Source organism: Mya arenaria, chromosome 11 (genome assembly GCF_026914265.1).
Source record: "Mya arenaria isolate MELC-2E11 chromosome 11, ASM2691426v1".
NCBI lineage: Eukaryota > Metazoa > Mollusca > Bivalvia > Myida > Myidae > Mya > Mya arenaria.
The window spans coordinates 18,898,055-19,102,399 of NC_069132.1; the positions used below are offsets into that span (position 1 = coordinate 18,898,055).

At 37.7% G+C, this 204,345-nt stretch overlaps 13 protein-coding genes and 1 non-coding gene across 21 annotated transcripts; 7 read left to right on the top strand and 7 right to left on the bottom strand.

Annotated features, from left to right (window-relative positions):
• The first annotated feature begins 3,445 nt into the window (after positions 1 to 3,445).
• LOC128209954 (lysoplasmalogenase-like protein TMEM86A) lies at positions 3,446 to 7,840 on the top strand. Of its 2 annotated transcripts, none has more exons than XM_052914228.1 (2): positions 3,446 to 3,539; positions 6,603 to 7,840. In XM_052914228.1, the coding sequence occupies exon 2, from the start codon at positions 6,616 to 6,618 to the stop codon at positions 7,339 to 7,341; it is 726 nt and encodes a 241-aa protein (XP_052770188.1). In that variant the 5' UTR covers positions 3,446 to 3,539; positions 6,603 to 6,615; the 3' UTR covers positions 7,342 to 7,840. The 2 variants fall into 2 exon arrangements, with proteins under 2 accessions (XP_052770188.1, XP_052770187.1); XM_052914227.1 differs by lacking the exon at positions 3,446 to 3,539 and adding an exon at positions 3,851 to 3,984.
• LOC128209953 (lysoplasmalogenase-like protein TMEM86A) lies at positions 7,766 to 10,955 on the top strand. The gene is made up of 2 exons (XM_052914226.1): positions 7,766 to 8,008; positions 9,749 to 10,955. The coding sequence occupies exon 2, from the start codon at positions 9,785 to 9,787 to the stop codon at positions 10,514 to 10,516; it is 732 nt and encodes a 243-aa protein (XP_052770186.1). The 5' UTR covers positions 7,766 to 8,008; positions 9,749 to 9,784; the 3' UTR covers positions 10,517 to 10,955.
• Positions 10,956 to 12,390: 1,435 nt separating this feature from the next.
• On the bottom strand, positions 12,391 to 47,902 carry LOC128207591 (putative defense protein 2). Of its 3 annotated transcripts, XM_052910628.1 has the most exons (6): positions 47,347 to 47,483; positions 23,928 to 23,959; positions 15,686 to 15,885; positions 14,128 to 14,270; positions 13,333 to 13,424; positions 12,391 to 13,125 (listed from the first exon to the last, which is right to left on the bottom strand). In XM_052910628.1, the coding sequence occupies exons 3-6, from the start codon at positions 15,876 to 15,878 to the stop codon at positions 12,687 to 12,689; spliced, it is 867 nt and encodes a 288-aa protein (XP_052766588.1). In that variant the 5' UTR covers positions 15,879 to 15,885; positions 23,928 to 23,959; positions 47,347 to 47,483; the 3' UTR covers positions 12,391 to 12,686. The 3 variants fall into 3 exon arrangements, with proteins under 3 accessions (XP_052766588.1, XP_052766587.1, XP_052766589.1); XM_052910627.1 differs by lacking the exon at positions 23,928 to 23,959 and having other exon boundaries at positions 47,347 to 47,902; XM_052910629.1 differs by lacking the exons at positions 23,928 to 23,959; positions 47,347 to 47,483 and adding an exon at positions 17,585 to 17,722.
• Positions 29,458 to 78,540, top strand: LOC128208948 (sodium/potassium/calcium exchanger 4-like). Of its 2 annotated transcripts, XM_052912684.1 has the most exons (18): positions 29,458 to 29,623; positions 37,104 to 37,339; positions 51,902 to 52,053; positions 53,885 to 53,969; positions 55,613 to 55,716; positions 56,741 to 56,815; positions 59,701 to 59,780; positions 67,105 to 67,220; positions 68,280 to 68,397; positions 69,839 to 69,935; positions 70,320 to 70,423; positions 71,733 to 71,791; positions 72,065 to 72,158; positions 72,540 to 72,618; positions 73,380 to 73,494; positions 74,347 to 74,459; positions 75,375 to 75,440; positions 77,758 to 78,540. In XM_052912684.1, the coding sequence occupies exons 2-18, from the start codon at positions 37,237 to 37,239 to the stop codon at positions 77,902 to 77,904; spliced, it is 1,707 nt and encodes a 568-aa protein (XP_052768644.1). In that variant the 5' UTR covers positions 29,458 to 29,623; positions 37,104 to 37,236; the 3' UTR covers positions 77,905 to 78,540. The 2 variants fall into 2 exon arrangements, with proteins under 2 accessions (XP_052768644.1, XP_052768643.1); XM_052912683.1 differs by lacking the exon at positions 29,458 to 29,623 and having other exon boundaries at positions 36,995 to 37,339.
• A 3,042-nt stretch (positions 78,541 to 81,582) lies between these two features.
• LOC128209927 (PH domain-containing protein DDB_G0274775-like) lies at positions 81,583 to 88,401 on the bottom strand. The gene is made up of 3 exons (XM_052914193.1): positions 88,265 to 88,401; positions 84,256 to 84,471; positions 81,583 to 83,806 (listed from the first exon to the last, which is right to left on the bottom strand). The coding sequence occupies exons 2-3, from the start codon at positions 84,448 to 84,450 to the stop codon at positions 83,588 to 83,590; spliced, it is 414 nt and encodes a 137-aa protein (XP_052770153.1). The 5' UTR covers positions 84,451 to 84,471; positions 88,265 to 88,401; the 3' UTR covers positions 81,583 to 83,587.
• Positions 87,655 to 87,728, bottom strand: Trnat-agu (transfer RNA threonine (anticodon AGU)). The gene has a single exon. It is a non-coding gene; the product is annotated as a tRNA-Thr (tRNA).
• A 3,209-nt stretch (positions 88,402 to 91,610) lies between the features above and the next one.
• LOC128207725 (serine/threonine-protein kinase D1-like) lies at positions 91,611 to 140,291 on the top strand. 2 transcript variants are annotated; one of them, XM_052910834.1, is made up of 21 exons: positions 91,611 to 92,000; positions 107,354 to 107,492; positions 107,845 to 107,976; positions 113,656 to 113,810; positions 120,442 to 120,567; positions 121,690 to 121,900; positions 122,251 to 122,328; positions 122,592 to 122,727; positions 122,938 to 123,061; positions 123,454 to 123,531; positions 123,810 to 124,086; positions 128,322 to 128,435; positions 129,295 to 129,401; positions 129,909 to 129,965; positions 130,495 to 130,599; positions 133,062 to 133,160; positions 133,364 to 133,448; positions 133,764 to 133,839; positions 134,089 to 134,195; positions 134,998 to 135,083; positions 136,343 to 140,291. In XM_052910834.1, the coding sequence occupies exons 1-21, from the start codon at positions 91,863 to 91,865 to the stop codon at positions 136,556 to 136,558; spliced, it is 2,646 nt and encodes an 881-aa protein (XP_052766794.1). In that variant the 5' UTR covers positions 91,611 to 91,862; the 3' UTR covers positions 136,559 to 140,291. The 2 variants fall into 2 exon arrangements, with proteins under 2 accessions (XP_052766794.1, XP_052766795.1); XM_052910835.1 differs by having other exon boundaries at positions 123,810 to 124,071.
• A 2,092-nt stretch (positions 140,292 to 142,383) lies between these two features.
• On the top strand, positions 142,384 to 147,674 carry LOC128209604 (uncharacterized). Of its 2 annotated transcripts, none has more exons than XM_052913701.1 (2): positions 142,384 to 142,578; positions 144,151 to 147,674. In XM_052913701.1, exon 2 carries the CDS (start codon positions 144,151 to 144,153, stop codon positions 145,321 to 145,323), a length of 1,173 nt encoding a protein of 390 aa, XP_052769661.1. In that variant the 5' UTR covers positions 142,384 to 142,578; the 3' UTR covers positions 145,324 to 147,674. The 2 variants fall into 2 exon arrangements, with proteins under 2 accessions (XP_052769661.1, XP_052769662.1); XM_052913702.1 differs by lacking the exon at positions 142,384 to 142,578 and adding an exon at positions 142,641 to 143,605.
• Positions 147,675 to 148,877: 1,203 nt separating this feature from the next.
• Positions 148,878 to 151,372, bottom strand: LOC128208386 (LIM domain-containing protein A-like). Its single transcript, XM_052911945.1, has 3 exons — positions 151,365 to 151,372; positions 149,963 to 150,073; positions 148,878 to 149,870 (listed from the first exon to the last, which is right to left on the bottom strand). The coding sequence occupies exons 1-3, from the start codon at positions 151,370 to 151,372 to the stop codon at positions 149,630 to 149,632; spliced, it is 360 nt and encodes a 119-aa protein (XP_052767905.1). The 3' UTR covers positions 148,878 to 149,629.
• On the bottom strand, positions 148,878 to 155,985 carry LOC128209603 (uncharacterized). 2 transcript variants are annotated; one of them, XM_052913700.1, is made up of 2 exons: positions 155,857 to 155,985; positions 148,878 to 152,898 (listed from the first exon to the last, which is right to left on the bottom strand). In XM_052913700.1, exon 2 carries the CDS (start codon positions 152,785 to 152,787, stop codon positions 151,603 to 151,605), a length of 1,185 nt encoding a protein of 394 aa, XP_052769660.1. In that variant the 5' UTR covers positions 152,788 to 152,898; positions 155,857 to 155,985; the 3' UTR covers positions 148,878 to 151,602. The 2 variants fall into 2 exon arrangements, with proteins under 2 accessions (XP_052769660.1, XP_052769659.1); XM_052913699.1 differs by lacking the exon at positions 155,857 to 155,985 and adding an exon at positions 154,287 to 154,759.
• LOC128209602 (BTB/POZ domain-containing protein 9-like) lies at positions 154,893 to 172,727 on the bottom strand. The gene is made up of 12 exons (XM_052913698.1): positions 172,630 to 172,727; positions 165,923 to 166,143; positions 165,180 to 165,315; positions 164,345 to 164,575; positions 162,349 to 162,613; positions 161,926 to 162,145; positions 161,603 to 161,722; positions 160,488 to 160,597; positions 159,522 to 159,711; positions 158,165 to 158,272; positions 157,848 to 157,926; positions 154,893 to 157,425 (listed from the first exon to the last, which is right to left on the bottom strand). The coding sequence occupies exons 2-12, from the start codon at positions 166,111 to 166,113 to the stop codon at positions 157,027 to 157,029; spliced, it is 2,049 nt and encodes a 682-aa protein (XP_052769658.1). The 5' UTR covers positions 166,114 to 166,143; positions 172,630 to 172,727; the 3' UTR covers positions 154,893 to 157,026.
• A 39-nt stretch (positions 172,728 to 172,766) lies between these two features.
• LOC128207438 (tubulin epsilon and delta complex protein 1-like) lies at positions 172,767 to 182,746 on the top strand. Its single transcript, XM_052910358.1, has 9 exons — positions 172,767 to 172,890; positions 174,797 to 175,020; positions 175,397 to 175,496; positions 175,756 to 175,961; positions 176,193 to 176,339; positions 176,675 to 176,773; positions 177,148 to 177,234; positions 177,744 to 177,932; positions 178,816 to 182,746. The coding sequence occupies exons 2-9, from the start codon at positions 174,907 to 174,909 to the stop codon at positions 179,188 to 179,190; spliced, it is 1,317 nt and encodes a 438-aa protein (XP_052766318.1). The 5' UTR covers positions 172,767 to 172,890; positions 174,797 to 174,906; the 3' UTR covers positions 179,191 to 182,746.
• Positions 182,747 to 184,851: 2,105 nt separating this feature from the next.
• LOC128208778 (malate dehydrogenase, cytoplasmic-like) lies at positions 184,852 to 192,372 on the bottom strand. Its single transcript, XM_052912376.1, has 8 exons — positions 192,256 to 192,372; positions 188,675 to 188,779; positions 187,773 to 187,869; positions 187,167 to 187,342; positions 186,739 to 186,861; positions 186,380 to 186,556; positions 185,596 to 185,706; positions 184,852 to 185,439 (listed from the first exon to the last, which is right to left on the bottom strand). The coding sequence occupies exons 1-8, from the start codon at positions 192,256 to 192,258 to the stop codon at positions 185,221 to 185,223; spliced, it is 1,011 nt and encodes a 336-aa protein (XP_052768336.1). The 5' UTR covers positions 192,259 to 192,372; the 3' UTR covers positions 184,852 to 185,220.
• A 25-nt stretch (positions 192,373 to 192,397) lies between these two features.
• On the top strand, positions 192,398 to 201,567 carry LOC128208779 (uncharacterized protein C1orf198-like). The gene is made up of 4 exons (XM_052912377.1): positions 192,398 to 192,717; positions 195,942 to 195,992; positions 197,385 to 197,593; positions 198,384 to 201,567. Exons 1-4 carry the CDS (start codon positions 192,448 to 192,450, stop codon positions 199,000 to 199,002), a joined length of 1,149 nt encoding a protein of 382 aa, XP_052768337.1. The 5' UTR covers positions 192,398 to 192,447; the 3' UTR covers positions 199,003 to 201,567.
• Positions 201,568 to 204,345: the final 2,778 nt, after the last annotated feature.

Sequence of the window (204,345 nt, forward strand, 5' to 3'; positions counted from 1 at the left end):
AAAAGCAGCCAGACATCACACAGTCGTAACAGCAGCCAGACACCACACAGTCGTAACAGCAGTCAGACATCACATAATCATAACAGCAGCCAAATATTACACACTCGTAACAGCAGCCAGACATCACACAATATTAACAGCAGCCAAATATCACACAGTCGTAACAGCAGCCAGACATCTCACAATCGTAACAGCAGCCAAATATCACACAATCGAAACAGCAGTCAGACATCACACAGTCGTAACAGCAGCCAGTCATCATACAATCGTAACAGCAGTCAGAGTTCACACAGTCGTAACAGCAGCCAGATATCACACAGTCGTAACAGCAGCCAGACATCACACAGTCGTAACAGCAGCCAGACATCACACAGTCGTCACAGCAGCCAGACATCACACAATCAATGAACGAATGTTACCAATAACGAGCTTTGCTTGATTTCCGTAGTACAGCTATAATGTTACGATTTTCTTGGTACTGTGTCGTCAGCTCTACAACGGTAAATTCCGTCCATGACTCATCATGGTCGATCGAGCAGGCGACAACTGTGCAAGTAAGAAGACCGACACTTGTATTGGCCCATTATGACATGTTCGATCATTAGCAACCTTATTATATATATATGTTTATATATAGTAAGGTTGCTAATGATCGAAAATTTCGTTATGTATAAATATGTATACACACACACGTTTGATTTATATAGAGGACAGTCACTATATTCACACGAATAACTGAACTTATAGTTTGCACCAACGCAACGATCACCTATATATCTAATAATCACGAACTCTAAAACAAATAAAAAATGTAGAGATATTTTTCTATTCGTATAACATTATGTAAGGAAACAAAGCGTTGTTTCATCTAGTAAGTGTTGCATGAAGTACGTTGCAGCTAGCTTCTACCATCCCTCCTCAAGCCCAAAGTTCCTATCTTCTACCACCCCCTCAGGCCCAAAGTTCCTAGCCTCAACAATCCCCCTCAGGGTCATTGTTCCTATCTTCTACCATCTCCCTCAAGCCCAAAGTTCATAGCTTCTACCATCCCCCTTAGGCCCAAAGTTTCTAGCTTCTACCATCTCCCTTAGGCCCAAAGTTTCTAGCTTCTACCATCACCCTTAGGCATAATGTTTCTAGCTTCTACAATCCCCTTAGGCCCAAAGTTTTTAGCTTCTCCCATCACCCTTTTGCCCAAAGTTTCTAGCTTCTACCATACCCCGTAGGCCCAAAGTTTCTAGTTTCTACCATCTACCCTAGGCCCAAAATTTCTAGCTTCTTCCATCCCACTTAGGTCCAATATTTCCGGCTTCTACCATTCCCCTAAGGCCCAATATTTCTAGCTTCTACCATCCCCCTTAGGTCCAATGTTTCTAGGTACTACCACCCCTTTAGACCAAGAATTTCTAGCTTCTACCACCCCCCTTAGGCCCAATGTTTTGAGCTTCTACCACCCACCTTAGGCCCAAAGTTTTTAGCTTCTACCATTCCCCTCAGGTACAAAGTTCCTAGCTTATACCAAGGATTAGGTAGGGGTAGCAGAAGCTTGAGATGGGGTGATATCAGAAAGGAACAATAGGCTAAAGTAGGGATGGTAAAAAATTGAGGAGCGATGGTAAAAGATTGAGGAGGGATGGTTAAAATATTGAGGAGGATGAAAGCAGCTAGGAACAATGGGTTTGAGGAGGGATGATAGCACTGGGGAGGGATGGTAAAAGATTGAGGAGGAATGGTAAAAAAATTGAGGAGGGATGGTAAAAAGATTGAGGAGGGATGAAAGTACAAAGAAACAATGGGCTTGAGGAGGGATGGTATCAGCTAGGAACATTAGGCTTAAGTAGGAATGGTAAAAGATTGGGGAGGGATGGTAAAATATTGCGGAGGGATGCTAGCAGTAGGGATGGTAAACGATTCGGGAGGGATGGTAAAAGATTTAGGAGAAATGCAAGCAGCTATCAACATTAGGCTTATGTAGGGATGGTAAAAGATTGGGGGTGGATGGTAAAAGATTGAGGAGGGATGCAAGCAGCTTTGAACTTTAGGCTTATATATGGATGGTAAAAGATTGAGAAGGGATGGTAAACGATTGAGAAGGGATGATAGCAGCTAGAAACATAAGGCTTATGTAAGGATGGTAAAAGATTGAGGAGGGGTGATAGCAGCTAGAACTATAAAGCTTAAGAAGGGATGGTCAAAGATTGCGGAGGGGTGATAGCAGCTAGAAACATAAGGCTTATGTAGGGATGGTAAAAGATTGAGAAGGGATGATAGCAGCTAGAAACATAAGGCTTATGTAAGGATGGTAAAAGATTGAGGAGGGGTGATAGCAGCTAGAACTATAAAGCTTAAGAAGGAATGGTCAAAGATTGCGGAGGGGTGATAGCAGCTATGAACACTAGGCTTATGTAGGGATGGTAAAAGATTGAGGAGGGATGGTAGAAGATTGAGGAGGGATGGTAGCAGCTATGAACACTAGGCTTATGTAGGGATGGTAAAAGATTGAGGAGGGGTGGTAAAAGATTAAGAACGGATGATAGAAGATTGAGGGGATGGTAGCAGCTATGAACACTAGGCTTATGTAGGGATGGTAAAATATTGAGGATGGATGGTGAAATATTGAGGAGGGGTGGTAAAAGATTGAGGAGGGATTGTAGAAGATTGAGGAGGGATGGTAGCAGCTATGAACACTAGGCTTATGTAGGGATGGTAAAATATTGAGGATGGATGGTGAAATATTGAGGAGGGATGGTAAAAGATTGAGGAGGGATAGTAGCAGCTAGGAAAATAAGGCTTAAGTAGGGATGGTAAAAGAACAAGGAGGGATGGTAAAAGATTAAAAAGGGATGGTAGGAGATTGAGGAGGGATGGGTTGGCATGAATGGTAGAAGCTAAGAACATTTGGGTTGGGAGGGATGGTAGAAACTAGGAACATTGGACGAATGCCGACCTCATTCGGGTGCGAACTATGGCTGGATAATGCGTACACGTGGAATACCGGCCTTATGCGGTAGGTACTATGGATGGATACTGCGTTAAAATATGCCTTATGCTCTACATTTTTTCTTATGTCAAGGGCGTTGGACGAATGTTTAGGTTTTTTCTGGGGTGGATGAAAAACCGTTTATAAATATGATGTAAACGTTTAAATAATTTGTTTATATCAGTATTGTAATGCTACGGCTAGTGTCATGGCAATAAATAAGTATAAACTAGTATAAACCAAACTATTATTTATCTCGTTAATTCATTCTATCATGTTCTATAATGTTGCGGGTGTTGGAAACAACCTTTTTCTGGTGAATGATTTTTGAAACATATATAATTGTCGATGTTTATTGAGAAGATGTCATCGAGAGGCATTGCAAGTTTAAATATGATAAAGCATTAGCTGGCTAATTCCTCCATGCAGCAGTGCAGCAGTTACAGAAATATGCATGTACGCAATGCACAATTTTATTGAATTTCCATCCAGGCGTCTCCATGAAACAGCCACGTGATCTCTGTGTTTGATCGTTGCGGAGGAATCGACGGTGCTTTTGGTATGTATTGATACGTTAGTTTCATTTCATTGGCGTATGTTTTAGTATGTGAATATGAATGTTTGGAGCTGGTTATCATAATAAGGGGAAGCAAATGTTGCATATTCCGTTATCAGTTTAAAGAACACATTTCTATATAAGTATGTTTCTTTTTGTACACACAGTGTAAAATAATCTATATGTATAATGGTCTATGTTGATTTGGAAATTGAATTGCTTCATTTTGTTCGTTTTTTTAATTTCTTGTTTTTGTTTCTTTTACTTTTGACTGAGGAGTATAGTGGAATGTAACCGAGAATGAACTTTGCACGAGATAATCTACTCGGCCTTGAAACCGGACTGATCATGTATCCTCCCTCGTGTAATCATAAATCAATGGAATGATATAACTGTATTGTACAAGTCGGTGTTTTAAATAGTTCACAGGAAAATTGTTATTACGAAGGTATGAATTTCAATTGTACTTTACATTACATTACAGGGTGTTTCATTATCAAAATGAAGGCATTGTAGGAACCATCGAAAGTCTTGAAAACTGTTTTTGTAAGCAGTTGGAATATGAAATAATGAATATGTTTTTACTTTAATAAAAGGCCAGAACATTCATGATCATTACATGAATAGAATCATTATCAATTCAGTAGTTTCATTATCGAACATCATCGAACTAATAGTTTCATTATCGAACATATTAATCGAACTTTCTCGAACCAGAAGTTTTATTAGCCAGTTGTCCAGGTAGCGCAGTGGCTAACGCACTCGCTTCCCATCTAGTCATCGCAGGTTCGGTTCCCGGCCTCGGTGCAGATGAGTTTGAGTGGTTTGTTGTCACCATGTACTTCAGTTCCCAACAACACAAGTCACCCTCTCACGTGACATCGTACAAACGAGAGTGATTAACATAATGTTATAATAACTTGTTTCACAATGGTTTTTAATGAATAAGTTTAAACCAGAATATTACTTATCGACCATTATCAAAACAGCAGTTTCATAATCGAACCAGCAGTTTCATTATCGACCTTTTTTAACCAGCAGTTTCATAATCGACCTTCTTAGCCAGCAGTTTTATTTTCGAGCCAATAAGTTCACTATCGAAACAGTTGTTTTATTATCGAAACAGTAGTTTCATTATCGAACCAGTTGTTTCATTATCGAACCAGTTGTTTCATTATCGAACCAGTAGTTTCATTATCGAACCAACAGTTTCACGATCTACCATTATTGGATCAGTAGTTTCATTATCGAACCAGTTGTTTCATTATCGAACCAGTAGTTTCATTATCGAACCAGTTGTTTCATTATCGAACCAGTAGTTTCATTATCGAACCAACAGTTTCATTATCGAACCAACAGTTTCATTATCGAACCAACAGTTTCATTATCGAACCAACAGTTTCATTATCGAACCAACAGTTTCATTATCGTACCAACAGTTTCATTATCGAACCAACAGTTTCATTATCGAACCAACAGTTTCATTATCGAACCAACAGTTTCATTATCGAACCAACAGTTTCATTATCGAACCAACAGTTTCATTATCGTACCAACAGTTTCATTATCGAACCAACAGTTTCATTATCGAACCAACAGTTTCATTATCGAACCAACAGTTTCATTATCGAACCAACAGTTTCATTATCGAACCAACAGTTTCACGATCTACCATTATTGGATCAGTAGTTTCATTGTTAGCTCGACTATTCGAAGAATATGGAGAGGTATACTACTCATCCAAGCGTTGGCGTCGGTGTTGGCGTCGGCGTCACACCTTGGTTAAGGTTCTGCATGTAAGCAACTTTAAGTCATTATCTCAGTAAATACATCAAGTATTGCACATTGCGACTTAAGATATGTATTCCCAACTATCTAACCTACTAAATTAATAAAGTTAGATAACTCTAGTTTGCATTTAATGCAAATAATGGGCCTTTATTATTTGACTTAGAAAATCTGGTTAAGGGTTTGCATGTAAGCACACATAAGTTAATTTCCCAGCAACTACTTGATCTATTGCATTAAGACTTTAGACAATGGTACTCAACCATCCAACCTACTTAATTAACCAAGTTAGATAAAGCTTGTCTGCATATAATGCAAATAATGGGCCTTTATTATTTGCCTTAAAAAATTCTGGTCAAGGTTTTGCATGTAACCACATTTAGGTCAATATCTCAGCAAATGCATCATGTATTTCATTGAAACTTTAGATATGTATTCCCAACTATCTAACCTACTAATTTAATGAAGTTACATAACACTTTTTGGAATATAATGCAAATTATGGGCCTTTATTATTTGACTTAGAAATTCTGGTTAAGGTTTTCCATGTAAGCACACAAAGGTTAATCTCAGCAACTACTTGATGTATTGCATTGGGACTTAATATAATGGTACTCAACCATCCAATCTACTTAAATAACCAAGCAAGATATCTCTAATTTGCATTTAATTCAAATTATGGCCCTTTTTTATTTGACATTGAAATTCAAATACATCATGTATTGCATTGAAACTTCATACACAGGCTCCCAACCATTCAACCTTCTAAATTAATCAGGAAAGATAACTCTATCTTGCATATTATATCATTTTTGCCCCTTTATTAGGCGACTTAGAAAGTATGGTTAAAGTTTTGCATGATAGCGCACATAGGTTAATATCTCAGCAACTACTTTATGTACTGCATTGAGACTTTATGCAATTGTACTCAACCGCCCAACCTACTTGAATATCCAAGTTAGATAACTGTTTTTGGCAAATAATGGCCTTTTATTATTGGACTTAGAAATTCTGGTTTAAATTTTGCATGTAACCACATTTATGATAATGTCTCAGCAAATACATCATATATTGCATTGAAATCTAATCTTAGTTTACAGTGATCCATTTTTCGCCAAAACTTTTCAATCCTTACATTGAAAATCGACGGAATAGTCGAGCGCGCTGTCTCTGTGACAGCTCTTGTTTTATCATATAGCCAGTTGTTTCATTGGTTTCATTATCTAATATGTTGTTTTATTAGTTTTATTATCGAACCGGTGTACTTTATTCTTTCAGATACTAACACAAAATGATTCCAAAGAATTTGATGCCAGACCTAACGCGAGATCAAAAGCTGCGGCTGATCCCGTTCGCGGCCACCTGGCTCGCCTACTATATCCTGTACATGCCAATTTCCGGTCACCCTACCGAGTCCCTGGGGGCCGCCTTCTTCAAACTTCTGCCCATTGCCAGTCTTGCATTCTACGTTGTATCAGCTTCAATGGACTTCAAAGGTTTACCGACCAAAGATTCGCTGGTACCAGAGGACGACCGACAGAGGAACTTTCTATTTGGGCTGGCGGCCTCGGCTGTGGGTGATATCTGCCTGGTGTGGCGGCACACAATGTTTATACCGGGACTGCTCGCGTTCGCCGTCGGCCACATGTTCTACCTTCATGGTTTAAAAGACATGGGCAAAATTAGCCGGACAAAAGAAGTGTTTGTTTTGCTAGGGTTGGACGTCTACCTTTTCCTACAACCACTGTTTAACTCATACGTCATGAGCGTCCTGGTGGGACTGTACTGCGTGCTCATATTCACCATGGCGTGGAGGGCCATGGCCTGGCACGAGACGGACGGGAGCAAGGCGTCCCTCATGGGCTGTCTGGGCGCCCTCCTCTTTATCATGTCAGATTTCCTGATTGCTATAGACAAGTGGTTTATAACGCTTCCTTTCAGAGGATCAATGATAATGTCGACGTATTTTGGGGCACAGTTGCTCCTTTCTTTAAGTACAACACACAATCTGAAATAAGTTTACAATAAAACATACTGAAACACTGATCGATATAATAAGGTATTGACGTGTACTTGTATATTTTGTTTTATGTCAAATGTATGAACTCCTATTAGTGTATATCAAAGTACGCGAAGTATCATGGTCTGGTGCTTCATTTAATTTTTTATCTAGTCTTATTCGAACCATCATATTTCTTATCTTGTAGAATTTTGTGAAATAAATCCTTAAGACAAAACCTTCAGGTTCACCTATTGAAGCAACTGTGATCATAATAACGCTTCATAACTACGTGAATTGTGGGCGCACTGCAATGTGTTTGTCATTATTATACCATCACTTATTACTGTGATAACAACACAACTCCTGCTTGGCTCAGCTGGGACTTCCAGCTACTGGAAGTAATGTGCTTAGCTCTGTGAATATTGTAATTTACTGTTGCTTTTTCTGAGAGGCCATCAGCCTGAATATCACGCGGTATCGATCTTAGTGGAAAAATACATTATTTGTAAACCAAGCGAGTCGTTTTGACTGCCACACTGCTATTTATAACGATACCGTAGTACTTGAAAGTGGTTAAGCTATATGGATGGTATCGTATGAATAAAATGTTAATAATGGATTCATAGGCTGATAGAGTCATATTAACAGGACTTATTTACAGGAGAATCTAGTGTTAAAGCAGGTAAGCCTGTTTCGAGGTTTTTGTAAATGATTGTGTTACATGTTAACGCTGTTATTTGTATTGATTGGCGAGACATGTCGTCTGTCCTGTTTTGTCCTTGACAGCTGCATGCGTTTATTGCAAGGTTGTTTTTTTTAAACTCTTAAGTGTTAAAGATAAAGAAATAGTGTAAGTGTACGGATTAGATATACTTGTTTGAATTCATTTAATACATTATACTAACATACTAATTGACATTAATTTACAAATCTTTAGATGTTCAACAATTCAATTCAAAATCTGTATTTTCTCCATTAAGGAGATATGCATATGTATATACATGTATAACTATTCATGCTAACTATTTCTATATGCATATATAATAAATAGCATAACAGCATAGCATGTCAGTGTCAGTATACCAATTTATAGTAACAATCGGTCACGCAGGAATCAGCAGCTACATGTACATCATATTTCAATCTCGAATATCGTTAGTGGCCTTTCTTAAATGCATGGTTTAAGCTCAAATCCGGGAATTTAGATAATGCAAGTATCTAAACACCATTTATCATGGGTTCAATTTGAACCTTATGTCCGTTATCACTTTAAATTACTTTGATCTTGTTAATGTAGCCTTAACAATTAAGTATGCTCTTAAAATGTTGAAATGCGAAGTTTAACAATGGATTTCAGAATTAGTTTTGTAAAATTTATGTCATTAAACTAAACATATTGTAACACGATGATAATATATCTCTAGCTTTAAGTAACACGTAACAATAGTACTCGAACTTCTTGTACTTTTAACATTCAAGATGTCCGTCCATACTTATTTATTTATACTGGAGCAGAAAAGTTAAAGCGTTCATAGGCAGTGAGTAAATACGGAATAAAAGCATGCTGGTGAAAATTGTCACAGTGATCTTAAGTACAATGACTCTACATGGCAGTAAATATTAAGGTCATACATGTATGCAAATACTCTGATCATTATACTACTATGTCTAAAGAATCATACTCAATCATAATTAAAGCTCTATTTATATACAATAAGCCACCGATTAAGCTTAAACAGTGTGCATTTGCATTGAATACAACTGAAATACATACTTAACTAAGTACTTTACATACTGTCAGCTCTATTGATCCATAAAAGGTCATATTTACACCAAATGTTCGATATATTTGCATGCAATTGGAACGCGTATTGCACCAGTCAATTGTAACCATGCCCCCAGGTCCGGAGAATAGCGGGGACTTTGACTACCGGTCCACCCAAGCTCGAGTAAGATTCCCGCACTACGTGGACGAACTGCTGGTAAAATCCCTGCGAAATGCCCCCGCACCCAAGGGACCCTAGGTAAGGCCCTTTCCCCGCTATTTTTGGCGCGAAGACAAAAAAAACGCATTCACCCGGCACTGCGGGGCCACCTGGAAGGTTAAAACACGACCCTTTTCCTCGGCTATCCCCGGTATACCCAGGGACCTGGGGGGGAGGGGCGTGGTTTCAATTGACTGGTGCATAAAGAAGCTATGAACTATATGAAAACAGTGTGTATACCACGTGATAAATTGCGTCATAAATGCTTATTTGGAAGGTTATATTTTGCTTCGAATGAAAACTTTAAACAAAGGCAACTTCACTATCTTTGTTTTAAGTGTTCATTTTAAGCAAAATGTTGCATTCCGACGTAGCATATATGAGCTAATTTATCACGTGGTATACACACACTGTAATAAGCACACCATGTATTTCAGGACGTAAAATCAATTCCCATCCGACGCTCTAACAAGATGGAAGTGGTACACAAGGCCCTGTCTGTCTTTGACCGGCAGCAGAAGATCCGCCTGCTGCCCTTCGTGGTCACCACAGTCTTCTTCCTGCTGCAGCCCTACGAGCCGGGAACCTTTCTTGGAACCATATTCAAGGTACTTCCGGTTCTGGCGCTCATTGGCTACGTGGTGGTCACACGGGCTCAGTTTCCCCGGAAGACGCGGGCCATTAACCAGGAGACGCTGTGTCCAGAGGACGCCTATAGTTTTCTCATTCTGGCCGGACTATGTATGTCGTTCCTAGCCGACATTTTCGTCTGCATCCCATATCTTATGTTCGTTGGCGGACTAGGGTACATGGTCATATATCTGTGCTACTTCATGGCGATAGAGGTGGACGGGCGACACCGGGGCTGGTCGAGCAGCGTAACGTGGCTTTACGGACTCCTGTACGTGAACACGTTCCTCTGTCTCCGGGGCACGACAGATGCCATTGGTATGGAACTCTTCTTCCTCGTGTACCTCGTGCCCCTATTCCTGGTGGGCTGGAAGGCAACTTCCGCCCTAGAAGAGAACCCGAGCGACCGTGCAGTGTTCATGGGATTTGTGGGCGCCTCACTGTTCATTGTGAGCGACTGTCTAACCATTTCCCATCACATGGGCTACCCGGTCCCCTTCGCAGAGTTCTTCTACATGCTTTCGTATTACTGCGCCCAGTGCGGATGGGCACTCAGCACCTCGAACTTCAAATGAAGCAAATAATTTATCCTCTCGCTTTCGACACCTTCCAAAAGAGACCGTAGTAGGTCAATCAATGTATGTTGTCATTTCGTTCACATGTACACGATCTCCTTATAACTCGCAGCCATAAAGTAGCTTTAAATAGATGTATGTATATGCATAATTGACTGTACCGATTTTACCAAATCTTATATGCATGGCACTAACTGTTTATGTTGATTGAATTTAACATATTTGAAATCATTATCCAGTTACTTATTGCTGCAAATTAATGCGTCTGATTTAGCGATATTGTATCAAGTTATGCGTGTTTTGTTAATTGTTTATGGTTGAGTCCCATCTTTCTCATATGATTATGTATTGATATTGGTATTATGATTTAATATTGTATCAAATAGTTTTATTCTTTCGAAATTACTTGTTAAATAAATACAACTGTTTTCTAAGTATCTTCAGTGAGTTATTTATTTATGAGAAAGAAAGGTAGTCGACAGAATATTTGTCTCCAACCACCTACAGTAAAAGGTGTAGTGTGTTGTTAGCTGGAAGACTGTATTACAGCAACATACAGTCTCAGATTGATGTATGCCCCTATCTACTGGTTTAAGTAAGGTGCAAAAGCTTCTATTTGAGTCAAGGGCTTATTGTCGTATTTCGTGAGGTCGCTGAAGAGTATCTTCTAAGGATGTCGTAATGTGATTGTTTGGCGATATCAAGAATCACAAATATACTGTGTGGAAATATTAGTCATTATTTGTGGGGGAGAGGTTGTACTTGCTTGTGCGCGCGTGTGTGTGTGTGTGTGTGTGTGTGCGTACGTGCGTGCGTGCGTGCGTGCGTGCGTGTGTGTGAGTGAGTGTGCGTGTGTGCATGCGTGCGTGCGTGCGCGCGCGTGCGAGCGTGCGTGTGTGTGTTTGTGTGTGTGTGTGTGTGTGTGTGCGTACATGTGTCTGTGTGTTTAAGGGTTCCTTCTTCAGGTAATTGCTGTTTTCTTATCGCATGCTTCAATAGTGTGTCAAAATCTAAACTGACTTGTCCGTTTTCTCTGCAAAATACATTTTATTTTCAAAGTGTTATTTATGCGGTTTAAAAAAGGCGGACACGTCTACATGAACATGGCTCTTGAAATCACACCAATGATACATGGCTCACCTTGGACTACAAAATACTTTGAAAGTTTATGGCCTTTAGCAATCGTATTGCGTGTATACCTTTGTAAATGTTAGGTTTGTTTCAGAGCTGAGGAAACTTTATATGAAAGGATAGCTTCACAGCAATTAGAATTTTAAGTCAAAGTGCTTGACTATCTACAATAGCGGATCCAGGGTGTGTGGGCGCACCCGCCTCACCCCACCTCCCTCAACCCCCTTAAATTCTAAAAGTTTACTTTCAATTTCGATATTGGAGAAAAAAGTAAATAAGTATGGCAAAAATGCACCACACAAGAAATTGTAAGTACACCCAAATCCCCCTTCCAACACTTCTAAGCAAATAAATTGCGGTTCTGAAAGAGGGGCGTAAGTCAATGCAAGTTATGCCACCTACCCCTATCGTCAAATCCTGCAACCGCCCCTGATCTAAACAACAACGCACTCTGTCTTCATAAGGTTTTATACGTTTTAAGGATAATTGCATATACGTTAGCAGGAAGGGAATGGAAGATATTACATCGGAAATACTTCATCACGTTGTTGATATGAAGGTCCGTAGCAACATATTTATATGATTGAGTGACGTTTACTTCTGTCTTTTTGAGCCAAAGAGTTCGTAAAACTTGGTTAAGTCCCGAACACACTAGCATTATATGGATAAATATTGACCCTTCTCTACAAACTGTTCTATTATCTAAGATCCTAAACGCGTTTTGTAAACACAAAGTCCGCGTTTTCATATGTTTTATTTACAAATATAGCAAAATGTAATAGCGAAACATGTAAGACAGTTCTCTGTACAGAGTAAAAAAAATAAAACACTATTTTGTAAGCGCCTTGCATGGTATTCCTGGTTATCTTCAGCTTGGATCAGTCCTTAAAGCAGTAGCTGCTTGCTTGCACTGTAATCTGTTTAAAGTAGTGCTCTCTACATGAGAAACCGAAGCTGTTGGTCATTTTTGTTCGTTTAAAAATCAAATAAAACGTGCCATTAGTAATGTTCATTTCACACCGTCCATTCCTGAAAATGTTCAACAAAACAACAATGCTAGTACAAATCCAAATGATATACCGCCCAGCACAGGCGCCACAGACGATCCCCGGCCTACAGGCGTCGTGTTCGGTGGCAGGGTGCCTGTTGATGCCGAGTTGCTAGCGTTATTACCGGTATTTCCGGTATTTTCGTTGGTGTTTGCGACCGTTGTCATCACTGAACTATTGTTGTCGGGAGCCGAGGTACCCGAACCCGACCCCGTGTCTGTTCCGGTATTCGAGCCGCCAATGTTGGAGTTACCAGTATTGGAACTGGCTGTGTTGGAGTTATCATCTGCAGCTGGAGTTGTTGTTGGGCGCTGCTGGCCGCCGCCACCCGACGGAGGGGTTTGTTGGCCACATGCCCGCTCCATGAACGTGATGGGGTTGGACCTAAGCTTCACCCAGAACAGGTTGTACTTTGCCACCACCGTGCACCTGTCACGGGAATAAAAAAGATTAAAAAAAAAATCACTTCAGGTTGACAATTTGATTTCTCGCATAAATAAATTATGGTTCTACACCTTGACTTCAAATTATCTCAAGCTAAGCAAAAAAGTATTCCCCATATATTGTCCCTAGTATGTATTAATACATGTATCGTATTATATTAGATATAAAGACAAAGTATATATAATGTCTTACACGATGTATACTGGCTGTGCCACGGTCGGTGTCCAGCTAAAGGAGATAGAAGTCTTGTCAACCCTACCCTGCTTGTGAGTGATTGATCTCCCCTGAAATACACGAGCACAAACTATCAGCCCAGCGCACGCATTGATTTCCACTGAAATACACGCACATACTATCAGCCAGGCGCATGCAGGCTGTTACCTCATGTTTGCTCAGACGAGAATATGGTCTCCGAGATTATCTCTAGAATTGAGATTTTTTATAATTGATTGACATTAAAGCAGAAAATATTACAGAATGTAAGGTACTCAGAGACTTCATTCCTTTATCACATACAATTTCAGTAATATACCGACAACATAATTGCACATTATATGCATTAGTTTTAATTAACATATCTCATAAATAACGCACTTCAGACCAAGAGATCAACATTGGAAGGTTGTCGCTCGACTAGAGACACAGGCCAAACTTCAAACAGCTGTTGGAACATCTACTCACCACAAGGAACGACACATGATCGATGGTTAATGAAACCAACTCAAGATTTGTTTCAATTGATATCAATCTTTGCCGCTTGATGTTTGTTTATACATGTTTGTCATTGGTATACACTCGTTCATGATTAAGGATGTACTGAAACTAAGTTTTATTGAAATTTTCTGTAACAGTACAAGCGGTTGCCTCAATCCACCCAGATAAAACAAAGCATTGGACAGCAGTTCTAACCAACCGGATCACGTTCGGCTGATGTTGATTTTCCGAACCAATACGGAAACTGCCGAGAATTTTCGAATCCTTACTTACCTCTCCACAGAGGTCGTGTGTTTCGTTGGAATTTGGCGGCAAATTAATTACGCCGGAAGTGTAGAACAGGTCGGGATTAGGCCGCGTTTCACACAGGAAACCGCGGAACGTTGCCCCGCCCGCGCCCGCGCCCGACAACGTTACTGTAATTGAGAAGGAAATGCTCCGATAAAAGAATATATAATTACCAGATCGATATAAACACCGGTTTCATAGAACAATGTGTACATTAGAAACTAATAAATATATATATATATATATATATATATATATATATATATGTCAGTGTGTTAGCGTAATAATCAACAAATGGCGTTTCTCATAATGAATACACTGCTCACACGTTGTACAGCATGCAATAACAACTTGGATTTCAAAAATCAGCATTTTTTCCAAAAGGTCTTAAAAAATATAACTAAGACCAGGATGTGGATTATTATCACATTTTAATAGTAATGTCTGACCTTGCATTTCAAAAATGAACTCATTTGCCATTTTAGCAAAACAACCTTTATACAGAAAACTATAATGTTAAAAAAAAACAATTCGTTATGTGTGTTACTGATAAGCCAACCAACGCTTTTTTGTACCCTGAAAGTAAACATTGCCTTCCTAAGGTAGCTATGAAAACAAAAGCTGTAGGATAAATAGAACAAATATCCTAACCATGTAACTTCATTGGAAAGGTATAAGGTTATACTTAAACAGTTTTGAATTAAATCTTAATTGTACTATATACAAAATAGATTATCGTGGTTTTCATAAAGATATGAATTTTAAAGTTTAAAGTCTAAACACTCTAAAAGAAGAAAATATTACGCAAATTATAGAGAAAAAATGTGCTTAATCCTGTTATAAGGGCCTTAACAATTTTTAGAACCTGGGTTCTGTGTTGCCATGGGTCATTTGCTTCAATTGTACACTTAGCTGTGGCCAAATATAACATTATGACGGATTCGCACGTGCTGTATATAGTAGTTTCATGGTCCAAAGTTTTTGATCGTGACTGAACCCCTTGTAACGTCGAACGACATGAGTTACTGGTAAACATCTTACTCATAATGTGTCTGTACCTATTGCTATGTTTATACAGTATATAGGCCTAAATAACAACTGGGGATGGGCCATGTTGAACAAATGCGTTTACTCATAAACAGTACCAACTAAAGTGTAATCCTATTGCGTTTGATTACATTTTGTTTTCTATCAATGAAGGAAGTCAATGATTATAGCGTAAATTCGTCCATCCATCTTAACATAAGGATGCCTGGCAACCCTTAGCTTATTTTAAAGGAGATAAATCCAAAGAATCTTGTTTCATTTTACGGCATTTTATCCGCATAAACTGAACTTTTAACAAAATCATAGGAAGAATTTTACCCAAATTTGACGAAATAACCTTTATTTTTTATTGTAAGTACATAATAACTGACGTTTGTACCTGTTGTTTTGTGTTGTATGTGATTATCGGAACTGATTTCTCGCCAGAACTTAAAACATACTCTGACAATGTTTATATTAAAGGGCTAATGTATTCATATATATCTGGCCAGCGTACCTGTGATGTTGTCTTCCGGACAGCCGAAAGTTGGCTGGGAGAACTTGATAATGTATGGGGCGGGGCCCATCTGGGGGCGGACGCCGTGACCAGGAATCATCCTGTCGCATTGCCCTGAAGGCGCCCCTGTGCTGTATGCTGTACCCAGCCGGATGTGCGGCAGAAGGGCGGCCAACAGGAACACGGCGATCATCTCTCCTCTGCAGATAGAGATATAAGTATAAAAGTATAATAATATCCGAAGGTGGGGGGATAATTGCTATGGTTTGTAAGTTGGATATACACAGATGAACGCCACCCGCACAAACGTTGATTGTTAGGTGTTTTTTCTTCCTCCCTCCATCTTTAAATCCTCAAATAAATTGAAAACGACAGTAAATCGAATAGGGTCTTTCATGATGGACGTAAGTTCTGATACCGCTAGTACTGGCTGACACTCAAAGATATATGTTGTTGTCTTTACAATATGTGCATGATAACAGCAACTCGTGACAATGCGATAATGTCGACCACATGTAAGCTTGGTGACACATTACTATCGTTAACTAATGTGTTTGTTTAAACCAATGGCTTCTTTTATTTCCTCATAACATGTAGAGAATGGGGTTTAATTTTTATTTTTTATTTAGTTCTTTTCTTATTTCTGTGGCGAAATTACAGCAAACAAAAAAGTCTAAGTTGTTTTTATAATTAAGGAATTGGGGTTAAGGAAAGGAATAAACACACAAAAGGCTATCTACATGTAGCCGACCCACATTTAGAACAAGGGTCGTGTAAAGCCAACTAACCAATTATTAATTGGGGTCTCAAGTATCTACAAAGGTTTCCAAGGACTATGTCTATGGTTTAATATATAATGTAATGACCATTACCCCCGCGCATTCATCATCATTCTTACAATAGATATCTATAGTTCAAGTTTTTCATTCCCTTGAGGAATGTTCAGTTCGTGTGTTTTACTGTTGTTATTACCATACACATAGAATGTTTCCCTGCTTTGAAGTGTACCTGTAGATGTCAAACACCGTCAAATGTGTTTGATATATTTACTGTAACTGTTCGAGGACATGTTTGCACTTTATTGGTTACGAGGAAATATACATTGGAAAACGCCAAAAACTATGAATGTATAAAAAGTCACCGCTTTGACAGGCTTGACCCAGCGATAACACATCTTAATGTCAATAATTGCATCAAAAATCAATACAGTTTGATTGATAGCGGAACATGTGATTTATAGGTCATGCAAATTCAGTATGTTGTGCAAATACTTTGACATTGACATCTATATTGACATTTATTTAAATTCAAAATGAAGTATATTTCATTGACTTTTTTCAATATCCCAAAGTCGCTTTGTACTTACTTAGACTTAAACAAAATATCTTAAAAATACAAAAACTGAGAAATCTGATTTCAATTTTTATTTGTCTTGCTCCATTTAAAGTGTGTGCTTGTAAAAGAAGAATTGCAAAAATTAAAATCGCTGAGATACTGAGAAATATCCAAAGTTAATGTATAATTATATAAAACGTAACATTTCAATAACGTTAGTAACGTCTGTATTTGTCACCGTAACGTGTGTGATTAATGCAATTATCCTCTGAAAAGTATCATGATTTTTTTTATTTAATATGTGGTAAGTGCAGTTTAGTGATCACCGAGCTCACTTCTCACATGTTATGGGAAATAAAAGAATCGGTAGGATTTCAAGAAAACACAACTTAACGTCATATTTTTAATTATTTGTCCAATAAGATCTAATTTCCAAACAGCATCCACAACACATACTGCATTGTTTGATTACCTTTCTAGCCTGACAATATGTTCGGTAAAGTTTAGACAATGCTGAAACATGTTCATAATAAAACGCTGTACTTAAAAACGCTGAAAACGTACCTGAGTGTGTTCTATTCCAGTTTTGCCAAATTTACAAACAAAAACATGTACAATGTATTGATAAATCTCAAAAGTAAAAATATTAGTAAATAAACAAAGTCGACGTAAATGAATAGTACGTTAGCGCGTAGATCTCCGCAATGTACCGTCGTGGGTTGCTTATGGCTATTTCTGGACGGGTTAACGTTTGCCGGCAGTCGTAAAAACGCTATTGGTTTATAAACGTTTATGGGCGTTTTTCAAGCGATGACAGTGAGTTTCACCGATTGACTAGCAATAGCACTTAATTCAAATATGAAATAAGGTATCTATATCGATGTATATAACAAACTGTCAGTAGATAGTGTCATGTTGTGTTTATATAATTGTGCTTCTGACAAATCGCTGCTCAGCACTGTGGAGACAATTAACTGCTCAGCACTGTGGAGACATTTAACTGTTCAGCATTGTGGAGACATTTCACTGCTCAGCACTGTGGAGACATTTCGCTGCTCAGCACTGTGGAGACTTAACAGAGACCCTCACTGCTCAACACTGTGGAGACATTTCACTGTTCAGCACTGTGGAGACATTACACTGCTCAGCACTGTGGAGACATTTCACTATTCAGCATTGTTGAGACATTTCCCTATTCAGCACTGTGGAGACATTTCACTGCTCAGCACTGTGGAGACATTCCACTGCTCAGCACTGTGGACACATTCCACTGCTCAGCACTGTGGAGACATTCATTATTCAGCACTGTGGAGACATTTCACTGCTCAGCACTGTGGAGACATTTCACTGCTCAGCACTGTCAGCACTGTGGAGACATTTCACTGCTCAGCACTGTAGAGACATTCCACTGCTCAGCAATGTGAATACATTTCACTGCTCAGCACTGTGGAGACGTTTCACTGCTCAGCACTGTGAAGACATATCACTGCTCAGTACTGTAGAGACATCAGCACTGTATGGACATTTCACTGCTCAGCACTATAGGGACATTACACTCATCAGCACTATAGGGACATTACACTGCTCAGCACTATAGGGACATTACACTCATCAGCACTATAGGGACATTACACTGCTCAGCACTATAGGGACATTACACTGCTCTGTACAATAGGGACATTACACTGCTCTGCACTATAGGGACATTACACTGCTCAGCACTATAGGGACATTACACTCATCAGCACTATAGGGACATTACACTGCTCAGCACTATAGGGACATTACACTCATCAGCACTATAGGGACATTACACTGCTCAGCACTCTAGGGACATTACACTGCTCAGCACTATAGGGACATTTCACTGTTCAGCATTGTAGGGACATGACACTCATCAGCACTTTAGGGACATTACACTGCTCAGCACTATAGGGACATTACACCGCTCAGTACTTTGGAGTTATTACATTGCTCAGAACTGCGGGGACATTTCACTGCTCAACACTGTATGGACTATAAAAAATTTCCATTCGCCCTGCGCGAGGGTCGGTATGAACCTAACTTACAATCTCGGCCATGGTAGATGCTTTTTCTCCCAACTCAGTTAAACAAAATTAAGTAAAAATGTATTTTTTGCAGGGATTCTTTTGTGCTTAGTGAGAATAATTGCGTATGGATATGCGATAATTCGTGAGCAGTGATTCAGATTATGTTAATAGTCAAATCGATCTTTAAATTGTTCTAAGGAGAGTGAAGCATTATTTCTTGAAAGCTGCGTGTAAACTGTTTTATGGTTAACTTTGAAGCGAGAAATAATTAATTAGTGTTCTAAATATTGCCACAAGACAAGGTTTCCATGATGCTACAGACGACAGTTTTCAACATGGAAGGTAATTAAAATGTGGTGACCATTAAAAACGAGTTCCATACGGGCATTTTAAGAGTTTCTAACATGGTTATTTTTTGGGGGAAATAACACCACACAGCACTGTATAGATATATCACTTATCGGCACTGTGGATATTGCGTACATTTCGTTTTTCTTATGTGTCTGCTGAATTCTGTTTAAAGTGAACTCTTATTCCCAAATAAGATTTACCACAATTAATAATACTGTTTTAATATTCCAAAAAGATAAATAAATGTCGAAAACAATGGTTCTTATAAAGGATACCAAGTTGAATTTGAAAGAAATACGCATAAAATACGGTATTTCTACCTTATGAGGCTATAGTAGACCACAGTAATTCTTTTAGCATTCACCAATCATTTAATATTGTTTGTGCTTTCAGCTATTAAATGCACAGTTACAATCTTGTTATAAGTAATTCATATTTTTCATAAAGGCATTATTTAGTAAAAAGTTAAAGGTTTATCAGTCAAAATTGTTGTTTGTTATACATGTGTATGTATTGATTTTGAATAAGAGAATCACTTTAAACTACATTATAAATATACGTACTAGGGAATGGCAAGTTAAACAAAGGTCAATGTTAACAAATAACAATATATTATTGACAGCTGACCATCAACATAGCCCTCTTACAAATCAGCCTTTTACACTTTTCACGAATTGTATCTAGAGTAATCGTTACTTTATTGGGCACCATGGAGATCTGAAAGGTTTTGACGTTTTATTTATTGAGGCTTTTAGATGAGCCGAAAATAATGGTTGTAACATATATCCTATAATCCATAGTTGCCTAGAAGCACATGTATAATTTCGCAATTGTCGGTCTTAGTGAACATATTTATTATTGATGACGTTATATTTGTATATGGACATACAATTTCCTTCTATTTGTGTGGTAGAAACTACACCTACATGTATTATAAGTGCCTTTATACTCATAATTCGTATTTTTTTGTTATGCGTAATTTCAATTTCTAGCAACAGTTAAACGTTTTTAATGTTTGGTTAAATGCGTGTCACACCTAGCCGAACTGGCTCGCCGGCGCTATATATCGCAGCACGAGTTTGGCGATTTTCGGAGATCGGTACTAGAACGACAGCACATCGGTATCACATCGCTGAGAACGGCAGGACAGCGGCAGGACATCGGCGAAAAACAGCAACGGCCGGCGAAGGTATGAATTTTGAACTTGTTGAAAAATTTCTACCGATATCATCGATGTTCTACTTTAGCGAGCAACGGGACTACAACGGCAGTTCTCCGGTGTCACTCCGCTATAGATTCGGTCAGCGATGACATATCGGTAGAACAACGACGGCGCCTCGGTATAAGTGACAGAAAATCGGTAGTACATCGACTCTTTCATCAGTAAAACATCGGTATCACAACGCCGAAATGGCATCGAAATTGCTACGACCAATTGTGATTTACCAAGTGCTCTCTCGACGGATCTCCGCCGATTTTCATGTCGCTGTTAATTGTACGCTCCGGTTTATCCCTAGCGAGGTGCAATGGTAGTGTGTGTGACAGGCCTTTCATATACTGTTTGTGAAGACAATGCTATCTTCTGCCTTACTTTTGCATACCAATTAAGACTTAGTGGAATATGTACCATATTCTACTGTTTCTGAGCAACACCTCTTGAGTGTTATGTCTTAAAGAAGACTGACACAAATTTATTTTTCATTTAATGAAATGTCTCTTATAAAATCAGGAGGATTTATATATAAGCCAGTTTTATAAATTATTGTTTAGCCTACGGTTGCAATATAGTTTACAAATGATTAAACAATGGGCGATTGTACTCTGATAATAAATATTTGGATTAGTTTGGGGAAAAAAAAGTTTTAATACAGAAGATCCTTTGGATGCCTCTCAACAGTATCTTCCATAACCTATTTTCACTATCAGTTTTATTGCAAAATCATTTGGTAACAATAAATATTACATTTAATATTTAACTCTATTTCAAAACAACTTACGTTTTCCTCTTAATGAGCAAAATAAAACTGTAACGCGATAAACTAAGAATGTGATAACCACCATTTGATCATCATCTAAAAATGTCACAACTTATGTTCATATATAAACAAACATTTGTACCTCCATTTTTTTAAATTTTATTTCCCTCCAGATATTCTTAAAAAAAAGTGTGCATTTCTATCACGTTAGTCGACCGTAAAAATGGAAGCTCTAAAAAATCAAAATTATCAATTATGTACATGATTATAAATGCATATAAAGCATACGTTTTATTTCCTGTGTTGAATAAATGTTCAAACCCTAAAGCTGGTCAACAAATAGCGTATTCTACTATATACTGTATATAACAATTGTATTTTACTATTATCTTGAGATTCGAATCAGAGTGTGCGGAGGTAGTGTGTGTATACCACGTGATAAATTACGTCATAAATGCTACATCAGAAGGCAAAATTTTGCTTAAAATGAAGACTTAAATCAAAGATAACTTTTCTTTTACAACACCATTTTAAATTAAACAAAGGACAGTCTATGCCGCTTAAGGAGCCCCGCCTTCGTTAAATTACTGGAGTTTGATAAGGTGATTAGTTTCATCAAACACTTCGACAAACCTGTTTCCAAAATAATGTTTTAAAAGTGCTCCGTCAGACGGCCGTATTGTGAAAAGGTTTGTCGAAGTGTTTTAAGAAACTACGCTCTCAATCAAACTCTGGTTAAAGACCGAAGGCGGGGCTCCGTAAGCGGCGTAGACTGCGCTATGTTTCATTTAAAATGGTGAATAAATAGGAAAGTTATCTTTGTTTAAAGTCTTCATTCGAAGTAAAATATTGCCTTCCGACGTAGCATTTATAACGCAAATTATCACGTGGTATACACACACTGGGAGGACGAGCTACATGGTCACCGCGTCTTTACGACTGCCTTGGTCCTTATTTAAAATATAATTACGTGTGATATTTTTCATTTTACACAGTTGATATGTGATTATACAAGAATATGTTATACTACATCAACCATTATTGATTTGATATTAGTCTCTGATGTTGAAAAAATATTTCAGGTGTTATTCATACCAGTTTTAGCGATCATGTATGACAATTTGTACTAGAAAGATTACAAAACAAATAATCGGTAGTCATAATACAGTTGCAGTTCGTTCCCTTAAGAAATAGAGTCACGGAGATTTTCAAGCCAATCTTTTGTCCACAGATTGGAGTCCTGTATTGCTCAGTGATAATGCTTCTGATGTATGGAATGCTTTTAAAAAATTGTTTTTATCAGTAATTAATAACATAGCCCATGTTAAACAGGTCAGAATTAAACAGAGGACTGAACAGTGGATATATTCAGACATCCTCCAAGCTATCAATGAGAGAGATAAGGCAATTAACCTTTATAGGAATGATAAAAGTGAAGACATTTTTAATTATTTCAAGTTATTAAGACATAATGCACAGTTTCTTATTGACAATGCATTTTTTTCTGAAACTTTTGAGCAAAATAATAATGATTTAAAATCACTCTGGAAAACTAAAAATTCTTGGTTTGCCTTCCAAGAAAGGGCCATCCTCCTCTGGATCAAATATAAGCTTAAATATTGATGGTGATATTTGCTTTGAAAAAGTAACTTTTGCCATTACTTTTAACAATTTCTATACCACTGTGGCGTCTATGCTCGTGGAAAAACTACCCACTTGTGTTCAAACATGTTTTTGTGTCAAAGTTTTACTCAGGAAAAAGTGGGTTTCTGAACAGTCATTCATGAATAATGAAACATTTAAACATGTTAACAGGTTGTCGACGTCATATGTATACGCTAAGGGGTTAGAATGTGACTGATATGGGATATACGGGGCTCAGGAAACCATATTCGAGATTCGCTCTTACCCGATATGGTTTCCTTTGTCCCGTTTGGTGATATCGGGTCACCTACCTACCCCGTAACTCATAATATCAAAAATAATGCTGCTCAATAATTTCAACCAGTTTGGCACAAAAATGGGTTTATTAGTTGGCCGTGCGTTGCTCAGATTCTTAAAACCATGTTAACACTAATTAAAAATAGTGTATTCGAAATGAGAAAGTAAGTACAATTCTGCGTTATATTAAGAAAAAAATTCGTCGCCGGGCTGCTAACTTCCAGCCGGAAAAAGGCCGCTTTGGGCAGCAAGCCAGTAGCTTAAGGCTAGTGATGAAACGATTATCGAGTACAATCGACTAATCGTCGCTGACAATGCTATCTCGGCGACAATCGTAGTGGTTGTCCAAAATCGATGTCGCTAGTGTTACTTCCGGTAACTATGTATTTTTTAGTTTTGTCGTCAAAGTCGAGTACATGTCATTTTTTTTTCGGTCGATTCTCATTGGGTTCATTTTAACAAGAGACTGGTCACTCTCTTACACAAATGCGGTGAATGTAAACACTTTTGCTTAGAAACTAATAAACTCTCCCAAAATTACAAATTGTTTTAATTGTTTATATATTTCATAAAACCTTCTTCAATTACCTGTCTCTTTGGTGTAGTGGGTCCGGTCTTACCTGCAAATAGATGCATTCAGTTTTTTAACCTTTTTTGGTATCGTTTGTAATTGACTAATTTACTTTTTTTGTGAAAGTTTTATGAAATAAGGATATTCTAATGAATGTTCAATATAACAGGTTATTGAATGTTAAGCTGGTTCACAAATATTTAATATGCTTTTACATGGATAAAATGCTAAGATGGCTTACTTGGTGCGGTGTGTACCATTTGTTAAATTATTAAGTATGTGTTGTGTTGTTATTTTTTCGTTAAGTTATTAAAGACAGAAAAAGGTCATTGAATTGTACTTACTGTTCCAAAATGCATGACTATAGCATCACACGTACTGATTCCAGGTTTAACCATTTAAATGATCATGATGATACTATGTATAAAGAATGTATTTTCAACTTTCGATTATTGTCCGATAGTAAATCGAAATGCTTGGTCCAATTTGATTCGATTATCGATAGCAAATGGAGTCCGATTTTCAAACACTACTTAAGGCCCTCAGTCGACTTACTTGACGCCGAAACGCCGCTTTAAACGAAATGCTTTTAACTTTACGCCACTGGACCGCTACCTTCACTTGCATTATAAGTGAGTCATATCAGGAAAAAACATGAGTGAATAACTGCAGGCAATAATAAATCAATGCATTTCCCTGGTGAACAGACAATCAGGCTCTCCAATAAAACCCCGAAGGTTTTGTTTAATCTGATTATGTTTTATAGAATTGGTCGGGTATTTATAACAATCGCTTTTATTTCGATGGAATCACAACTATGGATTCATTCACAACTTAACAAGTAATGAAAGACAAGTGCAGGAATATAAATTAATTGATTAAAAGCGATTCTTAGAAAGCACATATTACATTTAAAGAAAAGGTTCATGCATCGGCTTTAAACGCGTTACGCGTCAGTGCCGTAGCCAGACTTAAAAAAACACCTAGGCAGAACGGTCTATAAGGTTCCGGGGGCATCCCCCCCCCCCGCTAGGAGTTATTTTTATAGCTATAGCAATTGTTATATGCCCTAAAACACCGAGGCAGGTGACTCGGTGTGCCTCAATGTAGCTACGGCACTGCGCGTTATATTTTATATCTCAAATAACCCCTGTTAAATGTACTGAAGTTAAAAATTGTATGGTTTTTTATGGGCTCCACAATATTTTCAATTTTGGCGTTAAACAGAAAATAGAGCGGGATCGTAAACATGGACTTCTTATTTGTTGTATGCTGGTACATTTGTCATAATCGATAAAGGGAAAATTAATGAGCCGAAAATTTGAAAAATGTTACGAGGCTTTTTTATACAATTATAACTGAAGTGAATAGCGCAGATCAGTAAGATATCAGTTTGGTGGAGTTTGTCTATTGACAGACCTTGTAGTTGTTACCGACACGTGTTCATTTTTCGGTGAATTTATTACTGTTATAGTAAGTAGAATTCATTGCTGTTATAGGAAGCCCTTTTTGCTATAAGTTAAACTGTACACCATTTTATAAATCGGGCGTGCTCGATTGTGCCCAGAAATATTTACGAAATCAACAAACGTGAGTTGACGAACGAACACCATTCTTCACATACTTATTTATCGATGAGAAAAGAACACTTCTGGGCTTGTCGCTGCAGTCGGAATGTTTGCAATTACCGTTGAGATATATAAAGCACCATGGTTAACTCGGGGAGCAGCGAGATACGTAGAACACGGCAGATTGAAGGAGCATCAAGTTTAATTAAGCAATATGGCAAAATTGAGGAGCAACAGGATATCTTGAACATGTGTTATTTAAGGAGCAACGATATATATGAAGCAGAATGGCGGACTTGAGGAGCAGTAAGATGTATAGAACAGGGTATTTTGGAGGAGCAATAGCGTTTGTAAGGGATCAGTGCGACCTTTTAAGTAGCAAGCAAAATGGGATGGTGTCGTGATATATAGAGCATATCACCTATAGGAGAATAAAGATATGAAGAACTTGACACCAGGAAAGTAGCAAAATATATGTAGAGCATGGCACTTAGTCGTAAGATATATAGGGCATCAAACCCGGAGGAGAAACACAATACAATATCAAACATGGCACACTGTGTAGTAGCGAGGTATATAGAACATGGCACCTGGAAGAGCAACATGATATATAGAACACGGCACACTGTGTAGTAGCGAGGTATATAGAACATGGCACCTGGAAGAGCAACAGGATATATAGAACACGGCACACTGTGTAGTAGCGAGGTATATAGAACATGGCACCTGGAAGAGCAACATGATATATAGAACACGGCACACTGTGTAGTAGCGAGGTATATAGAACATGGCACATGGAAGAGCAACAGGATATATAGAACACGGCACACTGTGTAGTAGCGAGGTATATAGAACATGGCACCTGGAAGAGCAACAGGATATATAGAACACGGCACACTGTGTAGTAGCGAGGTATATAGAACATGGCACCTGGAAGAGCAACAGGATATATAGAACACGGCACACTGTGTAGTAGCGAGGTATATATAACATGGCACCTGGAAGAGCAACAGGATATATAGAACACGGCACACTGTGTAGTAGCGAGGTATATAGAACATGGCACCTGGAAGAGCAACAGGATATATAGAACACGGCACACTGTGTAGTAGCGAGGTATAAAGAACATGGCACCTGGAAGAGCAACAGGATATATAGAACACGGCACATTCAGTAGGCGCAAGGTAAATAGAATATGGCACTTGTAGGAGCAACAGGATATATAGAACACGGCGCATCGTGTAGTAGCAAGGTGTATAGGACATGGCACCTGGAGGAGCTACAAGATATAACATGAGAAAGGGATGAGTAGCAATATAAATAGACATGGCAAAGTTGGGTGCAGGGTGATATGTAGAGTAAGACAAGAGAAAAGAAGCGGCATGTTTATATATCATAGCAATTGGAGGAGCAGCAGTAATATATAAAGAACATTGCGAATGAAGGAGCAGCGATATATATTTAAGATGGCATACTGGAAGAGACGCGAGATATTTAGAGCTTGGCAATTCTAAAAGGACCAGCGAGATATAAAGAATATTGCTAACTACAGGTGAAGCGAAAGAGCGTAGTGTGTGGAAAAGCAGCGACATATATATAAGATGGCAAACTGAAGGAGACGGGCGAGTATATATAAAGTGTGGCAAGTGGATAAGCAGCGAAACATATATAAGATGACAACTGGAGGAGACGGGTTGGGGGATATAGAGTGTGGCAAGTAAAAAAGCAGCGAAATATATATGAGATGGCAAACTGGATGAGACGAGGGGATTATATATAGAGTGTGGCAAGTAATAAAGCAACGAAATATATATAAGATGGCAAACTGGAGGAGACGGGAGGAAGATATAGAGTGTGGCAAGTAAAAAAGCAGCGAAATATATATGAGATGGCAAACTGGAGGAGACGGGAGGATTATATATAGAGTGTGGCAAGTAATAAAGCAACGAAATATATATAATATGGCAAACTGGAGGAGACGGGAGGATTATATATAGAGTGTGGCAAGTAATAAAGCAACGAAATATATATAAGATGGCAAACTGGAGGAGACGGGGGGATTATATATAGAGTGAGGCAAGTAATAAAGCATCGAAATATATATGAGATGGCAAACTGGAGGAGACGGGAGGATTATATATAGAGTGTGGCAAGTAATAAAGCAACGAAATATATCAAAGATGGCAAACTGGAGGAGACGGGGGGATTATATATAGAGTGTGGCAAGTAATAAAGCAACGAAATATATATAAGATGGCAAACTGGAGGAGACGGGGGGATTATATATAGAGTGAGGCAAGTAATAAAGCATCGAAATATATATGAGATGGCAAACTGGAGGAGACGGGGGGATTATATATAGAGTGTGGCAAGTAATAAAGCATCGAAATATATATAAGATGGCAAACTGGAGGAGACGGGGGGATTATAAATAGAGTGTGACAAGTCATAAAGCAGAGGTGAGGTGAGAGTGGTCTAGTGGTATAGGTGTCCTCCTATCACCCAAGAGGTTGTGGGTTCGATCCCCATCAGGGGTACTTTCTCATGGCCTCTCAAAAAAGGACACAGTACTGGTTTCTGCCCAGGAAACGGACTCGAGAGTGATTCTATAAGCTTAGCTTTCGTCACAATCGAGCTAAAATGAATTTGTGTATATATATAGAGAGTGTGGCAAGTAGATAAGCAGCGAAATATATATGAGATGGCAAACTGAAGGAGACGGCTGATTATTTATAGAGTGTGGCAAGAGGAACACCAGCGAAATATAATTATATAAGATGGCAAACTGGAGGAGACGGGGGATTATATATAGAGTGTGACAAGTAATAAAGCAGCGAAATATATATATAAGATGGCAAACTGGAGGAGACGGGGGATTATTTATAGAGTGTGACAAGTAATAAAGCAGCGAAATATACATATAAGATGGCAAACTGGAGGAGACGGGGGATTATTTATAGAGTGTGGCAAGTGGAAAAGCAGCGAAATATAGTTATATAAGATGGCAAACTTGAGGAGACGGGGGATTATATATAGAGTGTGGCAAATGGGAAAGCAGCTATATATATAAGATGACAAACTGGAGACGGAGTACAATGGCATATACTATAAAGGCGTTATTGGCCCGTAACGATCAAATGTTCTAATGCTGACTACGCATGTTCACGTTAATTCATTATTTCAAGGAGTGGTTCCCTGTATAATTGCAGGGGGTCTAGGTTGTTATCAATTGTGTCTATGTTGATGATTGAATGTTTCTTAACATCCCATGAACCAGTATTAGTAATATGAGTGTATATTGATCGACACAGGGTTCACAAAAGTCTGGAAGTCGTTCCCTGTTATAAAATCTCACAATGATTGAACAGATGAACAGCACCAAGAATATTGTTTCCATGATAACCGAAGACTGTTCCAAACCTTAAGTCGGTCTCTTGATAATAAATTGATACAGCCCAGACGCGTCGCTTATAATTCAATAACTTGGAATTCTGCCTGACTGCAAAATCTTTCAACTTGCGGTATCTTTATGATTTGAATATTAAATCAAACGAAAGCAGTTGATTTGGACTTGAAATCCTGGATAAGTTCGTTCGTGTCTTAATCATTAAACAGCATTATCGAGTATTCAGGTCGACTATATCACAACCAGCAATCTGCGATAATACGCATTTTTATACGAGTTAGTAACTTTATGGTCTTTAAGACCAAAGCCATCAAACCACAATTTGATATTCCAACCGTCCTGATTTTTGATTACTTAGGTAACCTAATGTGGTGAATTGCCATACGCAGACAGCTGAATGTGCTTGGAAAACCATTTCATAAGCAGAAGTAAAGCATCATATCCGCATTCTGAGAAATGTTTCCATTTGTTGCTGTAGCTCACTAAGAACCGATATCACAGAGAGGGTCTGCCATGTGCTGTCGGTGTGGGGGTAAGCAGGACCATTTATAGATTGTCCACCACAGCGCTTTGTGGGGAGCGATCCGCCGCTCCATTACAGTGATGGCTTTTCCATTGTATTCAACTACAAGAACACTTGGCACTGATTGAGAGCAATACATTTAGGTTTAGTGCATTGCAGTTACATGTGACTGGATTTGTCAACTAACGGAGGGTCATTACATGAAGGATTTGAAAGGTATCGTCTCTTTTAAAAATTATAAGTTCTTGATTGTAATAAGACTTAGATTATCTTGTTTTAAAACAGCATTAATAGTGATACTATTCAACATATGGATGGATAAACATGTTCACATGTATATACAAAAAATAAATAAGCGTAATGGATGAAAACAGTTTAACATAATTTTCTATCCAAAAAAGTAATAAACACACCATAGAAGATACATTTGAAGAATGTGAATGTTCTGATACGAGTACAGACTGACTTGCTCAGTCTGTGTTTGGTTATAGTGAGTGCCTTGAGAGCAGTTGTAGTGCTTTGTTATTGGAAAGATATTCCTTTAGAATTTTACTTGTTGCTAACATTTACTTTTAATAATGAAAGCACTGAAAGAATTGAATGGCTGTAGGGCCGTAATGCCTGATTTTTTTTTCAATTTTGTTAACAGGCAATTAAATCAAATCCAAATGATCTTCTGAGTGGCCTTAAACTGTAACTGACATATGACTATCGTAACCTAAGAATAGGTAATGTAATTTGATAAATATTTTATGCAATTAGCAAACTTCATAATAATAACTGATAAACGTATATGCTGTAGGATATATGAGCATTGCTTTCTTCACGAAAGTTTATTGCTGTGTTAATTAAATGAAACCCGATATTGGCTGAGGACGTTTTGACTTTGTGAGGAAGGTTCAGTCCACATTCGGAGCTCCTCGGCCATTTTTTTTTGCGAAAACAACCATTCGGAACTCCTCGGCCGTTTTTTATCGAAAACAACCTCCGAGGCGGATGTATTTGGACGGTTTACATTCTCAAAAGCGGTGAAGTTAAGTCCGCTGCAAGAATGTCGCGTAGTATTTCTATTTAGCAGTTAAACTTTATGACTAAACTCTTTGGAATCTTAATTATGTTTGCAATAATATGCTTCACTGGCAATCACTTTAAACGTAGATCAATAATTACAACTCTTAAACACTAAATTTCATTAATGATATAATTCAAGAATTTACGAACTACTTCAACTGATGTACCGGCATGCACCCGAGATTGTTTTCGATAAAAATGGCCGAGGAGCTCCGAATGCGAAAACAACATCGGCATTCGGAACTCCTCGGCCATTTTTATCGAAAATAACTGGATATATGCCGATAATAATATTAATGTTTAGCCGACACAATGATGGAACATATTCGTGGTGAGCTTTTATTGAATCGAGATCCGTACTCACAAACGTCTTTAGCCGTGGAATTTTAAAATCTGATATTAAAAGTAGCTTTTTCACGTATGCTGTGTATTTATTGTGAACACGTTATGTTAAACATATACAGTTACCAGTCAGCAATTTTACAATTAAGTAAAGATTTGCAGTTTTGAGTCTCAAACTCAGATTCATGACATTCATGACGTTAGTAACTTCGGACCCTGTCGTGACTTTAGTGACTCTAGGGTTAGTAAAAGATCTTGGGCCCGTGCTCAATAATGAATCTTTGTCGTAACTTCAAGGACCCTTGTGTCCGTGCTTAGTAAAGGATCATTGTCGTGACTTCAATTATCCTGGGGCCCGTGCTCATTAAAGGATCTTAGTCGTTACTTAAATAACCCTGGGGCCCGTGCTCAGTACAGGATCTTTGTCGTGACTTCAACTACCCTGGGGCCCATGCTTAGTAAAGGATCTTTGTCGTGATTTCAGTGTCCCTGGAGCCCGTGCTCAGTACAGGATCTTTGTCGTAACTTCAACTACCATGGAACCCATGCTCAGTAAAGGATCTTAGTCGTTACTTAAATAACCCTGGGACCCATGCTCAGTAAAAGTTCATCGTCGCTACTTCAATTAACCTGGGCCCCTGCTCAGTAAAGGATCTTAGTCGTAACTTCAATAAACCTGTGGCCCGTGCTCAGTATAGAATCTTAGTCGTAAGTGCAATGACCCTGGGGCCCGTGCTCAGTATAGGATCTAAGTCGGAACTTCAATAACCCTGGGGCCTGTGCTCAGTAAAGGATCTTAGTCGTAACTTCAATAACCCTGGGGCCTGTGCTCACTAAAGTATGATAATCGTAACTTCAATAACCCTGTGGCCCGTGCTCAGTATAGGATCTTAGTCGTAACTTCAATAACTCTGGGGCCTGTTCTCAGTAAAGGATCTTTGTCGTTACTTCAGTGACCCTGGGGCGCCTGCTCAGTTAAGGATCTTTGTCGTTACTTCAGTGACCCTGGGGCCCCTGCTCAGTTAAAGATCTTAGTCGTAACTTCAGTTTCCCTAGGGACCGTGCTCAGTAAAGGATCTTAGTCGTAACTTCAGTGACCATGTGGGGCCATGCTCAGTTAAGGATCTTTGTCGTTACTTCAGTGACCCTGGGCCCCTGCTCAGTTAAGGATCGTTGTCGTAACTTCAGTGACTCTGAGGCCCCTGCTCAGTTAAGGATCTTTGTCGTTACTTCAGTGACCCTGGGCCCCTGCTCAGTTAAGGATCTTTGTCGTTACTTCAGTGACCCTGGGCCCCTGCTCAGTTAAGGATCTTTGTCGTTACTTCAGTGACCCTGGGGCCCGTGCTCAGTTAAGGATCTTAGTCGTTACTTCAGTGACCCTAGGGACCGTGCTCAATAAAGGATCTTTGTCGTTACTTCAGTGACCCTTGGGCCCCTGCTCAGTTAAGGATCTTTGTCGTTACTTCAGTGACCCTGTGGCCCGTGCTCAGTTAAGGATCTTAGTCGTAACTTCAGTGACCCTGTGGGGCCATGCTCAGTTAAGGATCTTTGTCGTTACCTCAGTGACCCTGGGGCCCGTGCTCAGTTAAGGATCTTAGTCGTTACTTCAGTGACCCTGGGGCCCGTGCTCAGTTAAGGATCTTAGTCGTTACTTCAGTGACCCTGGGGCCCGTGCTCAGTTAAGGATATTTGTCGTTACTTCAGTGACCCTGGGGCCCCTGCTCAGTTAAGGATCTTTGTCGTTACTTCAGTGACCCTAGGGCCCGTGCTCAGTAAAGGATCTTTGTCGTTACTTCAGTGACCCTGGGGCCCCTGCTCAGTTAAGGATCGTTGTCGTTACTTCAGTGACCCTGTGGCCCGTGCTCAGTTAAGGATCTTAGCCGTAATTTCAGTGATCATAGGGACCGTGCTCAGTAAAGGATCTTAGTCGTTACTTCAATGACGCTTGATCCCGTGCTCAGTTAAGTATGTTAGTCGTAACTTCAATTACCCTGGGGCCCGTGCTTAGTAAAGTATGTTAGTCGTAACTTCAATGACCATTGGGCCCGTGCTCAGTAAAGGATCTTAGTCGTAACATCAATGACCCTAGGGCCCGTGCTCAGTAAAGTATGTTAGTCGTAACTTCAATGACCCTGGGGCCCATGCTCAGTAAAGGATCTTAGCCGTAACTTCAATGACCCTGGGACCCGTGCTCAGTAAAGTATGTTAGGCATAACTTCAATGACCCTGGGGCCGTGCTCAGTTAAGGATCGTTGTCGTTACTTCAGTGACTCTGAGGGCTCTGCTCAGTTAAGGATCTTTGTCGTTACTTCAGTGACCCTGGGCCCCTGCTCAGTTAAGGATATTTGTCGTTACTTCAGTGACCCTGGGCCCCTGCTCAGTTAAGGATCTTTGTCGTTACTTCAGTGACCCTGGGGCCCGTGCTCAGTTAAGGATCTTAGTCGTAACTTCAGTGACCCTGGGGATCGTGCTCATTAAAGGATCTTTGTCGTTACTTCAGTGACCCTTGGGCCCCTGCTCAGTTAAGGATCTTTGTCGTTACTTCAGTGACCCTGGGCCCCTGCTCAGTTAAGGATCTTTGACGTTACTTCAGTGACCCTTGGGCCCCTGCTCAGTTAAGGATCTTTGTCGTTACTTCAGTGACCATGTGGCCCGTGCTCAGTTAAGGATCTTAGTCGTAACTTCAGTGACCCTGGGGCCCCTGCTCAGTTAAGGATCTTTGTCGTTACTTCAGTGACCCTGTGGCCCGTGCTCAGTTAAGGATCTTAGTCGTAACTTTAGTGACCTTAGGGACCGTGCTCAGTAAAGGATCTTAGTCGTAACTTCAATGACGCTTGATCCCGTGCTCAGTTAAGGATCTTTGTCGTTACTTCAGTGACCCTGTGGCCCGTGATTTGTAAAGTATGTTAGTCGTAACCTCAATGACCATTGGGCCCGTGCTCAGTAAAGGAACTTAGTCGTAACATCAATGACCCTAGGGCCCGTGCTCAGTAAAGTATGTTAGTCGTAACTTCAATGACCCTGGGGCCCGTGCTCAGTAAAGGATCTTAGCCGTAACTTCAATGACCCTGGGGCCCGTGCTCAGTAAAGTATGTTAGTCGTAACTTCAATGACCCTGGGGCCGTGCTCAGTTAAGGATCTTTGTCATAACTTCAGTGACCCTGAGGCCCCTACTCAGTTAAGGATCTTTGTCGTTACCTCGGTGACACTGGGCCCCTGCTCAGTTAAGTATGTTAGTCGTAACTTCAATGACCCTGGGCCCCTGCTCAGTTAAGGATCTTTGTCGTTACTTCAGTGACCCTGAGGCCCGTGCTCAGATAAGGATCTTAGTCGTTACTTCAGTGACCCTAGGGACCGTGCTCAATAAAGGATCTTTGTCGTTACTTTAGTGATTCTTGGGCCCCTGCTCAGTTAAGGATCTTTGTCGTTAATTCAGTGACCCTGTGGCCCGTGCTCAGTTAAGGATCTTAGTCGTAACTTCAGTGACCATATGGCCCGTGCTCAGTAAAGGATCTTAGTCGTAACTTCAATGACGCTTGATCCCGTGCTCAGTTAAGTATGTTAGTCGTAACTTCAATGACCCTGGGGCCCGTGCTTAGTAAAGTATGTTAGTCTTAACCTCAATGACCACTGGGCCCGTGCTCAGTAAAGGATCTTAGTCGTAACATCAATGACCCTAGGGCCCGTGCTCAGTAAAGTATGTTAGTCGTAACTTCAATGACCCTGGGGCCCGTGCTCAGTAAAGTATGTTAGTCGTAACTTCGATGACCCTGGGGCCGTGCTCAGTTAAGGATCTTTGTCGTTACTTCAGTGACCCTGGGCCCCTGCTCAGTAAAGTATCTTTGTCGTTACTTCAATGTCCCTTGGGCCCTTGCTCCGTAATAGATCTAAGTCGTAACTTCTTTGGCTTGGCCCTGGGGCCCGTGATCAGTAAAATATCTTAGTCGTTTCTTCAGTGACCCTGGGGACCGTGCTCAGTAAAGAATCTTAGTCGTAACTTCAATGGCCCTTGGGCCTGTGCTCAATTAAGTATAGTAGTCGAAACTTCAGTGACCCTAGGGCCTGTGATCAGCAAAGGATCTTAGTCGTAACTTCAATGACCCTGGGGCCCTTGCTCAGGAAAGGATCATCCATAAGAAGGTTATTAAAGGAACCGTTACTACAATAATCTTAAATCGTTGTTTATTCCACTTTGTTTACTTTTAATACTGGTTAAAAATTCAAGTTACTCAAATGTGAAGCAAAAATATAGCCTTTTAATTTACGACTAAAATCGAAATAGATCTTTCAATAAATATCGTAAGGCTTTCAGATCGTAAATTTCATGTTACCCCATTTTGCGCGTAAACTGCGTTTCATTTCAAAATATCGTAAGACGATTTATCATTTACATTCTGCCCGTGTAACTTTACGGTTGTCCACGGGCACTCTACGAGCGTTATATTGAAAGAGCCATAGTGGGCGTTCCAATAAAAATCTTTGTTGATTCTATAAGTATCATATAATCATCATTTTGTTCTATATTTGACTGAGTCCATGAACACAAATTTGAGGAAATACAACCTATAAATGCGTTGCCGTTTGTGACTTCATACAAAATATAAATGTATAAGGCTACGACTTAAATCCTTTAATGAAACGGACACATTACCGTTAAAAAAGGGTCCGTTATTTTAAGGTGGACTCTTTTCCATTAATTCCCCTTTTTTCTGTGATATATGTATATTATATGTGCTTGTTATCATTGTTTGGTCTTAAAATTCCTGCTTACGTGGAAAGGTGTTTTTCGTCAGGATTTGAATATTTACTTTAAGCTCGAGTATCCATACAGCTGTATGCATTCCCAGGACTCAGTACAAAACAGTTACGGTCATACAAAACAAAACTAGGAGACATCGACCGTATGGCGTATACATAGTCCTCGACATATCATTCCAGAACAATCCGTGTACGTTTTGTAGTTAAAAACCAGTGTTGAGATTCTATTTAAAAGTAAGGCTGGAGTCCACGTTCAGACATGCCTACCTCTAGCCAACCATTAGCCCTAGTTCTTCACAATTTTCAATAATACTTCAATGCGTAGGAATGTGCTGGAACATCAAATGTATAATATCAGTGTGTGTATACCACGTGATAAATTGCGTCATAAATGCTATGTCGGAAGGCAATATTTTGATTTAATAAAATACTTTAAACAAAGATATCTTCACTATTTCTTCACCATTTTAAATGAAACATAGCGCAGTCTACGCCGCTTTCGGAGCCCTACCTTCGGTCTTTTACCAGAATTTGAGTGCGAGTTTAGTTTCTTAAAACACTTCGACAAACCTTTTCCATTACGGCTGTCTGACGGAGCACTGTCAAAACATTATTTTGGAAGCATGTTTGTCGAAGTGTTCGAGGAAACTAATGACCTCATAAAATTTCGGATATAAAACAAATGCGGGGCTCTTCAAGTGGCATAGACTTCTCTTTGTTTCATTTGAAATGGTTTTGTAAATGAAAAGTTTTGTTTGATATAAGTCTTCATTTTAAGCAAATTTTTGCCTTCCGACGTAGCATATATGACGTTATTTATCACGTGGTATACACACACTGAATATGAGTGTAATAAAATAGAAAGCTGAATGGTATGTGACAAAAAGGACACCCGGTCGATTGTAAGGCGATTCATTTGTCTAGATGTTACCAGCCATACAAATATCTATTCCTTCAGTATTAAAAGGTTTTTTCCAATGCCGGAGAAAGTCTTGAAATGTGTGAATTATTAACGAGTACTGCCGCCCATATGTAAACTTCCAGTCGTGGTGGTAAATTGAGCAATATCGTGAGTTGGCATAACACAAACAGGAGAATCAAGAATTTGATTGGCTGAGTCAACAACATTAATTCCAACCTGATCCATCAAAAAGAATAGTATTAAATAGCCGTGGAGCAGGTTCTTCGTAATTTTGTTAGGAAAACCATCATCAAATGATCACCCATTGATTTTCACGGCAGGCACTGCAGACAAAATCAATGTGCCTGTTGCTATTTCTAGAATGTATCTATAATTTGAATTATATATAAAAAAACCGCTTGATTGTTAATTGTTGTGAGGAAATTGTTCATTTAACCGCTACTCGCAATAGATTACACATCAATCAATACACGTTAACTTATCTCTGGCACCATGATGACGTGGAACGTAACTGTTCTTAAATGAAATGAATACTCATTATCCAGTCGTACGTCTTCTTTGAAGTATGTTTTGACACTTATATAACTATAGTCTCCTTTTCAGGATCCATTTGAGGTTTTGGTGTTACAAATTACGATCAAATATAAATGATGGATACCACTCCAGTACTCACAATTACCCTGTGAAGTTGAATCATAGCAACTGGATTATAAGAATCTTCTTGAAAGAATAAAAAATGATCGAAAACCACACGGCAACAGTTCTCATGCCTCTGGAAAACGTGACGTCATATTTCAATGCCACGACGTCACAGGCAACGGAAGTCTGCACGCACCCAGGTAATATCATCAATATATATATATATGTAGTTAATATTTACGTGTTTGTTTTGCAGCAAACGATTTAACTGGGTATTGTAAGGAAGTCATGAATTTAAATGGTTGAAAGTGGTATATTGTGCAATGCGTATTTCTAGTTGTTAATGAAAATTGTCTTGATATTTTACGACAAAGTCTGTAACGGAGAGTAGCTTTTAATTAATCGGTTACTTGCTGGTGCCAAAGAATGAAGTCGTTAGTGAACTGTACTGTATCCAACCCTGACGTTTACAATTTTCTTGGAATTTCTACGAACATATGGTTGCAAAAGTAACTTCTGTCCCTTGCGTTCTTAAACACAAATGAAGGCAAAATTTATTTTGGAGATGAATTTCACTATTCATTCTCGGAATGTGTCTGAGCTATGTGTTATGAATCGTAACCATGTAGTGACAAGCATTTGTCATTGTAATTTTAAAATCTCATAAGGCTGTTGTCGCATTATTGTTCCTCTTGCCTTGCTCATGGTGCAAAATGTTTTAGCTCGAATGACAGATGGACTCTTTTAACCAAGATACCGGTGGTAATCGGTCAGAGTGATTACCGAAGTGTTGTGGACACATATAATCATGCACCTGGTACGCTTCCATATTCCTAAGAGAACTAAACTCGAAACCAAACTTCCCATTAATGTAATGAATTATTTTCACGGGCTCAGATTGTTCCAGTTCCTGGTCAATACTGAAGGAACATTAAATGGATACCTTCGAAGTAAAACAAGAGCACGGCGACTCAAAGGGCCGCCGGAAACAGATAATTCTGAGGCTATGGCAATATCTCGACTTGATTTGTAAAACCACAGACGGGTAAAACATGTATATCTGTTGATGAATAATTGTATCATTCTATTAATGCAAATGAACCTACAAACAGATCGATTAAGGACGTCATTCGTGGTAACACGAGGTAGTGGTTTTAAATGTATTCATACTCTCACTCGGACAAGGCCAATTCGGCGAGTGCCCCAATAAGATTGTACATAAATTATAAGGGTTTTGAAGCATAGAGCACAATCAGAACTTACCCTGGCTAGAGCTACGCTGTGCCTTGAATGTGCACCAGTGTATAGCACACGGGACCCCCGTTTAACGTCCCACACGGAAGAGTATTTTAGTGGTCCTCATGGACAGTTAAGTGTGTAACCACTGGAACACGGGACTCGCCACTGAATCCTGGTAACGTTAGCCCTTAGCCTCACCTTATTGTCTTAAAAACGTTCAACTAGATAGATACACGGTGTGAAATAAAGCCGGCAAAAAATCAAAACGCCCATGGCGCTGCCGGAACAGGATGGATGGATGGATGAGATGGGGTGGGATGGGATGGGATGGGATGGGATGGATGCATGGATGCATGGATGGATGGTTGGCGGTTGGCTTGAAGGGGATCATAATACGTTGAATATTAATTCCTTAATATGATACTATTGATATAATTTTATCAATAAATTAATTCGGGTGTTTTCGTAAACCACCTTGTCATCTTAAAAGCATTCCACGAGAAGGTAGATATGCGACGATTGGCGTTGTAAAGCAAATCGGAAACCACTCGTGTAACCCCGTTATTTTACGTTTACGTAAGCTTCGACTCAGTATGGAAAAATGTTTTACAATCCATTATGGCGGATAACATTAGGTGGTTTGCTCGTTTGCTCTGGAATAATAAAGATAACTTATAGCATTTACTACTAAGTGTGTATTGTTACAACCCATAGACACCACACTACTGCTCTGCCACTGACAAGATTACTTCCGGAGGTACGCCGTTTATGGAGAACTAGCACATTTTAAGACTACGGTACAAATATAGACTTGTGTTTCATTACTAAATTTGGTAATTATAGCCGTAACAAAGAATATTGGTTGTGTATGGTCATTGGTATCCAGCCAACACGTGGTGGATAGCGGAATCAATGTGAAACGTACTACCTGATTTTGTAATTATAGCCATAACAAAGTCATTAGTTTTGTATGTATCAATGTCCATAAATCCATTGACTTTCCCTGAAGTGAAATGCCGCCGATAATCCCACGATTGTATTGATATGTGCGATTCCTTATTCCATGAAAAACTAATTTAGAAAGAAAGAAAAAAAAATCTTCCAATAAATGTAATTGATTGTATTTGTTTGATGTCCTTTTCACTGGTCAGAACGGAATAAAAAATGGTTTATTGAATGCAGAAACATAAGCACAACTTCAATGACGACGAAAACTCCGCAGACGATGGAAGACGAAACCTCTGCCGACGATGGAAGACGAAACCTCCGCCGACGATGGAAGACGAAACCTCCGCCGACGACGGAAGACCATTATACCGCGGCGGATCAAGCCTCAACAGACGAGCGAAAGTTTGAGATTAAGTGAAAATTATTATATTTAAAAAAGTTCATCGAATACGAATGTCGAGGCGAAAAAACAACCAGGCGAAAGATGATTTATTTATAAATACTGTTTTACTTATATTAATTTAATTGAAACCAGAAGTCGCATTAAATCACGCGCAAGTTCTCAATCTTACTTTATGGAGTGGTTGATTACAGTAAGTTCAGCCATGGATTTGGACTTGAGACAAGACATAGACAAGTACGTCTACAACTAGAAGGGCAAGCCGATTACTGGAACAACCGGCTGAATTAACAAAATACTAATGTTTTATCAAAGATATGGAGAAGTCTTTTAATCAATAGAAATTTGTTATTACAGGTTCATTCTTCAAGACTGCAGAAAATTGGCTTTCTTTAATCCACAACGTATAATTTAAATTCGATAGGGAATTTACAAAGACTTTAATCTGGCTGAATGAGAAGATCTGTTTGCCCTTTTCGTGCATGGGAGTAACGGGCCAAAGGAGAGTCCCCGACTGTCACCAGCAAATGCTGATCAAACGGAGTTTCGCGCTTTCAAGTATTCGTCCGTGTATTGCTATCTTGTCTGTTGTGTGTTTGTAGCGTCTTAAGTGCCATGTGAGCTAGAGCCCGGTCGAGTACTCGTATAACTCGTTTAACCTTACAGCGAACACTTGGCCCAAATATCACGAAAATGCTTACAAAAGAGTTGTCCCAACTGCGAGCATTATTCAAATATTCTATGTAATGTTAAACGGGGGGGGGGGGATTTATTCTGGTTGTTTTCAATTCTTATTTATATTCGTCATAAATGCGCTTTTTATGCGGCTTTCCGTCAGCAGGAATACTAGAGACAAACAAATATCCCAATGAATGTAATAGGCTGTTCAAACCTATTCGGTGCCCTGGTCAGTACTAAAGCAATCTAATCATGCCGCAGTACAAGTAAACTTTGTTTATTATTTATCATTCTTATTCATATAAACAAATATAGATGGTAGAGAAAGTCATTCGAGGTTATACGTATGTTCCATGACCGCGAGTGTAAAATAGGTTCATTTGAACCCGAGTGTTTTGTGGAAACGAATTTTTGGATCTACTTAACTGAGGTAGGAGAAAACAATATACCCCATGCTCACTTTCTGAAGTGGGTGATTGCAGCTATTCCGGGTTACTTGAGGGCCCAAGATCACTCGCAGAAGTGGGTTTTTGCTGCCGTAATTCGGGTACACTAGAGCGTCCAAGCTCAATCGCTGAAGTGGGTTATTGCAGCCATGCAGTGAATCTCGAGCGCAAAAGCTCAATCGCTGAAGTGGGTGATTGCAGCCATGCAGTGAATCTCGAGCGCAAAAGCTCAATCGCTGAAGTGGGTGATTGCAGCCATACAGTGAATCTAGAGTGTCAAAGCTCAATCGCTGAAGTGGGTTATTGCAGCCATGCAGTGAATCTCGAGTGTCAAAGCTCAATCGCTGAAGTGGGTTATTGCAGCCATGCAGTGAATCTCGAGTGTCAAAGCTCAATCGCTGAAGTGGGTGATTGCAGCCATGCAGTGAATCTAGAGTGTCAAAGCTCAATCGCTGAAGTGGGTGATTGCAGCCATGCAGTGAATCTAGAGTGTCAAAGCTCAATCGCTGAAGTGGGTTATTGCAGCCATGCAGTGAATCTCGAGTGTCAAAGCTCAATCGCTGAAGTGGGTTATTGCAGCCATGCAGTGAATCTCGAGTGTCAAAGCTCAATCGCTGAAGTGGGTGATTGCAGCCATACAAGGTAACTCGAGGGACCAAGCTCAATCGCTGAAGTGGCTGATTGCAGCCATGCGGGGTAACTCGAGGGACCAAGCTCACTCACTGAAGTGGCTGATTGCAACCATGCGTGGTATCTCAAACGCCAACGCTAACTCGCTGAGGTGGGTGATTGCAGTAATGTGGGGTATCTCAAACGCCAGCGCTCACTCGCTGAAGTGGGTGCTTGCACAATGTGGGGTATCTCAAACGCCAGCGCTCACTCGCTGAAGTGGGTGATTGCAGCCATGCGGAGTATCTCAAACGCCAACGCTCACTCGCTGAAGTGGGTGATTGCAGCAATGTGGGGTATCTCAAACGCCAGCGCTCACTCGCTGAAGTGGGTGATTGCAGCCATGCGGGGTATCTCAAACGCCAGCGCTCACTCGCTGAGGTGGGTGATTGCAGCAATGCGGGGTATCTCGAATGCCAACGCTCACTCGCTGAAGTGGTTGATTGCAGCAATGCGGGGTATCTCAAACGCCAACGCTAACTCGCTGAGGTGGGTGATTGCAGCAATGCGGGGTATCTCAAACGCCAACGCTCACTCGCTGAAGTGGATGATTGCAGCCATGCGGGGTATCTCAAACGCCAGCGCTCACTCGCTGAGGTGGGTGATTGCAGCCATGCGGGGTATCTCAAACGCCAACGCTCACTCGCTGAAGTGGGTGATTGCAGCAATGCGGGGTATCTCAAACGCCAGCGCTCACTCGCTGAAGTGGGTGATTGCAGCCATGCGGGGTATCTCAAACGCCAACGCTCACTCGCTGAAGTGGGTGATTGCAGCAATGCGGGGTATCTCAAACGCCAGCGCTCACTCGCTGAGGTGGGTGATTGCAGCCATGCGGGGTATCTCAAACGCCAACGCTCACTCGCTGAAGTGGGTGATTGCAGCAATGCGGGGTATCTCAAACGCCAGCGCTCACTCGCTGAAGTGGGTGATTGCAGCCATACGGGGTATCTCAAACGCCAACGCTCACTCGCTGAGGTGGGTGATTGCAGCCATGCGGGGTATCTCAAACGCCAGCGCTCACTCGCTGAAGTGGGTGATTGCAGCCATGCGGGGTATCTCGAACGCCAGCGCTCACTCGCTGAAGTGGTTGATTGAAGCCATGTAGTGAATCTCAAACGCCAAAGTTTACTTCTGTAGTGGTTGATTGTGGTGATTGCAGACATTCAGGATAACATGAACACCCAAATTCACTCTCTGAAGTGGGTGATTGCAGCCATTTAGGTAACTTGAGTGTCCATGCTCCTTCTCGGAAGTGGGTTATTTCATGGTATCTCGAGCGCCTTAGCTCAATCGCTGAAGTTGATAATAACAGACATTCGAGGTATCTCTAGCGCCCAAGCTCCCGCGCTGAAGTGGATTATTGAAGCAATTCTGGGCAACTCGATGGCCCAAGCTCACCCTCTGAAGTGGGTGATTGTAGTCATTCGGGGTAGCTCGAGCGCCAAAGCTCACTCGCTGTAGTTGATTATTACAGACATTCGAGGTATCTCGAGCGCCCAAGCTCCCGCGCTGAAGTGGATTATTGAAGCCATTCCGGGCAACTCGATGGCCCAAGCTCACCCTCTGAAGTGGGTGATTGTAGTCATTCGGGGTAGCTCGAGCGCCAAAGCTCACTCGCTTTAGTTGATTATTACAGACATTCGGGGTAGCTCGAGCGCCAAAGCTCACTCGCTTTAGTTGATTATTACAGACATTCGAGGTAGCTCGAGCGCCCAAACTCCCGCGCTGAAGTGGATTATTGAAGCCATTCGGGGCAACTCGAGCGCCCAAGCTCCCTAGCTGAAGTGGATTATTGAAGCCATTCGGGGCAACTCGAGCGCCCAAGCTCTCTAGCTGAAGTGGATTATTGAAGCCATTCTTGGCAACTCGAGCGCCCAAGCTCTCTCGCTGAAGTGGATTATTGAAGCCATTCGGGGCAACTCGAGCGCCCAAGCTCCCTCGCTGAAGTGGATTATTGAAGCCATTCGGGGCAACTCGAGCGCCCATGCTCCCTCGCTGAAGTGGATTATTGAAGCCATTCGGGGCAACTCGAGCGCCCAAGCTCCCTCGCTGAAGTGGATTATTGAAGCCATTCGGGGCAATTCGAGCGCCCAGGCTCACTCGCTGAAGTGGACTATTGAAGCCATTCGGAGCGCCCAAGCTACCTTGCTGAAGTGGGTATTAAGCCCACTCTCTGTGGTGGTTGATTGCAGTCATTGGTGATTTAATCATAGGTCTTAGACATGTTCGTCCAACTGAAATTATAAGGCGATTAGTGAAGTGACAAAGTACTCAATTTCACTGATATATGTCAGATATCGAGAAATACTCCAGTTGATATAGATGCTAAAATAGTCTGGCTTTATTTCACCCGACAAAAATAACATCGACGTCAATAACATTTTACAGCGATAAAACGCCGTTATAGTTCGTTCAGAGGTATTCAAAAGAGGTTGCTTTTATTGAAATATGAATCCAATTGAAAGGAAGGAAGCGCGATAGGAGAGTACATATATGTAATTGCTCTGTTTTTATAGTGGTGAACTTACCATTGCTTTTACATTACCATTGGTATTCCGGGGACGATATGGAAGCAATACCAGAATATGTGTGGGACGCACCATGCGTAACTTATTGTGAGATACGAGTATTTGGAAAACAGGAACAGCAACAAGTCATGCAGATTTCCTATGAAATGCCCAAAATACAACTACTTAAACTAGGCCATTTACTTGAAATGTCTACGAAAATCAAGGTACATGGGTTATGGGAAAGATAACTATTGTCGCTTTGCTTTTTCGTAGAAATTATTTTTACGGCAACATTATATTTGAGCAATTGTTTTAAATCGTCCAATTTACCTCTTTTCTGGTATGATGTGGGAGCAGTGTTGCATCCAAACGGTATCCTTCAGACTGATTCATAATAAATTAGGAAAGGTCTCAAGGCTACTGTACATGCTATTTATTTAACATTGATTTCACTTTTCATCCGTCGAATGTGTCTGAGTTTTTGCCTTGAGTGACAACCAAGTAGTTACCTGCATCTGTTACCATGGTGATGCATGAATGGAATTGCAGAATCTCGTGAGAACAATGTCACATCCAATTTATATTCACGTCTTGTTCAATACAGTAATGGTGTACCAGCTCGACATTCAAAACATCTGTTGAGAGAGCAAGGCATTTATCTTTTAAATGTCAAATGTCGTTTGTGAAGCCAACATGACATTTCATTTTTCTAATGTCGAGTGTCGCTTGTCGAAATTCATGTTTTAATATAACAATTACAATAACAGGTAGAGGTCACTGATTCACAACACTGGTCTCAAATACTGCCTCGGATGACCTAAAATTGATCGTAAAAATAACTGTTGTCTTTAAAAGCAATTTCTATAAAACTGAACCATTATAAAAAAATCATTACACTGAAACGGATTGGCTTTCAAACAATTTCGTTACCAGTCTTGGAGACATTTCAAGGAAAGTTGTGAACGTTAGGCTGATCTTCATATCCCTACTTGAGACGACACATCGAACTATCTTTCGTGAATTGTAGTTTTAAGTAGTTTTACTTGGTCATTCTATGACGGAGCCTGTATGACTAATTTTATGATATAACCGTTTTACCAAATACTAGTTTCACACAATTATTGTAAAAGTGATTTATGGATGGTCTAACATTTATTCTAATGGTGTGCAGATTAAGTAATGAATCTGCTTGTTTGAAGTTTGTTCAACAAACACAATCGACATTTAACATTGGCTCTGGAAACGACAATCAAAAAGTAAATGCGTTTCTGGCATGAAAACTTCATACTTCATTCAAACACGACAAACGACATTCAAGAACATAAGTGTCGTGCTGGCACAACAAAATATATTCAACAAACGGTCCATGGAGAACTTATCCCAATGAATGTAATTGATTGAATTCACGGACTGCCAGATGGTCTGTGATGTCTTGGTCGCAATGTCACGTAAATACTCAATTCAATTTACCATACAACATCAAAAGTTAAAATCGAATATGTTTTATCTCGTTTAATAATCGCATTCCCTCAAAGAATATGTGTATAAAAATCTTTGGCCCAAAGAATAATTATTTTACAGTAAAACAATGTAATACTGATTGGTTTTTAGCAATCACTTAAGGGCAGTCCATTAATTTAGCTTTTGTTTAAAAAAATGACTAAATGGTGTAAGACAAAACAGTAGTTGTATGTCGCTATGTTCATCTTGAATAATGAAAACAAACGCTGCAAATCGAAGCTAAAACTGCTGATCCTCGTCTCCACACTATGTGGTAAATACTTGTTTTAAAAATCTATGTTTTCAAACTAATGCGACAAAGTACATGTTACACGAACGGATTGATTACAGTCAGCCGAGATTTATTCAAGAGTTTAAGTCTTAGACAAGTACGTCTACAACCAAAAGGGTTAACAGCTTACTAGAATGACAAGCTTAAGTGGCAAAACATTATTTTTACGGGAACGTGTTACCGAAGATATCTTGAAATTGTTAATTAGATATGAAATTGCTGCAATTTGACTAGTTTCGGTGGGAAATCGGCGATGGCGTGTTTATTGATGCTATTCTTAGACGACTCAAACTCTTTTTACTGTTTTCAAAGAGCATTTCGCGCTTCCATATGCTTCATCCATGCTTGGTTATTTTGCCTGTGTGTGTTTTTGTTGTTGTTGTTTGCATCTTTGTGGTCGTTTGGGCTTATCACTGTCATGGTAAGTGTTTTGGCGCGTGTGAGGTTGTGTACTCAAAAACTGGTTTTAAACCCCAGTGAACCACTGTATCGCAGATCTGTACAGGGTGGTAATTCCACCATTCTAAAGAGATAATAAGTCTTTAAAGCGATGCAAGTCTGACATTTTATTTTGGGACAGAACTTGAAGAGGAATGAGTTCACACATTCTTTGCGCACATACAGTAATAATAAATACAATTGGTTAAAAATGTGTGTGTGCGTTTGTGTCCCTAATTCATTGTCGTTTGGACACTTACATTGTGCCGCAAAAAGGCTTTATTTTTTAATTTTCTACTACTGGACTTGTACCTGGAGTTTAGTGTATCCAACCTATACCGAAACAACTGTGTGTCGTTCCATGAGTTCTGCCACTGGTACAAAAATTCTGGAGGAACGCCGTGTTCGGAGATAAATATAAACTCTTAAGACAACATGCTACAAATATAAACTATTTTAATGATTTGCCGGGTTTACTTGACTTTGGGTATCCAACTGATGTGTGGGCTGCTATAACGAAATAACTGTTGGTCGTTCCATGAGTTCTGCCACTGGTACAAAAATTCTGGAGGAACGCCGTGTTCGGAGATAAATACAAACTATTAAGACAACATGCTACAAATATAAACTATTTTAATGATTTGCCGGGTTTACTTGACTTTGGGTATTCAACTGATGTGTGGGCTGCTATAACGAAATAACTGTTGGTCGTTCCATGAGTTCTGCAACTGGTACAGTTATTCTGGAGGAACGCCGTTCGGAGAAATTATTAAGTCTTAAGACAACATGCTACGGATATAAACTGTTTTATCGATTTATTGCGTTTGCATGGCCATTGGTATGCAACTGATGTGTGGGTTGCTCTCCCGGAACAACTGTGGGGCGTTAAGAACGATCGTGTAAGACTAGCATTTGATTTACTAAAGGAAAAGTCAGGTCTCATGCAAGTAAAAACGTGAACTGCATCACAGCCTATCTTGCATAAATGCACATTATTATAAGGTAATATTTGTTTGGAATGGCAATGTGTCGGATTAATTGTTCTATCGATGTTCAAATTAAGTACGATTTGATTTAAAAAGCATACCCTTTTATAGTCCAGTGTCTGAAATCTTTGTTACGAGTCACATTCAAGGAGTACCTCCATACATGGTGTGGTGATTGTGATATCGCGTTACGTCGAACCCAAACGTTACACTTCAGCTCGGATGTGTTCGTTTTGAAATACGAGTTGAGTGGTAAACATATTTTGAAACCAAACATTACACCATGTTTTTAACCAAGATTCCAGTGACAGGTGATCTAAGTTTCTGTATAATTACCAACTTGAGCTGGATAGCGTGTCCATAAATACATTCATTTTCCACGACCTTCCCAGGCACCAAGAAATGTTGCCGCTAATCCCACATAGAGATTGATATGTACACTTCCTTATTCCATGGAGACCTTATCTAGAAATAAAACAAATCTCCCAATGAATGTAATTAATTGTATTCACAGGCTGTCCTAGACTGTTTGATGTCCTGGTCAGTACCTTGGGAATCTAATCATGTCGCATTACAAGAAAAAAACTCGTTGATTCTTTATCATTCTAATTTAATCAAACTAAAAACGTACGAGATAGAAAGCTATTTCCCGTCACTCGAGCGCTCCGGCTGATCCAGAAGTGGTAGATGATTCAATCATAAGTTTAAGTGTGCATCTTATCCTTTTAATTGAATGACAAATTAAAGTGACAATGCACTCATTATTAGTTTTATTACATAAGATATAAAACACCCGTCTGCACAAACTAATGTAGATGCTACAATTAGGATAACTCTTTAAATATAGCTGAAATTAGTTGAGAAATGAAATTTATAAATACCTTACCACGGCGCTTCATGCGGTATCTTTGTGTTCTTTATCGTGGTGGAGAAAGGAGTAATCTGCACGGGAGTTTTTTTGTTGTTATTCTTAAATACCCATTATTACCAAGAAGAGTTTGAGTGAATTACTCGCTCTAAGACACAATGTTACAAGACAACCCCGTGTTTTATTGCTTAATTTTGACACCATGCGAAACAATTAGTCGCTGCTAGGTCGTTTTCATCAGTTTTTGGACTTATTCTTGAAGAAAATAAAAAATAATTAAAAAATAATTAACACAAGGCTGTGTCACGAGTTGCTCGTATTTTATGTGAGCAAATTTTGCCTTGAAATAAGTATCCTGTCGTTTGAAGATTACTTCTCTAGCTTGGAATTTCTGAGACTTGGTCATTTATAGTACGAAATTATTTCTTCATTGATGTATGTTTTCTTATGCAGCAAATAGATTATTTGATAAAATAACTAACACTACGTTTTTCAAATAGGCCAACATGACTAGTGATCAAATTAATGAAATGTGTCAAGGATTATATACATATGTAAAACTGCGATCGCTCGATGACACAGGGGACCGAGCCAAAACCTCGAGAGAACCGATGTTTCGAACGACCCGAATTTCAATTTTCCAGTCTGTTATGAAAATGAAATATCTTTCAGTGTATTTAAAGTTTGAAGTCGTCAAACCTACGAACCTCAAACCTACTGTTTACTAAGACACCGACTATTTGTTTCCTTGTGGAAATCGTTCATATGTTCGAAGGCTGTTGTAAACTAAATGTACACTAAATGTAAATTGCAAAAGAAATAACAATAAATGAATAAATAAATAGAAACGTTTATTTTAACAAAAAGCACATTTTCGTAACAAGCAACATTTAAATATGACAGTACATAGTATGTTAGTATAGTCAGATTTAAGTTTCACAAAATCAAGGGTTGTTGATTGGAGCATCTTGTCGGTTTCGCGAAACTGGTCAATCGATATGGTAGTGTTTTATTTATAATTTCATTACTCATTTACATTTCTCTCAGGCTGGTGTCTCTGATGCACAATCTTGTAAAAAAAGAGTAACGATAACCGAATTCTTTGAATGTAATATAGGATTGAGACACCAGGAGATACGTCAAGCGTGGCCATTTTTGCAAAGTTTATTGAGGATCTATAGACGATGATAGGGCAGAGATGTGGTTCCGGAATATTTATTACAAACGAAATTAATTACATTTTATGTCTGATGTTCGCCGATGGTGTTAGCTGAAACAGTGAACAAATTGCAACAACATTTAAATGTTAATGCGCAATTGTGTGCAAATACTGGCATGGAAGTTGATTTAGACGAAACCGAAATAATCGTATTCAGAAATAGCGGACCGTTAAGAAACTATAAAAAATGTTTTTTAAGTGGCATTAAATGAACACTGTATATTTCTATAAATACATGGGGTTACTTCATACTCCCCAATTACCGTGGAGAGCAGCGCATGATAAATGCCCAAGCACAAAGGGCATTTTTGTTTCAATATATAGCTATAAGGAACATTTTTTAGGCATTCCAAACAAAATAATTATTTTATTTTTTTGATAGAATGGGTAAGCCAATTTTGTGTTATGTGTCGCAGATTCGGGGCTATAAATAAATTGATACCATAGATACAGTTCAAAATAGTTTTGGCAAGAGACACATGTATGTTTAAAGAACTTCTAGTACATGTATAACTGGGGGAATGTGGACGTCTTCCTCTGTGTGTTACTTACTTCGTTAATTGAATCAAATATTGGTGTAAGCTATTAAGCATAGATACCCTAAATTTTGGGGATTTTCCAAAAGGTTACCAATTGAAGGATACAAACTCCATTCATAAAATATGTACTCTCGATTAAAACAATAACACAAAACGACTTTGTATATGCAGAGACCGGCAGACTAGATCTTATGTCGCATTGCATTATTAATTTTATTAAATACTGCTTTAACGTTTTAAGTATGCCGAATGATAATTGTGCAAGCATCCTCTTCAATGTAATGCTAGGCGATGTTGTATAATTTACAAATTAAACCAACTTGGTTGTACATGTAAAAGACTATGTTGAGTAAAATGGGGTTTATCACGAGTGACCTGCGCAAAGAGTTGGTGATTATTAAAGTATTATGTCATTTATGAAGCAAAGGTTACGAGACGCTTATGTTTAAAATGTAAACAGTAGATTGGCAGTCTCTTCAAGAGCATTTATTTTCAGAAACTTTGCTAATTTTGAATTCAACCCCAACCTTAAGTGCGTTAATGTACAGAAATTCAGAATTGCTTTAAGCTGATTGAAATTATCGTCCTATCGGCTAAGTATAGAAGCTGGTAGATGGAATTATAGATTTGGAACAAAGAATTTCCCCACATTGTATGTCTTAGGAGACAAATTTCATTGTTTTCTTGAAAACAGCCTACATACAAAAATCAGATCTAAATATATTCCACAATTCAATCGTACTCATTATAACATATACGAAAACTCTGAAAACGTTGAAAGGCTATGACGTGACAAGCGTGATTTTACTTGTTTTACAATTATGTCCACAGGCATTAAATGCGAAACCAAAAACTATTCTGAGTAGCCCCAAAATGTAACCGATAAGTGCCTACATATCCACAAGAATAAGTAAAGTAAATTGATGATTTTTTAATACAATAAAAACAGTAACTAATTTACAAGGATATATGTGTATGACTCTCGCTTACATCTCGCAAGTTTATTGCTGGTGTAAAGTTAATTGAATGAAACCCGGTATTGGCTGAGGACGTTCTAACTATTTGTAGTAGTTAAAATAAGACAAGGCATTTTAGTCAACACATTTTCATTTTCTGCGCAATTATCTATAATTATCTATTTACCACGGTTCTTCACCAAGATTTATTTAATATTATCCGGTTTGCTTTCGAGTTTACATTCACGTCGCAATCTTATGAACGCAATTTAAAAAATAGTCTTCTAATTCGCCATATTATTGAATACGGAAAGTATTGGTTTGTTAAAGAATCTTTCTTTCTTCTTGTATAAACTTTAAAGCATTTACCCAGAAAGGAGTTCATCACTTTGCAAACATGATTTATTAAATGCTTAAATACCAACTGTAAAATGGTTACATTATATTATTTCTAAAAAAGAATCTTAATAGTTCGCTACTATATCTGTTATTGTAAAGAATTTCAACTAGTCATTAACCGCCAAGCAAATGTAATAATATAATGAAAAATGAACATGGGCAATCATAGCGTACTAAGTTGTGGTATATATGTGTGCTATCATGCGTGGAAATAAGGTTGTGTTCATAATTTGGAAGTGTATTGACCTTTCGCAATCATTTAAAATCATATGCAATTTGTAATGGCATCGGCATGAAGAGAATGAAACAAAAATACCCCCATTTGAGTCAGGGTTGGGGTTGTACGTACACAGAACCGAGACTAATGCCTTAAGTCTGGTCAATGGTACCTCACGTATTGCATTGCCTATTTATTTTTGGCATTATCAGACAACCATGTCATTTGACCATGGGGAGATGGGGATAGACTTTTGTGTTATTGATAAAGACTTATATTCAATAATGATTAGGGGAATGGTGGCAAGTATGTAGGTGGGATCTTGCAAAACGACAGTTGCAGGGATACCCATCCCTTTCAGAAAACAGTGTATTATTATCACTGCCCGATTCCATACCAGTAATCAATGCTCAGTATGTTTCTCTAACCCCCGTGTGACTTACTCCCTCTTGTTTCAGCGTTCCACGAGTTTCCCCCGGACGCGTTCACGACGGACCAGAGGGCCCATGGCGCTATCATATTCCATCTAGTCCTCGTGGTGTACATGTTTATCGCCCTCGCCCTCGTCTGTGACGACTACTTCGTCTCCTCTCTCGACAAAATATGCGAGGTTTGTTTGAAACGTTGCGATATATAAAAAATATATGAAATTGATAATAATAGAAAATAGATGTTGGTGAAGCCGGTTTTCACGTATTGTTAATTTGACATCTAAAGGAAATGTTTGTAAACGTTATACAATGCACTTGTAAGTAGTTTATGTTTTGTATAGTATGACAAATGGTTTCTGTACACTTCGGGTACAGTATTGGCATCTTATTATGTCGGTCGAACCATGCATTTTGCTTTAAACAAAATAGACGCACAATCTGGGTGTATTATTCAAATGACCCTCGGGCAATATTTCTCTTGAATGTACGAGCCGCTTGTGGCGTATTCAATGTCAGTTTCCATTAGTGGTGGGTTAAGGGATAGACAGATAGTTGTGTTATATATACTTTGCGTGCACATATTTTACGTCTGTTGTTGTTGAACAATTTGCAATTTTTTTCAGAGTTTCCATGTGAACAAAAGTACCGAGTTATGCTACCTGTAGGGTAAATGAACACAAGAAAGAAACAGCAGCAACGTTTATACAATATGAGCAAACACTTTACAACGCATAGATCTATTTCAGTTCACGTTTCGAGATAGAATTCGCCACGCTTAATTTTGTTGAAATTGAAACTCATTAAAATACTGATAGAGAACCCCAAAACATTTTCCTCTCAAGTGAGAAAACAAAAACATTACGTCACAAACCACGTTGAATATTATGTAAAGATATTGTCTTTACGATTCTAGCATATGTTAAGTAAATGTGTGTTCCGAATCATGAAATTGAAATATGGAATTTACACATGTTTAAAAGCCATGTGCTACATCACAGTGTATTAAATAAGCTTGGTAGTTAGTATACAGTGTGTGTGTACCACGTGATAAATTGCGTCATAAATGCTACGTCGGAAGGCATTTTTTTGCTCCGAATGAACACTTTTAACAAAGATAACTTCACTATTTCTTCACCATTTTAAATGAAACATAGCGCAGTCTACGCCGCTAACGGAGCCCCACCTTTGGTCTTTTACCAGTGTTTGATTGAGAGTTTAGTTTCTTTAAACACTTCGAATAACCTTTTCACAATACGGCCGTCTGACGGAGCACTGTCAAAACATTATTTTGGAATCAGATTTGTTGAAGTGTTTGATAAAACGAATCACCTTATCAAACTTCGGTAATAAAACGAGGGCGGGGCTCTTTAAGCCGCGTAGGATGCCATTTGTTTTGTTTAAAATGGTGTAGTAAAAGAAAGTTGTATTTGATTTAAGTCGTTATTTCAAGAAAAAAAAGGCTTCCTACGTAGCATTTTTTAACGAATTTATCACGTGGTATACACAAACTCTTATATAAGCCTGGGAAAACAGTCAACGCGTATTTAGATTAGAATGGAAATTATTGTGACCATTATTAAAAATTATCATATTTCACACTGAATGTCTTAAGGCGCTTTTCATTAGCTCTGACTTCTCCTAGAAGTCTGTCCTATTGAATTTATTTATTCAAGTAACGGGAAATCGAAAGCATGCAATTTTCTAGAACTCTCTGAAGAAGAACGTATATAGTTTATGGTAAATTAATTTTGTTCAGTAGGAATATATACTATTTTCTCTGTAACATATTAACAATTCGCCCTATTAGAAATGTCTGGTATTGAAAGTTTTCTTAATACATGTAATATAAAACCTTGTTGTTCGAGGATATGGCATTATGGAACGTAGATGAGTGCACGACTCCCCGAGTTCGAGAATAAACACTTTACGTGTACAGCTTTCTTTAAAGAGGTATACTGGTATACTGAAGATTTGACATACCTAAGAAAACTGATTTATTTAATTTTCCAGAAACTTGGCTTCAGCGAGGACGTGGCGGGAGCTACATTTATGGCGGCCGGAAGTTCCATGCCAGAGCTCTTCACCGCAATTATAGGTACCGACTTTAGCTCTCTTTGTGCTGCGCGGAAAATAAGTAACTGAGCTATGTTTTTTGTTATCAAATACCAGACCTTATACAAAGATAATTGTATTTGTATCTTGATATACAAAATATTTTGGTTTTACGAAAGTAAAACAACTTTTAGACCAAAATATTTTCAATTATTTTCAATTACGTCCCTGAACATAGCTGTCTGGTTATTCATGTAGAATAATTCCAGTGTGACTTAACCCGAGTTGGATCAATACGTCCAAAACCTTAAATGGTCACGAGGGAGCCTTTTTACCCACGACTTCCGGTCCAGACCCATTTCGCGAGCACCAAGACAATATGATGACATTTAAATGGAAATGTTTAAAAGCAACAAAACACAAACTTAAAACGGATCAACTTAACACACAAGAACCATACATCCAACACATCCATTAAACGTCAGTTACAATTTGTCTCCGCAGATTTATAAGTACAGCTGGGTCAAACCAAAAATAATTTTCCACGACGGCGTTCTAATTTTGAGCTCGTGAAATCGCTCATCTTGTTAGTTTCACTTAATTTATGTACTTGTTTTTTTGTTGTTGTTTTTTTATTTTTGGTTTTCGAATAGAGCTAACATGGCACAATTGTCGATCAATATGAAACGTGCAAACAAGACTGAGAAAACGAGGAAAATAAACGTATTGTCAGTGCGACGTCCCTAACAACTTTTTATTTAAAACCGATTATTGAAATAATATTACGATTAAAACTCTGAAAATAACAAAACGATTTGTTGGTATTTCCTGACGTTGACATATGATATTGAGATTACCAATAATAGATAGTTCTGCATTGGTACAATGTTGATTATAAAATATATACTACACATATCTGGCACCACCTTGGTACACTACTTAAGGTCCATTGCTGTGATGAAGCACATATTAGAAGGTTAATAGACATAGTCATTTCATGTCTGGAGCCCGTTAATGTCTCCTTTTATGTTTCCCGAACCAAACCCCCTAATCAAGCAACTCATTCGGAATGCAGGCAGCTATGTGGAATATTGAGCATGCATTGTAGACGTCTAAATGCAGTGTTTCATTTCTCCGGCTTGTATCAAATGGTGATAAGTAACGCAATTCGTGATATAGGAGAACAACTTAAACCAACGCTATCTTGGGAAGAAATACCTTGTACCCTGTAATTTTAATGAAAATATATTGGTTCGATATCAGAAGCAAATACCAATAATACAAGACAATGAGCAGGCGGCCAAATGGCAATGGCGCACAACGGGAAAATTGCAATTTCAGAGTAAACCTTCATGCAATCATAAACATTGATGAGTTTGCTAATGAATATTATCGGCTTTATATTGTTTACTTATTATGAAAAGCACATGGATGACTGACCCCATCATAAATGCACGCGTATATGGCTGGTTGTGAAAATTCAGCAGGATGTTTGTATACACGTTTAAATATATGTTAATGGCATAAAATGATACTATACCACCCCGTGTCCTGCACGCGTATCATTTCGAATGATTCCGAGAAGATCGTTGCTTGGTATGAAAATACTTTAGTTAGGGGTAGGGTCATGGATGTATCGAATCCTATATTTGTATATGATCATAATTGTTCCTCTCATTTCTACAGGGGTATTCATCACGAAGGGTGACGTTGGTATCGGTACCATCGTGGGGTCGGCCGTCTTCAACATCCTGTTTGTCATCGGCCTATGCGGGCTCCTCGTTAAACAGGTAACCACGTGATCATCGGGCCAAGATCATTCGTGTAATTCATGTAGTATGCTGCTATGGATATGGCGTAGGGTAAAACAATAGTTAGATGACCTGAAGTTTAATCTTAATGATTAAGAATGGGCAGATTGAGCCTTGCGAACGAGCCATTCTCAATCATAGATATTTTCCAGGTTATCTTACTGACGTACAATACAACCTCAGTGGCTGACACAGTGTCAACGCAAAACTCTGATACAGGAAGTGTGTATTGGATAAAAAACAGTACGCGGAACTTAAAACACCCGCGCAAGTCGAAATTCTTAATGATTGAGCCTAGTACTTAATGATTGTCAATCTGCAATTTCATTGGCTGGAAATGTTGGCTGTACTTTAATTCCAATTAAGTATCTTAGGCTGAAAATGTAAGTTGTACTCTAATGAAGGCACATTAAACTACACACTGTTTCGGTACCTTCCGGCATTATCGTAGTATGTAATGGTTAATGGTTATTAATACGCTGTATTTACATACATAGACTGGCCTGGAGTGCCGCAGTCACTCGGTCCATTTATTTGGCAAAAGCATACCAATAACATTTGAATCAGATTAATGTTAACGATTACATGTTGTCTACTGCCCCAGCCATTGTTGTAATCTACCAATTTATCAAGAGCTGACTGCTGAATAACTAATATAAATGTACCGCAGATAAATACTGTCAATCCATTGCACGAAATAAAATTTCGAACACTACATTTATTTGGAGCCGTTTGTTTAGTCAAGTGATAAATAAGGTTTGTAAAACAGCATGCAAGCATCAAGAGAAATCTAAAACAATGAGTTGTTAATGCTTTGTTTACATAAATTAATGGCGTTGAATTTGCATAGAAATAAGCTGTGAACTTTGTTAAATTGTTTGAGTTTTAACGATTTCATTATCTCGTCTCGTGAGTGAAATCAGTAACTCGTTATAATCCGCAAACGTTAAGATAAATTCCCTTGTACTGCATAGTGAATACAATGTATGTGTGTATTTTGCAGGCAATGTCAATATCCTGGTGGCCACTGTGTCGGGACTCGGCCTGCTACTCGATCTCCGTCGTTGTTCTCATTCTGGTATGTGATATATACTAAATGTCATTGCCATGTGTTTCCCTAGATTATTGGCTCCAGTGCCCTCATTCTGGTATGTGGTAGATACCCTTCCATTGTGCCTAGTGGTTCCCTAGTTGCCATCATTATGGTATATGATATATACCTTTCTCCATTGCATTGTGTTTCCCTAGATGTTTGGCTTCATCTCCGTCAATCTGATTGGTCACAGAAACCCTTCACCATCGCCTCATTGTACCCTAATCTATTGATCTCCTTCTACATTGCCTCGTGGTTTCATTGGCTTTACTCCTTCTCCATTGTCATAGTTTATTGGCACCATTACCCTCATTCGGATGTGTCATAGATCCCCTTCAACATTGCCCTGTGGTATTCTAGTTCATTGGCTTTACTCCTTCTCCATTGTCATAGTTAAGTGGCACCATTACCTTCATTCGGATGTATCATAGATCCCCTTCAACATTGCCCTGTGGTATTCTAGTTCATTGGCTTTACTCCTTCTCCATTGTCATAGTTTATTGGCACCATAACCTTCATTCGGATGTGTCATAGATCCCCTTCAACATTGCCCTGTGGTATTCTAGTTCATTGGCTTTACTCCTTCTCCATTGTCATAGGTTATTAGCACCATAACCTTCATTCGGATGTGTCATAGATCCCCTTCAACATTGCCTCGTGGTATTCTAGTTCATTGGCTTTACTCCTTCTCCATTGTCATAGTTTATTGGCATCATAATCTTCATTCGGATGTGTCATAGATCCTTCTACATTGCCCTGTGGTATTCTAGTTCATTGGCTTTACTCCTTCTCCATTGTCATAGTTAAGTGGCACCATTACCCTCATTCAGGTGTGTCATAGATCCCTTTCCCAATTGCCTGTTTGTTCCAGAGTTTATTAACTTCATCGCCCTCATTCTGATATGTCTTAGAAACCCTTCAAAATTGCTGCGTGGTTCCCTAGTTTATTTACTTCATTGATCTCATTCTGTTATATCATATATATTTGTCTCCATTGAATGTTGATTCCCTATTACCCTCATTTGGTATATAAAAAATACTCTTTGCCCGGTGGTTCCCTAATTATTGGCTTCATCCTTACTCAATTGCATTGTGGTTCAAAACTGTGTTGGTTTTATCCTCTATCAGTTGTATTGCGATTCCCAAAGTTTTTTGCTTTATCATTTTACCATTGCCTTTTGGGTCACTAGTACTCTTCTTCATGCACTAGTGTTTTATCCATTCCCCAGTGTAGTTACCTAGTTTATTGGCTTCGTTCCTTGACCATTCCACTGGAGTTCCCTAGTTTAATTGCTGTTTTGGTAACATCCCTTTTACATTGCATTATGGTTCCGTAGTTTTTTGTTCCATCCCTTTTCCATGCCTTCGTGGTCCCGTAGTGTATTAGTCTCATCCCGTTTCTATTACCTTGTCGATCCCTGGTGTGTTGGTGTCATTTCTTTCCATTGCCTTGTAGTTATTTGGTGTACTGGCTTATAGCCCTCATTCTGGTGTCTGATTGATAGCTTTTTCAGTTGCCTTGTACCGCCCTAGTTTATTAACTTCATCCTTCTCAATCAACCTGTGCTGTCCTAGTTTATTATAAGGCTCAATTGATGAAATTCTGATGTGTCAAAGATACCTTTTTTCATAACATTATTACTCGCTAGTTGCGCTCATGTGAAAAATACCTATCCATATTGACTTGTGCTTCCCTCTAGGAACTTTTTAGTTGCCTCGTGATTCCCTGGTTTATTACTTCAATGCCCTCACTCCATTCTGGTACCTTCCTCCTTTGCCTCTTTGTTCCCTAGTTACTCTCATTCTGGTATGTGATATATACCCATCATCATTGCTTTGTCGTTACCGCGTTTATTGGTTTCATTCCGTCTCATTCTGATATATGATATATATTGACCCTACTTCATTGCCTTATCGTTCCCTAGTTATGGGCTGCATCCTTTCTTCAACGCATTGTTTCTGAGTTTCCATTACCATATGTGATTAAATAATTTATTAGTTTCATTTTCCTTATTCCGGTGTGTGATTGATAGTCTTCTCCGCTGCCTTGCGGTTAACAAGATTATTGCCTTATCCCATCTCCATTGCATTGTGACTCTCTACTTTTGGCTTCATTCTTCTCCACTGTCTTGTGGTTTTCGAGTTTATTGGCTTCATCCCTTCCACATTACATTGTGGTTTCCTAGATGTCCTCTTTCCGGTATGTGAATATCTTCTCACAACATCCACCAGTATTTCCACCACATTTTATAATGTTCTTAGTGTTCATGAAACATATTCGTGTAAATTAAGTTGTTAGAAGTAAGGTAAACGTGAGTGCTACATGGTACATAGGGTAATAGACAGTACTTTGCGTATCAAAGTTTGTTTCTAATACAAGATTAAGTGTAAGCCACAAGCTCTAGAATCCTTTGGATTCCAAATCCCGAAGACCTAAAAACTTCAAAACTGATAGCAACATATCAAGATAGCGAAAGTTTGCTATATTATTTTGGTCGTATCTCGTTATAATTAAGGAAATAACTGTTACGTTCTCAGAGCCATCAACGGCATTTCGAAGCTAAGTGGTAATTATCCTACCTAACCATGACAGAAATAGTTTTGTAACTCAGTCACGCAAATTAGAAACAGGCGCAATTAGCAAACTGCCAATTACTGAAACTAGCAATTTTAAACCGCGTACTTCGTGCCTCTAGAATGCTAAGAGTATTGATGTATAAGGAACATTTGACATTTGTTTACTCTTTTTTATCATAGAATTTATTATTGGACGTACATGTATGTATATATGTACGCATACAATAATGCCCTAAATGCCTTGTTTGTTATATCGAAACGTTTTGTTATTAATGCATAATTCTATAATTCAGGTTGTAAAAGATGGTGAAGTCACATGGTGGGAATCTGTAATAATGCTACTCTTGTATGCTCTGTACATCCTAATTATGAGGTATGCCTACATGTTTGCTACATATACCCCTTAAAATCTTATAGTACTTGCTATACTTATCCTTTAGTATAAGGTATGCATCTTGCTTGCTACATAAACCCCTTAATTATAATCAGATATGTTCATACTATTTGCTACCTATATAATGATAATGAGGTATTCATTATGTTTTCTGCGTAAATCTTGATTATGAGGTATGCTTTAATAGTTGCGACATATATCCTGTCAATGTAAGTATTTAGAAATAAATTATCAAGCGCTCTCTGACGTCACTCTTTTCCTATAATTCTCTGATAGGTGGCGCTGTTTTTTAGCGCTTAAATCATTGTTAGCGCGCCTCCAGCCGAGTGGTCATTGTTAAGAATTACATTTGAAAAATGGCGTCTGGTGGTGCAAGATTGAAGAACGCAGTGGATGTTGAGGGTTCAATCCGCGACCTAGAGGAAAAGGGTGAGCTATTGTCCCGGGAATTGCGAGAACTTACTCCCAGAGCAAAATCGACAAAGAAATCGTACGAATTTGACTTTGACGAACTGATGAAAGAGAAGGATATTTTACGATCAGAGACAGATTATATGTTTTTTGCTGGTGTAAAAAACAGAGACAGACTATGTTTTATTGCTGGTGTAAAGATCAGAGACAGATTATGTTTTTTGCTGGTGTAAAAAACGGAGTCAGACTATGTTTTATTGCTAGTTTAAAGACCAGAGACAGACTAAATGTTTTTTGCTGGTGTAAAAACCAGGTCAGACTCCATATTTTATTGCTGGTGTAAAGATCAGAGACAGACTATGTTTTTGCTGGTGTAAAAACCAGAGACAGACTATGTTTTTTTGCTGGTGTAAAAACCAGAGACAGACTATGTTTTACTGCTGGTTTAAAGACCAGAGACGGCTACATATTATTATTGCTGGTGTAAAGACCACAGAAAAGCTACATATTGTTACTGCTGGTGTAAAAACCAGAGACAGACATGTTGTTACTGCTGGTGTAAAGACCACAGACAGACTACATGTTGTTACTGCTGGTGTAAAGACCAGAGACAGACTTTAAGAGATTACCGCTGGTGTAAAGACCAGCTAATACTTCATGAGATTAGTTGGTGTAAAGACCAGATACAAACGACTTTTTATTACTACTGGTGTCAAGATCAGAGACAGACGACATATGTTATTACTGCTGATGTTAAAATCAGATACCGACTACATATTATTACTTGGTGTAAAGATCGACTTCATTTGCTTTTTCTTATGACGATAAGATCAGAGACAAGCTATCAATTTGCATGTTATCACTTAGGGTGTAAAGATCAGAGAGTCGACTTGTAATTACTGCTGGTGTAAGGATCATAGACTGCTTTCGCAAATATTATGCGCGACTAATTTCTTACTTTTCAGTTGCTTTTCCGCTCTGTATAGTGTAAGCATTTAGGCATTAACTCATTTCGTTAATTTGGCCGTTTTGTTTGGCGTGTTTTGAGGCTGCATGTATACAATATATTTGTATAATTCACATGGCAGCCTCACTTTTCGGCCAAAATTTATTAAACTATTATTTTATTAACTGGTTTTGCTTTTCCTGTGCTTCAGCTAAAACGCCTTGAGCGTCTAAGATAATTTAAGTATTTAGACATAAATACGATAATTATTAAGCGCTCTCTGACGTCACTCTTTTCCCATAATTTTCTGATAGGTGGCGCTGTTTTTTTAGCGCTTAAATCATTGTTAAGCGCGCCTCCAGCCGAGCTGTCATTGTTAAGAATTAAATTTGCACCCGCCCTCCCTCCCTTTTTATAAATTTAATTAATAGGTTTAATGTCGTTATTTTGTCTCTGAATGTACTGTGGATGCTGTGCTAATAAGTGTGTGTCTTGTTCATATGAACTGAATGTTCATGATGCGTATTGTTAGTAATGTATTATATCTATTTTCATTTTTGTGATTATACTTGTGTATTTCGTGGCGTTTTTTGAGGCTGCATGTATACAATATATTTGTATAGTTCACATTGCAGCCTCACTTTTCGGCCAAAATTTATTAAACTATTATTTTATTAACTGGTTTTGCTTTTCCTGTGCTTCAGCTAAAATGCCTTGAGCGTCTAGGATAATTAGGTTTCCCTTCATTGTTGCGACATATACCCTGCCAATGAGGTATGCCTTCATTGTTGCTATATATATCCTGATTATGAGGTATGCTTTCATGGTTGCTACATTTATCCTGATTATGAGGTATGCTTTCATGGTTGCTACGTGTATCCTGAATATGAGGTATGCCTGATTAGTTGCTACATATATCCTGATGATGAGGTATGCTTTCATGGTTGCTACATTTATCCTGTGTATAAGGTATGCCTTAATAGTTGCTACATATATCCTGATTATGGGCTATGCCTATCATGTGTTCTACATATATCCTGATTATGAGGTACGCTTATCATGTAACCTCCATATATCCTTATTAGGAGGTACGCCTATCATTTACCCTACATCCATCTTGATTATAAGGTACACCTAACATTAACCCTACTTACCTCCTGGCAATGAGGTACGCCTATCATGTACCCTACACCAATCCCGATTATGAGGTACACCTAACATTTACCTACATGCATCTTGATTATGAGGTACACCTAACATTTACCCTACTTACCTCCTAACAATGAGGTACGCCCATTATGTACCCTACGTACATCTTGACTATGAGGTAAACCTAACATTGACCCTAAATACTACCTGATTATGGGGTACAACTATCATGTACCCAACATTCTGATTATGAGGTACGCCTATCATGTACCCTACGTACATCCTGGTTATGAGGTACGCCTATCATGTACGCTATATACATCCTGATTATGAGGTACGCCTAACATTTACACTTCATACATCCTGATTATGAGGTACGCCTATCATGTACGCTATATACATCCTGATTGAGGTACACCTAACATTTACACTTCATACATCCTGATTATGAGGTACGCCTATCTTGTACCCTACATACATCTTGATTATGGGGTACGCCTATCTGTACCATTCATACATCCTGATTATGAGGTTCGCCTATTTTTTACCCTACATACACCCTGACTTTGAGGTACGCCTACCATATACGCAACATACATCCTGATTATGAGGTACGCCTATCTTGTACCAAACATACATCCTGATTTTGAGGTACGCCTATCATGTACCCTTTATACATCCTGATTATGAGGTACGCCTATCTTGTACCCAACATACATCCTGATTTTGAGGTACGCCTATCATGTACCCTACATACATCCTGATTATGAGGTACGCCTATCATGTACCCTACATACATTCTGATTATTAGGTACGCCTATCTTGTACCCAACATACATCCTGATTATGAGGTACAACTATCATGTACCCTACATTCATCCTGATTATGAGGTATGCCTATCATGTACCCTACATACATCCTGATTATGAGGTAAGCCTATCTTGTACCCTACATACATCCTGATTATGAGGTATGCCTAACATTTACACTTCATACATCCTGATTATGAGGTATGCCTAACATTAACACTTCATACATCCTGATTATGAGGTACGCCTATCTTGTACCCTACTTACATCCTGGTAATGAGGTACGCTTGTTTTGTACCCTACATACATCCTGATTATGAGGTGCGCCTACCATTTACGCTACATACATCCTGATTTTGAGGTACGCCTATCATTTACACTACATTCATCCTGATTATGAGGTACGCTTGTTTTGTACCCTACATACATCCTGATTATGAGGTACGCCTACCATATACGCTACATACATCCTGGTTTTGAGGTACGCCTATCATTTAACCAACATACATCCTGATTATGAGGTACGCCTATCATGTACCCTTCATACATCCTGATTATGAGGTACGCCTGTTTTGTACCCTACATACATCCTGATTATGAGGTACACCTACCATGTACCCTTCATACATCCTGATTATGAGGAACGCCTGTTGTGTACCCTACATACATCCTGATTATGACGTACGCCTATCTTGTACCCAACATACATCCTAATTATGAGGTACGCCTGTCATGTACCCTACATACATTCTGATTATGAGGTGTACCTATCATTAACCCTACATACATCCTGAGTATGAGGTACACCTAACATTTACCCTACATATATCCTGGTTATGAGGTACGCCTATCATTTAACCAACATACATCCTGATTATGAGGTACGCCTATCATTTACCCTACATACATCCTGATTATGAGGTACGCCTGTTTTGTACCCTACATACATCCTGATTATGAGGTAAACATATCATGTACCGTACATACATCCTAATTATGAAGTTCACCTAACATTTACACTACATATATCCTAATTATGAGATACACCTAACATTTTCACTACATAGATCCTGATTATGAGGTAGGCCTGTCATTAACGCTACATACATCCTGATTATGAGGTACGCCTATCATGTACCCTACATACATCCTGATTATGAGGTACGCCTATCTTTTACCCTACATACATCCTGATTATGAGGTACGCCTACCATGTACCCTACATACATCCTGATTATGAGGTACGCCTACCATGTACCCTACATACATCCTGATAATGAGGTACGCCTCTTGTGTTACCTACATACATCCTGATTATGAGGTACGCCTATCATGTACCCTACATACATCCTGATTATGAGGTACGCCTATCTTGTACCCTACATACATCCTGATTATGAGGTACGCCTATCATGTACCCTTCATACATCCTGATTATGAGGTACGCCTGTTTTGTACCCTACATACATCCTGATTATGAGGTACACCTACCATGTACCCTTCATACATCCTGATTATGAGGAACGCCTGTTGTGTACCCTACATACATCCTGATTATGACGTACGCCTATCTTGTACCCAACATACATCCTAATTATGAGGTACGCCTGTCATGTACCCTACATACATTCTGATTATGAGGTGTACCTATCATTAACCCTACATACATCCTGATTATGAGGTACACCTAACATTTACCCTACATATATCCTGGTTATGAGGTACGCCTATCATGTACCCTACATACATCCTGATTATGAGGTACGCCTATCATGTACCCTTCATACATCCTGATTATGAGGTACGCCTGTTTTGTACCCTACATACATCCTGATTATGAGGTAAACATATCATGTACCGTACATACATCCTAATTATGAAGTTCACCTAACATTTACACTACATATATCCTAATTATGAGATACACCTAACATTTTCACTACATAGATCCTGATTATGAGGTAGGCCTGTCATTAACGCTACATACATCCTGATTATGAGGTACGCCTATCATGTACCCTACATACATCCTGATTATGAGGTACGCCTATCTTTTACCCTACATACATCCTGATTATGAGGTACGCCTACCATGTACCCTACATACATCCTGATTATGAGGTACGCCTACCATGTACCCTACATACATCCTGATTATGAGGTACGCCTCTTGTGTTACCTACATACATCCTGATTATGAGGTACGCCTATCATGTACCCTACATACATCCTGATTATGAGGTACGCCTATCTTGTACCCTACATACATCCTGATTATGAGGTACGCCTACCATGTACCCTACATACATCCTGATTATGAGGTACGCCTCTTGTGCTACCTACATACATCCTGATTATGAGGTACGCCTATCATTTACCCTACATACATCTTGATTATGAGCTACACCTACCATGTACCCTACATACATCCTGATTATGAGTTACACCTAACATTTACACTACATATATCCTAATTATGAGGTACACCTAACTTTTTCACTACATAGATCCTGATTATGAGGTACGCCTGTCATTAACGCTACATACATCCTGATTATGAGGTACGCCTACCATGTACCCTACATACATCCTGGTTATGAGGTACGCCTGTCATTAACGCTACATACATCCTGATTATGAGGTTCGCCTATCATTAACTCTACATACATCCTGATTATGAGGTACACCTAACATTAACACTACATACATCCTGATTATGAGGTACACCTAACATTAACACTACATATATCCTGATTATGAGGTACGCCTCTTGTGTTACCTACATACATCCTGATTATGAGGTACGCCTACCATGTACCCTACATACATCCTGGTTATGAGGTACGCCTGTCATTAACGCTACATACATCCTGATTATGAGGTACGCCTATCATTTACCCTACATACATCCTGATTATGAGGTACGCCTATCTTGTACCCTACATACATCCTGATTATGAGGTACACCTAACATTAACACTACATATATCCTGATTATGAGGTACGCCTCTTGTGTTACCTACATACATCCTGATAATGAGGTACGCCTATCATTTACCCTACATACATCTTGATTATGAGCTACACCTACTATGTACCCTACATACATCCTGATTATGAGTTACACCTAACATTTACACTACCTATATCCTGATTATGAGGTACGCCTATCATGTACTCTACATACATCCTGATTATGAGGTGCACCTTACATTGACACTACATATATCCTGGTTATGAGGTACGCCTTTCATGTACTCTACATACATCCTGATTATGAGGTCCACCTACAGTGTACCCTACATACATCCTGATTATGAGGTACGCCTACCATGTACCCTACATACACCCTGATTATGAGGTACACCTACTATGTACCCTACATACATCCTGATTATGAGGTACGCCTACCATGTACGCTACATACATCCTGATTATGAGGTACACCTACCATGTACCCTACATACATCCTGATTATGAGGTACACCTACCATGTACCCTACATACATCCTGGTTATGAGGTACACCTACTATGTACCCTACATACATACTGATTATGAGGTACACCTAACATTTACGCCTATCTTGTACCCTACAAACGTCCTGAGAATGAGGTATGCCTAACATTCACCCTACATATATACTGATTGTGAGGTATGTCTTTATCCTGAACATTAGGTTTGCCTTTATTCTGATTAAGACGTTTGCAATATGTAATATGTACATCGGTCGAAGGTTATCTAGAATACTCGGATGTATTATTTGTTTTAGATGTCAGCGACAAAGGTTGAGACGAAATGTTTCCTTCATATGTGCTGGGGAGATACCTTCTGCGATAAATAATAAACCAATCTGACTTTCCCCAGATATGCAAACAATGAATCTTGGAAATGTGCCTCGTCATAGTGATGAAGAGTTAAATCCGTTTACATGATTATATAAGATTCTCGTAAAATTGAGGGAATGCTTTTATCTGTTGTCTTGCAGATTCAACAGAACTCTGCAGAGTGTGGCAACGGAAAAATTAAAATGGCTCACTTCAGAAAAGTTAACGTCCAATGGTTTTGTTCGTCAGCAGCTAAACAAGTTCCAAGGAGAATACGGTATGTAACTTCCTGGGGTAGTTTTCAATATGCAACGTACGTTAATCTTAAGGTCATACACCATTGACTTCATTCAATCTATATGTCAGTTATTAATAACAAGTAATCCGATTAGCTACATCGTTCTTAGATCCCATTAAGACCAGTATTGAATATCAGCCCAGGCTTGAAGCTCAGTGCATGGCCCGTTAAGATTTTATACGTTGTTCATAATGTAGAAGCAAAATAGCATATGCGCTAAAAATTGTCGTAAATATGCTAAGAACCCTCACATCTAGCTAGTCAAAGTCTATTGGAATTTAGTAATTAAATATTTTTTCATTATCATGAGGTTATTGTTTTTTTCGTTAGTGGCGGGAAAATCACAAGATGCTAGATCAAATAAAGTTTTAATTTGTGTATGAAAAAGTACGTGTTTACACACATCCAAATTCGCTTGAATTAATGACAATGTTTGTTATACGAGCGGTAAGTTATATTCAAAATACATTGTAGAAGCATCGTCAAATCTCCGTAATATGGCTGGCAATCAATAGCGTATATAGCAGTTAAATGGCCATTGAGTGCAGCGACGATCACTTCCCCCGCGTTATATGCAAATTGCCACATTATTGCCCATCCATCACCCTTAAACCATCCGAGACTGAAACATGGACATCAGTTTCATAAATCTAATAAAACCAGAAACAGTTGGGCCATAATCCGATTCAAACCATAAGTTCGTTCACTCATTTACAACACACACATTTGAGACCAAACACAATGGAGTTCTGGACCTTCAGGGGATAATGGCACTGTAGCAGTATCAATCAAATCCGATTTATTTGAAATTCAGTCGGTTTCTTAATTTCTATTGTAATAAAGATTTCTTTTGAACAGCAACAATATCAAATTTATAGTGTAGAAACATGCTCTTCTGCCGCAGTGGCATAGTGATGACTAACTTGACTCCCACACAGTCTACAGCGAGAAACTAAACTTATGAAAAAGAAACACAACTACTTGTATCGCATAATGTGCTATGGTAATCATTTACTTTGCTTGGTTTCCTGTCAACAGAACAGTTCGGAGATGACGATGACGTGTTCGGCTCGACCGTGGAGCATACGGAACTTAACGAGGTCAACTCGGCTTCTCCCGTCACCCCCGACATCTATGCAAGCACTACCAAATTCCGGTATAACATTTTACATGCATTGTTGGATGTTGAAGTTATCTATTCAAATTTTACAAAGGTATTTTTATCAGAGTTTTTTTTTTAATTTCGTTTGCATTCAGACAAAATGTATTTCGACAATATGAATATCTACAAGAGTCAAAAAGTTCCAAGCTATTTACTGATGATTAAATATTTATAGTGGATTCTTGATGTAAAATCACTTCATGGTTTAATACAAATATGGAAAAAGAATAAATATGTTTCTTAAACTCAGCACAAAGCCACAACACAGTGTGGTGGGCACCAAATACTTTCATATTCATTTCGTACTGCTTTGTTTGCATACATGCGCGTGCTTTTAAGCTAAATTCTGTCAAAATATGATTGCGTTAAATTTGCAAAGCTCTTATAACACGTGCCTATGTACGGAATGATGTATTTATGTTAATGTTTTGTAAAGATTAATTCTAGGCAAAGCTTAGATGAGTTGGTTACCCGACTGATTAGAACAGCTCCCTGTTAGAACATATTGTGCAAAATCTTAATGACTAAGAAAAAGCTCGCTCGTTGCGCACCTTAGGAGCTTGATTATTTCCTTAGGAACTTGACCTTGATAATAGACCCCTTGTAATAATGAACGAAATGGAATCGTTGAAAGGTCTTGTAAACTTTCGTTTCAAGACATACTACTAATGTGCACTTAGAGACAGGGCTGTTCATAACGTTAGCCCACGCAACCCTCGAAATGTCACCTGTGCGGGATAAAATGCATCCGTATTTGTTCTTTGAACACTCATTTGTCTTAAACAGAAATTCAATCTCCGAGAGAGACAGTTCTCATAACTCTTATAATGTATCTTACGAAATCTCATTTTTCAAGAAAGTGGCAATTTGTTACAAACTTTGTCACGGTTATTCTCAGACGGAAGCCTGTTGTTTGTTTTCCTATGGAAAACTATTTTCGAGATATTGCTTCAGACCGCTATTGATTGCCGTTATTCTCTTTCTTCTTCAGGTTCAAGTTGGTTTTATAAAAATACTGACTGATTAAATAAAGTGACTGTCTGTGGTGGAATTGTGTCATAGAGTAATTACTAATGTCAGAAAATCCTGAAATGAGTTTTTTTAATGCACCACATTCTAATTACGCAACCTCTTTTATTATGTAAATGAAAATCAAATGTTCAAAATCATGGTTGAAAAACTTTTATTAACTTGTTGCAACATTTTCGAGCGTTGCTAATTTCTAATGCATGAGTAATGGATTGCAATTCTTCTAGCATCGACGTGTTCTTAATTGCGTGCATAAGGCGATTGTTTGGCGGAGTTATTCTTTTCGTTAACATAAAAGTGATGAACGAACAGGGAATACTACTGTTTTAATAAATTGCCCCAGATATGTAATCCCTTGTTTACATTGACATGAATGGTTTCTAACAGTTTGGTTTGTTCTCTGCAGGTTCACGTTCGAAGAGGCTGCCTTTCGGCTGTTGATGAGCCGCCGGTGCCGCGGACGCCGTCGCTTCCGTGCCGCAGCGTGGCTCATCATCCTCTATGTGGGTGATACACGCCGCCTTCACCAGAAATGTTTCTGATGAGAATACTCTATGAAAGAATTGTGTTGAGGCTCAGTTGTGCAGATATCTATGTATATTTCAGTTAGTCTCAAATCCTTGGATTAAAACCAGCAATATTTTGGACTGCGTGTGTAACAGAAATTTGGCATTGTATGTGTATAAGGCGTTTGAATAATAATAATGTTTTATTATTAGAAAACACATCCTCTTTTCGCTGCTAATCTATCATGTATTGTGACCTATTACAATTTATCTGTTATAGTTTGTATACTCATGGATATATAATGTATAATGCTTAATTGAATAAACTGTCAAATTATATCAAATCATCCATGCATATCTTGCCAACTTTACACTATTCAGAGACAGCGGATGCGAAGCGACCAGGCGTTCATGCGGCGGCAGATGTTCCGGCAGACGAACCGGGCCTCAACCATGCGGTCGTGCGCGCGCTCCGTCAGAAACTGGTAGGCGCGCTACATACATATAGCATAAAGTGTTATATACTCAGAGCTATAGCCAGCCCCATAATTGTGGCCAATCCTACAAATGTTGCCAAGAGTGCATCTCGCACCATATGAATTATCTTAGTGCCATAGTGTCATTATAATTTTGATACATATTGTTTGTGTGAAATGTGTGAATTGAACATTAGCAAACATTGAAAATGAACACGAAGTTGAAGAAATAAAACAAGTAGGTGTTGGGCCATTGGTGACGTCTATACAGATAAAACATGATTGAAGTTACGATTAAAATCGTTTATTGAAACGACCCCAAGACTAATACCTTTACAAGACGTATACATATATTCCTGATTTGGGTTTGATATTTCCTGACATGGTTATTAAATAGAACCGTTTCTTCTAGCTTAAACTTGTTCTTAACTGTTTTGTTTTATTCCGAAGGATAAGTAACTGCTTTGTTTTATTCCGAAGGATAAGTAACTGCTTTGTTTTATTCCGAAGGATAAGTAACTGCTTTGTTTTATTCCGAAGGATAAGTAACTGCTTTGTTTTATTCCGAAGGATAAGTAACTGCTTTGTTTTATTCCGAAGGATAAGTAACTGCTTTGTTTTATTCCGAAGGATAAGTAACTGCTTTGTTTTATTCCGAAGGATAAGTAACTGCTTTGTTTTATTCCCAAGGATAAGTAACTGTTTGGTTTTATTCCCAAAGATAAATAACTGCTTTGTTTTATTCCCAAGGAATAGTAACTGCTTTGTTTTATTCCCAAGGATAAGTAACTGTTTTGTTTTATTCCCAAGGATAATTAACTGTTTTATTCTATTCCCAAAAATAAGTAACTGTTTTGTTTTATTCCCAAGGATAAGTACCTGCTTTGTTTCATTCCCAAGGATAAGTATTTTTTGTTTCATTCCCAAGGATAAGTAACTGTTTTGTTTCATTCCCAAGGATAAGTAACTGCTTTGTTTCATTCCCAAGGAGAAGTAACTGTTTTGTTTTATTCCCAAGGAGAAGTAACTGTTTTGTTTTATTCCCAAGGAGAAGTAACTGTTTTGTTTTATTCCCAAGGATAAGTAACTGTGTTGTTTCATTCCCAAGGAGAAGAAACTGTTTTGTTTTAGCCCCAAGGATAAGTAACTGTTTTGTTTTATTCCCAAGGATAAGTAACTGTTTTGTTTTATTTCCAAGGATAAGTAACTGTTTTGTTTTATTCCCAAGGATAAGTAACTGTTTTGTTTTATTCCCAAGGATAAGTAACTGTTTTGTTTTATTTCCAAGGATAAGTAACTGTTTTGTTTTATTCCCAAGGATAAGTATGGCATCGGAGGTCGATAACTATGACGGATGGAGAGCAGTTCCAAGTTTAGGTAAAACAGTCCTACATGTACATTGTTTAGTTAAATTAACTTTAAATTAAGTTGCAAATGTACGTTTATTCTTAATATAGCTATTTTATATATTGTGCACTTATAATGTTATAAAGGCGACCACAAGCCGGTTTAACTAGTAATGTATGTAGGAAAAAAATACAAGAAACACTGCGTTGATTGATAATGGGCATTTATTCAAAACTATTATATTCTGGTTATATAGTGTGTATAGAAAATAGAAATGTATGATGTAGATGTATGATTCTTCAGATCATGACGGATACCTTGCCTGTATACGATGGGCGATTGTTTATCCGCTCAGAACTCTGCTCTACTTCACCATTCCCGACTGTAGGAAACATAGGTAGATCAACTACGGCCGATAGTTATGTTTTAGTCATAATATATATATTTTTTATTTATTCAAGAAATGATGAACCATTGCGATAACGGTACTTTTGAACCATTCGACTGAAAGTTCTAAAAACATTGCGATATTCCTGATCACTCGCATTTCATGTTTGTTATTGCATCCTCAAACTGGTTCAGACCATTTAATTACGAGTTCGAACAACAGTACGAATACAGTACTATACATGAAGTATATAGGTTTTAAAAAAAACATAGCAATATTTTGGATAATTCCTCGTAAAGAATCATACATTTTTCTTACAACAACAAATGAAAATGCATTTGAAAACGAATAGTTCTCAGAGTTTGGCACAAAATGTGTTCCTTTCTTCAGATGGGAGAAATATTACCTGGCCACTTTCTTCATATCCATCACCTGGATCGCAGTATTTTCCTACGTCACTGTATGGATGGTAAGATTTCCTTTATCGTAATTTTACCTTTTTATTATATGCTTTCCGGTGGTTTATAGAGTTTTATCATTGAAATAAAAATGAAATAGTGAAATAACATTTTGATAGTTTTTACTTTTTTGAAATTTTAGCCCGCTCTTAATTCCAAATCAAACGTCAGCGCGCACAGGGCTGGTACACAATTGCAACGACGTCATTTCCGAAATTACGTTATGTTCGTATACAATTTGGCGCGCTTTTCTGAAAAACAACGAAAGAAATGATATTTTATATCGTTTTTAGGCATGTAATAAAAAAATTATTTGTTTCAGTGTAACATCGCAATATTTCACCTCGTGAACACCAAAAATGGAATATAGTTGCTACGCCACTCGTGAAAAATAAATTTTGGTGCTCACTCGGTGAAATAAATTGCGACCTTACACTGAACCAAATAATTATCCTCTATATAATCCCACAACTATGATTATTTAGAACAGTAAGAGTTTTATTATAAGGATTTAAAAAAACAACACTTATAATGTCGTTATTTCCTTGGAAATTATAATGGCACACAACTATTAGCGTATAAGGTTATAAACATGTTTACATAATCTCAAAAATTGTCGTAAAAAGTTAAAATAAGTTGGTACGGTTGGTTTGTGTACGCTGTATTCGTTGTGATAAGTTGGTATGGTTGGTTTGTGGACGCTGTATTCGTTGTGATAAGTTGGTATGGTTGGTTCAAATGTGTACGCTGTATTCTCAATGTGCCCCTGCAGGTGACGTATATAGGGTTCGCCTTCGGGATCCCCGACAGCGTTATGGGCATCACATTCCTGGCCGCCGGAACGAGCATACCAGACGCCATGGCCAGTATTTTCGTCGCCAAGCAAGGTATGTGTGACGTCAAAACTATTGATATCGGATCTTTAAGGTAACGTATGTGCCCATGTCAACAAAAGGTACCAAGTCTGAGTTCAGACTCAATACAAAAAATGCAAATTGTGTAATGCAAATTTGCTTCTAGCAGAGCATTGACGATGATATTGCTGTACCACAAATCTTTCCAAATGGAACTGGTATTTGTAAAACATCGCACATCGTATGTTATCAAAACATGTATCAACATTTAAAAAAAAAATACTTTTCTTTGTCCGAGTCTATACTGTTTATGAGCATGGGCCAAGGTCAAATGTTTTGTGACGCCAGAAAAGGTTTGTATTGCGTGACGTAAGATCTACATTTTCCGCAAGATTATCCCAACATATGGTATGGTATGGCTATGTACAAAATACATGCAAGCATTATGGACTGTTGATTAGTTTACTGTATTCACTATGTCTATCAAAAATACATGTCCATAAACCTTGATCCCATTTACATTTACTTCAAGAATTGAAAACCTAATTCCAAGGCCGACTTCTATTTGCTCTTCATTTATCTTGAAATGCGAAAACTAAAACATGAATTATGTTTTAAACGTTAAAAATTAAAACAGATACGATTATTGGAATCCTTAGGATCTATGTGTGTTGAACTATGTAAAATACGTTTTGCAAGAAATGCCTAAATGATTTAATCACATTCAAGGTTGTAATAATTCACATTGAAATAAGTACTCTTTTATCGATATAAGTAAAATGTGCTTTAAAAACAGACCAAAAATATTTTGTTTCAATAAGTCTTCGTGTACGTGTATGTAACTCAAATATACTTGCCTTGTAACCATGCGTTGTTTCTGTGCAGGTATGGCGGACATGGCGGTGAGCAATTGCGTAGGTAGCAACATTTTCGACATCCTGATTGGGCTGTCCTTTCCCTGGTTCATCCAAACTGCCTTGGTGACCCCGGGCTCTGTGGTAAATATATTACTCGCTGGATCAAAATAATATGGTTGAGACTTTAACATTGATCATTGACATTAACCTTAACATTTGACCTAATGCAACTTTGACCAGGACGCCGTTGGAAATAAGCCTCAGGCCTCTATAGTCGATCGTGTTGTACACATTATATCTAGTTTTAGATCATGATCCATTTGTTATAACAGTTATTTATCATATTTATCAGTTTATACCTGTGAATCTATGGTATTTTTAAAACTGTAATTGTTTATTTTCCTGAATACACATCAATCAATCAATCAATCAATCAATCAATCGATCGATCGATCAATCAATCAATCAATCAATCAATCGATCGATCGATCGATCGATCAATCAATCAATCAATCAATCAATCAACCAACCAATCAATAAATCAATCAATCAATAAAGCAAATAATCAATCAACCAACCAATAAATCGTTCAATCAATCAATTAATCAATCATTCATTCAAACAAACAAACAAACAAACACACAAACAATCAGTCAACCAATCAATCAATCAATCAAACTTTACTGCAGTACTGGTCCACTAAACTTGGGCTCTCCTACGAAAGAAGCTATGACCAAAAATCAAAAACAAAATATACAGAACATGCTGATTCAGAAACCAATGGTTAGGAATTGTTTACCGATACCAATATCATAATGCTGGCGTCTATATAGTTCATCCAGCTCAGATTTTCGCCCCGTGCCACAAAATGCAAGTTTCATTTTCCCAGGTTTCCCGTAAACAAGACATAAAAAACAATCATCAAAACTAAAACTTGGTGTTGATAAATAGCATAAGTTAAACTTTTCCTTTGTTACAATTTGTACGCAAAAGTTCCATTGGTGTGTTGGTATGTTCGACTATTCAATTATTAATATTTGAGCTGCTGTATTTCAGTCTCAGATCAACAGTTCAGGGATGGTGTTCAACATAATACTGCTCTTCCTAACTGTCATCATCACGGTAAGTTCGTGTAGGGTTTTGTCATCATCACGGTAAGTTCGTGTAGGGTTTTGTCATCATCACGGTAAGTTCGTGTAGGGTTTTGTCATCATCACGGTAAGTTCGTGTAGGGGTTTGTCATCATCACGGTAAGTTCGTGTAGGGTTTTGTCATCATCACGGTAAGTTCGTGTAAGGTTTTGCCATCATCACGGTAAGTTCGTGTAGGGTTTTGTCATCATCACGGTAAGTTCGTGTATGGTTTTGCCATCATCACGGTAAGTTCGTGTAGGGTTTTGCCATCATCACGGTAAGTTCGTGTAAGGTTTTGTCATCATCACGGTAAGTTCGTGTAGGGTTTTTTCATTATCACGGTAAGTTCGTGTAGGGTTTTGTCATCATCACGGTAAGTTCGTGTAGGGTTTTGTCATCATCACGATAGGTTCGTGTAGGGTTTTGTCATCATCACGGTAGGTTCGTGTAGGGTTTTGTCATCATCACGGTAGGTTCGTGTAAGGTTTTGTCATCATCACGGTAAGTTCGTGTAGGGTTTTGTCATCATCACGATAAGTTCGTGTAGGGTTTTGTCATCATCACGGTAAGTTCGTGTAAGGTTTTGCCATCATCACGGTAAGTTCGTGTAAGGTTTTGTCATCATCACGGTAAGTTCGTGTAAGGTTTTGCCATCATCACGGTAAGTTCGTGCAAGGTTTTGCCATCATCACGGTAAGTTCGTGTAGGGTTTTGTCATCATCACGGTAAGTTCGTGTAGTGTTTTGTCATCATGGCAATACTGTATTGATACATAGGAGAAATACTGCAAAATAAGGGGGGATAGCCAATACTGTATTGATAAATAGGAGAAATACTGCAAAATAGGGGGAACATTGTCCATACTGTATTGATAAATAGGAGAAGTAATGCAAAATAAGGGGGAATTGCCAATACTGTATTGATAAATAGGAGAAATACTGCAAATTAGGAAAATTGCCAAAACTGTATTGATAAATAGGAAAACTACTGCGAATAAAGGGGGAATTACCAATACTGTATTGATAAATAGGAGAAATACGGCAAAATAGGAGGAACATTGTCTATACTCTATTGATAAATAGGAACATTACTGCAAAATAAGCAGAAAATTGTCAATACTGTATTGATAAATAGGAGAAATACTGCAAAATATGGGGGGAATTGCCACTACGGTATTGATAAATAGGAGAAATACTGCAAAATAAGGGGAATTGCCAATGCTGTATTGATAGATAGGAGAAATACAGCAAAATAAGGGGGAATTGCCAAAATTGTATCGATAAATATGAGAAATACTGCAAAATAAGGGGGAATTGCCAATACGCCATTTATAGACAGGAGAAATACTGCAAAATAAGGGGGAATTGCCAATATTGTATCGATAAATATGAGACATAATGCAAAATAAGGGGGAATTGCCAATACTGTATTTATAGATAGGAGAAATACTACAAAATAAGGGGGAATTGCCAAAATTGTATCGATTAATATGAGAAATACTGCAAAATAAGGGGGAATTGCCAATACTGTATTGATAAATAGGAGAAATACTGCAAATTGGGGAAATTGCCAAAACTGTATTGATAAATAGGAAAATTACTGTGAAAAAAATGTGGAATTACCAATACTGTTTTGATAAATAGGAGAAATACTGCAAAATAGGGGGAAATTGTCTATACTGTATTGATAATTAGGAAAATTACTGCGAAATAAGGGGAATTACCAATACTGTGTTGATAAATAGGAGAAATACTGCAAAAAAGGGGGAAAATGTCTATAAAGTATTGATAATTAGGAAAATACCTGTGAAATAAGGGAAAATTGTCAATACTGTATTGATAAATAGGAGAAATACTGCAAAATAAGGGGGAATTGCCATTACTGTATTGATAAATAGGAGAAATACTGCAAAATATGGTGGGAATTGCCAATACGGTATTGATAAATAGGAGAAATACTGCAAATTAGGAAAATTGCCAAAACTGTATTGATAATTAGGAAAATTACTGCGAAATAAGGGGGAAATTGTAAATACGGTATTGATAAATAGGAGAAATGCTGCAAAATAAGGGGGAAATTGTCAATACTGTATTGATAAATAGGGAAATTACTGCAAAATAAGAAGAAAAATTGTCAATACTGTACTGATAAATAGGAGAAATCACTGCAAAATAGAGGGAAATTGTCAATACTATATTGTTAAATAGTAAAAATACTGCAAAAGAAGAGGACAAACAAGAGGTTATATGTTGCCTTTATGTTGGTTTGTGTATGACCGTGTGTATGACCTTTGTCTTCTACTGCAGATTGGAGCCATCCATGTGTCCGGCTGGGTCCTGAACAAGTGCGTGGGCGTCACGTGCATCACCGTGTACTCCATCTACATCACGTTTGCCATCATGATTGAATGTAACGTGTTCGGATTCGTCAACCCGCCCATGTGCAAGGAATGATGACACTTGACATTTAGGAACTTAACAAATTTGTAACTTAATATCTTAGTGTAGAAATGCATTAGCATGGCATGCAAATATAAAAACGCATAATATAATTGAGTTAACTGTTCTGGGGAGAACTTCTGGCTACGAAAAATACATGTAGACCAAGGATACGAGTTCATGCACGTTACACGTACACGTGCCATGCTATTTGACGTATACATTTACGTTGTGTTGAACGAATTAAAACGTCATGTGTGTGGTGATTGGATTCGGTCATGTTTTTACTGAGTTAAATCAATTTAAAACGTTTTTTAAATATTCAAACAAAAATAACAACATATTTGTCTCTTGTATTTTCAAATGGATAATTATTTTTCTTGTAGTCAAGCATTCTTACATCTGAAAGTGGGCGAGTGCTATTTGTCAGGTTTGGCTTACTCCTTTTTTAGTAAAGTGTGCATTTGTTAACGACATTGTGTAGTCTTTAAAAAGAGCACTAATGTTGTGTGGTTGCCATAAGCTCCATCGACCGAGCATGTTCTGACAAGAGTTTTTGTTAGATCCGCAACCAGCTCCATCGACCGAGGATGTAATGCCAATATGTTTCTGTTAAATCTGCAATCAAACATGCATTAGTATTCTCGTATGCCAAATGAGGGCAATAAACTAGAAAGAAATTGTGTGTTTTTCCTGTTAAAAAATATTTTTTAATTATGGACAATTATGTGGAAGTAGTTTTGATCCATTATATTGGAGAACGCCGCACGTTCTCCGAATGATTTAAATGTTATATAAGCCAGCTTTTCAGAGCAACTTTTTCTTCTGCCATGCACACAATCATATAAACCCCATTTTGAAGAAGGGTTTATTTACCTTCAGTTACAAATAATTCCCTGTTAAGACTCAGGGGCGGCTCCAGGATAAAAGGGGGCGTAAATATGGGGCGTAACCTTTTGAATTGCGCCCATCCGTCAGAACCGAGATAAATTTGGTCTAGTGTTGGGGGGGGGGGCGTGCGCCCCACCCCATGGAACCGCTAGTGGACTAGAGATTGACGTCAAAACCCTCGTACATTATTATGCATTAAGTTTAAATATGTAAAAAAAAATTAAGTGGTTTATAAGAAGACGAGTTAAGTGCATGCGTACTGGTGTCTGTTATCCGACTGTAGATAGGTCATTCTTTGTCTTGTGGTCACACTGTCCAGGTGCTATCATAAAAGCAGGGAGTCTGGACACAAGCCCCTTCAGTGAAGTATATCGTATGTCCAGCACGCCGGAAACCAGCACATGAAACAAGCATATCGCGTGTCCAGCACGCCGGAAACCAGCACCTGAACCAAATGTATCGAATGTCAAGCACGCAGGAAACCAGCTCTTGAACCAGGTATATCGGCTGTCCAGCATGCCGAAAAATCAGCACCTGAACCAAGTATATCGTGTGTCCAGCACGCCGTAAACCAGCACCTGAACCAAGTTTATCGTATGTCCAGCACGCCGGAAACCAGCACCTGAACCAAGTATATCACGTGTCTAGCACGCCGGAAACCAGCACATGAACCAAGTATATCGTATGTCAAACACGCAGGAAAACAGCAGCTGAACCAAGTATATCGCGTGTCCAGCACGCCGGAAACCAGCACCTGAACCAAATGTATCGAATGTCAAGCACGCAGGAAACCAGCTCCTGCATTAAGTCTATCGCGTGTCCAGCGCGCCGGAAACCAGCACCTGAACCAGATATATCGTATGTCCAGCACGCCGGAAATACGCCGGAAACCAGCACCTGAACCAAGTATATCACGTGTCTAACACGCCGGAAACCAGCACCTGAACCATTTATACCGTATGCCAAGCACGCCGGAAACCAGCACATTAACAAAGTATATCGCGTGTCCAGCACGCCGGAAACCAGCACCTGAACCAGATATATCGTATGTCCAGCACGCCGGAAACCAGCTCCTGCATTAAGTCTATCGCGTGTCCAGCGCGCCGGAAACCAGCACCTGAACCAGATATATCGTATGTCCAGCACGCCGGAAACCAGCTTCTGCACTAAGTAGATCGTGTGTCCAACACGCCAGAAAACAGCTCCTGCACTAAGTATATCGCGTGTCCAGCACGCCGGAAACCAGCACATGAACAAGATATACCGTGTGTCAAGCAAGTTTCAGATAACTGCTAACACCTTGTTGTCATACCCTATGAACGACCTTAATCGAGCTGTACATCTCAATGGGTGGGTCGGGTGTCAAATTGACACAACGCGATTCCCAGAGTAGCTCCCCCCACTCGTCACGTGACCACGCAACCAGTTGACCTCCGACACGCATAAACCAATCAAAGCAGGTCCGGGTGTGGTTTAAACAAACATGAGCCAACAAACATCACGGACCGCATACGCAACGTTTTTGCTAGAGTTATGGACCTTCTAAACATGTGCGTACTGTCACTGGTAGCAAGCTAACATTTTGTTAACCTGTAAGTTATGACCATCACCGACGATGTATACAAGCTATAGTTACCAATATTTGGCCAACTGGACATCTCCCCAGTGTTCAGTAAAGATGTTGGCTCTACCCGAATATGGCCAACTGGACATCTCCCCAGTTTTCAGTAAAGATGTTGGCTCTACCATTATACGGCCAACTAAACGCTCTACCAGAATATGGCCAACTGGACATCTACCCAGTTTTTAGCAAAGATGTTTGTTACCCGAATATGGCCAGCTGGACATCTCTCCAGTGTTCAGTAAAGATGTTGGCTCTACCCGAATATGGCCAACTGGACATCTCCCCAGTTTTCAGTAAAGATGTTCGCTCTACCATCATATGGCCAACTGGACGCTCTAACAGAATATGGCCAACTGGACATCTCCCCAGTCGCCAGTGAAGATGTTGGCTCTACCGGAATATGGCTAACTTGACATCTCCCCAGTCTTCAGTAAAGATGTTGGCTCTACTGGAATATGGCCAACTTGACATCTCCCCAGTCGCCAGTGAAGATGTTGGCTCTACTGGAATATGGCCAACTGGACATCTCCCCAGTCGCCAGTGAAGATGTTGGCTCTACCGGAATATGGCCAACTGGACATCTCCCCAGTCGCCAGTGAAGATGTTGGCTCTACCGGAATATGGCCAACTTGACATCTCCCCAGTCGCCAGTGAAGATGTTGGCTCTACCGGAATATGGCCAACTTGACATCTCCCCAGTCTTCAGTGAAGATGTTGGCTCTACCGGAATATGGCCAACTTGACATCTCCCCACTCGCCAGTGAAGATGTTGGCTCTACCGGAATATGGCCAACTGGACATCTCTCCAGTCGCCAGTGAAGATGTGGTCTACCGGAATATGTCCAACTTGACATCTCCCCAGTCGCCAGTGAAGATGTTGGCTCTACAGGAATATGGCTAACTTGACATCTCCCCAGTCGCCAGTGAAGATGTTGGCTCTACCAGAATATGGCCAACTGGACATCTCCCCAGTCGCCAGTGAAGATGTTGGCTCTACCAGAATATGGCCAACTGGACATCTCCCCAGTTTTTAGTGAAGATGTTGGCTCTACCAGAATATGGCCAACTGGACATCTCCCCAGTCGCCAGTGAAGATGTTGGCTCTACCAGAATATGGCCAACTGGACATCTCCCCAGTCTTTAGTGAAGACGTTGGCTCTATATGGCTAACAAAACAATTAAAGCTACTTGTTTTATTCTTCAGGATAAGCACAGCATAAAGAGAATAACAAATACCTCCAATAAACAACAAAAACAGTGAGCCATTGAATCTAAAATATAACTAATATCACATGAAACATAAAGATAACAAAAGGCGCAACACATGATCAACAAAAAAATAAAATATACAACATAATCATAAAGGGAATGATAATAACATGTGGGCCCTAACACTCTGGAATATATCAATTGTGCGAGCTAAGCTCATCTTGTAAACTATGAACTAGAACAGCACATAATATTAAATTATGCATTTGTATAAAATATATGAATATATGATACAGACAATACAATACATACACTTTCCTTTAAAATGATGATGATGATGATGATGATGATGATGATGATGGTTCTGAATATGATAATTTTAATTTCTTCCTTTCTGTATCCTCTATCAAATACATCCAGGAAAGAAAATATTAAATTGAAGAAATGACCGATATTTGATTTAACCGTTTTCCCGTACCTATTACAATGACAAACAAAAAACAAAAACTTAGACTACCGCTTATATTAAACAGAGCATTTTCCTAGCAAAAGAAAACAATGTACTCCAAACATGCATCTTTTCTTGCCCACAAATAAAAGGAATGAAGGTTACAATGGTCGCAGTAAACAAACGTTAATAAATTACCCAAATGCCAAGAAAATATTTCTGGCCCAACACATACAAAATAGTAACTACAATGTAGTTGAAAACAGTGAACTTTGATCTACTGTATCAATAAGTATGGTTATATATGAATAACCTCCCTATATACGTCATTCCATTACATTTCCAATACAATTTGGTATACCCTAAGCTAAATCAATGCTTAATTATGTATCAAACTATTTAAACTGTGTGTATTACTTTACCAAGTGCGGCAGTCATGTCTTTTTAACAATGTGATTACAGACACACCTTCTGAAACAGTTTTAAAGTTATAAAAAAGAACTTAATAGGCCAAAATAAAAAGAAATGTGATCATGCTTCAAGCAATTTATGATATTGGCTCAGACATCCATTAGCTTTAAAATGGAAAATGAAGAAATTTGAGTCGAAATTGTTGAAGATATATATGTACTAACAGTGGTTTATTGGCCCCAGGTTGAAGGTGGAACTATATACATGTACTAACAGTAGATGGCCCCAGGTTGAAGGCAAGGCATCCCAAAAAATTATTTGCAATACTTATTGACCGATTGCACAGCAATGGCCTACAGTTTAAATATACAGTCAACAACACAAAAGTATATATTTTTTGCAAATATCTGCTCATTTTCATTTTGGGAACAAATCTTTTTTGAGGGGATTATTTCTATAAGGCTATCAATATTCATTGCTAGCAGGACCTTTTTCCATTCACTTATCGAGCCCTATTACTATTTTTTCAAAAAATATGATTGTTTTTCTCTGTAGATGAAAATGAGACATTTAAAAACAAAAAAAAGCTTAGCAGGAAAGCAACTTATATATCACACCAGCTCAAAATAGGATGTTTTTGACTGGTAAATCGTCATTTATCTAAACAATGTAATTCTGCTGCACTGAAATCAGTGTAAATAAGCTTCTTTAACGAGAAGATGAACGAGGTAGACCTTTTCAGGATGTGAAAGCCGAATAAATAAAAAGTCATCAAAATTGAACAAAATTCTTGATTTTCTAACTTTGCATTATTATACAAATCTTAGTTAAATTATGTTGAAAAAATAAACTCAACAAATAGTAATTAAAAAAAATTGATGTGTGTTGAAAACAATAAAATGTCCATTGCAATGAAAAATAACCAACACATTATATAATTTCATTTTTAACATATAGACCATAATAATGGGATAATCAAAATAAATACTTTCTTTTGTCGTTGAGTGTGAATAGAATCAAAATGTAAAAAAATATAGTAACACCAGCGCTTTGTGTCTTGGTTATAGTTCTGTGATATCTTCAAGCATGGCACAATGCAGGGGGAGTAACTCTTTTCACTGGATCACACACGCCTGAGAGTTATCCCCCCTCTGTCCTGCTGCCTTGGCGAAACAAATGGCCTGCATCCACTCATTCTGGAGATTTTCATTGTCCGCCTGTATGTAGTAAGACCGGCCATTCTCTTTCGATTTTATACAAAATGCATGCTGTTTTTTGTCTATTATACTTTCTGAAATTTCTGAATTTGTTAATGGAATTTGTTTTTCTGTATCCTGAAATAAAAAAGAAAACTACACAAATTCATGCCATGTTACAGAAATATATTAACAGTGTAAAATGTAGTTATTAAAAGCAAATAATTTACATTAATTGTATAGCTTACCCCCCTAAAATAGTCGAAGTGAACATTTTATGTCAATAATAAAGAACAATATATATGAATCAATAGAATACAACATTTCAGACTTCCATATATTCAACCATATATTATCGGTTCTGGGAAAGGGTGCGCACATCAACAGTAGTGCCCTTAAGTTGCACCCCCTCTATCGCAATATTCTGTATCTGCCCGTGACAAACTTATATACATGTATATATGAAGTGATAAACTGCACATGAAAATCCAATGGTGTTAATAATAGGATAAATCCAACACACACATGTAACTCGTATATCAGTTTATAACTTATTGAAATTGCATGTGCCATTTTTGAGCCCTTACCTCTGGAGAGTTTCCATATAATAAACTAGTACTTTTCAACAAGAACCACTGTTTCTTCCATTTGCGCGAGAGTTTAGTTCTCTTCATGAGCCAACCCTTAAGTTCCTGTGGCTGTAGATCATCATCATTGTGTTGACTGGATGATGACCGGTTCGTGAGGCTGTTCGTTCGACTATCCGTCCCTTCAGATGCCATCTCTTGCAATATTCACAAACTCTGCATACAGATTGACAAGAGTTAATACACTGACATTTAGTTAGAATAATTGCAATAGTTTGAATAGCTAAACTGGCTTTTTGTGCTTACTGTGAAGATGGGGTAAGAAGGTCATTTAGGGGACCCAGTTACCCTTTTGGTCCCGTCTAAAATGACCTACTATTGTTTTTTGTGTTTTTATGTTTTAAATAGGGATTTGGCTAAAATGTTATGGAAGGGTTCTACACCATGTTTTTTTTTTCTTAGCACCATTCTGTGTAAGTTTAAATATTGAATCAGTATATTTATCAACACTCATCAGAGTAAGGAAGCAGAAAACTGCTGTTAAACAACACAGACACAGTGCCTGATAGATTAACATTGTTGATGCAATTGATCAATGGAATCTTTTGAAAGAGATTAACACTGCTAAAAATGACAGCGAGTTGGCTAAAACACTTATTGACAGGTAAGTGTGTGAAACTATCAAGTGACTTGCAAGGTGTCTGCCAAAAACATTCCGCAGTATTTTCAAATGTGGAACCATACAACGCTATCATAAAATGGGAAAAACCCAGTTGAGACAGCGAGCGGGCAACATGATTATTGCGTTTTTTCATCAAAATGAAGTATAACCAGCCACATACTAGCTAGAATTGACAATTTTAGGCTAGTTTTGAGTAAATACTGTACTTGCCGATTTTGGGACCATCTTATGTCTAGTCCCTTTCATAATGACAGATAAGATGAAAGGACATATATATAATGTTTGTATCATAATGAAGATAAATATTCTTGGTTTACTAAAAACTGGTATGTTATTTCATAAAGATTTGAGTGTAATCTGCATGTAGGCTACATCTTTCATACGTGTGTAGTCCAAACAATTGTACGTTGACAGTTTTTTTTTATGATTTTTGACATGGCAAATCCTTCATGTATAAATTGTTTGTACCAAAAGTGGGTAGTTATTCCGATCAGGATTCCGGGTTAAAGCATATTGTGTCTATAATACATCATAAAAACGAGAAATATTACCAGATTATGTTATTTCATATTAGTTTCCTACACAAAAAATAAGTATCCAATTAATAATTATGATTTGATGTGGTTTTTTTTATTTAATACTGTCAAAACATAACATATATACATGAAGGGCACCTGCAAGACTGCGGTTCACAGTTTTACAAAAATCGGAACCCCTCGGAGATTGCTGAGTTGTAATGATTTTATTTATGAGGTCTATCTGGAAGCTTGCCGGAGATGGCAGAGTTGTTACAATTGGCATAATTGTTGTCTGTGTCAGTAAAGTTTCGTTTTATTGAAGAGGTAAATATCTTTGCACTTACATGGTAAAATATGAATGTAAACCTTTTTTATCTATTCCCGTTTTATTGGAGAGGTAAATATCTTTGCACTTACATGGTAAAATATAAATGTAAACCTTTTTTTATCTATTTCAAACATAAAATACTTCTCTAAATACAATTTCAATATTTTTCAGCAACACCCAGGTTTTGCACAAAACAGGTTAGACGTTAGGGATTAGAAGAATTTTGTATAACACGTCTATTATTTAGACTACTTTTAGATGAATCATTTGGGTAATATTCTTGGCATATTTTCCATACTCATCACATTTCATGAATGGTGGAGTTGTTTCACTTAACCGTAATTTAGGCCTTTCAAGATTTTCTGACATTGTTAAACAGCAGAAATTCAAAGTAATTCTATGCGTGAACTTTGGTATGAGTGACTCCTTTGATAAATCTGAAGAAAAAATAAATTTAGGTTAAATGTCACTGAAAAATACATTTCTTCTGACATCAAAGCACAAGTTTATTCCCTTCAAGTGACTGGCTTGGAATGGCTCATTTCCACACTTATGTGAGATGTATAGCTACTACACATTTTTAAATTGCATAATTAATTATTAATTAGTGGATGGAATTATAACCACATCTTGATGACGGTTACAAGTACCAACACATTTATCTCCCAGTTTAAGACATATAGGATCTGACACTCGTTGTCATTTATTACAAGATTTTATTAAACGAGTTTATGAAATTTGTTAGTAAGCGAGCCTCTGGTGAGCTTACTAACAACTTTCATGGACGCGTTTAATAAAATTCTTGTATTAAATGACAACGAGTGTCAGATCTTTTTTATCACATGCTTAAAACGGTGTTTTTATTCCAATTTAGTTCCACTTTCTGAACCGATTGTTTGACAGCCAAAGTACTCAGAGTAGAATGTCAACGATGCGCCATATAAATAGTTCCAAATTAAAATGACAAAAGTAACTAGCAGTTATCAAGTTTTAATTCTGATAAAGCGCTTAACAAGTCACAACTATAAAAATGTGTAGTAAAATATCCAACAGCATGAATAACGAACAATTTTAACCAAAAAACCCAAATAAGTACACAATTTGATGACGTCACACTCAGAGTACATGCATTTACGGGGTTTATGTGACCTACATCGGTCTGTCAAGTTTTACTGTGTGCACGGATTTAAATAAAGTACACAATTTGATGACGTCACACTCAGAGTACATGCATTTACGGGGTTTATGTGACCTACATCGGTCTGTCAAGTTTTACTGTGTGCACGGATTTAAATGTTATTCGCTGTCACTTTCTACGATGATTTTGCAGCGTTTTCTTAGTGTACATGGAGTTTCACAACATGCAGATGATTACGGCGAAGCCTTTCTCTGTACTGCATGGATGTTGATGTTGAAAAAGTTCCACCAAGAATGTTTCCAGAGAACATGATGTTCTAGCCGCCATGAGATGTGTAATCTGTGTTGCGGAATTTGTTTTTGTGTTTTCGGTAACCGACAGCTGATTAAACTGGCAAGCAAATGGCATTGATTGCATATTGCTTGTGTTGGTCAAGATGGAAATGTTTGAAATGTTCTTGTGGTGTTTGTCACTAATGTGGCTGTATTTGTTGACTGACTGGATATTTCTGTGACTAATGATCTTCATTATCTGGTTGGGGGAACATTGTTATCAGAAAGTTTTTGTACAAGATGCTTTCTGGCACTATGATTTGTTAGCCATTTGTCTCCCGGAAGTCTTTCAGCTTCATTATTGAGGTAAGTATTTGTTGGCATTTAAACCATTTTGTTTATAACCAATGCGGAGGGATATCTAGGTTGCGTGTGATAAAGAAAACCTGGGAGGAAAAGTGCGCCCGGTGTGGGGCTCGAACCCACGACCGCCGGAACACTAGCACGGTGCTCTAACCAACTGAGCTAACCGGGCGGCTGGTTCTTACCCACACACACTACACTCCTCCCCCATTAACCTTTTTAGGCCGACGGAGGCACTCCTGCCGTTTACCGCTGCCACCAGTAAAGAAAACCTGGGAGGAAAAGTGCGCCCGGTGTGGGGCTCGAACCCACGACCGCCTGAACACTAGCACGGCGCTTTAACCAACTGAGCTAACCGGGCGGCTGGTTCCTACCCACACACACTACAGTGATTAGTCTAGCCAATAGAAATGTCTGATAGGTTATCTTACACATGTGTACGATAAAAATATTCGTAATGGGTATATTACACGGAAAACAAGGGTAAGCATATGATAAAATGGTATATTCCTTGCAGAGTGATGCAATCACTAATGATGATAATGATGATGATGATCTATAAATACATTTTATTTACAAAATTCGAGTCACTTGATTAAACTTCCGGAACGAGTGTTTTAACTCACAAATTTGGCAAATGGCAAAAGATTTGAGAATATTTATAAAGTATTACGAACAATACAAAGAATACATATTTACTAAACTTACTTGGATCACATCGCAAAAATTCAAAACATTACAAAATCTAAGATTTTTGTTTTGCCGTAAGATTTTTTGTTTGTCGTAAAATTAAAGAATGTCGTAAAATATTAATGAACATTTTGAATTGATAACTTCATTCAAATTGATTCAGTTACATTATTAAACATACTTTTTATGTTGTTATTTTTTTTAAATAATGAGTGTTATATGTTAAAGGGGTTGGAATTTTAATTAATATAGTGTAACTCAAATTGGTCAGAAACGACTAGTAAATATTGAAACCTTTCTAATACGCAGTGATCTGCCTTTATAAATCTATCCCATGCACCATGAACCATGCAAGCTTATCACAGACGTGTGAAAAGGTTTAAGAATGATGTAAAACAATGACTTCAGTTTTCGGTGTAAAAAAGGTTTTTGAATTGTAATGCAGTCTAAACACCCGTCCTATATTCGCTTATGATATTAATATTGAATTAATTGCCCATTGCGACATTGACGTCCTTATGTTGTCCATCTCGGTTCATCCTATCCTTCTGTCCGACCTCTGACCGTCTGTTCGTAACGGTTTCGATCCCAAATCATACACCACATGGAAAATAATAAGTCAATGTTAGTCACATGCTCCAGTCACCAAACTGACGTGCAGACGTTCGGAATCTAATTTGATGATGGTAAAAGTCACAATTTAATGTAAAGTGAACACGTGTCTTCGACTTCGTGGAGAAGGGCATGCGTTCAACACATATAGCCGACTAATTGGACTTATGTTTGGAACCTCGCCAGTAAAAGGTGACAGTATTCAGGTAAGGAATTAAGTGTGATTTCCGCCTGCGTCATGCACCCACTGAAGGTCTTTAATGGAAATTTATGTTCTTCATCTACTGATGAAAGGCTACGTGCAAATCCCATGGAAATATGCCATGTGCAGATCCGATTGAAATATTCCAAGACTGATAAAAGTCGGCGTCCAGAGCCCATGGAAGTATGCCAGCACTGATGAAAGGCGACGTGCCGACCGCATGGAAGTATGCCAGCACTGATGAAAGGCGGCGTGTAAATCCCGTGGAAGTACACGTATTAAACCCATCAACGAATGCAAACACTGATAAAAGGCGACGTGCAAACCCATGGAATGATGCCACGTGTTAAACCTATCAACGTATGCCAGCACTGATAAAGGGCGACGTGCAAATTCCTTGGAATGATGCCACGTGTTAAACCCATCAACGTATGCCAACACTGGGGAAAGGCGACGTGTGAATCCCATGGAAGTATGCCACGTGCTAAACCCATCAAAATATGCCAGCACTGATGGAAGGCGACGTGCAGACGGACTGGACGTGTGCCAGCGGTGATGAAATGCGAGTGCAAAGCCCATGAGAATATACCAGCAGAAGTTTTCCAGCACTGGCGAAAAGCGACATGCAGATTACATGAAAGTGTTCCAACACTTGTGAAAGGCAATCTGCAGATCCCATGGAAGTATGCCAGCACTAATGAAAGGTGACGATCAGACCTAATGGAAGTTTTCCATCACTGGTGAAAGACGACTGCATATCCCATGAAAGTAATCCAACACTGGTGAAAGGCAACATGCAGATCTCAAAAAAGAATTATGCCACGTGCAGACCCCATGAAAGTATGCCAGCACTGATGTATGCGATGTGCAGATACAAAGGAAGTATGCCACGTGCAGACTCCATGGAAGGTGGCAAAGAATGATGAGAGATGACTTGCATACCCTATAGAAGAATGTCAGCCAAAGAACAGGGATGGTGTTTGAACGTCTTTGACATATCCACCATACCATTTCAACTTATTTATTCAAGTACTAGTATATAAATTTGAATTTTGGCCGAATTGTTTTGGAAGATAACACTGCATAGTCGTTGAAAAGCTTAAAATGTTCTTTAGTCTTTACACATTTTTCAGTTAAACTTAATTCATGTATAATTTCTAACGTATACTTAAGCTGAGTTCATGCATGCGCATACCGTTAAAACTGCTTTTGGCGACGTCAAAACAAATTTAATCACAGGGTTCCCCCTGGGTTCTAAAAAGTTGTCGCCACTTTTTCGCGGGGGGTTAAGGGGGCCGCGATACGCCCCCTTACGGGTCCAGGGCAGCGCCCTTGTGGGGGCCAAGGGGGCGAAGCCCCATGAAGCTCATGGGGTTTAAGCATTTTAAGAGCCTTAAATTGCATTTAATTAGCACATTGTCGTGCAAATCATAACATTTTGTTGTACATGAAGCACAAGATATTAATAGCAAATTGTTATTCTGTTGACAAAATTCATTGTATATGGACTAGTATATAAATAAAAAAATATTGCAAAAAATGTGACATAAACATCAATATGTTGATTTCAGTCTAATGCCTGCATACAATAAAAGAATACATTTGTGAAATTATGAGATAAATTTAAAATAAATGGAAACTCAAAGAAATATACATTGTCAAACTAGGGCCATAACTTTCCTAATAGAAATTTGTCTACCTACTCTTTACTCCAGCCAACATATTAGAAGCCTTATCAAATGGGGTTTAATCCTATTTATTTGATTTCTGTTAATCTTTTTGACACTTTTTGAACTCTTAGAATGCTGCATTTATAGCAAATTGCGACAAAACCGAAAGCAAGTCTATTTTTAGCGCGTAAACGTCATTAGTTATATGATTATCATATTACTAAAAAGCATGTAACATTGTATATCAGCTAACCCAACTCCACTAAGAAGCTACTTGGGCAGCTTACAATACTGCATGAACACTTCCCTGTAAACATAAGGCACTCAGATACCCATGTTTTGCTGATAATTAAATCATGTCTGTTAATTTTAATAACGTATCTTTTGAAAAAAATTAGGCCCAAATATCAACAGCCTGGGAGGAAACTACAGACAAAAATATCAAACTATTGTAACGGTCCGCTGTAGGCGGCGGATGTTCGTTCATAGTGTAACGGTCCGCTGTAGGCGGCGGATATGCGTTCATAATAACATTCCATTATAAACGGAAGTACGTTCATAGTACGTATGTTAACTTGGTTGGTAATATGCAAATTAGCAAAGCCTGGGCTCTGTGTGGATAGTAATATAGTGTATATAAAGACCAGCTGACCCTTCAGGGTCGAGCATGCTTTTCTCTGAAGGGATCCGTGTTGGCATTGTTAGGCTGCAACAACAGACAAATTTAAGTTAAGGCATGAAGACTTCAAAAGTTGCATACGTAACTCATGAAAATCACAAATATGTGCGGCCGCAAGATGGGAACAATTTTCGACCATTTTGCGTCAATTTTGTTCAGCTTGAGAGGGGGAGTAGTTGTTTATGACCTATAAGTCGGTGAGACAGTAGTTTATTTCTCGAGTTATTGGCCTAATTTTGCGGCGACGTCAGAGGAATTTGTAAAAGGCAGACAAGACATCTGTATTTACAATTTGTCTGGATGGAGTAAATCATTTAATTGGTTCAATGAAATGGAGTATATTGGATAAAATACTTAATATTCTGGATGTATTTTTCATATTTTGCGAACCCGGAAATGATTTGCTAATCGGACTAAATTGTTCGGTAGAATTTGACATCTTCACCTGCCAAGATGTCGGATCCAGATTTGATAAGGAGAAATTTTTTCTTTCAAATGCAAATTGGCCTAACAAGGGAACAAGTGAACGTTGAGGGAGAGTTAACACTTGCAAGTTTAAAGGAAATAGCATGCGCATTTGTGGACAGAAAGGTAAACTGTCTGTTTGATTTTCATAAAACTGCAAAAATATGTAATGTTTACAATGTACTAAACAAACTAGCACACACCCAAAAGCTATTGTTATCCTATGTGTCATCCAAATTATTTTGGAGACACCAAAACACTGAGTACTCTATCTCTTAATAAATGATGAAATGTGTTAATTATCATATCTGTACAGATTTCCAGATAAGATGTCCAATTGTAATTGAGCATTATTCCATACTTTTTAAATAAATAGAGTATATCACATTATATCAATAAGTATGTTAAGTTTCAAATACCTCATCATTTATATATTAATTCATTATCAACGACGAACAATTATACAATACTTCTTTTTGTCCTCTATTCTTAAACATTTTCCTGGGACAGCTTGCATAAAAATATATGATCTTCCGTCTGCATCTGTTGTAGTCTAAAATAATAGACGTGTTATACGGGATTCCTAATCCCTAACGTCTAAACGGGAATGTGCAAAAAACGGGGGTGTTTTAAAAATATTGAAATTGTTTTAAGTGAAGTATTTTATGGTTGAAATTGACCATAAAGAGTTAAATTCATATTTTACCATGTAAGTGAAATGTTATTTTGCACTAATTTAGCATTTAATGCATTAAAACAAGTTGTTTACCTTTCCAATAAAACGAAAGTTGACTAACACAGATAACAATTATGCGAAGGGGAACAACTCGATACAATCGTAATAACTCGGCCTCCTCCGACAAAGCTTCGAGATAGACCTCGTTATACAATCGTAACAACTCGGCCATGTCCGAAATGTTCTGAGCGATTTAAAACTGTGCCCTGAAGCCTTGCAGGTGCCTTTCATGTATATATCGTTATGTTTTGACAGAATGAAATGAAGAAAAGCCGTCAAACTCATAATTATAAGTTGGATATTTTTTTGTGTGCGTACGGAACTAATATAAAATAACATTATCTGGTAATATTTCTTGTTTTTATGATATTTTATAGACGCTATATGCTTTAACCCGGAATCCTGATCGGAACAACTACCCACTTTTGATACTAAACAATTTGTACGTGAAGGATTTGCCATATCAAAAATCCAAAAAAAATCCATCAACGTATAATTATTTGGACTACATCTGTTGATGATCGTATTGCAACATTTTTTCTCGGCAATCAACTGAAAGTTTTATAGTCGAACCCCGAGGTCTCTGTGTATTTCCGGTTTGCTTCCAGAAAATGATCAGCCAATCACAGAAAACATTATATTCATTTATGTAATAGAAAACACAATTATTATAAAAATCGCTGAGACCTTTACTACAACTGAGGTAACCAAAAAAGACTTAATGAGTTTTAAAAATCAAATCTTAATTCTTTTGCATCCATTTTAATTTATTTGCGTATTCTGCTTTTTCTTATGCATTCTTTCCAATATTTTAAGATAATTGCATTTTCTATTATGTAAATTATATATTATCACAAATACCCACCTTATCTGTCAATCTGTCTATAGAATTTTTCATTATCTGAGGTTATCATATATTTTAATCTGTACTGGTATACTTAATATCATAAATTTGTGAACTTGTTCTTGGTAAGGAACACAACCTGCCGAATCAAACCATCATTAGTCAAGCGTGACTGAGTAGATGCACTATGAAATTCAATCTATTAATTTTGATGAAAGCACATTTTGTGAGGCTTGTGCCCATCAGAACAGAATAATGAACTTGCTTTAAAAGCTTACAAAAATTATCTTTGTTTGACCTAACCTGTTTGAGTATTCAATAGCATGGGCCATATCAAAACTTGCTGCATTTTTATATATTTATCAACTGAAATAAAAACTTGAGAAATAAATGCTTGTAAGATGACTTTCTTTCAACTAGATACATTTCCTGCATACTAAATATGCCAGTAGAGGTTTTTAAATATAACATCTTCGTTTCAACACTTAATGAAAAGAATAATTTAATGTCCTTATGAAGTTTCAGTGAATGTATGGTTTTATTTAAATAATCCAATATCTCTTGAAGCCTCAGATGTGGAATGAGTTCTTATTAAGTTTCGGTTTAACCGTCATAAACAGTCAAGTAACTGACCAGCTACTATTTGTTACTTAAATTCAGTTATTTTTCCAAATTTGAAGCGGGCGCAATTCCATTTGTACTGTCCATTTTGGCAGCCAGTTCTTATTGAGATGACTTGGCTTATTATTTTGTAATTAAAATGTTTTTTGGTTGTTATATATTAAGATGTGCTCTTTTGGAAGAGATTTGCCGATTTCTTTATAAACAAACCACTGTCTTTTATGTAAGAAAAGTGCACATTTAGGCGTATTCTACTTATGGCTAGTGCAGTGGCTTTAAATAGACCTTTAAATGTATTAAGTTTATAATCTTAACATTGTGTTTTTCTTTAAGAAATTAAATTTGACAAATACAATAATTAGTCACATTCATGAATTACCTATTAGCAGATTTGGTCTGTACTTTGTAACAAAATATTTTGTAATTAAAATGTTTTTTGGTTGTCCTGTCCATTATTGCACATTTTGCATGGTTAAATTACATTTGCCAAGTATTTCTGAACTGACCAAGTTTCTGGAGATCCTTTTGAAGTAAATGGATAAATGACACATTCAGCTACAAACAAAGGGATAGTTGATTCTCTTTTGGCAGCATTTTCATGAATTAACATGAGAAGTATTGTCAGAGGGAAAGTGAAAGTTACTAGGGTACATATACATTTTATATGTATGTGAGAAGGGTTTTCACCTGCTTATTTGACAGTCCTTGACTCACAATCTTGCTTAGGGATTTTGCACCATGATAGGAGAAAGGAAAACAGGAGTGACTCATATTTTTTCTGAAGTTTGCCTTTGGTTGCTCCAACTTCAGATTGAAGTAAGAACACTGCAGAAGGGGCTTATGCTTGAAGTGTGAAGTAAGAACACTGCAGAAGGGGGTTATGCTTGAAGTGTGTGTGGTAGAATCTGTACTAAGGGCCATTTTCTGACATGAAATACCGGTATGTTAGACATTGCAGTCAGCGTGTGGCAGTAACATGTATTAGGGACTGTTGCCAGACATGAGATGTGTGGTTGTGTGTGGTTTTAAACTTTTAGTAACAACAAATTTACAATTGAAATATAATTATGTCTGAAAGACAATGAATTATTTATGTCTTAAATTATATATAATTTATATATTAAGATGTGCTCTTTTGGAAGAGATTTGCAGATTTCTTTATAAACAAACCACTGAAACCAGTTTCCTAAACATGCTTTCATGTCTTTTATGTAAGAAAAGTGCACATTTAGGCGTATTCTACTTATGGCTAGTGCAGTGGCTTTAAATAGACCTTTAAATGTATTAAGTTCATAATCTTAACATTGTGTTTTTCTTTAAGAAATTAAATTTGACAAATACAATAATTAGTCACATTCATGAATTACCTATTAGCAGATTTGATCTGTACTTTGTAACAAAATATTTGAACCATGACAAGTAAAGCATTGTTCTTAGTCAGAAATTCGATGAGATTACCAAATAACATTGCTGCCTTTTACCATTATCACCAGTTTTAAACTAGCCAGTTTGAAAGAAAGCCTTTCTGGGAAGTAAATTTTATTGTTCTTGTTAAAAGCATAGATGATGTTTTCATATTCACCTGCTGTGGTCTGTTGGTGTTCTTCATTAGTTGCATGATGTGGATTATGTTAGAAATTATTTCTATATTTTTTTGGTGGGGTTTACAATATCCAGAAATGCATTTACTACACTTGCCTGTTATTTTGAAATAAGCTTAGGTATAGATTAATGCTCGCCTCTTAACATGCATTGTAGCATCATGCAACCTCACTCTGTACGACATTTGTGTAATTTTGCTGCAATTTGATACACGTCACATTTGCTGATGCTTGTATATTTTGCCTATTCTGTTACCCACAGTTATTTAAGGCTGCCAGCCCGGCCCGTAATGATTGTCACAGAGTTATTGATTGCCCGTCGCTTTATTTGCCTTGAATTGCCTTGAAATTAATTTTCCAACTCCACTGGGTGGCTAATAGTAAAAATGTAGATGATTAGTTTTGTCATTGATGAAGCATCCTTTTCACAATGTTGACACTGACTCTGTTAACATTCATTTTTCTTGCATTCCGGTATCTGCAGTGAAATTAACCTAATTACTGTGGATATGGTACTGTATGTGCTGATTTGGTGAAAATGCACTTTTATGGTAAAAAACAGTGGCATATCTCAAGTATATTACTAGTAACATTAGTCAGTTTGGTGCCTATTGATATTTCTTTGAACGTGTGACCTGTATGACTTTGATATTTGCTTGCTGTTATTCAAAGGGCCTCATTATATAGGTTGTATATGTAGTCATTATGTCAATGGCTGCCAGTATAAAAGTAACATTATATCTGGTGTCTAGTTGAAACTGAGTCACATAAACTTAGCTAGTTTTCCAAATGCACCGAGAAATCCGAAAGTGTGAGGTCATTATTTATTCATAATTCAGTGGCAAGATCTAACGGAGCCTACCGATGTCTCTGGGCGGGCTGGGGATGCAGACTGCTGCATGCCTTCACAGCATTTGTCGCATGAATAATTAGCCTACATTATACACAAAATATTCTGAAAATTACACTAATGTGCATAAAAATGTGTTAATAAAAATAACCTAAAAACTGATTTATTGACAAGGCATTGTTATCTTTCTTCAATCAAAAAGCCACTGACTGAGGCACTGACAGGACTGGTATTTAAAAATGAGAGCACTTTCACTCATTGCTCTAACCTAATGGACAATTAAACACCTAAATACATCATGAGGAGTGGCCTAGAAAGCATTTATTTATTTACAATCTACTCTGTATAGAGTTTGTTGTAAGCCTAGTGTGTCAGGTGCCTGGGCATCCCTTCAAATGTCAGTCAGATCATCACCTATCACTGGTGACATTACCAGTTATTGTTAAACCTTATCTGCATACATTTATAGGAACAGAGAACAGATATGGAACATTTCCATTCAAATATAAAAGTAACATGTAGAACTAAAGCTTAGGCTTACAATAGGTACATGAACACAGGGTCTTGTGGAGCCATATTTAGTGACCCCGTAATGTGAGAGCAAAGATGAATTCTAACTAAATCTCAGGTGTCTCCAATAACCTTGTTTAGTATGGATTTTCCGTTTCCATGACAATTACAAATGTTGTTTTATTTGTACTCTCAATAATCTGAATAATGTGAACGGGAAATTGTATTTTAATGGCTGCAAAATCTGATACGTTTCAAGAATTGTCTTTGCCATTTTCTAAAGTTTATGGTTATGTTTATTTTACTCAATTTAAATAATGTATGCAATTTAAGATCTGATGCTACTGTCAATAATATAAAAATGACATTACTGAATAAAGGCCAGGTTAAACAAGACGTATAACTTGACATCATTTTAAAACAGATCATTTTCCCTTCTAAAAAATGCACCTTTTATGTGATGTTATATAAACTTTTTCATCAACTAAAACAGCTACCGGTACATAATGTTTTGCTTTCTAACTCGCAACATAGGTTGATGAAAGAATTTTTTTTTGACAAGCCTGCTTGCGAGAACGAGACAATAGTTGTGACATTGGTAGTTCCATGTATGTGTGTGCGTCTGTCTGGACTGAATTTGACGGGGTGTAGCTTGACCATGCATTAAAAGATTTTCAAAAAATTTGCCATGATTGGGTGGCATTTCGCGCACAAGACCCAGGTCTGTACCTCAAAGTTCAAGGTTAGAGGTCAAAGGTTGAAATGATCCTTGTCCGGACTGTGTCTTGACTATGCATTACAGGACTTTTAAAAAACTTGCCATGAAGGTTCACCATGATGAGGTCTGTACCTTAAAGATTTAGGTCATACTTAAAGGGGCTGTCTCACGTATGATAAAATAGAGGGAAAAAAAGAAAATTGTCGAAAACTGACATAAACTTGGCATCGATGTGTACAATGCATTAAAACTTACCAACTGTAGTACCACATAGTTTACAATTTATTTCAGTTTAGCAGTTATTTCATATTTTTCCATTAAAAAGATAACTGGGTATGTCTACCAGGTAGAATTCATTCCTTATGCGTGATTGGCTAGTCGGTGTTATCACGTAGTGTTTTAGCTAATGCGGAATGGAAGGGCGGCCCGCCCTGCCCTTTTTTGACCCCGCCCCGCTGCCCCTTATTTCCCGCCCTATCGTATTTTTCCCCGCCCTCTTACGCTCATCTGGCCATTCAGATCGTTCTTTACCACAAAGTTGCTCCCTCAAAACATTTTATTGGTCAGTGTCGCCGTCTCCTAATCCGTCACAGATCAGCACGTGATAAGGCATACGACCATCATCACCGCGGGTCGGATTAACGGTAATTCACGCTTATCAGGGTGCTAATTGCTGTTCATTATGACACATTATTCGTGGGCCCCGTTGTCTGTGACATGAAAGTTGTACCCCTTAATGTCCATCTTTGATGCGGATGTTGTTACGAACTAATTAATTGACGCACATGTCATATTTTGGTGTCGTAGACCTTTTTTATCAGGTGAAAAAAAGAAAGAAATAATCTTAATCATATCATAGTTTCACTTCATTCATGTTCGTCTGTATGTGAAAATGCCGTCTAAAAAACGAAAATTCTTTGATCTTGAAAAGGAACGTGCTAAGATAAAAAGGACTAATCATACTTTAGCCAAATATGTGCTTAAAGTCGACAGGTAGAATTTTTCGTTATATTCTTAAGTAAAGTGTGTTTTTGTTTCGTTTGTTTATTTACGTTAATATTACTTGAATGTGTATATACGGTTTTGTATACGAGGAATACACAATTCCATTATTAACATACGACAAATTGTTACGTAAAAATAAATAACGAATGTCAGGTATATCCAAAAAGACTTGATACGCGAAACATTTTATTATTAGGTCAAATACACATGCAAAGTTATTTAAAAATCGCTTACTCCACAAAGTTACAGACCGAACACGAGGAATCCGGGCGAACTTGTACGCACAAATATTTTTCTTGTCTTTTGGCAAAGCACGTCCATCAAAAGTGCGCGCCAATGTTAACATAAATCTAGAAATCCATTTAATAATTAACCAAAGGTTAATACATGTACCAACCGGTTCCAATTACAACCATTTACATTTAGGTTTTATTTAATGATGAGTAAGATATCGCATTAAGGACGTGTTTGTTACGCCGTTCAATTTAACTTCCGGGCCGAACGTGTCCCATCTTCCGAGAATTCCGAGTATTTTCAACGTGCCAAGAATACTTTGAATGTAATTGTAACATTTGTTTTCACATAAGTTGGAGCATAAAAATGAAGCTGTTCGTGATACTGTCGTCGTAGCTTATTATGTTCAAAGTGTTACAAGTTGAGATTTTCATACCCGATATATAGTATCGCAAAGAGACAATTGTCAATATGAGGTTATCAATAGCAGGACACCGAGGTTATTTATCACGAAAAGTTCATTGTATTTTCAAACAACAATAAATTCAAAAGAAAATGTATTTGTCATAAAAATAGTTAGGCGCAACACCTTGCATGGCTCCGAACCATTACATTAGCTAAACATTGCAGTCTTCGCCAATCTTCGTAAATTTAAATATAAAAATAAATTACCTACGAAAAAATCAATTGCGTTTCGATTCATTGTTGAAAAAGAAAACTTGTTCGCGACGTTATATAAGTTTAAGAGCGAGTTTCATTTTGGCGGGAAATTTGCAACATGAAGTCCACGTGCTCTTTTATGTCGTTTCATGTATATGCCAATGACGGTATACCGTGTTGGATGCACACAAGGATGGATACGTATACTTGTTTTCCCTTTTGTTTCTCATATGATAATGGTTAAAACTTAAATAGCAGTCATAATTCAGGGAGTGAAAACTTTTATTTCGATATAAAGGAGACATTTGTTTGTACATTTTGTACACTTCGTCATATAGAGCTACGTAAGTTTTAATTAAAACTGTAGAAAACAATTCTTTAAACCTTTTAATCTGAACACAGTCTTTTCTATATTTCTTTTTATATCTAATTCATATTAAGAACGATATCATGAAAATGTTTATTTGCTAAATCAAACAGAAATAAACAATTATTTCATTTTCAGTGTATACACGAAATCAGCACCTTCCGATGCCAGTGACCCACAAGGATGGTCGACAACAGACTCGCTTTCCAGGCCCCCTCCTGATACAGACTCGCGTGGCACTCCTTCGTTCCCTGCAGACTCCCGTCATGGGACCCGGCCGACCGTAGAATCGCGCGACACTCATCTGCCGGCTGCAGACTCGCAACACATTCCATCGACCGCCGCAGGCACGTGTCATACGCCCTGGCCCGCCGTAGACTCGCGCTACACTACTTCGCCCGCCGGAGACACGCACCTCATGTCCCTGCCGCCTTCAGACTCGCACCTTACTCCTTCGACCGCCGCAGGCACGTGTCATCCGCCCCGGCCCACCTTAGACTCGTGCTTCACCACTTCGCCCGCCGAAGACACGCATGAAACGCCCCTGCCGGCTGTAGCCCCGCACCACACGCACTTGTCGACCACAGACCCGCACCAGAAACCCCCTCCGGCCGTAGACTCTCACCACACGCACCTGTCGGCCGCAGATCTGTGCCACACGCCCATGTCGACCAATGACTCTCATCAAACTCAGTTAATCAACCCACAATTGCCGACCAAACAGACAGCAAATGCAACTTCGAGCAAAAAGGCCAAACACAAAATTGGATTTGATCCAAAGTGGACAGATGGTAGACCATGGCTATACTGCGCAACGGAAGAGACAGATACTGGCGTTCTTGATGTAATGTTTTGCAGACTATGCCAAAAACACAAAGTGAAAGGGAGAAATGGCAATGGAACTTGGAACACCAATGGGTGCACAACACTTCGGCTCGACAAGATTGTTAGTCATCAGAACTCGGAGATGCATAGGTCTGCATTACGAGTTGAAACGGAGGTCCAGCTAAACATTAGTGACGCCTTCCAGCAGAAGAAGATGCCAATGGGCGAAAATGAGTTCAAAGCACTGACATGTGCAACAAAGATCTTGCATTTTCTTATAAGCCACAACCTTCCCTACACCACTTTGTTTAAAGACTTTGTCAATTTTGCTACAAATGAACTACAATGCCCAGACCTGCAACACCTAAAACAAGGAAAAAACGCGACATACACAAGTCCCACAATAGCAGATGAATTCATGGACTCCATGGCTACCGACATCGAGGAGACAGTGAAGCAACGAGTAAAAGACAGTCCCGGATATGCCATAATGAGTGATGAGACAACCGATGTATCAAATAATAAACATCTTGCCTTCTGTGTAAAGTACATCAACACTGAAAATGGAGACGCCTGTATAGATTACTTAAAAGATGTGAAAATTACCGACGGAAAGGCTGAAACCATCTTTAAAGAGACTGAGAAAGTGGTAGAAGAGCTTGGACTAAGCAATTTTGTCGGATATGCCTCAGACGGATGCCAGACCATGATCGGCAAGAAGACAGGGGTTGCAACAAGGTTGAAAGCAGTTAAACCCGGCCTCGTAACTGTCCATTGCCATAACCATCGATTGGCACTGGCCGCCAAGGACAGCTTTGAATCGATCCCGCTCATGAGAGATACAGACGATCTCCTGAACCATGTCTTCAAGTATTACCACTACTCTGCAAATAAAACTGCCTCCCTACAGAAGATACAGACTATGTTAGAGGAGAAAGGGAAAACCATAAAACAGGCAGGCCATACTCGCTGGCTTTCCCACAAAGCAGCCGTCACCTCTCTACGAGACTGCTACAAGGCTGTTCTCATCGACCTCGAAAATGCGGAGGCATCCGGTGCCGATAAAGTCAGAATGGGGAGTGGTCCAAGTGCAAGTGGGCTGCTTAAGAAGCTTAAAAATCCGGCCACTGCAAAGATTGTTCACTTTCTGTGTGATGCTTTAAGACCACTTGCAGCACTGACACTGGTCTTTGAAAGGAATGACATTAACCTTTCTGTTATTAAACCAAGGAAAGACTCCACTATATCTGGGCTTAAAAATTTGAAAGAGACATATGGAAGCAGTGAGCGAAAATGTGATAAGCTCTTGGCAGACCTTGGATTAGAGGCAACAGAGCAGCAGCTGAAGTCTGTTCATAATGCAAGAACCATGTTTCTGGACAAACTGGTCGACAACATCAATGTTCGACTGGCCTCATCAGATGTCATTGATCAGCTAGCTGTTTTTAACATGGATGAAACTGAAACATTCTACGGCAATGATGAGATAGCCTGCCTTGCCGACAACTTTGGGCTGGACGCTGATGAGGTCACAGAAGAGTGGGATGACTTCAAAAATGCCATCTCATCAACATCGCCTGAAGTCATCAGAGGGCCACATAGACTCATCAAGGCCATGATGAAAATAAGACCACACAAGTTCCCAAACATAGAAAGACTGTGTGCAACAGCAGTAGTTGTGCCAGTAAGCACTGCAGAAGTAGAACGTGTGTTTTCAGAATTGGCAAGAACCAAGACAGACCTAAGGAATCGGTTGCAGGTTGACACAGTACACCAACTCCTGATGATAAATAGGAACGATAAATACTTGGCATTTGACAAATGTGTACGAAGATGGTACAAAATGAAAAACAGACGAATTTAGATTTAACCCCAAGACATGGAATTTCTTGAATAGCCTCGTTGATAAGTTTAGATTATTGTGAATTGGCTAAAATCATGCACATGAATTTTAACACCCAATAAAATGCTACTTGAGAGCTACTGGAGTCCAAATCTTATTTCATTTCTATTAAATTATGAGTTGAAGTTGTTGGAGTCAAGCTTGACAAAACTTTCAAAATTGACAAAATGAATTAGTTAGTTATGTTAAGGATATCCATGCTTAAACCATACTTAAGAAACAACACTTTAAGAGATTCGAGTATCAAATGTTCAGTTGACTGATTTTGTTTATTTTTTTATCTGCCTAGCCATATATATATGGCATATGCAATACTGCATTCATGCTAGTGCCATTTTAAGTCCCTGAATGCTGAAATCAGTTTTAAATGATGCCATGTTTTACTCAAGTTTGGTCTTTTTTATTTATGAAATAAGTTATCATTTATCTTTGCATTTCCTCTGTATTTGCACTGTGCTATTGTCCTGAAAAGATATAAAAACAAATGGTTGAAGAGCTTAATCAGTTTTTTTTTAAACTTATATGAACTGAAATGCTAGTTATTAGATTATGACTTTGACAATTTTTAGTTTTTATCAAAAAGAGATGTTTTGCTCTGTTGTTTTAATGTATATAATTGAGTGGTGGTTTAATTAAATATTTATCTTTAAAATATTGCAATATGCATGCCATAACTTATCAAATGTAGGCACACAGTTGTATTCTTGTTATTTGTATGAACTTGTCCCCCCTTGGTAATTGTTGTCTGGTTGCCTCATTGTAACAGTCTTGTTTGATCTCATTGATTTTTTTTTATTTTACTATTTATTATCATTTATGATAATTTTGTGTGTATTTCCTGTGACTACTGATTGTCTTCGTGCTATTACTACAGTCTTTTGGATAATATAAAAAATACAATAAAAACTGTTAACTTGCATCTCCTTGTTGTTGACTTACACATACTGCTAACTCTTTTAGGCATAAGGACACACTTAAAGTCACAGTTTGACAACAACCTAAGATGGACTTTAAGGTATATGGCTGTTTCACAATCAAATATTGCGCGCACTATTTTGCCCCTTTGAAGAAAGCACCCTGCCCCTTTTTGGGCCCACCCTGCCCTTTTCAATTTCTGGCTAAAACACTATATCACGTGATATTACCGAGGTAGGTGTATAGCTTAATTATGTCACTCATTTAGAATAAGCCTTTGTAGCGCAGTGAGTAAGACGCTGGACTACAATTTTGATGACGCGGGTTCGAACCCGGTTTCCAACAAAATGTTTTTTTTTTTACATTTTGGTACTTTTTAAAAAAAATATGATATCAAAGCGTAACACATTCTATTAGATAATTGTCCTGAGATTCGTTACCGAAAAAGACTTTTTTTGGTGCCAATCTGTGACACCAGTCCCTTTAAAGGTTAAATGTCAAAATGAGTACTGTTGATAGGACTGGTCTGGACTGACCTTATCTGGGCTGTATCTTTACCATGCATCGTAAGATTTTCAAAAAACTTGACATAAAGTATCATCATGCTGAGGCATAGCGTCGCAGGTTCCTCATATGGTTCAACTCCATGTTACACTGAATATAGCAATTGTATGGAAGAGCATTTTAATTAGTCTGTGTCAAAGGCTGTTTCAAGCTCAATCAATAATGGCGCTATTTGGCGTTGTTTTCTATTTTAATGCATTTTTATGTTTAACAGATTTAACTGTTATGATCAAAACAATATAAAAGCATATGATTTATGTACAGATAAAAAAAAATCGCCTTTATGCATGCTTTTTTCAATTAATAGCTACATGCCCACAAATTCCCCAGTGAAAAAAGCACCATGATATCACCAATATTTTTTATCTAGACACAATTTTTTTTCTTTCCTTTGATTATAGCAAATGAGAAAATCTTAATAATGCATCAAATAAAAACAAATAAAGTTTCATCAACCTATAATGAGCCCCTTTAATGCTTTGAAAAAAGATTCAGATAAGTTTCATATTGCCGTGCGTGTAAAGAATGGTCACACATGCTGTGATTTACAGTTCAAAATAATTTCTGTTTAGATGTTCCTGTATGTGCTATTACACTGTAATTTGCTAAACATAAAAGGGCATTGTATTGTTAACGAATTGTCAATGATCAAACTGTACAAATGATGGAGTACATAGGTGTATAACAAGCCGGCAAGAGCACTTGAGCGTTGAACAGGCACTTGAGGCTGTGATGTTCAGGAAGTTGTTCTAGCGAGATGGGCAGTAGCCGGTGTGTTCATAAGAGGACCTACTCGCCATGTTAACACCACTTTAACAAGCTGCTGATAGAAAACATTCAGTAACATATAGCTGAAGCAATTGTTACTGTTGTTTAAGACACAATCAATGCATACTATAATATGTACATAAGACTAATAGAATTTTTTACTTAAGCATTCCATACCAGTAAATAGATTTGATGGATGATATATGAGCCCCGTCGCGCGATTTTGGGCCTTCGGCCATATATTTGCTATTACAATGTTTTAAGGTTTTTGAATGAAATTATATTTCAGGAAGATATTCTGAAAATTTCATGATGATATCACTTAAATTGCGTAAGATACGTGCTTACAAGTAAGACCATGTATTGCGCATTTTGAATACTAAATTTGACGTCATTCAAATGACGTTGTTACGAAAGCACATTATTCAAATGACGTGCAAAATTACCCTATCAATATTACAACTAGCTTATGATTTAAATTATTTTCTTAACACAATATCTTTAAGGAACAGGAATTTAAGATGAAAATGATGAATAATTTTTGTATCTTTAATAGATTTGGCCGTTTAAACGCAGACTATTAATGCAGTCAAAATACGTTTGGACGAAGCCCATGGTTGCTATGGAAACATGAGTACCCCAACGGTCATAAATTGTCAAGAAAATGATGCTCCAATGTCACACCTTTAAAAGAAAGGAGTTTGGAAGGAATTTATGTACATAGCAAAAATCATTATTTTTGGCATCTTTTATTTATGATTACTTCATTTGTAATAATTATGTCCAAAGGCCCAAAATCGCGCGATGCGGCTCATATTCATGAAACACAATGGACCTTGGGGATTTGTTGGACAAAACTGTCTACCCCAGAGTTTGCAAATTTGGCAACTCCCCTGCTCTCAATGAGCTGGTGTATTCTCAAGAATCGCCATGGTTTCAGCTATCATCATGTCCTTGCAATCAATAATAGAATGGCTGGAGCACTCTTACTCCCAAATCTAAATCTTTTAGCACTCACCAATCATTTAATATTTTTGCGTTTTCAACTATTAAATACAGGGTTAGAATCTTGTTATCAGTAATTAATATTTTCCATAAATGAATTATTTTGTAAGTACACATGTAGTTAAAGGTTTATCTCTCAAATTTTATGTTTGTTATATACATGTGCATGTATTAATTTTGAATAAGAGTGTCACTTTAAAAAAGGAACTTTGTGATTAAAAGATAAAAGGCATTTGTTTGCTTACACTGTAAAGTCTCATCTGTCAGTTTAGATTATAATTGAATTTTAATATGAAGATAATTAATAAATGATAATTTCCAGCCTAAATTTTATTATATTACAGTGATTTTTTAGTGCAATTTACTGCCTTCTAAAGGCTGTTTCCCCTTGTGAAAAAAAGTCCATTTTCCCAAAAATATTATATATTTTTCCCAATTTGATAAATGCAGACTACATAAATGAATAAAAAAGCAATGAATTTCTTGAATTATAAACAAAATCTTGACAAGACTAACTCTTTCACAGCATAATATATGCATAAAAAAGTGAAAACATGTTATTGTATATTTGCCATTACATTAGCTATTTTGGCCTGATTTGTATTTTTCCCCAAAGTCATTTTTTTTCCCCAATTTGAAAGGCACAGGCAGTAAAAAATAATTCCCCCAAAAAATCACTTAAAAAAATGATCTGTTACGGTTGGTTTGTTGAATGTTGATCGGTCCTGGTAGACAATATGGTTTTATCATTAGTGACAGGTATCTCTATGTTATCAACATCAAGGTCCTAAGGACAATTAACAATGAACATTGTCCATCAAAAACTTTTATTGGACAAATTGAGGCTTCAAAGAACTACAAACTATTATGTCTTGACACCAATATACCCTTTCACATTATATTTCAGCTGTTGAATATTGAATTTTCATACGGCCTATATAACCCTTGATTAATTGTTGCCCTTTGGACACCATCCTCATGCACTCCATCATTTTTGAAATTGTATTGTAAAAGATTTATCTCCTGACAAATATGTGAGTAGCTAGTATACCATGTGCTTATTTGTGACCAGTTAAAGGTCATTTTAACCTTTACTTCTGCTAAAATGTCCTACAGTTCAGTGGTTTTAAATGAGATACTAGTAATATATTTATTAAAAGAATATTGATTAAATATTGTACTAGTTTCCAATTTTTGTAATATTAACTCAATGAACAGATTAGCAAACCACAGTTCCCAGAGTAAACCTAAACCCTCTTGTCTGGCATGGTGACAGTGCTTACCGGACAACAATGGTTTAATATGTTCTAATCATCATTATTTAATATTACCATTCATTAATTACCATTTCAGTACCCAGAGCATGGCTTCTACGGAATCGCGGACAAGATCATGCTATTCCGACATGAAAGTTCCGCTCCCAACATTCTCCAGATCGTCAACAACGCTAGCGATGTGATCGAGGGATGCCTTGTGGAAGTGGTCCTCTCTGGTAAGGCTTGTTAAGTCTCTTCCTGGTCAAGTGTCCACTTTTTCTTTAGGGATATGTTTAATTACTAAATACAGTAAAAGGGCGCCCTTGAGCATAGATTAAATTTTATTTGATGTTATTTGTTATTTTGATTATTTCATTTTATACTTTTACATGTACCTCTGAACTGACAGTCAAACACCAATAATTAACAAGATATTTTAAGTTTACTTTTTATAATTTCTTCTAGCTTGATCGTGACAAAAGATTAAAATATATATATAAGTTTTAGCATCCCCAAGCATCTGTTTCTTTGGAAGAAACTTCTCATGGAGACTTACTCATAGAACTATTGGTTCTCTCTTATTTCCAGCCCAGGCAACGATGGAGGAACTGCAGATACGGCCCCACCTATTGTTTGTCCACTCATACAAGTCACCACACTTCTGTGACTTCTGTGGGGAGATGCTGTTTGGGCTCGTAAAACAGGGCATCAAGTGTGAAGGTACGAAGGGTAGAGAGGCACTGTCAGTTCATGTTCTGTCCTTGTAAGGCACTGTATAGTTGTATACTGTACTTTGATGTAGAGAGGCACCATGAATTTCCTCAGAATTCTGATATTCCGAACACTTTCAATGAAATTTCATATTGATGTGTTAAACAGAGAAATTATAGCCAGTTTTAATACAGATTGTCATGGATGTCCATTTACATAAAAGTAGTGGCAAGAGTACCATAAAACTGTGATAATGTGAATTGCATGTAATAAATTGTTTGGTTTGTGACTTATACCCCTTTTTCTGCTTGATTGATTCAAGGTTGGATAAAAAATTAATGGCATAGCTCATCTGATATAAACTTTCTGCTCATTTGAATTTGATAGGCCTAAAAAAATATATGTTTGGTTTGGGTTACGCCACCCTACCTACGAAAAAGGCGCCGACCCTAACGCTTTTATAGTCAGTAGTTAAAAAAACAAACTTTAACAGCAATCTCCAATGATGACAATAACATTCTTAAATAAAGCCTAATAAAAAAAAAGGAAATAAAAAAAGCATACCTACCCCACCTGTTTTTGAAAAGGATGTAACCCTAACCAAACCATTGTGTTTGGCCATATCCATAAAATATATGCATCATTTTATATCATCATCATATGACTCTTTTAGCAAGGCTGAGATATTGTAATGGGTCACAATTTCCTTCAAATGACATCTCCGCCTTAACCACTGGGCAAAATTCAACCAAACTTCACAGGAATGTTTCTTGGTTGGTTCTCTTCCAGATTTCTTTAGATTCCACACAGATATGTGATTTCCATGGCAACCAAAAAGAAAAACATTAAAAATCTTCTCCTTAGAAACCACTCGCTTGATTTCAAAATAATTTCCCTGAAATGTTTTATAGGGATTTTACTATATATGGCTAAATGGAAAACTTTGTAAATATGTTTGTCAAACAACGGTCACATGATTATAAAATAATGTCACAGAAAATTCCCTTGTCTACCAAAGTCATTCAAGTGATGTTAGTTCGTTAAAAAACATATCCGCCTAGGAAGGGGCTAGTTTATATAGATATAAATTGAAGGAAAAACTATTCTTCCAAAATGGCAAGGCCTAGAGCTTAGTTATTTGGCATTGCCTAGTGGTTCCCGCAGTGTTCTGCCAAGGATTGAAAAAGATGGGGCCGAATGGCCCAGCAGTCATGAAAATTAGGGGCCATTTTCAAAAGTGAAGGGTCATGACCTTTGCCAGGGGAAAAATGAAAACTTGTAAATGAAAGTGTTTTATTTACCCATTATATACATTTTATTTACCCATTTATATACATGGTGTAACATCAGTCTTCCCGAAATGTGCCGGTCCGCCGGACATGTCCGGCAAATTTTGTAAAATTACGGTCCTGATGACCGACATATTTTGAGACGACTAAATAGCGAAAAGGTATTTGAAAGTGAACTGTCTATGAGAACTTCCGCTGATTATTTGCCTTTGCGGTAGTTAGTCGATCCCATACTGATATTGACGTCACATAACATCGCCAAAAGTCAGCCATTTCGGATTTCCGATATGCTATCATTATGTTGATTCCCGGGGAGAAACAAGTAAATACGATTCATCAGTAAAGGCATTTATTAAAACAGTTTTGAAAGGTTCTTGGTTTGCAACAAAGTACAATAAAAAAATTACTTTGTCTGCAGTCAAAATGGCGGCGGTTGGTGGAATTACCGGATGACCGAAAAACCAGAAAGCACCTTAATGGCGGCGGTGTTTAAAAAATATAATTGCGAGACCAAGTGTGTTTATTTTTACTAAACGACATGTCAATGTAGTGTTTATATGTTGTTGTTTTTTTTGTGAACTAAATCAGGAAAGCATTTAAAACAGTTGACATTCATTTTTTTTTACTCGTTATGTATACTATGACATATTTGTTCGGACAGGCAAATATTTTTTTGGACTGGCAAATACTTCCAAAGTGCCTGTCCGGTGGACAGGCAGAATTTTTACAATTTCGGGAAGACTGTAACATCCACATGACATCAGTATTCTCAAATATTGGACAGAACCATTTAACATTTAGAACAAAACTATAAACATGGCATTTCATAGATTGAGTTTGTTCATCAAACAACAACCAGAAAAAGTCAGAGAGCCATCTTTTCTGGAATGACCTTGTTTCACTTTTTTTTTTGTCGGATGGATTTGCAGACGTTTTAGCATTGCAGTTATCTACCGGCAATGTATTAGAATTTTCTGCTAATATGCAGTCACTTTCGCTTATTGAACCGTTTGGGGGAGTAATGTCTTTCGCGGTATTATTATTGCGGTCAAATATATTTGCTTTGTGTTTCTTCTAGGGATGGAAACCGGATACCAAATCGGTATCCGGATATTAATATCAAATATTCGAATACTATCCGGATACTCGTATCAAATTGTTTTCATAATAAGTAAATTTCCTATTTGACATAATTGTCCACTTAATTTATAATTCGTCATATGGCAATTTCACTTTTTCATTCATTCTTTCTCAGTCTTAATAATTTATAATGTTATAATCAAAGCTAAACAACTCATTTTACGTCATAAAACTCATGATGAATACCACATAAACACCTTGCGAATTTGATAGTCACTTCGGCCGAGGTGGTTGCTTGGTTACTGCCACGTGCTTTCGAGTTTGTTATTTATCAGCAGGTTTCATATTAAATGACGCTTTGATTATTTGATAGTCGGTTGTAATTTTATTTCATTACATTGTTTGATTTAATGCAATACCTACAATTTCTGCGGTGTTTTGTAATGAATGATATAAGTGCGGAAAAGATAAGGAGACATAAAGACAATCTGATTCTTCTTTATTTACATGCGTGTACTTTTTTTATTTATCAATAAACTAAACACGTTTACATATCGTAAGAAAAATATGAAATAAGTTTTTGATTGAAAAGTAAGAAGATAAACAAATTTGTTTTTGTATTTATTGTTCGGATAGCAATAATTTCTTCATGCATAATCATCAAAAATACGATTGGTCATTAATAGCTTTGATTGCACGACCCTTATTTGTGATTGGACGATCAATTTATACGGATTAATGATCAATCCGTTTAATATCAACTAGTGTCAATTAAGCACATCTGAGATCATAAAACAACACTTGTCATTGTATACAAGGTCATAGTTTACAGGGTGCTTACAGACACTGTTGATCACCTGAAATATTTCATCTGAAATGTTTTATAACAATTGCTATGTCTCTGCTAAGCTATTTCATTGAAATTTTAATTCTTAACGAATATTCGAATACCCCTTTTGGTATCCGAATACTTAGGTGATATCCGGATACTCAGATATTCGCTTCCATCCCTAGTTTCTTCGCTTCAGGAACCGTGAAGAAATCAAACATAGTTCGAGTTTCTTTTTCTCAGCCATGATGATGACATTGAAATTAGTAAAAATAGTATACTACCGTCGCGATTGGATAGTTACAAGTATACGGACCAATGAAAATCGTTGTTTTATCGAATGGACGCTGTGCTGTTAAACTTCTGAAAAAGAAATCGATTGAGTCAAAACGGCTCTTCGAAAATTCTATAAAGTCAAAACGGCTTTTCGAAAAACGGGCACGCCAATCGGACCATCTACAGGTATTTCATTGCGCCATCCCGATTTTTTCTGCGCCAATGGCGCAAGGGCGCGTCCTTGGCAGAACACTGGGTTCCCTATTGTTAAAATCATGCTCATGGGGCAATTTTGGCCATCCCTTGTGAGTCATTGTTTATGTATGGACCATACAAGGAAAATATTTAAGAATCTTTTTCTCAAAAACTGCAGTGCCCAGAGCTGAGGTATTTCCTTTTCAGATTTGTCTAGTGGGCTTTATCTACTTTTTCAATCATCTTTTGTCTTACTTTTATGACAGGCACATTTTTAATCTTAACCAGGTAGGGAAAACTACCAGGTTTTCACAAAGGGAAAACTATTTATTAGAATGACTTGCATCATTGTTCGGGCAGGCTGGTGTGAGAGAGGGATAAAGTCACCTTATGTATTGAATAACTTTAGCTAGGTTTGACATATAGTGACCAGACTTGGTATATAGGAAGAGTTCACGGAGACCTTTCATGGGATTGCATTTGAGGCCCCTAGGATCAAGGTCAAGGTCAAAGTTACTATTTATAGATAAATGGTTAGTGTTGAATAACTTAAGTAAGAGTCTACATATTGTGACCAAACTTAGTATATATAAGGATTTTTCCAAAGACCTTTCATGAGATTACGTTTTGGGCCCACAGAGTTATGGTCAAGGTCACTGTTGCTAAAAATGGAAAAATGGTTAGTACTGAATAACTTATGTAATGGTTGACATAGTGTGACCAAACTTGGTATATAGGACAAGATTATGGAGACCTTTCATTGGATTGCCTTTTGGACCCCTAGGGTCAAGGTCACTGTTACTAAAAAAAGATAACCAGTTGGTACTAAATAATTTCAGTTATATTTGACATACTATGACCAAACTTGATATGTAGGAAGAGTTTATGGAGGACTTCCATTTGATTGTGTTTTTGGCCGTAAGGATCAAGGTCTCTGTTACAAAAAATGGAAGAAAGCAGTTGCAACTGAATCTCTTCTGCCAATCATAAAAATCTAGTTTTGTCACATCCAGGTTCTTGTTTACTTTTTAATTTTTATTGCTTTTGACATGCACCTAACATCATTGTTTTCACTTCTAAGACAATGCGGCGTGGTCGAGCGCGCTGTCTTATGACAGCTCTTGTTGTGTTAGCAATCCTTGGCAATAGCTTGCTTCCGTAGTGCTCTCTTGGTGTACATAAAGTACAGATTCAGCTGTAAATTTTACTCAATCTTTTGATCAATCACAAAACAGTACAACTGACTGAAAATTAGCTATAAAACATGATACTTGTTGTAACAGTAGTGACTTCTCATTAGACTTGATCTAATACCTACATCATGTTATAGCCTTCAACAGTAATTAAAGCACAAATAGTTGTCACATGAACATTGTATGTATGTTAGTTGGCAATAACTATCTGCATGCCTATTTATCTCGTCAAACTGGTATATTGTATTGATGTAACATATAGGTTTATAAGCATCAATTTAAGTTAACTTCGAAATGAGTCAACAATGACCGTATAATTACCATAAATGTTGGTATAGTATGTGTCTTGATTGAACTGCATAAAAAACAGTTTCCATTGACTTTGATTGTCAAGCCAAGTAATATCTAGTCACATGATATTGCTTATTTAAGGCCTATGCTTGAAATCGTTTTTTGCTCAACTATTTGAAGAATAAGGAGAGCTATTCTACCCACCCTAACGTCGACGTCACACCTTGGTTAAGGTTTTGCTTGTAAGCGCCTTCATCACATTATCTCAGCAAATACATTGAAATTATCCAAACTACCTATTAAATTAATGAAGTGAGATAACACTTTTTGAAAATTATGCAAACTATGGGCCTTTATTATTGAACTTAAAAATTCTGGTTAAGGTTTTGCATGAAAGCACACATAATTTAATTTCTCAGCAACTTCTTGATGTATTACATCATGTTTATTTAAAAAAAAGAGAGAAAAAAAGTTGGATTCAAGCTGTTGTGTAAAGAGGCATCATGTTTGATGATGTGTATGATATATTATATAGGTTGTGGCCTGAATTTCCACAAGCGGTGTGCCTTCAAGATCCCAAACAACTGTTCGTACGACCGTACGCGACGTACGTCCACCAGCAGTTTGAGCAGTATAAGCAGTATCTCGTACACGCTGAAGGAGAAAGGCGAGCCCTCCACACCCACAGAGGTATGGTCTATGAAATGTGAACTATAACAGGTTTATATGTGTGACTGTGTAAGCCCTAACCCTCCACTGGTCAAAATTTAACCCGTCCTGGCCAGTATATTGTAACAGCTGTCACTGTGTAATGTGAACTACTACAGGGTTATATGTGTGTAACCATACACCTTCCACTACCCGAGATTTACCTCCTCCTAACTGGAAAATCTGTACGGTGGTACATACATCATGTTTAAAACTAATTCAGCAATAGTCTTAATCAAATTCTGTATTCTGTTTAAGGGACTGATTTATTAAATATACATTTTATTTAATATGAAAATCTAAATTCAGTTTTAACGATATAAAATCCCTTTAAGACTGGTTGAAGGTCAGATTGTCATGCTTGCTTAAAATTTCCCAGAGGGGATTAAAACTTGAGGATGACTAAACCCTAATTTGAATGCTACATAATCTATAATTTGAATGCTACATAATCTATAAAAAAAAAAACTTGCAAAATTCTGATTCTGAGAATGAATGGGAGAAATTCAGAAAATGTGATGTAGCTTTTTGCCCACTCCATGCCCGCTCTCAGCCGTTATGTGTGTTCTATGTTCTGTTGTATTCTTAGTGTTTTGCTGAGTGAAGACTTGCTTGTATGACACTGTCTCTTATGAACTGTCGTGGAATCTATCATTTCTATGTCTGTCATCGTCCGTGTTTCTCATTTATAGTGTGATTGTCTTTATATTGTATTTACAAGAAGGCAGTGTGAGAGGTTATGTTAAAAAAGATCACTTAAAGTCTTGGAAAAAAACTCATGTCCACAAATATCCCAAGTGTCTGTTATAAACCTTGCAGAATGTGATAATAACATTTGAATAATACCATTATCCAAATAATTACATTTAAACTGGAAACAGTTACCAGTATTTCTGCAAACCTCTTGAGAGTTATTCCAAAGATTGATTATGTTTTGTTCGTAAGATTTGATTCTAGTGTAATGTAATGTAATCTGCTGACTTTAAGACTTTCTGTGAGTCACTCTAAAACTATTTCCAAGGCAACAAAATATCAATAAAAAGTCAATTTGCAAAATGTCATCTTGCACAAACTTTTGTGTTTTGTGTAGGTGTGGATAAAATGTACCCGCAGGGAGTCATGGTGAATGAATTCCTAGAACTCTTTTCCTGCTCATTTCCTCTCTACATGTCCATGATATAATTTATTTACCGTAAATGGTCCATTATTTGCACTTACAGTAGTTTCAATCTAGGATGGTTTGCAGTCAAATTATAACATTAATATTGCTACAGCATTTTCAATATATGTTTAATGCTCAGATAATTCTTTTGACACTCTTCCAGAACTCAATCAGAGTAATCTGAATAAAAAATTAGAAAATCATCTTTTTCATTCCTCTATATTCATTAGTAAAGATGCAGTTCCTTGCTCTATCAGAAAATACAATATCACTGTGTGGGAGTAAATGAAATTGATAGATGTCGCTGAAGCTCAAATTAAATAAGGATATCTCCAATCTCTGGAGGTGGTCCTTAAATTAGTTTTGTTTTTGCATGCTTGCTTACTGCAGATAAAGATGGGGAAATAGGATTAATCAGTTCTAATTACTTGCCCAAAATTTGATATCTTTTATCCAAATACGTAGTTAGTTTGTTTGTGAATTGACGAAGAAAATTGGTAGAGAACCATGGTGATGGAAGAAATATTGAGATGTTTCCAAGCTTTTATTGCCAAGTCTTGATAAGGGAGCTTTATTTGATCTAATTATGAATTGTTTTCTGCCATCTTTGACCTTTTCTTCCTGAAGACTAGGTATGAATAGGCAATATACGTTTACTGATGATTTCACCAATACTCTTCAGGGATTAACCTAAGCCGGTGTGGAATCAGTTTGATTTTTTCTTTGGAGATGTCCTACTGCTTGATATCTGTCATTGGAAATGTCACCAGAAGATCAGATTCATCTGTTCTGCCCTTGTTTATTAAAAATTTTAATTGTTTAACAGAAGTATCTTCTGAATTAAAGTGTGAATTGCCGTGGATGACCCCTATCTCTTCCCCACCAATAGTTTATGATGTCAAGGCTTTCTCTTGGCTACAGGGGAATAGGGCTTGGGCAAACAAAAAGAGAAACTTTGCCAGCAAAAGAGAATTTCAAAAAATGTTAAAAATACTTTTTTAGCCAGATTTTTTAACGAAAAATTACAGGTTAAAGAATGGTGGAAACCATGCAGTTGGGCAGAGAGGCGGATGTCGTTAACAAATCTGAGAGAAAGTTTTAATTCTGTGTCATAAATTCAAAAGTTTGTATCCAATTGTTATGAAAACTGGTGGTCAGAATACTTGTCTGCATGTTGTCTTGAACACTGTTCTGGGACTTTATTCATAAAGCACATAAGAGAAAATTCTTGACTTGGTAACTTGGTGAAAAAAATGCTTTTTTTTAAGCTTAATTTAAAGAAAATTACAAAGGTTTTTCACTCAAAATATAAAATATAAGAATAGTTAAGAAAAAGGTCTTAATAATAAAGGGATATGAGGTTTTTTTTATGAAAGTAAAGGGTTTTTAAAATATTCGAAATGAAATCAGTTAAAGATGCTTTATTAATACGACCGGTCACCCGTAGGCAAGTTCTGTAGTCCATAATGAGGTTAGTCTTGTTATTAGATTCCATATATGCCTTTTGGCTAGATTTCCTAATAACGGAATCACCTTGCTTGGTAATGATAGCAAATCTGTTTTTGTTGTGGTAAAATATGTCTGATAATTATGCCCCCCTTCAGTTGGTCGGTAGTATGGTCGGTCTGTCAGTAGACCAAAGCTTGTATGAGTTGTAACTCAACAATTCCTTGACGTATGGTCATCAAACTTTACATGAAGGTTGGGCCTGACCAGTAGATGACCCCTTTGGTTTGAGGGGTCATCAGTTTAAAGGTCAAGGTCACAGTGACCTTTAATTTAAAAGGTTGTCAAAGCTTGTCTGAGTGATAACTCAACAATGCCTAGACCTATGGTCATCAAACTTGACATGAGGGTTGGGCCTGACCAGTAGATGCCCCTTTTGATTTAAGGGAGGCATCAGGCCAAAGGTCAAAGTCACAGTGACCATTGATCCAAAAAGGTTAACAAAGCCTCTGAATGATATCTCAACAATGCCTGGACCTATGATAATCAATCTTGACAAAGAGGCTGGGCATGACCAGTTGATGACCAATTTTGATTTTAGGAGTCAAAGGTCAAGGTCACAGTGACATGAAATGCCAAAAATGGTTGTTCAAGTGATAACGCGACAATGCCTCCACCTATGGCTCTCAAACTTCACTTGGGGGTTGGGCCTTACCCTAACCCTTTCGATTTTAGGGGTCATGGAGTCAAAGGGCTAGGTCACAGTGACCTTTAATGCAAAACGCTTGTCTGTATGATAACTCGACTATGCCTGCACCCATGGCCCTCAAACTTGACATTTAGGTTGGGGTGACCAGTTGATTTTGAGGTCAGAGGTCAAGGTCATAAGAGGGGCATAATGTTTGACAAACATTTCTTGTTTGATTTACTATATAATGGTATTATTAAATGAAGACCGGGGTACTATGAAATAATATATGCAGACACTTGACTAAAGTTGTTTGTGATAAACCTTTATGGTTACCTAATTTAGTAAATCACATCAATGTTGAAAATAACCATACAGATTGAGACATATAGGATGGCTTGAATTTGAAAATACATATATAAGGTTGAATGACATGTACATGAACACTATGTTTGAGTCATTAGTCTAGGAGAACAGCTCGGTTGAGATGTTAATGACAAATGGAGAGACTTGGGACCAGTAAACACTTTCAGCATGAAATAATTGTAAGATGATCTACGTTTGAACAAAACCCATTTGACACTGAAGATTAATGAAAGGAAAGTGCCCAGAGAACAATGTTTCTGCATCAGGATTATGAGAAATTGGTTGTGCTAATGTTCATCGTTCAGTAAAGCAGCTAGTCTAAACATGTTTTCAGCAATGGGAGCTGTAACTAATTCAAGAAAACGCTAGTATAGTTATACTTCTGTCCTGGTAGTTTATTTATAAACATGCCTAGGTAGTAAGTTATACACATGTCCTGTATACTGTAGGTGTAGGCATTTTTTTATGTTGCTGAAGTTGGATGATGTATTTCATGCACATATAAGGCTTTTTTCCCTTGTGAATAGTGGACATGCACAATGAGGGTTTGGTCCCTTGTGAATAGTGGACATGCACATTGACAGGTTGGTCTCTTGTGACTAGTGGACCGTGCACATCGATGGGTTGGTCCCTTGTGAACAGTGGACATGCACAATGATGGGTTGGTCCCTTGTGAACAGTGGACATGCACAATGATGGGTTGGTCCCTTGTGAATAGTGGACATGCACATTGACTGGTTGGTCTCTTGTGAATAGTGGACCGTGCACATCGACAGGTTGGTCCCTTGTGAATAGTGGACCGTGCACATCGATGGGTTGGTCCCTTGTGAACAGTGGACATGCACAATGATGGGTTGGTCCCTTGTGAATAGTGGACATGCACATTGACTGGTTGGTCTCTTGTGAATAGTGGACCGTGCACATCGACGGGTTGGTCCCTTGTGAACAGTGGACATGCACAATGACGGTTTGGTCCCTTGTGAACAGTGGACATGCACAGTGACGGTTTGGTCCTTTGTGAACAGTGGACATGCACATTGACAGGTTGGTCCCTTGTGAACAGTGGACATGCGCATTGACGGGTTGGTCCCTTGTGAACAGTGGACCGTGCACATTGACGGGTTGGTCCCTTGTGAACAGTGGACCATGCACATTGACAGTTTGGTCCCCTGTAAACAGTAGACATGCACATTGACGGTCCCTTGTGAACAGTGAACATGCCCATTGACGGTTTGGTCCCTTGGAAACAGTGAACATGCGCATTGACGGTTTGGTCCCTTGGAAACAGTGAACATGCGCATTGACGGTTTGGTCCCTTGGGAACAGTGAACATGCGCATTGAAGGTTTGGTCCCTTGGGAACAGTGAACATGCGCATTGATGGTTTGGTCCCTTGTGAACAGTGAACATGTACATTGACAGTTTGGTCCCTTGGGAACAGTGAACATGCACATTACCGGTTTTGTCCCTTGGGAACAGTGAATATGCACATTAACGGTTTGGTCCCTAGGAAACAGTGGACGGTAAACATTGACGGTTTGGTCCCTTGTGAACAGTGGACCGTGCACATTGAGGGATTGGTCCCTTGTGTACAGTTGACCGTGCATATTTTCTGTTTGGTCCCTTGTGTACAATGGACATAAACATTGACTATTTCATCCCTTGTGAACAGAAGACAGTTAGGTCTGTTGTGAAAAGTTGACCATACATATTAATGGTTTGGTTCCTATGAACAGTGGATGGTGGAGATTGACAATTTGGTCTCTTGTGAACAGTGGACAATGCACATTGACCTTTTGGTCCCTTGTGGACAGTGGATGGTGGAGATTGACAATTTGGTCCCTTGTGAACAGTGGACCATGCACATTGACCTTTTGGTCCCTTGTGAACAGTGGATGGTGGAGATTGACAATTTGGTCTCTTGTGAACAGTGGACCATGCACATTGACCTTTTGGTCCCTTGTGAACAGTGGATGGTGGAGATTGACAATTTGGTCCCTTGTGAGCAGTGGACCATGCACATTGACCTTTTGGTCCCTTGTAAACAGTGGATGGGGCACATTGACCTTTTGGTCCCTTGTGAACAGTGAACCATGCACATTGACCTTTTGGTCCCTTGTGGACAGTGGATGGGGCACATTGACCTTTTGGTCCCTTGTGGACAGTGGACCATGCACATTGACCTTTTGGTCCCTTGTGGACAGTGGATGGGGCACATTGACCTTTTGGTCCCTTGTGAACAGTGGACCAGAACATTGACAAAAGTGAAAAGTGGATTTCCTTATTGACAACTTTGTCTTTTGTGAACAGGTGACCATGCATATTGATAATATGGCTTCTTGTGAATAGTGGATCTCAGTTTTGCTTTTTATTTTTATATGATAGAAGAATTGTTAAAGTTTAGCACCCGAAATCCAGCTTATGTATGTATATGTTAACTTTGTGTTGTTGTTATTTATTTGTTTGTTTGTGTGTTTGTATCTTATTTTTTGTTAGACTTTTGATGTTTGAGCCAATTGAATAAATTGCATATTAGGTTTAAGATGTATAAGAAATTTCCATATTAAAAGTTTAGACTTTAGTAAGTCTTAATTTAAACATAAGTAATTTCAAGTTACACAAGTAGAGAAATCATTCATGCCATTCATGACTTTACCTCTCGTAGATCCTTTTTAAATAAAAAAAGGAAATTGAATAACAGAACTACCGGTAGTTTAAAAAAGCCCAGCTATTTTTATTGTTGTTGTTCTTGATATGTGCCGTGCAAGTTATGCAATAAAAGATGTATAAGCATTCTGTCTTTGGTATATCATCAGAAATATTCTTCTGTCTCTTGTCTATCTATCAACTGCTTCCAAGATGGAGATGTCACTACATATGAATGTTTGCTTATGGTTTCGGTGGATGGTGTTGTTGTTGTTGCTTATTCAGTTGTTGTTGTTGTTGTTATAGAGCTGCCCGTTGCAATCACCACCACCCCTCTCTCCGGGTCCCCGGAGCCCGCGACACCTTGGTCGTCCTATCAGCCTCGGGCCGGCAGACTCCAACCCCCGCCGAGATTCTCGCACCAAGTACAGCGTGAGTATTCTCTGCAGTTATTTTCCCATGTGCTGTATTGTCTAGTGACCTTCCTGAGTAGATGGTCAGAGACTGGAGTCATCATATGCGAATGGTCTACATATGTACTTTATAATGTTTTATGTTATTAAACATACTAAAGGTGAGTAGATAGGATTTTCCTTCCAGATGCTGTTATTTACTGACAAAAAATATCAACTCCAGCTAAATTAGTGAAAGTCAAAGGGTGTCTGGTTAGAAAGTCAAATAACATTAAGTCAAGTGTTTGAAATAAAAATATAAAACGTAAAAATACATTATTTTACAGACTTTAAATGCTAAGGTCCCCAGTAATCTACCGGGTTACCTAAATAAGGGGAAGTTATCAAGACTTATAAAGACCGCAGTTTAATATTTTCAAGGATATAATGGCTTTTCATTTCTCTGTAAATCACACCCACTCTGTAATCTCTTGTTTCACTATGTTGTCAGCAGTATTGTCACCCTGTTTAACCACTGACATGGGATTGTATGATATGTTTGCCATATTCATTTCATAAATGTAAAAAATAAACCTTTGCGAACTAGTTTTTTGTTTTCTTTAAAAAAGGAATATTGGCGGTCATGGCATCACAGAAGTACAAAAATATCACATTTGTCATAATAGAGACACAAATGTGCTACAAATGACCGAATATATATTTCAAGTTCCATTACTCAGGCTGAAGATGTTATTGAGGTTATGTTAACATGTTGTTTTCTGCAAACTACTGATACAGTCAAGGTCACACTATGATCAAAGGTCAGTTTAAAACTCACAAACAGTTAAGAACTACTTAAACTGAATATTAAATTTGCCATATTGTTCTGTTGGCACTAGAGAGAAAATGAAAAATAATTATATGGAAATCATTTGGGAAAACAACCTGTTTGGTTTCAAATTGAATCTATAGCAGGAAACGTGTGCCTGCCATCCTTGTCCCAAGCCTTTAACATCTTGTTTACATGATTTCAAAGTCAGGAGCAACAACTGTGAAAATTAGGTATCAAATTGAATGAAAAAGCAAAAACAGAGACAGGAATGTTGTTATTGAAACTCACTCCATGAATAACATTGCGAGGAATATCATTGTTCCATTGTAGACACTGACAGTCCCTGGCCAGCCAATCCTAGAGGCAAGGAGTAGCAGGTCAAAGTCCTGGAGCGGTCGACCACTATGGCTGGAACGGGAGATCGCAAGCCGCATCAAGGTTCCACACACGTTCATTGTGCACAACTACACGCGCCCCACTGTCTGTATGTGGTGCCGTAAACTTCTCAAGGGGCTCTTCAGGCAGGGGGTCCAGTGTAAAGGTGGGTGAATGGATGGGGAAATTTACCATTCAAAATGGTATTGAGAATATTTGGAAATATTATAAAATATTTGATATTATAAAGCATAACAGCTTTGCTACAAAACACAAGCATGCATAATTTGTCATGGGTTCATTTGCAAGGAACACTGAGAGACTTAGAACTTGCATTATTTGGTAAATACATGTGGAGAAATATACATTTTTCTACTCCGCTAACATGTTTATGATGTAAAATTACAGGCTAACATGTTTATGATGTAAAATTACAGGCTACAATCCTTTATACACATGTTTGATAGACCACAGATAAGGTCAGGCAGGTTTTAACCTTTACGCACGTGATTTCAGACTGCAAGTTCAACTGCCACAAGAAATGCATGCCTCACGTACCCAAGGACTGTGCCGGCGAATTGTCTGTTGGTGAGAGTAAGTGGGAACAGTTCATAAACTTGTATTTGTAGTGTATGTCCACTTCTAGTGGTATCAATACGTTTTGAAAAAGTTTGATAAAATGTTTCATTGATAATTATATGATTTTAACAATCACATTGTCCTGGTTTGTAAATGATATTCAATAATAGAGAAATGCATTACAAATTGATCTTAGGTCTAAAGTTGAGAGATTGAGTTTATCTATTATTGAGCACATATATTTTGAAACATTGATATATTGAATGGGCACATTTCAGACAACTACGAGGGAGTGAGCGACCAGGTGGAAGTTGAGAGTAACAACGGCACGGAGGTGACAGACATTACCGAGGATGACACGCTCCTGGATAACGACATTGACAATGATGACCAGGATAGAAAACCACCTCTCAGGTAACCCAAACATGTTAGATATCGTACACTTTACATTTTCATGCAGATTTTTACTATGATTTGGATCTTATATGATTCATTTAATTCCTCAGTGGTTGTCTTTACAGGGTTTTTCCTTATTATTACATGTAACAGAAATGAGCTGAAAGTTTTTTCATGACATCATGGGAAACAAATTTTCTATAATTAAAATTACTGTTCTTCCTACAGCCCAACCCAGAGCAGTAACATCCCATTGCAGAGGATTGTACAGTCTGTGAAACACACAAAGAGGACCGGTTCAAAGGTGCTGAAGGAGGGGTGGATGGTCCACTTCACAGACAAGGATGGTCAGGTAGGTGGGGTTGGGATTTGTGCAGGGAAAGAGTTTGGGTGCACTTAATGGAGAGCACACAGAGAGGATTAGCTCCAAGGTGTTGAAGGATGAATTCAATTTCAAAGACAAGGATGGACAGGTCTGTTGGAGTGTTAAAGAAAGGAAGAACAGATGTAAGGGACTGAAATTGAAATGAATGAGGTGTTTGGTTACCTTAACTGGCAACTTAGCAGCAACATGTAGCTTGTAGGTATCTTTTGCTCTTATGTATGATTTGGAGAAAGGTAGTGTTAAAGTGTCATACTACTTACATGTGATTATAAATAATACTAATAATACTGGAAGAAATTAAAGGACAATCAATTAAACAGCATGTGTCAAAAAACGGTGTTTTGTTTTCTCAACTTTAGCGTCGGCGCCACTACTGGAAACTAGACAGCAAGTGTGTGACCATGTTCCAAAACGAGAACTCCACCAGGTATTATAAGGTATGTAGTCTTTGAGCCATATGTGCTGCTTGACAAGGGAATCTTGGTGATAAAATTAAAATATAAATTATTCTTATCATGTCAGTTTGATAAGATATGTCCCCACCCCAGGTGTTTACCATGAGCTTGTTTAGGGAAAACATATCAACTGAAATCTTGAATACGTATTCCCTTTTGTAATACAGCAAGAAAGGTTATGAATAAGGCATTTATTACATTAAAATTTAGTGCCATTAACATCCCATACACATTAGATGTGTTATCATATTTCTTTCTAGGAAATACCACTTAACAGCATTCTGGGTATAGAGACCTTCAAAATGGATCCAAGTGCAGAATTCCCACGGGCCCCGCACGTCTTTGAGATCCGTGTTCCGAACGTGATCTACTATGTGGGGGAGGATCCATTCTACGGGTCAGAGGAGGGGTCGATGGTGGTGTCGACGGAGAGCGGGAAGGGTCTAGAGCAGGCGCGTCATTGGGAGCATGCGATCAGGCAGGCCCTTATGCCCGTCACTCCAACCTCGAGCATTAACCAGGGTACACAGCCGAGATGTATGCTAGATTATATCTTTCTGTCATATATAGTTCATTTTTTATTTAGGCTGAATTACTGTTTCTTTCGTAAGAATAAAAACATAATTGTTTTAAGACTGAAATTTGAAATGTTTTTTCTCGTCAATTAATGTTGCTTTCTTTTCTGCATGTAAGCATGTTACAGATTCATTGTAGAGCAACTGCAGCTGTTTGAAATTAAGACATATTTTTTATCTTTTGCAAGAGTTATGCTTTTCTGTAAACTGCAATTTTTTGTCATGATCATCTGAAATTAATACAAAATGTGCAACTGTGATATTTCATGATCATCCTAATCCAGTATTTACCAAGACCATCATACCAAGATATAATTAACTGTATGTTAAATTGTGTACTTTGTGAAGTTTAGTGGTTGTCAGTTTAACGTGCATGAACACACATATCTTCTTATCCAAAAGTATATTGTCATTCTGTTGTGTCAATGTTCCACACTGACATTTTCTCAAAAACTCCAATGTTCCACACTGACATTTTTCATCAACTCCCATGTTCCCATAATCTCCCATGATCAACACTTTCTACACTGACATTTTCCCATAATCTCCCATGATCAACACTTTCTACACTGACATTGCCTCATAAACTCTCATGATCCACACTGACATCTTCCCATACTTTCCCCTTTCCCATGATAAACCCTTTCTACTCTGACATTAGTTCATAAACTCCCATGTTCTACACTGACATTGTCTTATTAAAATGTGTTCTACACTGACAATGTCTACAAACTTTCAAGTTCTACACTGACATTGTCTCAAAAAGTCTTTTGTTCTACACCGACATAGTTTCATAAATCTCCCATGTTCTACACTTTCACTGTATCATAAACTCCCATGTTCTACACTGACATTTTCCCATACACTCCCTTGTTAATAAACTACATTGTCTCATTAACATATTTTCTACACTGATAATGTCTGCAAACTCCCATTTTCTACACTTATATAGTTTCATAAATCCCCCATGATCTACACTGACAAAGTTTCATAAATCTCCCATATTCTACACCGACATTTTCCCATAAACTTCCATGATCTACACTTTCTACACAGACATTAATTTATAATCTCCTCTGATCTACACTGACATTGTCTCATAAGATAGTTTCTTATAAACTTCCGAGCTCTACACTGGCATTGTTCATAATCATAACTCTCCTATAATCTACTGACATTGTTTCATAAATCTTCCATGTTCTACCTGACATTTTCCCATAAACTCCCATGTTCTACACTGACATTTTCCCATAAACTCCCATGTTTTACACTGATATTTTCCCATGTTCTACCTGACATTTTCCCATTAACTCTCATGTTCTACACTGACATTTTCCCATAAACTCCCATGTTCTACACTGACATTTTCCCATAAACTCCCATGTTGTTCACTTACATTGTCTCATTAACTTGTGTTCTACACTGACATTGTCTACAATCTACCCAGTTCTACACTGACATTGTTTTATAAACTCTTATGTTCTACATGTTCATTGTTCCTAATTCTCCCATATTCTACACTGACAGATTCATAATTCTCCCATATTCTTCACAGACATAGTTTCATAATTCTCCCATATTCTACACTGGGATAGTTTCATAATTCTCCCATATTCTACACTGACATAGTTTCATAATTCTCCAATATTCTACACTGACATATTTTCATATTTCTCCCATATTCTACACTGACAAAGTTCCATAATTCTCCCATATTCTACTCTGACATAGTTTCATAATTCTCCCATATTCTACACTGACATAGTTTCATAATTCTCCCCTATTCTACACTGACATAGTTTCATAATTCTCCCATGTTCTACACTGACATAGTTTCATAATTCTCCCATATTCTACACTGACATAGATTCATAATTCTCCCATGTTCTTCACTGACATAGATTCATAATTCTACCATGTTCTGCACTGACATAGATTCATAATTCTCCCATGTTCTTCACTGACATAGTTTCATAATTCTCCCATATTCTACACTGACATAGTTTCATAATTCTCCCATGTTCTACACTGACATAGTTTCATAATTCTCCCATATTCTACACTGACATAGATTCATAATTCTCCCATATTCTACACTGACATAGATTCATAGTTCTCCCATATTCTATTCTGACATAGTTTCATAATTCTCCCCTATTCTACACTGACATTGATTCATAGTTCTCCCATATTCTTTTCTGACATAGTTTCATAATTCTCCCATATTCTACACTGACATAGATTCATAGTTCTCCCATATTCTATTCTGACATAGTTTCATAATTCTGCCCTATTCTACACTGACATAGTTTCATAAGTCTCCCATGTTCTACACTGACCAAGTTTCATAATTCTCCCATTTTCTACACTGACATAGTTTCATTAATTTCCCATGCTCTTCACTGACATTGTTCCTAAATCCCCCATATCCTACACTGATATAGTGTCATAATTCTCCCATATTCTACCCTGACATTGTTTCATAAACTCCCATATTCTCACACATGTTCTTACTCCCAAGAACTATTGAGTTATATGCTCTAATTATCCCTTAGTCACTATTGTGTATTTGTGTACATTGCAATGCCAATGGGACGCCGGCTGGCCTTAAAGCAAAAAAATGGTTGCCACTTAACCATGCTTTTAGAAACTTATTTTCTAGTGATTGGAGTATTATTATGTCTCTTTCATACCTCATTGATGTCTTGTACCCAGCCAAGCTCTCTTGTTTCTCTCTTGTTTACCGATTTCCACTTCTGCCTTTACAAGTCCAATAAAATATTTCAATGGATACATCAGGTGTATTCTAGGAAATTGTTGTTTGGTAAAAGTAATTTATTCATTGGAAAAACACTGGATTTTCAAAATCATTTTGCAAATACATTTATTTCAATGGTTTCAGGAGAGAATTTAGAGAAAGTTATTGCCTCCAAAAGGTTTCTTCTCATTTATTATCTGTCTTTGAGGAGTTCATAACTTCCAATATTGCTGCCTATAATATTTCATTTAAACATTTGCTATAGTTTCAGAATGTATACATCTTTGAACATCAATTTAAAAAGAAATAGATATAAAGCTAGCCTGATATAGGAAGTGATGTAGACAATGGTTTCTAGGCCTATCTGTTTTTTGGTAGAAAAATTGAGGTATTGTTATAGCATCAGCGATGTTCTAGTGCAAAAAACTTTTACCTTGGTCATAACTCAAAGTTGTTACAGTGTATTTAAATGAAACTTGGTATACATGAAGCCAATATGCACATACATAGCAAGTGTTTTGACCCTGCATTACATTATTGTTAAGTTATGCCTTTATTACTGAAACAAACAGAAGAGTGTTTGTAAGCGTTGATGGATGTGTTATCCCCCTTTTCAACCAAATGTGTTTAAGCTTTTGTTTTCTGTCATAGTAAGCTGTGATGAATGACAAAGACATGTTTGTCTTCGGTGTTGACTGCAAATTAAGAAATAAGACGTCGGAAAACATATCAATACATCCTTCCCTATGTCCACATATTTTGGCTGGTCTCCGGATGATGACTCATCCGACCACTCGTCTAGACGTCTTCCCGCCTTTCTTCCATCAAATTTTTCCATTTAGTTGTTTATCAGGATGTTTAAGGTTTCATTGCTCATAAGATATTAATCTTTCAAAACAATTGTCTGGGATGGTCTTGCAGATTAAATAAAGCATCACAAAAGTCATTTTTCAAGGGATTTGATGTTTGATGAGAAAGATATTTATGCTTGTGTAATGACTGTACTCTGCCCTTTTAATATGGTTTAATGTCGTATATGAAGCATTTTGATTTCGGAAATCATAATAAGAATATAAACCAAAGTAGACACATATGCAGATTGGCTGTGATAAACAGGGTTTAACCTCAAATATAATGTTACAGTTCTGATAGTAGAAGTTGGTTATTTTCGACATAGAATTCATAGAAATAAACTGCATATGATCATCAATATACTCATTTCTAACCCATCCAGGATTATGTTCTTGTAATAAGGAACAGCTATAACTCAAACTGCTATATATGATTTTTTGTTTGCTCACTAGATGCAATATGATCGTACTAGCTAGTTTTTTTTTGTGCCGCAGAGATAAACTCAGACCAATGAAACTGAAACTGTTTTGTGTTTTGAACAAAGTCTCTATGTCATAACCCTCTCACCTACATTGTGTATGTTACAGATGGACAAGCGAACATCCCAGGTGTTCCCGAGGAACCCCATGAAATCAGCCAGCTCTACCAGATATTCCCTGATGATGTGCTGGGTTCTGGGCAGTTTGGGATTGTTTACGGAGGTGAGTAGGCTGGTGAGGGTAGTCACATGTTCAGTGTGTATACCACGTGATAAATAACGTCATATATGCCAATTCTGAAGTCAACATTTTGCTTAAAATGAAGACTTTAAAAACAAAGATAACTTTTCTTTTACAACAGCATTTAAAATGAAACAAAGGGCAGTCAATGTCGCTTAAAGAGCACGGTCTTCGTTTTATTACCGGAGTTTGATAAGGTGATTAGTTTCATCAAACACTTGTTTCCAAATAATGTTTTGTGCTCCGTCATTCGGCCGTTTGTAAAGGTTTGTCAAAGTGTTTTAAGAAACTAAACTCTCAATCAAACTCTTGTGAAAGACCGAAGGCGGGGCTCCGTAAGCGGCAAAGGCTGCGCTATGTTTACCTGCGTCTTTATTCGGAGCAAAATGTTGCCTTCCGACGTAGCATTTATGACGTAATTTAACACGTGGTATACACACACTGATGTTTTCAATCACAAGTAACACTCCTAGTTCTCAGGAGGTATCTGGCTTGTTCATGGTCAGAGTTTGTTGTTGTTAATTGTGTTTGATGGAGATATAGATACATCTGTCCGTCCACATTTTTTATGTTTTTTTCTTAAAAACTTTAAAAGATTTCATCTTCAGACTTAAGATAGGCAGGTTGGTCATGACCAGCAGATGAACCCTATCAATTTTGAGGTCAGTTTGTCAGAGGTTAAAGTCATCCTCTCAAAGAATAATGATAAAAAATGACAATTGACAGAAATATTGAAATCTGGGATATTACAGATTAAAATTTTCTAAATGGCATCTTACATGTCAAATATTGTTTCTTTACTGGAACAACAAAATAGGATTTCTCATTTCTCCTTGTCCAGGCAAGCACCGTAAGACAAATGTGGATGTTGCGATCAAGGTGATTGATAAAATGAGGTTCCCAACTAAGCAAGAGGCTCAGCTAAAGAACGAGGTCGCCATTCTTCAGGTAACACACCCTATTCATAGACTGGTTTATGGCTCCAGATCCAAACTGGACCAGTTTGCATTGTTTTACCCAGTCTTGTTTATTTGACCGTCCCCATACTGGCTCATACATGCACACATTGACCAATCAAACCTGTCTAGTGAAATTGGAGTCAGATAGCCTTAAAGAAAAAATGCTTGTAAAATGAAGAACTCCATGTGGCAGTTACAGAGAAAGATATCAAATATATTTAAACATCAGGATATAAAACATCCAATGTTTTAATGATTTGAACAAAACAATGTGGAAATAGATCAAATGAAAAGTGAATAGTTTAAATGCAGCTATTAATTGTACATGTATGTTAACAGAGGTCTTGTGCTGGTCATGGGTGATCACTGCATAGGATATATGAAGATTTTATCTATAATTGGAATAAGGTTATATGTTTATTATATGTTTATTACATTAACCAGTTTAACACTGAGTGTACAACAGCATGTCTTGCAATAATATCTAATTTTTCAGAATCTGCATCATCCAGGGGTGGTTAACCTGGAGAAGATGTTTGAGACACCAGAAAGGGTAAGTGGCCATTAGACATGGCTCTAATCTCTGCTATTCTCTTTGTTTAGGGCTTACAAAAGTTGTTTAGGAGCATTTTATTGTTATCATAAAAATCATGAGTACAGGAAAACTTGAATTGTACCTATTGAATATCATAACTGCAGCAAATAAAGACCTCATTGATTGCATGGATATAATATAAAGACTGTGCGACCAATTAGATCCACTAATTGTGTGGTATAAATGAGGTTACGAAATACTACTTGTAGCTTCTCGAAATGTAATGGTTGCAGATGACCTTAATAGTCCATGCGTAGCCATAGGGTTTTACACTTGTGTATAATGCTTTCCATGATTTTTTAAGTTGTCATTACTATTCACCACACGCTAAATTTGTACACAGTCCACATATATGGATGGCGTAGCACACAAAATATAGACCATACACACATTTAAGTTGTGTTTCTCATATGACTGTAAATCTATACAATCATATACAGGTACAAGTAAGCCTACAATTATCCCTGTGTTTATTTTATGTATTCAGATCTTTGTGGTGATGGAGAAGCTAAAGGGTGATATGTTGGAAATGATCCTGTCCTCACCCCGGGGCCGCCTGTCAGAGAGGGTCACCAAGTACCTTGTATCACAGGTAAACAAAGTCATGTATTTTGTTTATGTATTTTGTCCTCATCCTTGGGTGGCCGGTCAGAGAGGGTCACCAAGTACCTTGTATCACAGGTAAACAAAGTCATGTATTTTGTTTATGTATTTTGTCCTCATCCTTGGGTGGCCGGTCAGAGAGGGTCACCAAATACCTTGTATCATAGGTAAATAAAGTCATGTATTTTGTTTATGTATTTTGTCCTCATCCTTGGGTGGCCGGTCAGAGAGGGTCACCAAATACCTTGTATCATAGGTAAATAAAGTCATGTATTTTGTTTATGTATTTTGTCCTCATCCTTGGGTGGCCGGTCAGAGAGGGTCACCAAATACCTTGTATCATAGGTAAATAAAGTCATGTATTTTGTTTATGTATTTTGTCCTCATCCTTGGGTGGCCGGTCAGAGAGGGTCACCAAGTGCCTTGTATCATAGGTAAATAGAGTCATGTATTTTGTTTATGTATTTTGTCCTCATCCTTGGGTGGCCGGTCAGAGAGGTTCACCAAGTACCTTGTATCACAGGTAAATAGAGTCATGTATTTTGTTTATGTATTTTGTCCTCATCCTTGGGTGGCCGGTCAGAGAGGTTCACCAAGTACCTTGTATCATAGGTAAACATGAAATGTTAAACATGAGGATCCATCCTCTTCCTAGGGCCACTGGTCTGAGAGTGTAACCAAGCACCTTGTAGGTAAACATTATATGTTAAATGTTCAGGTTCAGTTCTTGCTCCGGATCAGTTAAAGGTTCACCAAGTTCTTATAACTACAGGTACTATATGACGATAATAGCACATGTCTTCTCCAGAATATTAAATTTTGGACCATAATAATAAAGATCTTAATCCAGATAATATGGTCTTTCTGGTGAGAAACTATATGCAACAAATAATTAACATGACTGCCAGTTTGAGGTTTGTGTGATTTAATATCCCTATTTTATATGACCATTTACACTGCCTGTTTTATATAACTATTTACACTGCCTATGTTATATGACTATTTACACTGCCTTTTTTATATGACTATTTTCACTGCCTATTTTATATGACTATTTACACTGCCTATGTTATATGACTATTTACACTGCCTTTTTTATATAACTATTTACACTGCCTATGTTATATGACTATTTACACTGCCTTTTTTATATGACTATTTACACTGCCTATGTTATATGACTATTTACACTGCCTATGTTATATGACTATTTACACTGCCTATGTTATATGACTATTTACACTGCCTATGTTATATAACTATTTACACTGCCTATGTTATATGACCATTTACACTGCCTATGTTATATAACTATTTACACTGCCTATGTTATATGACTATTTACACTGCCTATGTTATATGACTATTTACACTGCCTTTTTTATATGACTATTTACACTGCCTATGTTATATGACTATTTACACTGCCTATGTTATATGACTATTTACACTGCCTATGTTATATGACCATTTACACTGCCTATGTTATATGACTATTTACACTGCCTATGTTATATGACTATTTACACTGCCTATTTTATATGACTATTTACACTGCCTATGTTATATGACTATTTACACTGCCTATGTTATATGACTATTTACACTGCCTATGTTATATGACTATTTACACTGCCTATGTTATATGACTATTTACACTGCCTATGTTATATGACTATTTACACTGCCTATGTTATATGACTATTTACACTGCCTATGTTATATGACCATTTACACTGCCTATGTTATATGACTATTTACACTGCCTATGTTATATGACTATTTCCACTGCCTTTTTTATATAACTATTTACACTGCCTATGTTATATGACTATTTACACTGCCTATGTTATATGACTATTTACACTGCCTATGTTATATGACTATTTACACTGCCTATTTTATATGACTATTTACACTGCCTATGTTATATGACTATTTACACTGCCTATGTTATATGACTATTTACGCTGCCTATGTTATATGACTATTTACACTGCCTATGTTATATGACTATTTACACTGCCTATGTTATATGACTATTTACACTGCCTATGTTATATGACTATTTACACTGCCTATGTTATATGACTATTTACACTGCCTATGTTATATGACTATTTACACTGCCTATGTTATATGACTATTTACACTGCCTATGTTATATGACTATTTACACTGCCTATGTTATATGACTATTTACACTGCCTATGTTATATGACTATTTACACTGCCTATGTTATATGACTATTTACACTGCCTATGTTATATGACTATTTACACTGCCTATGTTATATGACTATTTACACTGCCTATGTTATATGACTATTTACACTGCCTATGTTATATGACTATTTACACTGCCTTTTTTATATAACTATTTTCACTGCCTTTTTTATATAACTATTTTCACTGCCTATTTTATATGACTATTTACACTGCCTGTTTCAGATCCTGGTAGCCTTGAAGCATTTACACTCCAAGCACATTGTCCACTGTGATCTAAAACCAGAAAATGTGCTACTCTCATCAGAAACTGCATTCCCTCAGGTAATTAGAACCATAGTTAAAAGATTTGCTACATGTACATAAATGTAAGAAAAGGCGTTTGTTAACTTCAAAGGGACATAACTCACATCAATTGACAGATTAAGGTTTATGTGCAATGGAAAATTGGGTATGGTTAACATCTACCATAAGAACAATTTCAATCAGATATCTAATATATGACTATGTTTTACTCTATTTACCAGGTGAAGCTGTGTGATTTTGGCTTTGCCCGCATCATTGGTGAAAGGTCATTCAGGAGATCGGTAGTCGGCACACCGGCGTATCTTGGTAAGAATTGGGAGATATACTGGCTGATCTTTGGTACATCATCAGCATCATCAGTCTGTTTAAAGGGAAATTCATGTTGATTGATATGTATGCCGTTCCTATATGTTTACATTTTGTACTAGATTTTACAAGCCGTAATAAATTTTACTCTTTAATTAGCCTTTTATGAAATTTTTATAAGCACACTCAAATACAACCTCTTTGTCAGTAAGCTTATACTCTATACTTCTATTTCACTCTTTGTCAGTAAGCTTATACTCTATACTTCTATTTCACTCTTTGTCAGTAAGCTTATACTCTATACTTCTATTTCAGCGCCAGAGGTGTTGAAGAGTAAAGGTTATAACCGGTCGCTGGACATGTGGTCAGTCGGGGTAGTCGTATATGTCAGGTATGTGGTCAGTCGTGTGGGATCATTCTGACGATACTGAAAAACATTATATTTATAATAATAATTATGTCTTTTAGCCTGTCTGTTTTTCAAAGATGTTGCCGGTATCGTTATTGGTGTTGGTATGCAAAACCTTTAACATTGGTTATATTTCAAGCTAGCGACAATGTGCACAAGTGTAGACCAATGGATGAGTGTTTTGGTGTTCACTGTTAAAGTATAGGTTGTAAATGTCAATTCTGCTTCCAGTTTAAGTGGTACTTTCCCATTTAACGAGGATGAGGAGATATGTGACCAGATACAGAACGCCACCTTCATGTACCCTCCAACACCATGGAAGGAAATATCACAGGAAGGTTGGTATTTTACAACATTTTGTTCATGCATGTAAACATCTGTGACCTGACACAGAACATCACCTTTGTGAACACCGCCTTTGTTTACTCTCCTACACCCTGTACCTTAAGATAATCATAATACTGGAAAATAGACACCATAAACTAGCTACCAGGTAAGTTACTCTGAAACACTGGCATTAAATTCTTGCATTACTTATTTACACTATCATTTATTGATTAGAATTATATTCAAAGATGCATATATCTGAGAACTCTATAGGAGTTGGCATTCAGCACGTTGTGTCACAAAAATATTGTTTCATAAGTAAGGCTGTTTTGTGCCATTTTGGGACTAACAATATTTATGGCGATTGACTTAGTTTAAAAAATGTTTAAAAAAACCTCTTGTGTTGCATATTGCGCCAAAAGAATTGTCATACACTCATGAAACTTCATAGGTATGTTGGTCATCATGGTAAATTGTGCACCTGCCATTTCTGTCACATTTTGTCTTACAAAATCGAGAATTGTATGAAAAATATTGTTTCGCATATCGCTCCAAAAGTATTGTACCTACACATATGATATTTCATAAGACTGTTGGTCAGTGAGGGCAGTTGTGCACCTGCCATTTCTGTCATATTTCACTCCTTAATTTTACAAATCCACATTTGTCCAGATGGCATATTGGGGTTATAGATGAGTAGATGTATTTCAGCTGTTGATAACATGTATTTTGTGTTGTATTTAAGCTGTTGATAACATGTATTCTGTGTTTTACCCCAGCTGTTGATAACATGTATTCTGTGTTTTACTCCAGCTATTGACCTGATCAGCAACCTACTGCAGGTGAAGATGAGAAAACGATTCACAGTGGACAAGTCACTGTCACATGTCTGGCTACAGGTAAATACGGACTTGGCTGGGGGTTGGAGGGATTTGAAAGGTCCAGGGTTATGTTATTTTTTGTGATATATGTGAAGATAAGGAAGAGGTTTATAGTTGACATATCCTTCTCATATGTCTACAGGTGTAACGCCTACGCAAGTTCCTGGGCAATTGTTATGTTTCATATGTCATTAAGATGAAGAAATGATTCATGGTTGACAAGTCACTGATATATGTGTTTGAATAGGTAACTATGGGAGTCCATTGGATGTTACCTGAGAAATTATTGCAAATCCAAAGCTGAAGTCTGTTCTATTCCCCTGTATAAAGACCTGTTGTAATCTGTTAGTCAATCTGTTTGCTCATTAAGACCATCAGCCTTCACAGAATTGAAGAGCATAAAGTGAGTGCTCTCAGCTTAAAGGTCAAGGTCACACTTGGAGGTCAATGTTCCACAATAAGCATTTCATAGGTTTCAATATTTTCCTCCTCATCTAAAACTTGTTACTGTTGCACAAGATGACTTTTAAAGCAAAGCTTCGTATCTTAGCTATAATTTTTTGCTATAGATGGAAATTCAATCAATCAAACACTGATTTGTTGAGCACCATATGAAAGTGGGTGGCACATAAAATTTGTGATTTCATCTCAAAGTTGAAGGTCACAATTGGAGGTCATTTTTTCCCATTTTATGGCTAAATGATGTCTTAACAATTATAATTAATAATTTGATGTCTTGATATCACGGGAGTTCAATCAATATCATATCCTACATGCCTTACCCATAATTTTTAACTACTTATTGGATTTCAATTAAACCTCACATAGATATAGAAAAGTCACAGGTCATTTTTATGTTTTCAGCTAGATGGGAATTTTATATTAAATACTTTATAGCAATTTTTATTGGTTTTTCCTGTTTTCCAAAAAGAAAAGGTTTAGGAATTTTCATAGCCTTGGTGTTATCATCCACATCCGTACTGATATAAAAAAAAATTAACCTTAGCCATAACTCAAAAACCATGAAACTTGGTATGTGTGTCACAAGAGACAATACGCACATGTTAGTTTAAGACCATAGCTGTGGCTTCTATAATTGCTGAGTAATGCCCTTTGCTTGAATGAGAAAAAACGGTGTTTGCATTTGCTCTGCAACTCTCTTGTTATATATATGGGTTAAATTTAAATGGCTATCCATCTGACAAGTTCCTGTGACAGTGTCAATATGTATGTAGCCTTTGCCAATACTAACCCTGTGTGCATTTTGAATGTTGCAGGACTACCAGACGTGGTGTGACCTCCGCAAGCTGGAGCAGTTGGTTGGACAGCGATATCTCACCCACGAATCAGACGACGAGCGCTGGGAAACTTTCAGGCGGGAAAAAAATCTCAAAGTCTGGCAGGATGTCGGACAGAAAGGTGTGAACGAAAAGTACAATCTTAGCAAGTCTCGTGAGCGTAACACCCCCAGTTCAGGAACCACTGTTTCATGACCATAACTATATTGTAAACTGTTGTTCTATTGGTCAGATTTTTATTGTAAGCTTGCAACCCATCATGTGATTGGTCAGCATCTATTGTTAGCTGCCATGTGATTGGATGAGTAAGACTTGTATTCTGGGTGTTTATTGGTTACTGTGTTTTGTGATCTCTTTCTATACAGTGTTTGTTTTGAAAGTCAGGCCTCCCAATGTGTTCTTCCATCATTCATGTTGTTACTCTTCTTCTTTTATACCTAACATATTCGTGAAAACAGCGGAACAGATTTATATTAACCTTTCTTTTGGAATTGATACATGTACATATAGTTAATGTTTGGGGACAAATAGAAAACATATACTTTAAAATGAAATGAATAAAATTTATATGTAGTTATTTTAAGTGGTGCATTTGGCAAACTAGAGTGTGTAAATGATGTATGTGTATTTATTATAATTGTGCTGCAGGTACTTGTTTCTAGTTTATTACTGTTTTATAAAGTATCTCTTGTTATGTATGCATGTTATGTATTTGTTAACTCTGCAATCTCTCTTGTACTGTGTAATGTTTATACTGTTGGGTCCACCGTTAATCTCACAGGCGTTATATGCTCATTCGTAATGAAAATACACCAAAATTTATTGAGTTGCATAGTATTATTGTACATCATAGCTATGTTGTCTTAGATTTTCCTAAGAAATAACATAGTCATTGTTTTAAGACATCTATACAGTTATTAAATTATAATGTACCAGTTTGCATTTAACATTACATTGCTGAAGCTATCATATATAACAGACATAACTTAAGAATATTGAACAATGAAAATTTGTTCAATGAAAATGATATGTTTTTGTTAATTCTGGGCGAATTCTATATTCATTCAAATAACTTATTACTACAATGTAGTAAAGGATCATGGCTTTTGTTACCTTGCTTCATTTTCAATGTGAAAACAGGGACCATTGCATCAAGAAGAATTTGTTATTTTTGCCGAGTCTAATTTTACAATGTCCTTTCCTTGATATGTTTTCAGTTATGCTAATATTCTTTTTCTGAAAGGTAAATACTGCAACTACGATGTTCTTAACCGGTGAATGTTTGTAAATACTTAATGACAGAGTCCCATATTTGTAAAACTAAGATGTAATGTGAACTGCAATGACGCCTCTCTGTCTCATTGTATGTGAGGGTAGTAAATGACAGATTCTGAGATATAAGTGTGTATCATCTATAGCGAGATGTAAATAGTGTTTTTATTTGAAGCAAAAGGCAGCAATTAGTGATTTAGCAAGGTGATGGTCTTATGCAATCTGGGGATGAATCATACATGGGATGATACATGCATGATACATGTACAATGTTGCTGCTAAAGGTGTTTATTGTTGATTTGTTAAGTTTTACAGATTATTCTCATAGAAATTCAGTGCTGTAGTGGTCAGAATAGGATTTAGTAGCTATAACATATTAAATGTGTAAGTTCATTTCAGCCATTCCAACACGTATAATCAAAGATGACCTATAAAAGTATACCTGAAGCATTTCTATGGATATTTATGTGGATATCACATGTGTTTCTTTCTCAGATGGAGAAGTAATTCTAAAATTGTTATGATATCAACAGTATGAAAATCTTCTAATTTTTGATGCAGCTCAGCTGCTGAAGTTAAGCTGCCCTGTTTATTAATATTATGTTATACTATTTTCATACAAATATATTGTACAGTTAGTGAAAATTCACTCTATAAATGTCTGTTCCAAGTCAATGATAGGTTATCACATTCAGAAGGTAATAATCCTATTTTGAGTTTATCATCAAGCTTGTTATTTGTGGCACAGTCTCAACAGCGAGACATACATGTACATCCTCATATATTTGTGATGATCATACTGTTCTTATAGCTATTCTGGTTTTTGAAGGAATGAAGTTGGCCTATTGTGATGTTTTTTTGGTCGTCAGGGTTAGAATGACTTGGAAACAGTTAAAGAACTTGTTTTACTTGTTTACTGCGACAATATGTACAAGTGAAGCAGGTCCCATAACTTGTGCCACAATATTATGCCGCTTGATTAACTAGGAAAAACAGACAGGCACATGAATTGGCTTAGTATAAGTTTATACTTCATTAATTTTCCAACAATTGAGAATAAACTTATATTAACTTATGCTAAGTCGCTCTTGTGGCATGATGTTGAGTGAGAGTATGGTCTTGTGTTGTGGGGGAAACCAGAGAATCCTGAAAAAGCTACTTGTCTGGCTTGGTGAGCACCAACCAAACTCGCGTGCACCCAGGTTTAGAATTGAACCCAGGATGCCTTATTGAGGAGCGAGTGTGCTAACCTGACAGCCTATAAATCTGCTAGAGGTGCTCCACTCGCAGCCGTTCTACCTGATGTAAGACCATGTTCTTGTAGACATGTAAAAACTCTGGGTTTTATATATATGTATTCAATATTTTTTATATATTTCATATAAATAAAGGATTTTGATGAAACACTGAAAGTTTTTTCAACTAAAAATTGCTTTATCCATAATCAAAAACATTTGTTTTGATAATTTGTTATTTACATACTGTTGATTTATCTCAGTTTTAAATTATCTAATTTTTACCTAGTCATTAATTTTTAACAAAGTATATATATAGAGGTATATAGATATATATAATTAACATGTTTATATTTTCCGCATGCCTTTCAATATTGTTACATCTCTTCCTTTAACTTCATCTTCTATTGCACATGTTTTGTGTCCTTTCTTGGAAGACCTTTTCAAACATTTGGTCATTGTTTACATATGGTTTTACACACAATAATTATATTTATTATTCAGGGCCAGTGTTCATAAAACGTCAATTCCTATCTTAATTCATTTTCCTAATTTAAGTATCTCATTGGTCATATGATATAATTACCCTGGCAACATCTGAAATTCTTAATGTTCATGGACTTTATAGAACATATACACTTCAATGATACTCTCATTTTAATTTTGACTATATTTTTCCAATAATTATAGTTCAGAAATGAATTCAGATATTTCATGAATACTGGCCCAGAACTATTTTTTATAAGCCCTGTTGCTTTAATCTTAAGATAGAGAGACATTCACCGTGCCTTTATGACCAGGTCATTCTCCTACACCAGAGTGATAATGCTATGCGTACCACGTTAGATTTATCATTATCAAACCTCTGATGAATGAGAATGGGGCCAGGTTGGCTCAATATTGATTTGCGTACAATCAGTATTTATTGACACTCGGCTGTTTAAATTATAGGTGAGATATTAAATTTGATGACTGTTACTGAAAGAGTGTGTAATATTGACAGTGTTTGGACACTCAGAAATAAATCAGCTTGTTATTTATACTTTTTAAGATTAACATTTTCTTGATACCAGCCTCCATGTTGCCTACATAATGGTTTAGTCCAGAGTCGCTCTTGTAAAGGAAACTTGACTTGTCTTAAGGAATTCAACCACACGTTATAAGTCTTAAATAAAGTTATGTTTGCATTTACTAATTAGGAACTAATCTTTTTCGCACCCTGTTTTCTTTAACAGTGATAATGTTTGGTTTTAGATAATGATTTAGATATATTTTCATATTGCTGTTTAAACATGAGATGTTCTTTCGCATGTAATGGTGACAGTTTTGTATATAAGCAACCTGTATGCCATGGTTTTCCTATTATATTACCAGAGCAATTAAATTTGTAGAGAATACTCAAAATAAACGATTGAAATTCACGTATCCGTGTTACTGTTTTATGTCGCATTATGGCGCAGAGGATATATGGAATCACATCAGTCGATCTAGTTGTGATGTGCACGCTCCAAATAAATTCTAGTATATAAATGCAAGCCGACGACTGTCACCTGCGAGGCATGGCAGACGATAAGGATTACTTTGTCCGACGGCAACGTCCGCGTCAACGTCACTCTCTCTTCAGATACCTAACTTATAAAAACAATGACTTATTGGTATGTCTTAAAACTTGGTATGGCGTGGTGGGCGTAGTCTGTCAATGGCCCATTTCGAGTTTGGGGTTAGTAGATTTAAGGACAGGGTCGTGGAAAACTTTTACAGAATTTTTCTAATGTTCCTGGCGGGCGACATATTTTAGTTTCATCAGCGTATTTCATTTTCATTTATTACAAACCATGTGCATTTCCCCCGTCATTAATGTTCTTTTAATTTTATTTTTCAGATTGAATCCATATTTCTTTCACACCAATGGCTTATCCCAGACACACCGTCTGTGCACGTAAAAACATTGTGTTGTGTTTTGCTTCGTTTGAATGTCTTGTCTAATTATATTTGACTATTTCGTTTGAATATTTATGTATTATTTTGTTCGACTGATTATGATGTGGCATACATATTTATCTAATCTATGCGATTCTGTGCCGCATTGGATCATTGATGTACAGTTGAGACGTATCCCTCACCCGTGACGTCTACGCGTCAAACGTCTTTAGCATTGCCGGCATGGGTCGCATGGCATTGGATCATTGAAATGATGTTGAGACGTGTCCCTCACCCGTGACGTCTACGCGTCAAACGTCTTTAGCATTGCCGACACGGGTCGCATGGCATTGGATCACTGATATGAAGTTGAGACGTATCCCTCGCCCGTGACGTCTACGCGTCAAACGTCTTTAGCATTGCCGGCATGGGTCGCATGGCATTGGATCATTGATATGATGTTGAGACGTGTCCCTCGCCCGTGACGTCTACCCGTCAAACGTCTTCAGCATTGACATGGATCGCATGGCATTGGATCATTGATATGAAGTTGAGACGTATCCCTAGCCCGTGACGTCTACGCGTCAAACGTCTTTAGCATTGACATGGATCGCATGGCATTGGATCATTGATATGAAGTTGAGACGTATCCCTCACCCGTGACGTCTACGCGTCAAACGTCTTTAGCATTGCCGGCATGGGTCGCATGGCATTGGATCATTGATATGAAGTTGAGACGTATCCCACGCCCGTGACGTCTACGCGTCAAACGTCTTTAGCATTGACATGGACCACTTGGCATTGGATCATTGATATTAAGTTGAGACGTATCCCTCGCCCGTGACGTCTACGCGTCAAACGTCTTTAGCATTGACATGGATCACTTGGCATTGGATCATTGATATGAAGTTGAGACGTATCCCTCGCCCGTGACGTCTACGCGTCAAAAGTCTTTAGTATTGACATGGATCACTTGGCATTGGATCATTGATATGAAGTTGAGACGTATCCGTCACCCGTGGAGTCTACGCGTCGAACGTCTTTAGCATTCTGTTGCTACCCCACCGATATTTATCATTACAAATGCTTGTACGTTTTTGTTTTAATGATTTTGTGTCCCACTAGGTTGGCATCACATTTTGCGGTACAAACTGCATTTAATGTCGTGTTTTTCCAGCATAATTGCGTATTAAATCACTAATGCATATATTTGAGGGACAACAATGCTGCCCTGTAGCGCATGAGAATGGTCAACAGCAACTGGTCCTCCTAAATGCCTTGTGCGAGTTGATGAGCAAAGTGTTGTTAAGTGAATATTCTGTGTTTATTGTTGTTAGCGAGCAATCGAACCAAAATAAATATCCATAAAAAACAAGCAACACTTCCTTAGTTTATTATCTTTCATTGAAGCACAAGTGTTTTGTCGTTAACCTTCCATAGCGTCAGAACGTCTCCAAATGACATGGTTAATGTTTCAAGGGCAATCATTAAGAGTATGTCCAATACAATATTAACCCTATTTACCTCCCTTTAAATGCTTCTGATACGTTTGAAACGCCCCCCACCTACCCTCTCACAACAATATTGATGGCGATACAGCAGATAACGTTCACTCAAGTGTGAATTTCATACGGCTATACAACACATGGTTGCTGTATTAGAGGAAAAGCTAAAAGCCGCACAATGGCTTCTTTATGAATTGGAGGATCGATAGAGAATGGATATAAAATAACTGAGGAGAAATGAGGCAGACAGAGGAGTGGAGTTGAACTTGAGAGGATTCAAAAGGTTCGTGTTTGTTGTTATTGTACTGTTTTATACAACATTGATCGAGGTATAAACAATACATATTTATTTGATAAAAATAATATACGACAACTGTAATTGACCGAGGTATATACAATACACATTCATTATACGACATCAACTGATCCAGGTATATTCATCTTGCGAGTTCGTCCGTATATATAAACATAATATCATAAACCTGGTACATGCATTACAGTACAATGAACTAGACCACATAATTTAAATGTTGATAGTATCGCTGCCTTGTTTGCTATGCTAAACGCTTAGGAGTATCGCTGCCTTGTTTGCTATGCTAAACGCTTAGGCCTCCGATTTAATTTAGGTCAACTATGATGCATTTATAACTTTATCTGTAGCTTCATCCTATTTCTAGCCGACTGTTATACGCTTCGGGCTAATGCATCGCCTTGAATTGTATAGGCTATACGCGAGGAAGCAACCATAAATTATTGATATTTTAGTGTACCCGTATTAAATCACCTGCACAGGCTTTATGTCATACCGCCATAATAAAATCAGTTAAACTAGCCATTTTTTTTTATACAAAACACATAGGCCCTACTTGGCCTTAATCTTTATCATCAATATAACGCATTGCCATAAACTTAAAATGAGATTTGACAATATTCAAAAGTACCCGAAACTGTGAAAATAGCCAGTTGACAGCCGGGTCCTCCCGTAAATCGGTGATCGATGGCACTGATAAGCCATCATCATTATGCTGATAAAGCTTATTATAAGAATGATAAAATCAGGAAATTAATGTTTTCAATAACCAATCGTTGCAATCGATTATAGTATGAAGAGTGTTGCAACCTATATAAGGGAGTATATTGAGAGATACGTAGCAGTTTCTTCCGCATACATTTATCTGAATGTGAAGGTAGGCCAACAACGCTAGTATGTAGTGGGTGTATTTTGTCGAGCATTTCTTTCAATTAAATGAGATATTAAGAGTTGTTTGAAAGTAAGGCATACTTACCACGGGAATATTAATGGTTTATAGGTACGTGATACTAAGTTGCCTGTTTCTATAACGCTTTATGAGCAGTCGTTTATCACCGACATTCAGACATACAGACTTCGATTAGAAATCGAGGGCTTTCGGTGATAACAGTGTTTGTTGTAATGGTAGTCCGAGTTACTGTACATTCCGTTGTTGCAAGATCGCTTTAAATGTGTTTTCACTATAGTGGATTACAGAGTGACCAACCTGCCGTGAAAGCCTGTCAAGATCGAGATTTATGTACCCTTAAATTAACTTTAAGGGTCAACACATTTACCGTCCGAACAGCCCGCGTTACGAACTGTGTGTGTGCGTCATATATATCTTAGTATTATGCTGTTATGTGCTTTCGTTTCGAACACAGAATATCTGTTCTCAGACTTACTGTTTAAAAGGAAATTGATATGTCCATTATATTAAGTGTTTAACGAGATGTGCTATAAGTATATCAGTTATGAATACAGTCGAGGTGTAGAGAAGTAACAGGAATACATATAAATATAAGTTAAATGGATTTCTAATTAACATTCTTTTCTTGCTTCCAGATGGCGAGAAAAACTAACAACTCAAAGCAAGGTCAGTCGATGACGTCATTTCATTACGTCACCATTCTGGCCATTCTGTCCGTCCTTAACGTCTCGTTCTTTTTCGGCTTTGGGTTTTCTCCGACGACTTTTCGGTGCTCCACCGACCTGGTGATGGAGTCTGTCAGCGTCTATCTGGACGGGAATGGTGCGCCGGTTATTGAGCGTCTGCTGCAGGACTCTTGTGGAAAGCCGTCGATCGGCGCCATCCGCGAGCTGGACCGCTCCGTCCGCCAATTGATTTCTCATTGCAAGAATACCACAGATAAACGCTCGCTTCCAGTGAGCAAGGAGCCTACTATAACAGTATTCACTACATTCGCAGACCACCTTCATACAAATACGGAAAAAATACTAGTGCATAATAATACAATTAAGAACTGGGCAAAACTGCGTCCGCGTGTGAACTTGATTTTATTCGTAAATGATTCTCTATGGGTGAAACCAAGCAAACAACATGGTTGGGAAACCATTGAACTATCAGATGAAGGAAACCGTCCACCAGTTTTAAAGGAAATGTTTTCTAAGGCGATGAAACGTTTTAAAACACCATGGTACGGATATGTTAACGGGGACATACTGTTTACTAGTGAACTTCTTGACAATTTGGATTTTTTCACAAACACAAGGAATGTTACTGCAGACAGAATCATGTTGACGGGAAGGCGGACCAACATCGACAAACTCTCTCTGTTAGATCCCACGTCGGACGCCAATCTCACAGAAACTGCCCGGATGTACGGAACCCTGTATCGGGAAGACGCCGAGGATTTCTTTATTACGACTCGAGTGTTCCCATGGGAACACATCCTGCCCGTTGTCGTCGGTCGCCCTGGATACGACAACTGGCTGGTGCGCGAGGCGCGCTGTAACCTACAAGTTGACGTCATCGATTTGTCGAATACGTTACTAGCAGTGCATCAGACGACTATGAAGGGTGGAAACCATGAAGGACATATGCATCCGCTTAGTAATTACAATTTTGAAGTGTTTAAAAAGAATCAATTGACGCCCAATTTTCTTGCAGGGATAACAGACTGCATACCGTTCTTTACTTACTATGATTTCTGTAAACAAATCCAAGTTGCCAAACAGACAAATTTTGGACATAGATGCAGTTGCCAGTTTAGATGATGCTGCCTCACTCTAGGCTTTCTAATACATTTGTGTCGACGTTACATCAACGCCAAAGTTTTTCCATACATCTTTTTCTTTTCATTCCGGTATCACATATACATGTATGTACTTACTAGTATTGTCTATTTGTTTCTATGAAATATGGATTACAACTAGAGAAAAATATCTGAATAGAAATTATATTCTCCCACCTCAGATAAGTAGATCCATTAATTTAGCCATGCTAGAAATTCTTATCTTGCCCACGGGCGAAGATAAAATGCCCGTATGGAACTTCTTTTTTAGTGGTCACCACATTGTAATTACCTCCCTTGTTGAAGACTGTCGTCTGTAGCGCATCATGGAAAACTTGTCTTGTGGCAATATTTAGAACGCTATTTTATTATTTCTCGCTTCAAATGTCACCAGAAAACAGTTTTCACGCACCTTTCAAGAAATAATGCTTCACTCTTCTTAAAACTATTTAAAGACCGGTCAGACCATTAACACACTCTGAATCACTGCGCGAATATCCATGACAACCACGAATTATCGCATATCCGTACGCAATTATTTTCACTAAGCACAAAAGAGTTCCAGCAAAAAAATACATTTTAACTAAATTATGTTTAACTGAGGTGGAAGAAAAAGCATCTACCATAGCCGCTCGTGTAAGATGGGTTCATCCCGACCCTCACACAGGGTGTTTTGCGGAAACTCGGTAAACCGCAAAACACCCTACGCTCGGGTCGGAATGAACCTATCTTACACTCTCGGCCATGGAAGATACTTATACACATATGTTTTCCGGTAACGCCAAAGTATGGATATTTGTAAACGAAATAGGGTTTCAAGTATGTTACACTATTTTCGTGAATGTGATATTATTCGCTTCAAAAACAACACGCCTTTGAGAAGTTTGAGTCTTGAGATTTACAGTGTTATGATAAAGTGCCTTTTAATCGGTATGAGTTCATCATAACTAATGTTTTGGTTCTGTGAATTTGGAGCCCTGGGTGCAGCAGACGTTTGTTCGGTTTGTCATACTGTACTCAGAAGTAAACATAGGCTTGACTTGTTGACAGATAGGATCAAATAATTGACTACAAATGTTGCATCACCAATGTACCTTAATTTGATTTTTTTTGTGGTTTTAGGTTTACAATATTTTTTACATGTATTATCAATATTTCAAAATTGTTACTCGGGTCTACTTTCAGTGACGTGCAGATAAAAATCTGCATAATGTTTTCATATTTTGCCAATACATCGAATGGTATAATAGTTGAGATTGCCCGGTGTATTGTGTATCAGCCTTATATCCCCATTCTTATGTCCTTAATATAATGGCATAATGTTTCCGTTTTCATTTAAGTAAATATCTTTAATAAAATGTATTGAAATTAAAATTGATTTCGACTGCGTTGATTGTTTAGTAAATCCAATTTCCAACTCGAGTGTAAACAGAGTCATTATTTTTCATCTAAGGCCTAAAAAAAAATTGTTTGGTTAGGGTTACATCCTTTTCAAAAATAGGTAGGGTAGGTAGGCTTTTTTTTTTTTTTTTTTTTTTTTTTATTAGGCTTTATATAAGAATGTCATTTTCATCATTGGAGAATGGTGTTAAAGTTATCTTCTATATAAGCAATTAAGGTTTTAAACTACATATTATTTTTTTTAGTTTAGTTTTTTCCTTTTTTTTTCAAACTGACTATAAAAACGTTAGGGTCGGCGCCTATTCCGTAGGTAGGGTCGGGTAACCCGAACCAAATGTATTTTTTTTTTAGGCCTAAAAAGAAACCAATCTTTAGTTGGTTTATGATTTCCAAAACGTCCATTGGATCGTGTTGTTGAAAAAGCACGAGATGTATTAAATACATATTACATGTTTGAAGGACTTTGTGCAATGTTTGTTCTTAATTGTGTTTGGATACCATGGTGTAACATTTTATTTTCATTTACAGCGGAAACTCGATATGTTGAGTGGACGTGGTCTCGAGAAATGCCTCGTAATAACGAGTATTCGATATATCCGAAATAATAATTTCAAATTGGACCAATGTATATGACAATACTCTTTCATTGTCTTCATTTAATATAATGATTATATGAATACCTCGATGAGGAATACTCATGTTTGACCAACGTAATATAATGATTATATGAATACCTCGATGAGGAATACTCAATGTTTGACCAACGTTTCTTCCAGCATGTTGTTGTACATTTTTTGAACGCATCGATTACATTTTATTTCATGTATGTATATAGGCCATAAATAGTCATGCAGTATTGCTTTTATGTTTCTACATGTACATGGATTTCTACTGACCGTTTAATGTTGGAGAATAAATTGTGAAAAACACCAACCTGATGTATTCAAGTTATACTTTATTGAATAATCTATCATAATTTGTATGCTAGAATGGCAAAAATGCTCGAATAATGAATAACATATCCCAGACCAGTCACGCCGGTTGAGCAATCGTCAGTGTTGCAGAACTTTCTCAGATGTTTGGCCTTGACCTTGACCTTTACCTCTCAAACTAAAACCTTAACACCGTAAGAACGTCAAACTTGATTAGTAGATCTGTACAAATCATGTGTGTTTGAAGATATTTGTTGGGTGTTTTATTTTGTGTTGACATTTGAATTCAGCCATGGTAAAACTTGATAATATTAAGCAAGAAAACCGCTCCATATGAACATTATTTAACCTTAATAGATGTATTTCCCCTTTTTTGGTTAACCACAGTCTTAGTTCGACAAAAGCTCAATTCTACATCTTGTTCGTCATGTTAAGCTTAGTGACGTCTCTTTAAGTAATGGTTGAGGGGATGTGGCAGGGATCGACCACGGCTGTGAAACAATTGGGCACGGCTGTGAAATAATTGGGCATGGTTGTGAAATAATTAGGCAAGATTGTGAAATAATTGGGCATGGTTGTGAAATAATTGGGCATGGTTGTGGGATCGGCCACGATTGTGGGAATAATTGAACACAGTTGTGGAATTAAGTGGGCACGGTTGTGAAATAATTAGGCACGGTTGTGAAAATAATTGGGCATGGTTGTGAAATAGTTGGGCACGGTTTTGAAATAATTGGACACTGTTGTGAATTAATTGGGCACGGCTGTGAAATAATCGGGCACGGATGTGGAAATAATTGAACACGGTTGTGTAAATAATTGGGCACGGTTGTGGAATTTATTGGGCACGGTTGTGGGCATAATTGGGCACGGATGTGGAAATAATTGGGCACGGTTGTGGAATTAACTGGGCACGGTTGTGGAATTAATTGAGCACGGTTGTGGAAATAATTGGGCACGGTTTTGGGAATAATTGGGCACGGTTGTGGAATTAACTGGGCACGGTTGTGTAATTAATTGAGCACGGTTGTGGAATTAATTGGGCAAGATTGTGGAAATAATTGGGCACGTTTCTGGGATCGGCCACAGTTGTGTGGCTGGTCATAGATATGAATCTGACAGGAAACCACAACAATGAGTTTAGTCGAGTATTGTAGTTATCTACACATGGTCATTAAAAATGTACAGGAAAACAAACAAGATGAAGCGAATAGCTGTTTTCATTGCTGATAGTACTGCACAGGAACTTCATTCACAAACAAATAACATGAATTACCAGTTTTCTCAACATTGCTCGTTTCTTAACAAACCCAACCTAGACATTCATCGGCATCCGTAAGATTAAAGTACATAAGTATTATGCGATTGAAAAAATATCAATTATAAATGTTAACTTTTGTCAAAAAATACTGGACGCGTGACTGTTAAGAAGACAAGACGCGTGATTGATGTGTGGACTTGACGCGTGAATGACCTGCAGACTTTACGCGTGACAGTTAAGCGGATTACACGCGTGACTGATGTGCGGATTTTACTCGTGACTGGTGTGCAGACTAGACGCGTAACTGATTTGTGGACTACACGCGTGACTGATGTGCGGACTAGACGCGTGACTGATTTGTAGATTAGACTCGTGACTGATGTGTGGACTAGACGCGTGACTGATGTGCGGATTAGACTCGTGACTGATGTGCGTACTAAACGCGTGACTGATGTGCGGACTAGACTCGTAACTGATGTGCGGACTAGACGCGTGACTGATTTCCAGACTAGGCTCGTTGCTGATGTGCGGACTAAACGCGTCACTGATGTGCGGACTAGACTCGTGACTGGTGTGCGGACTAGACGCGTGACTCATGTGCGGATTAGACTCGTGACTCGGATGTGCGGACTAGACGCGTGACTGATGTGTGAACTATACTCGTGACTGATGTGCGGATTATACTCATGACTGATTTACAGACTAGGCTCGTTGCTCATGTGCGGACTAGACGCGTGACTGTTGTGCGGACTATACTCGTGACTGATGTGCGGACTAGACTCCTGACTGCTGTGCGGACTAGACGCGTGACTGGTGTGTGGACTAGACGCGTGACTGATGTGCGGACTAGACGCGTGACTGATGTGTGGACTAGACGCGTGACTGATGTGCGGACTAGACGCGTGACTGATAAGCCGACTAGACTCGTGTGCGGACTAGACGCGTGAATGATGTGTGGACTAGACGCGTGACTGATTTACATACTAGACGCGTGACTGATGTGTGGACTAGACGCGTGACTGATTTACAGACTAGGCTCGTTGCTGATGTGCGGACTAGACTCGTGACTGATGTGCGGACTACACGCGTGACTGATGTGCGGGTTAGACTCGTGACTGATATGCGGACTAGAATCGTGACTGATTTACAGACTAGGCTCGTTGCTGATGTGCGGACTAGACTCGTGACTGATGTGCGGACTAGACGCGTGACTGATTTACAGACTAGGCGCGTTGCTGATGTGCGAACTAGGCGCGTGATTGATGAGCGGACTAGACTCGTGACTGGTGTGTTGACTAGACTCGTGACTGATGTGCGGACTATACTCGTGACTTATTTACAGACTAGGCTCGTTGCCGATGTGCGGACTAGACTCGTGATTGATGTGCGGACTAGACGCGTGACTGATTTACAGACAAGGCTCGTTGCTGATGTACGGACTAGACCCGTGACTGATGTACGGACTAGACGCGTGACTGATTTACAGACTAGGCTCGTTGCTGATGAGTGGACTAGACCGTACGCGATGGTCATGAGGAAATGAATCAATGAGGAGACAATAATCGGTTTTACAGAACTATGAACGAATTACGATATCTCGAAATACAAATTGGACATCCAATAAATGTAACAGTCAGCCACATGATGACTTTATAGTTCACACTTTAATTATTATGTTCCATGATGTGTTTATACGAGTATTAAGGGCCTTCCATAGTGCAAAAGTGTGTGGGGAAGGCCAAAAATTAAAACGTTTCAAAAGATCATGTTTTATTTATTTTTGATGAAAAATCATTTTAGGGGGTAAAACATATATCCTTTGTGAAATGTTTAGGGATAATAAGAAGTTAACCAAATTTTACGAAAGAAGATTTTATCCGATTTGAGGCTAAAAAGCATTTGCAATTTTTCGGAAAGGTCTGTCAACAATATAACTGTGTTTTTATGTCAAAATGTCCAATTCTTCCTATTTAACAATGCCATAGTATCTTATCAAATAAAACGGAGATTCAATAAAATAAAAATAAAAAGTGGATTTAATTCATTTCTTGGTTTAAAAATATGCAAATATATCTCTTACATAAGCGGCATAAGACATTGTTGATTGGATTTACCCATTAATTTGACACAAAATATATTCATTTTGTATAGAGACATTTCCGCAAAAATGCAAATGCGTTTTGTTAGAAATCGGATAAAATTTTCCTTCGTAACATTTTCTCAACTCCTAATCTTCTCAACACCTAATTTTAATGGTCACAACGGATACATGTACTATGTATATACATGTGTATGTATTATGCATGCTAAATTTTGAACCTCAAAACTAAATAAAAAATGTTTTTTTTAAACATTTCATGTTTTAGTCCTTCAAACGACTTTTGCACTGTGGGAGGCCCTTCAACTTTGTTTTCAAAACAAATACTATACATCCTCATATTGAATTTATGCCCACTTGGTCTCACAAAATTCATGAAAACTTCGTCTTGCTTACAATGTAGGTTTACAAAATATTTCAACTTCATTGCAGATTATTAACTACATGTTATAACAAGTGCTTAATGAGTATTTATACAATCTTCTGCACTGAATCTATAAAATATATGCTTATTTAATATTTTTTCAAAAGTTTAGTAGATGATATTTCGACGTAAGTTTTAGAATAAGCTCAGAGCTTTGTCCGATGGTTTCGATGGTCGCTGTATTTACATTTACACTGGTTCCAAAAATCATCCCTCTCAACAACTTGAATTTCTCCGCACAGATTAACAAACGTCAGCTCCTGTGCACAAATAGTGAACCCGTTTTCCCAAGTTGGATCAAGCCCGTGTTTTCGGAAAAGGACCCGGTTATAACCCGCATGCTCGTGCTTAAAACCCTCAAAATTCCCGCCAGATTTTGTGGTCTGGTGCACGGCTAACATGGTGTCCGTTACGTCAATGGTCTTAATCCTGAGGTTACATATTGTGTGCCCGACCAGCCAATTGTCATAGGCCAGCCGCCCTACCACGACGTCCAGGATCTTGCCCCAAGGAAACGCCGCATTTGTTATAAAGAAGTCCTCCGCGTTAGCCCCGAATAGCACCCCACGTTGTTTTGCCGCGGCCTCTATGCCGGAAAAAGATCTAGATTCATTAAATGTAACATCTAAAACGTTTGTTCGTCGTCCAACTACCAAATACGGCTGTGACAGATTATTATTTCTAACAATCGCACCTAGTGTATCGACAAATTGTTCAGTAAACAGAATATCAGAGTTCACATATCCCTGAAGCTTGCTGTAGATGTGCGCCCGCTTTCGGACCTCTTGGAACATCCACCTGAGGACGGGAACGCCGCCGGCGTTATGTTCAAAGATGGGCATCACGCCGGCCCCGTGCGCGCGTGCAACCGCCGCGACCTCGGTCGAATTAGTGAAAACAAACAGCTCCACCATCGGCCGAAACATGGACCAGTTGTGGAGCGTTCTGTTGTGGACATGCTTCATTTCTATATCGTCTGTCTGTGACCATGTCGTGAATAACGTAATGAAAGGGTTTCGCAGAGTTCTGTTGATTTGCTTGGAAACGTTTCTGTTTCTACATTCAGACACAATTTCTTTTATTGAAGCTATCAGATGTTCTTTTGACTTCCCTGTGCTCACTGTCTTTTTGCACGGCTCCGACATCACCGTGTTTATCTCATACACCCCGGAAGAACGTATGAAGCGCGAAACTCCGTCAATGACGTCATCAATGGAACAAGCATGCGATGTGTCCTTTCTTGTCCAGTTGACGCCTAGAAAGGTGATGTTGAGGGTGGTGAGGAGCGCAAGGACCGCCAGGAAGCGCAGCGTAAGGCTGTTTGAGGACATCTGACTGCTTGAGGCAGCCACCCTATCGTGGTAACCGACCTCACCACAAGCGGCCGCCCTATGCAGTCGCACGTCAGCGACAGATGTAGGTCTTCACTTTAATCCTTCAGGCTGTAAAAAATAAACGTTGTTTAATCGTTCACCCAAGTTGATACGTCGCGTTCTAATATTACATTTAAAGGTCAAACACAGCAGTAAACATCATAGTATCATGTCAATGAACATATATACATGATTCATGATCACGCGGCGATGCCTTTACGTCAACCTGTCCCATCGCTGAAGCGTGAAGATTGTAGATAAACAACAGAGATGGGTTACGTTTTAAACGGATGCAGGGCGGGTCCAGGATTTGGCGTTAGAGGGGGCGTAAATGAAAAGCGTAAGCTTATGACTTGCCCCTCTCCCTCAGAACCGAATTTTATTTGGTTTTAAGTGTTGGCAAGGGGAAATGTGGGTTCTCGACCAAGAAAATTATAACAATTGCTAATTCTAAATGGTGCATTTTGCTTCTTTTTCTTCTAAAAACTTAAATATTCTTTAGTAAACTAGAACGGCTTAAAAAATAGGGGAGCGCCCCCTCCACTGGATCCTCATGTGGGATTAGCCTAAATACCATATTGAAACAATTGTATTTTTTCACAAATTAAACGTGTTACTGTTTCATTGGGCCAGTTAATTAACACGCATAAATATGCGTACATCGGGAACACTTGATGAATCGACCCAGTCTAGCTTCTATAATGGAGCATTACAATCGTAACAACTCGGCCATCTCCGGCAAGCTTGTACGTGTTATGCATGTGATAAGAAATCGGATCAAGAAACCAGGATCTGCGCTATGTTGGGGTCTGTATCTAGTAAGACTCTGGACACTCTATTAAGAGATTACCACCAGGGTAGTGCCAGACAGTGAATGTTCAAGTGTTCGATATTTAGAGAGAGATTTGTAAGTGGATCCACAGATGTCACATTTCACACACTTCTCTTTCCAAGGACATTATATGTATTGACAGTCTCTTCAAATCACCTGGTATTACAACGCAACAAGTCATGTTGGCGTAATATTTTCTGCTTTGCAGAAAGTAGCCAGGGGCAGTACCAGGATTTGACATTAGAGGGGGCGAAATTCAGGGAAGTAGTAAGCTTTTGACTTGCGCCCCTCCCTCAGAGCCAAAATGTACTTGGTTTTAAGTGTTGGCAGAAGGGAACAGGGTACACCTTCAAGAACATTTAACAATATCTATTCCAAAATGGAGCATTTCGGGCGTAATATATTACCTTTTTCTAGTAAATTAAAATAAAAACGTATACTTGTACGATTTTAGGAGGGATGGGCGCAGGATGCCCATCCCCGCCCTTTGAACCGCTATTGGTAGCTGGGAGTCCAATGTGAAATATATAAATGAGACATGACGCACAAGTTACACCACGCTCAAACGTACTCATAGTATGTTAATTTGGAATTGATTATGAATAAGACTGAACATTAAACATACCTTGTGTAAAACTAAGAGTTGAACATATTCCACCTGAATATCCATGATCAGGTCTGGAAGCAGACGACACCAGTTCATTAACATTGATCAGAAAATTCTCAATTGTTCACATTTCTCCGACAATTCTCATCAACGCTTCTTAATCCAGCGCTATATGTACCAGCTAACAATCGATTCCTATCAGCTACTAGTGGCTGCTGTTCCTGATCTCTTACGTGCCATGTACATCAACATTGGCAATTGCACAATATTTACCATCATGCGCAAGCCTAAACATCGGCTACACGACTAGTATCATCGGCCAGACATTGATGCATAGCTGAGTGGTGGCGAGGCGTACCATTAACAATGTTGTAACGTCCTGTTAAGCAGGATGAACTAGAAAAAGCCGGGTCATTCACGCAATATATAAAAGGTGACTTTCTTATCAAGATGGTTACTATATTATGACCAATTAGGGGTGAGGAAATGATCAATTAGTGGTCAGGAAACTACTGACGTGCAACGCATTAGACTGCTGACCCCGGATGCGGATACGCTTCGCCGACGATCTGAGGGCCGTCTCAAAATAGTTGTTGAACCGGACAGGAATGAACCAGCCATTCGAACATTGCAAACACACATTTTAATCAACAAAATGGATTTGAACACATGTCAAAGGCAATTTACAAATGAGACGTTCTAACATTTACACTATACAATAAAATAAATAAACTTGTAAGTTTAGTACCAACGAATGGGGTCAAAAATGATCAATTCCATAAATTCTTAGTTACAAAAATGTCCGAAAGCCTCAACTTTTTTACAATTTTTTAAAATAAAAAATAGGAATGTGAATACCTATTGTTATACTTAGTTCATGTGAAACACTTCCTATGTCGCCAAAAGTAGCAAAAGGCTTTGATACACTTTGAATCCAAAAAAGTTCTTTTTCCATCAAAAGTCCTTTCTGTTAGTAGGTATCACTTTAGTTTAAACGGAATAAGGAACACCAGTGATTAGGGACCCCTTTTCGTCTGGAAATGAAGGCTTTTATAGAATAACTGGAGAAATACTGAATATTGTCAAATGACAATCACGGAAAAAATAGGACACTCATCTTAAATTTAGTATGATATTAATATTCATAATGCATGCTTACCACGAGAATGAATCACTGCCAAACATTTTCAGGAAAAAACACTGAAATGACGGTGACCTCCCCCACCCTCTCCCACCCCCCACCCCCCGAAAAAAAGAAAGAAAAAAAGTTACATTGACAACCTTGTGCAATTTCAATATTGCTGATAAATTGCTAAACTAGTATTCATATTTCGAAGCTTCAAAATATCATTTGTATGAAAAACGCATTGTAATGGAATTGCTGGACAATGGATTTTCAGGGTGGGTGAATGATTAGTAAAGGCGAACTGACCAGTAAAGTGAGTTATCTAATTGCGACCTTGCCTTGCATGTTAAATCTTAACAATTACAATGAGTATTACAATAAGTATGCCAAAACTCAAACAGTGAAATGCCAAATAGCTCAGTAAATATGGATGAAGTGATGTAGAAAAAAAACATGACTTACAATGTCCAATGGTACATCTCACGACTTGACACACATGTACATACTCATGTATTACTGTTACTCATTTAAACCACTTATCAGGATCTGTCTGTATATAGAACTAAAAGCTAAACACAAACCAAGTTGCTGTTAAACATTGGACTTTGTTTTACAGCAATAAAACTTTAAACCCAGTAACTGTGAAACAGAAAACATGTGAGTTACTACTGGTAATGATTTTCTGACTGATTAACAAGTGGGTTACTAGTATTGGTAATACGAAATACATGGAAATAAGAACATATGTGTGCATATTAGCTCATACAGCTTTTGTTCAAAACAGTTTACAATAACATAGATCTTTTTGGTAAATATAAAATGTACATATAAAATGTTTAAATCAAAACTGAAACTAATACTTTTGATTATACTATCACAGTTTTTTCATAACTTAAGGTGAAATGGAAGTAAATAGAATTTTCATGAAAAATCCATTAAGGCTTAACATGCACATTTAGTATTACAAACAATAACTTGTATCACTGTGATATGAGCTAGACAGCAAAACCACAGTCTGTTTTCAGTTATAAATGGCAAAAGGGCAAAGCTCAGTACGTTTTAAAGCCTTGAAGTTATTAGTCATGCTACACATGTGCACATTTTCTCTGGCAATATATATTTTCATGTCGAGACATTTTCTATTTGAGTTATGGCAAGTGTAAAACTGTATGCCAACAACAAAATAGTGACAATACCTCAACTTTTTTACAATTTGTATTGAACACAGCTTATTTGTCACAGTCCATGTAAGGAGATTTTCTTGATGACATATAACATGTTTATGTATGTATACAGCTGTGATCCAGGGCAAGTAGGAAGTCAAATGAGCCAGCCACTTGTAAACCATCCTTCATGAACTTCAAACAGCATATCAAGCACACAGCTGCATGGTTAAACCACCCTTGAACTCGAGGACTACACAAGTAAGCACTAAAATTATTCATTTCTAAAGCAGTTCATCACTCACGCACAATTAAATTCCTAGTGGGTTTTTAAGTTTTTGCCGTGCACTTATGGGTTAGGTTAGGCTGGCAAACAAAGCATACATGTATAATCCATCACAGTCAGTCGCTAATATACAATAATCTTGGTGCTGCACTATGTAAGAGTCCCCTGCACATCAAGTAACAGTTATCTCCCCTCTGTTTCCGAGTCTGCAGACTCCTCCGGCTCCACTTCCTGTCTCTCAGCCTCCGGGATGTCCAGGGCACTATCCAGGGCCTCCCCATTCACATTTACATCCAGACTTGCATCCACAAGAGCCCGTGACCGGATGATCCCAGCTCCTCCAACCGCCCCTCCACCTAACCCGGCTACAACAGCCCCCATGTCTGCTGGTCCTAGGCCCTGTGGATGCTGGGTAGACTGTGAGCCAGGAAGAGTGAAGGTTGGGGGTCGAGGGGATAGGGAGGTGGGGGCCGTTGGCGGCCCAGAGAGAGGGAGATTATCCATTGATTTCCCTCCAGCACCTGACAACAGGGCAAGTTTTGCTGCCTGGGAGGGTGTCTCGAAATGCACACAGTGAAACACCTGCAGGAAACATTTAAAATCTCTGACGACGGTATCAACTATGTTTTAAGTCACCAGAGCTATGGGCTTTGCTAAGCTTAAACCTACCGGAGCTATGGGCTTCGCTAAGCTTAAACTAACCAGAGTTATGAGCTTTACTAAACATTTCCACATCCTTGCATTATGTTTACCAAGTTTCATTTGAATATCTTGGACATTTTTCTATTTACGGCCAAATTTCTTGTAAACACTGCCCATGACAATGACACCAACCTAGACATATTTGATATTATTAAAAAAGCGCTAGAAAAACAAGGCATAATTTGATTACAGTCCATTAAAAACCTATTCAAATTGATACCAATAAAAATCTAGAGAAGATCATGATGGATCAAATATAAACATTTATATCTTCACTTTATGGAAAGTTTGCATTCACTTACCTCGTTTGCGGTGTTGTGAGTACCAACTATTTTGATGAAAGCCACTGGCCTCATTGGAAAGGTCACATTCTCCCAGGACCTGAAACAAACATTTCACATTCAACAGCTGTCAACTGAAATTTCACTGAAAAACAGATAATTATACTTCTGCATGTAAAATTTGTACTAAGAACCTGAGTAAGATTCTAGGGAAATATAATCAATTTAAAAAAAAAATTGATTAATAGTACACCATTATTCACTACTTAGTGAAATCATATTTGAAGTTATTCTTGTGTCAAGATTTCCAGGAAATTGCAGCTCAGACAAATGCTTACTTGGAAGGTTCATTCCTCTTGTCGGTAACCATGACCCAGTTGGTGTTGTCCACTGACGTCTCGATGTAAAAGCAGTAGCTCCTGTCATCACAGTCCCAAAGTAACAACCTGAGAAACATAGATACCACCTTAAAACATCCCGCCAATATAATTACAAATGTATAATAATGAATATATTAACAGAAATCTCTAAGACTCTTTTGATCAAGATTGAAGGATCATTTAAATATCTTGTTATTATGGAGTTATGGCAACTACAAACAAACTATATTTATAGTAACAGCTATTTTGATCTTGAAGTGAAAGTTGACAGGACTAGCACGCACACACATACACATAATATAATATAAAAAGGTTTGACTTTGACCAGTCACCTGAATAGTCAAATTTAACATGAACCATTTCATATCATTATACAGTAAAACTGCGATCGCTCGAGGTCGCCAGGGACCGAGCCAAAACCTCGAGGGAACCGATTTTTCGAACGACCCGATTTTCAATTTTCCAGTTTGATATCAAATATCTTTCAGTGTATTTAAGTTTGAAGTCGTCAAACAGACTGTTTACTAAGACACAGATTATGTGTTGCGTTGTGGAAATCGCTAATATGTTCAAAGGTTGACGTAAACTAAATGTAAAACGCAAAAGAAAAAACAATAAATGAATAAATAGAAATGTTTATTTTAACAAGAAAGCACTTTTCGTAACAAGCAACATTTGAATGACAGTACATATTGTGGAATTAGTCAGATTTAAGTTTCGCAAAATCAAGGATTGTTGATTTGCGCATCTTGTCGGTTTCGCGAAACTGTTCAATCGTAATGTGTCGTGACAGCGTACCGAGCGTCTGAAGATCACGGTCAGCATCGGCAGTGAATTCAAAGAACCTTCTGACCACATCTAAAATTTCTCGTCATTAACTTCTCATATTTATCATCTCAAATGCTCATATCAACTAATATCGGTCGTGCGTTAACAGTGAAAAACGGTTTTTCACACCTTATCAAATTGCCTTTCAACTGTCATTGCAATTTTTACAACTTGCGAAAATCTTAACACCTAGCAATTGTTGTTTATTTTGGAACACGCGTTCGGGAAAAAGTGTGAAATTATGTCCTCGAGGGAGCCATAAGGTTTTGTGCACGATTTGTGTACTTGGGACCGAGGATATTGCTCGACTGCTCGACATAATTAGGTTTCGATGCAGCGAGGGTATATTTTATATGAAAATAGAAGGAAAAAAGTTCGGGACCAAGCTCCGACCTCGAGGGAATGCCAGTTCTCGAACGACCTCTTGATTGAGGGAACGCAGTTTCACTGTACATGTCTTTTATGTAAAATGATGCAGTGCCTATACCTCATAGAGTCAAGCATGTAAGGCTGTGGGAGCTGTACAATGATGGCGCCGCTACCAAGCTGATGGCACGTGTAGCCGGAATCCCAGTCATACTGCCGCGTGTCACCGTTGATAAGTGCATTACGACTCCGACTCACGCCCTCTATCACACATGCCTTCTTTGCTATGGTGGCTACATTTTCAGACGGCACTGAAAGAAATGTTATACTTAGCTATGTGTAAAGCCTGATAATCTGATCACTGTTTGGTTAACTTGAAACTTTTTTTTTTTCTAGTAATACACAGTTCTAACAGTTGATTATTGTCAATGCTGAAAAACAGCTGCAGGTCTGTTTGTATATGATGAAATTTTTCTGAAGCATGCCCGAAGCATGCCCAAAGCAGCGTAAATGGGGCTAAGAGACTCTTTGTAATAGTTTCCAAATTCATTTATATTCATAATAAGAATTTCCTACTGTCTTTTATTGAAATGCCAGAGCCAATATGCCAGAACAAAAAACAGTCTTATCAACTTTACAATTGTCGGATGTTAAAAGCACTTGATCCTGATTTCAGCATAATCCTGCACTTCAGAACCACTCTACTTCAAAACCATATTAAAGCTGCACTCTCACAGAATGATTGTTTGATAAAAAAATTAATTTTGTCTTGCATTGAGCCAATTTATGCATAAATGTCTGGAAACCAGTAAAATAAGTCTGCTGACAAAAGAGCAGATTTCAGTTTCCTATTTGCAATCGGAAATTGATGTTTCATGGCTAAAAGTGTTACTAACGCTTTAAGAAAAATGATGTTTTCCAAACAATTGAGATCTATTCTTTTGTAAGTTATCTTATATGACTGCATTGAAGGTAAAGATGCCAAAATCAGTTGATCCTGAAACATTTTTTTCTAAAAAGGTGAAAACTTTCAACCTGTGAGAGTGCAGCTTTAAGAAATGGTGAAATGTAAAACTTGACTCCATACCAATAAGCCCCTCGTGGATGTCGAAGATCTTGTTGGAGTAGAAGCACTCAAAGGATACAAGATGGAAGACTCGGTTCTGGGTGTTGTGGGTACCAACCACCCGCAGATACCTAGGGACATACAGTAAACTTTACTATTAATTTATTTACAATAAAGGTATTGGAATTTAGCTAAATTATGAACTACCGTACTTTCACGAGTGGTTTTAGTACTTACTCGCAAAATGATAAAACATACTTGCAAAATCTGTTTGACATTTGATGACATTAAATATCATTACCATTAAGGGTTTAAAGTTGGCTTTTTTGTCTGTCCCCAGTCCCAGTGTAACCACCGAAGACAGTCATTTAGTTGGACATCAATAAACAATTTTTACTCCTGAGTTGTCTGCATCTCAAATAGTCTAATTTAACGATCAAGTGCTCTTATTTCATCTGAGAAAATAAATGTCAACTCACGGATTAATGACAAGTATTTTATCTAATGTGTTTGTATTAGCTTTACTTGTTCATACCATTGTAAAATTTGTATGTTATTTTAATTGGAAATCTTGAATGGTTTTCAAGTTATGATCGATGTTATATGTTATGCAACAGACACTGTCACTGGATGCAAAATATTAGACTGTACCCCAAGTATTTCTATGAAAAGGAGATAAGACAGCACTCTTAACTATACCCCGATTTGTCTTAGAAATAAATACAATAATGATGTTATATGTGCCGGGTTTTCAATGACTGATATCAAAATTTAAGCGTACTATTTTTAATAACAGTGACCTTACCATGAACTTGAATCAAAAGGCCCCAAATGCAATCCTATGAAAGGATTATTGAAGGGTATTGAAGTAAATAGTGAAAATCCCATCTTGCCCTTAAACTTTAACCGGACACAATGTGCCCTACAACTGAAACTTGCAAGTCAATTCCTAAGTCAATCAGGGGCCATAATTTGTATTAAGGATAATATGTTACCTCATTGTGTGAAGTATTAAGTGAATTGGCTTAAGAGTATTTGAGTTGCCCTAAAACTTTAACACAATGCGGACGCCGGGTGGGTAATATAGCCTCCTTATTCTTGGAATAGTTGAGCTAACTATAAAATGCCTACTGTACCTGACAACTTTAGCTTGGAAGTGAAGAAATTGTTCAGAGCGACACCAGTACCCTGTGTGGTCAATTACTCTTTCATAATCCTTGTCATCCATCGACACCTCTATGTAGTAGGAATAGGATCTGATGGTGATAAAATTTTTTGACATATAATGACTTGCTTGTAAACCACAACCATTATCCTGTTATATATTTGCAACCTATGAAAAGTTTATTGGAGTAGGTGGTGGGGTTGGTTTAGTCTGGGGGGGGGGGGGGGGGGGTATCAGTCAATGAAAAATTTATTGGGGGTGGCTTAAACCAATATGTGTGCCAGTGTAACATACCTCTGATCTCTGTCCCAGAGTAGCAACTTAATGGTGTTGATGATGTAAGGTTGGGAGAGCTTGATCACAATGCCCTGGCCATTGTTGTCATCTATTAGGTGTCTTGTGAAGCCCCGGTCCAGGTCATAGTTTATGGTGTCACCATCAAGAAGTGCGGCCTTCATCTCTCCTCTTATCACCTGGGCGCCGTGACGTGTTGTCGCTACATTCTCCTCAGGCACTGTGAACAGAAATCAATGCATAGCTAGTTGTTAATCAAAACAAAAGTATCACAGGCAAATGCCAAAGCTTGTCTGTATTTCAAACCTATTGAGCATGTCAAGAGGCGAAATTCACAGAAAATTATTTTTTCACGTAATAGGGTTCTTAATCATTCTTAAACCGCCATTAGTATAAAAAAACAACACCACCTCCTATTCTTACATTTAAACCCCCTGTATTTCAGATCCATATTTCTACATTCAGTCAGTGTTTTGATTGCATCTAGTATGGAATCAGCGGTGACGAGTGATGTGTCCCGTACAGAGTTCAGAAGTTCATGCATGGACATGAGCGCCAGCCGGACAGACTCAAGAATTGGTGTCGGGTCGATACCGGAGTTCTCCTCAGCCCAGCGTTGGATGGAAGAGAATATCTCGATTTCTGGAGCACAGAATGAGTCCCTCGATATAAGCTCCTTCACGGATTGCTGGAATAAAAAAATAAGGACATCAATTTCTAGAATAAACAAGAGCTGTCACAGTATGTGACGAATGCCCCCGATTGTGACATTCACCTATGAACAAGGTACATGAAAACTTGATCTTGCCTTTACATGTCAAATACATATGGCAAGTTATTTTAAATTGCCTCTAAACATAAAAAATACCACCCATAGTTGACAACCGACACTGTTATGTCCTTACATGCAGCATTCCATTGTGAATAAACACCCAAGTGTGACCTTGAACTTTGAGATAGGGACACGGGTCTGTCATGCGACACGTCGTCTTGGTATGTGGAACAGATGTGGCAAGTTATTTTAAAATCTGTCCATACAAGGGAAAGTTACAGCCCGGACATGACAACTTATATTCTATGTCCTTATATGCAGCACACTGTTGTGAATGAACACCTGTGTGACCTTGACCTTAGAGGTAGGGACACGGGTCTTGCACGTGACACGTCATCTTGGTTTGTGGAACACATGTAGCAAGTTATTTTAAAATCTGTCCATACAAGGGAAAGTTACAGCAAGAACATGACAACCTATCCTCTTATGTCCTTATATGCAGCATTCCATTGTGAATAAACACTTAGTGTGGACTTGACCTTAGAGGTAGGGACACGGGTCGTTCACGCGACACGTTGTTTTGGTATGTGGAACACATGTGGCAAGTTATTTTAAAATCTGTCGATACAAGGGAAAGTTACAGCCCGGACACGACAACCTATACTCTATGTCCTATATGCAGCACTCCATTGTGAATAAACACTAAGTGTGACCATGACCTTTGAGGTAGGGGCACAGGTCGTTCACGCGACACGTCGTCTTGGTATGTGGAACACATGTGGCAAGTTATTTTAAAATCTGTCGATACAAGGGAAAGTTACAGCCCGGACACGACAACCTATACTCTATGTCCTATATGCAGCACTCCATTGTGAATAAACACTAAGTGTGACCATGACCTTTGAGGTAGGGGCACAGGTCTTGCACGCGACACGTCGTCTTGGTATGTGGAACACATGTGGCAAGTTATTTTAAAATCTGTCCATACAAGGGAAAGTTACAGCCCGGACACGACAACCTATACTCTATGTCCTATATGCAGCACTCCATTGTGAATAAACACTAAGTGTGACCTTGACCTTTGAGGTAGGGACACGGGTCTTGCACGCGACACGTCGTCTTGGTATGTGGAACACATGTGGCAAGTTATTTTAAAATCTGTCTATACAAGGGAAAGTTACAGCCCGGACACGACAACCTATACTCTTTGTCCTATACGGAGCACTCCATTGTGAATAAAGACTAAGTGTGACCTTGACCTGTGAGGTAGGGGCACGGGTCTTGCACGCGACACGTCGTCTTGGTATGTGGAACACATGTGGCAAGTTATTTTAAAATCTGTCCATACAAGGGAAAGTTACAGCCCGGACACGAGTTATTGAGCCGGACGCACGGACGGATGGAAGGACGGACGGATGGTGCGATTTTAATATGCCTACCTTAGGGGGCATAAAAAGACATAAACAAACATGTTGATGATTTATCAACCTTATCACACAAACATAAATCAAGAAATTATTTCTTTCCCATATAAGAATCATCTACAGGATATCATCAACCTTCACATTTGACATGATAGTGTTACTGATGCCATCTACAATGTATGTTCTACCTAGATCCTAAAATAATCCAAGCATTGTTAGGTACCATAGAGAGCTGTAAGAAGGCTTCACTGTGGAGAATCTGTGTGGCGTTTCGGTCCATGAAATCCTTGCACACATCACATAGGCTGTGAAGGCTGTAGATGTGGGCCAGGTCATAGATGAGACACACATTGCGTATGTTCAGGATCGCCTTCAGGTAGTCGGAGATGGATGACTCTAGCTCTGTGAAGCCATACCGGTGAGCCATCCCCAGGATGTCCAGTAGGTGCTCCTCCTGCACACCAACACAACACAAAAGTTTTTAGCACAATTGTCTTTTGCCATAAATCTTTTTTAATTACTGTTTTGCAACCTTTTTTCAAATACTGGGTGTGTAAAAATTATTCCTCAGTAATAAGGTTAGTAATCTCTGGTATCAAGTGTGCACCAAAACCCACTATAAATTTCTTACTCTCTTATTATACTACAAATGTAGCTTTCAGAAGAACAACACTATGTACGGGTTTTAAATTAACAGTGAATCCAACAGTTACCGGTATGCATTTTAAATAATTTCCCCAATTCTGCCACATCAACAAAGCATTCTTTTTAATGCAAAAATGATGGCAATACATTATACTTTCTATTTGTATGCCTGTCTTTGTTAAGAATAGTCATAAGTAACCACATTGGCTAAGGTACTTTGCCATCTGATGTTGCACCAGAGTCAAATATGCAGTATAATGAACAGGTTGTAGTGTCAGTAGTCCCCTTCCTCTCCTTTTACATTATACAGTCAAAAGCAAGGAGAATAATCTCCAAAAGCAAGGAGAATAATCTTCAATAGCAAGGGAAATAATCTTCAAAAACAAGGGTGATATATTCTGAAGCATTCTTACCTTGACCTCGAGCAGGTTCATTTTGCCGGTGTACATGTACTTGAGGAGAGCCTCAAATGCCTTGGCAGAGGTGTCCTGTAGACGGATCTCACTTGTCCCGGGTTGGGACTCCATCAGACCCCCAAACAACATGGCTCTGTACAAACATACAAGTACTTACATGTACACTATGGTCAAAGTGTTGAATTCTTATAAAATTACCTATGTCAAAATAACATTTTTAAGACGAATCAAGGCAGACATATTTTGGAAAAGGAATAACTCTGAATGTTCCAAGTGTTTAAGAAACAAACACTTTCAACTGAATTTTGAAACTGAAATGAAGTATATTCATACCAGTTAGCACTGCAAGGACAATATCAAAACAATTTGATGAAACAAAATGTTCCGTACATATCATTTAACAATAGCTTAGGCCTAAAAAAAAAATACATTTGATTCGGGTTACCTGACCCTACCTACGGAATAGGCGCCGACCCTACCGTTTTTATGGTCTGTTTGGAAAAAAAAATGAAAAATGAAAAAAAAAAAAATTCGTTTTTTTTAATTGCTTTTCAATATGTAGTTTAAACCTTAAATGCTTATACAGAAGATAACTTTAACGCCATTCTCCAATGATGAAAATGATATTCTTATATAAAGCCGAATAAAAAAAAAAAATAAATAAATAAAAAGCCTATCTACCCTACCTGTTTTTGAAAAGGATGTAACCCTAACCAAACAATTATTTTTTTTGGCCTTACCTGAAATATTCTGATCTAGCGGCCAATATGACTTTGTGAGCCGGGAACTGTCTCTCCTCCACGACAAGGGTGATGTCGCTGTACTCAGAGTTGTCAATCAGGTCCCCGAGGTTAGTGGACAAGGAGGACACATGGTCAATCAGCCCACTTGGCTGAGAGCCAGTCAACCTCATATGGTTATAGTCACACATTGCCTGTGGTTCTCACATCATCCAAATATGCTGCAATTAAAACAAATGTTCTGAAGATTTATTGAATGATCTTAATTTGTTATATATATAAACATATTTGACCAGTTTAAGGTACTTCAATGATCTGTAAGGTCAAGATCTTACGATGATGGGGTGCTAACCATTTGTTCGGTTTTAACAAATCTCCAAGGTTTCGGCACACTTTGCAAATGCAATGGGCTCCTCTGTTTTGTATATATTTGTATTTATTTAAATTGTAATCAGGGATATTAGGATAATTTAATAGGATATGCATAGATCAAAATGCCAGCTGATTGTCATGCCCAACCTCCATGTCAAGTTTGAGGACCATTTGTCAAGGCATTCACATTCAAGGTCACTTTCGCCTTTGATCGGATGACCTCAAAGTCAAGATGGTTACCTACTGGTCACGTCCAATCTTTATGTCATGTTTAAAGGTCATGGGTGCAGGCATTGTCAAGTTATCACTCACACAAGCTTTTCACATTCAAGGTCATTGTGACCTTGACTTTTGACTCAATGACCTCAAAATTAAAAGGGGTCATGTACTAGTCAGAACCAGCCTCTAAGTCAAGCATGAGGACCATAAGTCTAGGCATTACAGGTTATCACTCAGACACGCTTTAAAATTCCAGGTCATGGTAAAATCAAAAGGGGCCATCTAATGGTTAACCATGTAGAGAGAGGGGGTGGACGTCATGGATCTTCCCAGTGGAAGTTGGATGTAGTGGCTTTCCATCACAGTCAGTGTGGAAAATGCTGGGAGCTGTGGGCTTCAAGGGACGAGTCAGAAAGAGCGCAGTCCACGCTCTTGGGAGAGCTGCAGAGAGAGCAGTGCTTCAGTCAGGATTTGAAAAGGGCAGGGTGGAAATTGAAAAGGCAAGCTACATGTACATGAGGGGCGAATGGGGGTGGGGAAGGGTGGGGCCCACACCTGTCACAAGGGGCTTTAAGGGGGTCTCCCCCAAAGCTTTTTTTTTCTTTTCATACTCAATTTAATGCATTTTCCATCATTTCCAGACTTGAACAAAATGTTGTTGTTTTTCTCTCAAAATTTAGAAGGGTGTGTTTAAATATCAAAATCAATATTTGTTTCTTTGTCTGTGGTAGTATGATTGTACATGTCTGGAGTCTTCTTTAGTGCAATGTCACGTTTTTCACCTAAAAAGCATCTTAAATGAAGAAAAAACAAAGACAGTTAACAATTTGAAACAATCATAATGGCATAAATACAAAAAAAAAATGCAGGGGACGAATCTTTGTTTGGTATGATCTGGAATGGGTATGAATGTAACATTCAGACTGTCTGTTATTTAATTGTCTTTGGTAAAATAATGTTTAATAAGCTGATGTTTTAGAATCAAATGACAATAAAAATCACTGCCCGTGCTGAAAAATATATATTTTCAAGAGTTTATGCAATCTGGATTAGTTTTGTTTACACTTGTTTCAATCTGCATTTCAATTTTGAAAGTTAACAACAATGACATTAACAACAATGACAACTTAAAAAAAATCCAGGAGGTCCCTGTTGTAGAAGTACAAAAAAATGCAGCAAAACTATAAACAAAAAAAAGTAGGTCAAGTACATTCAGATGTTAACCTTTTGAAATCACATATCATTCAGCTTCCAAACCTTTAAAGTTGGGAAGTAGCCAATGGTCTGAGATTCACTGTCATGAATTCATCAAAAGAAAAAGGGCATGTGACACTGAGTAGTCACTTCTGAACTGTAGTCCAAATAATTGTACGTTGTCGGATGTTTTGTATTTTTTTATATGGCAAATCCTTCACGCATTGTTTTGTACCAAAAGTGGGTAGTAATTCCAATCGGGATTCCAATTAAAAGCATATTGTGTCTATAAAATATCATAGAAACAAGAAATATTACCAGATAATGTTATTTTATATTAGTTCCGTACACTAAAAATAAATACCCAACAAATTATAATGAATTTGATGCGTTTTACTTCATTCCAAACTGTCAAAACATAACGATATACAGTACACTCAAGCGGAACTACCAATTTTCTCCACTCGGTCACTTAGACGTTTTTTTAATTTATCGCCGAGTATGTTACCACTTTCCACGCTAAAATCTGCCGAGTTGCTTGTTTTCCACCGAGTGTTTTATTGCCAGTATCGTCGGTGATCGTGTTGTTTTATTGGCCTCAAAGCGGAACTTCGAGTTGTATGCTTTGCTACTATAGAAAATAGATAATTACAGTTGCAGTTTTTTCGCTTATATAAATTTTGATTTTTGAATTTCTCGTAAAGTAAAAAGAATTCATACTCAATAAATTAATACATCTTTATCCCGTTCGGTTATTAATTTACCGTTCAACTAATATTCGTTAATTGCCTGTTGATATCCACACATTTTAGATATAACACCACGTGTTGTTTGTTTCCCATTATTACGTCATACACCTTTTGTGTTGTTTAGTACTAAATTGGATTGGAGTAATATGCAGGTGTTGAGTACCATGTAAGTGTGAATATTTTTCCTGTCACTATTTCTTTGTGATACATATATCAGTTGTTTCTCCGCATTCCAGATAGTATTTTATTGCATTGTTAATTATGACGTTAATAAAGTATGAAGGTAACTCATGTTCTGTGGTTAAAAAATCGCCGTTTTAATCTACATCTGTACTGGTTAGCGACCTATTATTCGCCCGTACCACTTTTTCGCCCACCCAGTTTAAACCAGTCAAAACAAAATATTTTACACAAATTAGTATGGCGTTTTATTGCGGCATCTATTTTGACAGATATCAGCTGTTTTCTGCGTTCAAATGTAAGTAGTATGTGGAATTCGACCCAAATAAACATTGTTTACACTTCTACCCTTGTTAGCTGCACACGGGGATGACGTCATCACGTGCTCGCTCACTTGCATGAGGCCCTGTAAGGATTTTTTAATTTTCCTTATACCTTGCACTATCAGACAACAATATTGAGTTGTCATTTTAAAGTATAAAACTGATGATAAATTATTCAAATACCATAAATTGCTGTTTTTAAGTTCAATTTTCGAAAAGGCAAATGGTAAAACCTCAAAATGGTGAAATAACAGCCGAATTTTTCGCCTAAGGGAAGCAACTCAAATTTGAATTAATCATTACATTCTTGTACCGACATGCGTTGTCCCTCTTTGGAAGTCTATAAATATGCATACATTATGTAGGTCATGTTTCAAGAAAGAATCCCAGCAGCTTCTTAAATTTATTTAAGAATTACCGAGTAGGTGTTGTATCATTTTACACATACATTAACAGTATGTAATAGTAAACATGTTATATTTATTGATCAATTGTCATTTTAAACGGTGGCTAGACTGGTCAAATAAAATAAAAATGTTTGAAGATATAGTTTAGAGAAATATATGAAAAACATCGTAAGAAAAGCGAATTAATGGGGTGGGCGAATAATTGGTACAGTAGGGTGCGTATTTTAGCGAAATTAAAGAGGTACTTTGCGCATGGAAATATTCGGAATCCCTAGCTATTTTCAAAAACAAATTACACATTTTTTGTCGGAAGAGCCAACCTATCTGAGTGTAAAGTTTTATCGTAATAGCTATCTTGTGTCAAAAGTAACGTAGGAAAAACCTCCATTTCCGGCCGAAAAGGGGTTGCTAACCAGTATATATTGTCGTAATCTATTTCCTACTCTAAATGAATATAATTCAGCTTTCAAATGAACTACAGTACACTCCACGCGGAACTACCACTTTCCTCGGTGACTCGGAGGCGTTTTTAATTTATCGCGGATTTCCGCCGAGTACGCAACCTTTTTCCTCGCTAAATTTCGCTGAGTTGCACCGAGTTAATCGTTTTCTATGGAGGGTTTTATTGCCGGTAGCGCCGGTGATCGTATCAGATTATAGCTACTTCTGTACATTGCTTCTGTTAAAACAGTATTAAATAATTATTTTTCAAAGTACAGTAAGTTTCTTTTTAAAAACAATTATTGTAAATTTTCATCAGCATCGTCAAACAACTGTTGTTTTTCACATTATGTAATTAAAAGATATACCATAGCGTGCGTTTGTGTTTGTTATTGTCATCTTTCTCATACTATATTAAGGTGTTGAGAACTTAATTAAATTGGAGTAATGAATTTGTTGAGAACTTAGTTAAGTGTGAATATTTTTCGGTCATTATTTCTTAATTTGCATTTTACCACTTATTAACACTTAATTTATCCGTGGTTTTCAATGGTTCTAAACTTATTTATTACGCATATAAGTGTAAATCCTTCATCAAGTTAATTAAAATCCCATTAAACACCATTTTATACATGCATTGAAATGAATAACACATTCTATCGGCTTCAGATCAAACAGTCACACTGTGTGACGTCACATAACTCACAGTTTTACCCACGAGGATCTCATGGAGAGCATGTATATTGTTATGCAGGATTAATGTGTCTGAGTGGTGTTTTCGAATGTAACTTAAGTATTGCAATTCCAACTTTAATTCATCACATTAATTAGTTACCTATATCATTGAATGTGTTGACTTTTATTGATGATTCAATAAGTATAACTGTACATAATTGCTTCTTACAGTCTATAAGTGTGGTACAAGTTTTAAAGTTTATTGGCAGATCGTTTTACAAAAATGTCATGTCTTTGTTTTCTTAATCCCTTGATTGCCCTTGTTGTTTATTTAATCCTCCAATAAATATTTCACATTTCCTCTTTCTACATGCAATACATCGTTTAGGATGGGTATTTACTAATTAACTTGTCAACAGTGGTGTATACGGTTAGGTAGATAGATAGATAGATAGATAGATAGATAGATAGATAGATAGATAGATAGATAGATAGATAGATAGATAGATAGATAGATAGATAGATAGATAGATAGATAGATAGATAGATAGATAGATAGATAGATAGATAGATAGATAGATAATCTTCGTCTGTGAAACTTGGTAAGTGTGAAAGTTACGATTGATGTCCTTTGGATGTCCGAAAATTAGGTACACGAAATAAATTATTTTTATAAATAATTACGGGTGTAGCAAAAAATATCAAATAAATTAAACATAATAAGATACAGTGGGAGATCCTTATCGGTTTTCCTCCGAGTTTCACGGTGTTTTTACCTCCGAGTAATGCGGCGATTGTAATTATACGGTCCACTGATTACCCTCGGTGGTGAACAAGTAAAAACGCCGAGGAAAGAGGATTATGATGAATTGGATGTCGTGTCCGCGATGACCAAAATCCGCCGAGGAAAACGGAAAGTGGTAGTTCCGCGTGGAGTGTACTGTATGTTATAAAAAGTTACGGTGTTTGTATGAATATTGCGTTTAAAAATTATTGAAACCATAACTTTTTAGTTAGAAATTATAAGTATGAAACGCAACCTAGTATTTTTGACAATGCGGAAGTCACGTGATATGCAAATTTCGTAGTGACGTATTGCGCGCAAAATTTAGACTACTTTTGGTTATGTTTGGCATGTTTGTTATTGCGAATAATGCATTATTTTTTTTATCAAACTGAAGGTTTAATGTAAAACAGTTAAGAGAATTAATTGAATATATGTAGCAAACAGAATGTTTACATTACTTTAAGTAACTGGAACTGTTGGAAGTCAAATGAGCAAGATATAAATAGAACTGGGTCAAAAATGGACATCGACATATATTGCATTTTTGCGCCGTAAAAGGATTACCAGTCTGATTATGTGCAAGTAAGTCTGAATTTTTTTAAACAACACAATAAAAGAACAGTATTCAAATAAATTACAATAAATCAGATACATATTATACAGTATGAGATTCGTATCGGTTTCCTCAGAGTTTCGCAGCGTTTTCTCTTCTGAGTAACGCAGCGATTGTAATTATACGGTCCAATGATCAGCCTCGGAGGGTAAACGAGTGAAAACGCTGAGGAAAGCGAATTATGATAAATTGAATTTTGTGTCCGCGATGACGAAAATCTGCCGAGGAAAACGGAAAGTGGTAGTTCCGCGTGGAGTGTATTGTATACATGAAGGGCACCTGCAAGACTGCGGTTCAGTTTTATAACAATCGGAACACTTCAGCCATGGCCAAGTTAGTATGATTTTATTTTCGAGGTCTATCTCGTAGCTTGCTGGAGAAAGTCAAGTGTTTACGCTTGGCATAATTGTTGTCCGAATGCTCTTGACAGAAGAAGGCTATGGGAAAATCAGAGCGGTTTAAGATATTATCATGAGCATCTATATGCAGGACAAATTGAGACAGATAAAACATATTTAATACATATTTGTTTTAATGCATTCAAATAGTATATAACCTCAAAGTTCCCAGTCACGGTGTTGTGAGGTGACATAACTCCGTCATCAGAATAAGACCGTACAATCCGAAAATCATGCAACATTGGTTGAACTCTAGACCAAATGGATTTCAATTTATTCTCAAAATGAATAAGTAATGGAAAGTTTCCGCGGATAGTGAGTAGGAATTGAATACTTGAATTTTACTTACAAATCCACCAAATATGATATAAATCGAATATTCGCTAACAAAAACAAATTATTCCAGGAGACCTATTTTCGGCTTCCGGTATGTCAATGTGAAAATTTACCTCGGGCAATATATCCTACATCATTGGTTACATTAAACTCTTACTGTAAAAGGTACCCTGTAAGACAAATATTTATTTAAAAACTAAAACAAACGAGACTTTTATTTCTGTCCCTGTACTTTTCTTTACCCTGGTATGGTAGTAGTCAAGAAATATCAGAGGTAAGTCGTTTTCAATAGTATTACTACTACTACAGTATGTTTTTTTTGTTGAAAATCGTGGCCAAATGCCACTACGCTGATGACTTGATTTTATTTATTGCACGATAGCAGTGTCAGTGTGACAATGACAGTGATTGTATGGGAGGAATATAAACAGTATACTGTACAACTGAGCAGATGTTTTCACCTTTTCAATTTGAGTATGGTGTTAGATACATCCATGTATGGTCTATATTCCCCCAACTTCTGTAAACCCCAATGCTGTTATGAGGTTATGCAGGGGCGTAGCTTCCTATAGGCCGTGTAGGCCGCGGCCTACACAATTTTCAGAAGAAAAAATAAAAATGCCAAATCTGCAACACAAACTTGATTAATATATCGGAAACCAGGTATTTCATATATATTGTTTTCCTTTTCACTAAAATACATATTCATACGACAATAATGATACGTATATTATTTGTTGAAATTTGCATACTAGTAGTCAGCGCTTTGACGCCGTTCATTACATTAAACATTTATTTAAGGTAAAACATATTGATATCGTTACTCTCATTAATGTTTTACAACAAAGAATTATACGCTAAAACGCATCCACGACCATCTAGCTAAAACGAAATCCCGGGGATGCATGCTCTCGTACCCCACTCCCCAGAAAGTGGCCTACACATATATTTTCGTCAAGCTAAGCCCCTGTTATGCACCAGTCAGTTGTAACCACGGTTCCCCCAGATCTCGGGAATTGCGGGGACTTTGACTTTCGATCCAGCCAACCCGGCTAAAATCCCTGTCCTGCGGGGACGAACAGTAGGTAAAATCCCCGCCAAATGCCCCTGCACCCCAGGCACCCTAGGTAAGGCCCATTCCCCGCTATATTTAAAGTGAAAACAAAACCACGGCATTCACCCGGCACTGCGGGGCCACCTGAAAGGTTAAAACATGGCCCATTTCGCCGGCTATCCCCGGTATACCCCCGGACCTGGGGGGGCCGTGGTTACAATTGACTGGTACATTATCATATGATTAAGTATGCAAGTCTTTTGTGTTGCGCTGTGCTAGTGTTTTGGGCTGTTGGGTTCCAGTTCTTTACTGAAGTTTTATTTTATTGGTGTCAGCTGGGATACAGTGATAGTAATCTTACTCCAAGGTGTCAGGAGATTTTTTTTTATAAGTGTATGTGTTATTTCATGACGAAATATGAGGCCTGCAGCGTGCAGGAAATGGCATCTAGTAATATAATTTGGGATTAACATAAAAAATATGGGGCTGAGCAATAGCACATTTGGCAATACTACACTACTATCAATAACATCATTTAGCAATACTGCAGGTGCTTGTGCATGATTTAAAATGTTCTCCAGATTAGTGCTCATAATGTTTGCCAGAAAATTTATATATTTGAAGGTCAATAACAACTTCATTCTGAAGAAAAACAACAGTTAAATTTAAAGTTGATATTGACGTGATTCTTAAGAAATAATATCTTTTAATTATATTACTTTTAAGTGGTTTATTTTTTATTTATTGGATGATGCATTCTGGTGCCAATCTATGAAAGAGTCCCTTTAATGGCATAATCAGGAAAAAGTGTGATATTCGTAAAGCAATTAACATTATTTTATAGAGTTAATATGTTTGTTATAAAAGATTTCACCACCAGGGTTCCACTAACTACACTTTGTAAACTAGAATAATGGTGGTGGAAATGTGATGAGTTTTGTATTGTTTGTCAATTGAATGCGACATCACAAGAGATATATTTTAAAGGAGAAGGAGTCCAAGAGATGGTTCATATCCCCTCATTGCCTTTCCATGGAGTGGTCATATGGATGTACACTACTGATCATATACCCTATACATTATTTTCAGGCTTTACAAAGTTTAAAATAAACCTTTCCTGTTTCAGGTGAAGCCCAGATCCTATTGGTGTTTTTTGTTAAGTAAGGGTGTCTCACAGAGCCCTTAATAACTGGTGTCGGCTACCCCTTTGACAGTTACTAATACAAAAACACAATCATGGCAGCAATTCGGGAAACTGTATGTCTATTAGCTAATGTTTTGGAGAGTATCGGCTGCACAAAACCCAAAGCAGAAATTTTCAGACTGGCCAAATTCAATAGCTCAGATGTGGTAAGTGTTTCAAGGAATTTTCATTACGGATAATTGTTATATGGTATTATTACTACATACTTTCATATTCGGACAAATTATTTGTTTAAAATGAATTTCCATAATATTACTGCTGAATCACAGCACAAATATGATCTGCATCTTTTAAAAACATCTCATATCGAACCTTGCCTCCTTTGGTATAACATTGGAACTGGGTTTTAGACCCAACTGACAGATACTTTGATATTAATCCTAGCCTTAATATTAAGATAGTTAAGCTTAAATGCTCAGCATTTGTGTAAATTGTGGATAGGCTGGATAGATATTTTAAATCTGCCCAGTGTGAGTGCCTGGATTGGGTTTCATAATTGTGCTTGTTGTCTACCTGTTTCAGGTTATTCCATTCTGGCAGGTGCTTTATGAGCTACACAGTATGTATACTGTTGGCCGTGTCAATACCTCCTTCCAAGACTTGGTACAGAAACATCAGCCTGGTGAGTAACGGTAGCGGAAAAAATGACAATGGCAGGGTCAAGTCATTAAGCTCCAGTGTCCAATAAGGACATCTTACAAAGTATTTTGAGTTAACCCTCCCAATGTTAAAAAATATAAAACATGTTTAAATTTATTTAAAAAAAATAGAATATGAGCCACTTTTATAAACAATTAAATAAATGAAGTGATCTTAACTTTTCAAAAGATATTGTAATGTTCTATCATATTTAATTCAATTTTCTTGATTTTCTGCTTCAGTAAAAGTAGCCCAATATATAAAGAAGTGTTACCAAGACCTGGGTTATTTGTTTCCGGATTTCACTAGCCTACAGGATGATATGAGCGAGGGGAGCCGGGAACTGCTGTTGGTTCTTGCCTGGTTTCTGTCCTCACACCGTGTGGTGGACTGCTGCTTGGAAAACACCACCTCACCACTCGACACTGGGCTGCGACAGTCAGGCAAGGTAAGGATGTCTATTGTTATGTTTGAGATAGATTGACTGACGCTCTCTTAGTAATTTTACTACAGCTTTGATTGAATGAGAATGTTTCTGTTGTATGTTCCTTTGCCCAATACAGACCCATCATAATAAGCTAAGTTGGATTTAAGATGCATATATAGTATAAGACTGTAATACATACCAGAAAAACGTTTCTTCATAACAGGATGTTTATACATAACTGTGTTTTGACAGAGGCAGATACCTGACAGAAGCAACTCTCATGACAACTTGACACTGGGACAGAGGATCCAGCGTCTTAATGTGGTCTCTGGCAGACTCCACCTTACTCTGAAACACCTGCACGCTCTCCATCGCCAGAAATACAGACTCATACACAGGGTAGGGCTTCCTTGGCATTAGTTGATCAGGTTCCAGTTGGCTGCAGGCTAATTTTTTGGTTTGGTTTAAGTTAAGTTTCATCCAATAATTGCTTTTAACCAATCAAAGCATTTAAATGTGCAAACTAGCCGGAAGTACTTTTGCAGTACTTTTTTCTACATGGTTATAAACTTGAGCATGATTTTATAGCTCTTAGCAAATGTCACAATCAATGTGTAATAAATAGGTGTTAACATACTAGATGTATTTTGAGTTAGAAAATGGGCATGTGTGTTATCAGTGTTTGATACCAGGACAATTAGGGATATAAATCTTCATCTATACTGTTTTTTCAGGTGCACACCTGCACAGAGGGAGTGGGTTTTGTGCCTGGCCGGTCACACATGTCAGTTGTAGAAACAGATCTCATGAGACACCCGCAGCACTTGAAAACAGTGAGTGGCTCTGAGAAAGCCATTTACAGTTTCTCCATCATAATTCATCGACTATTAAACATAAACTGCCATACACTCTATGTAAAAAAAAATTGTGGAACAATAAATAAATTGGCCTAAAGATGAAATAGGAATGCATAATGTTTAGACAGGAATCTGTAAAATGTAAACTTGACCTGCACTCAAATAATATTTCATTGTAAGGTGTAAAGCTCCCATCCATGAGGCTGTGTTTTCCCTTGACCTCTCAAAAGAACACCTCGTCTGATGTCTACCCAGGAAATGGACTCAGTATAATGTTGTAAACTTCAAAACTGTTTGAATGGGCTGAAATGGGTGTTTTCTTGTATCATACATGACTGTGTATGTTTCAGATGCTGGGTTTACTGGAGAAGGAGAACAGCATGTTGAGTTTGGTTGTGTCCTGGAAGGAACATGAGCACGTCTTCTGGAAGTGGATGGTATCAATGTTTAGATCCTCAGTTTAAAACTTACAGTGAATTGCCTTAGACTGTCACTGTTGTTGTTGATTCTTCTTTGCTTATATATGCATTAGTTTGTCTTGTCAAATGAGGGCTATTCCAGTAAAACATACAACCCAGAGGGGGAAGGCAATTATTTTAATAGTATATGGGTGAGTGTCTTTTTTCGCTCATTTGGACCTCAAAAGGGTCAGTTTGTTTCTGAAGGGAGGTGGCATAATTTAAAAGTACCTTCGCCCGGGGGTTATATGTCGGAATAGCCCTAAAGTAGCCATTGCATGCTTTCTGTTAGACATTATTTTGTTTGACTCATCATTAACAATATGGAATTATTTATAAATTTTGAAGAGCTAATTTTGTAGACTGTAATGACTCATGAGGGCTAATGATATACTTTTGTACATGCACATATATGCATGGAACCTGTTCATTAAAGTTTCCAGAAGTACCTGTACTTCTTTTTAATCTCTTGTCCATACAAAATTCAGGAGAGCGTGTTGGCCCTTAAACTGGAGGAAAACTCTAGCAAGGATGCTGACCCTGAGATTCCGCTGGTTCACTACAACCTGAATCCAGGGCTTGTGCTCAAGTTGTTTACCCTCCGTCAGGGCCTTGAGGCCAGGATTCTCCGCCTGGAGCCCGCTATTGCCCGTCTTGATGAACTGTGGGAGGACAAGGTGATTATGTGGTGGCTTGTTCTTGCTTATAAAAACAATATTAATCTTAAAAATGATGGTTATATGCAATACTTTTGGTCAACTATTTCTTATTCATCCGCAAATGTTTAATGTTTATTTTGCAATTTTGAGCTTTACGTTTTTTTTCAAAGATTCAAGTCAAGCTATTGTCATAGCTGTGGTGTTGTGCGAGTTGAAAATGTGGGCCATCTCCGATACAGCTGAGATCGAAAGAACATTTGGCCCAGAATCTGGGCCCCAGATTGCTGAAACATGTGACCCAGATTAGAATATGTTATGTCCTAGATTAATAGACCATATGGACCGTATTGGCACTAAAAACTATCGGTAATGACAAAAAAAAATCCTCCAAAGGGAAACATATAGTTATTGTATTGTGCCCTTGTTCTCACTGTTTTAAGCCAAACATCAAACTTGGTTTGCAGGTTGGTCATGACAAACAGGTGAAACCTATAAATTTTGAGGCCAAAGGTCATGTGGTGGTGGCATTAAGCACAAAAGCTGTTTCCCATCATTAACTGCAGGTTGGTCATGACCAGCGGATGAATTGTATTGATTTCGAGGTCAGTTGGTTATGGTCCAGGTCATGGTGACCTTGAGCTAAACATCCATTTCTGTTCCACTACTGAAGAACACTCAGTCCCAGGGACCTCAAACTTGGTAGGCAGGTTGTTCATGACCAGTAGATGAACTCTAATGAGAAACATTGTCATGATTATGAAAAATGTGTACTGTACATATATGCATGTTCAATCTTGGCAATAACATCTTGGCCATATTGGTGATTGGCCATATTATCTGTACATTTACCAACTATTGCTCTTCTTAATGCATTGATGTCAATGATTGCTTTCTTTTTCAGCAAAGGTCTTTAAACATGGCAGATCTACAGTCATTAGCTAAACAAGTAAATGCTGAGCTTGATCACATAAAATCAACAATTGGGTTGAAGGAACCTCATTCATCTGACCTTCCTAGGCAAGACCCTGTGTTTCTGTACAGTAAGCCTCAGCCAAAGAAGACCAATTCTGTGTACATACCAGAACTTCATACTGGGGAAGATATTGGTGGCAGACAGCCACAGGACATTGGACTAGAGATAGAGAAGCTACAGACTGATATTGCCAGGTTGAAGCTGGATATTGAGGTCAAAGAACGGTATTACAGACAGAAACTAGATGACTATGCAGCCAGAGTGCCTGAGTCAGTGTGTATACAGCCAGCTACTGTTACCTGACTCACTGTTACCTGATGAAAGTGCCAGAGTGCCAGCTTTAGTGTGTATACAGCCAGCTACTATTACCTGACACCAGTGCCTGAGTGCCTGCGTCAGTGTGTAGTGCCAGAGTGCCTGTGTCAGTGTGTATACAGCCAGCTACTGTTACCTGACACAAGTGCCAGGGTGCCGGCGACAGTGTGTATACAGCCAGCTACTATTACCTGACACAAGTGCCCGAGTGCCTGCGTCAGTTTGTAGTGCCAGGGTGCCTGTGTCAGTGTGTATACAGCCAGCTACTGTTACCTGACATAAGTGCCAGGGTGCCTGCGTCAGTGTGTATACAGCCAGCTACTGTTACCTGACACAAGTGCCAGGGTGAAGGCCTCAAGTGTGTATATAGCCAGCTACTATTACCTGACACAAGTGCCCAAGTGCCTGCGTCAGTGTGTAGTGCCAGAGTGCCTGCGTCAGTGTGTATACAGCCAGCTACTGTTACCTGACACAAGTGCCAGGGTGCCGGCGTCAGTGTGTATACAGCCAGCTACTGTTACCTGACACAAGTGCCAGAGTGCCTCATCAGTGTGTATACAGCCAGCTACTGTTACCTGACACAAGTGCCAGGGTGCCTGCGTCAGTGTGTATACAGCCAGCTACTGTTACCTGACACAAGTGCCAGGGTGCCTGCGTCAGTGTGTATACAGCCAGCTACTGTTACCTGACACAAGTGCCAGGGTGCCTGCGTCAGTGTGTTTACAGCCAGCTACTGTTACCTGACACAAGTGCCAGCGTACCTGAGTCAGTGTGCATACAGCCAGCTACATGTACTGTTACCTGACACAAGTGCCAGGGTGCCTGCGTCAGTGTGTATACAGCCAGCTACTGTTACCTGACACAAGTGCCCGAGTGCCTGCGTCAGTGTGTATACAGCCAGCTACTGTTACCTGACACAAGTGCCAGAGTGCCTGCGTCAGTATGTATACAGCCAGCTACTATTACCTGACACAAGTGCCAGCGTACCTGAGTCAGTGTGTATACAGCCAGCTACTATTACCTGACACAAGTGCCAGAGTACCTGAGTCAGTATGCATACAGCCAGCTACTGTTACCTGACACAAATGCCAGAGTACCTGAGTCAGTGTGCATACAGCCAGCTACTGTTACCTGACACAAGTGCCAGGGTGCCTGCGTCAGTGTGTATACAGCCAGTTACTGTTACCTGACCCAAGTGCCAGAGTACCTGAGTCAGTGTGCATACAGCCAGCTACTGTTACCTGACACAAGTGCCAGAGTACCTGAGTCAGTGTGTATACAGCCAGTTACTGTTACCTGACACAAGTGCCAGAGTACCTGCGTCAGTGTGTAGTGCCAGGATGCCTGCGTCAGTGTGTATACAGCCAGCTACTGTTACCTGACACAAGTGCCAGAGTACCTGAGTCAGTATGCATACAGCCAGCTACTATTGCCTGACACAAGTGCCAGAGTACCTGAGTCAGTGTGTATACAGCCAGCTACTATTACCTGACACAAGTGCCAGAGTACCTGAGTCAGTATGCATACATCCAGCTACTATTACCTGACACAAGTGCCAGAGTACCTGAGTCAGTGTGTATACAGCCAGCTACTATTGCCTGACACAAGTGCCCGAGTGCCTGAGTCAGTATGTAAACAGCCAGCTACTGTTATCAGCACAAGTGCCAGAGTGTCTGTGTCAGTGTGTATACAACTAGCTAATGTTACCTGACACAAGTGCTAGAGTGCCAGCGTCAGTGTGCATACAATGTACAAAACTAATGTTAATGATAGTCCAAATATATGTTTAACTATGACATCCATTCCCATGGAGTTATCCCAGCTTTGCCATAATAGAACTGTGCAAGGCCCATGCAGGGGTGTTATACATTGTTTTGATAATCTGTGTTGCATATCTATAATAGTCATTATAGATTGGGAAGGGCCAAAAGTCTGTTGAGTTGTTCAAATTAGATATAGCACTATTCTTTTTTTAACTATAATGACATTGGCTGTCTCCAAAAGTAAATTGTGCATGGTTCTCTGTCAAAATACTGTATGACTAATTACTAGGGATGCTAACGAATATTCGAATATTCGATCGAACGTTTGGTATTCGAATGTCAAAATAGGTATTCGAATATTCGATGTTTTTGTTGAATTAATAAATTAATAAACCTTTTGCCTACAACTGTCATCTTCGTCTGTCTTGTTTTTACAACGATGGACCCATAATGCCATAGGTGTGAACTTGATGACACTATACACGCGTCATATCGGATATATCGCCGGGAACTATAAACAGTCCCCGTAATTTTGCATTTATTGGCTGTTAGACAAGTGACATAAAACACATTCCAATTATTTTGGGTACATTTAAATGACCATGCCAATTAAGAGTAAGAGATCGGCCTTTATACCAATGTTTTGTCTTCATTGCTTATCAAGCTTGGCGATATTGCTCAAATCGCCTTGATGATATGAAGGACATGTGCTTTAAACTGTTTCCATGTTTTCAATATAACGCTCTTGCGTACAAAAATTAACTGTATGGTTTAACGTTTAAGGATATATGTCCTGTATTGTTGTATAAATATATTTCGTAAATATCAATCCCAGAACGAGGCTGCAAGTCCCACGTTGGCACATATCGTCATTTAACCGGGACAAACGCAATTCCCTGATCTTATATTGCATTGTTTACAAAAATGAACGCAGAGGTTTTGTTTTTTTCAAAGATATATCGCTTTTTCTTGGGATATATTTTGAAAATGGGGAAATTCAGAGGCTAATTTGTGGAACAATAAAGGTCCGTCGCGTGTACCGAATACGACCAGGAAGGGTAACAGGGCCCCCACTATTACGTTAGTGAATAATAATAGTTTACTACAATTCTTAAAGGTTCATTTTGGTGTTCGAATATTTGAATATTCGATCGAAAGAATTACCGAATATTCGAATATCACTTTTGCCATTCGTTTGCATCCCTACTAATTACAAACCAACTACTTATTGCTACCCATTGGCCACTGTTTCATACGATGCTGAATGGTACAGTTTAGGTGCAAGAACACATTTCTTGCTTATCAAATACAACCAGTCATAGAAAAACTATTTGAAAATATAATAATATAAAACTGCAAACAAAAATATATCAATAAATCAATTGTGTAGAAAATAATATCAATGACCTAGTAATACAACATTGATCAAATGCTTTCATGGTTTATCATTATTGCTTAGCCTTAGAAATGTGATTTTATAATGTATATCTTTTTTTAATATTATTACTTGTGTGTACTAAAAATCATAAACATATAGAAGAAAGCTTTGGATAATACCATTGTTATTTTGATCACATATCACAGCATATTCAAATAAAAGTTTCAAGTACATAATTGCCACTTAAAAGTCCTTGACCTTTTCTGGCACAATGATGTCCACAAATAGTCTCTTTTTGAAGTAGACATTTTCCAGAACATTATTTGGTGTATATTTATTTGTTAAGCTACGGTGTCACATTCTTTAAAATGATTCAAATAAACTTAAATGTATCAGTATGTCATTTGTGTAGTTGTAATTTCTGTCCACATAAACATGGAAGATTTTCTTTACAATAGACCTCCATGAATCTTGGCTTGCGAATTTTGAGAGCCCAAGGAAGTCGAGTAACACATAATTATGTAAGATGGTAATTTTCCAGAGTCCTATATATTTTTGGAATAAAATTGAACATTTTACTTGTTTTTTGGCTCGTCTTAATTTGAAAAAATCTTAACATTAGTTAAGTTTTGCGTTTAGGTCAGTTACATGGAAACTATCAAAGCTATCACTTTGAAACTTGGGGAACTTGTTCTGACATCTAAATGCCCTTTTTCACATTGTACCCTAAAGATGCTGAGTCTCACCTGTTATTTGGCATAAAAAACATGAATTTTGGTTGATTTTGAGAATTGGACATAGCTTCAATTTTTGTTGGATTGATTTCGTTTTTTTCACAGACAATAAATGGGTAATGTTCTTCAATATATCAAATGGGTTTTTGAGTCACACATTTGGAAGGGTAGGAAATATTTAAGTATTTTTGGACTTTGTAATTTTTAGCTAGTCTGATTTTTCAAGTTTTGTGCTTGGGTCACTTACTTTCTGTCACTTTCAAACTTTGGAATACCTATTCACTATCAAATGTACAATATGAAATAAATAAACCGTAAAAGGATAAAATCTGATGAGCGTTCAGCACCCGCAGGCGGTGCTCTTGTTTTGTACATTTCAGCAGCCTTTGCAAGAGTCAACCTTTTAGAAAAACATTACTATAACAGGGTCCTAATAGAAGCCACTAACAGCTACTCTGTGTTAAAGTCACTATTTACTCAAAAATAAAAACAGAATAATCAGCCATTACTGCTTCAAAGATGGCCACTATATACTAGTTTATTTTTATGGAAATGGTTGTATATCACTTCATTTGTTTGTCTATACTACTTGCGGTGAGTGAAATGTAGTTGTCACAACGGTGGTTCGGTGTGCGTCTGTCCAAATTGTGTTCAGGTTGTATCTTGACCATGCATTATAGGGTTTTCATAAAACTTGCCATGTAGTTTCACTATGATGAGGTGGCTAGTCACACACAAGACCCAAATCTATACCTCAAAGGTCAAGGTAAGAGGTCAAAGGCTGAAATGATACTCGTCCAGGCTGCATCTTGACCATGCATGTTAGGATTTTCAAAAAACTTGCCATTGAAGGTCTGTAGGTCTGTATCTCAAATTTCAAGGTTAGAGATTAAAAGTTGAAATGATCCTTGTCTGGGCTGCATCTTGACAATGCATTATTGGATTTTAAAAAGGTTCACTATGATGAGGTGGCGTGTCGGGCACGAGACCCAGGTCTGTACCTCTAAAGGTAATCTGATGCTTTAATACTTAGAGGTCAAGGTTGAAATGATCCTGGTCAGGTCTGTTGTATCTTGACCATGCATTATAGGTTTTTAAAAAAAAACACATGCCAAGACAGTTCACCATGATGAGGTAGCAGGTCACACACAAGACCCAGGTCTGTACCTCAAAGATGAAGTTTACACTTTAAAGGTTAAATGTCAATACATGTACTGTTGATACAATTGGTCTTGTCTGAACCTTTTTCAGGCTGTATCTTTACCATGTATTAAAGGATTTTCAAAAAAAATTGCCATGAAGGATCACCATGCTGTGGCATAGTGTCACAGGTTCACTGTAACAGGGTCTTTCTATAAAGAACCGATAGCTACAAAGAACTACTCAGAATTACTTCGAGCTACCCAGAAATACTTCTAAGGGCTAAAAAGAAACTACAAAAAACTATAAAAGGGCGGCATCCATTTTGTCGTCCAAAAACATTTGTCCAATCATCACCAAATTTGATCAGATTGTGTATTGCATTTTATTTCGGACAAGTTGGATAACAAGCCATATCGTTGAAGTCACTCGAGAGTTATCACCTTTCAAATATTAGAGCCTACAATTGGGCTGGTCTGATCAATAACTTAACTATGTCCTCGCTGAACTAACAATAGTTTCCGACCTATATAAGCATATTTTTGATACATTTCAGAACGATTCAACATAGCCACATATACTCTGGAATGAGGCCATCAAACCGTCTCAACTAATAATAATAAAACAAACTGAATTCTTTTACAACAATTTATTACTTGACTATAATTTCTGTTAATTTGAGAACAAAAAATGCGTATACACATCAAGCATTTAACACAATTTAGGGCCTAGCTTTATGGCACATTGATTTCTTTAGTGACTGGATAAAATATTTTAAGGCAACATTAACAGTATGTGTTATGACTCTTGTTTTCTTTAACATAGGTAAAAAATCCACAACAATTTACTTAATATCTACCAATGAAATAAAACATTATACATTACTACAATTATATTTTTCAAATTAACAGTTCTTCAAGCAGTCTGGTTACCTGCAGACTACAAACTGTCCCCAGCAACTGAGATGGCTCCCAGGAGGGGTGTTTCACAGCTTGTGAGAATGTCAGTCTTTGCAGACACTTAGGGCCATTTCTCGCTCCTCTTCCAGCTCTTTGGCGGACAGGTCCATCTTGGACCGCGAGAAATCATCAATCTTCAACCCCTGCACAATCTTGTACTTGCGCTCATCTCCACCTGTGCATATTACAGGGAAGCTGTACACAAGTCCTTCCTTAATGCCGTACGAGCCATCAGACGGAACAGCCATTGACACCCATCTGTCCTATAATGCAGATCAATTATTATGCCCAAGTTATTAGTGTTAAAATATTACTTCAAATATTTCCTTTTATTAGTGTTAAAATATTACTTCAAATATTTCCTCTTAACAAAATTTCACAGACTGACATTTTTCAAGTAAGAACAAGTGAAGTTGTACCCCTGTGCCGAACCACCAATCTTTGATGTGGTCACATGACGCCTTTGCAGCCGACATTGCGCTAGACAGTTTACGGGCAGCAATCACAGCTGCTCCACGCTTCTGAATCATCTGTGAGTGAAAAGGCATAGAATAAGAGCAGAAGACCTGTTGTTGTGACATTATAAATACTTTTTTGATTTGAATATATAATCATATAAAAAACATAAATCAAACACTTTATTTAGATTGAAATAGTCATGATTTGTATCATAATTTCAACTTTTATTATCTAAACATGACAAAAGTGATGTGTGTTTGTTTATAAGTGTCATCCCTTTCAATTAAAGGTCAGCCCACTGGAATTATGAGACGCCTTGATGAATTATTTACCCCTGTTTTTATTCTATATTACTGGCGCCTGGCAGGAAGGCAATGAGTACCCATTCATTTAACTAGCTGCTTGGTCAGCAAAAACCACACAACTACGCTACGGAGGTAGTTATATTGATCAAACTACAGTGTAATACGATCTCTCTTAAATAGACCTTTCTAGAATAAAACCAAATTTCAAACAGGTGACAGCTTATATTTTGTGTGGTAAAGGTCACTATGATCTAGACCTTTCAATAGCGGACATCTACCCACAATCAATGAATGGGCATATCAAGTTTGAACCTAGTCGTACATAAAATTATTGATTGGCAATGGTAGTGTGACAGAGACGACACCTGACAAAGTATTGCCTACATCACCGCCATGCTCCCCAGGTGACAGAAAAATGAGAGACAAGTCTGATAGTTACCGAAATGAAATCATTCTTGAGGAAGTTATCATCCTTGATTGCCTCTTCAGCGTTGACAGTGGCTCCATTCTTCACTGCAGTGGCAAAGCGAACATCAGGGTACTGGGTGGCCGAGTGGTTTCCCCAGATGATCACCTTGTTCACATCATTCACATTGCAGTCCAATCTCTCCGCAATCTGCAAGGAGAACCCTTTATAATTGCATGTAATTCAAGCATTCCAAATGCTGATCCTCTTCATATTTAAGAAGTGTCAGTTCAGATATAATATATGTATGTGGCTGACTCTTGTGGTAGTGTGATAGTTCATGCTGATTCAGTCTTAATAATGTTAATAATTTCACAAAATGTACTACTTACCTGGGCCATTGCCCTGTTCTGGTCGAGACGTGTCATAGCCGTGAAGTTCTCCTTGGGAATGCTAGGAGCATACTTGCTGCAGATAAGTGCGTTAGTGTTGGCTGGGTTACCAACAACTATCACCTGTAATACAAAAAGTGCAAGATTTTCTTATCTCTTAAATTTGATTTGTCACCAAAATTGCATCAACTCCAAAATATATATATTTGGGTTAAATATCCTTTGTAAAATCCAGAATAAGAGCTTGCGGTCTTGTGTATATTAACTTAACAGTTGGACAAATAACAGACACTTTAATAAATTATATACATTTTGGAAATAAAATTTTGGGAAAAAGCAGAATATATTGTTTCTCCCAACATTTTATGGCAAGTAGAATTCAAAAGCAACCTTGAATAAAAGGTTATATAGCACTGAAACCAATTTACCTTGACATTTTTCTTGGCATATTTGTCTAGGGCTTGTCCTTGACCTTTGAAGATGGTCACATTGGCGGTCAAAAGGTCTTTGCGTTCCATGCCCTGTTTACGAGGCATAGCTCCAACCAAGAAAGCCACATCAATGTCCTTGAAAGCTACCTCATAATCATCTGTGGCTACAATTTCTGCAAAATCATGGGCAATGATTATTAAAGTATTGCATGATGATCTCATTGAGGCAAACAACATTTTAACAAGTTTGAGAAGCGATGTCTAGAAGCATTTTCAAAACCAAATTTTCTATTTTGAACAGATTTAAAGGAAAATGTTGAAAAAAGAATTTAACCATAGTTTATTGAAAATGAACAGGTTGTCTGGTTATCGCAGTGCATGGCTAGACACTTTTTTACTTGTGAAAGGCATCCCAGGCTCAATTCTGAGCCAATGTGAACGTGAGTTAAGTTTTTTCTAGTAATTCTAACGGGCCTGTTACAATAAAGGATTTTAATCAAGATAACAATCATCTTCAATGTTAATAAACGTCACAAATTGCATTTTTCCAGCCTCAAATTTATCAAAATCAGATCGCCAGATGTTGCAGAAATATGATGTTACCTCTGAGGAGTGGCAGAGCACAGTCCTTTAGCTCCATGACGACCCCACCAAGGACCTCCATCATCAGCTTAATGTCAAGCAGAATCAGGTCCAAGGGCTAAAAATAGAAATATTAACTTAATCGTATTATACGTCTTCATAAAAATTTTCATGGCTTGTTCAAATAAATGTACATGCAGTTTGCCTTTATGGATTTCAAACAATAAAAATACAATGTATCTCTGAAGGGCAAAAACACACCTAGATATTAAATACCTCCAGATGTCCACTTTCTGTTATCAATGATGTATTGTTTTACATGTATGTTGAAAAAAAAATGAAAAAACACATCAATATGGGTGCATTATAATTAAGACACCATTCTGTGTTATATTTTTGTCTTAAGGCATTAAGTTGTAAAGGAAAATTGAATTGTCCAAAACCATTTCCATACTATTTTGGTAGAAAATTATTTTTTTGCAGGGAAAATATAAAGCTCATTATCTATGTCATTGTTTTTGATATTGGTAACACATTATAGGCCTAAAAAAAAATAATTTGGTTACGGTTACCGTTACCCAACCCTACCTACAAAATAGGTGCCCACCCCCCCGTTTTATTTTAGTGCTTTTGAATAAGACTGTATAAAACCTTGAATGTTGTATACAGAAGATTACTTTAACACCATTCTCTGATGATGAAAATAACATTCTTATATAAAGCCTAATAAAAAAAAAAAAATAAAGCCTACCTACCCTACCTACTTCTGAAAAGGATGTAACCCTAACCAAACCATTTTTTTGGCCATATATAGGTATCTTAATAGCACTTGACAAAGAATGGTCTCTGTATTAAAGCCTTAAACCTTGAACTTAACGCAATACATGAAAACACACACATATTAACTAATAAGATAAACATACCTGGTCAGTTCCGAACACATCTCCCTTCGCAATGAAGTTGACAAGGGAGTAGGCAATCTGGCCAGCAGCTCCTGTCACCAGGACACGGATTGGCGCCTTCTGAGACTGAAACAGTACAATACAGTTATTTCACATTGGCCAACCAACACATTAATCAGAGTTGCTGAAAGCAGATATTGACAAATGTTGACTTCTACTTTTTGCTGGTGATAATACACTAGCTAGAGATATTCACAATCTAATAATGGCTCAATACATCATAAATGACTTGACACTTTTGGGGCGGCACTTTTTATCTTATTTTGTTTGGGAAGCAATCACAAACCAATTACTTCTCTTTAAACAAGCCAGTAAAACACTTTTTTAACACTTATTTAGAGGATTCAAAACATGTCAGCTATCAAGATAAGATGCACAAGTCAGTGAGTATATGTGCACACATTCATTGATCCTCTTAACAATCACACTTTAGTAGAAAAAGGTCAAGTTAAAAGAGCCAGTACCAGATATGACCAATTACAACCACAGAAAGCAAAAAAAGAGTTAATGTTTGTTTTATGCCCCTCTGTAAATTTAATAAGAATTACTTAATAAGCAATTAAGAGTGAGACTGCTTCAAGGAATCTATTAAGTAGTATCACACAATGTGTTCAAAACGCTACGTTTAACAGGTTTCGATTAGCCTTCGAGAGCTTTAGATGCTGGAAATGGAATGGATGCACAAACTTTCTTCATTTAATCAAGACTTCTAGATTTGCGTTCTGATTGTCTGATATTATATAGCTCCGCCTAGTCGGCTACGGCGATCTTTCACTTATGATCTGTTACTTTACCCAATTATAAGATTAGGGGATTACCGATTATGAAAACACATGTTGTTTGCTCATTACACAAACACACAATAAGTTGTCATATATGACAATAGCAAGGCACATGGAAAAATGAAAAGGGCAGCACGGCCCATTTTTGGAGATCAAAGGGGCAGCATGGTGTTGGCAGGTGCTCACAACACCTAGCGGAAACACTGTCATGAGTATTGTGCAACATGTCTCAATTATGACAGTGGATAATTAACGCTGATTATTAAAGCTGATTGGCTGAAAAGAAAATCTGTCAAGCAAGAAGCACTGCCCACTTGTGTGTTTAAATCACTAATCACCTGGTGATTTAAGGCCCGCTTTGCGGCAAAATTATGATAACTGGATTTGTGATGTTCCTATTGTGTTAAATTATTAATCATCAAAGGTGGCTCTTGTCAAACAAGAGATGTTTGTCAAACATTATGCTCCCTGAGCGCCATGTTGTCAGGATTATTTGGACAATTGAATGAAATATGCATGGACTGAAAATGACAGCTGATTTGTCAATGACATTTAATGCCTTTGAGGCAGTTTTAAGATTAAGACCATTCAAAGTTCGAGGATAATAGGTACAGTTTTGTAAGAATGTTCAGATGATGACTGATATTTGCAGATAAAAATGTATCCTCTTAGCAGCAGGGATTAAGTTATTATGAAATAAATTTAAATGCTGAATTTGAGTTATGACCTTGACCTTTGACTCTATGAACTAAAAGTCCATGGGGGTCATCAACAAGTCACCAAAAACCTAAATGTCAAGTTTGAGGGCCATGACTGCAGGCATTGTCAAGACAAGCTTTTCGACTTCAAGGTCATTGTGACCTTGACCTTTGACCCGATGACCCCTAAAATCAAAAGGGGTCACCTACTGGTCAGGCCCAACCCCAAAGTCAAGTTTGAGGGCCTTAGGTGCAGGCATTGTTGAGTAATCACTCCAAATACCTTTTCACATTCAAGGACACTGTGACCTTGACCTATGACTCCTAAAATCAATAGGGGTCATCTACTGGTCATGCCTAACCTCCATGTAAAGTTTGATCATCATAGGTCCAGGTATTGTGGAGATATCACTCGGAGAAGCTTTATTAACCCTTTGGTGTTAATGGTCACTGTGACCTTGACCTTTGGCCTGATGACCCCTAAAATCAATAGGGATCATCTACTGGTCAGGCCCAACCTTCATGTCAAGTTTGATGACCATTTGTCCAGTTGATGTTCAAGGTCACTGTGACCTTGATCTTTGACCTGATGACCTCTATCAATAGGGGTTATCTACTGGTCATGTCCAGCTTCCCAGTCAAATTTGAGGGCCATGGGTGCAGGCATTGCCGAGTTATCCATCTGACAACCTTTTATCAGTCAAGGTCACTGTGACCTTGACTTTGGACCCGATGACCCCTTAAATCAATAGGGGTTATCTACTGGTCAGGCCCTTCGGCATAACAAAGGGCATAGCAGGGAGTATAAAAAGGCAGCGGGGCACTGTAAAAGGGCAGTGGGGGCCCCCGCCAGGTTTTTCAACCCTAGCTTGAACACTGCAACAGTTAGTGAACTATTATCAACATTGCCTATCAACATTGCCTATCACAAACTGAGTGGTTTCTGTTGATTATTAATGTTCAGTGAACTTCAGCAAAAGGGCAGCACCAAAACTATTTCTGTGTATCAATTGCTTGTTGGTCAGTTGTTGAGGAGTTTGACACAAAAAACTGATCAGCAATTGCTGAGAACTAAGCAAACACCAGTACATGTTCTGCCATTTACCATGTAACAATCATTAAAACACCAAAATGCACCCTTTAGGCCACATTTCTCGAAACATGTTAAGTCTCTTAGAACAGGATTAAGTAAGATAAGCTCACTATTTTTTGTTTTGGGATACAGGGGCGGTGCCAGGATTTGATATTAGAACTAAGGGGCGTACCATTTTGATTTGTACCCCTCCCTCAGAACCAATATTTTTTTGTTTAAAGAGTTGACAAAGGGGTTTGGGGGTACTCCCCCCACAATATATTTAACAATTTCTAGTCCGAAATGGTGCATTTTGGGCATATTTCTTTACTTTTTTTCAACTTAATTGAAATAAAGTAAACTTGGGCGATGTTGCCACCCTCCAACCCCACCCTTGGATAAGCAAGTGGTATAATTTGTGCCATATTAACATTCTGAAAGGTTTTTTTACTCCAAAAGGAAATTATCTGTATGCAAATCACAATTAGCTATTTTTCAATCACGATTAAGTAAGAATTTTGGGTTAATGAAATAAGCTACGTAAGCTTGTTTTGCTTAAGAATTTTCGAGAAATTGGGGCCTAATGTCACTCTGACTCCATCACACACACACAGTGAGCCAAACGCCCAAAAGACTCAGTTTTTGTCACTGTATCATCAATGTTTGTGAAATAGTTTTTTTCACATTATTTTCCTGTTTTTCATAATTACATAAATGCTGACATGTCGCTACTTTTGATTTCCGTTCATCGTGCCGTTGATTTTAAAACAGATATAAGACTTAAATGTTTAAAAAAAAATCAGCATGAGCTTAAGAACAATAACTAGCAACCTTGAAGGTCGGTCCAAAACAGAAATAAATTTTGATAAATTTCAATGCTTGACAACCATGCTGGAAATGAATGACAGGAAATATCGCATTCTTGAGTGATTAAACAACGTGTTAGTAACAGTTTACAATATGTTTAAAGATAAATAAACGACTGCTTACCATTTTATTTCTGGAATAAGATTTTTGAACGTCGCCTTGATTTCCGTCCTACCGGCTGAGTGACCTTGATTACCTTGACATTAGCATCGGCAATTTACGGAAACTTACGGAATTCTCCGTACATTATTTTGGAGCAGTCACTTCCTACTTCCGGTTAATTGTCAACAATTGTTCTTTTAATTAAATACCAAAATGGAAGAGAAATACAAGTCGTACATGAGTAAGGTTAATCCTATCGCCAGTAAAATCATTAAGGATGAAGCAATACTCAAACGTTCACTGAAAACACAATGGAAGGAACTTGGTTTAAAAGAGCAAGAAATGTTACTCGATGACTATTTGGTTGACATGACTGTGAGAGAGAAATATGCTAACATCGAAAAACTAAATGCTTATGGCAATTGTTTCCCTAAAATGAAAGTCGAAACTGGAGAGAAAATAGTAGTTGATTTTGATAATGATGTAAGTATTCGGAAGTGAAGGAGTCTAGCAATTGTGAACATAATGATTTATTTTTAAGGCTTTTTAAAAGCTGGTATTTAATTATTATCTAATGTTATATTATATACATACTTGTCATAGCCACCATAATGAATGTTAAAGAAACTTTTTTAACATTTGGACATTCATTATGTTCGCCTTTATGTTTCTGTAGAGTCCCTAAAACAAAAATCGTCAAACACTCTTTAACCCCTTCAACGATGTTCACGGACGTCACTAATGTAGTGCCCCTTGTCTTCCTCCGTCCTCTTTCCTTCAAGGGCTTTTTCTGCCCAATTTGGGAAAAAGACCCTAGACATTTTGGGAAATTTTGCGTCGTGAAAATGCCGAAATTGGGAAATTTTACAGTTAAAAGAAAAAGCTGTCTAGTCTCCAGCGAATTAGGAAATGGTTTTATATTAGTTTATCTCCCTTTAAAAGACCCAAATTTGCTGAAATATCAATCCTTGGGTGTAAATATCTATTGCAATAAATCGATCATGACAGATAATATTTCATACAGATATCTAAATGTGATGAAAATCAATGATTTCCGAATTCAATTATCAAAAAAACTTAACATCACATAATTGATATGATGTTGAAAATGATCCAGTACATGTAAAAAGACTTTCTAAAAAAAAAAAAAAAAAAAAAATGGATTGGGATTTTTTTATGAAAATTGGGAAAAATATCTTATATTTTGCTTTGGGAATGGGTCCGATAGTTGGACCCGTGGGTACTATAGAAAAAGCCCTGCCTTCTATGGAATTTCCTTTTTATAAAATGTTGATGTCAGTTGAATACTAATGAACAGCACACAGGTTGCTTCATTTTTGCCTCGGCCATCAAAATCATAGTCTCTTTTGGTGTTTTCCCCAATCCAACACAAAACTTGATCACCCCTTGCGCTTCCACAAAGTCTGATGACGCAATATTGTATACCAGACTGTGCTTGTAATCAAGTCAGATAAAAACGACCTGTAAACAGAAATGACATCAGAAATTTAAACGGTTTATTAGTATGACGTCAGCGTAATATGTGACGTAATTGGGAACTAGTCATTTCGTAACCTGACCATTTCGTACCATCCGATTCTGGTCATTTCATAGCCTAGTTAGGTAGGATACAAAATGACTATCCAAAGGGTACGAAATGACCAAAAATTGGAAGGTACGAAATGGTCAAGGTACAAAATAACTATAAACCACGTAATTTGGTTGAATATCATAGATAAATGTGGAAGAAAAGCATGTTGTGAAAGATACATAATAGGTTTGTAAACATACATTTTAGATAACGCGCCAACCATGCTTTCCTTTTATTTTGAAAGCTGTAACTTTTCAATACCCATTGAATTTACAAACTTAAATTTTTTATTGACTATATGCAAAACACTTAGATAAAAATATAAAATTTAATATTCATGAATTTTTAAATGATTCAGACAAAAAATTTAGAGAATATGTAAGAAGTCCACAAAATTCCTGAATACCCTCGTATTGTGACCAAACTTGGTATCTAGGAAAAGTGTATGGGGGCCTTTCATGGGATTGTGCTTGGAGTCAGGGGTTAAGGTCACTGTTACTAAAATATAAAAATGGTTCAATGGTACTGAAGGAAGAGTTTATGCAGACCTATCTAGCAATTGCGTTTGGTGCAATTTTGGTCAAGGTCAAGGTCTTAAAATAGAAAAATGGATGAAACTGAACAACTTCAGTTAGGATTCACATATTTTAGCTTCTTGGTATGTACGGTAAGAAGAGTGTAAGGAAACCTTTTATGGGATTATTATGTATGGGCTCTTCGGGTCTAGGTCATTGTAACAAAAAATAGAAAACGGTTGAAAATGAATAAACAGTTGAAACTGAACTGAATACCCGTTTTGGGTTGACATACTGTGACCATACTTGGTTTATAGGGTTATAGACATAGGATTGCATTTTGAGTCATAGTCAATGTTACTGTTACCTAAAATAGAAAAACAAACATTCAGATAAACAGTCAACTAATCCTTGTAACTGTTTGTTAAATAGAAACATGTTTTATACTGAGTCATTGTGTTTTACTGTCAACTATTGAAAACATGGATTCATAGTATTGCATTGTTTCTTGTTTATACCTGTAGTTCTGCTCAAAAGAATACAATAAATGGTAGGAAAAGCATTTTTTAGTTACTGCGCACTAACCTTATATTCTACTGAGAAAAAAAACATTGACCAAATGAAAAATCTGTCTAAAATGTGGCATTCCACATTGCCCCTTATTATTAAACATATGCAATCAAGGCATGACTATTGAAGTGAATATCTACAGTGTTGAAACCATACACATTGTTCCATTTCTCAAACCCTGACCAATCATTAACAGAGCTTTAGAGTTGTATAACTTACATGTACATGTAGATGTTTATATATTAATCATATAAACGCAAAACCTAAACAAATGTTATCTGAATCAAAACAGTTTTGTTTAACATTTAAAACTCAACATTTACACAAATTTTCACTTTCAGATTTAAGGAAACAAAAAGGGGTTGTATTGATATTAGGTTATAGAATTTTACTAAGATTGCCCCAGTTTGAAAAAATGCATATGTGTTACAGTGTTGTAGGCTATCACTGCAATGATTCTCCAGGATTTGTAGAGAAAAAAAATCAATATGTTTGATTATGATATAGGCATTCCCTGTAAGATCAAGCCGGTGTCAAATGGAAATTAAAATTGAAGACATTAAATTGATTCAAGTTGCACTCTTACTCCCAAAATAGATTTACCGCAATTAATAATATTGTTTTAATATTCGAAAAAGGATGAATTAAAGTTGAAAACAATGGTTCATATGAAGGATACCGAGTTTATTTTGAAAGCAATGAGCATATATATCTACCTTAGGAGACTATAGTAGACTACAGTAAATCATTTAGCATTCACCAATCATTTAATATTTTTGCGCTCTCTGCTATTAAATACATGGTTACAATCTTGTTATCAATAATTAATATTTTCTATAAATGCATTATTTTGTGAGTAGTTAAAGGTTTATCAGCAAAAAATAATGTTTGCTATATACATGTGTATGTATTGATTATGAATAAGAGTGTCACTTTAATTGAGGCTGTTATCATTCTTACTCTTACAATGTTAACTTAAGCTACACATAGTCTTACATAATTTTCATGAAGTATTACATTACTATTTTCAGTGTTGGACCTGGCAAGATGAACACTCATCCCCATTTAACTGGAGAACCAAGGTAAAGTTTCATACAAATATCATCTATACTTCCTTTTTGATAACAAACTTAATCTCTTTAATTAATAATGGCTTAGACTTAATAAAAAATATTGTTTAATGTATACATGTAGAAGGTAAGTGAGGTCTTGACTTTCATTCTACTGGAACTAATTAATTATATATAATTTTTAAAATCTCTTAAATCTTCACTTAAAGCTCCCCAAATTGACAGTTTGACATTTTTTCAATAAAAATGATTGAGAACCAGCTTATTTGTGCATCAATGCCTTTAATTCAGTCATGTAAGATAACTCACAATCAAACACATTTCAATTGTTTGGAAAACTCATTTTTGCTTTTTAAAACGTTAAGGCGTTCAGCCATAAAACATAAATGTTTGAACATACATATAAATAGGAACTAGAACTCCGCGAGTCAGATTTGTCGCCTGACGAATAATGTCAACATTACAGCTGTTAGATTGGCATTTTATTATTTATAGACAAAGATGTTGCCATTTAACTTTCAAGTGTAGGTGGCATTTGAACTGAAGGTAACAAAGTAAAGCCGGCCAAAAATTAACAACTAAAATTAACAAAGGGCAATAACTCTAAAAATATGGAAGCAAGAATTACGGTTCTTGTGCACTGCACTTGCCCTCAATGAGATCTATCTATTATTAAGTTTCAGGTTGATACCCTTATAGTTAAGATGTATACCCTGACAAAATTGAAGCTTGAAAATTAACAATGGGCAATAACTCTAAACATAAAGATGCAAGAGTTACATTTCTTGTTTACTGCTCTTGCCCTCAATGATATCTATCTAGCTATGAAGTTTCAAGTTGATATCTCTTATGCCGCGGACAAAACTTTAAGCATGAAAATTAACAAATTGCAATTACTCTAAAACTAAGAAAGCAAGAGTTATTGTTATTGTGCACTGCACTTGCCCTCAATAAGATCTATCTACATATGAAATTTCAAGTTGATTACTCTTATATTCTACAAGAGATGCCCCGGACAAAACTTAAAGCATGAAAATTAACAAAGGGTGGTAACTCTAAAAATATGGAAGCAAGAGTACAGTTCTTGTGCTCTGCACTTGCCCTAAATAAGATCTATCTACATACGAAATTTCAAGTTGATACCACTAATAGTTTACGAAATATGCCCGGACAAGTGAAAACAGGACGCGACCGCTGCCCCCGCCACCACCAACAAAAGTAACCGCTATATGTCGCCTTGTCAGGCGACACAAAATCTGCAATCTGATTAAAAGTCAGCAGTGTTTAATCACTGGTCAGACATATACGCAAAAAAAATGGTTCATAACAAAACAAAAAAAGTTGTCAAAACAGTTAATCTGTGGGAGTTCAGCTTTAATTAAAAACTTGATTGGTCTATTGAAGAGTCAACAGGACCTAACACTTGACGACCTAGAACCTGATGTGTTGTGTAAGGTTCCCAGCAAGGGGAAGCGACGGGAGAGTGAGGTGAGCAGGGAGCCATCTCAAGACCGAGAATCCAGGGAGAGGGAGTTCTCTGTTAACTCATCTGGAACTGTATGGATGACCAACCCACTGTTGAGAGGGGTAGACAGACCAGAGCTTATTGACAGGTAATTATGGCTCTCCTCATAAATGGGGAGACAAAGTGTTTTTGCTTGAGACAATCGTTTCCACTTCATATTTCGTGAACTGCTTGAAGGATTTTGATCTAACTACCCACAAATATTTACCAAATTGAAATGATGTGCAGAGCCATGTTACAACCAACTCGGCTTACGGTCAAGGTCACACATACAGACCTGTCAAAGATCATATGAATACATTTCGTGTCTGCTCCATATCTCTGGTGAACTTTGAATTAACTACCGGCAAATGTTGACCATATTGAGGCAATATGCAGTGAGCATGTAACAACCAGCTCTGTTCAAGGTCAAGGTCACAATTACAGGTCAAAAGACTGTAATATGACTATATGTTGTGTCTGCTCCATATCTTTTGAACCACTTGAAAGATTTTGAAACAAATACCCACAAATGTTCACCATATATTCAGACGATGTGCAGACCACATGCCACAATTAGTTAAGTTCAAAGTCAATGTCATAAGGAACTAATTGTGTTTGTCCCACTGTTTCTGTATCAAGCCTTCTATGCTTTTCCATACATGCACATATGTTTTCCTATTTCCATATGTCTAATGTTGTGGAACTGAATGAGACAACCATAGGGGAGCTGTTTTGATTAAAAACCAACCGTGCAGTTCTAATTGTGTACAGTGGGCATCCTGGGTTAAATAGGGCTGTTTAATTAATAGATAAAATTTAAGATGTATGTTTCAGTAAATATTGTGTTAGGTACACAGAAATATTTTTCTTAATAACATTTGACCTCTCAATTGCAGGTGTCGAAGTTCAAGTCCATGTAAGTCAGTAAGCACCTCCAAGTCTTCCCCATCCACCAGCAGATCCAAGACCCCAGATGCCATCAATTACGGCTTTACCGGCAGTGTGGATGACCTGTCCAGCTCTCAGGGTTCGTTTATCATCAATCGTGGTTCATTAGACATGAACCGCAGTCCTTCTGTCTCCAGCAGAGAGATTCTCAGCTACTCTCTAGCCAATGACCCGGCACCAACAAGGCCAGCGCGACGCCAGAGGTCGTTCAGCAGGTCTCCAGTTAAATCACTCATTTCGAGAAAGTCTGAAGATGATGAGACTTTGGTGACCAGGACAGGAGATAATCACCATGCCTTTGATAACCAGGCCATGGGTGAGAACTGGTCCTCATTTGTAAATCAGGGTAGGGAAGATGATACAAGCAGTGGGACTCCATCACCATATCGAACACTACTGGTAGAGCCCCAGGGGATGGGAATGGACAGGGGGGTGGGGTCCGAGTTACTTCGAGGCTCCATGGAGGATGAGGAGGAGGATTATCTCGAGGTAACCAAGCCGGCTGCTGACGAGACAGACAGCCAGAATGCCTCCAAGACAGGCTTTGATTTTCTTGACAACTGGTAAAACTGAGGACATAGTACAATAAGGCCATTGGATTGACAATTTGTCTTACAGTGTTTGTGAAATAATGTACAAAGTCATTGTTTAGAATCTTGCCAGTATCTACAGTGCAATATTACTGAATCTCACGCTTCACCTGTCCTCTGGCCGCGATTTCTCGGAACTTCTTAAGCTTAACATGCTTAAGTTGCTTATTTCAGTAAGCCAAAATACAAACTTATAATGATATTTTATAAATGAAAAATGGTTTATTGTGATAATCGTAATGATAATTCTTATCTAAAGTATTAAAACTTTTAAAAGAGTACATAAAACACAAAATGTTTAAAACTTTTCAAAGAGTACATAAAACGCAAAATATTGAAAAACAAAAATAGTGGGTTTAGCTTATATCTGTTAAAAGGGACTTCAGCAGAAGTTTTGAGAAATTGGGGCCTGCTTTGTAAAATATATCTTAATACAGTTTATAGTAAGATTACTGCTTTATGATAATTGTTCCTTGGATGATTTATAAAGCCCTTACCATAAACCAATTAGATAATAATAAGGAAATAATTTAAAGTACATAGTTTTATTTACCAGTACTTGGCATGAGAAACATTTATCTTGATTTACAATAAACACCTACCGGTAATATTTAGACATGTTACATTGATTCTGGGATATTTAGTTGTACATTCTTGATTTGCTCTGCCAATAACCATGCAGGTACCCTTAGTTGTGAATTTCAATTGTATGCATGTTTGTTATCCCCCGCCAATGAAATAGGAATAGGGAGGGGGATATTGAAATGGCGTTGTCTGTCTGTCCTTCCTTCCGTCCGTCCGTCACCTGCGTTTTCTCAGTAACTAGCTGGTAGAATTTCATGAAACTTAAAATAAATATGAACCACTATACTGGAATGATGCCCGTCCAAAAAAAAATTTGATTGGTCAATTGTCCTTGGGGTTATTGCCCTTGATTTTTTGAAAAATGCACATTCACAGCCATTTCTCAGTCACTAGCTGGCAGAATTTCATGAAACTTTATATAAATATGAATTACTATACTGGGATGATGCCTGTTCATTTTTTTTTTGGATTGGTCAATTGTACTTGGAGTTATTGCCCTTGATTTTTTGAAAAACTCATTTACAGCCATTTCTCAGTAACTAGTTGGTAGAAATTCTTGAAACTTGAAATAAATATGAACCAACATACTGCGATGATGCCTGTTTATTTATATTTTGGATTGTGAAATTTCTATATGAGTTATTTGCCCTTGATTTATTAAAAGATCCATGTTTGCAGCCTTTTCTATGCAACTAGCTGGTAGAATTTCATGACACTTGGAATAAATAAGAACCAACATACTGTGATGATGCCTGTCTATTTTTCTTTTGGATTGGTCAATTTTCCTTAGAGTGATTGCCCTTGATTTATTAAAAAATCATTGTTTGCAGCCGTTTTTCAGTAACTAGCTGCTAGAATTTAATGAAACTTGAATGTTTTATGAACCAACAACCTGCAATGAACTTCTTCGGTGAATTTCTACGGCTACATTTTTATCTCAACTATTGAGTACTATTTTGCAATGATTGATGTTTCCAAGTAAGCAGTTTCGGAAAAGACAGTTTTATTTAATCATCCCTCTGATTTATTTCGTTAAATTTTTTTATCATAAAGTACCGGTAGTCCCGGTCGATATTTTATAATTTGGCTCGGAAAGGGATAAACCAATGTGCTTATCTTATTCTTTCTGAGATTTTTTTTAACCTTCAAGCACAAACAAGCCATCAAGCACAAACAAGCCATCGTTGGCAGGGGATATCTTTTCACTGAAAATGCTTGTTTTTTATCAGTCTTGCCTGAAGACATTGTTTCGATGATGATTTTTCTAAAAGCATTTTAACTAAATCTGTTTTGTATACGCTTGGTTGTTTTTTTGTTGCTTTTTTATGATGAAAACAGATATCCAATTATTCAATATGGTCAGCTCAACCATTGCTGCTGTTAAATTTGCTGATATCCAATTATTCAATATGGCCCAACCATTGCTACTGCTAAATTTGCTTTGTAATTGTGAAGACTGTTTCAAATTTTGAAATTCTTTTCTGTTATTTTCTACTTTTTCACAGTTATCAGTTAAATTAACTGAAAACAAAATGTGCATGAACATTTTACAAACATGTTTATTTCACCAGTAAGATTGGAGGGTCAACTGTAGACTAGTTCAATACTCAATTACAGCTTTTGGATACTTACAATATTTAGTGTGTACTTATCAGTATTCTCATTTTTTGATGCATTTTATTCATGATAAAACTGTGTACATGTATATATAATAGTAAAATGCTAGTTCAAGACTTTATTATTATCCTTGATGAGCTACAAGCAAACAGTCGGCTTATTTAAGAAAATGTGATGTTACTTTTTTATTTGATTTTATATATATATATATATATACATATAAATATACAGTTAATATTCTTTATAAATGTATATTAATTAATATGTTAAATAACATAATAGAAGTGTTGTGTTCATTCATTGAGGTATTTTTTTATCAAAATAAAGATTATATTCTTCAGCAATGTTTTATTGGTATATTAGTGGCAGTAAGAAAAGCTCAGTTCTAAATGATGTTCTTTTTCATGGGTGTGACACAATATTTATGCCTGCAAAGGGTGGCATTTGCGTGTGTCTCTATGTTGCAATCTTGTCTCAGCAAATATTTTGTTACTATTGATTGGATTTTATAGAATTGTAGATTTCCATGGGGTCAATTATAGAATTTGTGTTCTTATTGCAAAGGTCAAGGTCACTTTTAAATAATGCCCCTAAAGGGCAGCATATAGTACTTAGTCTGTCTGCCTGTGCGTCCGTCCCTACGATTTCCGTTCCTTCTGTTTCCAATGAATAACTGAAGAATGCTATGGCCCCGAAACCTCAAACTTGATGGGCAGAATGCTAATGACCAGCAGAGGAACCCTATTGATTTTGAGGTCAGTGAGTCAATGGTCAATGTTGTGGTGACCTTTCACCGAAAGTCGGTTTTCAATCAATTACTGAAGAACGCTTAGGCCCAGAGACGAGTTAACACCCACCTCATCCTGCAGTGATTTCCATGTACATACTTTGCTTATAAATGTTTCAGATCAATATTTCCAAACTTAATTGAAAGGTAGGGAAGGTCATCATGAGAATATGTTACAAGGCTATCTGTCCATACAGGTACAAGGACTAATGGCTTATTTTGCAAAAGGCATTTGTCACGTTCATGTGACAGCTCTTGTTATCAATGGGAATTCAAACAGAAATGTGGAGTTCTATGGAAAATTTGTTCTCTGGTCTCAAAGGCCAAGATCAGACTCAGAGGTCATGTACAGTATTAACTTCACAGCCATACTTCTTGTCTAAGCCAAAATAATTGTTTTCTTAAATGGGATTTAAAGCTGTATTTCACACCAAATTTGTACTTTATAATCTGTAAATGTCACAGGTCAATGTTTCACGATATGGACTTCACACCTGGGGCATTTGTCCTATTCCTGCGACAGCTCTTTTTTTGTTTTATTGTACAGTGCTATCAACATTTTTGAAATGGCTGAAGTTAAAATGGGCATGTGTGCTGCCAACGAAAAACGCAGAAGTAAATCTTAAATGAAATATATAAATATGTTTTCTCCACAGGTCTTTAATGAATGTTACAATGTCGAACAGTCTGAAGAATCACATTAATCACATCTATCAGCTTTGGTTGCAAGTTGGATGAGTTCTTTTAGGAGAGTCCATCATCATTGTTGCCTTTTGGGAGAGTCAATCATTGTTGTGGCCTTTGGGAGAGTCAATCCATGTTGTGGCCTTTTGGGAGAGTCAATCCATGTTGTGGCCTTTGGGAGAGTCAATCCATGTTGTGGCCTTTGGGAGAGTCAATCCATGTTGTGGCCTTTGGGAGAGTCAATCCATGTTGTGGCCTTTTGGGAGAGTCAATCATTGTTGTGACCTAAGAGTGAGTCCATCATCGTTGTGGCCTTTTGGGAGAGTCCATCATTGTTGTGGCCTTTTGGGAGAGTCCATCATTGTTGTGGCCTTTGGGAGAGTCAACCCATGTTATGACCTTTTGGGAGAGTCAATCATTATTGTGGCCTAAGGGAGAATCCATTATCATTGTTGCCTTTTGGGAGAGTCCATCGTTATTGTGGCCTTTTGGGAGAGTCAATCATTGTTGTGGCCTTTTGGGAGAGTCAATCATTGTTGTGGCCTTTTGGGAGAGTCCATCATTGTTGTGGCCTTTTGGGAGAGTCCATCATTGTTGTGGCCTTTTGGGAGAGTCAATCGTTGTTGTGGCCTTTTGGGAGAGGCAACATCTTTGTGGCCTTTAGGGAGAGTCAATCATTGTGGCCTTTTGGAGAGTCAATGTTGTGGCCTTTTGGTAGAGTCCATCATTGTTGTGGCCTTTTGGGAGAGTCAATTCATGTTGTGGCCTTTCATGAGAGTCGATAATTTTTGTGCCGATTTGGGAGTCAATCATTGTTGTGGCCTTAGGGAGAGTCCATCATCATGGTGGCCTTAGGGAGAGTCAATCATTGTTGTGGCCTTTTGGGAGAGTCAATCAATGTTGTGGCCTTAGGGAAAGTCCATCATGGTTGAACAAAATATATCACCACCATACATGCCATATTTTCTGGAGACCATTCAGGGGGATTTGTTCAAAAGGCTGAAAATTCAGGGGGATTTTGGTAGTATTCAGGGGGATTTTTAGCAGATCTAATTCGGCAAAATTTCAAAGTATTTTAAGACGCAAGTACGAAAAATACAAATTGCCATAATTTTGAAAGGCTCCCGAGGGGATAATGTCCAGAATTTAAGGGGATTTGGGTCACATACCAGGGGATTTTCATCATCGCCATGTAGCACTATGGGCATGGCGCACGTGCCAATTCACCTTGTTTACCCCTTTTTCCAGCACTTCATCTGTATTTTTATGAGACACAGCCATATTGCATAATAATAGCACTCACTTGAAAAATAGAATACTTCATAGAAAAATATGTTTCAGAGACAATTTAATGGGCTTACCTTCCTCTAAAATTGTATACAAAATCTACTGCCTATTATCATAAATGATGACTTTCAGACTAATAGAGAGAATGGAATGAATTATCAATATTTTTCATTTCAATTACCAAATAGTCAGATTTGTTTTCTTTTGATAAAAAGTAAATGCATAATTTATTGTTTAAGTTCATAAACATATCTTCTTTTGGCATTCATCAAAAATAAAAACATCACCACCATAATAAATAATAAATAAAATAAATATAGTAAACAAGTCATTGCATCCGAATTGTCTACTTTCAGTTTC

Coding starts and splice junctions, on each gene's coding strand:
- LOC128209603 (XM_052913700.1), bottom strand. CDS start 152,787: ATGTCCTCAAACAGCCTTACGCTGCGCTTCCTGGCGGTCCTTGCGCTC.
- LOC128208779 (XM_052912377.1), top strand. CDS start 192,448: ATGGAAGAGAAATACAAGTCGTACATGAGTAAGGTTAATCCTATCGCC. Junction 192,718..195,941: donor TAGTTGATTTTGATAATGAT/GTAAGTATTCGG, acceptor TACTATTTTCAG/TGTTGGACCTGGCAAGATGA. Junction 195,993..197,384: donor CATTTAACTGGAGAACCAAG/GTAAAGTTTCAT, acceptor GGTCTATTGAAG/AGTCAACAGGACCTAACACT.
- LOC128207591 (XM_052910627.1), bottom strand. CDS start 47,522: ATGTTTGGTTTCAAAATATGTTTACCACTCAACTCGTATTTCAAAACG. Junction 14,271..15,685: donor TCCGGAAGACAACATCACAG/GTACGCTGGCCA, acceptor TCTCAATTACAG/TAACGTTGTCGGGCGCGGGC. Junction 13,425..14,127: donor CACACGACCTCTGTGGAGAG/GTAAGTAAGGAT, acceptor CGTGTATTTCAG/GGGAGATCAATCACTCACAA.
- LOC128209604 (XM_052913701.1), top strand. CDS start 144,151: ATGGCGAGAAAAACTAACAACTCAAAGCAAGGTCAGTCGATGACGTCA.
- LOC128208778 (XM_052912376.1), bottom strand. Junction 186,557..186,738: donor AGAACAGGGCAATGGCCCAG/GTAAGTAGTACA, acceptor TTCTCCTTGCAG/ATTGCGGAGAGATTGGACTG. Junction 185,440..185,595: donor ATTGGTGGTTCGGCACAGGG/GTACAACTTCAC, acceptor TCTGCATTATAG/GACAGATGGGTGTCAATGGC.
- LOC128207725 (XM_052910834.1), top strand. CDS start 91,863: ATGTCGGATCCAGATTTGATAAGGAGAAATTTTTTCTTTCAAATGCAA. Junction 121,901..122,250: donor GCAGGGGGTCCAGTGTAAAG/GTGGGTGAATGG, acceptor ACGTGATTTCAG/ACTGCAAGTTCAACTGCCAC. Junction 122,728..122,937: donor GATAGAAAACCACCTCTCAG/GTAACCCAAACA, acceptor TTCTTCCTACAG/CCCAACCCAGAGCAGTAACA.
- LOC128208386 (XM_052911945.1), bottom strand. Junction 149,871..149,962: donor ATCAGCAACGAGCCTAGTCT/GTAAATCAGTCA, acceptor TTCACGCGTCTA/GTCCGCACACGAGTCTAGTC.
- LOC128208948 (XM_052912684.1), top strand. CDS start 37,237: ATGATCGAAAACCACACGGCAACAGTTCTCATGCCTCTGGAAAACGTG. Junction 73,495..74,346: donor TATTTTCGTCGCCAAGCAAG/GTATGTGTGACG, acceptor GTTTCTGTGCAG/GTATGGCGGACATGGCGGTG. Junction 74,460..75,374: donor TGGTGACCCCGGGCTCTGTG/GTAAATATATTA, acceptor GCTGTATTTCAG/TCTCAGATCAACAGTTCAGG.
- LOC128207438 (XM_052910358.1), top strand. CDS start 174,907: ATGGCAGCAATTCGGGAAACTGTATGTCTATTAGCTAATGTTTTGGAG. Junction 175,021..175,396: donor AATTCAATAGCTCAGATGTG/GTAAGTGTTTCA, acceptor TACCTGTTTCAG/GTTATTCCATTCTGGCAGGT. Junction 176,774..177,147: donor ACCCGCAGCACTTGAAAACA/GTGAGTGGCTCT, acceptor TGTATGTTTCAG/ATGCTGGGTTTACTGGAGAA.
- LOC128209602 (XM_052913698.1), bottom strand. CDS start 166,113: ATGTGTGACTATAACCATATGAGGTTGACTGGCTCTCAGCCAAGTGGG. Junction 164,576..165,179: donor TGAACCTGCTCGAGGTCAAG/GTAAGAATGCTT, acceptor GTTGGTGTGCAG/GAGGAGCACCTACTGGACAT. Junction 159,712..160,487: donor CATCCACGAGGGGCTTATTG/GTATGGAGTCAA, acceptor CATTTCTTTCAG/TGCCGTCTGAAAATGTAGCC.
- LOC128209954 (XM_052914228.1), top strand. CDS start 6,616: ATGATTCCAAAGAATTTGATGCCAGACCTAACGCGAGATCAAAAGCTG.
- LOC128209953 (XM_052914226.1), top strand. CDS start 9,785: ATGGAAGTGGTACACAAGGCCCTGTCTGTCTTTGACCGGCAGCAGAAG.
- LOC128209927 (XM_052914193.1), bottom strand. CDS start 84,450: ATGGCATCTGAAGGGACGGATAGTCGAACGAACAGCCTCACGAACCGG. Junction 83,807..84,255: donor TATATGGAAACTCTCCAGAG/GTAAGGGCTCAA, acceptor TTTTTATTTCAG/GATACAGAAAAACAAATTCC.